Genomic DNA, 288358 nt, shown 5'->3' with positions numbered 1-288358 from the left:
GAAATGCATGGAATGATTTACAAATATAAATGTGTTGTAAATGATTTACAACACACTGTCTTTTCTGGAATACCGTAAAGGGCATTGTATGGGGTGGCATTCACTGCATTTGTACAGATTTCTTGCACTTTTTTTTTTTTGTTGCAAGTTTTATGGCTTCCACTTGCATTGTGAGGACCTACAGAGCTGAAATTTTCTTCTAAAAATCTTTATTGTGTTCAGCAGAAGAAAGAATGTCATACACATCTGGGATGGCATGAGGGCAAATTTACATAGAAAAATTAGGAGAGAATTTTTAATTTTGGGTGAACTGTCCTTTTAATTTCTGTCTGTTCCTCACACAAAGCTATTGTATTGTATTTTGAGCTTGACAGCTCTTCATTCACATTCATCATTTGGAAAAGAGTGGCAAGGAGCTTCTTCAAAAATGTATCTTTTGTGTTTCATAGAACAAAACTGGATGCTTATCCATTTTCGTTTCAAAATGCATTGATTTTGCTACGTTTACACCTCTCATCCACACAACGAAAATGGGGACTTGAAAATGCTCTCTAATTCCACATACTTCTCATCTTCTCCCGCACATCTGTGTTTCATGTGAGTGTCGTGCGCACTATCTCTGTCCAGAGTCAGGAGAATGCAGAGTAGGATCACTCGTTCTGGCTTCTCCCAATGTCGCGGCACAGACCACAGAATGTATATGACCCATTTCAATTATACAGTTTTTTTACCTTAAGGCGCTATGAAGTCAGACAGCCCGACATTCTAACCACCACTGACAAGGAAATAGCTACAACATTTTGCATATACCAAAAATAATGTTTTTTTTTTAAAATACACATTATCACCCTTACTTAAGTTCTGTTCTAATGATGTATGATTTTAGCAGGGGAAAAAAACAACCATGTTTGCCTACAGATATTCAGATATTCTCTATAGAGATGACTTTTAAGAGCCAAATGTAGTGTTTATTTGTGTTAATTTTTTTTATGTAAATAATACTTATGCATTATTTTATTTGTTGCATTGCTTTAAGAAGATGTTGAGTTTCTTGAAGAAAGTTTATTATAATAATAATATTGGTCAGCAACATATCAGACTAAAATGTTGCATTATGGAAAGGTTGATTTAAAACCAAGTTGAGGGTTTTGACTATGTTTGTCAAGTTTCAAATAAAGTAGTTTTCATTTATAAAGTATTTAATTCACTGACTGGATTATCAAAAAAAAATAATAATAATAGTGTTACGATACAATGTAGAGAGGTGAGGACTCAAGTGCAGAGTTTCAATGGGCTTTATTAAGCTTTAATAAAATAATCAAAAACAACCCTGTAGGGGAGAAACAGATGTCCAGAAAACAGACTGGAACCGGGTTGGCTGGACAGGAGAAGGGAGAGCCTCTGGATCAGGCTCATAACAGGATTCTTCAGAACCTGCAGCTCAGACAGAATACAAAACAAGACAGGTAGAACATCCACGTGAACATTAAACAATGAACTGGCACAGGACAGAGAGAACAGGGAGATTAAATAGGGAAGGAAATAAAGTGGGTAATGAGGGAAGGCAGGTGAAGCAAATTAACTAATAACCAGGTAACGGGGGGGACACCGTCCGGACACCATCCGGACACCATCCGGACACCATGCTCCGAACATGAAAACACAGAATAGACAGAAGAGTGCACAGCAAGGAAATAACATCCGAAGATGTGCTCTCACACAGAGACACAGAACATGGGTGTCAGGATCCCGTCACCACAATAAACATGACTGACAAAGTGACAGAATCCTGACACTTAGGCATTACAATGTGATTATTTAATATGAGTAACCAAATTGGTATTGATTTTCGAGGAAAAAAATTACTATATCGTGATATATATCATTTTCGTGATATAAAATTATTAATATTGTGATAGAAGATTTTTGTCATATCCAGTGTTGGGTAAGTAACTCTAAAAAGTAATTATTTCCTAACTACATCTTCTACAGTGTAATTAGATTACTGTTCTATTACTTTCTAAAACCCATATCAACCTCGACCAGATGAATAGCTTCATGTCTATCCTTGTTATGTTCTTTTAATTCTTTCAAATATATAATTTAAAATCAAATAATTATTCTTGAACTGACCAAAGAATTTAAGGGGGCAGTGTTAAATTAGAAAATATATATTTTAACATTAGACGTTAAATTTCGATTTAAAATTCACTATTGTATTATATTGAATTGTTCTATAGTCTGTACAGTATTTAATGCAATTACATCAGAAGTAACTGTAATTAAATTTTAAAAAAATGAAGAGTAATCTCTTACTTTACATTTTTCAAGGAAAAAGTCATTTAATTACAGTAATGCATTACTTAATACTCCACACTAATCCTTTTTTTAGTTTAAAATCTCTGTTTTCAGTTTCCAAACATCACTGTTTTCCAAAGTATACAGTTTTACGAGCATTTTCAAAAGTCACTGTTTTTGGTGGAGGAAAACGCTGTTCCAATGAGAGACATAAACACAGAAAACTAAATGCATTTTCAAACAAAAACGGATTAGTGTGAATGTAGCGTAGAGTTATATTGAAACAAAATGAGTTTCAATATATGTTTATTGTTAGTGAATAAACAATGACCAATAATTTTTTGATTGAACAATTCCTTAAAGGTCATTCACTAAAGTTGGAATTAATATTCAGTTGGTGATGCAGTCAGTCTGTTGCGCACTTAAATGTGGTATTATTCCTTAGTTTGTTAACGAGTTGCATTCACATTCTGAGCTGTCTTTGCAGGTCACCGCACAGTCATGAAGTAGTGCAAAGCTTTGTGCTGTACTCCTTTAAAGCTGTCAACGTCTATCACAGTATACTTCAAAAACATTCACCCTCTTAAACCTCTGCAAGAGCTTGCTATTTCCCAGTGGACGGAGACAGATATAATTTAAAAAAGTTTAATGTGCATATTACATAAACCTGTAATAAAACAATACTTGTTAGTTTTGCACTACATCTTTGAAGGATACGTGTGTTATTTCACCAAATATGTATTTTCCTGTTCTATTTTTGGGTGCTTGGACAGAGCAGATAATATAAAGGCTGGTATGGTAGAAAGGCTGAGAAATTAGAAAATGTCTAATGACTGATGCTATCTCTCTGCACAATTATAGCTGGTAAATTAGACCCCATTCAGGCTAAAGACTTTCATTCAAACAGTACTTACGGAGCAGCTCCTAAGTGCCTTATCTCTGATTTCTCTGATCTCAGTCTAGACCTTTTAGTCTCCTCATTCACAATTATGATGGTGCAAAACCCCTGCATGGAAAATTCACCATGCTGTAATTTATATATTTAGTCTCCAACGGATTTAAAGTCAGTTTCGGGCTTTGAGTGTGAAAACGCTTGATTGAAATGAGTTTAATATATCTTTAATCTATTTAGAGTCATTTTTGAGTCTTCTTACACTAAAATAAGCAACCTGATCACATAGAATCATGTTACTATACCTACATTTTTGCAGAATTAGTTTTACATGGCTCAATGTACATAACGTGGCAGTTTCCTGGAAAAATGGCACTAAAACACGAACACAAATCACGAAAAAATTGGCAGATCATCTGTTCATAAACACTTACTATAGCACATGACTTGTAAGGCGATGTATTTTATTGATTGCGTTACATAACCAACTACATTTACAAGCTTGTTGCGAAATGACTGGAAATAGCCACCCGATAGCATTACAGAGATGGCCCTCAGTGGACTGACTTGCTAGAAAGACTTTGCTTTATGTCATTATCGGTTAGCGTTCGGTTTAAGGTGTAGAGTAGGTAGGTCGGTTTTGTTGATGTAATACTTGATAGAGCATTAAAGGTGCTGTAAGCGATTTTAGCCATTCTGACTTCCACGAGACTGAGCTGTTGATTTAGCCACGGGCTCTCTTTCCAAAACACCACACCGATACCGATGAGACCAACACAAACCATGTTACCACTGTTGTCAAACACAACAGTTGCCAAATAGCGCCCTCAACTGACATATTGTAAATCAGAATATAGCATTAAGCCTCAATTCACTGCAACAACAACACTATGAGAACGCGCACAATTATTGACAGGCAGAAGCGTCAGAGACCGTGACCCCCGGACACATTTTTGTTTGCCGCTTACAGAGTCTAGAGCTGTCACAGAGACTGGTGAGATACACTATATTGCCAAAAGTATTCGCTCATCTGCCTTTAGACGCATATGAACTTAAGTGACATCCCATTCTTAATCCATAGGGTTTAATATGACGTCGGCCCACCCTTTGCAGCTATAACAGCTTCAACTCTTCTGGGAAGGCTTTCCACAAGGTTTAGGAGTGTGTTTATGGGAATTTTTGACCATTCTTCCAGAAGCGCATTTGTGAGGTCAGGCACTGATGTTGGACGAGAAGGCCGGGCTTGCAGTCTTCGCTCTAATTCATCCCAAAGGTGCTCTGTCGGGTTGAGGTCAGGACTCTGTGCAGGCCAATCAAGTTCTTCCACACCAAACTCGCTCATCCATGTCTTTATGGACCTTGCTTTGTGCACTGGTGCGCAGTCATGTTGGAACAGGAAGGGGCCATCCCCAAACTGTTCCCACAAAGTTGGGAGCATGGAATTGTCCAAAATCTCTTGATATGCTGAAGCATTCAGAGTTCCTTTCACTGGAACTAAGGGGCCAAGCCCAGCTCCTGAAAAACAACCCCACACCATAATCCCCCCTCCACCAAACTTCACAGTTGGCACAATGCAGTCAGACAAGTGCTGTTCTCCTGGCAACCGCCAAACCCAGACTTGTCCATCAGATTGCCAAATGGAGAAGCGTGATTCATCACTCCAGAGAACGCGTCTCCACTGCTCTAGAGTCCAGTGGCGGCGTGCTTTACACCACTGCATCCGACGCTTTGCATTGCACTTGGTGATGTATGGCTTGGATGCAGCTGCTCGGCCATGGAAACCCATTCCATGAAGCTCTCTACGCACTGTTCTTGAGCTAATCTGAAGGCCACATGAACTTTGGAGGTCTGTAGCAATTGACTCTGCAGAAAGTTGGTGACCTCTGCGCACTATGCGCCTCAGCATCCGCTGACCCCGCTCTGTCATTTTACGTGGCCTACCACTTCGTGGCTGAGTTGCTGTCATTCCCAATCGCTTCCACTTTGTTATAATACCACTGACAGTTGACTGTGGAATATTTAGTAGCGAGGAAATTTCACGACTGGACTTGTTGCACAGGTGGCATCCTATCACAGTACCACGCTGGAATTCACTGAGCTCCTGAGAGCGGCCCATTCTTTCACAAATGTTTGTAGCAGTCTGCATGCCTAGGTGCTTCATTTTATACACCTGTGGCCATGGAAGTGATTGGAACACCTGAATTCAATTATTTGGATGGGTGAGCGAATACTTTTGGCAATATAGTGTATCTCATGACACTTATTTCAGTGATACCTTCAGGGAGTAGGAAAATTTTTTGCAATCCTTTCCATGAAAAAAATCGCTTACAACACCTTTAACCTTAAAAACCTCATCTGTTTTTATCGCTTTTAGTGCTCTCAGTGGACATTTCACCCTGGAATTGCCGCGATACGTGTAAGGAGCCACGTAATATCATTTTGCAAAAAGGTTGACATCAGTCTAAGGGAAAAAGTGATGGCCTGTAATTGTTGCGTCAAGGATCTATTTCTACTTGTTCTAACCAATAAAACTGAATAAAAACTATTAATTTAGATGTTACCACATGAAGCACATTTTTGCCTGACAAAACATATTTTATATAATAACAGGTTTTTACAAGTGAAAACAGTTTTTCACAACTGTTGAGACATATAACAACAGTTTTCACAAGACGTCTGGCTAATTTGTATGACTAATTAATTTATAATTTTTTTATATACATTTTGTTTTTTGTGATTACACAGGTACGGATAATTGAGGTACAGATGATTCTGACCTTCAGAAAGATTTTTTTTTTTTTTGTACATTTAATAAAAATGAGCTCTCTGCTGTAAAAAAAACTTTTAACTGAAAGTTTCATTGATATAGTGATATTTATTGTTACATTTAACTCTTAAATCAGAAAAAAAAAGTAATTATTCATGCGTTTGTCCCAGCTAGATTTCTAAATGTGTTTTTCACTTTTTTCGATCCCATAAAACAATCTGCCTTTTAAGAATTTGCCGTATCTGCTTAAAAGTCACCATCTGATAGTGATGTTTCTCCACACTGTGACTTTTAACACACATATAACAGGGATAGTTCAACCAAAAATAAAAATTCTTCATCATTTACTTACCTTCATGCCATCCCAGATGTGTATGACTTGTTGTTCTGCTGAACACAAACAAAAACTTTTAGGAGAATATCTCCACTCTGTAGGTCCATACGATGCAAGTGAATGGTGACCAGAACTTTGAAGCACCAAAAAGCATATAAAGGCAGTATAAAAGTAATCCATATGACTCCATTATTTAAATCCATATCTTCAGAAGCTATATGATGTGTGGGTGAGAAACAGATCAATATTTAAGTCCTTTTTTTTTTTCACTTTAAATCTCCATGTTCACATTCTTCTTCTTTTGTTTTTGGCGATTTGCATTCTTTGTGCATATCGCCACCTACTGGGCAGGGAGGAGAATTTATAGAAAAAAAAAGGACTTAAATATTGATCTGTTTCTCACCCACACCTATCATATCACTTCTGAAGATGTGTATTTAACCACTGGAGTCTGATGGATTACTTTTTTGCTGCCTTTGTATGCTTTTTGGACCTTCAAAGTTCTGGCCACCATTCACTTGCATCGTATGGACCTACAGAGTGGATTTATTCTCCTAAAAGTTTTTGTTTGTGTTCAGCAGAACAACAAGTCATACACATCTGGGATGGCACGAAGGTGAGTAAATAATGAGAGAAACTTCATTTTTAGGCGAACTATCCCTTTAAAGTAACAAATATCCTGCAAAATCTAACTCTAATGACTCACTCAATGTAACAGTGTAATGACTCAGCTGCCTGATGTAGCTGATTACATACAGATTGATGTCTACATCATGTCACAAAACCTTGAGCAGTCTGTCCTTCTTCATCAAAACCAGACACTGTGCTGCATCTCCTCAGTATTTATAGATTCTGTGCTGGACTGCTCGATATGCAGATTGAGCAATTGACCTGGTCTAACCTTGTTAGGATGCCCAGACTGCTCTGGTGCCCTTCCCTGGTGCAATGCCAGAGTGCCACTGCTTCACACTTGCGATTTTCCATCTCCGTTCTTCTGTCCTTCTTTATGGCACGAATGCTATGCACCTTCTTCACTCTTATAACAACTCCTCTATTGCACCTTATACCCTCTGATCCAACATGATCACACAGGAAATTGACATGTTGCTTCCGAAAGTTCATGTAACCTGAAATCAACCCCATTCGGCCGAATTTCTGGCAAGCAGCATCACACATTTCTGCATCAATTCAAGTGTAAATGTATTTCAATCTAACAACCTCTAAGACATGAGTTGATAGGAAGTAACTGCATTCACATAAACAATGATGAGTGTTATTCAAAGTATAGGTGTTACTAGACCATACTTAGGAGGGCTTCAGCCCCCTCTTCATTTCATCTCAGCCCCCCTAAAAATCTATTTCTTTGCAATCAGCACACAACTGTGTGATTGCCTGTTGCAATCTCTTTAAACAGCAGCAGCACTGCACTAGTTTAAAGCATGAGAGTGCTTTGGTGGCTTTTCCCACCTGTAAAGACTGACTATGGCACGAGCCAATAGCATTCGAGTGTGAGCTGTGATGGAGCATATCATTGGTTTGACAAACTAAACAACCCTTCAGGAATTAGTCCATCATTTAAGTTTCAATGAGACGATTAGTGTCGGATCAGTGTCTGTTCACTGACTGAAGGAAAGGAGGAATGTTGTTTATTTAGTTCGGTAATCTCGTTTAACAAGGATAGAATGGGGCTGGATAAATTATGAGTAAAAGTGACTGATGATGACATTATAATGACATCAGGACGTAATTGTTTTGCTTATTTATAGCTTGATAGGCATACACAGCAGTTCACAAAATGATAGATTTGCTTTATTGTCATTTCTGGGGAAAACGCTTATGATGCTTAAACACTGCTGAAGTCTTTGAGTAGATTTGTAGACAGGCAAATTTTAATAAAGTATAATAAGACTTGTTTTGGTCATGAATGACTCTGTGCTTCATCGATGGTTTAATGACTCACTCAAAACACATATGTGCATTTGCTGCCAACTGGTGTACAAAAGTGTTTTTTCTAAAAGTTACTGAACAAATTATGCCAAAAAAGAACAAATAGTAACTAATCTTTTAAACAGATTCAAAAGACTTGAGTAATGTGGAGTCTATGGAAGTTGAGAAATTAATTCATGTTCTATTATTTTTTTGAGAACAAAGGAATGATTAGGACAGATGAAACATGTTGCCAATAATTAGACAATTATGATAATATATGGTTTGTCTATGTTGCTAAATAGTGTTTTGTTTTTTTAAATTGTGTTTACATCATTCAAGCTAGCCATCTTATATTCATTCAGAATATTGTCATTTTCTATAATAAATAATCAAAACTGCTTGAAGAACCATAGCAGAATACATCCATCCATCTTCTATAGCTGCTTGTCCTATGTAGGGTCACAGGTAGTGCTGGAGCCTATGCCAGCTCTCTTGGGCCAAAGGCAGAGAAACACCCTTGACAGGTGGCCAGTCCATCACAGGGACACACACAGACATACACATTTACACTCACACCTATGGGCAATTTAGGGTCTCCAATTAACCTAACCTGCATGTCTTTTTGGACTGTGGGGGAAACCAGAGCACCCAGAGGAAACCCACGCAAACACAGGGAGAACATGCAAACTCCACACAGAAAGGCACAGTTGAGCCAGTACTCAAACCCAGGACCATCTTGCTGTGAGGCACCAGTGCTACCAACTGAGCCACCATGCCACCTCACATAAAATATGCAAATATTATAGTGTCATTGGGGGTTGAGACCAAGATTGAAATCCTAGAATTGCCCCTGATTCAAAGGTAGCATTTTTTCTCTAAATTTAAATTTTTACGCCACTGGCGGTTACGTTTAGGGTTGGGGTTTGGGTTAAGGAGCAGGGATACTAAAGTATGCATTCCTGTTGACTGTATTGCATAATTTACAACTAAAAATACAACTCGCTTTTAGCGCCACGCTGTGGTGATTTCACCTGGAAACTGGAGCTCACACGAACACTTCCAGCTTCGGCCACTGGGGGCAGGGATTCAAATTTCGGTAAGCACAGACCGTTTTCAGCTGCAAAACTTTTGACCTACTGTCACCGAATTCACAGTGATCAGTCTGTCTAGTCATAACTCTACCTCTAATTCTCTGCTCCTTATCACACTTCTTCCCACTTCTTCCCTCTGACTCATCACATCTCCTGTCCTCCTCTCTGCCCTATCTCCATCCCTCCTCTTCTCCTCAGTTCTCTACCATTCACTCTTTTCCTGGACTGTACTGCAATGCAGTAGAGCGGAACTGGGTGCAGCTCAGGGAACCTGAGAGACCAGCCCTCTGTCAACTCCTCTGCACTGGCAAGGATGCGTCTTAATCACACTGCACTGCCTCTCTCTTACTCTCCACATCAGAGTAAGAGTGATAAACACACAGTCTGCACTGAATGAGTTTGTCTGAAACTAAGACTGATATTGATTCACAGTTTCTTCATTATCACTTCATTCAACAAAAAAAAAAAAAAATGTTAATCTGGTTTTATTAAAGTTATTTAGCATCACTGAACCAACCTGAATACATTAGGTAACACCAACTAAATTAATATTAGTGGGTTGAATCAGATAGAAATAACTCCTTATGGTAACAATTGGATGTTCCCACTATTTGCAGTGTAGTAGAGGTTATCCACAAAATGTATGTGCTTTTCTATATCAGCACAGAGGAATTTTCCACATTAGCACAGAAGAAGACATCTTTATGTTATTGAATATGTTATGAAGAATTTGGCTGTAAATTGGGTGCAAGCCACCATGAATTACTCTCTATGATCTCTAAAAAAGCATAAATGTCTATGCAGCTTTGTGATAAAAGGCCTTTTTAAGGGCATCTTAAAGCACAGCACAGTTCTTATTTCTTGCATCGAAAAGAGAATCAATTGATTTCATCTCTGGCAAATGCTTTGAGCTGACCACCCCCCTGCTTGATGAACGAGGAAACGGATTGAGGTCGGCCCAGAAGCTGGATCTCAGAACCAAAACGAAAAGCTTCAGATTTCATAGTGTAACAGCCGAGAAAATAAAAAAGTTATCTATGAACCAAAAAAAAAAAACTATAAAGGCTTAAGAGCGCTCACTGATGTTATGCCACGATAAAGAACCCAGATAGAGAGATGTATGAATATTTTAAAGGAATAGTTCACTGAAAAATGAACATTCTGTCAACATTTACTCACCCTCATGTTGTTCCAAATCCATAGGCTGGAACTGTATGTGTTCTGTGGAATACAAAAGGAGAGTTTTTCGAAGAATCTCCATACAGTTCCTTTTCGTACAATTGTAGTTCATAGTGGCCACGGTTGTCAAGCTCCTTTATAAAAGTTTCACGTCTGACGATATCGATGTCAAAAACCATTGGTTCTTGCATGTGTGGTAACTGAATGCTTTAGGGATGTGCACGACTAATCGACTAATCGTGTACTCGTTCTGCACCAGCTAGTCGACTATTAAAGACACTACTTGAATATCGCAAACAGGTTTTTCTTTGCGCATTTGCCTGCCATGTGCAGTGCTAAATACTGTACTTTCACTTTGAATCTCTCACCAAATCTGACAGTTACAATTGAGTCCACTGGGGGGTTCTGTGGATGTGTCATGGAGTTGTTGGAAGAGACAAGAAGATATATATTTTTTAAATTTTTTTACATTTATGCATTTGGCAGATGTTTTTATCCAAAGCGACGTCAGGGTTCCCACCCTTTTCAAGGTACAACTTTCCAGGACATTTCCAGGACATTTTTCAGTATGTGCCCAACAAGTGTAATACGTTTCTGTGTGTTTTTGATGGTAGATTCTCACCTCCTGATAAGGAGTTTGCAACATGGCCCAGTGTGATTAATAATTTCCATAAAGCTGTGATTTAATTAAATAAATACCTAGTCTGTATGTGCAGCACACTTTAGAGTGTTTTGCTTTCTGTCACACACAAGAGTGCGCTTGATGATCATGATGAAGTGTTTTCAGTGTATGAGCGGCCGGCTTCACACATACATTTTGAAGCGCGCATCACTTCCAGATTATATAGTTATTCAATTAAATCACAGTCTTTTGCAGTTTAATTATCACACTAGGACATATCACAATTTTAATTTGATTAATTGTGCATTCACACATTCATTTTCATTCAAATACTGTATGTGATATTCCATGACATTCTGTGTTTTATAGCTAATGACATTTTTATGACTATATTTTGTGATTCCGTCCGTGTTTTCTGCAGACTACATGTGGTTACCGCGGTATAAACAGACTCTGATCGTTGAATTGTTAAAAATTAATTCACATGTAAAGGCCAAATCACCATGCTACCAACTCAGGGTGTGAATTCATAAAAAAAAAAATAAACAAATAAAAATCAGTGGTCCAACTGTCATTGTTGTCTAAAGTTTATAACTCAAATGTTTTTGTGGTTGACACAACAGCAATGTTGGAACGAACAAATCGTCTTTAGTACTATATCAATCCTTAAACTATTTTGTCGGAGCAAAGCAGAGATGGCAGCAGATGAGCAGAGAAAGTATGTGACAAGGATTTGTTAATGACAGTTAACCGTTGACATTGTTTCACAATGCGCAGCCGGCGGCAGTGAAACAACAATAAGAATTTGTGTTTGACTCCTATTCTAAGTCCCAATCATAACCGTGTTTTGTACATTTAACAAAAACCTTGTTAGCACTATATAAACAGTTCAATTTAACTGTTAAACAGTTCTGTTCTATTTCAGGACAGACTATTTATTTTAGATTTTTCTAATTTTCCATGACTGGAAAACTACATTGAAAAATTCCAGGATGTATGGGAACCCTGGACGTACATTGTCTTCAAGGTATACATTTTCTAAGTTTGTGTGTTCCCTGGGAATCGAACCTGTGATCTTGGCATTGCAAGTGACATGCTCTACCAGTTAAGCTACAGGAACCCATATATGATGGTGTCTGTGCTTTTGAAAGCAAAGCCTAGTGTAGCACTAGCAATACTTGTAAAATTTTGATTCTTATTGAATTCTGTTCTGTTGATATTCAGTTCTTGTTTGAGTCATGCACACCAACTAACGAGGTTCTGCTTTTATGAAGGAAAAAAAGCGAAGCGGCACGAGAAACTCGGAAGCTTATCAGACAGTATGTGTGTATGTTTTTTTTTTTCTTTCATTTTTTTACTTTTATTATTGCATAGTGCTCATTTTTCCCAAAAGAAAAGCATAGTTTGTTGAAGTTACCTTATTTTGAAATCGTTTTATTCACGTTTTTTAATAAAATAAAATTTAAATTTCACATACGTATCATACTTGTTATTTTTAATGTACATTTTAATTTATGAGTAAACCTAATCGTTTATTTGCAGGTTAGGGTACTTGACTACCAAGTTATTTGAATTGCCCATCTCTAGAATGCATGCAGTTTGAATATGGAGACTTTTGAGAGCAAAGAGAAGATTTTCTGTCAAATGTCGGTCTGTTCTTCACACAAAGCTATCAAATTGCTATAGAAGACTTGGAATATAGTGCACGAGTCAAATGTATTGCTTTTATTATGTTTTTTTTTTTTTTTTGTCACAATGAACTGTTGTTGTATAGAAAAGAGCTGTGTAATGATTCTTTCTTTTTCCTTTTTGTATTCCACAGAAACAATATCAGCATACAAGTTTGGAACAACATAAGGGTGAGTAAATATTCAGAGAATTTTCAACTATTCTTTTAAACTACTATTGGATGTTTTCACTCCTGTATTATCCTGATTCTGCTGAAAACATCTCATTTACATAAACAAACCAAATGAGCAACATGGGAATCTAGCTGTCCTTTGTTCCTTAAATTAAATCCTTATATTAGTGAAACAAACAATAAACACCATGTGTAAGTAATGAAAATCCTTTAATGTTTTGCACATAGATATTTTCATATTATTGTTGTTATAATAATAACTACCTCAAAAATAATAGTTATTATATGCATATAAAACTAATCCATTAATTTACTATATGTACTATGCTGTACTTCTGTATATAAAACAACATGAAGAAACACCTCATCAGCTTATATAAGAGCTTGAAGGGAGGGAATAATAATAAAGCCAATAAACACACATACATACACACATAGAATCAGTGCAAAACACTGATGAGGTTGTTCAGTCACTGACAACATGTACAGAGTCCGTTTTGTATTCATTGATGTCCATAAACCATACACACACTGGCATCAGTCATGTAAAGAATGATCCAAGATATGAAAAACCTAACAAACATGATACTGATACGTCTTTGTAGAAGTCTGGATGAAAAATGAATATTGAGTTCCACAACATGGCCACACGTATGTGAACACCCTTTTATTTAATGAGTTCGCCCATTTAATTCCATACAATGAAATTCTAGATAATTGTGCATCTTATGTAACTCCCTATTAATGCCAGTGGTTTTGGTCACATACTGTTTTATAGATAGCTTTGGTGGAAAATTAACTGCATAAATAAACATCAAGGGCAGGTAAGCACCTTCAGAAAGCCACAGCATCTTGTTTCATGTGTCCTATTGCTACTGAGAATGACACAGAAAGATAGAGGAATACAGAGACACAGATATAAAGAGAGGGATGGTTCTAGTGTTTGATTACCCAAATGCAGTACTGTTAAGCCTTTGTAAACCACAGGGAACATTTAGATACTCATAGCTCTGTGTATGCGTATCTGGGTATGTTTGTTTCTGTTGTTTGTGTGAGCATCTTCTTACACCAGAACAGAACTGCAGGGAAAACATCCTGTATCACTCTGGTCCTCTTTGAAATTATTGCAGCATGGCTAGTCAGTCCTCAATGTGAACAGAAATGGGCCCTGACTGCTCGGCCCGGCGTACAAGATGAAAGAATTGAGTAGTAAGAGATGGACCCCTAGGGCTTCTGTGTCACCGCTGACTGTCCATGCAAGAACATCAAGAGGACCCATCAAAACTGTAAAGGAAACAAAATGTTTCACTGTCAGTGGTCACAATTTAAAACAGTGTTTAAAGGAATAGTTCATCAAAAATTGTCATTATTTATTCAACCCCACAAAAGGATATCTTAAGCAGAATGTCTGAGCTTCTATTTTCTATTAAAGGCAAGTGGATAGTGATTTAAGTTTAGGTAAAAATACTGATTTTCTGATGCATAGCTATCTTCATATGAATGACCACGACTTAGGAATAATTTATTGGTGGGACAGGTCCCTTCCACTTTTTGCCATTGCTAATTTTGTCCCCACCACTTTTTGAAATAGCTTTCATCAGGTAAGTGTCTAATGCAGAAGAAACATTTTCACAAGTTCTTGAGCAGGAGTTTGTCATTTTTTATGTTATAATGAGTGCTCGTTGCCTCACTAAATGTTGGGCAATGCAGAGAAGGGGGGCGGACCGGCGCATGCACGCACACCTTTCCTGGTCTGAAACGCGTGGTTGGCAACTTTTTTCCAGTGGCTCGGCATTTCACAGGCCGGCTGAAAGCAAGGGTTCCTGGACCTCTAAAGCCGCAATCCGCATTTAAAGACAGCAGTGACGAGGTACCATTACATGACACATCAAGTGCGTTTCTTCCCAATGCCAGCGATGTAGTTAAGTTACCTACTACATGCATTGATGTTTTTAGCTACTGTTTTACAGTGTTATACACCAGGGTGCAAATAGCATATGCCACTATTTACAGCAAGTGTAAATATCTATGTAAATATAATGTCTGTAGCCTACCATACCATAATTTGGTAATTTAATTCTTTCTAATTCATTTCCACATAACGTCATTAAAAATATTTAATACTTTGTGCAAGTGTGTTTGTTTTAATAAATATTTTCTTTCTTTTTTGTACTTCTGAAGTAGATATACCTCTGCTGATAAAGTACAGTTGATAGTTTTGCATTTTTTAAGATTTATGCTTTTGAATAAATATAACTTTTTATTTGCACAATTTAAGCTTGCTTAGATATTGATGTTGGGTGTGTTTGGATAGGTATACTTGTAGGTAGGGGGGCCCCATTTTGAAAATCTTCTTAGGGCCCCCAGTATGCTAGGGCCAGCCCTGATGTGAAATATTTATTGGAGTGCTTGAATTGGACATTAAGAATGACTTTATTAGAGATGTCAAAATTAATGCATTAACGCATGCGATTAATTAAAAAAGTTCAACTCGTTAATTTTTCTTAATCGCATTTACCATTAATACAGCATAAACCAGCATAAACACTGGTCGGAAGGGCGGAACCTTCTCAATGTGTCCATCCGGAGCCATTACACCCCAAACACACACAGCAGTGATTCAGTGTCAGTGAAGAAGTGATGGGGAAAGGAGCTCTTAATGCTGTTTGTTGTACAAAACAAGCCTAGATGGAACGTGGTATTTTAATTACCACAGAAGCACGGCAAGTTTTAACTATTACCAACACTTATAGCACTTTTCATGTGGAGTTTAAAGTGGTGCTTGACGCTGGCACTGACCCTGTGACACAAATCATGAACGCAGCTTCACGATTGCTCTAACAAAGCAGAGAGCCACAGTCTGCCGGCTGATTAATATTGTGGAGGATGAGAGTTTAAGAGACTGAATGCCCAATACAGTGAATATGCAACCTATGTGGGGACTAGTTCTATCAATTAGTCAAACTCCCACTTAGACTTTGGGAAACGTTTAATGTTACTTGAATTGGTGCAATTTTAGTGCATTTCTATCTTTATACTTTAGAGGGCTTTGTTTGGAAAATTTAAATAAAGCATTATATTGTTACATATTGTTTTGTGTTCTTTCCTAAGAAGGAAATAAATGCATTCTGACAGGAAAGAAGTATATTTAGAGTCTAATTTCAGCACTTTCAAAACCTGCGATTAATCGGAATTAACTACGGAAATTATGTGATTGATCGTGATAAAAAAAAAAAAAAATTGCGACTGACAGCACTACAGTGTATCAAAACTATCTGCACATAACCAAATTAATATTCATGAGTTTTGCCTCTTTGTGACTCCACTAATCCAATAGTGAGAAAGTCTCCTGTATAATTAACAGCATTAGTTAAGAGATAATTTAAACAAAATGGACATTATAACTGAAATAAATCCATATGAATCAATATCGAATCAAATTGAGAGCTTGTGAATAGGAATCGAATTGGGAAATCAGTATCAATACCAAGCCCTTATCATTTGTACTGCCAAGCCCCAAAAATAAAAGCACCATAAAAGCACTATTAAAGTACTCCATATGACTTATTTACAGGGGTCAAGATTTAGGTGAAGATTTATAGTGAACAAGGAGTTACATATTTGATTGGTTTCTTGCCCCAAAAAGATTGTATCACTTCAGAAGACATCGATTAAACTACTCGAGTCACACAAGTTTAAGACGGCATAAGGGTGAGTAAATGATGAGAGAATTATCATTTTTAGGCAAACTTTTACTTTAATCACTGTAAACAATGATTTAAAAGAGGATTAAAGAAATCATTCATGAATGACATAGTACTGGTTTCCCTGTCTCCTCAAAATAAATAAATAAATAAAAGAAACTCAAAATGAGGGGGGAAAGCAGTATTGGAATTGGTGATTATTCCCTGAGGATAAATGTCTGCCTTTGAGCTATTAAATATTAACAAAGCCATTTTCTGCCCACGCTGGGAAGCTTTACGAGATCATGGATAGACAGGGTCACCTCTGCCTTTGTATTCACACACACACACAAACACACACACAGACACACACACACAAACACACACACACACAGACACACACACAGGGATCATAGTGATACAATGACTGTACGTATCAAAGTTTCAAATGAGAGACAGACTAGAGCAGAGATTATGGCTTTGTCCCATACCGTAGAAAGTTGCCATGCTGTATGCTGTCTACATACTCAGTTCCCTTCTATAGCAGCACGTAACTGAAATGGAACCTCATAACTTACTGAATTGAAACTGCAGCAACTCTATTAACATGCATTCATGTTGCCACAAAAATAGCACAAGGCAAACAAAACACCCGACTTGTGTGAATATTCCTAAAAAAAGATACATTTACTTGAGAAGTAAAATGACATAACATGTTAGGTCTTGTTTTCAGAGAAATCTAAGTAAAATGTTATTACATTTTAGCTTGAAACAAGGAAAAACTATTTGCTAATGGGTTTAAGATAAATTAAAATAGTTCAAAGGGAAAACAAAATTTTTGTACTGATTGGCAAATTGCTTTTTTTGTTGTTTTATGCATATACCTCGCAAAAGTTGTTAAGAATTTGTCTGAATACAAGACTTAATTAATATATCTTGTTTTAATGATATTTAGCTATTTTTACTGTAAAACAAGACGTACTGTAAATCCTTATTATTGGAATTCTTTTTTTGCAGTTTATATGATATCTCCGGCCATAAAAGCGTTCCGTTGCCCGACGCCCAGAAGACGACATGTAAATAAACAAAATTAAGACTAGCAATTACAACCCCCCACCCCTCACTTCACAATAAAAATGCTGTATAAGTAGCTATCTCACTAGGGTTTGGACCAGAGCCAAGTTATTTGGGCAGAACTCACCTGTCCCAGATCTTTACATTCCTGCAGTTGTTGCTGCAGCAGCCTGCTGATATCAAAGCTGCGAAGAAAAACAGAGAATGTTTGAGAAACAGAGAATAGTCTGCAAATTTAAAATAGGACTAACAGCCCATTGTTTCAGTACATACTTCAACAGCAGACACAGAATGTATTTTAATTTGGCTGGTTGAAAAAAGTGAGGTGTTTACTGGAGGTGTTTGTTTGTTTGTTTGTTTGTTTGTTTTTGGATTTTCTCCCCTTTTCGCCCCAATATGGCATGCCCAATTCCCAATGCACTCTAGGTCCTCATGGTGGCGTAGTGACTCGCCTCAATCCGGGTGGTGGAGGACGAATCTCAGTTGCCTCCGCGTCTGAGACTGTCAATCCACGCATTTTATCACGTGGCTTGTTGAGCGTGTTACCGCAGAGACCTAGCACGTGTGGAGGCTTCACACTATTCTCTGCGGCATCCACGCACAACTCACCACGCGCCCCACCGAGAACAAACCACATTATAGCGACCATGAGGAGGTTAACCCACCCTAGCAACCGGGCCAATTGGTTGCTTAGGAAGCCTGACTGGAGTCACTCAGCATGCCCTGGATTCGAATTTGAGTATTTACTTGCTGAGCTACCCAGGCCCCCTCTGGAGGTGTTTGTTAAAGTTTTATTTGGTTTGTTCAAATTAAAGTCAACTTGAAATGTAGCTTTTTTGCTTAAAACATGTTACTGGTCTTATTGTGCACAATATACGGATAGTTTGCTCCAGGTATTATAGACCTCATTGCTTGTTTCACTTGGAAATATGTCACATTACGAAAGTAAAATGGGGTTACGGACAATGTTTCATTTTGACTTTAGTGTTTCTGTAGTGGTTTACAGGAAGCACTGCTCCAGACATAATTGCTTCCCCAGCCTCACAGTGCTTGAGCAGTTGTTTTCTCTTTTTAAATGTCATAATGTTTAGTAGCACTCTGGAGACCAAAGGTAGACCTTCTTATTTGCCTGCAATACTGAGCCTGGTGCTAAAATTTTCTCCTGCGTGCCTGCCGAGACTAACCAACTGTGAACCTGTCTGCTTTTCCCATATGCCATCCCATCAGACCACACACAGACACAGACAGGCAGACATAGTGACAGTCCTTCCCAGAGAAACCTCAAGCTGTGAAGGGTGTAATCTGTCAGAGTAAGAACATACTATTTCACAATGTCACGTCTACATTCTCAGGGGCAAATTCAATAAACGATTGTAGCACTTTTACGCACAGAATTTCATTGCAAAAACCTGCGTCTTGTCCACTAACACCCCACCACAATTTTGGGATACTGCATAAAAATGCTGGATGGAAAGTCTACAAAATACACATAAAGATAACATCCCTTACGAAAATTGAGAGTTCACTGCAAATTTGCCGCAAATTCGTCACAGATCATTTTCACATGCAAAGCGAATCAAAAGCGAATTTGCATGTGAAAATAACGAGCAGCAAATTTGCTGCAAGTTTGTGGCTAGTTTAGATTTTTTGTAAAGGATAGCTTAGACTCTTACAAAAAATGAGAGTTCACTGCAAATTTGCCGCAAACTTGCCGCAAATTCGCAACAGATAATATTCTCATGCAAATGAGCTTTGCGGCAAACTTGCAGCAAATTGTTCATTGTTGCCAAAGGTTTGCCGGAGGTTCACCACTACCGGTGAAGAGCTGCAAACTTCTGGCAAGCATTTGTGATGAATCAAAAGCTCATTTGCATGTGAAAATAACGAGCAGCAAATTTGCTGCAAGTTTGCAGCTAGTTTAGATTTTTTGTAAGGCATAGATTGAGGTGGATACATTTTTTATTTGATAAGAAGACACACGTATAATCTACAGTGAAAATACATTTTCTGAAATAAATTCTAAGATGTGCAACAAAAACCATTGATGCCATCTCAAACCTTGCGCTGATCGTTCTGAAATGCTAGACACAAAGCCTGTCATCAAAATGACTGGCTATTCAACCTCCCAGAACCACCTGACATGCTTTCATTCCCAGATATAAGGCATTTGCCGCCGGTCGCAAGCAAACATGAGGTTTGTTAGAGCGTTTTTTCTGCATGCTCTAAAGCGCAAGTCATTTATTACATTGAACTAAAAAACCACAGTGGCTTCCCCAATGACAACATCCATTTTGTGCCAATTTCCCCGTAAGTGACGATTTGGTTCTCTTCAACAAACATTGCCTTATTCGCAATTAGTTTTTGCAAAATTGCGATTTTTTGCAAAAAAAAATCATTTTGTAACTTGGATGGAAGCATGACTATGTATTGCATTTCTCTTCAGAGCAAACATGCCTCCTTAAAGTAGTCTTGTTATAGATTGCAACCTTTTCACAAAGGTTTGCGATACTTGCCTGGCAAAATGAAGATTGATTCATATTAACACAGTTTTGTTTAAAATAGAAATTGTGTACATTATTTATGGCAGCAGTAATTCATCAAAAGTTTATCAAATGATGAAAACAAGGTTAAAGTACTGCTGCATTTAGCAGTTTCTTGGCCGTGTTTGCGCTGTTCCCCGTTTTGGAATACCAGATTTGCACAATTCCCTTAGGACAGTGGTTCTCAAACCGGTCCTGGAGGCCCCCCAGCACTGCACATTTTGCATGTCACCCTTTTCTGACACACCCAATTTAAGTCTTGGAGTCTCCACTAACGAGCTGATGAGTTGAATCAGGTGTGTTTGATTGAGGAGACATCCAAAATATGTGTTGAGGGGCCTCCAGGACAGGTTTGAGAACCACTGCCTTAGGAAATCAGGTTCTAAAACAACGTGTGCAAATAAACCATCAGTTAGAACAATTTAGTCTTTTGAATTCCCCCTTTCCCCCGTTCCAACTAGAAAAAACGTGTGCGAGCACCTGTCATTGACAGGCTAATCTGGTTAGCCAGCTTTCCTGCACTCTCGCTGTTCAAGTCATTCGATATTCATTCAGATAAGAGTGAAGGCACGTCCATTCTGTCTGAGCTCGCGTCCATTAAGCCGGCATCAATAGTGCTGCATGTTTCATTCACTGATCCAGCATCCTGCTTCTGTTTTTTCCATCTCGTTATTACATTTGCTGCAGGCGTGCACACGCAGTCGGCCATTAAAGATTCATGCCAGTCAGTGGACTCCTAAGAAATGTTTTAGAAGGCTTAAACAGCCAATGTAAACGCAGATTAAACATAAAACAATGCAGGAACGAGAGAGTGATTTGATCTTACAGAAGATATTAAGAATATCAAAGAGGTTTATGTATCTGCTCCTCAAATGCTAAATGTATAAGCATCCGATTAGGGCTGTCACGATTATGAAATATGGCTGACGATTAATTGTCAAACAAATAATTGTATTATGATAATTAATTGTCTCGTTAAGGGCTTTCACGATTAATTGTTATAAATTGTCATATGTTTTAAGGTGTGCTTTTTTTCTGCATGTGTGCGTCATACACCTTAAGAGGTCATTTTTACATATTTAACTTAAAATATATACAGTACATCAAATAATAAAATAGGAATAAATTATTATTTCCTTTTAAGGCTTTAAAAACGTATTAATGACATGAAAAATAATGTTTTAAATATCAAAATATTCCTAAATACTTCAAATATGTCTGTCCATTTAGTCAACTTTAGTTTTGGTCAATTTTACATTTACACTTGTTTTTTTAACTCATATATTTTATAATTTTTTTAATAAAAAATTATATATAATTTTTATATATATTTTATTATATTTATATAATATTTTTTATTATAATATGCATTAGTAAAACATTCCTTTCCTAATTTCTTCACTTTCACACATTATTTTAATGCTCTGATTAAACCCATGAGCCCTTATTTGTCATAAAGCAAAACCTTTGAGATATTGTTTAGTAATTTTATCACTCCACAGAAATGGAGTAAGCGTGTGTATCCTCCTCTTTGTCACTGCGTGTCATTAACACAGCATGTATGAGTCAAGAAAATTTGCCATTACATGATTGTCTAAAGTGAAACCGGAATGCTTTGCGTTCACTATCAAAGTTTATACTTGTTAGTTTATATTTCTGCGGGAGTTTGGCCCAAGCCTCTGCTGACAGTGCGTGCATCAGAGCGCTTCACACGCTCTTCAGGACAGGAGCTGGATGACCTCCGCGGTGCAGTCAGTGACGCTCGAACTCAGAGTTCAACTGAATAACACACAAATGCGCTGGTCATGGTGTTCATTTATACAGTGTATTCGCTTAAAAGTCCCTTATTTGGGCATTAAAATGAGATAGGAGTTTGAATACCCAGTAATCGCGGTTGTCCCAAATAACTGCGGTTACATAAAATAACCGTGATCAGACGGTTATTTAATAATTGCGACAGGCCTACATTCGATCAGTATTTGGTGATGAAACAAATCTGAAAGCAAGGATTCCCAATATCACTCAATAGAGAGACCTGAGACCCCATAGATTAAAAAATACCTGGTCTTGTAGAATTATTTTACTATAACTAAATTTTTGCAAAATGGTTTTTAAATGGTTCATTGTACGTATCGTGGCAGTTTCCTGGTGATATGAACACTAGAGTTACTACAACAACAATGACTTTCACAAAAATCACAAGTAAAATGGCAGATTATCAGTTCATAAACACTTTCTTTTCCCTGTTCCTCACACGATGCTATTTTATGACATCAAAATACTTTTACTATAGCATATGACTTTGATTTTAAACACGATCAAACACAATCAAGTTGCGAGGTAGCTCAACAGATCGAGCGTTGCAGTTACGATGGGAATGACCGTGGTATGAGTCCTGAAGAGCACGCAAGTTGACACATGAGCCGAAAGTGTCATAGAAGCACCACAAAATGATGTGGTTGCTTCAGCAATTGCGTTTTTCATCACATTTGCTTTTATTATATTATCGGTTAGGTTTAAGTTTAAGGTTTAGGGTAGGGAGTTTGGTTTTGTTGATTTAAAACTCGATAAAGCATTAAACTTAAAAACCTCATCTGTTTGGGAGAAAGTTGAACTCACTTTTAGCACCACTCAGTGGACATTTCACTTAGGAAAAAAGAGATGAGGTTGAGATTATCAGGGCTGCCACTTAAATTCATGGGGCCTTGGACAAAATGTTATGGTTTCAAGGGCACCAGGCTCACCTAAAATCCCAATTTAACACATTAAATTATGTAGCCGACAGTATAGAACGAGTTGTTTTTACTTCAATAAACTGTCTTTTTTTTTTTAACTGGGGGCTGGGGAGGAAGTTTCGAGTTCTTAAAGACACATAATATTTCCATAGAAGAATGAACAGTTTTTTTCTCAAAACATCAAGGACAATTTGATATGACCCCTTTAAAAATCATTCTGCTAAGCTTCACATTATTGTAATAACCTAAGTATGCATTTAGCTCTTGAGCTCTTGATATGGAAATTGCATTGTGTAGGCTTTTATGATCTCATGTAGCTATTAGCCTGGTAGCCTATAACCGACAGTCTTTACTGAGAGCACTTGGCCATATGGGGAGACTCAATTCTTAGATCTGTAACATGCATAACACAGCCCATCCTGAGAGAGGCGGTGTGGAGGTACAGATCTGTGACCTCGCATTTGTTCAAACTTCTGTAAACACCTCAGTCTCTGTCTAACGGACACAAACGCATCTACCACTCATGCAGACAACTTACACATGTTTCCATTATTGGAAAACAGGGATTACAGGAGAATGTCATATATTTTCAGAGATCATAGGAACGCTTCAGCTCTAGAGTGATGGAGGCGGGAATCTAGCTGCTCTCCTATGAAATATGCTGAAAAAATTATTAAATAAATAAAGTTATAAATAGACAAACATTCTTGTGATGTAAACTCTCACACTACAACTAGACAATTATTTTTTTACTTTCCATGAAAGAAGTTCATGCTCACCACTGTCAGACAAGGACATCTGCCTGCATCATATTTGTAGTGTAATTTCATTATAAAAGGCATAATTTCATGTAGGTTCATACTGTACTATAAAACAGATATGTTAGTTTGTCCTAATTTTTATTTTCACATAACATCTGCATCAAAAATAATGACAGATGAGGTTCTACATGCATTATAAAACACTTAAAAGTCCCTATGAAATCAAAATTTTAATTTTGTAGCTTTTAGTACATCTCTGATAGCTTTAAAGGTTGCTTTTATGATGTTGTACTCTTAAATGTCAACAAAGTTATCTGTTAGCAGATGTAGGAAATGTACACTTTAAAATGTACACACTTCCAGGTACATGAACAAATACGTTTTTGACTAGCAACAAAGTCTTTCTAGAAAGTCAGTCCACAGGCGGCCATCTTTGGAATGCTCCCGCGAAGCTATTTCCAGTCATGAAAGTACAGCTCCTATCTACTTGAACTGGGAAATCTCCAAAACGGTTGGTCAAGATTATGATCAAAGAAAATATTTCAAATCAGCAGTAAAATCTGCCAACTCTGGTATCATAAATTGTGCTTCTTTACCTCAGATTATGCAAATAAAAACAATTTTCCCAGCTTGTGTAGCTAATGCGCATTCTCGAGTTGACTGACAGGTGATGTCTGTATCTATAAGGTGACTGGCTCTTTTACTTGTAAGGTGGGACTTCTTTTCTACATCAGTTGACTGTTGGGCATTCCAATTTTCCAGTGGCCCATCTCTGCTAAATTGTCTCTGCTAGCAATAGCATGTTTCAAATTATGGTTCACAGCAGTGAGATAAACCAAAGCCTACTGGCTATTTATTAAAATGGACGAATCCTTCAATACTATAAGTCCTGCCCCAACTTCCTGTTTCAACACTGGAAAGAAAACTGTGATTTTCCATTTCATGGGGTCTTTAAACAAAAAATATTATGCCCTTATGCTGTCATACTGTACCATCCAAAAATACCCACAATGCCCCTCACAGAGTGTGCTGAACTGAAGGTCAATGCCTAATAAACCTCAACAAACATTCATGCATCTATGACTGTATTAACCCATATATCCATAAAGAGTCATGGTTTGTTCAGTCAGCTTCAGTCGCCTGCTGGATCTTTTATAGTGCAAATGTTGCTGTCTTAATCACAGACCGAGCTCACTGTATTTAATAAACACAAAAACAAGAGCAGTAACTAATGATTCCAGGCAGTGTTTGGTAAGTTCCTCAAAAAAAGTATATACAATTTACTCATTACTACTTTAAAACTGTAATCAGATTACAGACTTTACTGATTACTTCCTTGAAAAAGTAATCACATTATTAATTATATTTATGCTACTCTATAAAATACTTTTTAGAGAAAAGCTTTTTTTTTCGCTCAATGAATTCATGAATATTCCTCCTTGTTGCGCATGTCTTTTAGCTGTAACAGGAACGCAAACAGATGTGCACATATAAACGGACACACAAATAGAAATACATAAGTACATAAAAACAGACAAAGTTCAACATATAGGGAAAAAAATTAAATAAAAATAATATAAAAAATTGTCTCCCTCCACTGCCCCACACTAGGACCTCTCCAAATGATACAAATAACTGCCCCATTTTCTGCCATAACTCAACAGGTTCCCCAGCAGTCTGGAAGTCATCTCCTCGAAAGCTGCCACTTTACCCAACTCGGTGCACCACTCGTGAAATGAGGGTGCATCAGTTGACTTCCAACCCCTAAGGATTAGCTGTCTGCCAGTCATCATGCTGGTTAGGACCCAGCTTTTCATATATTTATCTCCTATATTCAGGACCCCTCCATCACCCAAAATACAGAGTCTGGGGCAAAATGAAAACTAAGTGTCCAGTACATCACACACAAAACGTTGGATCCTCAACCAAAATTCCTGAATCTTAATACAACCCCAAAAAACATGGGTTTTGTCCCCGTCTTCTGACTGGCATCGTCAGCAGGTGGGTGAGTCTTTAAGACCAAGCCCATACAATCTAGAGGGAGTCCAGTAGAACCGATGCAAAATCTTAAATTGCATCAGACAAATGCTTGCATCTCTAGATGCAGACCTGATGCTTTTTATGATCCTAGCCCACTCTCCCTCCTCCAATACCAAGTTTAAATCTTTCTCCCATAATCTCTTGAGAGAAGACGAAACTCCATTCCCCAGACTCTGAATTAACAGGGAGTAATACACAGAAGCTTCATGACCTTTCCCATAAGCAGTAATCACCATTCCCAAAGTATCTGCTGCTTTAGGGGGGTGTACACCACTCCCAAAAACAGTACAGAGCAGGTGGCACAGCTGTAAAAACCTAAAGAACTGGGATCTAGGAATCTTAAAATGTTGAACCAAATTATCAAAAGATCTCAGTACTCCACTCTCATATAGGTCACCAAGTGTAGCAACCCCCCTCCCAATCCACTCTGACCAACAGAAAAGGGACTTATTAATATGTAATTTAGGGTTCAGCCATATGCTTGAGGCAACATTTAAATAAACGTCCGAATTAAACACTCTGGACACTTTAGTCCAAACCACGTGTAAATGCGAAATAACGGGGTGTGACTTAACTTCTCCGGTTAGTTTGATCGAAAGGCTTTGCAATGGCGAAATAGGGGCAAGAACTTCTTGTTCAATAAGAAACCAGGGAGGGGCTCTCTCAGGTGGAAGTGACCAATGAGCCAAATGTCTGAGACTGAATGCATAATAATAAAACAAAATCTTGTTTAGGCCTAGCCCACCTTTGTCAATCGGTCTATGTAACTTATTGAAATTTAACCTGGCACGTTTACCATTCCAAATGAAAGACTTCGCTATGCTATCAAATTGCTTGAAATAAGAGAGGTGGACATCTATAGGGAGAGATTGTAACAGGTAGTTGAATTTTGGAATACAATTCATTTTAATTACATTAACCTTCCCAATCATCGATAAGTGTAATGAAGCTCTCACCTGTCCACATCATTCGAAAAACTTTTAATTAAGGGATCAAAATTAACTCTGACTAAATCAGACAAATTTGCTGGGAATAAAATTCCCAAATACTTAATGCCCTGTTTGGGCCACTGGAAGGCGCCCGGCTGGAAGGCCATTACTGGAGAGTACGCTGTCAAAGCCAAAGCTTCGGATTTAGACCAGTTGACTTTGTATCCTGAAAACTTGGAAAAAGAATTAATAATTCTGTGGAGGCAAGGCATAGATCTAGTGTGGTCGGAGACGAATAATAAAATATCATCTGCGTAAAGCAGAAGCTTATGTGCCACACCTCCCGCAATCACCCCTGGAAAATCATCCTCCTTTTTTATCGTGGCTGATAATGGTTCCAGGGCAAGACAGAACAATAATGGGGAGAGAGGGCAACCCTGCCGAGTGCCCCTATTCAGAGTAAAATAATCTGAAATTAATCCATTTGTTTCTACCGCTGCTACAGGGTGTTTATAAAGTAACTTAATCCAACCAATAAATGTACTCCCGAACCCATACATTTCCAAAATCTTAAAAAAGATAATCCCATTCTACCATATCAAATGCCTTTTCGGCGTCAAGTGAGATGGCAGCGACCGGAGACTGATCGTTCGCTACTGACCACATGATATTGATGAGACGCCTGATGTTATCAGAAGAACTGCGGCCCCAAATAAACCCCACCTGATTTATATGTAGAAGAGATGTCATAACCTTAATCGGTTAGCCAAAATTTTTGACAAAATTTTTACATCTGGTTGGATCAGGGAGATTGGACGGTAACTTTTACACTCGCTTGGATCTTTGTCCTTTTTAAGAATCAGACTGATCCGGGCTTGTGTCATGGTTGGAGGAAGCTTTCCATTCTTTAATGATTCAGTATAAACTTCTAACAAAAGTGGAGCCAGTTCAGTAGCATAGGATCTAAAAAATTCTGCGGCAAAACCATCTGGCCCCGGAGCCTTGCCAGTAGGTAGGGACTTAATTACCTCGTCAAGCTCCTCCAAGGAATCAAGAGCATTTCTTTGCTCAGTCTTCAGTTTAGGAAGATCTAATGGTTCTGCGAAGTTTCTAATATCTTCATCAGTAGACGAAGATGTGGAACTATAAAGATCAAGATAGAATTCTTTAAAGGCATTATTAATAACAGTGGCTGAGGTAAAACATTCACCACCAGCAGATTTCACTGAGGGAATGGTAGAAAAAGACTCTCTCTGCTTTATATATCTAGCCAAAAACTTCCCTGCTTTGTCCCCTGACTCAAAGTATGACTGTCTTGCCCTGAATAACCAGAACTCCACTTTCTGCGATAAAATAGTATTTCTGCTAAAACAATAATGACATTTCCTAATTTATCATTAAACTGTTTGAGAAATTTGAATTGTAAATGTTTATTTACCAATATAATGACTCCCTTGCTTTTACTTGACCCAACACTAAAGAAAACATGTCCACCCCATATCTTCCCAAATTTTTCAGCTTCCTGTAGGGAAAGATGCGTTTCTTGAAGAAACACTATATCATATTTCTTACCTTTAAGAAAAGAAATAACCTTCCTTCTTTTTATGGGGTGCCCCAACCCATTCACATTCCATGTAGAGAGAGATAGTACACTCATATTAACATTTGACATTTTGATATAATAGAAAAAATAAATTGTGTGCCAAAAACAAAATTATGAAGACCACATTTCAACATTAATGCAACAATAAAACCCTGAACTCCCCCCCCGAACAAAACAAACAGAAAAAAGAAAAACATGCGCATTAACCCCACGCACGACAGCGCCAACCGGCGTCAATCCCTTTAAACTCAAAGAGTCCATGTACGCCTATGAGAGCCCCCGCGACAACTTTGCCATTGGATTGCTCAATTTTGCCTCAAAAATTTGTAAGGCAAAATTACATAACATCAAATATTTTGTAAAATAAACCCCAACCAATAGGCAGAATAAACACAAAGAACATGTAGACTCATTCACAGAACTGTCTCGAAGATGTGTTCCTTCACAAAACCAATTCCAGCCAATATAAAGCCAAACAACCAAACAAACAAATCTTCAGTGAGCCAGCTGATGAGTGCAGCAGATGACATAATCATTCCAATGTCCCATGAAATACTCCACAAATTATACTCCAGCCAACAGGAGGCATAAGCACAAGGAACTGACAGATTCATCCATAACTGTCCCGAAGTAATGTTATTTAACAAAACAAGCTCCAACCACTAGGCGGAACCAGCACAAAAGGAAACGAAACACGTATCCCGGTTCCTCGGATAGTCAAGAGTCAATTCACTCGGAGGCCGCATAAAAGTATATCCCATGATTTACACAGTCCGCCAACTTTATAAAAGACATCCTTTGTGTGGGCATGTAGATATTTTGCGGTCATCCGTTCATTGTCAAAAGTGATCTTCCGTCAATGCAAAGGTTTATTTTAGGAAAAGTGTTAATCCACAAAACAAAACAAACTCCAACCACTCGGCAGAGCCAACGCAAAAGGAAACAAAAATGGTGCCCAGCTTCCTCTGAAAGCCAGAGTATGTACAGTGAGTCAATCCACTCACAAGAAAAACACCCAATGGTTACTCACCATTCATTGTTACTCACCAGACATTGCCTGATTGGGACATGTAAATACTTTGCTGCCGTCCTTGGTGTATATTCTCAGTCTGACTGGAAACATCAGAGCAAAAGTGATCTTCCACTGATGTAAGAGTTTCTTGCATTCCCTAAACCGATCGCGTTTCTCTCTTGTCGAGTTCGCAATGTCCGGGAACAAGAAAATATTGTAATTCTTCCAAGAAAGCTTTCCTTTGCTCCTCGCCTGGCGCAACACGAGATCTTTATCGGATGATCTAAACAATTTGACCAGAATCGATCGGGGCCTTCCTCCCTCAGCAGATCTGTGAGCTGGATCTCTGTGAGCTCGCTCGAGTTTATGGCCTGTTATATCGAGCAGACTTGGGAAAAACTCCTCTAGGAATTTCATCATATCTCTGCCCTCCTCATGCTCAGGAATTCCAACAATTCGAATGTTATTCCTGCGGCTTCTATTCTCAAGATCTTCAAGCTTTTCAAGAATACGTTCCAAATCATCTTTGGTCACAGGCGGATTAGCGGCTAATTCCCTCTCTGATGACTCCAAAAAATAGATTAGTTTTTCAACATCCGTCACTCTTGTGACTAGCTCAGAGAATTTTTTTCCATCACCATAATCGATCGACATATTACAGCGAGATCCTCCAAGTCCGCAAGTACCTTCGTCAACATCACCGACATGTTGGACAGTTGACGCTGGATTCCTTCTCCCGCCGCGCCATCCAAATCGAGTCCCGGTCCACAGGCCTGTCTGGGCTTTCATCTTGAACCCATAAGTGTCTTTTAATGTCTCCAGAGCGCGAGGATTTTGACTTCTTTGCCATGTTTAACAGTAAATGTGTAACTGGGTGTATCGAATTTCACCAGATTATATCATGAAAATAATTTTAAAAAATTAGCAAAGTGCGCAGAGCTGTCTCTCACACATCTGCTCTTCGCATGGCATCGCCGTCGGCCAACAGATGTGCATATTAACGTAATTCGTGTTTTAAATATATTCTCTACATATAATACTATTTTAGAAATATGTGTAACCCAACTAAAGTAATCAAAGGCAGTTAACTTATTTGAAAACTTATTCAGTAACTGTAATCTGATTACAAAGAATTTGAAATGTAATTTGCTGCACAACTACTAAAAGTAGATTATTAGATTACAGTAATTAATTACTTTGTAATTAGATTACTCCCAACACATTAGTGTTGTTTTGTTTTTTTAAGGATGTCCAGTTTGCTGATTTCCATAATCAGCAGTTGATAGTGATTCAATGTAAAGTTTAAAAAAAGAAACAAAAAGGGTCATAAAAAAGTCCATGCAACTCATGAGTCTTATTTCAAATCTTCTAAAGTATACAACAGGCTTTGATGAGAAACAACCCATGAGGGAAGCTTGTTCATGTGTTTGCGTAACAACTTGCATTGTTCATGCAAGAACTTGTGCTGTTTACACTTTCCCAAGGTTTTAAAGGGATCATGTCATGAGGAATAACATTTATCTTGATATTTTGACATATAAGAGATCATTCTACTATAACAACATATTGTAAATTTCAGAACTCAAAACTTAATCCCCAATGCAATAAAAGCATTTATTGAAACAAAGCAAAAACACCTCGTTCTCTACTTCCGAAACTTCTTTAAGTCACTAGGGCGCCCATTAATTCATGACCGCCTCAACAGCGACAAAACATCAACGCCTACTTTATGTCACTGCACCCTTGGCCCCGCCCACTGGTGCTTAAGTTCGTAAATTGAGAGAGAGCAGGACAGACAGGCCCAATGTGGGCTCACTATTCCTGAACACCAAAAGGAAGCCATCTGGACTATTTTGAATTATTTTTGTATATAAACATGCACTAGACAGATGTCTTTGACCATTGTCATGTATCTCGTGCCACTTTTAAAAGACGTGGAGCAAAGTTACAACTCTGAAAAGGAGACCCCATTCTATTTCATCAGCTGCTCTGGGTCTTGCTGTTTTGAGCACAAACATGTTGTGGATGCTTTCTCGAGCTCATCTGCGCTGTTTTTAATTTAAAGTGTATGTAAACATCCACTAGAAGGACGTCTTTGGCCATTTTGATGCGTTTCCAGCGATGTGATACTGTATGTGTGTGCGTCTATTCACCGTGCTTTGGACTATGTATGTGCTTTCTTTTTTTTTGGTTCATATCAGCATAGATTGTATGTTTTCTCGGCTCATATCTGCGTGGATTGCTTTTAAACCAGACATTATACGATTCAAGCTTTGCAAAGGAACTGTTATTGAAGGATGGGCCAGTTAAAAACTCTGGGAGCCAATTGCAAAACAGTAAGTAAACCATTTCATTCATTAATATTTCAAATGTCATGACTGTTTGATATTTTATGGTGCTGAATGTTAACAGTTCTGCTTGAGATGAACAGTTTAATATATTCAGATGCAACCTGTTGAATGTGCATTGTGAAAACCCTGAAATGTAGTTTTATAATGTTGTGGAGCTTGTTCATTCTCTTCCAACTGAGTTTAAAAAATGGCTGTATTTAAGGGGCTGCACGATGTTAGCCAGTCATAACAGTGGGCGTTTATGTTGAAGTTTTCAGGAGGTGCTTAGGACAAAAGAGAGCGTTTCAGACAGAGGGCCAGAGACAGGGTGGAACATTTTCATACATTACTAAATCATGTAATGTTTAAAAAAAAAAAAAAAACACACAAAAAAAAACTTTATTAACATTATCAGTGGACCTTAGGGAAGATAATAAAATTTGTTTTTTTTTTAAACAGTATGCCATGACCCCTTTAAGATAAGCTTTTTCCTCAATAAAAACTATCGTATACCTTCAGATGACTTGGAATATGATGCTTTCATGATACTTTTGGGTCTTTTTTAAGTTTTAAAGTGAGTCACTACCAACTGCCAATGTATTGAAAAGACAGACATATGCATTAACACTGTTTGTGTTCTGCCTAAGAAAACCAAATGGGTTTAAAATAACAGGAGACTGAGTAAATTATGACAGAATTAATATTTTGGGGGGAAATTTAATGAGTAAACCCTTTTTGAATGGGAAAAAAATTACATAGTGCTTCTTTAAAGCGACACGTGTGGACAGAGCTGCAAAGCAGAGTTTTTTGTGAAAACTCACAATCCTCTCATAACGCCATGACTCAACAGTCTGAGCTGAGCCCGCTAAATCCATTAGAGGACCCATGATTAAGAGCTCACTGTAATATTCTTTCCCAGGGAAACAAAAATGCTCAAATATACTGTAGTACACAGGACAAAGGTTATTGGATATTTTTTCACTTGCCAGATCCTGTTTTTGTTCATTTAAATTTAAACCTATTACACTCTATGACATTTTCATCTGTTTAATACTGCTATGGGGACCACAAAGATCATTGCATTCATTTTGCATTCTGGTCATTCTTTTTCCATTTCCCCCTGTATTATTATATGTTGTACATGTTTTATTTGGGTTACATTTTTGTGTTCACCTCATTTTCAGCCTTTTTCTTTCAGGTTTAAATTCAGTGGTAAGAGCTCATAAAATAAAATAAAATAATATGTAAAACAATAAAATAAAACTTTTTTCCTATAACACTGAATTACCACCTATCCAGGGGCGTACCACCAAATTTTGGGACCCGGGCACAGAACTATTTTAGGGCCCCCTGACCAATTTGAGTTTGTGGTGGGGATAATATCCAGTATAAACATTTTAGATGGATATTTAACAGTGCTAATTCACAAATTTTTTTTTTTTTTTTTCAAATGCAAATATTATTTGAATCAAGCAAAATATTATATATATATATATAAAGCCTACTAACAAAATAAATTATATATGTATACATTTATGAGTTTTCTTGTTGGCAAAGTCACCATAACATTTCTGAAATGAGAAGAGTGCCAGGTTGTTCGGTCTATCCTGAGACATTTCTGCTCTCATGGTAGTTTTAGAAAGTCTTAACTTGCTAACTGATATTTACACAGGGTCAAAAATGTACTTAAAATTAGGGTTGGCCTGGGTATTGTTACAGGATTCCTGATTCTAGGTACAGTATATTTTGGTTACAATCTCCATTTAACTTAAATATCAAATTAATTATTTCTCAGCTCATACTGTTAACTATGAAGGGACCTTCTAACCTTCTAGGTAACCTTTCTAGGTACAGTTTGAAAATATTTCTTTTATTATTTTGTCCGTTTTTCATCATAATGGTTGCATTTTAGCTTTGGTCAAAATGGTCAAATTCATTATATTCCATCAATAAATGTCTTGAAACTGCATTTATTATTTTGAATATATATTTGTTAGATGTTTATTGTTTACATGCATAAATTGTTCCATTTACAATTATTTACATTGATATTCAGAACACATGCTAAATTGGTACTGTCTCTTTAAATAGACAAAAGCTTTGCGCAGTGACAGGTGATATTGTTCCTCACATATTCTTTGGTGGCTTAATGTTCATATGTATCTCAAGGAGTTCTGGAAAAAAAATAACAGTTAGGCATCATAGATAAATATCTGATGGTAAATTTAGCAATGAAGTAAAATATGTTTATACAGTAAATGCGTGAGTTGCGACAAATGTTGACAGTTTGATCTGAATTGTGCACGTCACTTTATCAAGCAAGCATCTGATTGTTGTACACTTTTTAATGAAAAGTGTGTAATGATGCAGTAATAATGTTACCTACCACCTGGTGAATATTTCCATTTTATTTTCTCACCAAAAGCATTTATTTCTCGCGTTTGGTGCATGCTAGGTGTTAATTTTGGACCATGTTTACATGAATATCAAACAAATATTCACCTAAGTAGCTACGTTGACATGTATGGCTCACTTTGCTTCTGTAAAAAAAACTCTTCTGGTTTCTTCTGGTGCCCCTGCACCTGTCCAGTGTGACTAATTTGGATTGAGGGAGTATTTGAGCATTTACTCACACCATTTAGGTTTTCGCCTACTGTATGTGTGGAGGTAACACTGAGAAAGCTGGCAGCTTCAGGGCTAAATTTAGAACACAAGTCAGAGGGGGGTATCTCCCAAGGTCACCAAAGAGAGCACACAAAACATCATTTACACTGACACACAAACACAGCAAATGAGATACAGGTCTGCCTAAACCACTGGCTTCCTTGGGGACAGGAGAGTTTGAGTTTGAAGAGGTCTGACTTCTGTATTATCAGGAAATTGCTTTTTTTTTTTTCTTGAGTTGTGTAATGGCCCCTTTGTCTCCACTTTAAAAGCCTTGCTCTTATCTGTGGCAAGGTCTCGAATTTGCCATGGCTTAAACTGAAGTGAAAGTAGCTGAGAAAGAAGGCTCACATGCTTCTAAGTATCAAGAGGTTTACTGCGCATTTAAAGGGACAGTTCACCCCCCCCCCCCCCCAAAAAAAAAATCTGTGTTCCTGTTCTCTCCCTCACATCGAACATAACAGTAAAACATTTTGAAGAATCATTACGCAGCTCATTTCCATATACAGTAACAACAGTTTATAGTGACCACGTTTGTCAAGCTCGTAGTACACGATTTGTTCATTGTGCAAGTAAAAGACACAAATTACGGTGTTATTTACTGATAAACTTCACCGTCATCGAAGCTCTTAAAGAAACAGTTCACTCAAAAATTACAATTCACTGATCATTTATTCACCCTCATGCCATCTCAGATGTGTATGACTTTCTTTCTGTTGCATTTTTAGAAGAATATCTCTGCTCTACAGTTCCATACAATGCAATGAAATGGGGTCCAAAACGTTGAAGCCCCAAAAAGCACATAAAGGCAGCATAAAAGTCATCCATACGACTTCAGTGGTTAAATCCATATCTTCTGAAGCAATCCATTCGCAAGTTTTGGGTGAGAACAGGTAAGAACAGACCAAAAAACGACAAATCTGGACATCTGTTGTATCCTTGGCGATCATGATTTCAAGCTTGATTACACTTCCTAGTGCCGTCTAGTGCTCTGTGCATGCGTCAAGCACTAGGGGGTGTAATTGAGCTTGAAATCATGCCTAAAGACTGCAATGGCAAGATGTATTGGGAGTTATATTTCAGTCACCCAAAATCGATTAAATCGCTTCAGAAGACATGGATTAAACCACGGGAGTCAAATGGATTACTTTTATATGTGTATTTTGGAGCTTCAAAGTTTGGGTCACCATTCACTTGCGTTATATGGACCTACAGAGCTGAGATATTCTTCTAAAACCAACAACCACATTTCTGGAGTAAGCTGACAGCATTAGCTACACTACAAAAGTGATTCCCATACAGAGTCATCAAATTTATAGCAGCCCTGTGTCTTAATCAGAAAATAAAATAAAATCTAGTGACCAAATACAGTATTGAGATTAATCTTTGGGAGGTCAAGGGGTGTTTGTTTTGATTTGGGATTTCTGCGAACAATGTAAAGGGATTTTGTTATGTGCAGTGCCAAGACAGCATTATTTAGATGCTCATTTATCTGAACTTTGTTGACTAAACCCACTGTGTTGTTTATAACCCTGTGATTTGGCTCTCTGAATAAGAGTCAGTAGGAAGCAGAAAAATTATAATTCTCTGAAAACCTCTTATTGGATTATCCAGAGCTTTGGTTCGACTGCAGTACATCACTGCATCTATGCACAAGTTTAATTCCCACAACATATACTACATTTATTATTTTTAATGACTGCATGTACTGCTACACAATGCAATTTCTTTCGATACATGAGCTTACTGTAGATACAGTGAGCATTTTCATAATGCCAGTCTGCAAATAGACAACCAAAGCTCTTATGTCACGAATTGTGATATAAGACTGTCCTAACCAAGTGTGATGCAACAGGTTTCCAGCGACAAATAATTTGTCTGTCCACACTGAAAGCAAAACTACTGAGCTATGTGACACAATCACAGCCAATCAGGAAATATTTGATGTTCAATGTATTGTTATGTGGAGTGTGATTTTGGGCCAATTAAATTTCATGGAGGGTGGAACTACCCAGTGCAAAGCAGTATAAACGCCACGATATACAGAAGTTCGTCTTCGTTTTTGTTCAGGGGTAAAATGAAATTTGAAACAGCCGAGCAACAGTATACTGTTTGTGAACATTCAGACACCCGTCATGCTCCTGTGGGAGGTGTTTAGAATTACATTTAAATATGACTTAATGCCTCATTCTATGAGTTGAATTCACATGAGGTCAGTAAAAGAAGCTGTTTTAACCACTCGATGATGATTTAAAGTAATATATATGCAGTAAAAAAAAATTTTTTAATTTGTCTTGTTTATATTCTGATTTCATGGAGCTATTGAGCTAACATGCTACGTGGGCATAATATATGCCGATTATACTGTTATTATTACTGTTATAGTAATTTATAATGACATTGATACTGCTGCAAAGATGGATGTATAAAAGTGTTACAGACAAAAGAATGATGATAAGAGAGGCATATCTTACTTTGGTCAGATGTATAAATGGCTTTTGTTGCAGATGGCACGAGTGAATAGGCACATGAAAGTATCTGAGTAGATTTTATTCCTTTTGTAGACCAATAATACCAAAAAAATTGCATGGCATGGTCTTGGTAACCTCTCTATACGAACGATCTTACTAATGTAGGTGTAACAGGGAGATTAAAATGGGAAAGGAGGAGGTGGGAACCGGATAAACCATCAAAGTAATATTTTATGAAAACTTAAACAAAAAGACAAACATAAACACACACACAGCAGCTGCGTGTGGCTCTCTCTCTCTCCCTAACTGCTGCATCCAGCTCATCTTTATCCCTCTCCTCAGCTGATTAGCCGATTGGGGCCCGGGCGTGCGCACTCACGGCCCAGCCCCACACTCCTCCTCGTCACACTCCTCCCTCCTTTGCCTCAGGCCGAGAAACCCCCGGCATGACGTACACCCCCCCACCCACCTTCCCGAGGAGGGGGTGTTGCCTTTCCAGCCGCGCCTGCCGGCAGGCTTTCTCCACCTTCCTCGAGACCTGGGAGGGAGACAAGGGGAGGGAAAAGGGGAGAGGGAAAGAGCGAGGCGGAGCGACAGTGAGAGCGAGAGGAGAGAGAGAGAAAAAATTGCAAGCCGGTTCCCAGGACCGTCGCCTGGTCCTCGACCACTCTTCCACCCTCTGGTGGACGACAGCCGCTCCTCCCCGGATGGACAGCAGCGAGTCCTCCGACCCTTGGTGGATGGAACGCCCCTCCGCATTCTCGTGGCTGCTAGCGAGCCCTTCCTCCCCTGGCAGCGGCTCCACCGCTCCAGGTGGCCGGCAGCGAGCCCCTCCTCCCCTCTTGGATGGCGGCTATTCCTCCGCGTCCAGGCGGCCGGCAGCGACTCCTCCGTCCCCCAGCGGATGGCCGTGGCTGCTCCTTTGGGCGGACGGTAGTAGCGAGGATTCCACGAGAGCGACATCCCTCCTCCTTCCCAGGTTTCGGCACCAATGTAACAGGGAGATTAAAATGGAAAAGGAGGAGGCGGGAACCGGACGAACCATCAAAGTAATATTTAATGAAAACTTAAACAAAAAGACACAAACATAAACACACACACGGCAGTTGCGTGTGGCTCTCTCTCTCCCTAACTGCCGCATCCAGCTCATCTTTATCCCTCTCCTCAGCTGATTAGCCGATTGGGACCCGGGTGTGCGCACTCACGGCCTGGCCCCACCCTCCTCCTCGTCACAGTAGGTAAATAAGCACCAGCTTGCTAATAACTCTGCACACCGATGTGTTCATGTTGACTGATCTTGACTGACTGATCAACTTAAACAGAATTAGCTGTTGGCCTCAAAGTAGGTGGAGCTTCAGGTCACACCTACTGATGACGTGGACCAATGGCCGAAAATGTTCGGCGAGCTGTTACGAACCACCAAAACAAATAAAAAAAATTCTCTTTGGCCAGATTTTGTTCTAAATGGCGTCACACCCATTTTTGTAAGACAGACCATTTGGTAGTGTGTTGGGTTGCCACTTTATGTCCAATGTAAAATGTGGGTGCTGAAGCTAGACATATTTAGGAACACTGTTTTACAGACTTTATAAACACTATATTGAGCATTTCTGAGCTGCATTTTAATAGTCCAGGGGAAGGTAGTGATGTTCTGGAAGTGTGCATGGGTCAGTCGACATGCAGTTTTCCCAGTGGGACCAACACCACAACAGGCTCTGACAGAGACAAATGTTTACAGCATTATTACAGACACGCAGGACAATGCTGAAACCACAGTGTCCGACAACAACAGTTATCTTGTTAGCAATTACCTTTTATTGTTAGCGCTTACCTGAAAGGCATTCGTGAGAGACTTTGCCATTTCTAAAGCTAATATCTTGGCCATTATTGTCCAATAAACAACTATTATTGATTTCCGTTTGAGCTTGTCAAGTGAGAGGACATTATTCCGACAGCATAGAGGTGCCACCACATACTTAATTAATAAAATCTAACTGCAAAGATTAGGCAAACCAATCCAACACTTCCTGGAGTAAGTATAAAAGTTCTTTGCTTGTCTTTTGAGTTGTTTAAATCAGGGTATCACTCTTTCTTGTTTTTTATTTTATCTTAAGGTGGCATTTCTAGAAGCTAATGAATGCAAAGTGAGTCACATCTTTCACCTTGAGGTAAGTGTTTTATGGACGGTGTGCACTATAGGCTACTCAACATGATCTATAATGTAGAAATCATTATCTGCTACTGTGGGATTTTCACATAGCTGCCTGGTGCCTAGTTTGAATTTCACATGATCTCTAGAGCACATGATGACATGAAGTTTACCTACAATGGCTCTCCCAGAAGCAATGACCAATAAACATGTAGAGACAGTGCTCAGTGTCACTCACACACCATCAAACACCATCAGGGTAACATATGTGAAATTTAAATAATGCAGTAAACATTAACTAAACTACATCAAATATAAAACAGAACACCCCAATGTAACTGGTATTAAAAATAAGAAGAAACTTAACTATTCCCATACAATATAATGAAATATGATGGGTCATGCAATGAATTGTGGGAACACCTGATTATTGTTTTTTACTGTAATTTTAACAATAATTTACTGTAAAAAGTACATGTACTCTCTTGTTAAACAATGCAAATTTTTACCATTAATTATACAGGAATATCATATTTTACATCTAAAAAATTTCATTTGAACAACATTTTATTGTAAAAACTACTGTATTGTCTTTTAAAATATATTTTAAAAAATGTTACTGTATATTTTACAGTTAATATTTGTTAATCGATTAACATTTTCTGTAGCATTTTTACAGTCTTTTACCGTTAAGATTACATATTTTATAGTGTACAAACTGGTAATTACAAGGGTATTATGCTATAAATGTGGTTTATGAGGACATTTCTAGTGTCCCCATAATCCAAACTGCTTAAAAAACATACTAAACAATGTTTTTTTGAAAATGTAAAAATGCAGAATGTTTTTTGTGAGAGTTAGGTTTAGGTTTAGGGTTAGGGGATAGAATCTATAGTTTGTACAGTATAAAAGTCATTATGTCTATGGAGAGTCCTCATAAGTTAATACATTTTTGATGGGCCTGTAGCTTGATTAAAACGTCAATAACAGAAAAATAATCGGCTATATTTATGATTTAACCTTGACCTGTTTCACTTATCAAAATTCATATTCTTATTCTGCTGCTGAAAATAATATAGAGCGCATAGGCTGCCGCATAGAGTGAAAGCCAGAGGTGTCTTTTGAACGCGCAGGTTAAAACTAGCAGTCGCTTAGAAACAACAATGCCTTGCTTGACCAATCACAATTCGATTTGACATTACATCCTTTTTTCTCTCTGGACAAGTAACTTTTTAACTCAGACAAGTGAATGACCAATTTACATGACAATGCTTAATGTTGAGTACTTTCATCTAATAAGATAGCAATATGCTTTCAACCATGGACATTTCCCCCGGAAAATGGAGCTCACATGTGCCCATACACCCAACAACAGTTACCACTTTGGCCACTGGGGCAGTGTTTCAAATTTCAGTATACAGACCATTTTCAGCTAAAGAAAAGTCAACTTGCTGTTTCCAATTTCACTGTTCTGGACCTACGCACAGCTGGTGCAACCCTACCCAGAAGCAGAATGACTTCTGTAAATTTTGTGAATTTGTTTGTAAATTAATTCATACATAAATTGTCATAAATTGAATCCAACAATTTATGTAGGAATGTGCCTCACACATGAAACACGAGCAGAACGAATTTGTGAATAATTTTCGTGTGACAGTTTGCATAATAATGATTTAATGAGCAATTTACATAGAAAGTAATTCCACTCAATGGTATTATAAATGGTTAAAACAAATACATTCTTAAAAACTATTGTTAAATTGTTTTAACAATGATTTACATTTTTAAAAAATATTTGCGTGTTTTGCAAGGTGTTTTACCATTCTTAAATCATTCATAAAACCATTCTATGTAAGAATTAGTTTAGCACAGAAATTTGTTATGCTTGTTTTCATAAATAAGGCCAAGTGTGTGGAAAAGAGGATACTGTCTGTTTGGGGAAATCTTACACTTAGATCACTTAGGCTTGATTCTCAGCTATGCCATTCATAGGTCTTGTGTCAAAAGAGAAATAATTAGCTGTTTTAGGATGGATCAGACAATCATGAGTAACTTCTTCAAATTTTATAGCAATCTGACTGTGAGTTGCAGAATAGTCTGAAATTGCATGGAACTCTACAGGCTGAACATGTTCCATATGAAATGACTTATTGGCTAATAATAAATTAGTTGAAAATTGGATACAAATTGAAAAGGAGAAAGTTCATAAAAAAATTCTTTTTTTTTTTTTTATTCTTTTTTTTTTCTCCCCTTTTCTCCCCAATTTTTGGAATGTCCAATTTCCACTACTTACTAGGTCCTCGTGGTGGCACGGTTACTCACCTCAATCCGGGTGGCGGAGGACAAGTCTCAGTTGCCTCTGCTTCTGAGACCATCAATCCACACATCTTATCACGTGGCTTGCTGTGCATGACACCACGGAGACTCCCAGCATGTGGAGGCTCATGCTACTCTTCACGATCCATGCACAACTTACCACGCACCACATTGAGAGTGAGAACCATTTAATCGCGACCATGAGGAGGTTACCCCATGTGACTCTATCCTTCCTAGCAACCGGGCCAATTTGGTTGCTTAGGAGACCTGGCTGGAGTCACTCAGCACCCGCTGGATTCAAACTCGCTACTCCAGGGGTGGTAATCAGTGTCATAAAAAGTTCTTGAATGTTTTCAGAAATGTATCACTTTGTAATTCTGACCCACCATTCATGCCATTGTAGATGCTCCGATGGTGTGGCAAAAGTTCATCTTCTGCCAGTCTCCGTGGTGACATCTCTCTACCAGGTTTGCCAAACTTCCCATGCTCTGGACTCATGCTGTATTGGTGCCTCAGCATCTCAGGACTACCTCCACCAAGCTTACTTTTTTCAAGGTGCAGCTCAGATGCTCCTAGCAGCACCTGCCTAGGCTCTGGGCTTCCAGGTCCACTTCCTAAGCTTCCCCTATGCCTCCGGATGTAGAGCTCTGGACTCATCGCCTGCCCTGGAGCCAGATGGTGCTTTGGGTGAGTCTCTGGGCTTCGGTGGCCCAGTGACCGGCTGTACTTTTCTGGACTCAGCCCTCTAATCAGCCGATGATCAGGCACAGATATGGAGCCACAGCGAGGCCGGCAGGGCTGGGGCAGTATGAAGGGGTACTCCAGGCTGGTGCTTCTGTGTCGGACAGGAGGGTCAGGGCTGGAGATCTCCCCACGATCTCCTCTGCCTCCTTTCCCAGGATGAGACTTGTGGAGATCCGGGCTGCTACTCCCAGTTCCTCCACTAGATGGTGCCGGCTTATGGTGTGGATGCTCAGAGCTGTCAGCACTTCCTGCACTAGACGTGCTGCTTCCATCCCCAACATCCCGCATCAAGCCAGGTACCAGGAGCCCACTCTGGCTGTCAATGGAATTCCGACACCCAGCAGAACCTGTCCCACTGTGGCCTCCTCCGGTGCCTCCCTTCTCCTCGTCCATCAGCACACAAAGCTCCCGAAGCTCCAGGTTCTCCTGAATCACTTCCTCTTGCCTGCGCTCTAGCTCGGTCAGCTTCTGAAGGTACAGTGCCACCTCCTTACGCATGACGCTGGCACTGAAACGGCCCAGACGCTGCCATTCACATGACACTCGTTTGCCCCTCTGCCGGTCATCATCCAGGAAGCAGCACAAGTCTCGCAGTTCCCGATTTTCATCTTGCAACTTCTGGTTTACTTCCTTTGTCACCATAAGAAACACAAAGAAAAGTCAGGAGCTGGTGAATGTACTGGACATGAATAATATTTAAAGCCAATATGATAAAAAGTATTAATAATATTAAATATTATTACATTGCTGCTATTCCAAGACAATGGAGACTAAAAGGTGTTATTTTTTACAATAAATGGTTATAGACATTTTGAGGCCCACTAATTGAATGACTATTCCATGAAAGATGCCTTAATTAATGGTCAACTGATATGGATTTTTTAATAGCCAATGGTGATACCAATATCTAGAGATCAAGGTGGATAATGGATAATTTTTGAAGACAAAAATTGCAAAACACTTAATTTATACTATGGTTTACTATAATACTTCACAAAATTCACTACAAAACAAAATGTTTATTATTCATTGACTAAGCTATTGGTAGATCTTTGAACTAGCACAAGGGGAACTACCACTACTATCTATCGGCATGGTCTTTTAAAACCCTGAAGGGTTTATGTTGTGATAATGACCAGCTGACTGTAAATTATCTCACTTATTACATGGATACTTACCAAATAAATAATTAAATGGACATGAAATAATGATTTGAGATGAAATTACATTATTATGTGAGAAGAAAGAGACTGCGAAGTGTCCAGCCACAGTTCCATTCAACCACCGGTTTGCGTCTATTGGTGTTTATTTTGCGAAAATTACCATCTGATTGCTCATATCTCGCTTATACTGAAATATTGATTTGAGTTGAAATTATTTAATTAGCTTAGAGATTGCAGAGTGATATGAGTGAAGTGGGAGAAATAGCCCTTGAGCCCCTGATGTGCAGGCAATAGAGTGCAATAGTCTGGTTACGGAAGTAAAAACCCCATTAATTTTTTCTATAGGTGAATTAATTTTAAACGATAACTTAGAAACCTTTTAAAACAGACCTACTATGAGCTCCAAGGTTGTTGATCAATAGTATATGCTTTCATTGAAGCTAAGCTATCAGTTTGCCCCACCCACTTTTTCAGCCGTCTGGGTTCTGGAAGTATTTTTCCCATCAATTTTTTGCATAGGCTTTTCAAAAAGATCCTCCATAAAAAAGTTGTAAGCCATGGACCAAAGTAACCAGCTCCAAGGTGAATCACAACATTACAAACTTTGTTTTGAAGCAAAAAAGTATTTGAAAATCGGACAAAAGGACAATGGTACAAGACTTACTTACCGTCTTTCATGAAGGCACGAACTACAATCCCATGAAGTACCTCGAAAAAGTACTTTATTAGGAACTACTGTACACCTACGTATTCATGTGATAATCTAATCAGTCAATCGTGTGGCAGCAATGCAATGCATAAAACATGCTGATACGGGTCAGGAGCTTCAGTTAATGTTCACATCAACCATCAGAATGGGGAACAAATGTGATCTCAGTGATTCCGAATGTGGCTGATGATTGTTGGTGCCGGACAGGCTGGTTTTTAGTATTTCTGTAACTGCTGATCTCCTGGGATTTTCACACACAACAGTCTCTAGAGTTTACTCCGAATGGTGCCAAAACAAAAAACATCCAGTCAGTGGCAGTTCTGCAGACGTAAATGCCTTGTTGACGAGAGAGGTCAATGGAGAATGGCCAGACTGGTTCAAGCTGACAGAAAGGCTATGGTAACTCAGATAACCACTCTGTACAACTGTAGTGAGCAGAATAACATCTCCGAATGCACAACACATCAAACCTTAAAGTGGATGGGCTACAACAGCAGAAGACCATATTGGGCACTTTATTAGGATCATAGTGTTCCTAATAAAGAGCTCAGTATTTTAAGTTTTTTGCAAAATATTCCGATATGTACAAATATATAAGTAGCTTAAGTGTGAAAGGAGACCTACTCAATTGTGTCATCATGGGAGTGGGTGGTCTCTTCTGGGATCGTTTTGCGTGCTTTGTTGGCCGCGCTTCTCTGATTGGTGAAGCTTTTTCTGCTGGACCATGGCTAATGTAGTTGTTCACCAGGAATTCCGCTATCAAACAAGATTTTTAAACAATGAAGTTGAAATAACGCAGACTGATAGCTTCATTGAAAGAATATACTATTGATGAACATCCTCGGAGCTCACAGTAGGTCTAATGCTATTTCTGCATTAGAGCTACCTGGCTGCAACAACTGCCTGTACAGTGTCAAAAAGAGTTGAATTAACTGCTGTATTTTAATAAAGTGCAACATTCCATTTATTTTGTCCATAGGAGAATTAATTTTTAATGATAACTATAAAAAACCTTTTAATACAGACCTACTGTGAGCTCCAAAGTTGTTAATTGATTGTATATGCTTCTTTTAAAACCATCAGTCTGTGTTATTTCAACTTTATTTTTGAGAAATCGTGTTTAATAGTGGAATCCCTGGTAAAGAATTACACTACCCATGATAATCAACACTCCACCAATCAGAGAATCACGACCAAAAAAACACCACACCAAACAATCGAGTCAGTCTTCTGATACTATCAAACTACTTATTACATATATTTAAATATCTGAATATATCATCAAAAATATATTGTTTCTTTACTTTAGATCAACAACTTTAAATCAATAGATATATGTTTTTCCATAGAGCGCAACAGTCTGGTGCCGAGAAGGAAAATTCCCATTCCTTTTTTCCATAGATGAATTGATTTTCAACGATAGCTTATAAACCTTTAAAGACAGACCTACTGTGAGCTCCATGGTTCTTCAGTGATGGTATATGCTTCCTTTTAAGCCATCCGTCTACGTTATTTCAACTTCATTGTTTAAAAATAGTGTTTAATAGTGGAATTCACTCCCATGATGCACTGTGAATGACATAATCCAGTCGTGTCTCTTCACACTTAAACTTCTTATCTATTTGTACATATTGGAATATTTTGCAATAAGCTTAAAATATATTGGGTCTTTACATTATCTACAACCTTAAATCAAAAGTTTTATACATTCCCATAGTTTTTTTATTCAATAACATCATTCGCAATGCTTCATGGGATTGTAGTCCGTTCCCTTATGAAAGAAAGTAAGTACACAGTCTTGTACCTTTGTCTTTTTGTCCAATTTTCAAATACTTTTTTGGCTCCAAAACAAAGTTTGTAATGTTGTGATTCACCTCAGAGATGGTTTGTTTGGTTCATGGCTTACAACTCTTTTATGAAGGATTTTATGAAAAATCATAAGGGAAAAATGTATGGGGAAAATACTTCCAGAACCCAGACGGCTGAATAAGTGGACAGGCACTGTTGCGCTCTATTGTTTTACATAATTCGCAAGGCTTCATGGGATTGTAGTTCATGCCCTCAGGAAAGACGGTATGTACACAGTCTTGTACCCAGTGTTAGGCTACTTAAGTCACTTAAAATAGTAATACACTACAAATGACTAATTATTTCTCTAAAAAATGTAATCAGATTACTTTACTAATTACTTTATTGGACAAGTAATCACATTACTAGTTACTTTCCTTTTAAGTTACTTACTAAAACACTTTTCCTCTCAACAAATTCAAAATAATGTCTAAATTTCTGCCTTGTTCATTGTTACACACATTGTCATATACTCAGCACCCCACATTTCTCCTTCACAATGGCTCGTAACGGGGCCATAATTCATGTATTCTACATAAATAATATATTAGAAATAAGCATAACCCTGTAATGTACTTAAAAGTAATTTAATTAATTGAAAGTCAGTAACTAATCTGATTACAATCATTTAAAATGTACTGCATTACACTACTTGTTTTTACTAAAAAGTAATTAAATTACAGTAACTAATTACTTTGTAATTGGATCACACCCAACACTGCTTGTGTCTTTTTGTCTAATTTTCAAATAATATTTCGCAAGTTTGTAATGTTGTGATTCACATCAGAGCTGGTTGGTTTGGTTCATGGCTTAGAACTCTTTTATGAAGGATTTTATGAAATGCCTATGGAAAAAAAATTAATGAGGAAAAATACCAGACAGCTGTAAATGTGGGTGGGCACTGTTGCGCTCTATTCTTACGCTGTATTTATGTATTTATTTTCCTTTTTTAATTATTACACTCGTAATTGAGTTCAAATAGTTAGGTGAGGCTTAAAAAAAGATGTGTGGAATGTTTAGATTACCAAATCCATACCACAATCTAACACACACTCACAACAGGTGTTTTAACACACTGCCAGTTTAGACAGTTATGAAATCATTCTTGCCAGATATGAAAAAAAAAAAAAAGCATGCCAAAGGAAAAGGTTCAATCCAAGAAGGAACTTAAAACTTACTAAGTTTATTTTTCAGAAGCTTTATATTTTAATAAGAATATGAGCATATTATGAGACAAACACTGTTCAAGGCGTTATTCCTACAGCAACATGACAAATTACATCCACACTGAGCGCAGGTGCACTCCAGACACCCACGATCGCATCATCTGCTCACCTTCAGCCCCCGGATCTCGTTCAGATGCAGCTGTAGACTGCGGTTTACTTCCCGAATCAGATTGCTGTGATCCACAATAACGCTTATTTTATCGGCTTCAGACGTCCGGAGTCGCCGCACCAGCTCCTCTTTGCTCCATTGGAGGAGCTCCTCGTCCGTGAGGTTGGAGATGTCTTCTGCAGGACTTTCTGATCCAGACAGCTGAGGCTGTGCTTGTTGTGCTTGTGCTTGTGCTTTCTCCATCAGAAGAGGCGAGTTGCTGCTGCTGCGATACCAGGTGCTGATCAAATATTAATGAGGCAGTCAGCATCCGCTGTGTTAGGAGGAGTCAGGGAGACAGAGGACGCATTGTGGTGTGATGCCCGTATCCGATGCCCGTAGAGTGGGAGTCGCCTTCACTTGTCCCAAAGCAACAGCTGGTGCAGCTGACGAGTAGGAGGAAGGGCGGCATACAGAAGAAGTCCGCCCAGGTATATTCAGCATCGACTCCCATGCATAGTTCTTGCAAGTTTAGAAAAGTGACAATGTAAAATATGGGTGGTTTCAGCCTGCCCGATGCGCTCGCCTCCGTCCGTCTGAGCGCGCTCCAGCATCCTCATGGAGGCGGACGAGAGACGGCAGCATCCTCAGCGAGAGCTCTAGAGAAATGAGCGTTACTGCAAAGATTGAGTACATGCGCTCGTGCTCTCTCTCTCTCTCTCTATCTGTCTGTGTCTCTCTCTCTCTCTCTAAGTTTGTATAAAGCGCCATCTACGGACACATTTCTATGAGATCCCTATAGGTGAATTTTCTTTTCCTATGATCTAAATATAAAAACTGGCCATATTAAAATACACATTAAAAATTATTTTTATTGTAATGTCAATCTCCCCAATTAAACTTTAAAACAGGCAAATTAAACATCTAAGTAAATATGCACAAATTTGCATATTATATCAAACGGGTGTAGCAAAGATATAAATATAAATGTTTTCTTTTAATGTAACCAACAACTCAGTGGTTGTTAATTGTCAGACCTTTATGTCAAAAGGTTGTTTATTTAACTATATATATATATATATAACTGTATATATATTTAGTATATGTAAATGAACATACTTTTTGCCCCTTTTGTGTTAATGATTTCTAAAGGCCCATATGGCAATTACCAGCAATATCATTTCAGAAGCAATTTCTAAAATGATCAGTCTGTATCTAAATGAAACATAAGATATTACTTTTACTACCTGAGCAAAATGTCACTTTAAGAAAGTGGCCTTAGAAGGATGCTTTCCAGTGCTGATGTCAAGTCAAGTTTATTGTCATTATAATAAATTGCAGGGCAATGGAGGTAACGGACTGTTGTTGTTTCATGGATCTATAGTACAAACTATGACAAACATTGTGCAACTATTGACAAACAATAAATACAGACAATAATAAAACAGTGTAGTGTAATGTGAAATATATACAAATATGTAAACTTATAAAAAGGGAAATGTTTATAAATTCTGTTAGGCCTGTTTGAATCTTTTTTTAAAGTTTGGTAGTTGAAGTCAGAATTGGCAAACCTTTCCAAAAATGATAATTTATGCCTGTGGTACCTCCACTTAACCTCTTGAGACCCAAGCATGACTGCTGTATGCATTTTTAATTCCACTTTTTAATTTGTAACTAGTTGCACCTAATAAACATGCAAAAAATAGATAAATTCTAGAGCAAAGAGTTTTCCTAAAAACAGTGGGGATAAGTTGTGAAAATGTAAATAATACTTTTTTTTTTTAATCAAATTGTTTATTATGTTTCCAAGAGTGTTGGTTATTCAAGTTTTTGAGATGTTACAGACATTACATCAGAAAATAGCATAATTGTTTCTGATTTAATGTAATTGACAAACATGTTGAGTGGTCCAAACATCATCTGCAGCCTGAAACTGAACATTTGGTCGGATTTTAGGACTGAATGCATAGGAAGCTATAGGATGCTCCCTTGCACCCCTGCTCCTTATTTAGTGAATGACTTAACTTCCAGTGAGCTGTCTGTCTGCACTGGTCTCAGAACAGTTTGAAATGCACCTTATTTTCATCCTAACGCCATATAAAGCCTCTGAAAGCAAAAATGTTCAGCTGTTGGATGAACTCATTGATTCTTAATGTGATAAATCACAGTAAATATAGGAATTATGAGGGGGAAAAAATTGCTTAAGTACACATTAGTGTACAATGTGTTAAGTAGTGAGGCGTTTTGCGATAAATTGCTCAAATTTTTAAAATGGCATATCGGATTAAACTAGAGACACTAATCTTTTGACTCAGACAGGTTTCAATGTAAAAACTTAATTAGGTTTCTTACCAGATGTAGTTTTGTCGGCATTTTTCCCAAAGACAAACTCTGCTGTGATCGGTGCCATGTTGTTTTGTCACATGACTCTGTACGTCGAATGTTGAACCCTTTACTGACAACCCAGAGTCTTCCAAACTGAGATCAGTTGGTTTAAATGGATTTAAATTATGCGTTGGGTATGGCAAAACCAAAATACAATGTCCACGCATGTGTACACGGGGTCGCACAATGTTAAAGGAATATTCCAGGTTCAATAGAAGTTAAAGGTGCTGTAAGCGATTTTTTTCATGGAAAGGTGTCCAAAAAATGTCCTACTCCCTGAAAGATATTAATGACATAAGTGTCGTATGATATCTCACCTGTCTCTTTGACTGCACTAAACTCTGTAAAAAGCAAATAAAAATTTGTCCACAGGCCATGGACAATGACGCTTTCGACCTGTCAATCATTTTGCGCGTTCTCATAGTATTGTAGTTGCAGCGAATTATTGAGGCTTACTGCCAATTTTAAGTCATGTTGTTCATAACAGTTGCCTGTTGAGGGTGCTATTTTCCTGCTGTTGTTTTAGACAACCGTTTCTGCATGATGTCGGTCTCAATAAAGCTAATTTGTTATCTTTGTAGTGCAGGGTTTTGGAAAGAGGGGGCGTGGCTAATACAACAACTCAGTCTCGTGGAACTAGAACGGCTGAAATAGCTTACAGCACCTTTAAGATCAATCGATAGTGGCATAATGTTGATTACCACAAAAAATATTTCAACTTGTATAAGAAGTATAAGAAGCAAAAATTGAGGTTACAGTGAGGCACTTACAATGGATGGGGCCAATTTTTGGAAGGTTTAAACTCAGAAATGTGAAGCTTATAATTTTGGATATAACTTTTGGTAAAGTTTAGTAAGCAGTTTAATCACAATAAAAAAATGATATTGTTTATGTTTTGTGGCTATTCTTTTGAAACAGTGAGTATTTCAGTGTTTACAGACTGGCCCCATTCACTTCCATTGTAAGTGCCTCACTGTAACCAGTGAGTATTTAGCAGAGATGGGCCACATCTATCAAATTGAATGGGAGAAGTTGGAACGCTCAACCAAGGAGTCTTGTGTGCCCAACTGTCAACGGATGAAGAAAGGAACTCCTGCCTTTCAGTTAAAATAACCAATCACCTTTTAGATACAGACATCACCTGTCAATCAACTTTAGAAGGTGCATGCACATTAGCTACACAAGCCAGGAAAGTGCCATTTCTTAGCGTAATATGAGGTAAAGAATCACAATTTATTATTCCAGTATTGTCAGATTTTATTGCTGATTTGAAATATGTTCTTTGATCTTAATCTTGACCAACCGTTTTTGAGATTTTGGTCTTTCTCAATTCAAGTAGATAGTAGCTGCACTGGCATGACTGGAAAGAGCCTCCCGAGAGCGTTCCAAAGATGTCCGACAGTGACTTGGTAGAAAGACTTTGCTGTAACTCAGATTTTGGAAATTAATACATTTTTATTGCCTAAAAAAGTTAAGGAAATACATTTTAAAGTTTTGCATAGATACTACCCTTGCAATGTTTTTCTTAATAAATTAAAGGAGGATATTTCACCACTATGTTCTTTTTGTAAAACTGAGCCCGAAATTCTTATACATTTATTTTGTGCATGTAAATATTCTAAGGAACTTTGGACACAGATTTCTTTGTTAATATTTGATGTACTTCATAAAATAATTATGATACATGATTTTGTTCTTGGACTGTAACACTGGTTCTCCCATAGTTGACCATACCATAAAACTATTAACTCTGCTTGGGAAATTTCATTTACATAAAGCAAAAGTAACAGAGATAAAACCATGCTTCAAATTATTCTGTATAGACCTTAAAATGTTATATGAGTCTATGACTAATTTAACAAACAAAATGAAAAATATAATTAATATAATATAGGCTAACTTGTGTAAAAAAGAAGGAAAATATATATATAATGTATGTAAAGTATTGTACTATATCCCCTGTGTATGTCTGGTTATAACTATTGTTTTGTTTAGTCTATTATGTCACTGTAGTTCATTAAGCAATACAAAAATAAAAAATAAATAAAAATAAAATAAAAAATAAAATAAAATAAAATAAAAACTCAGATTTTGGCTTTTTTTTTTTTTTTTTTTTTTGCCACAAATGCTGTCGATTGAGCTTAACTTGTACTGAACCTGGAATATTCCTTAAAAAGATCTAGCAGGTTAGAACACTTAGAACACTTTTACATTAACACATCAAAGCTTTAAAAACGTTCATAAATTAGGTTAATGAATATCCATGAATTGTGAATGTCAGCAATATTCATACATTTTGTATGGATATTTATTTCCATCATTCATTCTTATATGACAATATAAAACAATAATACATAAACAAAACATTGCTTAGCCCACTTATTTTCATATGGTATGAAGGTATATCAGAAATTTCAGGTCACGCAAGAATTTACGCAGAACGCTTATTTGCATCAGGCGCTACCATGGAAATCGCTTGGCACGTCTACGCACAGAAATTCGACACTGCAACTGAACGTTCCCATGACGTCAGAACGCAGCAGCCAATCGTCTTGCGCGGAGTGTGTAGTAACACGTCACTCTTCGGAGCTACAGGAACCGGGCCGGGGCGAAGCCTTCTCGACGGTCTGATCTTCATTTTTCAATGCGGCTGTGATCGCTGGTCTTATCTATTATTTTTTACGGTTTGGATTAAAAGTCTCGTCTAGAAAGAAGGTATGTCTAGCTGTTTGTTTGGGAATACAAAGCAACGACCGTTGATCTGTTCGATTTAAACCGCAGACCCCGGATTAAGTCGGCGGAAGTCAGTCATGTTAGTGTGCAAACGGGTCATATATGTGTATATTTAGCGTTATGTTTTCACATTGATTATCAAGATATTATGTACTATAAATGGCGTCCACCGCTTCCCTGCTTTTAAGCGATTAAATGGCATGAAATACGTGTGATGGAATTGTCCGGCGCGAGTTTGACAACTATAATGTAGTATTCGTGACGTCACAGTTCAAATTGTTTTTTTTATTTTTTATTTTTGATTTTTTATTGTTTTTTTATTTTTTATTTTTTTTGACAAATGTTTTCATTATTATAAATACCTAAACTCTACCATGCATTAAATGCTATTTTATCAGCATTAACTAGTGGTTATGAAGCTATCCGGTTTGCTGGCCATTTATAAATCATATATTTTACTCTTTTTTGTATATTGTGGTAAAAGATTTCTGTAATATTGTGACTTCAGAGCACACATGGGCATTATAATAAGTCCTTTAAGTTTACCGTGTATTTATATCAATGCGTTATAATTTAGAAGTGTTAGTTTTTATTAAGTTATATATTACCAATTAAAAGCAATGTGTTGTAGTTGTTTTTGTACATACGATTTTGCCGTGCATCAATAAATGATATCTTGTGAGTGTAAACCAGTTGCTTTCAAACTATTTTGTGTTCTGACAATTTACTAAGCAGTATGTTGTCCTATTAGTTTACTGTTATTTTGTGAGTTGTGTCTTTAGAACTATTTGAAATGGTGAATTCTATTGTGTAATCAAACAATCAATACAGGTATTGGACCATGATTTAGCCTGTAGCGTTGATCCATTTCCAGGGATTCCTTTGGTTCAGCCCAGGTTTATCAGAGGTCAAAGTCTCCTCTCTGTCTAATATTTTGGAGTCATTTGTGTTTAGTCAGCACGTTTGTGTCTTGAGGTGAGTAGGTTTTCTGTACCAGGTGTGTCCTAGCTTTGGCACAGATGGCTTAAAAATAGCACTGTGTTTGACTCGACACCTCTACACATATCTCCGTTCAACAAGTTCTTTCTGACGTGTTAAGCGTGTGCATGAGAATTGCTCACGTAAAGCGGCTTTGTTCAAAGATGACAGCTGCGTAAAGAACTCACTTGGCCAGAACAAAAATCAAAGAACACTATTTCCGCCTGCGTTGCTGACTTGGGCGATAATATTGTCCCTGTCACTCAGGTATTTGCGTTTAATTTTAGGTTATGGAATGGTATCTTGCTCTTCCAGTTTGGAGACGCAACCCATAAGGTGTGGTTTAGGTTTAAAAAGTCTTCTCTACTCATTGTTTACTCATTATGCCTCTCTTTCTGGCCGGTCACAGTTCTGACTGTAATGGCGACCTACCAAGAGTTCATCCAACAGAACGAAGATCGTGATGGGATACGATGCAGTTGGAACCTCTGGCCTTCCAGCCGCCTGGAGGCCACACGGCTAGTGGTTCCTGTTTCCTGCCTCTACACACCTCTCAAAGAAAGACCAGATCTGCCTCCGGTCCAGTACGAACCGGTACTGTGTAGCCGGGCCAGCTGCAAAGCCGTACTCAACCCACTCTGGTAAGGACTGAATACATTTTTCGAATGTAGTGTAGTGTGGAATCGGTGTAGGTGAACATCACCAGGTGACTTTTGGAATTAACCCAGGATTGTGAGTCAGATTGATTAGTTGGTGGACTTGAAATGAGTCTTGGATAATAGAATTTCTGTAGCTAGACAGGTAGAGCATGGAACTAGAAATGGCAAGGTAATGGGTTCGGTTTCCAGAGAACACACGTACTGATAAAATCTTTTTGGATTGCCAAATGGATAAATGTGAATATTCCTCTAGTAAAAAGCTTGTTATAAAATGGATACTGTAAATTCCATTCAGTAGATTGAATGAGCTGACAAACACACACCTATATTGCTTGAGCATAAGCAGCTTACAATTGGACTAATGAACTATATAACCAATTGGAAAAATGGTTATATTTGTTATTTTTTTGGCACAAAAGTTTCAGGGACTAAAGTTATGGAGGTTTTGCACCTTTCCCATGCTAAAATTATTGTAACTTAGGCCTCTTGTGGCTTATAGCTTTGTTTTGATTTGATCACCTATTTTTGCTTGAATTGGATATATTCTGGATTCTTTTGTTTTTAATTTGGTGTTAGTAAAATGCTGCTGTAAAGTGGAGATTTGGTGTTTGATCTTTCCCTTCCTAATTATATTATTTCAAAGCTTTTTTTTTTTTTAAATGATAAAATACCTCTTTATCCACATTGTCACTGTATGTTAATAATGGTGCATTCATGTCATGTCTGAATTACTGTAATTTCAAGATTGCAACTCGAAGATTCTACTCGGAGCTATTCACGTCCTCAGACCTGGTCAATTATATTTCTATGGCAAAACTTAACACACAAACGGCTTTGTTGTTTAAAATAGCTTAATGTTTATCACGAAATTAATTCATCTGTATATGTTCATGTAACGAAAATGCTCCAGACCTCAATGAGCGCGTTTACATGCACGTTCCTACACCGATTATGCCTAATAAGTCAACAACGTGTTTGGTCATGTAAACGCATTAACTTAAACGGTTTCCTTTATCGGTGTAAGGTCATAAACTGCGTAAGAATTAACCGATCAACACAGGTAGCTTTTTGCCCATTACCCCAATTTCATGTTGCATGCAAACACCTTTTAGCGGCATTCTTACTGGCTTATCCAGTGTGCGGAAGTGTTGTGCACATGCCTCTTCACAGATTGACGTCAAAAGCAGCGAATAACTCGATTATTTCAAATCTCATGTAAATGTGGGTTTCTTGCTTTGTCTGATTTTTTTAAATAAGCTGATTTTTAGGTGTTAACTGCGTATTGGTGTGCATGTAAACTGGCACAATGGCTTAATAAAATGGCATATCAAAGATAAATATTGGTTTACTAACTTCAGCTGTGGTGGCCGCTGCCATATTGGTTCTTTTTCCATGTCACGATTGTCAAGTAAAGAGCTTTCATGGTTTTCCGAGTTTACAACTTGCATTTATGAGTTCGACAAAGATGTGAGCACTTTTTCGTCGGAATCTCGTAATTACTGTAATTTCGACATGAAGTGAATGCACCATTGAATCAGGATAGTTAATATTATAAATACTGTTTCAATTCATGTGCTAATGTCTGGGTCTCCAAGTTAAAGAAAGGCTTCTTCTTAGATGACTGTTGCACCTTTAACACTTTTATTTCTTTTGTAGTCAAGTGGACTTCAGAGCAAAGATATGGGCCTGCAACTTTTGTTTCCAGAGGAACTCTGTGAGTATACATGATTGAATAAACATACTTTAAGACTTGGCTTTATTCCATAACATCAACCACACCTGTCACTGTAAATAAATATGAATCTCTTACTTTACAGTTTCCTCCATCATATGCTGGCATTTCAGAAGTGAATCAGCCAGCAGAACTAATGCCTCAGTTCTCCACCATTGAGTACATAGTGCAGGTAAATACATTTACTCTGTGTACTCTGTACTGTGCACAGACAAACCGTACTGTACAAACTCATAGATTAACTGCAACTCCCTTAGCTCACAGATGGCATCTTGTTAAAAGCCACGTTGACATTTTTTCTGATTATACTATCAGTATATTTTAATGAGAGACATTTCAAGTTGCTTTAAATTTCAGGCCACATCCACAATAATGTTTTCTTTGGAAAACGCATTAATTTTGATGAGTTTTCGCCTCATGTACAGTAGAACGCCGTTTTCCTACACCAAAAACAAAGTTTCTAAAATACAATCCTTTACTGCATACTTTGGAAAATTATGACATTAGTTAAAACGGAGTAGTGTGGATGTGGCCTCAGATCAAATAAGCTCAGTTTGATCGAGATTTGATAAAAAAATAATAAAACTTAATGAATTTAACAATACAAATCACTGATGTTCATTTATTAATTATTTATAACAATATTTAATATTTTCAATAACATAAATCAATCTGATTTATTCGGACTCAGCGTGGTCCTCCAACCCCTCTCATCTTCCTGTACGTGGTGGACACATGTTTGGAAGAAGAAGACCTCCAGGCCCTGAAAGAGTCTCTGCAGATGTCCCTTAGCCTCCTGCCGCCCAACGCCATGGTGGGTCTCATCACCTTCGGCCGCATGGTTCAGGTCCATGAGCTCAGCTGCGAAGGCATCGCCAAGAGCTACGTCTTCCGCGGTACAAAAGAGCTCACGCCAAAACAGATACAGGTCAGTGGTGAGATCATTCAGTACTGTTCTAGAAACCACCTTAAAAGCCAACAAAGAAGATAGTAAGTGTTTAAGTGTTAATTTATCCGGACTCTATCTATTTTCAGGAGATGCTGGGCCTGATGAATCCAGCCACCTCTGGACAACAAGGGAAACCACTAGCCCCACATGACGCTGCAGCTTCCTGCAAGTACGAAATGGTTGTGCCATTAAGAAATGGTGTGCCGGCACTTTTGACTTTTTATACTAACTCATTTTCTATTTTGTTTGCATCTGTTTTAGATTTCTGCAGCCTGTGCACAAAGTGGATATGAACCTAACAGACCTGCTCGGGGAGCTGCAGAGAGACCCCTGGCCTGTTCCCCAAGGAAAGAGACCTCTCCGCTCCACAGGCATCGCCCTCTCCATTGCTGTTGGACTGCTGGAGGTACAGCCTGGAAATTATACATTTAAAAAGCAGATCTTGAAAGCATGTCACAATACAAGTCAGTTTTTGGCAGAAAGCTAGCTAGAAGCATGATTGACATTTAAAAAGCTAGTTGCTTGTTCCACAATTGGCCACGTGTCTGTAACGCTGGCTGTGAGTGTCAAAGTCCACTTCTGCTGTCATGTCATATCAGAACAGTTGTACCTTCTTACATAACTCTATAGAGATAACAGTCAGACCACCTACTGCACTCTTGAGTTTGATAACAAGTCTAGGATGACACATTTAACTTTAACATGTGTTGTTTATTTAAAATCTAAAAGTTGTAATTTTATCCCACTACCACAAAGAGTTCATAATATCAGGAAAAAGGTAATTTCTTTACAGATGGTTTAGATTTTCACTGCCCTTGCATTGCAGTTCACATTTGAAAATGTTGAATGCAGGTTTGCTTTTCATTAATCGCTGGTCTCCATTCTACTTGTAGGGTACATTTCCAAATACTGGAGCTCGTGTGATGCTGTTTACCGGTGGCCCCCCAACACAGGGGCCTGGCATGGTGGTGGGAGATGAATTGAAGACTCCCATTCGCTCCTGGCACGACATCCAGAAAGACAATGCCCGGCATCTGAAGAAGGCCACCAAGGTGAGTGAAAACATTAGCTAGGGGGCGACATTTTTTTTGTAATGTTTTGTTACACATTTTTGTGCAGTTCCTTAAAATCGAATAAACATCAAACTAATTTCTGTTGAATTCTATTCAGTATTACGAGGCTCTGGCAAATCGTGCCGCAGTTAACGGACATGCCGTTGACATCTACGCCTGTGCCCTGGATCAAACGGGACTACTGGAGATGAAATGTCTGTCCAACCTCACAGGGTAAGAATTACTTAAGAATTATTGATCTTGTTATGTCTTGCATGACAATTAAAACTTGTGCTCGACCGATATGGGGTTTTTAATTACCGATATTGTTATTATGAGCAAGAAGGCCGATATAATGCTGATATACACATAATACGATTTAATGACAGCAAAATCCTTATTCATAATATTATATTTTTATATATTTATTTAGGCCAGTATGTCTCCATGAGGACACGGTTATCAGCCGATAATCTAAAAATGGCCAAATATTGGCCGATATATCGGTCTATTACTATTTAAATTCCACTGGGATCAGTCAAATGTAATATGTTACTTACAAATAATGTCTTGTTTTAGTGGACACATTGTCATGGGCGATTCCTTCAACACATCTCTGTTCAAGCAGACCTTCCAAAGAGTCTTCAGCAAAGACTACAACGGAGAGTTCCGCATGGCTTTTGGCGGCACTTTAGAAGTGAAGGTATTACAGGCGGACTAAATCACCAAATTACACCGTAGACCCAGATTGATGTATCTGAGAGTTTTCTATGTATATTCAAATCCCTTCTGTCATCATTCTTACCAGACATCAAGGGAGCTGAAGGTCTCTGGTGCAATCGGCCCATGTGTTTCGCTCAACACCAAAGGATCATGTGTTTCAGAAAATGTAAGTTTCAACACATTTCATGCTAGTTTTATCTTCAATGAAGACGATAGTCTGTCTGGAACAATGGATTCCAGTTAGGCTTCAAAGATCGCCCAAGTGTACAGATATCTGACATTTTTGTATTATTTGTCTGCAGGAAATGGGCGTCGGAGGAACATGCCAATGGAAGATTTGTAGTCTTACGCCTTCCACCACCCTGGCCATGTACTTTGAAGTAGTTAATCAGGTATGTTGTTATATAATTAGCCGACTTGATCTATTGTACGTGTGCTTGGGTGTGAGATACTATATTCACATTGACATTACAATAAGAATGGTATTTTTGGCTTTTTGTAGCACAACGCCCCGATCCCTCAGGGTGGAAGAGGAGCTGTTCAGTTTGTAACTCAGTACCAACACTCGAACACACAGCGACGGATCCGTGTCACCACCATCGCCAGAAAGTGAGTCTTGGTTTATAGCTTTGGACTCGTAAAATTCTTTTTTAAATGGATAGTTCACCCCAAACTTCAAATTTGTTCATGAGATGAGGGTGAGTAAATAATTTTTTGGGTGAACTTTCCCTTTTAACTGTAAACATTCGACACATATCATTCTTATAGGTAAAACCCTTTGTTTCTTTTTTGTTTCAGTAAGGTTGCTCCTTCTGTTGCTATTCACCTTAATGTAGTTCAAGGCTATTGTGTTATCTAAAATCAATATATATATATATATATCATGTTTCCACCTACAATTTCAGTGTTTGCTTTAGCTCAAAATAGGTCTTGCTGCGTAAATCATGTGTAGTTTAAGCCCTTAATAGCTCTTGAATAGCCAAAATTCTTGAGTGTGCAATTTGTGCGTCACTGGTCCTTGACAAACCGGTTTTGTCTCTTGTCACACCTAGTTGGGCTGACGCACAGTCCCAGATCCAACATATTGAGTCATCATTCGATCAGGAAGCCTCTGCCGTTCTCATGGCCCGGCTTGGCGTATTCAGGGCAGAGTCAGAGGAGGGGCCTGACGTCCTCCGCTGGCTGGACAGGCAGCTCATTCGATTGGTAAGTATCAGATCCTGGGGCTATTGTGAAATTTTCCCTGTAGGAGGAAATATGGGTTAAATGCTTCCATTCATAACCGCCGATACAACAAATTGTTTTTGCTTAGGATCATCAGTAGTGTTTGCGAAAACAATCATCACTATTTCTATTGCTCCTATTTAAGGTTAGCTACTTGAACAAACCCCTAATGCTCTCACATAGGGATATGGGCATAAATGATACCTCAAATCATGTGACTTTTTGAGAAGAGGTGTTCTATCCCTTTTCTAAGCAATTAGATAAAACGGAAAAAAATCCCACAGACTAAAATTAAAGTAGGGACCCGAGCCATATCTAGGGACCATAATATCATAGAGAGTTGGAGATGGACTCTTTCACAGCAGTGCACTCAGTGCATTTTTGCAACCCAATAGCAAAGCCCTGGCAACAACCCAGAACACCCTAGCATTGTGATGCCTGGTTTTGTACGGGAAAACGCCACCCATATTTTCATTAGAAAATGTAAAAAATCTAGTTTAATCATGCAGTGCCGCATTGCAGAGCTGTAGTGCAAGTTTTAGTTTATGAATTTAAATGTTGCTGTACATTTAAAGTTGTGTCTTCTGTTCGGTTTCAGTGTCAGAAATTTGGACAGTTCAACAAAGATGATCCAAACTCCTTCAGACTATCTGAATCGCTCTCACTCTACCCACAGGTAAAACACAGACTCCTCCAGTAACACTCTTGAAAATTTAAGCACTAATCTATAATTTCATAATATTGATTCATTAATATTCATATTACATTTAGTCTTTTTGTCCATTTTACGATTATCGGTTTCGGCCGATAACTGTATTCGCTTGGCCGATTAACAGTAGTGTTAACATTCCCTTGTGTCAGTTCCAAAATTTACCAATAGATTTGTCAATGGATAGTCAACACTTTCTGTTGTCAAGGTTTTTTCTTTTCAAGTTAATGCAAATTTGAGTAAATATTGTATAAAATAACCCTTACAAAAATCTAGAGTTCTGGCAAACTTGCTGCAAACTTGCCACAACTTTGCTGCAAATTTGCCACTCATTATTTTCACATGCAAATTAGATTTTTGTTTGCTGCAAATGTTTGCCAGAAGTTTGTAGCTCTTCACCGGTAGTGGTGAACCTGCATCAGACCTCTGGCAACAATGGACAATTTGCCACAAGTTTGCGGCAAAGTTTATTTGCAGGTGAAAATCTTTCAGTGGTGAATTTACGGCAAGTTTGTGGCAAATTTGCCATGAAATCTCGAAGTGTTAATTTCTAAAGTGAAACATTGAGTACATCTGATTTGCTGATGTTAAATTGTATTATGTTTATCTGCATTTATAACGGCCATCCTGCTCTCTAGATATCGGCATCGGGCATCGAAAAACCCATATCGGTTGACCACTAATTACATTATGCTAATTTTCTTTACAGTTTATGTTCCACTTGAGAAGATCACCGTTCTTGCAGGTGTTCAATAACAGTCCGGATGAATCGTCCTACTACAGACATCATTTTGTGAGACAGGATCTGACACAGTCACTCATCATGGTACAACCCATCCTCTACTCCTACTCTTTCTACGGACCACCAGAGGTGAATATACCGTTCATCCGTATTTAAAGAGCTGAATGCCATTTAATTGAATTGTACTTATCCCACATCTTCATTTGGTTTTGTAGCCTGTGCTTCTGGACAGCAGCAGCATTCTTCCAGATCGCATTCTGTTGATGGACACCTTCTTTCAGTTGGTAATCTACCATGGAGAGGTAAATACATTTTCATATTCAAAAATACCAGTATAACATCCAAAACAAGCAATAGCATTCCTTAAAATTGTGGAATGCAACAGGGTTAGAGTAGAAATCAGTATTTTCAGTTAGCATCCTCAAATGTTGTCTAGCACAGTTGTGTTAAGGTTAGTAAATGTCGTCTTTTCGTCTTCACAGACCATTGCGCAGTGGAGGAAAGCAGGTTATCAGGAGATGCCCGAATATGAGAACTTTAAGCAGCTGCTTCAAGCTCCTCTGGATGATGCTCAGGAGATCCTGCAGACACGCTTTCCCATGCCCAGATACATCGACACAGAGCATGGAGGTTCTCAAGCCCGTTTCCTCCTCTCTAAAGTCAACCCATCCCAGACCCACAATAACCTCTATGCCTGGGGCCAGGTACAAACCCACAAATCATTTTAGGCACAAGACAGTAAGATCAAACATTTCTATTGAGCTATTGATCTCTCAAGAATGTCTAAATGCTAACATTTTAAATCTGGTTTGTAGGAATCAGGAGCACCAATCCTCACTGATGATGTCAGTCTGCAAGTTTTCATGGACCATCTCAAGAAACTGGCAGTTTCCAGCTCAGCCTAAATTTTCTACCGTGTACGAATGAAGGATGTAAATTTAGAGTGGAAAGAACATTTGATATTCCATTCTGGAAAAACGTAACATTTCCATACCCAACCCTGGCCTTGACACAACCAAATGCATCTCCATGTTTCCATCCTCCAGCTAAAGTTACTCGCATAAGTAATTATGATTGTTTAATTTAAGTGTATGTCTTTTATTTTCTATATTTGGATTTGTCTATCATGTTTGTTTGCTTATTTAATTATATTTGGTTTAGTTTTCATCTAAAAGAAAGTATTACTTTTCATGTTAAACCAATAAGCTTTTAACAAAAATGTCTGATTTTCCAAAGAGAGAATGATTTTTGATCTCATGTTGCTTATGTAATTCTTTTCCAGGCATGTTTAGACTGAAATTGCAATTAAGGCTTGTTTGTGAATGTCCTATTTTTGTCTTTTGTTTTGTATTACACATACCAGCAGTCTTCTCTTACTCTCATCATAAACTGTTAACTAATTTAAGTTGGTGGGAGAAAAAGTGTTTTTCATTCCAGTTCCTCTGGATTTGTAACTGGACAAATGTTGTATGTAAAGAATATGAAAGTAACTCACATTCCAGTTGATTTTTACTATTATGAACTAATGCTATGTATAATATTTATAGTGAGAAATCTCTTTTAGGTTTATTTCATTTCAAAAGATGAAGATGAGCACATGAGTGTGCAAACTGATCTTAATCTTAAATAAAATGTAACAAATCGACATGACAAAAGCATCTGTACTTATGATGAAATGGTGGTGTCATCAGAATTCCAAAAAGAATTATCTTTAAACTCAATGCATCTCAATTATTTCTAAGGACTCACAATGTTTTATAACTTTCTGTCTATCTTTCTATTGATAGATAACTTAGGAACATATGTTAGACAATGACGAAGACAAACGTGCTGAAGAAACCTGTGTTTCTGAGTCTTTTCTTTGCTCATAAAGGTCAAGAGTCATGTGCACTCTAGTGGCCATGAGCAGAACCCTTCTACATAGGTGAGCCTGCAAGCTTAGCATAAAATAGCATAACGCAGCGGTGCAATACACATTCTATGGGCGGTACACTGGCGAGGAGACAAGTGGCCATTCTTTTTGAATGGATGTCTGTGAAGGAGATGCTAGAGATCTGCAACCAGGGGGGTATTTAGACCTTTATTTTATTTACTAATTTGTTTACCTATCTGAGCTTGAAAAGTGACTTTTTTTGTACTTTTCATATGAATATTTTCTCATACTGAACCAATTCTCATAAATTATATACCGTTTGAAAGCTCAAGAATCAAACTGTGCTGTCCATTAAAATAAAAATATATATATATATATATATATATATATTTATATAATATATATATATATATATATATATATATATATATAAAACACATGAAATTACAAGTATAACTACTAGAAGGCTGCAGAGAGCTACTTATTCATCCCTGGTTGAAGAGAAGATGATTTCTAGATTTTGTCACAAGTTCTGCATATTTGAACATTATCAAAGACTACTTTTGTCAAAGTTTAGCATTTTGTTTGATTTGTTTGAGGTTATTTTTGTCAGTTTTTGCATACCTGAAATTAATAGAATAACAAGTAATAACCTAATTTATCCCTGATTGTAACAAGATGAATGTGTGTGTGTGTGTGTGTTTTCAACATTGTAGATGTGTTGTGGTGTTACCAATTCATTTTGGTGTGTGTTCTGCATTGTGGCTAATTTATTTATTTTGTTGATGAATTAAATATATATATATATATATTTTTTTTAAATCTTTTTTTATAGTCTGACCAGTTCGGTTTTGTGTGTGTATGTTTGTGTTTTGCACTCTTTATGTTTGGTAGTCTCACCCTTTCATGTCTGTGTGTTTTTCCTGCATTGTGGCTGTTTTTCAGATTTTATATAATAAACAATTTTAAAAAATCTGTAATGTTTTGTGTTTCCTATTCATTTACTATGGCGGTCACTTTTGACCGGGAACAGTACAAGTGTAACTTTTTTTTCTACCAATTAGACTGATCGAATCAACTCCAATTTCTTTGTGTGTGTTCAAAATGGACGAAAAGTAACCAAGTCTCGTATCCGTCAGATAAAGGAAACCAGTTTTATTGAAGAAACAAAATTGATTTTGGTCAAAAATGATCAAAGAGTGCATGAGGGTTAAACCAGGGACTAAAAACAAAATGTTTTTCATTTCTGAGCAAAAACTGTATTTTATTTTATTTTTTATTTTATTTTTTGTTCCGGTTCAAAAGTTCCGCAGCCTCCTTTTAAAATGTTACTGGTTAGAACAAAATAAAAGAATGCTTAATAATGTTATTTTTAAAATAACAGTACTCTGCGCTAAGAAACGGAAGTTCTGGGGGGCAAATTGGAGTGGTAGAATGGTAATAGTGGTGTTCTCATTTTCCATCCCACTGAGACCTCCGACATTTTTGCGCTGCTGGTAGAATTTTCAGACGGCCCCTTACAAGTGCTTGTTAATGAAAGCCCGATCTGAACATTTTTAGGCATCATTTTCCAGCTACAACAAGCGTTGACTGTTTGAGTTCTATGTGTTATGTCTGTATGATATAGTCATGTATTCATTAACCTAATTGTGCTAATGATATAATTGTAAAATTGTCAGCTCCAGAGAATGCAGTTAGGAGAAACCGAAAGTCAATCAAATAATGAGCCAACATCTGGATATAAGGTAGAAGTTCAGCGTTAGTTTAGCATATTTTGACTTGCCAGCTCCAGTTTCAGTTCTACTTAATGTGGATTATATGTGCTGGAGTAAATGTAAGTTTAAGTTACTTTTACAGTGCAATTTCCCACATTATTATCACGAAACCCGATCTGGATCTGATTTTCTGCTTTATTGAATGCACTGCTCTTTTTTTGGCAAGCATTCATTATAAAATAGTTTTATATATATATATATATATATATATATGTGTGTATGTGTGTGTGTGTGTGTGTGTGTGTGTGTGTGTATCTGTCAGGTTTTCATTTCTGGAACAACACAGTACACACTTTAATGTTCTGTACAATGCAGAAACGAGACAAATGTAGTGCAACAAGTTTGGCAAAACAAACAATAAAGCGAGAGAGAACAAAGCTACAGAGTTGATCCTGCTGCTTCTCTTGCAAATGAAATGCATACAGGGTAGATAACAAACAACTTCTTTATGAACACCCTTTATCAATCAAATACGTAATGTGCGGTGCACCAATCACAAGGGAGAGGCACAAGTGTGCTCAATAGCGAAGAATTAAGCTTAATATTAACAACCGCATTCTCTTATAAGAGGCGCACACAGGCGTGCTCAATAAGGAATGCACGTAGACAGTGACAGACATAATAATGATAAGGGGAAAAAACACATTAAAGCCATCTTATTGGTCACTTATAATTAATATGCATGCAACTTTTTAATCTCATAGTAATTGAGATAGATACATGCATTAAAAATTCACTTGTTACACTGGACCATTTAAAGTAAATTAGTGAATTTAAAAATGTGCTTAAAAAGTCTATAAAGATTCTTAAAGCAAATGGTGACCATTGACAAGACATGTACATGCTGATTATAGCCTACTGATTAAATTCTAACCTAAAATCTTGATGTAGGCTATCATTCATTTTACCCAAATATGTTACTGCATTAGTCATTCTAAAGAACAGCATGGCAACATGGCTTAAAGTTTGTGGGTAAAACCAGAATGTTAGGGTGTATTGACTAATTGAAACATTTGTTCTGAGCCTGTTTTATATATATATATATATATTAAAATTTAAAAATGTGGTGAATCTTTGGTTGTCTTTAAAAAAATTGCATGTCCACAAATATTAAAACAGCAAAATAAAGGGGGGCCTGAGTAGCTCAGTGGTAAAAGACGCTGGCTACCACCCCTGGAGTTCACTAGTTGGCTAGTTCGAATCCCAGGGCGTGCTGAGTGACTCCAGCCAGGTCTCCTAAGCAACCAAATTGGCCCAGTTGCTAGGGAGGGTAGAGTCACATGGGGTAACCTCCTCGTGGTCGCTATAATGTGGTTCGTTCTTGGTGGGGCGCGTGGCGAGTTGAGCGCGGATGCCGCGGTGGATGGCATGAAGCCTCCACACGCACTATGTCTCCGTGGCAACACACTCAACAAGCCACGTGATAAAATGCATGGGTTGATGGTCTCAGACACAGAGGCAACTGGGATTCATCCTCCGCCACCTGGATTGAGGCGAATCACTCAACCACGAGGACTTAAAAGCGCACTGGGAATTGGGCATTCCAAATTGGGTGAAATTTGGAATGCCCAATGAAAAAGGGGAAAAATCCACAAAAAATAAATAAAAAATAAAACAGCAAAATAAATGTGTATATGTGTACAGGGGACATTTAAGTTATAATACAGTTGCCCCTCTACAAGCACTTGGCCTTTAGTTTCATGAAAAAATTATTGGAACAAAATTAACTGGTTGTTACCAGTTTCCAGCATTTAAAAATAAAGTTTTCACTCCAAAACAGTTGAAAATCACTTTATTCCAGTTACGTTCTGCTAAAATTTACATTCATTTTCGGTTTTCATTCCTTGAACCATTTTTAGTCCCTAGTTCCTGGTTTTAGTCTTTTTAACTTGTGTCGAGTTAAAAAGAATTACAATTTTTCAAAAACGCATGTTGACACCTGCGCTCTGTTTCATTCTTTGCGCTGCGTCTAGATTGTTTTTAGCACAGGTGTCACAAAGATTCAGCATTCTGAACAAGTTCAGGCTGTAAAGAGGGGACTGTTGCATTGTTTCATATTATTCCAGATTGTTCTGCACCAAGTGAAGTTTCAGCAAATAAACATAAAATCAATGCTTTTTTTCCGTTGTGCTCTAGTGTACTGAGGGGCTGCCATGCCTTGTTAAAACTGTATGTTACTGTTTCAATACTGTTACGAATACTGCCTATATGCTTACATAAATTATAGCCTATTGCAACAGTACATACTAGGAGAAGAAATTATAAAGATAGTGAGCGGGTTCGGTCTTATAATCTGACGGTATCGTTCAGGCCAGATAGGGTCACACGGTCTCGGGTACGAGTCGGGTTTCATTTTAAGGCTCGTGCAGACCTCTAGAAGATGCTTCAGTGTGCTGAATAAACTGCTTTTGTGAGGAAACAGCTAATCACTTAATGAATTTACCATCTGTCCGCCAATCTTTAACATGTTTCACACTAAACAATCCTTTTTGGAACGAACGATGTTTCGAGTTTACTACGATAAAACCGCTGTTTTATAAGAGAAGTCAAGGACAATTTGTCAGTTGTCAGCTTTTTTACGGCTCTCCCAATTCATTTGTATGGTCTCCACAAACGGTGACTTACTGTCGTAACAACACTCTCACGGAGAAATCGTCAGGATTCATACGACTTTTCTAAATTTGGCTAATTCATTTGATATGGTGGGACTGCACTCATTTGAATTCCTATGACTTTCATACAGCCAATAACGTTGCTGGACATCTTTCCATCTAATATGCAACAATTACTTGCTTCTGTCACACGCAACAGCTTCCTATCATGTTTACACACTCTATTGATTGGTTAAGTTCAGATAACGGTTTTGGGTAAAGGCATAATATTAATAAGTATGTCCTTAAGTTTTGAAGAGAGGGAAAACAAATTTTGAAGGGAGCAAAAAAAACTTTTTTTGGAAGAAAGAAAACTTTTTTTTTTTTTTTTTTTTTTTGAAGAGAGAAAACATTTTATTTTTATTTTTTATTATTATTTTTTTTTGAAGAGAGAAAAAAACAATTTTTGAAGAGAGAAAAAAGTTAAGACTTATGCTCAGGAAGGAACTGAGACACCGTTTTTTTTTTTCCACCGTGCGGTTCAGAGCCTCCGTAATCTACAAATATTCTGATTTGAAAAATGTTTTATAACAGTAATATGTGTTGTAAGCAATAAGTGAGCTTAATTCCTCTATTGCATCAGAACATCATAAAAATTATTGGGTTATTATGTTAAAGGAAATATGACGTCATTATTTCAGATGGAAAAAGAGTAATATTTAGCTCACCAACGAAATAATAAAATGCATTAATGTGATGCTGTACATAATTTGCTATTGATTTTTCTTTCTTTTAGTTCTAGTGCCAATAGAAGAAGACAACAGGCCTAATATGAAGAAATTTGAAACAACACACTCGAAAACCACAATTGTCTATAAGCAGAATTTTGTGCCATATTCCACAAGGCTTTTAAACCTCTTCAGATCTACGAGTGAAAGTTCTCCTGAGAGTCAAAATCATGAAGGACAGAAATAAATTGAAATTGTTTTTTTTTTTGTTTTTTTTTCTGAGAAAAAGATGAACTATCACATTTTAAAAATTAAGTAAAACAAAAAAGGGTTTTGGAACAATGAACTCATTTGCGATTTACATAAGGGGAATCAAGCCACTTGACACCAAACTGGATGGCTTGCATCTTGATTGTCATCGACTGAGCTGAGCAACACCTTATGGGAAAAAATAGGAATGTTTTGTTTTAAGAGCATTCCTGGTTACCATTAGATTTATTATGCTTTGTTTTCTTGATGAGAGGTATCCTAAATCTCAAGGATCTTAATTTTAAACCGCAACCTTTTTTATTTAAAACTAGTTGAAATGATGGTCTTTTGAAGCAGCTTTTAACAATGTAATGCCCTTATACAGTAAATGAAACTAAAATGTTGTTTTGCCCAGTGGTTGTGCCTGAATCAATTGTTGAAAGCCTTCACAATAAATCTAAACTGGGAAAAAAAAAAAAAAAAAAAAACTTTTACTCTGTTTGTATATTAAATGTCCTTGTTATATTAATACTGAGTTTTTTTCTGTACTCTGATGTGCTGTTGAATAATGAACGCATTACATTCAAATAAGTGTATTGCTAGGATTTGGTGTTGTTGTGATTTTACAGATTTTATAGATACTCATTGCTTACACACTGCATCCATTCTATTATCAAAATATCCTAAACCACTCTCTCATCTAAGGGGTTAGGGCATTTAAATAATAATAGAATCAATAATCAAAACTGCATTGAATCGCAAATGCAGTTAACAATATTAATATTGCATATTTTTGTCACATAAAAAAATAGCACATTTGACAGTAAAGCATTGAGTAATGAGTTGGGATGCATAAGTAAATTTACTGATATAAAAAGCAAATTAGCACCTAATTTATGTAGGGCTATGTTTAAACATTCTGACAGTAGGATGTCTTTACTGCTATTGATCTTTCATCAGGCTTTTAATTATTAAATTAACCCTATCCTTTAATTAAAGGTCATTAGAGCTGAACACTTACAGAGGAGAAAATATCATAGCCTTGTCATTAATTCAAGGGGGTCCAGGCTTTAAAGCTTTTTTGTTAAATTCTCTGTGTGTTAAAAAATTCCCAGTGCTCCCAAAACCAGTCTATCCCTTGTGCTGATAATGAGGCTGAAAAGGGGCAGTAGAAAAAGGAGTTGAAGAAGAGGAGGTTCTGGTCGTCTTCTCTTTTCTTCAAAACACCAGCACAGCTCAGTGTCAGGAACTGGGCCAGGGTGAGAAGGACTAGGGTCCTTAAAGGTGAAGTGTGTCAGTTTTTTATGTCAAAATATGTTCTACTATCCCAGTTTATTGTTCATTGACAACTATAAGTAAGCCATTCATGGGTTTACAAAAAAACTGAGCCTCCCAGGCACTATCAAAACATTGATGTCTATATTTTGAGCGGCCTGCTCAACTCCACCCATCCAACTTGCCGAGGTGCTTCTTGACAGGTAAGCTACACTCAAGGTATTGCCACACAAATTAGCTCATTACTGTCGAGCTTCAGATCAATTTGTAAGATACTCGGAATATGTATCGTAATGTATCCTATCTCATGTGCTGGATCCCCCGCACCGCACACCCAGCTGCCATTCAATCCGGCAATTCCTCTGTCACACTTTCTGTCTGGTGTGTATATGTTATAGTGGTCTTGTTTATTACAATGTTAAATGTCTATCACCTTTTATATGTATGGCCTATTTGTTCATAGGGAATCAGAGAGTGCGAAAGGGCGTGATGAGTCAAAGGAGTGTTGGAAAATGTTGTTTGAAAACATACTTTATTTTTGTAATTCTGTTTGGTGCCATTAGTTGCACAGAAATTACATACTTCACCTTTAAGCGGTACCTGCTAGTAGTACTGATGGTTAATGACATTACCATGATATAGTTTGTCATTGCTACTGTATTTATTTTTATTGGAGATGTATGTCAAGAATCACTTCGTCATCCTCAATTTTGTTAATGTTGAGATGTTACATTTGCCCAAATTTCTCTATTCTGGAATTGTCTCCTGCCCAGACTTTCCCTTCTATAATAATAATTTTAAAAAATCATAATAAAAAGATTAATAAAAAGTGGTTTGGGAAACTAGCTCTGTCTAACCATCATAAAAAGAATCTGTCTTTTAGCCTGGCCACCACAAACCCCTTTCTGTAGAGGTCGCCATGGCGATCCTGGCCAATAAGAGCCACAGTGTTCCTCACATAATAGACCTTGTCGACTGGCAGGAACAGCGTGACGAATATGTCATTATCTTGGAACATCCCTCACCATGTGAGGACCTTTTTGACTTTGTGGTACTAAATCATTTCTGCATGCTAATGGATACAGAAAAAACCTGCTGTGGTAATGCAAACTTACACATTGGACAAAACATCTTTCCTACAGGCATAGAACAGTACTAACTTTCTGAGTACTGGTTCTTCTTCAAGGGCAAGTACTATGGTTCCTGTCATGGCCACCACAGATGTTCCTGTCCTGGCCACCCTAGATTTTCCTGTCAACACTGGTACAGAGGTTCTTGTCATTGCCTCCCTAAAGCTGCCACCCAAAGCCACCTGGTCCCAAAGTTCCCTGTCCTTGCGGCCTCATAGCTCTCCCTAGAACCCACTAAGGTTCAAAGAGCTGTCTGTCTCTGCTCCAGAGGTTTCTATCATGACCTCCTCAAAGGTTCCTGTCATGGCCGCACCTGAAGTTCCTATCATGGCCGCATATCAGGTTCCCATCAGATCCGCCGCAAAGATTCCTGTCATTGCCAACGCAGATGTTCCTGTTATGGCCGCCCCTGAGGTTCCTGTCATGGCTGCCAAAGATGTTCCTGTCATGGCCATGCCTCAGGTTTCCATCATTAAGGATTAGGATTAGGGAACCACCTGGCCCTAGAGGTTTCTGCAATTCAAACTAACCCCTAGAAGTTCCTGTAATGGCCACTGTAACAGGTTCGAGTAATGAGGAAGTGGGAGACAGTGAATCCAACTCAAAGGTAAGTTTATTCTTCACACAAACACATTCGCTTGACTGCGTAACGGTAAAGCTTCATATAAACACTCAAAACGCTCTGTTTAGTGGGACTGGCAGCTGCCAACACACTCGAAGCTTCAGCTGGGCTTTCTCCCACTTACTCTGAGGTCTGGCCCCTTTTATTTCCCCCATCTCTCACTGTGAACAAAGAAACAGCAATTACCAGCAATTCATTTCAGGTGAAAACACTTACTACTTCCTCTCTCCCCGGACAAACGCTCAACCATGCCCTCGCCTCCACATACCCCCACCCCCAACTCAGGCCAAGGGAACTGTCTGGCCTGCCAACCCACCCCCCCCCCCATATGCGCCCCCGGCCTGTGGACCACCTCGAACTTAAACGGCTGGAGTGCCAGATGCCAACGGGTGATCTGGGCATTGGCATCCTTCATGAGTTGCAGCCATTGAGTGGGGCATGGTCCGAACAGAGGGTGAAAGCTCGTCCCAACAAATAGTAGCGGAGAGTAAGGACTGCCCACTTGATGGCTAAGCACTCCTTCTCTATGGTGCTGTACTTTATCTCTCTCATAGAGAGCTTCCGACTAATGTACAGCACCGGGCGCTCCTCCCCCTCCACCACTTGGGACAGTACAGCACCCAGCCCCCTGTCCGATGTGTCTGTCTGCAAAACAAAAGGGAGAGAGAAGTCAGGGGAATGCAGAAGCAGTCCACCACAAAGTGCAGCTTTTACCTACGTGAATGCTTGTTGGCATGGCTTCGTCCACTGGACCGGGTCTGGAGCTCCCTTTTTAGTGAGATCAGTCAGCGGGCTGGTGATGTCCAAATAATTTGGCACAAACCTTTGATAATAGCCAGCCCCATGAACTGTCTCACCTCCTTTTTGGTCTTGGGTCTCGGGCAAGTCACAATCGCTGCGATTTTATCAATTTGGGGCCACACTTGACCATGACCCAAGTGGAACCCCAGATACCGTACCTCCACCCACCCAGTTGCGCACTTCTTTGGGTTTGCTGTGAGCCTGGCTTGTCACAGTGACCTCAGAACAGCCCCAAGATGCTGCATGTGCTGCTGCCAATCATCACTATAAATAATGATATCATCCAAACGGCAACAGCATACGCAGCATGTGGTCTGAGGACCCTGTCCATAAGACATTGAAACATAGCCTGTGCCCTAAACAAACCGAATGGAAGGGTCACAAATTGGTGTAAGCCAAACAGTGTGGAGAAGGCAGTTTTTTCACAGGACATCAGCGTTAAGGGGATCTGCCAATATCCCTTTGTTAAATTCAGTGTCAAATAAAAGCGGGCCGTGCCCAAACGATAAGTACTTTATCTCCCTGTGCAAACTCCTGTAGCCAAGCTCCCTTGTTATACAGACGGGACTGACGTTCTTGCACCTGTAGCAAATTTTCCTGTGATAGTCGCCCCAATGTGTGGAGTTTAGCTTTCAGGTCATTGAATTGTATTGAATTATTTTTTGCTCTGTGAAGGTCCCTCCTCCCAATTTTCCTTCATGACGTCTAACACGCCACGGGGCTTATGCCCATATAACAATTCAAATGGGGAAAACCCCGTGGAGGCTTACAAATAACAGGGCTTCGAGCCACTTATCCCAATACCGAGCATCTTCGTGCATGAACTTACAAATCATATTTTTTAAAGTCTTATTAAATCATTTGACCAAGCTGTCTGTTTGTGGATGGTACACGCTTGTCTGAATCGATTTAATACCCAATAATTAGTACAGCTCACGTAGTGTACGTGACATAAATTCCGTGCCCTGATCAGTGAGGATTTCTTATGGAATCCCCAATCGGGAGATAATTTTGAAGAGTGCCACCGCAACACACATGCTGAGATGTTGCACAGCGGCACTGCTTCCAGATATCACGTTGCATAATCTACCATGACTAATGCAAAGCGATGCCCGTGTGCTGTCCGTTCTAATGGCCTGATGAGGTCCATGCCAATTCGTTAGAAAGGAACCTCGATCAATGGAAGGGGGCACAATGGCGTTTTTGGAGTGGCTGGCAGATTCCCCAGCTGGCATTCACGGCATGCTGCACACCACCGGCGAACATTCCCGTGAATGCCCGGCCAATAGAAATGGGCCATGAGATGGCTTAGTGTTTTCCCCTTTCGCAAGTGACCTGCCATTGGATTATGATGAGCCGTCTGGAATAACATTTCCAGACGGCTCTTTGGTATCAACAAATGTGTTGTATTTTCATTTGTCCGAGTGTCCTGTGTCACTCTATACAACCGATCTTTTGTAATTGAAAAATATGGATATGTGAGTGCGATGCTCGGCTGGAGACATTGACTATCAATCACTTTCACTTGGTCAAACTCGTGTTAGCAGGAAATCCCCTACCAGGAATTCCCTAAGGGCAGGGGAGGATGACACCTCCCTTTCCCCAGTATCAGCCTGACGCAGAACAGCCGCAGATGGCCCAGGCCATGGCTTCACAGCCAGCGCTTCGCACATCCCACATCGGTTTACTTTCGGCCCCCAGATACGCTGCCAGATGGTCTTCCATATAAATGGAATCACTTCGTCCAGCAACGCTGGCCAGTGGAACTGGACCCACTCAGCCATCCCCTTCAGCAACTGGGAGATGAACTGCTCCAGCACCACCAGGTTGATGACATCCTCGACATTGCTGTCCTCCTTGGCCAGCACCCACTGCCGGCAGGAATCATGGAGCTGGTGGGCAAAGGCAAATGGGCAGCCGGCCTCGCTCAGCGTTAAGGAGTGGAAAACTGGTGATGTTCTTCTGGGCTGCGGCCGACCCGCTGCAAGATGGACTTTTCCAGTCCAAGTAGTCTAGGAGGTTTATGACCTGAAGCTGTTGTGCCACGATCTGGGCTTCCCCGGTCAGCAGCGGCAGAAAATGGACCAGTCACTGTTCCGGTGGCCATTTCAGAGCTTCAGCGGTGTTCTCAAAGAGCTCAGGGTAGGCCTCCGGATCATCTTGAGGCCCCATATTGGTGAGCAGCAAGTGGGGGTGCGCTGCTGCCGGGAACAGGGAGGCCGCCCCCTCCTGGGGTACTAAGCTCCACAGCACCTGCCGGTCCTCCTCCTGGGCCCGAAGGAGTGCCTCAAAGTGCTGTTGCTGCTCTCGCCGAAGCTCCATGGGGGCCTGGTGTTGGCCTTGGTGGATGCTGACAAGGGACCCGACAAGACTGACAAGACTTCCTCCAGCGGTGACGACTCCATGACAGCATATCCTTCTTCCTCTAATCCCATGTTTCAGCACTAGTGTAACAGATTCGAGGAATGAGGAAGTGGTAGATGGCGAATCCAACTCAAAGGTAAGTTTATTCTTCACACAAAAACATTCATCTGTACTGTATAAACACTCAAATGCTCTATTTTGTGGGACTGGCAACTGCCAACACACTCGAAGCTTCAGCTGGGCTCTCTCCCCCTAACTCTGAGGTCTGGCCCCTTTTATTTCCCCCGTCTCTCACTGTGAACAAAGAAACAGCAATTACCAGCAATTCAACTCCATTACCGCTTCCTTTTTCCCCAGACGAACACTCGAGCACGCCATCACCTCCACAGCCACCCTAGACGATTCTGTCATGGTTGCCCCACAGGTTTCTATCATGGCCTACACATAGCTGTCACCCAAGACCACTTGGTCCCAGAATTCCTTGTCTCTGCTGCCACAGATGTCCCTGTCACTGCCCGCTGCAGCCCCAGATCCTGCTGCAGTCCAAACTAACCCCTAGAAGTTCCTTTAATGGCCACCCTAGAGGTTTCTGTCATGGATGCCGCAGAGGTTTTTGTCATGGCCTCCCCGAAGCTGGTACCCAAGGTCACTTAATTCTGTTGGTTCCTGTCACAGTTCCAGAGCCGGCTGCACCCCAGAACCTACTGATATCCATATTGTTCTTGCGGTCCTGCCATGGCCGCCTCCGAGGTTTTTGTCATGGTCGCAACATAGAGGTTTCTGTCATGACTTCCCCAGGGCTGGTGCACAAGGCTACCTGGTTCCAGAGCTTCTTGTCTCTGCTGCCATAGATGTTCCTTTGAATGCAGCCTCAGAACTCAAACATGAGTTGAGAAATGAGCTCAAATTCAAAATGAAAAAATAAAATAAATAAATAAATAAATAACTGTATCCTTTAAATCTTAATAACTCAAAATTAATGTGTTTATTTCAGTGTGAAGACATTTCAAGCAGTCGTTCTAAAGATTGCCCTCTGATTATGTCACATAAAAAAATTATTCATAATGAAAAAAGGTAAAATATTTATTATCATTATTGAATTTTCCTGATTATAATTCAACAAGAATAGTAGCTAATCATAATCATTCTCCCTCTAACTGAAGCTCATGTAGAGACTTTTAACACAAGTCTGGTTTTTATTTTTTATTTTTAGTTCTTCCCATGTGTGCAATGAAGATATTAATTCATATCTGACCAAAAAAATAAAAAATAAATAAATAAATAAATAATTGCACAACAAATTGCACACAATAATCATTTTTATTTATATATTTTTCTATTTGTCACACTGCAGGGCATTGTGTCACACAAGCGGACATTATAAACAAAACATAAGACATGTTAAGGTTTTGTATAAGATCATTTTCTTTTGTCTTTGAAACTAGTTGAAAGCAAATGTAATGCATTTTATGCCTCTGAACCCATGCTGCTGTAAAAGAGGTCCAAGAAAATGGTATAGCAGGGGCACAAGTACCCATTTATTAGGGTGTATGCAATATGAACATTGGCACACACACACACACACACACACACACACACACACACACACACACACACACACACACACACACACAAAACAATTCTCAGCCATATTTGCAATTACTGTCAACTGATCCCAAGCTCCTTTTTAGTGGCTGCATGAAGTCAATTCCTCTCAAGTTCATCACATTAACTGTGGACATTCATGTGCTACTTCTTTATAAAGCAGAAACTATGGACATTATGTCAATTGTTTTATCATTTTGAGTTACTTAAAAAAAAATTGCTTGAAAATTGTATTTTACTATAAATTTCTTTATTTTAAAATGGTTTTCATATTTTTGTGCAATACAATTAAATGTGTAAATTTTTAAGTGAAGCTTTAAGAGTGTCTGAAAACCTTTTGGCACTGTAGCAGTGAATTATATTATATCTTGTGTGCACTAGTTTCATTTCACTTTGAAAATCATGGTAGTCTGGATATATTTGAATGAAATTAGATGTTCAGGAACAAATTATGCTTGTCAAACAGCTTTCATCTGTTAGCATACATCTGAATATGTGGACTCCGCTTTTAGTCCACAAGGGAGCAGCACCGTGAAAACCGGAAGTCGTGTGGGACACATGATTGAAGACCAAAACAATGAAGACGATCATTCAAAGAGTTACCAAGGCAAGTGTATCAGGTACGACACAAAGCTCTTATTTTCACAATGAAGACTGCTGACAGCCATACTTTACCTTTAATAATTTCGTTGAAATTATTTAAATGAACATTAAAGTTTTATACAGCTGTGCGTCTCTCACTTCTGTCATGTTTGCTGCATGCTTCAACACATGCACAATTATAATAACTTTATTGCAAGTTATAAACAATTTTTTTTAATGTACCTTTTAAATTGCACACGCATAGCTGATCATACAGCTCGTGTTACCTTTACTTTATTGTATACAATTTCTTCTGAGGTCATGCTGACGTCATCCGTGCATATTCAATTGATGATGTTCTTGCAACATTCTGAAACAGTTGGAGAGAAGCAGATCAGTTCAGTAGGCAGAGGACTTTGTGTGTTGTTTGGCATCTAAGTTGAGGACACACAGAAAGATGTTGACTACATGTGAGTACTGATGTCTGTCCAAGATTTACAGTTTTGTGGCAATGTGTCTAGCATTCTATCAAGTACTAATAAATAATATACATTTATTAGTCTGCCTTCTTGATAGATCAAGTAAAGTAGTAAAACCATAGTAACCACAATAATTATTATAGTAAAACCAATATACTCTAAAAAAAAAAAAAAAAAAAACACAAAAAAAAAAAACATGGTTAGCTTGCAACAGTCATGGTTACTACAATATTACAATAGAAAAAACATAAAACATTTCTGCCAAAAACTATAGTTACTACACTGTAAAATAATAGTTAAATTATGGTATTTGTATAGTAAAGCATCTCCGGTTAGACATGTAACCTCGGTTCCCTGAGATGAAGGGAACGAGACATTGAGGTAAATGCTTTTTGGGAATTCCTACTCCGACTACTTAGTTGTGAAGTACTTGTACAATAACGGCAATCCTGAGATTGGCAATGGTGTTTGAGCCCCGCCCCTTCAGGTGCGCTGTTGGCCTATATAAGCGGGTGCGTGAACACCATTTCTGCAGAATTTTCTGACTGAAGGACAAGAGCGCATTGCTCGAACCTCAAAATTCTGAAATAGTAGCGCGGCTAGATTTCGCAGTGTCTCGTTCCCTTCATCTCAGGGAACCGAGGTTACATGTGTAACCGGAGATGTTCCCTTTCGATTCAGTTCACTCAACATTGTGGTAAATGCTTTTGGGGGACGGAGCCCCATCACGCCACACTACATAACATCATACCCCCTGAGGTATAAACACCTGAAAAAGAATAGGAAGTCACAGGCCTACAGGAGGTGACTTATTAAAAACATATCTTCAAATGTATGAATTAATGAATGACCCCACATGGTGAAAACCAGATGGAAGTTAATCTCAGCCTGGGAATCTATATGAACCATATAAATACACACAATCCAAATTGAACCACTTCACAACCAAAGGTTGGGAAAGGAAATGTATTCCTAATTGGAAGCGCTTGTGACTTCTAAGGGGGGTAATTTCAACAACAGCCTATACACAGGTGGCTGTACCAAAATATACATATATCAGGTAGCCTGCCCATAATAAAAGGGCCTGGGCTTACCTGCTGAGTGCTGGAACAATAAGCGCTCTAGAGAAAGAGGACTTTGAAAGAGATGGATGCCACATAGTGTTTGTGACGACCAACCTGCTGCAAAACATATGTCCTGTAAGGACACATCATTTGTCCATGCCCATGAAGAGGCCATGCCTCTAGTTGAATACGCTTTCACACCAATAGGGCATCTCACGACCTTTGATACATAAGCGAGGGCACTCGCGTCAACGATCTAGTGAGAGAACCTTTGTTTTGAGACGGACATTCCTTTTGTGCATCCTCCGTAACAACCAAAGAGCTGATCCAACAGCCTAAACTGGCGGGTGCGCTCCACATACATGTGTAATGCCCGCACAGGGCATAACAACCAAATGCATCAACTGCTCCTCATCCGAATTAAACGGTGGGGAAAGAAGGCTTGTAGGCAGACTACCTGAGCCCCAAAGGGCATGGATAGAACCTTAGGCACATAGCCTTTCTGGGCTGACAGTGGCTTTGAAAGACCCAGCCCAAATACCAAGAATTAGCTGTCAACTGACAGCGCCTCCATATATCCCACCCGTTTAACTGAGGCCAAAGCCAAGAGGAGTGCGTTCTTAGAGAAAGCACATACAACTCAACAAATTCCAGTAGTTTGAATGGAGGGCTCATGAGAACCTTCAGCACCAGGTTTAAATCCCAAGCTGGGACTGTAGCAGGGCGAGGGGGTTTAGGAGCCTCACTCCCTTGAGGAACTGAAAAATAGAACATGTCTGCCCATGGAGGAGCCAGCCTCCAGGGCGTGGTATTCAGCCTGCGCTGAATGCATCCGTGATTACCACCTTTTGCCAGAAGACCTGACCCAGCATGATGCTGTTAAAAGGTTGGAGCTGTCCAAGGTGCTAGAGCAGCCAGACAGCGTTGGAGAGGTCTCATGTAAAAGACCAAACAGTGCAATGGTGGATGATTTTCGCCCAGTTTGACATTGCCATTTGTATAGCCTGGGCCTTAGAGTTTTAAATTCCTGTGCTCGCACAACAGAGCCTCTGATCAGGCTAATAATAGCCCATCATAGAGGTCGTTCAAAATGCGCACACCGCTCAGCTTCAACGGAGCGAGCACTGCATCGATACACTTCGAGAGTGTGGAGAGCCAAGGAAAGAACTCTGAATTAATAAGCTGTTCCCTCAAATGTGAATCTTAAAACATCCTGAGATGATGTGCAACTCGTATATTTAAGTATGCATGCGTCCTTTAGATCTGTTGACACAAATCAGCCCGAGGGCGGATGTGTGGTCAGATCTGTTTTTGAGATCCTGTTTTAAATGGGCACTTTGCGAGCGTGCAATTCGAGCATCTCAGATCTAAAATGGGCCAAAGCCCGCCGTCTTACTCCGAAACCGAAGACATCGGCTGCAGAACCTTTGTGTACACCGCAGTACGGAACAAGCTCTATCATGTTCTCTGCTAGGAGATTATGAGTTCCTGCATGCAACATAGGCACATTCTGAGCCGAGACCATAGATGACCGTAGTAAGCGAGATAATGGGTGCAATAGTAAAAGAAGTGTGGAGGGCTTCTTCGAGTGTGTGCGCCTCGTGCAGTGCAGTGAGCGCTTTTCTCTTATGAGAACATCCTTTATTTAAACACAACACACAGAAGCAACATTCTGTGTAATATCCCAGTCCCAACGAACACCAGCGGGGAGAGGGAGAGAAATGAGAATGTTTGTGTGTTTCATGAAGGCATCATGGGCGCTTTTCTCTTTTTGTAAGAATCATTCTTTATTTAACACATCACACGGAAACATCATTTTGTGTAACATCCCGGCAAACTCTGGCGGGGAGTGAACAGCTTGTGATGTGTGTGCGTCTCATACAGCGAATGCTTTCTCTTTTATGTGAGAACATTCTTATATGAACACCACACAGAAACATATTTGTGTATCATCTCAGTGACCTACAGCGGGGAATGAGCTGCATATGAATGTGTGCGTCTCAATATTTGCGACATTTCAAATTTTTATGAAAACAGTTTGTGTTCACAATTAACAATACACTAAAACAGCCTGCGTGAAGTCTCCCGGCGAACGCCAGCGGGGAGGCGAAGTGAACAACGTGTAAATGTGCGTGTGTGTCGAGCATGTGCAGCGCGAGTAGACGCAACAAGCACTTTCTCTATTGCATGAGAAGATTGTTTATGTGAAAATTATCACACAGAAATAACACATGCAATCTCCCAGCAAACTCTGGCGAGGAGGGGAAGTGAACAGCGTGTAAATGCGTGCGTGTCGAGCATGTACAGCGCGAGCAGACGCAACCAGTGCTTTGACTATTGTGTGAGAAAATCACCACACAGAAACAACACGCATGCAATCTCCTAGCGAACTCCAGCGAGGAGGGGAAGTGAACAGCATGTAAATGTGTGCATGTCTAGCATGTGCAGCGCGAGCAGACGCAACCAGTGCTTTCTCCGTTGTGTGAGGAAAATCATCACACAGAAACAACACACATACAATCTCCCAGCGAACTCCGGCAAGGAGGGGGAGTGAACAGTGTGTAAATGTGCGTGCGTGTCAGGACGTGTTGCACGCACAGACGCAACCAGCGCTATCTCTATTGTGTGATAACATTGTTTAAGAACAAAACACACAGAAACACATCTGTCTGTCATCCCGGCATACCCGGTGAGGATGAGCAGCGTATGAATGTGACGTGTTGCAGCGAGCGCATTTCTGTTTCTTGTGAGAACATCCTCTATTTAAACACAACACAGAAACTATTCGATGGCTCGGCTGACTTTGGTGGAGCCGGATCAGCAGGGGCAGGGCTTTCCACCTGGTGCTGATCTGAAATAGAGTGGTGAGTCATCAGACTGAATCAGCTTGAGGCAACCACGAAATATGGGCTGCATCTGAAACCAGGAAAATGCTACCTTCGGAGGCTGTATAGGGAGGTAGGATGAAACTAAGGTGCTTTTCAAACTGTTCAGAGACCAGTTTCCTTAAGATTTCCATTCATTCAAAACTGCTGTCAGTTAAGTCATTAACCGATTAGGCAGCAAGTCAGCTGCCTACGTTTTTGGATGCAGCCTTTGTGTCACATCCATGATTCTGTCATGGCACGTATCAACTTGAGTCGATGGCTTGTTTTGAACCGCGGTCCTCTGACATTAAGGCCAGCACTTAATGAGGCGAGTTAACACGCAAGCCAGATCTCGCTTATTGCGAGGGAACGCAAATTTTATTGCGAGTGAATATAAACTATTGTGAAGGAACACAAAACTTATTGCAAGGGAACGCAAAACTTATTGCAAGGGAACGCAACACTTATTGCGAGGGAAACCTTATTGCAAGGGAACGCAAAGCTTATTGCGAGAGAACGCAAAACTTATTGCAAGGGAAAGATTATTGTGAAGGAACGCAAAACTTATTGCGAGGGAATGCAAACTATTGCGAGGAAACGCTAAGCTTATTGCAAGTGAACACAAACTATTGCAAGGGAACACAAAGCTTATTGCGATTGAACGCAAACTATTGCGAGTGAACGCAAAACTTATTGCGAGGGAATGCAAACTATTGCGAGGGAAAGCAAAACTTATTGCGAGATCATGCAAAACTATTTCAGAAACGAATTCCCTTCGTGTCCTCTAAGGTGCTCCGTACTTTCCCATACAACGTGCACAGAGTGACGAAAACACCATAAAATAATCATAAAGTAGTCCATGTGTCTTGATATGGTAAATTCAAAGTCTTCTGAATCTATATGATGGCTTTGTGTGAGAAACAGATGGAAATGTACAAACAGGTGAGTTAATGAATTAATGTCATAGTTAAATATTTTGCTGTCATCAACAACAAATCCGCACATTGATCCGTTTTAGTGTTATGAGTGTTGCCATGGTAACAAATAATTTCTGGCTCCGAGGAGGTGAATAGTAATTCCGACACAACCTGAACAAATTATAAATTATCATTTCTGTGAACTATTCCTTTAACCTAAAAAAGTATTTTCTCTAAGTCTGATCTGTATGATATTTTTTATTAGGGTACATAAGATTCTGAACTTGCGTTTGTTTGGGGATGAGAACGGGCGTGCGTGGAGCCATAGTGTGATGGACAGAGAGCTGGAGGTGTTGTGTGTGAGTCAGTTCACTCTGCAGTGTATCCTCAAGGGAAATAAGCCTGACTTCCACTCCGACATGCCGGCTGAACTGGCCCAGCCCTTCTACAACAACTTATTGGAGCAGCTGAGAAAAGCATATAATCAAAGGTGAGAGCAGACCAGCAAAGGTGCAATTCCTCTGATGCTGAAATAGCAGCAGTTAAACCCTTTTGAATTAGTCGCTTGCTTGAAAAGCATAAGATTTTGTTACTGTTTAAAGGTATTTACTGCACCAGTACAATGTAGTAAGTAACCTATGGTGCGTTTACATCATGTCTGAAACTATGACATTTTCCAGTTTATGTTGCTGTCAGTTTATGTTGCTTGCCATATTTAGTCAGATGGCAACTACACTTTAGTGTTTGTATTAACTAATCAGTGTCATTGTAGAAAGTGGGTTAGGCAATTGGAGAACACATAGGCACTGATTTTACACCTTTTGAACCTTTGTACTTTGTAATTATGTGTTGTAGATCGGCAGTTTGGTGTATATGTGCAGGTACACATTCAAAATGATGGACCTGTGACTATTCAGCTAGAGTCTCCTTCTGGTCCCATTGATCCTAAACAGGTATTCATCTTTAATTTTGAGAAAGAGTAGATGGTTTCTAAGAGTTCTTAAACTTAACTTGGGTAAAATAACTTTGTCATACCAGAAAGTTATCTTACCCTTTAGAAGTTGCTTGATAGTACATATTAAAGCTGAAGTGTGTATACTTTCTCGTATCCCAGCTTAATATGCAGAGACAGCCATAAGTTAGCCATTCATTTGTTGTGGATGTTTTGAGCGAACTGTTATAACAGTCACAAGCCTTTTACTGGGCTGTGGTGCTAGCATGTAATTTTCTTCAGCACCGCTAGGGGTGCTAGATTGCCTTAATTGTTGCATAAATATCGGTGCTCAAATAGAGCAAGGTAGTACAGCATGTGGAGATGGAAGCATGGCTTGCTAGCTGTGCTCATACAATCTTGAGTGCTTGCTGAGGAACACCTGTTTTAAGCTAAAAAAAAATACTTTTCGTGATTTGTAGAAGACTTTTTGTCAAGGGATTGTCAAGCAATATAATTGTCTTGGATTTTGAGAATGCACAATATAGCTTACCATCCAGGGATGATGAAGTTCATGATGAGATGTTCCCACTCTTGTCTCCCAAATCTTCTTCCAGGCCTTCATTACACTTCTGCCTTGCCATACCTACTCCAGAAGTACCAGACGAAACCTTACAATCCATCCGCCAACTAACCCTAAAAACAGACACCACAGATTAGTTCAAAACACAACTGGAGAATCTTTTGAGAGATTGGCCGACTGTCTGTACTCACGAAATTGGACATTCCAAAATAGGAAGACACAGTATAATCACCACAAATGAAGTACCTGTCAGAAAGATTATACAGAGTGTCAGTAGACAAACAACAGTTTATTGACAAAGAAATTCAAGAGATGCTAAACAAAAACATTATTTGTCCTTCAGTTTCCCCATGGGCTTCACCAGTTGTCATTGTACCTAAAAAAGGAGGAGGTTCAATACTGTGTGTAGACTAGGGTTGTCTAAATGCAAAAACACACTTGGTTGGCTACCCCATGCCCCAGATCCAAGATATATTAGAGTCTTTGCATGGAGCAGATACTGGCAAGTTGAATTGGAGCCTGAAAATATACCAAAGACTGCATTTGTAACTTCTGCTGGCCAATTTGAATTTCTACGTCTTCCCTTCGGTCTCAAGAATGCTGCTGCATCGTTTCAAAGATTGATGGAATATGTAGTTTGAGACATCAAAGGGAAATGTTGATTCATTTACATTGACGACATTGTGGTGTACTCAAAAGATGTGCAGGAACACTTACAACACCTGAACCAAGTTTTTAGCTGTCTACATCAAGCAGGTCTTACTCTGAATCTTAAGAAGTTTAACCTTGTACAGAGATCACTCACTTTCTTAGGCCATGTTGTATCCAGGGAAGGAGTCAAAACACATCCTTCCAAGGTAGCAGCAATCTGTGATTTCCCAGTACAACAATCACTCAAGGATGTACAAAGATTTTTGGGATTGACAGGTTGGTATTACAGATTCATACCAAATTTCTCAGAGAAAGCCGCACCTCTTCATGCTCTAAAGCAGATCTACTGGGACATGGAATGAGGCTGTCAAGATGCTTTTGAGAAGATCAAAAATGACTTAACTGAAGTTCCTGTTCTGATTCCTCCTGATTTTAAGTCTTTCAAGGTGCAAACTGATGCAAGTGACATTTGCCTTGGAGCTATTTTAATGCAAATGACAGATGGAGAAGAACACGTGATTGCTTACGCATCATGACTTCTTCGTGGAGCAGAGCAATCGTATTCAGTGTCAGAAAAATAATGTCTCGCTGTTGTGTGGGCCATTGAAAAATGGAGACCTTATTCGGAGGGCAGAACATTTGAGGTAATCATTGACCATGACTGACTTGGGTTTTCCAACATCCTAAACCTTCATCAAGGCTGACACGATAGACTGTTCGTCTGCAAGGATTTGAGTTCAGTGTCAAATACAGAAAGGAACAGTGCAACATAGTGCCAGACACCTTATCACGGAGCCTAGACACTACACCACCTCATATGATAGTCATGGTCAAAGCTACCAGTTCTTCTGTAACTCCATCCAACTTACCTGTAGACTAGCCTGACATTGCTACAGCACAACAAAACGATCCAGAGATTCAAGAGTTATGCAATAAGACTACTTCTCAAACCTTCCAGTGTGCATTATGTTCTTGAAAATTGTTTCTTGTTTAGTAGTGTACCAGATGATCAGAAAGGACCGAAGCTACAACTAGTCATACCTACCTGTCTGCAAGGTGAGTTTCTCAAATGTGCCCATGACAGTCCTTTAAGTGGTCACCTAGGTCCACTTAAAACACTGCTGCTACTGATAGAAGTTGCTTACTGGCAAGTTTGAGATCTCACATATGGAAATACTGTAATTAATGTCAAACTTGCCAAAAGTACAAACCATGATTCTCAAAATTATCAGGCTACTTGCAGTCAACTCCCGTCATAGAACCTGGGTATATGCTTGGTGTGGATCTGATGGGACCATTTTCCAAAAGCTCCAAACAAAATGAGCATCTTTTAGTTGTTTTTTGACTTGACTTCCAGTTCCGGTGAGAGTACGCTGTGTGCAGTTTGGCTGCCGCTTCTCATCGATGTCATTTCATTGTTTGTTTTGTATTCTTCATTGTTTGTTATTTTTATTTTTCCTCCCTGTTTTGTTTCATGGATGCTTGGATTACTGTCATGTTTATCACTCAATGTTTCGCTGTTTAAATCCTCAGTCATTGGCGCAGATCTACTATTGTCGGGAGTATGCTGTGCTCAACCTGCTACTGTTTCTCATCGACATAGTTTGTGTTTTTCCCTTGCTAGACATTTAGATTCACCTGTATCGTCATCATCTAATGTTTCCTATTTGGATTTAAAATCACTAACGGAATCTATTTTTTGGGACTACTCTTCAAATGTACTTCATAAACTTATATAAACTTCTTACTTACCTGTGATGCCTGCTTACCGAGACGTTCAGGTGCCTCACTTCTCAGCTCCCCTTGAACCCTCTGCCCATGTCCACCTGTGCGTATCTTACCAATCTGCACTACCGGTAAGTTATTTTACCGGTTTCTTATTGAGCTGTGCTTTGTGCGGGTTTGTCTATTGTTATTATCCGGGTCTGGGTAACGTAGTGTGGTGTGGTGTGGCATGTTTACAAAAGTCTGTGAGTGCCATTCATCTTGGCTTGAGTAAGGTGATGTTTTCTGCAAATAACAAACCTTTGGTCGTGAGACCAGTGGCCCTTCTTGTATTTGGGCTCATTCTGGTCTTCTCTGTCAAAATGGAACTTTATTACACCCCATCGCAGTTGCGCCATCTGAACTGTTTTTCCCAGTTGGATTCAATAACATATGAAATTTGTAAAACCCTCGAAATTGCTCATCTGCCTCGCTATATCCATCGGTGTCGTAAACGCTGGTGGATACATGACCGCCCCTCTAAATCCTCGATTCCTACGATCTGGTCTAATGGGCCGGGGCATCGGCAACGTAAAGAAACTACTCCCAGCCGTGACATTAATTCTCATACTGTCATACACCTTGATAAAGATGTGTCTTACAACGCAGTGGTACTTGTGTGCCACAAAGACACAACTTTTCTCTTTTGAACACCCGCTTCTTGGCTGGCAAAAGTACATTACTCAGTAACATAATCATTGAGAGAAAACTGTACATATTATTTCTCACTGAAACCTGGCAAACACCGAATGACTTTATCAAATTGAATCTCCTGACTCCCCCTGGATATTGTCACTTGTCAAAACCATCTCACTGGCAGGGGCGGTGGCCTGGCAGCTGCTATTAATAACAATTATAAGACTGCTCATATGGATTTCCATGATGTTATGAGCTTTGAATATTTGTCATTTAAAATAGCTGGTTCTGTCCCACTTCTGGTACTGCTGATTATTGACCCCCTAAACATCATGCAAATTTTCTCTCTGACCTCACTGAACTACTCACTCTCGCATGTGCACAACACCAAAATATAATTATGCTTGGTGACTTTAACATTAAATTGAAAACCACAATATCCTATCGTAACCTTAAATCCATAAACACTTCTAATTTCTCTGCTGCTATCTCTGTCTCCTCTCTACCATCCTCTATCGAACTTTCTTGCCCAGATGAAATACTCTCAATTTATAATGAGACTATCTCTAATGTACTAGATGCACTTGCCCCGCTTAAGACTAGAACTGTCCCCTCAACTCATTCCTCCCCATGGTTCACCCCTGAACTCAGAGTAATTAAAGCTAAGGGCAGGCGTCTTGAACGAATTTACAAGAATAAGGGACTTTATGTTCATACAACTGCTTTCTCTGATCATATGTTACAGTACAAATCAACCCTTAACACTGCATGCTCTACCTACCTATCCACTGTTATTAGTAAATCCAAGTGCAAACCCAGATCACTTTTCTCTAAGATTAAAAAACTTCTCAAAACTCAGCCTGCTACTCTTACTGGCTCTAAAGACTTGTGTGAATCTTTTTAAACTTTTTTCTTAGATAAAATTGGTCATATTTATCAGGTTTTCTCTCACTCTGCTCTTTCAGAACTTTCTCCTGCACCTTGAGTCCACACCATCATAGCATTTTCACCTACCAACACATCCTTGGTTGAACATCTGATTGGTAAATCAAACTCTTCCTCCTGCCAGCTTGATCCATTACCAACACATCTCCTTAAAAACTCCTTATCTACTCTCATTTCACCCATCACCCATATGATTAACAGATCCCTTGCTACTGGCCACATACCGCTACGACTAAAAACTGCTGCTATTACTCCAGTACTCAAGAAGAATGGCCTTGATAATACAGTCTTGAGTAACTTTAGGCCTATCTCCAACCTTCCTTCTCTAGCTAAGGTATTAGAAAAGGTGGTTGCCGCTCAGTTACAGTCTCGCTTGGAAAAATGCAACTTGCTTGAACCTTTTCAATCAGATTTCCGCCTCCTCCACAGTACAGAGACGGCCCTTTTAAGAGTGGTAAATGACCTTCTCCTCGCATCAGAACCTGGTACCCTCAGTCTCCTAGTCCTATTAGACCTGAGCGCAGCTTTTGATACTGTTTGTCATTTCGTACTCCTTACCCGCCTATCTGCTATTGGTATTACTGGTACAGCTTTTCAGTGGCTAACTTCATATCTCTGTTATAGGCAACAATTCATCAGTATTAACAAACACAAATCTCACTCTGTCACTGTTAAACGTGGTGTACCTCAAGGATCAGTTCTTGGTCCACTTCTTTTTCTTATCTATATGATTCCATTAGGCCAGATCATTCGTCGCCATGGTCTTAGTTTTCATAGTTGATGACACACAAAGTGGTGGCTCAGCGGTCAAGGCTCTGGGTTACTGATCAGAAGGTTGGGGGTTCAAGCCCCAGCACTGCCAAGATGCCACTGTTGGGCCCTTGAGCAAGGCCCTTGACCCTATCTGCTCCAGGGGTGCTGTATCATGGCTGACTCTGCACTCTGACCCCAGCTTAGCTGGGATATGTGAAAAAAAAAACAAAGAATTTCACTGTATATGTGCAAATGTATAATGTGATAAATAAATACAATTATTATTAATTATTATTATGACATTTCCATTGACCTTGATGGAGTCCTAATTAGGCCTTCACCCATTATATGAAACCTGGGAGTGTTATTTGACCCTACACTGTGTTTTGAAGCACATATCAGCCAACTTGTTAAATAAAAACGTACCATTTGAGATGGATTCACCGTCTCCCGCTTCCTACTTTAATCGAAGGTTTCGGCACCAGTGTAACAATGTTCACAGTGAACATTGTTACACTGGTGCCGAAACCTGGGATTAAAGTAGGAAGCGGGAGACGGTGAATCCAACTCAAACAGTGCGTTTTTATTTCTTTTAAACTCAATATTTCCACGGTCGCACTCAGAACTCCACTTTTCAGTAGACATAAAACAATAGAGTCTATCTCCAGCTCGTGTCTCATCACTCTCTGTAGGGACTGGTGTCTGGCTTGCTCTTAAACCCGTCTCCACTCTCACTGCAATGACAAACAGCTGTTGAAGACAATCATTGCCAGGTGATGATCCTTACCGTTCTCATCTCCTGATCTCACTCTCCATTCACAAACCAGCGCTTAACCACACCCCCACCATCACACTCTTCTTTTTTTTTTTTTGTCTTTTGCTTCAGCTGTCCAAACAAGAGAAGTAATTGCAGCGGAAAGAGAAAACACGATCGAAAGGCCCCTCTGAGTCCAGAGAGAAAGGTGCACTCTAAAGGAGATCCCAGTGTGAGCAGTGGAGCAGAGGGAGATGTGTCATCTGAACGGGAATCATAGAGTGCATAATGGTGAACTTCACTGCCACTGTTATACCTTATTTTCACTTATTTTCCATGTTAAATTTGTTTAATTTTATTCAGCTAGTGACCTGCCTTGCTACCGTCTGTATCGGTTGCTATATCCTTAGGCTGCAACTCTGCGTACTACACAAATAGCACTCTGAACAGGAGACTCTAATGACATAAGTTTAAAAATGCATAGCAGACAGGCATATATTGGTTTGAATAAATCATTTATCTATAGTTTTTCCGTATGAAATAGACGTTTATTATGATCAACGGGAACGTGCCTATGATGTCTTAAAATGCTGCCTGTTGGCAACTTAATAGAATTAGGAACAGAACAAATGATGGATGATTACACTCATGATTTACTGGAGCCTTTTCCCCATTTTTATTAATAGGAATCAAGCACCAGGGGTTGGTCTGTGCTGTCGGTGGTTTTTAGGCTTCTAACAGTGTTTTTCTTTGTTCTTGTTTGTTTAATAGGATTTTGCAGCACACAGATGAGTCCAGCTTCCAGAGGAATTCTGCTGTCTTCAGGGACATCTGTCTCATTACTGTCACTGTCAATGGTCTGACATTGTGCTCGGCCATATTTTCTTCTGAAACTTGGATTGTATATAAACACCAGAACAAGTGGCAGCTCCACAGTTACCAGTAGAAAGAAAAAGACTCGGGTACACTTTCAGTGGTATATTAGTGCCACTTTTGGACACCAAATCTGAATATTTAGTGTGCCATCTTATTTATTTAAGTGTATACATCTCTGTGATGTGTTTTAATAAAAAAATTGCAAAGAAAAATATGCCCTTTCTTAGTATATTCTGGAAAGTAGCATCGTATTTCAATATTTTTCCCATTACATTGAAATGATTAACAGGTGATGCAATGGAGCCAGTTGCATTAGACACATAATTTGAAATTGGGTGGTTTACAGATTAAGTCACACTTGAGTTCATACTCAGACTTCAGTGTGAACAGCTAAAAGAGCACAAAGGAGCTTTTGTGAGGTAGTCAACTTGCATAAAACTGCTCCGCATAAAAGTTTAAGAAGATTATCCTTGAATGTGAAAAACAGCTGTGTTTTCCTCCACTTTTGCAAATGTGATAATTTACACTTGGAACATTAGAGTTAAAGGGTATTGAAACGTAAGTGATCAGGCAAGGATTTGATGTGCTTGCAATTTTTTTTATTTTTTTTTTATGGAAATAATAATAGACATTGGATCTACAACATCAATGACATCCATAGCAAAGTAAAAGAAATGTAGAAGTTACAATTTAAAGTATAACAGCTACAGCTATACAGAGTTATAGAAATATTGGCTAAAATAAGGAACAGACAACATTTTAAAGTCTTAATCTTATACCAAATTCTTTTACTCATTTTTAATGTTCTAAATTCAGTGTTTTAGTTTTTTATCCATACATAAATAATAATAATAATAAATAAAAAAAAGTTTATGGGGATCCTGGAACATGACATTTGATTTCCGTATAAATAAAAAAATAAATTCTGATGGAAAATGTTTTACAGGATCACAAATCTGAAACTTAGTATACAAAATTTTGTTTTATGAATATAACATTTATAAATTCAAGACTGTTGGCTCCTTTGGTTTAACAAATAATAATAATAATATGGCTGTAGACTATTTTAATATAAAAGTATGATTAACATTCATAGTGCTAAATACATTCTACACAAAATTGATTAAAAACACTGCAGTCAAATACATCACTTGGACTTCTTTTCATCATTACAGAAAGTACAAACTAGAGTTGAGATGATAGATAAAATACAGCTCTGGAAAAAATTAAGAGACCACTGTCAAATTATCAGTCATTCTGGATTTACTCTTTATAGGTATGTGTTTGAGTAAAATGAATGTTTTTGTTTTATTCTATAAAGTACTGACAATATTTCTCCCAAATTCCAAATACAAATATTGTCATTTAGAGCATTTATGTGCAGAAAATGACAGCTGGTCCTCCACCAAATTTCACAGTGAGTGTGAGACACTGTGGCTTGTAGGCCTCTCAGGTCTCCGTCTAACCATTAGATGACCAGGTGGAGGATCGATGATGATCTGGGGGGTGCTTCAGCAAGGCTGGAATCTGTCAGATTAGTCTTTGTGAAGGACACATGAATCAAGCCACATACAAGGTTATCCTGGAAGAAAACTTGCTTCCTTCTGCTCTAACAATGTTCCCCAACTCTGAGGATTGGTTTTTCCAGCAGGACAATGCTCCATGCCACTTAGCCTGGTCAATCAAGGTGTGGATGGAGGACCACCAGATCAAGACCCTGTCATGGCCGGCCCAATCTCCAGACCTGAACCCCATTGAAAACCACTGGAATGTGATCAAGAGGAAGATGGATGGCCATAAGCCATCAAACAAAGCCGAGCTGCTTGAAGTTTTGCACCAGGAGTGGCATAAAGTCACGCAACAGCAATGTGAAAGACTGGTAGAGAGCATGCCAAGACGCATGAAAGCTGTGATTGAAAATCACCAAATATTGATTTCTGAAGACTTCTTAAGTTAAAACATTAGTATTGTGTTGTTTAAAAATGAATATGAACATTTCTTTGCATTATTCGAGGTCTGAAAACACTGCATCTTTTTTTTTATTTATTTTTTTTTGTTTGTTTTATTTTTTTTATTTTTTTTTTTTGACCAGTTGTAATTTTCTGCACATAAATGCTCTAAATTACAATATTTTTATTTGGAATTTGGGAGAAATGTTGTCAGTACTTTATAGAATAAAACAAAAATGTAAATTTTACTCAAACACATACCTATAAATAGTAAATCCAGAGACCCTGATAATTTTGCAGTGGTCTCTTAATTTTTTTTCCAGAGTTGTATATGTCAAATCTTGGCCTTTACTGTCAATGGCGTGCCTGCCTTAGTCACGTGATCACGAGGACGACGAACGCAGCGCTCAGATGTGACCCGTGTCTGGCAAACCAAGGAACAATAAAATGTGTCAAACTTTCAAAACTATCGGACTCTAACAGAATACTTTCATTCTCTATCTTTTTAGCGAGTCATAAGTGTTGACGGAACCTGTAGAGTATCGTCAGTGGTGACTGCTGGAGAGGAGCACTCATAGGTATGTTTATAAATGTTCTTATAAACAGGTAATTGTATTGCGTTAACCTTAAATGTTTGAAAATGTGTCCTCTCGCCTTGATTTACACACTGATCTTCATTTTTCATCTGTTAGAATTTAAGATACATATGCATGCTATTCATATTTACCATGTTCACTTACAGTAACACCTGCATGACACAATATCCAATCATATATTATACTGTTATAAACATGAGTCCTACTAAACAGAGCATGTTCTTACAGAAGTCTTACAGACATTTTTGTAAAAGCATTTTATTTGTATTTTTTTATTTAACCTTTATTTAACCAGGCAAGTTATTAAAGAACAAAATTAACTAAAGGACAGCAACCTCCTGAACACCAACAACATACATACAATACATGAAAACACACTACGACACAAAAAGAGATCATTAAAATCTCTTTGTGTGTAAAAACATTGAGTGTCTTGCAAAGTTTTTATTCCAAAGTATGTTGGAATACACTTGGAATAAGGGTTTGTGAAGAGAGGATTGCACAATACTGTGTATGACAGGAATAAAGTCTGTTCTCATCATCTTGCAATAGATGAAATCACTTACATCTCACCACAGGAAATCACACTTCTGGGTTATTTCAAGCAGCAGATTTAAATGGTGGAAATAGGCAGCGCTGCAGTTTTAATAATCTTTTAAACTTTATAGAATGTAATAATGTATCTTAATGTTAATAAAAGCTATTATAAATGGTTTATATATGGTTTACAGTGAATAAATTATGTGAGTTCTTTCCTGAAATATCAGCAAAAAAGTTTAAACTTGGTTCAGTGAGCCTCTATGATTATGTCAGACATGTAACAGGATGTTTAACACTTCTAAAGCCTAAGAAATGTGATATATAAAAATAAAAACTACAACTAGACATGCAATATGTGTCTTTACTGCTTAAATGATTAACCCACATACAATAAATAATAATATTCTTACTTCAATATGATCATATTCCATATCAAAACTTAATAACTCCTGTTTTCGATTGAACAATATTATTTACTGCATTCAAAATAAATGCAAAGACATTGTTTTAGCAGTATGACATAATTTTTATTCACTTATCCTTTTACAAACAGTAGTCCATGTTCTACGGTGGTGGCGACGGGATCTGTTCCTCCTGTTATGTCATATATGGTGGTCTTAATAATATAATATTATCATTAGATTATATTTGACCTCATATCTGTCACAGCGACAGCACTTTGGAAATTAAAAAAAGCAGTTTGCAATCAGAGTTTATGTAAATTCTTCGTTAAAAATAAAGTTAATATCCACCAACAGTTTCTGCGGGTCAGTTGTGTCTAATAGAGCAGATGCGATAACAATGACGGTGACCCGTGAATTATCATCATTTATGTAAAATCCTGTGGTTTTCCTGATGCAACCATCTGGTGGAAATTTAAAGAAGCCCTTATCTCCAGTAATCTGTGGGAAACAGGGAATTTCAACCCCACAAACAGCACTTTTTGGGCAGTTTCAGCGCAATTTGAGCGAAGCACCCATAGACAGCAGTTCTTTTCCGGGCAATCAAAAGAGCCTTTGTTTGTAAACAGTAACTTCATCTATACAAAATGAGTGGAGCATTTTAATATTTATTTACCAAGTCTATTAGCAAGATTCAGAAGAACTGTTCAAACTGTTCAAAAGTTGGGCAAGGGATGATACTAGTTTATTTTGAGGTATCTTCAGCCCTTGATGGCACCAGCATGCACTTGGTGACTGGAGTTATACTGAAGACTGAGCCAATGATGTGGTAGCCTACATATTCGTCAGGGTCGTTTAAACATGCTTCACATCAAATTGCTTCCATACACTCAAGTGACACTGGACAACTGGAAGATATATATGTGTTTGTGTGCAGAAAAGGGTGACTGAGGAAAGGGAGCTGTAGAGCGTTCACCCCCTATGATGAAAACAGATTTTTAGCCTTCGACCTTATTGCATAGTAATGCATGTTTATGTGAAGTATGCATGCTTTGTCCTGTATGAAAATAGTATTAATGGAATGGTTGGCTTACATTTACAAGGAACTTATCTTACAATAGATATGAGAACTAAGCTTATAATTGTATTCCTCTTGTGTGAATGTCATGTGAAGTGGAGTATATAAAATAAGAAATGCTTCCTTTTTTGAGGCAAGAATTCTTTGTTAAAATTTAAAACAGAGAAATGGAAGTTCAAAAGCACGAGACCACAATTTTATGCTCTCTTTAAAAGCCTCTATAGCTTTTTCAGACTCAGTGTATTGTTTTTAAGTCACATGTCTTTTTCTGCGTGCAGCTGTGTTCCTGATAAACATATGCACTTTAGTTACACTTCAGACTATTTGCAGACAATAGACAGTGGCACAGACAGAATCAATAGTGTAAAGAACTTAACAATACTCCACCGACATTGACTTTTACATGCACAAGAATATTGAGATTTTAATCTGAATTTGGTTTTATATTCAGATCATGTAAGCATCATGGAAACATATGAAGCTGACTGTCATAACCAGATTAAGCCAATATTCCCTGTAAATACTAATAGTTCTCTCAAACTGTAATAAAATATTTAAAAAATGGTTTACTCTACTTAAGCTTTATATTTTACTATTCTTACTAGTTTTAATTAAGTTACCGTTACTCTCTAAACCCTAAAGTTGCCATTAATAAAAACATCTAAGTTGTCCTAATTAAACTGTACTTGAAATGTTACATTTTGGATTTATAACTCAAATATATACACTACCGGCCAAAGGTTTGGAATAATGTACAGATTTTGCTCTTATGGAAAGAAATTGGTACTTTTTATTCACCAAAGTGGCATTCAACTGATCACAATGTATACTCAGGACATTAATAATGTGAAAAATTACTATTACAATTTGAAAAACATGTTCAGAACTTCTTAAACTACTTCAAAGTGTTCTTCCACATGCAGCAATGACAGCTTTGCAGATCCTTGGCATTCTAGCTGTCAGTTTGTCCAGATACTCAGGTGACATTTCACCCCACACTTCCTGTAGCACTTGCCATAGATGTGGCTGTCTTGTCAGGCACTTCTCAGGCACCTTACAGTCTAGCTGATCCCACAAATGCTCAATGGGGTTAAGATCCATAACACTCTTTTCCAATTATCTGTTGTCCAATGTCTGTTTCTTTGCCCACTCTAACCTTTTCTTTTTGTTTTTCTGTTTCAAAAGTGGCTTTTTCTTTGCAATTCTTCCCATAAGTCCTGCACCCCTGAGTCTTCTCTTTATTGTTGTACATGAAACTGGTGTTGAGCGGGTAGAATTCAATGAAACTGTCAGCTGAGGACATGTGAGGCGTCTATTTCTCAAACTAGAGACTCTGATGTACTTATCCTCTTGTTTAGTTGTACATCTGGCCTTCCACATCTCTATCTGTCCTTGTTAGAGCCAGTTGTCCTTTGACTTTGAAGACTGTAGTGTACACCTTTGTATGAAATCTTTTTTTCTTTTTTGCAGTTTCAATCATTGTATAGCCTTCATTCCTCAAAACAATGATTAACTGATGAGTTTCTAGAGAAAGCTGTTTCTTTTTTTTGTTGCCATTTTTGACCTAATGTTGACCTTAAGACATGCCAGTCTATTGCATACTGTGGCAACTCAAAAACAAACACAAAGACAATGTTAAGCTTCATTTAACGAACCAAATAGCTTTAAACTGTGTTTAATATAATAGCAAGTGATTTTCTAGTACCAAATTAGCAATTTAGCATGATTACTCAAGGATAAGGTGTTGGAGTGATGTCTGCTGGAAATGGGGTCTGTCTAGATTTGATAAAAATGACTTTTTTCAAATAGTGATGGTGCTGTTTTTTTACATCAGTAATGTCCTGACTGTACTTTGTGATCAGTTGAATGCCACTTTGGTGAATTAAAGTACCAATTTCCTTCCGAAACAGCAAAATCCGTACATTATTCCAAACATTTGGTATGTTCTTTAAACTTTGACTTCGAGTACTACTAACTCAAAATTATCATGTACAAAATTGAGGCTGTATGGAATACCCATAAGCCATTGTGCTTGAGTAAATTATGTATGTATGGTCAAAACAAGGCAACTTGTATAGAAAAATAATAATTGTTATTTAAAAATGTATATAGTTTTAATTCTTATGACTATTGTTGTTTTGTTGTAGCTGGTTGATAGTTGTGATTTGTGAGAAGTCACCATTAGGGTGATTAGTGTTACCTCTGGTGAACTGTTAAATTTAAGCCATTCTTCTTTACTCAGTTGTACTAGGACTGGGTGAAATGGCAAAAAAAAAGTAAAATCTCGATTTTTATCAAACTTATGGACGATTCACAATTCGATTTAAAAATGTTTTAAATGTACTCCGACATGAAATTAAAATTGTATGTTCTTTATTAGAATGCAAGGCAACCTGGTTAGAGAAATCCAATTTCTTTTCATTAAAGGAAACAAAGGTGTGCAAGAAAAATGTACACATGCACCACAGGGGGAAGATGTCAACAGTGTAAATGTAAAATAAATTAAAATCTAATAAACCCAGATGTTCAGAAATAATAGAATAAGAAAACTGCAAAATAATTCTTAGCCGGTGTAGGTATTCATTTTATCTAAACCAAGTCTATCTAGAAAGATATCGAGAAGTTTATCTAGAAAGTACTCTTGTATATCAAACAATTTGCGTGTATATTCATAAACCCCTGCAGACAGAGACATGCCCTCTAGCAGTTCACGCTGAGCAGTGCAGCAATATGAAATAATTTATCATTACAAGTCAACTAGCAAAGTTTGTCAAAATGATCGCTTTCTAAATGTTGGCTATAGATGCAGTACACTTGAAACACGTCACAAAGCAATAATTAGCGATCTATCTGAATCATCATGGCTAAAGAAGCAGCAGATGTTTGATTCTCCCATATATATAGCCTCTCCATGATTTGAAATGAAGCGCCCATACTTGTCACATAACTAACACTTTTTTATGGGTAAAAAGAAAACAAAGGAGACCGTTCATCAGTTTGCGCAAGGTGAGGCCAGTTATGGTCTTAAGCCGGTGTATACCTGCATGATGGACGAAGCTGAGCTACAATCACACTGTGCACTGTACAATGGTACTGGGAATATTACCGCTGTATTTTGTATCAGTCTCTGTGTTGTTAAACTGTCACGTTCATTTGGAGCGTGCCACACATGTGCAGCGGATCAGATCGGGAGGGGCATTAATATGAATTATTTTTCTCTTCCTTATTCAGCCTTTGGTGGATTTACAACATATCTAACTTTAGTGTTTGCAATATTTTTTTGCAAAATCTTGATTTCTCAATTTAAAAAAAATACAAATAGTGTCAAAATGCAAATTGAAATTAATCGGGAAAATCGGTAAAACCGCCCATCCCTAAATTGTACTTTTACAAAAGTGCAGATTTATTTGCACTAAGAAGTACTGAGGAGAATGTGCCATATGGCTAACTGAGATTCCAGTCATAATTTCCCTTATACTGTATAAAACATGTTATAACTCAATTTAAATAATTAAATAAAAACAAGGATGCTTTAATCACAGAGGAGATATGTTTACTTGTAACTAGTTAACGTTACTTAAAAAACTTAGTTCAGTTTACTTGAGCCAAATAAGTACGTTTACTTAGAAAAAGCATGCAAAGGGGGGGCCTGGGTAGCTCAGCAAGTAAAGACGCTGACTACCACACCTGGAGTCACAAGTTTGAATCCAGGGCATGCTGAGTGAATCCAGTCAGGCCTCTTAAGCAACCAGTTGGCCCAGTTGCTAGGGTGGGTAGAGTCACATTGGGTTAAGCTCCTTGTGGTCACTATAATGTGGTTCTCGCTCTCGGTGGGGCGCGTGGAGAATAGCGTGAGCCTCCACACGCACTAGGTCACAACCATGTGATAAGATGTGTGGATTGACTGTCTCAGGCAACTGCGATTTGTCCTCCACCACCCAGATTGAGGTCACTACGCCACTACAAGGTCCTAGAGCACACTGGGAATTGGGCATGCCAGATTGGGGAGAAAAGGAGAGAAACCCCCCCCCCCCACAAAAAAAGCATGCAAAGTAATTAATTATTCACAATTAATCGCATAATTTTTTTGTAGTTAGCACTTTCAGAGATTCTTTTATTTACTGAGTTAACAACCTCCGTAGCTCTATCATATGAGAAAGTGTAACAGTCAACAAGCGTGTTACGACAGAACCGCCAATAGAATATATATGGGACTGCCGTGCTATGCTAAGCTTGTAGGAAGCTTTTGGTAGAAGAGCTCTGGCGCTGTTGTGTGTCTGTTTGTGGCATGACAGAGCTCTTTTACCAAAAGCATCCAAGCTTAGCATAGCACAGCGGTCCCATAGATATTCTATTGGCTGTACTGTCGTTGCCATTAATGTTTGACAACCAGAAAGTGTATAAAATCTTTTTGTCTTCATATTGACCAGTATATACATTTTTTATCATTAAAAACCACACAATTCTTCGTAAAACGTTTTGCTGGGAAAAGCCTGTTAGTACTATCTTCCTTTATAATGAATGCCACTTTGTTTCATATGTTGATATCTAATGCATTGACATTTATACATTTCTTTTTCTCCCAATTTGGAGTGCCCAATTCCTAATGCGCTGTAAGTCCTTGTGGTCGCATAGTGATTCGCCTCAGTCTGGGTGGTGGAGGACGAATCCCAGTTGCCTCCGCGTCTGAGACAGTCAACCCGTGCATCTTATCACGTGGCTTGTTGAGCGCGTTGCCACGGAGACATAGCGCGTGTGGAGGCTTCACGCCATCCACCATGGCAACCACGCTCAATTCACCATGCACCCCACCAAGAACAAACCACATTATAGCGACCACGAGGAGGTTACCCCATGTGACTCTACCCTCCCTAGCAACCGGGCCAATTTGGTTGCTTAGGAGACCTGGCTGGAGTCACTCAGCACGCCCTGGGATTCAAACTAGCGACCTAGTGAACTCCAGGGGTGGTAGCCAGCGTATTTTACCCCTGAGCTACCCAGGCCCCGACATTTATACATTTTAAAGTGTGGCTTAGTGCCCCAATAATTTTTGATGCCACTACTTGCTTATATTTTTGTGGTAAGTGTCCCAACTATGGGTCATGTAAAGGATTAACTTCTCTGATCTGTAATTAAGGAGCCAGTCTATGCAATAAAGCTGTTGTTTAGGTGAACTAGAGTGTGTATAATCTCATTACACTGTCATTTTAGATCTAAGGCAGGCACTAACCACAAACTGCTCCACATGTTATGAACCTGCCCTGATCTGACCACTGACCCCTCCTTTGCAGTATGTTTCTATGAATAACTTCTGCAAATTGTATTCCAAAAGCTTTCAGGAAATGCTATGCAATCTACTGAAGATCTTGTGCTTGCATTTGTTTGTGTGTGTAAGTGCATGTGTGAAGGTCTGTTTTTGCGTTATCGCAGTGCTGTAAACTAATTAAAACAAAACATTACTTTAGATGATGTCTGTTTGAAGACTCTAGGCTTTCAGTGTGTAATTGTCTCTTTGACTAAATGATTACAGCCTCTAGAGTCTAAATTCAGGTTCACAAAGAAATTTTTCATCTATAATACTCAACACATGCATGCACAGAGTACAACTGAATACAAAGTTAGCTAATAGAACATGGCAAATACAATTTGCTTGCAGGATATACAACTGCCAGCAGAAACTAAATCACACCGACAACAGACAAATTAATAGTTTTTCTTTTATTGAAGTGTTTATCATATCTATTGGACTTGCAGGACTTTAAAACAGCAAGAACAATATGGCAACGGACTTGGCTTTACAGCCTAATCGGATCGACCAAAGTGGGAGCTTCCTTCAGGTAATATCGGTGATTCTTATTTATTTGATCATATTTACTTATTTTAAGTTACTTAATTTTTTTCCGAAGATTCTTGCTTTAGTAAGCACCACCAATTATGAGTAGTTGGATTATGACACTTGTTGCAAATAGAGATTATTTCTATTAAATGTAGATGATTTCCATTGATAATTTATACATCCAAACAATATTCAGTGTGTATAAATCCTGCTTTTCTGGTATTTGCTGCTCTGCCTGTGTGTTTAAAGCATTTGCCATTTTTGTGACTTTTGTAAAAAAAAAAAAAAAAAAAAAAAAAAAGAGAGATTTAAAAAAAATTCTAACACTTTAATAAGTGCAGCACATGTAGATGCTGAAAACTCTCATTAGCTAATGTGCTCATGCACTGGGTATTTTTGGATCAGTATAAACATTGCCATTCTCATACAAAGCATTTTCTGTTCCACTGAGTTGATTTACTGGCTTTCTGGTGTTCCCTGTAAAAATCGCTGGACAGAATGTGTGTGTGTGTGAGTGGGTGACTGCAGTAGGGCTTGTTGCCCAGACAGGACCATTCAAGCGTTCCATAATATATCTCTTTTCTGTCCTCTTTTGCAGCTCATCGCTCTCTCATTCTCTCTCTCTCTCCTTAATTAGTCCTCTATCCTTTCTTCTCCCTTGGCAATGTTTTACGTATTTTTCAGGCTGAACCATTTCTATCTCTCTTTCTTTCCTGTACCCTTATCCCTGTCTTCTAAAGTTTACTTTATATTTTCAAGGAATAGTTCACCCAAAAATAAAAATTCTGTCATCATATACTCATCCTCATATCGTTTAGCAGAATGTATGAGTTGCATACAATGGAAGTGGATGGGGACCGGGGACTGTCAAACTTCTAAAAGGACAAAAAACACAATAAAAGCATCATGAAATTAATTCATACGACTTGTGTGCTATATTTCAAGTTTCCTGAAGCTATACAATAGCTTCATGTGAGAAACAGATTGAAATTTAAGTCGTTAGTGACGTGACGCTCATTTTCTGTCACATAGAACAATTACTTGAATACTCTTTTATGATCAACATGTTTTCAATTAGTGAGTTATAAGTCATTTTGCTATTTCTTTTCTGGGGCTTAAAGTTAGAAATGTCATTTGGTGTAACCGTCCAGAGACAGTAATAAAAAAAGTTCTTGAAAAAAGAAATGTTGGCATGAGTAGTGTGGAATAATCAAATTATTGGTACCATGTTGTGACATGAAAGCATAAAACAGAGAGGACCCCTTTAGACCCTCAAGACCATAAATCATTTATTTGGTATCAATATTTTGACATTTTTATGAAAAGGCACATTTTGGTCAGATTCTTTGGCTTTACATTGAAAAAACGTTTCGATATTTCTCGACTCGAAAATTCACCTTGAAAATTATGTTTGGAAACTTTATTGATTAAAATGATTGATTAAGTTGAGTACACTCTCAAGAAAATAATTTAGATACAGGGATGCAAATTACTCACCTTTCAGCTAAAGTCAACTTTTCAGGTGCTAATTTGCCCAAATTGTTAGTTAAACTTGAAAGGGGTACTTTAAGATTAAAAAAAAAAACAAAACAAAAAAGGCTTTTAATATGACAAAATGCCTTAAATACAACAAACAAATCAGCAGAAATTATACATATGGAACACCTGCTATGAATTTACCAGTTTTTACCACTCATGAGTTTCCATCTTTCCACTTGATGGTTACACCAGATGACATTTTTAATGTCATTAAATTATTATTATTATTTTTTAGAAAATGCAATAAAGTTTTTTATTTTTTTTATTTTGTGAAACTAACATGGACTTAAAGATTACATTTCTACGAACTTGAAACATGTGGTTTAAACAAGATTTTTAGAAGATTTTTCATTTTCATCACCTCAGTCAATCCTTTACTTATTTGTCATTGACCCATTTGCTAAAAATCTTGCTTGACAGCCGTAGTAACCATTCACTTTCATTGTACGGAAAAGAGAAGCTTGGACATTCTGTTTTAAATAACTCCTTTTGTTCCACAAAAGAAAGAAATCCATACTGGGTTTTGAAAGACAAGATAACAGAATTTAAATCTGGGTGAACTATTCTTTTAAGATTTGAAGAAACAATCTCACATTTACACCAGAAATTAATCCACATTAGTAATTATAACAGAAAAATGAAAGAATTGTTGTCTTTTGGGTCCTTTTTTAAAACTGCATTTAATGGCTTGCAATTTCTTCCAAAATCGTCCATAATTGCAGGGCAGCAGTGTTAAAACCCCAGGAAGTTGGTATAGTGATTCAAAATATTTACATGCAGTAAACATAGTTCAGTCACCATAGTGACTTTAAAAAGTTAAAAAATATTGTTTATCTTTAAACTAGAGGTAGATGATATATCGTTATTACCGATTAATCGGTGCCGATGGTTGCTTTTTGGAACTATCGGTTATCTGCAGAAATCTCTGCCGATAGTTGATGATAGTTTTTTTTTTATTATTATTATTATTATTTTTTATTCCTCATCAATAAACCACATCTGGTGAAATTATATATATATATATATTCGCCTTATATATATATATAAAACCACTTAAACAGTTAAGTGGTTTGGGGGAAAAAAATCATACTGTGGAAGGACTAAGAAATGTTTCATCATTCTATAAGTCGATTACAAAAACAACTATCGGCTGATTAATCGGATCAAAGTGTCTTACAATGCAGCAGTCATATTTCTTTAAAAACGTTCACATAGGCATGACCGTTTAATCCGTAAGTGTGCATGAGAGGCGTGTTTTTGTGCAACATATTGTCACCATCCATTTTTAAAAAGCATCCCAGGTTGCAACTCATGAAGTTGATTGAGAGAATGCCCAGAGTGTGCAGAGCTGTAATCAAGGCAAAGGGTGGCTACTTTGAAAAAGCTAAAATATATAAATAGATTTGATTTGTTTAACATTTTTGGTCACTACATAATTCCAATACTTCAATTTGTGTTTAATAGTTTTGATGACTTAAGTATAATTCTAACATGTGCGGGAAAAAAAGTAATAATAAATAATGCACAGGTGTATCCAACTTTTGACTGGTTATGTGGATGAGACAGATAACATAATGTAATTGAAATGTACACTTAATTGCAAATTGAAAATGCAGGAAGTCCGCATTTTTTCAACACAAAAGATTTTGCATTACAGTATTGTGCTGTAATGGCTGAGTTGTGTTGCCATGGTTAGTCCCATTTTCTGTCTGGGATAATAGATTAAGAACAAAGGAAAGTGACTAACTTCCAGCTCGTGGATGGATGTCAGAGTAGGTTGACACTGTTGCATATGTTTTGGACACAACGTTTTTAATTTTCCTTATGTGTTTCATATTTCTTATTAGTTTTTCATATCCTTGTTTCCTATGTGTTCTCTGCTGGGACAACCAAGATCTTCTTTTTTTTTCTCCATGTGCAGTTGTTGGATGCATTTTCATTGGCGTTGGATACGCTGGAGCAGCAAATGGTTAATTGTGCTCAGGAAACAGAAAGAGATGTATACAGAGGTCCAGACTCGTCTCTGCTCATAGAGTGAGTACCACCTTTTATTGTTATAAATTGTTTATCAGAAATATTTTCTTTCTGAACTCAGTTTTCTTTCCTCCCTCCTGAAAAAAAAAACACCAAAAAAACCAGCTTAAATCAAGATGGTTAGCTTGTTTCCCAGCCTGGCCCAGTTGAATAATCTGTCTGTTCTGCTGGCTTTAGAGGAGTTTTGTGCACTTGTCAGCTGCTCAGGCTGCAACCAGCTGGCTGACCAGCTAAAGTGGGAAACCAGCTTAAACCAGCTATGACCAGCAAAAAATTCTGTTTTCTGTGAGCAGTAATAGCATGACGTTAGTTGTGCCGGACAAACAGGAGTTTTGTGAATGAAGCGCAATCTATAATGAGCTGAATTAACATAAAAAGGAGCCATGTTTACGCTGAAAAGACTGAGCGGATGTGTGTCATTTTTTTGTTAAAATTCTTTCTCGAAGTTAAAATCCTGGCTTAACTGTTTAGTAAATTCACACCTATAAAATTTAAATGCATATATGGTAAAAACAATTTTTTTCAACTTTTAGGAATAAACAAGCATGTAGATGACCTCAAAGATTACAGACATGGACTAAAAGCCCAATTTAAATTTTTTTGAGATTCTTGGGTTTTGCATTTAATTAGTAAAAATACTTTTTGTGTTGTTTTCTGTTATACCGTATATATACACTCATTAAACACTTTATTAGGAACACCTGTACACCTACTTATTCATGCAATTATCTAATCAGCCAGTTGTGTGGCAGCAGTGCAATGCATAAAACGGGTCAGGAGCTTCAGTTAATGTTCACATCAACCATCAGAAAGGGGAAAAAATATTTTCTCAGTGATTTCGACCGTGGCATGATTGTAGGTACCAGACGGGCTGGTTTGAGTATTTCTGTAACTGCTGATCTCCTGGGATTTTCACACACAACAGTCTCTAGAGTTTACTCAGAATGGTGCCAAAGCCCCAAAATATCCAGTGAGCAGCAGTTCTGCAGACGAAAAGGACTTGTTGATGAGAGAGGTCAACGAAGAATAGCCAGACTGGTTTGAGCTGACAGAAAGGCTATGGTAACTCAGATAACTCCTCTGTACAATTGTAGTGAGCAGAATAGCATCTCAGAATACACAACATGTCAAGCCTTGAGGCGGATGGGCTACAACATCAGAAGACCATGTCTGCACTTTATTAGTACCATAATGTTCTTAATAAAGTGCTCAGTGAGTTTATATGTCTTAGAGCTGCACGATTAAGCATTTAAAGATCGCGCTCTCGATTCAGACACCCTCACAATCTCATTTCTAAATGACTATGATTCTGCAATGTATATTAATATTCCAGTGGCATGCATTTGTAAGGCGGTCAAATTTCAGTTCGAAATTCACTTCAAGATGCATTTTTAAATATTGATTAACTCTATATGGCATCTGCAAAACACAGCGCTCCTGCACTAGACGCTGAATAAACTAAAACGCAAAGGCCAAAGACATTTGTCCAGCACACTGCTTTTCAAACTTCAGGGTGCAGCCACGATTAGCTACAAATGTGACATAATCTCTGAATTCGACTAAATTCGCTACCCGTGTGCTGTTTAATTACAACCGACTGCTCTCAAATGCACACCTGCGTGTGTCTGCCCATGCACTTGTGTCTTGTGATGAATGCAGCACTCCTGCACAAGACTCAGCACTGTTTTTAATCAAAATACCCCTCTTTAGGTGATATTAATGTAAACACAGCTGTTAATGAATTACCAGTGTAAACAGACAGGATTAAATCTGCACTGTCTTGATGAGATATTAAAGCAAACACAGCCGTTAATGTATAAGCAGACGGGACAAATTCTTCAAAATGTTAGATCTGTGCGATCTCTAAATGTATATAAGCAGCATGCTGTCTGTTATAGGCATTCAGGCATTCTTACTGCATCAAATCAGTATTAATGTATATCTATCAAGCATTTAAGTAGTTTCGTTTAGCATTAAATGATCCTTTTTAATGTTTTATATTATTATTTTTTAAATGTTTAGTTGCTACAGTTGTTGAAAAACTTTTTACTCTATTCTCTATTTAATTCCTTTACAAGCTTGAAGCAATTTTTACAAGAGAAACACTGAAGGTCTCATTGTTTTAATTTAAATTGTTAATATTTATTTAAAAAAAAAAAAACCTTTGTAAAATAACAGTGTTTTATTGCATATTTGCTTACAAGTGCAATACCAAGTTAACATAGAACTGTTAATGAAGCTTTTTTCTGGTCGTTTTGCTTTTTATTTAGCATGTGAGAAACAGGTTAAAAATATATATATATTATTATTATTATTATTATTATTTATTTTTATTTTTTTATTTTTTTTATTCAGATTTTTTTAACAGGATTTTTTTTTTTCCCTTTTTTTTTTCAATAATAACAAGATGCTGTTTGGTTTATAATATATTTGTTGCACCTTCTTGTGGACTTAGTACATTTTAAATTTACATATTTGATTTACATCTTTATTGCATTTTTGCATAGATTGAAGCAGAGAACATATTTGTCATAGCATCTAGTAAATTACATGTTACTTTGTTTAGTATCCTTATGTCCAGGTTTTGTAAATCACTGAAATAAGAATTGTTCTTCAGAATCGTGAGAGAATCGTGATCTTTATTTTAAGCAAAAAAATTATCATTCTCAATTTATCCAGAATCGTGCAGCTCTAATATGGCAATTATGTTTCGAAAGAACCTCTATACTTCTTACAGTGACCAGCAAGGGGCGCCAATGTTTTATCATTCTGTGTCTTAGCCACTACACCCATGCCCTGTTTGCCTCTCTGTAGGATAGAGGGAGAGATGAACAGTGTTTGTCTACACTATCCTGCAGTTAATGATGATGGTGTGAGCACAAGTGTGAGTGTGTTGGACAAACTAATATACACACACCCCATCTGGCTTCTGCTTTCCATCGACCAGCAAGAGGCCACCGATATTCTACTGCAGCAACCACCAGGGGTAAAGAGAGGGGGAGCTCTACATGTAGAGATGAAATGCAAAGACACCAGACAGTTTTTAAAGAGGATAAAACAGAGATCAATGGAATGTTCCGGGTTCAGTACAAGTTATGCTCAATCAGCAGCAGTTGTGGCATAATGTTGATTACCACAAAAATGTATTTCAGCTCGTTCCTCCTTTTCTTTAAAATAAGCAAAATCTGTGTTAAAGTGAGGCACTTACAAAGGAAGTGAAGGGGGCCAATTTTTGAACGTTAAAATAATCACAAGTATCAAAAAAGTATAGCAACAAGACATAAAGTATATGTGTGTAAACATGATTTTAGTGTAATAAAATCACTTACTAACCTTTGTGGTAATCAACATTATGTGTGTGTGGAGTCTAAGAATAAAAAAGCAATACTGTAAATGATACTTTGATCATAAATGCATTGCCAGAGATGTGTGACTCATACAAGGAAATGCGCAAAACATATTTATTGGCATTGAAGACCTGAAAGTAAAGCTTTCAAAGAAATCTCCTATCTTTCTTCCTCTCCAGGTGTTTTTGCTGTGGAGGTCATCTGTCCTGCAGAAGAAGGTCTTGTCATTTCATAGAGATGATGACTCAGACTCCGCTGTGATTCACATCCCTTTAAAGGAGAGCCAGTACAGTATGTTGTGTTCCTATCATACTAAGCCATAACTGACAGGCTTTCTGTAGTCCCATTTATTCTTTTCTGCCTCTATGTACTGCATCAGAAAGTGTCCCTGTTGGTCCAGAGAGTTTGCCTGTGAAAGATGGGGTTGTAATGTTTTTTTTTAGTTTTATGGTTTTTTTATGGTTTGTTTATACTAAGGGGCCTGTTGTATTCATATGCATACGCACCCACACACGCAGTCTAACAAGTCAAAGGTTGCATGGCAATGACTTTGCGCACATTCAATCATAGAACAAATATTAGTCTTCATTTTATGACTTTTCTGCATTGACAAAGCTTCACATGTAGGCAAGGCAAGGCAAGGCAGGTTTATTTATATAGCACATTTCATACACAATGGCAATTCAAAGTTCTTTACAAAAAAATTATAATGGAAAAACAAGGTAAAAATAAATTTTAAAAACAATTCAGAACAGGAAATATGAATAAAAACATAAAATAAATTTTAAAAAGTAAAAATTATTAAAATGAATAAAAAAGAAATACAATACAGAAATAAAATGATGCAGTGCAATCTGTAAGTGCAGCACAGTGCTCAGTCAATAAATGCACATCTAAACAAATGTGTTTTCAGTCTGGAATTGAATGTGGCTACTGTTGGAGCATACCTGACCCCTTCTGGAAGCTGGTTTCAGCTGCTAGTGGCATAAAAGCTGAACGCTGTGTCACCTTGTTTTGAGAGAACCCTTGGAATTTCTTTTGGAGTATCTTTATGAGCGCCGTCTCTGTGCTGTAATGCGGTCGGAAGCCAGACTGAAGATTGTCCAAGTAGCCGTATATCACATGATGAGGTTCACTGCAGTTTTTCCCTCACAGACCTTAACACAGTAGTCAAATGAATATCCTGGGTAAAATTATCACAGATGCTGGTGATTGTCCCTCATTTTGTAAAAACAGGTAAAAATAGGGTTTACAGTAATGAACTTACAATGTACACTGTATCACTTGCCAAGTTGAAAGCTATTTGGTTCGTTAAATGAAGCTTAACATTGTCTTTGAGTTGCCACAGTATGCAATAGACTAGCATGTCTTAAGGTCAATATTAGGTCGAAAATGGCAAAAAAGAAACAGCTTTCTCTAGAAACTCATCAGTCAATCATTGTTTTGAAGAATGAAGGCTATACAATGCTTGAAATTGCCAAAAAAATGAAGATTTCATACAAAGGTGTACACTACAGTCTTCAAAGACAAAGGACAACGGGCTCTAACAAGGACAGAAAGAGATGTGAAAGGCCAGATGTACAACTAAACAAGAGGATAAGTACATCAGAGTCTCTAGTTTGAGAAATAGACGCCTCACATATCCTCAGCTGACAGCTTCATTGAATTCTACCCGCTCAACACCAGTTTCATGTACAACAGTAAAGAGAAGACTCAGGGGTGCAGGCCTTATGGAAAGAATTGCAAAGAAAAAGCCACTTTTGAAACAGAAAAACAAAAAGAAAAGGTTAGAGTGGGCAAATAAACACAGACATTGGACAACAGATAATTAGAAAAGAGTGTTATGGATCTTAACCCCACTGAGCTTTTGTGGGATCAGCTAGACTGTAAGGTGTGTGAGAAGTGTCCGACAAGACAGCCATGTCTATGGCAAGTGCTACAGGAAGCATGGGGTGAAATGTCACCTGAGTATCTGGACAAACTGACAGCTAGAATACCAAAGATCTGCAAAGCTGTCATTGCTGCATGTGGAGGATCTTTTGATGAGAACTCATTGAATTAGTTTAAGAAATTCTGAAAAAAAAATAATTCAAATTGTAATAGTAATTTTTCATGTTATTAATGTCCTGACTATACATTGTGATCAGTTGAATGCCACTTTGGTGAATAAAAGTACCAATTTCATTCCATAAGAGCAAAATCTGTACATTATTCCAAACTTTTGGCCGCCAGTGTATGTCTATATAAGACAAGGTATTGCATTTGAATAAACTTTAATACAAAAGTATAGTCACTAGACTTTATGCATTTTAACATGAGACTTGTTTGATATAATCGCTTACCAACGTTGGCTGCGCAAAATTATATCTAATATTTAAACTCTTGTCATGGCAATATTAAGCCGTTAAAGGCCCTTCCACACAAAATGCATCTCGACAAAGCAAGGTGAATTGCATACAAAATCTGGTAACTTTCACATAATATGCATTATATTCAATCTTTCAACTCCTGTTGTGACCATGTTAAGCCAGTAAAGGCCTTTTCACTCTAAAGGCGAAGCAAAAAGCTAGACAGATTGCCAAAAAAACCTGGTAACTATCAATCAATATGTTCAAGGAAACCAGAAAGGGCTGTCACTAACTATCCACAAAGTACACATTGTGTTTACATTGAGCAAACTTGCATATGAATAATGTTGGCGTTAAAAGTTAAACCGCTTAGAAAAGTAGTCACGCCTGTAAAAGGATAATTTAGATAACTTTACAGCTCAAATAACAAACATTTTGGTCTGTAGGATGTAATATAAGTGCTTTATAAAAAATACAAGATTCTCATTTCTGCTTTAAACCTTCCGAAATGCTTTGCCCCATAGACATCTATTGTAAGTGCATTACTGTAAAAATATTTCTTTGCTGTTGAAAGAGCTTAAGTTGTATTAAACCCAGGACATTCCTTTAATCTGTCATAATAATAAGATGGGTCTGTTAACAACTGACTTGGATTGAAATAGAGACTACAGTAAACGTTGTAGCTGAACGTCACAACAGTAGCCTGGCAGAGTTTCAGGCATTTATAGCAGTGCAGTTCCAAGAAATTCTCCATGTGAAATATCAGGCACACCATAGTGTTTTTGGCCTGGGCACAATCCAGCATGAATATCCTCTGTGCTTTGGAAAATGATGTGTTCTGAAAGGCTTACAAAGGTTTGATCTGCCAAAGTCAAAATGTCTTGGAAATTTCACTTGTTTGACACTTGTTGGTTGCTTTTCCTTCACTCTCCACTCCAAATAATCTATTTTGTAAAAACATATGTACAGTATATATATATATATATATATATATATATATATATATATATATATATATTATACTGTAATTCTATCAAATGCAGTTGCAATTTTTAAAATTAAAGGAACAATTCCTTTGTCTACATTCAGTTTTAATTAATTTCAAGCATTTAAGCACAAGCCTTAAGATCTAAAAGTTTTTAAAAAACATTATTTGATTATTGGAAACATACGTAAATTCAATCAATTGTGACAAAACTTTGGACTGGTGCTGTACAGTATATTTACAGATGCTGATCTCTGCAACTTCCATGTTTAAAGTTACGTTATTTTTTCCCTAGCATTTTCTCTGGAGGGATCAGGAATCAGTTTTGCTGACCTCTTTCACCTCATAGCCTTTTATTGCATTAGCAGGTAACACTTTTCATATTACTGATAATAATTAAACTGATGCTGATTAGATTAAGCAGTATCAAATGCCTAACATTTAATAAACAACACTGTTACAGTTTGATTACATATATTTGGCACTAGAGGTTGACCGGTAGTGAATTTTGCAGATACCGATAACTAAGGTGTTGGAAAAGATCATTTTTAAAATCGATTCATAGAATGTTAGATCATTTTCTTAGTTGGCACAGACATAGAGGCCAGAGTCCAAAATGAATAAAATCCCAGATGTAATTTATTATTCAACCAAAATCCCAATAATAATCAGAAAAAAAAGAAGATTGGGTGCATAATTTAGGACTTTTAACACTAAATAAGCCTGAAACAAACCGGGGACACTTATTTTGAAATGAATAGACTTGGCTCTGTTACAATTATCTATATTTAATATTTACCAAATTAAGCTTTTTATAGCATTTATATTATTATTATTCTAATTATTATTCTTCACAATGTACACTGATGAGCCAAAACATTATGACCACCTACCTACTATGCAGTTGGTCTTAAACAGTGCCGACCCACCGAGGTATGGACTCTACAAGACCCCTGAAGGTGTCCTGTGGTATCTGGCACCAAGACATTAGCAGCAGATCCTTCAAGTCCTGTAAGTTGTGAGGTCGAGACTTGTTGGTCTACACATCCCACATATGTTCAATCGGATTGAGATCTGGGGAGTTTGGAGGCCAGGGCAACACCTTGAACTCTTTATGTTCCTCAAACCATTCCCGAACAATTTGTGAATTGTGGCAGGGCGTATTATCCTGCTGAAAGAGGCCAGTGCCATCAGGGAATACCACTGCTATGAAGGGGTGTACCTGTTCTGCAACGATGTTTATGAAGGTGGCAAGTGTCAAATTGACATCCACTTGATGTCCCAGGGTTTCCCAGCGGAACATTGCCCAGAGAATCACACTCCCTACACCGTCTTGTCGTCTGAGCCTTGGGTGCTATGCCGCCGGTTTGTGGTTTGTTTCTCCTTGGACCACTGTCGGTATGTACTCACCACTGCTGACCGGAAGCACCCCATAAGCCTTGCCGTTTCAGAGATGCTCTGACCCAGTCGTCTGGCCATAACAATTTGGCACTTGTCAAAGTCACTCAGGTCTTTACTCCTGCCCATGTCTCCTGCATTCAACACATTGACTACAAGAACTGATTGTTCGCTTACCATCTAATCTACCCAGACCTTGACATGTGGCCTTGTTAGGAGATGATAAACGTTATTCGCTTCACCTGTGAGTGGTCATAATGTTTTGGCTCATCAGTGTATGAAGTTAGAGACACGATGTATGTGCTGATGAGAGATGTTTCCATATAGCATTTTTCTTTGCATGCCCACGCTTCAATTTAAAAACAGGAACACGGAGGAATAAAAGAACTATCGGCATAGATTTTTGCCAATAATAATAGTTCCAAAAAGCAACTATCGTCAAGATTAATCGGTAAAACCGATATATCGGTCTACCTCTATGTAGCACCTTGTCAAAATGGACAAAATATACCATCACTGCAATGCTAAAGAGTGCTTAGAACATAAAAGACAGGATATGAAAGATTTATGAGCAAAGACAGTCATTACCCTTCTACTCATAAAACCCAGTGATATCCATCGGCTTGTCAGCAACATGATAAAGTAATATATGGCCCTGTATACAAATGATTTATTTGATACTGTCCGTAAATCAGGAGGTTGCAACAATTCATATGATGTTTGTTTTTTATATTTCGAGCCACATGTGGAAATCAGAAACTAAAGTCTGATGTCTTCTGATCAGTTCTAGACTGAGTCTTGTGTTCTCCTTTATCTGTCTCACTTTAAGAATTATTTAACTTGATGTTGTGAACTACTTGTTAATTCTGTGAACTACAGGTAATTTTGACCTGTCACCAAAAATGTATATTATAAAAGAATGAATAATAGTGTGGTTGTTGAAATATATTTCCCCTCTTTGTCCTGTTGTTTGTATTTTTGTCCTATTTCACACACTATTTGTCTGTCTGGTTCTCTTTGTTTCATGTTAGGGACATTCTGCCATCTACCCTGAAGCTTCCAGAAGCCATTCGCTCAGCTGAGACCCTGTCAGATCTGCATGAGGTGGCCCAGCTAGGGGCAGGTACTGACCTACCTAGTCTGAGCCACTTATATAAAATTATGAACAATATCTCACTCAACTTGTACAATGTACAATTTATGTGGTATTTTATTTATGGGTGACCAAACAGGAAATAAATAATCTTGTAATTTAGTTATTAGTTTACATTAATATGCTAGGGAATAAAATTAAATTTATATATTCAGGGATCAGTTCTGGGCGGATTACTTGTGAATTGTAATCAGGTACTGAATGCAATCAGTAACATAATCTCATAGATTACATTTTTGGTTTACTCTAATCCGATTACTTTTGGATAACTTTAGCTGGCTAATTCTATTTTATTTTATGTCAGATGCATTTGAGTAGGATAATCATTTTAACATAAAAGTATAAAGAGGAAGAAAATGTATTCCATTCTTTATTACTAACAAAAAAGTGCATTCAACATTACATGACAGCAGTGGCAGTGCATGGCCAAAGTTTATAATTCAAAACACTGAGATGTCAAGTTCATTGTAAGTGCATAAAACAGTAGCAGTATTAAGAACATTAATGACCGGGGGCCTGAGTGGCTCAGATGCTGGCTACCACCCCTGGAGTTCGCTAGTTCAAATCCCAGGGTGTGCTGAGTGACTCCAGCCAGGTCTTCTAAGCAACAAAATTGGCCCGGTTGCTGGGGAGGGTAGAGTCACATGGGGTTACCTCCTCGTGATCGCTATAATGTGGTTTGTTCTCGGTGGGGTGTATGGTGAGTTGAGTGTGGTTGCCACGGTGGATGGCGTGAAGCCTCCACACGCGCTATGTCGCTGTTGCAACGCGCTCAACAAGCCACGTGATAAGATGCGCGGGTTGACGATCTCAGACGCGGAGGCAACTGGGATTCATCCTCCGCCACCCGGACTGAGGCGAATCACTATGCGACCACGAGGACTTAAAAGCACATTGTGAATTGGGCATTCCAAATTGAAAAAAATAAATAAATAAAAAATACATTAATGGCCATAAAATCAACAGCAATGGTGTTGCATAGGTCAAAGTTGTCATCTAAAAACACTGAAACACTTTTAACCCCTACTGCTTAGTGATAGTACGAAATTTCTTTGTGTGAGGTTGCGTTTCCAGTCTCCCACGTTCAAATTTTGCCCGATTTGCCTAAGCAGTGGCTCAAAATAATCTCCAGACTGATTCACACAGAATTAATAATACCAAATTTTGATTTCTGATTCTGTTGAAAAGTTATGTTAACACAAATTTAATGAGGTCAACATAAAGCAGGAAGTGAGACTATATCTTACCAATGGTTTGTTGTACTGAAACGAAACATGGTATGCTTCATCATGACCATGATCTGAGGGTACATGCAAAGTTTGATGACAGCTCCTTCTATGGGTCAAAAATGGCTATTTTTTCCTGTAACTTTAAAACCGTATGTCCTAAAATCATGAGGTTTGTTTTCTAAGGATTCCTTGGTTCATGAGGATTTCAAGGATATCCATATCAGCCATGTATCATTTTTCCCACATCAGCCATACTGCCCCTCTGGCACATTGATTTTTATCAAAAAGTTAAATATCTTTTGATGCATTGTCAGTATTGGTATGCATCATTGACATCATGTCCTAAACGTAGCTGATCAGTTTAAAGACAGTGCCACTTAGAGTTAAATGTATAAACATGTAAATGTTTAAATGCGTATAGAAGTGTTTGAGTGTTTATATTTGAAGCTTACGTTACGCTATTAAGCGAAAGTGTCTTGTGTTATTAATAAATTTAACTTTGAGTTCGATTTGCCGTCTCTCGCTTCCTCATTCCTCGAACCTTTTTACACTGGTGCCAAAACCCGGGAGTAGAGGAAGAAGGATATGCTGTCATGGAGTTGCCGCTGCTGGAGGAAGTCTTCCGGTCCCTTGCCGGCATCCACCAGGGCCAATACCAGGCCCTCATGGAGCTTCGGAGAGAGCAGCAACAGCGCTTTGAGGTGCTCCTTCAGGCCCAGGAGGAGGACCGGCGGGTGATGCAGAGCTTAGTACCCCAGGAGGGGGCAGCCTCCCCATCCCCGGCAGCTGTGCACCCCATGTGTTGCTCACTAAGATGGGGCCTCAAGATGATCTGGAGGCTTACCTGGAGCTCTTTTAGCACACAGCTGTAGCTCTGAATTGGCCGCCAGAAGAGTGGGCGGTCCATCTTCTGACACTGCTGACCTGGGAAGCCCAGATCGTGGCACAACAGCTTCTGGTCACCAACCTTCTGAACTACTCTGTGCTGAAGAAGTACATCTTGCAACGGGTCGGCCACAGCCCAGAGGAACACCGGCTGAGTTTCTGCTCCTTAACGCTGAGTGAGGTCGGCCGCCTGTTTGCCTTTGGCCAAGGAGGACAGCGACGCCGAGGATGTCATCAACCTGGTTCGTATCCCTGTTGCCAAAAGGGATGGCCGAGTGGGTCCAGCTAGCGGAAGACCATCTGGCAGCATATCCGGGGGCTGCCCTTCTCCCCTCTAATGTCCCCCCCCCCCTCATCCCAGGTGAAGGAGTCCGCTGCCACGAGGGTGGCGGAAGGCTTGGGCCGGTCTGCTGGTGTAGCGGGGAGCCGGGTCATGTTCGAGAGCAGTGCCCGGTAATGGAGGTGGGGGCCTTGATCCGGATCCCCGACTCTCCACAGACCACCCACGATCAGGTAGAGACATATCAAATACCCGTGAGTATTAAGGGGAGTACATACCAAGCTCTGGTGGATTCAGGTTGTAATCAAACCTCCATTCATCAATGCTTGGTCAAAATGGGGCATTGGAGGCAAATAATCGGGTGTAGGTGAGGTGTGTGCACAGGGATATTCATGATTATCCTATAGTGACCATCACAGTAATATTCCGGGGACAAAAGCATAATGTTGAGGCAGTGGTTAGTCCTCGCCTCACCCATCCGCTAATTTTGGGAACTAATTGGCCAGCTTTTTGATTATTATTGAAGGGGTTGTGTGTGGATGGGTCCTGTGAGAAAGTAAATCATGTGGGATGTGCAAAGCGCTGGCTGCTCCGCATCAGGCTGATGCGAGCTGTATGAATTATTGGGTATTAAATCGATTCAGAAAAGCATGTACCATCCCCAAATGGACGGTTTGGTCGAATGATTTAATAAGACTTTAAAGAATATGATTCGTAATTTCATGCACGAAAATGCTTGGAACTGGGAAAAGTGGCTCGAACCCCTGTTATTTGTAGTGTGAGAGGTCCCGCAAGCCTCCACAAGGTTTTCCCCATTTTAATTATTATATGGGCGTGAGCCCCGTGGCGTGTTAAATGTCATGAAGGAAAATTGGGAGGAGGGGCCTTCACAGAGCAAAACTCCACACACTGGGGTGACTATCACAGGGGAATTTGCTACAGGCGCAAGAACGTCAGTCCCGGCTGCATAACAGGGGAGCTTGGCTATGGGAGTTTGCACAGGGAGATAAAGTACTTGTATTACTGCCCACATCGAGCTCAAAATTACTCATGAAGTGGCAAGGGCCCTTTGAGGTCACACGGCGAGTTGGGGAAGTCAATTATGAGGTAGTGCGTACGGATAGGGGTGGGGCACGTCAGATGTACCATCTCAACCTACTAAAACCATGGAGAGAGGCAGTACCCATATCCTTGGCGACGGAAGTTCCAGAGAGGGAGGAGCTTGGACCGGAGGTGGATCTAAAAGCCAATCCCTTCACCCCAGTCCCTTGTGGAGACCACCTCGCGCTGTCACAATATACGGAGGTTGCCAGGTTGCAAAAGAATTTCTCTGACATGTTCTCGCCTCTCCCCGGCCACACTAATCTCATAAAACACCACATCAAAACAACCCCAGGGGTAGTGGTATGTAATCATCCATACCACTTACCTGAACACAAGAAACAGGTAGTACGGGAAGAATTAAAGTCCATGCTCGATATGGAGGTAATAGAAGAATCAATCAATCAATCAGTTAATACTTGTAATTTTTCCCAGTGAGCTCACAACAATAATAACATACAATAAAGGTGAAAAAAAAAAAAAAAACAGAGAATATCATCATAAGTGCAATAGCAAATCAACATCACGCACCACTGGGTACAACATAAGAAAACAGTCCATCATTGTATGGTATAAAGTACAGATGTGTGAGTCCTGGAGGAATTAAGAACATGAACAATCCTACAGTAATACTATTTAGGAAGAGTGTGGACTTAGCTTTAACTGCCCTGAGGCGTCTACCTGAAGGTAGAGGACTTAACAGGCACTTAGCAGGATGTGTGCGATCATTCAAGATTTTCATTCCTTTACTTTGCATATGTGACACATAAATATCAGAAATGGCAGGAAGATCATGACCAATAATTTTTGAGGCAGATTGTACTATGCCACTGATCTGCCTTCTCTGCTGAACTGTGGAGTTGCCAAACCACATTGTGACAGAGAAAGTTAATACGCTTTCTATCACTGCTCTATAAAAATTGGACATACCATCTTTTGATACACCAAACTTTTTTATCTGTCTTAAAAAGAAAAGTCTTTGATGGGATTTTTTGATAATGCCTGTTAGGTTATCATCCCATTTCAGAGATGCAGAGATAGTAATTCCCAGGAACTTGAAGCTTTGTACATTTTCAATATCCTGGCCATTGATGGTTAATGGCAGAACAGCATTTTGACGCTGCTGAAAATCAAATACCATTTCCTTTGTTTTTAAGACATTCAACTTGAGATTATGGGTACAACACCATTTAATCAGTGTAGACACCTACCTCCTGTAGTCTGATTCATTATTATCTGTTATAAGGCTGATCAATGTTGTGTCATCTGCAAACTTGAACATTTTAACAGAACCACAGTGTGAGATACAGTCATTAGTGTACATAAAATATAGTAAAGGTGACAGGACACAGCCTTGGGGCGCACCCATACTTATAGACACTGAACTCGAGAACTTGTTATTCATTTTCACTACTTGTGATCTGTTTTGCAGGAAGTTCAATAATCCAAAGGGCAAGGGAGTGATGAACCCCCAATTGCCCTAACTTATCAAAAAGTTTAACCGGGACAATTGTATTAAATGCAGAACTATAGTCCACAAAGAGAGCCTTCGCATAGGAGCCCGGAGCTTTTAGATGTTGCAAGATAGAATGAAAACACAGTGCCACAGCATCGTCCACAGACCTGTTAGCCTTATAAGCAAATTGGTAGGTGTCCAGACAGACTGAAGAGATTAAATGTCTGAGTACCAATCACTAAAAAATGTTCATGACAACGGAAGTTAAGGCCAGTGGTCTATAGTCGTCAAGGCAGCTTATGGTAGGCTTTTTTGGCACCGGGATGGTGATAGCCGCTTTAAAACATGCTGGAACTCTGCAAACTTTTAGCGACCAGTTAAAAATGTCAGTGAATACTGGGTGTAAGGGGGTTCAGTGGAAAGGAGGAGGCGAGATCCGGCTTAATAATATAAATAATAATTTAATGAACAACTTAAACACAACACACAACCAAAAACACACAACTAAAAACACACAGCACAGCTGTCTGTAATTCTCTCTCTCTCGAACTGTCGTCCCCGGCCGCCTTTATCCCTCGCGCGCCCCATCAGGCTGATTGGGGACTGGGTGTGTCTCATTCCAGCCCGGCCCCGCCCTCCTCGGCTCTGCACTGGGGCAAGGGAGTAAGCACACCACTTTGTGGTTGCAGCTGATATGTAGTCTGGGCCTGCTGCTTTCCTGCTGTTCTGTCTTCGCAATAGATTCCTGACTTCATATTCTTCTATTTTAAAGGGGGGAGTCATGAGACCGGGCCTGATGGGCAGTTTTAGCCGACCGCTGTGCCATCGGTTGTATTGTCAAATCGGCAGTAGAACATATTGAGATCATCAGGCAATGACAAGCTATCCGAAATAACTGGTGCCGTAGTCTTATAACCTGTGATCTGCTGCAGACCTTTCCATACACCATAAGTGTCTTTGGTCTTCAGTTTATTTTCCAGCTTACACTTGTAGTCATGTTTTGCCTTTTTGACAGCTCTTAGAAAGTCACCCTTAATGATTTTATACAGTTCTTTGTCTCCGCTAAGGAATGCCTTGTGCTTATCTGTCCATAGGCTTTTTATCTCTTTGTTGGAGCCTATGGACAGATAAGCACAAGGCATTCCTGAGCGGAGACAAAGAACTGTATAAAATCATTAAGGGTGACATTGAAAGAGCTGTCAAGGAGGCAAGACGTGACTACAAGTGTAATCCCACAGTGACTGGGCCAGCCCGGTGGTTCTGGTACCTAAGAGCGATGGCTCAGTCCAGTTCTGTGTGGATTATAGAAAAAGTTAACGCGGTGTCTAAATTCGATGCTTATCCAATATCTCATATTGAAGAACTGCTCAATCGGTTGGGCACGGCTTGCTTTTATTCGTCATTGGATTTAACAAAGGGATATTGGCAGATCCCCTTAATGCTGATGTCCCATGAAAAACTGCCTTCTCCACACCGTTTGGGTTACACCGGACAGTTCCCCCGGCCTGAGTCGGGTGGTGGGGGTATGTGGAGGCAAGGGTGTGGTCAAGCGTTCGTCTGGGGAGAGAGGAAGTGGTAAGCCTTTTCACCTGAGATGAATTACTGGTAATTGTTGTTTCCATGTTTGCAGTGAGAGACGGGGGAAATAAAAAGGGGGCCAGACCTCAGAGTCAGAGAGATAATCCAGCTGACAAGTCGTGTGTGTTGGTGGCTGCCATTCACAGAGCGTTTGAGTGTTTATATGTGAAGCTTACCGTTACGCTGTTAAGCGAACGTGTTTTGTGTTATTAATAAATTTACCTTTGAGATGGATTGGACCTCATTCCTCTAACCTTGTTACAATATATTATTGGCGTATCTAGGACAAAGGATTTAGATTGCAGAATCATAGGGAGGTTCTTATAACAAAAGAAAAAAAATCATAGATGCTCCTTTTTTTTATTCAAATGTATTTGAATCAAATTTTGTTGTTACATGTTTGGTGGTGATCATTTATATTTTATTCCAGAGCTTTGAAGTATATTTTTGGGTGTTGTTTAAACACTATTCAAGTGAAACTGTAGTGTTGTAGAGGAATATAGCTGATACGGTGGGTCTGATCAGAAGGTAAAAGTTATTTCCACATTCTGGTGGTTAGGGGCAGAAGCTACTTTTTGTAAAATGAATTAAAAAGTAAAGGAGATTGTGGCAGCGGGGGCGTGGTCAAGCATCTCTCCGGAGAGAGAGAAAGCGGTAAGGGCGCTTACACCTGAGCTAAATTATGTCTAACACCTGTCTCTTATTTCAGTGAGCACAGGGAGAGCGGCATAAATAGAGCCACACCGCAGGTAGAGGAGAGAGAGAGCCTGGATACCAGAGATCCGTTTGTGAAGCCAAGGGTTTATTATTGTGAAGCTGAGTTTATTATTGTGAAGAAGTTTGTTTATGTTGAGAGTGAATTATTGAACAGCGTGAAACCCCTGAAAGAGTTTATCTACTACAGTGAGGAGAATAAAACGCTTAGCTGAACCAGGAAATCTGCTTCTCGCCTCCTCCTTTCATTGAGAAGTGTTACAGAGATCTGTTAAGTTGCGTTTTTAAACTTTGACGTATTCAGTATATACAGGGTTGGGGAGTAACGGAATACATGTAACGGGATTACGTATTTAAAATACAAAATATAAGTAACTGTATTCCACTACAGTTACAATTTAAATCATTGGTATTTAGAATAAAGTTACATTCAAAAAGTATTTTGATTACTGAAGAAATTACTTTGCATTTTATTGTCATTTGTTTAATTTAATATTTAGTCCTTTCAGATGGAAAACATTTATACATATAAATGATGCGATCCAAAGAGCATGATGTGTTACTTTCATACGAGCAGAAGTTTGGAGCAGAAGAAATAGAAATAAACCTTGTGTAAATTGTCAGCTTTACGCTAAGCTTAAATGCTATTTCTTGCCATTTTATATGCACGTTACCAGGAACGATCATATTTTTTTATCAAGAAAATTCACGTTGGATCATAATTTCTTTTTTTCTAGTATGACCTTCGATATTGGGGCAAAAATCGTATTCTTGATAATAATTTTTGTATTGTTTTCCTGTAAAAACATCTAAAAATCCTTAAAACAAGATCAATTAGATTTATCTTGTTTTAGAAACAACACTGTTTAGGTTTTTCAGAGAATGTATTTTAACGTGTATTTTGTCTGACTGTACTGGCAGAGTTTTTATAGTCAAAACAAGTGAAAAAATCTGCCAGTGCTAAAGAAGTAATCCAAAGTATTTAGAATACGTTACTGACCTCGAGTAATCTAACGAAATACATTGCAAATTACATTTTACAGCATGTATTCTGTAATCTGTACTGGAATACATTTCAAAAGTAACCCTCCCAACCCTGAGTATATATGACTGTTCTTATGCTCCCTAGGCATTTACATTTAGAGAGTGATATGATGACATTGTGTTCCCTTAAATTTCATTTAGTTGGACTTAAAAAGGTCTTTAAAAAGTCTTAAATTTAGCTTCATAAAACCTGCAGAAACCCTGGTTATGTGACCGCTCCTACAAAATGGCATAGAATAGTGCGGAAGTGTTCAATTTGGATGCACCTATAGATATATTTGATATAGAGTATATATATATATATATATATATATATATATATATATATCCTTTAACATGTTCTTAGAGGCTTTAGTTCCTCTTGAGCAACTGTCAAAAGACTTGCACTATCGGATATGAAAAGCAATGTTTATAGAGAAAGATTGTACTCTTGTCACTGATTTCCTCAGCAATAACTGTGTATGTGGCTACAGATTTGGTCTCTTGGTCTGTCACAGCTGTGGCTGTGGTCATGTTGCCTTACTATTCAGTTCAATGTTATTATTAGTCCAGCTGACATTCCAGTGTGTGAGACTGTGTCGACTATGAGTCGATTAGACCATAGAGGTTACTAAGGGAAGGACTATACTGTGTGTGTGTGTGTGTGTGTGTGTGTGTGTGTGTGTGTGTGTGTGTGTGTGTGTGTGTGTGTGTTTGTGTGCAGACAGTAATTTTCACAGAAAAAAAGAATAGGTATGGGCTTCCTCTCTTTCTCTCTTCCTTTACAGAGATAGTTCCACTCTGCTCTAATAAGAGCCACAACAATGTTGTAAATCAGAATGAGCTTTATTGCTAAGCGTTCTCACGTACGCAAAGTTATCAACCATGTTTCTGCCACTTCTTTATCTTTAAAACCAACATAAAAGTAAAATTGACTGCTTTTACTGTCTTAATACATGTTCCTGGTCTTATTGTGCATAATCCATCAGTGCATGTTATTCCAACAGAAATAGTTTTTAATCTTAGCAATCTTTCTTAAAAAAGTAATAACTTGCTCCTCTTTTGAAATGGTCCAAGCATTTCCTGATGGATTAAAATCAAGTTCTGCTTCTACATTTTTCTTTAAGATCCTGTTACTCAGAAAAACATAAAATTACAGAATTAAAATAGATTGTGAACGCCGTTTCACATTGATTTTAAAGTACATGATAATCTTGATGCTGTCATTTGTGTATTGCATTGGTTATAGAATTTGAAAAGTACACTAATGATTGCCACAGAACAACTGAATGTTTGATACAGTAATCTGAGAAAAGGGGAAGTCTTATATGGAAGAGGCTGACTATCTAACTGGCTAGTCCAACTAGAAACTAGCTCAACAAAACAACAAAGAGAAACCAGACTCAAATGGGTGGAGAGAGGCACAGAAACATGGGGAGGAGAAAGAGGAGGGCTTCTGCATGCTCTATGAAGTCTGTTTGGATAAAAATGACTCACTGAGGTTTTGGGCATCTGTGTGTTGGGTGTGTTTGCATGTACGACATTTGTGAATCAGCTTTCTGAAACACAGGACTGAGTTTGCTGTATTTCTTCTTGAACTGCAGTGGACTTAGGAATGACAGATTTGAGCGGACACTGTAGCCTGGCTGTAACGAGATATAGCTACACACAGTTTTTCTCCAGTTCACGTGTGCACTAACAACGAGTGCTGTATACCGTTCCTTTGGTAGGCAGCTGGATTTGGTTGTTTGCTGGGTTTGTGCTTATGTTTGTGCAATGATTGTAGCTGTGCGTTGATAATCTTTAACTAAATTCTCTCTTTTTTCCCTCCAGCATTCTGGAAATCTTTTCTCAACAAAGACCAGGGGGCACTTTCTGTCCCAGACAATACTCTGTTTCAGGACAGTCCACTAATTTCTCTGCATGCCAACTGCTCTGACGTCTTACAGGTAGAGGATCACACCTGTACCCCAGCTGGGAAGATAAATACCCCACTACCTGTCGCTGAAACCTGCCTTAACACCCTCAATGCTGAGGGAAGTTGCTCCAGCAGTACTTTGTCCTTCATCAACCCTGTCTTCAGCCAAACACAGGAATATCTGTCTGGAAATGCTACAACAGTGATCGCAAAAGACCCAACAGCATCCAACGGAAAATCCTGTCCTCCACCCAGGCCTCCTTCACCCCAGCATTTAGTACTTAGCCCAACTGTACCCCCAGGTCCAAGGACTATGCCTTTGAGCAATGGCTTCAACAGACTGAGCCAGAGATCCAAATCTACAGCAGCTGCCAAGAAACCTGCTCCTCATCCTCCACCACGACCTCCACAGCCACCAGACATAGACAGCTACCGCTGCACCATTGCTTTAGAGGAAGAAACCATCTCTAGGGCACTTTCTCGAGCCAATCTTCCCCATACATCTCCTGTAAAGCAGACCAGCTGCACTTACCTGCAGCAATGGACTGGACCAGACGAGAAAGAAAGAAACTCAAGTGGGAGAAGTTTTTCCACTTCATCATCTGACTCTCTGGACTCTCATCCATGCCCTATCCCTTTGGGCCTTTCCCAGAGTGTGGGCCAAGGCCTCTACACGGATGACAGCAGTGATGAGGATGACGTTGAGGAGGAAGACTACGGTGTGGGACTCAAGAGAGAACTGCATCTTCGACTTCGGGCTTCTCGCAAGTCACATAGACTACGGGCGGTTCAGCTAGCGGGGGCTCATCCAGGATCACTTGATATATTCCCACGGGCACTAAGGGGACACTTCCGTAAGGTGCGAGGTGTTCTTGCTACCCCAGAGAAACGCATATTGATGCAGATCCTTGAGCTCGCCCAAGACAAAGGCTCCTACTTTGGGTGTCTGGTGCAGGACTATGTGAGTTTTGTGCAGGAGAACAAAAACTGCCACTCATCCAGCCAGGATCTTCTGCAGACACTCCGCCAGTTCATGACCCAAATGAAGGCTTACCTCATACAGAGTTCAGAGATGAACCCACCTATAGAGTCTTATATACCCGAAGACCAAATTGGTAAGAAGATTTCAGTTCCAGTCTGTTTTAATGTCTATATTAGATTCGCCTGTTTCAAAGTTGTGGGGCAAAACAAACCACCTATAAAACATTCGTCTATATTTAGAGGTGAAGTGTGTGATTTCTGCACCTCTAACAATGCCAAATGGAATTGCAAAAATAATGTTTTCAAACCGGTTTCCCAAATGCTCTACCCTTCTTCAGTTGTTGGGCAGACAGGTAGTCACACCCCAAACTCACACATTGGTTGAGTCAGTGTTGCTACTGTATGTCAGACCACTCAAACAGAATCAGAATCATTATGAGCTTTATTGGCAAGTGTTCTCACGTACACAAGAAATTGTTTTTGGTGATAGGAGAAACAAGTGCACACAGAACATTACAGTGAGACACAGAATATAAAACTAGGTAAGAGTATAAATAGACATACAAATAATAGGACATTTAACAGAATGGTGTATGTACAAGGGTGTAGATTTGGCTTGAACAATGGGGGGGGTTGCAGCATGAAGCATTTACATGTTTTCATTGATCATGGTATAAATAATGGGGGGGTTGTACTTGCTTGTTTTGATTATTGGGGGGGTTACCTCCCTCATCCCCCCCGGAATCTACACCCTGCGTATGTACATGTGCAAGTGGTAATGTATGTGCAAGGTAGGGGTATGTACAGTTATGTACAGTTTAAACAAACAGTGCAAAGTTGAAAGTGCCACAGTGTTTAAATTGTTTATGGAAATCAACCTACAGATTTAGCAAATTTACAGTTGGCTCTGCACAGAAGTTAGTATGTATTTTAACATTGAAAATATGACACATCACCTTTAAAATAATTGTTCATGGTGAAATTTTTTCCATAATACATTGGTTAATTAATTAATTTTTTTTTTATTATCCCCTTTTCTCCCAGTTTGGAATGCCCAATTCCCACTACTTAGTAGGTCCTCGTGGTGGCACGGTTACTCACTTCAATCAGGGTGGCGGAGGACAAGTCTCAGTTGCCTCCGCTTCTGAGACTGTCAATTCACGCATCTTATCACGTGGCTCGTTGTGCATGACACCGCGGAGACTCCACATGTGGAGGCTCATGCTACTCACCGCGATCCACGCACAACTTACCACGTGCACCATTGAGAGCGAGTACCACTAATTGCGACCACGAGGAGGTTACCCCATGTGACTCTACCCTCCCTAGCAACCAGGCCAATTTGGTTACTTAGGAGACCTGGCTGGAGTCACTGAGCACACCCTGGATTCGAACTCGCTACTCCAGGGGTGGTAGTCAGCGTCAGTACTCGCAGAGCCACCCAGGCCCCCATACATTGTTTAATTTTAACAGCATCTGGAAATTGTTAGTTGTGACATTTGGAAATCTTGGCTTTATTGTCTCTCAGATGTATATCCTCAGCTTGCCTTTTATGTTTTCTGGTCTGTGCAATCTGCAAACTAGTTTTGCTCAAGGTCTGATTCTTCAGTTGACATCCTTGATGAAACAATGGCATTCAAAAATATTTGAAAAGAGATTGTTTTTATTTATTTATTTATTTATTTTAAATATTCCAATGCCTGACATCAGAAACATGTTTTGTTTTGAATATGAGTCTGCTCTTATCAATGTAGAGGCCTTTGTTACATTCTTCCTAGCTGCAGGGAGAAATGTAGTCAAGGCTAAAAGGGTTGTTGATAGTGTGATTGGAATACAAAATTGAACACGTTTCCTCACAGTCTGTCTGTGGAGGATTGAACTCATAATATGATTGTGGTTTTTGGCCTCTTCCTGTCCAAAGGACAACAGTGAATCCCCACAATTCTTTGAATATTTGTGATAAAAGTCATTTTTTTTGTATACGATAGCAGTAATATTGTATTATTTTGTATTGCCTCTAGATATAATGTCTCATTGTTCTTTTTCGATGGTACTTCTGTGGTTTCATTTACAGAAAAGTAAAAACAAAAATGTACTGCCATGGTACATAAGTCAAAAACATATTAATACCATGGTTTATTTCTGTTACTGTTGTTTAGGGAGTTCGTTAGTATCGTCATGTTACAGCTTTATGTCCTTAAAATATGTATCACTAAAGATGAACATTTTGAACATTTTCAAATAACAAGAGCAACTGAGCTGTGAAATTCAAGCAGCATATACAGTACATACATAGATATTTGAAAGTCTTTTAGATAGCTCATAGAGTATTCAAGGAAAGTGAAGTGCCAAAGAGAACTTTTATACTTAGTTTGGTTTGTATAAACAGGTTCAGACCTGTCTGTTGTTGTGGAATTAAATATTGAGCTGAAAAGGGGGGCATATTTCACAACTCGCTCATAAAACCAATCCTTTTGAAATTAGATTAAATTTGATGTTGTCAAACTTGCTGTAATCCTGTCCAACTGTGCATAACATCTCAAGAATGTTTAAAGACATTTGTCAGCATTTTATAGGTTTTAAATTTCCTGAAGATTAACCTGCTCTTTGGTTGGCTTTTTAGGTAGGACCAATAAACAGAACTTGAAGGCCAACTGGTAAAAGATTAAAACAAATGGTTTAAAATACTTTTATTTAACTATGCTTAACTTTTTAAAGTATAACATTAGTTAAATTAATGGCAAAGCAAATGTAGTTGCCTTTCCATTTACCAAACTGTATTGTTTAAAACAAAATACATTTAGTTTAACTTTGTTTATAAATTCAAACTCCTCATGAATTGTAATGTAATACTTCTAATTTATTCTTAATTCATAAAAGATTACTGAATTCAATTTGAAGGACATTTGTCATATGATTGAAAGTTTTAAATGTTAAAAACAAACAGAATTTTTAGTGCTGTAATTTCAAGACTGCGTGAATAAAATTGTATTTTATGATGAAACAAGTATACTAATACATACATACATTATATATATATATATATATATATATATATATATATATATATATATATATATATATATATATATATACACACACACACACACACACACACACACACACACACACACACACACACACACACACACACACATACAGTACATATTGGCAGTTTATTAAGTTTAGTAGTTTAAAGATAATCTAATTCCAGATTCCAATGATGTGGTACCATGATTACAGAGTAGTTTATTAGGGGGTGTAACCATAAATCAGCAACAACAATATTTTTCAACATTATTATGTACGATCATTAGTTTATACAGCTGTGTGTGTAATTGGAAATATGTTTATAACATATAATCTGAGGGAAGAGACTGCTTTAGGAGAGACAGTTCATGGTCTTAAACTACAGTTATTGTGTTTTTCATCACGTCATTGTTGAATCACCCTTTGTTATTTGTCTTAGAAGCCATAAAGATGATAAGCTTCAATGGCAACCACTTCAAACATTTAACACAGAGAGTAAATGATTTGTGTGTGTTTGTAGGAGTGAATGAGTCTGTATATGTTTTATAACAAGTTTTTTTAATGTCTAATTTCAAGTATGATATTTAATCTTTTCCCAAGGTCTGCTTTTGTCCTAATTTGACTTCTCTGCTGTGTCTGAAAAGCCCTGTGTAGAAACCCCTCTACTTTATTTCACAGCAAGGCCAAATACTAAGAGCTCAATGCATCTTCAACCTCTACTGTCAGCTTTTCCATAAACTCAGCAGACCCTGTATGCTCCTTTAGCATTTTTGTCTGACTGCAGAACAGAACGTTATCTAGAATCAGGAAAAGTAGCATGTGGTTGTTTGTACTAATCCTCCCTTGTTGCTTTGGATAAAAGCTTCTGCTACATGTCATTTAAAAGTTAGTTCAGATATGGGTCAATCTTTCTGAGCTCTCTATCACAGAGACTATTACTGTCTGAAACTCATTAGTCTGCACTCATTTGAAGTGATCTGGACGTTTAACGAAAACACAAATGCAACAGATGTACTAAAGATGTACTAAAGGAACAGTTCACTCCAAAAAGAAAATTTTGTCATCATTTACTCACCCTCATGTCATGCCAAACTCATATTATTTTCTTTCTTCAGTGAAACACAAAAGGCTAATCTTTTCCATACGATGATACTGGACCACTTTTATCTTTAAAAAAAATAAAACGAGCTTGAAACAATATGAGGATGAATAAATGATGACACCATTTTCACTGGGTAAAATATTAATTTAAAACAGACAGTCCTAGAACAACTAGTGAGTAGCAATTGAGTTTTTTTTTGTTTTTGTTTTTTTTTTTTACTTTATTCAGTACTGAAGGATAAAGAAAGAATAGACATTTAGGACGTCTTCCACCACAAATATTCAAAATAGAGAAAAAAATCACACATTTGGCAACCCTTTCCATTCCCCTCCATGACAATAATTAGTAAAAAAATAATACAAAATATATATAATAATAATAGTATGTTAGCTTATAGATAATAGATAAACATACAAATTATAATGCATACACAAATATGCACAAATAAAAAAGGAATACATTAACAGTATCAATATTGTCAATATAGTGTCATTATATTAAATATTATAAGCAAAAGTTTTTAAGAGTCAAGCATTTTTCACATATGATTCATTTTTAACACTATTCAAATGTTAAATTACTCTATATTAAAGCTGCAACTGAAAGTCCATCACTCTCTCTCTCTCTCTCTCTCTCGCTCTCTCTCTCTCTGTGTCAGATCCAGTGTTGGAGAAGGCCATGCATAAGTGTGTGCTGAAACCTCTGTATGGTACAGTGCAGTCGGCGCTGTATGAGTTCCAGGTGGCCAGCGGGACGTGGCAGAGGCTGCAGGAGAATCTGACCCAGGCTAAGGCCAAACAGCCCTGTGAGCTGGGTGCGAACAGAGCCAGGCCACCGGACGGCCATGCCATCCACAGGATCCGCCGAAAGCTCCGCGCCATGTGCAGGATGTACTCACCTGAGAGGAAGATTGTGATGCTGTTGAAAGTGTGCAAACTCATCTACAATATTATGCAAGAGCATACAGGTGTGTATTTCATAAAATAATACACCCAAAAATGAAAATTCTGTCATTATTTAATCACCCTCATGTCCTTCCTGACCTGAATGACTTTCTTCTGTGAGACACAAAAGGAGAAATTTTCAAGAACCTTAACACTGCTCTTTTGGACCGTCAAGCTCCAAAAAGGACTAAAAAGCACCATAAAGTATCATATAAGGGGTCCATATGACTTGTGCGCTTCTTTCCAAGTCTTATGAAGCCATACGATAGCTTTGTGTGAGGAATAGACCAAAGTTATTATTTGATGAAAATATCCTCTCCACCACATGAATGAGATTTGAGAGCTATGTCAACTTTGAATGCGTTGTATGAACTACTTTTATTGTGCTGTTTTGCTCTCTTTGGAGCTTGACTGCCCCTTGGTCACTATATGCTTTCAATGTATGAAGAAGATCGGGGTGAACATTCTTAAAAATTTCTTCCATTGAAGAAAGAAAATCAGTGGCTTGGAACGACATGATGGTGAGTAAATGATGACAGATATTCATTTTGGGTGACTGTTAAACTGTTAACTTTAAATGTTGTAACAATGTGTGCATAAGTGTGTGTGAAATCAGTAGGAGGGGTGAAAATATTTGCACTTCAATCAAGTGGAAGATACTTCCTGTTGGGGTAAAGGTCACTAATAAAGGTTTCCTCTCTGCCTCTGTCTGTGCCAGTGCGGATGTTCGGAGCGGATGATTTCCTGCCCATGTTGACATATGTGTTGGTTCAGTGTGACATGCCTCAGCTGGACACAGAGATCCTGTATATGATGGAGCTGATAGATCCACCGCTGCTACATGGAGAAGGTTTTTTCATTTGTTCTCATACAGCACGTATTTATACTCAATTATGTACAGTAAGTGCACATGTGCACTAATGGCATTAGGCATGTTGTTTTTCTGGTGTTGCTAGCTGCTAAATAGAACCTATTTAAAATAAGGTATATTGGCCCAAACAATTTCTTTACTTATGGTGGTGGAGTTAACATATTATGGTTGTGACAGAAAATACGGTTTAAGCACAGTTACTGGTACTCAAAAATCTAAAAAAAAAAACATAGAACTTACAAGGTGATGGTTGACTTTGATAGTAGATGCATTTTAAATGTTTTCATAAATACTTGACAAACAGAGTAGTACAGACAAGTACAGACCCTGTTATGAATCCTTATAAAAGAGTAATATTTTTTAAATTAACCTCTTCCTTCTGTCAGAATATATAAAGAGCATCTGATTTTTTTAAGGATGAGGCCATTTGTTATGTAAGAGGGCAACATCTAACTTTTCTTTCCATTCATGTTAAGTATTTACTGAATCAGTACCCGCCGTAATGTTTATGAAAACTTGTGCAGAGTTCCAGTATCCAGTGGAACCTGGACAAAACAAAAACAGTAGGAGGAGGGCATTTTCCATATCTGATTAACTTCTTAAGTCCTTCTCCCAACAGAGTAGTTTCCTCCTGGGTGTGTGTGTCCTGCTCTCATAGAGCTCTGTGTTTGAACCATTCATGGAAATGATTAATTGTGTAGCATTTACACAATGAGATCACTGACAGTAGACAGCATTAACTTATGACAGGCTCTAGTGAATGTAAAATGTAATAGTCATTTTATGTCTTAAAGACTGCCCTAAGTAAGCTGTTTGAAAACATATTGGGAGAATATTAATAGAAGTATATAAAACAGCATTTAAGGGGCTTTTCACATCGAACGCGTTGTTGAATTTTAAAACAGCTAGACTCAAGTATAACAGAACACAGGTGTCTCGAGGTGTATTTTTATATGCTGAAGTTCTTTTTAACTTGACACGGCGTCTAAAAAATGTAAGCGTGAGATGTGGCGCAACGGTCAAACATGTCCGTCTAGTGCATGTTTACATAGACAAACCATTAAACAATAGCACAGATGGATGAAAAAATGCATTTGTTGTTAACAGCCCCTAAGGCCATCACTATGACATTCACAGCCACCAGGAGTGTTCAAAGTTCAAATTTGAGGATGCACAAAACACCTTTGCTTTATACTATTCTATTCTGCTTCTGACATTTTGTATTGTGGCACTGCTAATATTGTTAGTTCCTTATGATAAATAGCTTGTGGTTGCATTTGTAAGTCAAATAGGGAAATGAACATACATACTGTATAATGTATCCTCGAAGGCCCCAAATATTGTATACCCTGTACAAAATATTACAGTGCTCACTTCTTTTCTTATGTTTCTGCTTAGGAGGTTATTACCTAACCAGTGCATATGGAGCGTTGTCACTGATTAAGAACTTCCAGGAAGAGCAGGCGGCTCAAATGCTCCGTTCTGCAACACGCGACACACTCCGCCAGTGGCACCAACGTTGCACCATGCAGAGAAACCTGCCCTCTGTGGATGACTTCCAGGTAACATTCTGACCTCCAAACAGTAAAGGCCAGTTTATACTTCTGTCAAACCTACACCGTATGTTCCGCATGTTGGCCAACGCTATGGTTTGCATTTATAGTTCTGCGTTGATGTGTCCGCATTGTTTGTTGAGTACACAGACAAAGTGCTTGTGTATTGAGAGAAAATGCCTTAATTCCTTAAATAACGATACATTTCGTACACAAACAAAAGCTGTGAATTCATGAATTAAATCATGCGGACATAAATCATGCATATTTAACCCTGTGCTAAAACAAAATCTTTAAATGAAATAATAATCACTTGCTTGACCAACACCAATTGGGTGTCATTTTAAAGCTAAGAAGCTGGACTTTACTATGCAAATATGCAATATAACCAACTCTTAACAGGTGCTTTTGAATTTGCTGACAAATGAGAAGTGTTCTGTTTTCATAACTCATGAAATATGATTATTTAATGTACACCATTCTGTCAAACATACGGTCAAAACATCATACAAATCGGAAAGGTCTTGAGTAAAATACAACAAATATTCTTTCACTTGCATACCAAATGTATAACGAGTTAAAGCCTCAAGAAAAAAAGCACAGAGTTTTCAGTTGTAAACAGATGTCTTTTTGTTGCATTTTCGCTGGTAACTTCATGAAACACAAGCAAAATATAAAAACAGCAGATGCTCCCGATTAAGCTACCTTGGATGTCTTTTTTTCATCCTGGTGGAGAGTCTCTCGTTACAAAGCTGTTAAATTCACAGTCACAGCTGTTATGGTCTGTGTTGACGCAACGCGTTGTTACATTTTTGAAGAGGTGCCTGTCAGGGTATGGTGTAAGCTATGCTATTACATTGTCAAGGTTCGATGCAGAAGTATAAATCGGCCTTAAAGAGATAGTACAACCAAAAATTTAAATTCTCTCATCATTTACCCATCTTCATGACATCCCAGATGTGTTTGACTTTCTTTCTCCTGCTGATCATGAAGATTTTTAGAAGAATATCTCAGCTCTGTAAGTCCATACAATGCAAGTGAATGGTGGCCAGAACTTTGAAGGTCCAAAAAGCACATAAAGACAGCATTAAAGTAATCCAAAAAGAGAAATTTTGCAGAATGTCCAAGAGGCTCTTTTCCATACAATGAAAGTAAATGTTGATTTATGCCTCCAACTTCCCAAAAAGATTCAAACAGAACCATAAAACTACCATAAGCCCATATGACTTGTGCTTCGGTGGAAGATACATTTTTGATCTGTTCCTCACACAAAGCTGCCGTATGGCTTCAGAGTACTTAAAATATTATGTACAAGTCATGCAGACGACTTTTTTGGTATGTACGGAAAACAGCAGCTTGGACATTCTCTTCCACAGAAGAAAGTAAATCATATACATTTCGACAAACATCTGGGTGAGTAAATGATGACAGAACATCTGGGATGAAGCGTCCCTTTTAATGTCCTTTTAAAATCCACTTTAAAATCTGTTTGTGCTTTAGAATTACTTACGAGTGGTTTTGAAGAAGGCAGATAGCGGCTGTACAGCTAAAACCCTGCAGGTGGGGCCCTACACCACCACGGAAGAGGTGTGTCGCCTTTGTGCCCTCAAATTCCACGTGCCAGATCTCGAAAATTACGGGCTCTTTCTCATGATGGACGACAGCAGTCAGCAATTGTCTGCAGACACACACCCTCAGTGGATAAAGGCAGAGTTACATAGTCGACCGCACTCCCAGCCATTTTATTTTGTCTACAGGAAGATACCCAACATAAATGACTGCACTCTTGCTCAACAACAGCATTAGAGCTGCCCTGCAGACTGAAGAGGGATTTTACTTTTCTGCAGAACAAGACTTTTATTAAATTAGGGCCCTTCATGGTTCTTGCAGTTCCACTGCTTTGTCTAGAAAGCAAAATATTGTCTGAACGCTCAGTTGTAGGAACTTGTTAAATGAGGGTGTGACTTAAATTAATGTGTATAAAGATCAAAGAATGAAAGATTTGCTGTTGAGGAGCATGCTGCCAAAAAATAAGAATGTAGCCAATGCAATAGGGTCTGCTACCTGACCCGAGCCTGATGGAAACTGTTGGGATTCAGGCCAGGTTCACTGCAAAAAATCATTTTCTTAAAGGTGCACTCTTCATCTCACATGAGTGGTCATGATTTTATGCATATGTTTCAAAATTACTTTGTTTTCATGCACAACATATTTTCATTGTTGTGCATGAAAATCCCAGAAGATCAGCTGAAGCTGATAACTGAAGCTCCTGACCTGTATCTGCGTGATTTTATGCATTACACTGCTGCCACATGATTGGCTGATTAGATAATCGCATGAATAAGTACTGTAGATGTACAGGTGCACATAATAAAGTGGCCGGTGAGTGTATTTACATGTCAAGCAAAATGACATAAGATGCTAAGTCTTTTTTTCAATGGTGAATATATCTAAAGATTTGTCTGTTAGATTTGTCTGAAAATAATACTTATTTATAAGACTTAAAGTAATTTTGCTTGTCATGTAAATGTGTCTAGTTTTAAGGATGTTTAGATATTTTTACCATACTTTGTTTAAATTAGAACTTAATTGTAAAAATTCCTGTGAGAATATGTGTATTAGGGACTACTTTGGAAAGGAAAGAAAGATAGCAAAATTTTGGGTTTGGAATTAAAATTTGACAGTACCAGTCAGGGGTGCGTTTCCCATACAACTGTGTAACTGACTGCTTAGCCACCATAGTACGATGCATCGTTGGAGTCACGACTGTTTCCCGAAACCTTAGTAACTATGTCCCACATCCATTATTTGAACCACGTTGGTTCAACAATACAGAGCTGTCGTTAATGACGTTATTAAGGGGGTGGAGTAATAACGTCATTAATGACAGCTCTGTATTGTTGAACCAACTGGAGTAAAGCGAATAATGCTCATCATCTCCTAACAAGGCCTCATGTCAAGGTCTGGGTAGATTAGATGGTAAGCGAACAATCAGTTCTCGTAGTCAACGAGTTGAATGCAGGCGAAATGGGCAGGATTACAGACCTAAGTGACCTTGAAAATGGTAAAATTGTTATGGCTAGACGACTGGGACTAGAGCATCTCTGAAATGTGCTCTCGGTCAGCAGTGGTGAGTACCTACCGACAGTGGTCCAAGGAGGGACAAACCACAAACCGGCGCCAGGGTGTTGGGCGCCCAAGGCTTATCGGTGCGCGAGGGTAACGAAGGCTATCCTGTCTGGTCGAAACCAACAGAAGGTCTACTGTGGCACAAATCAAAGAACATTTTTTGGGAATGGTTTGAGGAACATAATGATAAGTTGAAGGTGTTGCCCTGGCCTCCATACTCCCCAGATCGCAATACGATTGTGTAATGTGACAGATACAATGCGCTACAATAGTGGGGTTTCCCTTAATATCAGACTTTGGGTTTCCCCTGACGCATTTGAGCACATGCCCACTCTTCAAAAACATATAAGAACTTCTCTTATGCATTAACTGTGTCCATGTTAATGCATAAGAGAAGTTCTTATATGTTTTTGAAGAGTGGGCATGTGACACATAAGCCGTGTTCTCTGACAGAAGCCAGGTGTGTTAAAGTGCTTTCTCTTAACAACCTTTAAACCCTTAAATGGTTTTTAAATGGCATTTGTGTCTATGTGACGTTTCAGAACACCGCATTCTGCAAAACCCCTGAATAAGCAGTTTTCTTAAGTGCATGCAAACATGGTCAAAGTCTTGATAGAATGAAAGATATATATGGAATAAAAGATGTAGAAGCCTCAGTGAAGTCAAATGATGTCCACATAGCAAACTTATAAGGAACTAAGTTTCTAACCACAGGTGGAGAGCTGTAGTCCCAACCACTCAACTTTGCGATGCTGTTTGCGAATGTTTTTTGGAACTACGGCTTCGGGAAAGAACGAATTGTTGAACTATGTTGGTAACGAAGGAACTTGCGACCGTAGTAGGCTAACGATGGTTTTGGGAAACCCACCCCTGTTCAGGTTTGGCCACAAGGTCTTGGGTTCAGACTTCAACTAATGTCCACCCAGACCTCTAAGTGTTATATGTGAAATATTTTTCCTGAAATGTACATTTATATTTTAAATAGAAATGTTTATAACAGATGTTTTATATTAGGCGTTGGTTTGTCTCATGAGCATCATCATGTATATAAAGAGAAGTAGGCTACAGTATACATGTTATTCCTTTGAGTCAATATTGTTTCTGCTTTGTGTATATTACCAAAAATGGCAGCACTGCACTGACAGCCATATTGTAACATTTTGTTTGTAAATACAAAGGTATCAGGGATTCACTCCTGTTAAAGTGTGTAGAGTTCTGTATATAATCTACAAGCTATTTTTGCAATCAGGCTGAAGAGCGTTGAGAGCTTTTGCATTCTTGGAAGAAGAGTGACCTCTGATTGTCACGGGACTCTCACATCTACTGAATAGTGTGAAACTTCTCTAGACACTGTGAGGGAGGCAACTTTTAAAATGTTAACTTTAACAGAGATGGTGCAAAGAGATCATGTGGGGTGTTTTTCTTTATCAAAAACACTGTGGTATTATTATATCATCAAAGATTATCAGATTTTTTCAGCTGTAGATATTTCTACACTTACTACTTGTGAAATTATACTTATTATGCTCCTTATACATCAGCCTAAAGTCTGATAGTGCTCTACTGTAAACATTTTATAGATTTTTTTTTTTTTTTGTGCCAAAACATCTATGATGCACCAAGTGCTGAGAATGTGAATGATTTTGACCTGTTTTCTGAACTTTTAATGATAATTTAAATCCTGAGTATTCTACTGCATTTGGTGGAATTTACATTGCAGGTAATAAAGAGCTGTGCTTTTATTCTTTTTATTGTCTCAAAATGTGTATTCTTTATTATTATAGAATTTTTTACCACCTTATCAGTTGATACTGTAAGATCTACTGCAGTGAATTATGATTTAGGTGAGTGACCATATTCTTTTGCAGCCAAACAATACATTTGGTAAACTACAAGTCAAAAAACGGAATTTATATTTCTCGTGGTCTTACAAAATGTTTTGATTAAAAAAACATATGCTTAAATGCAATAATAATAATAATAATAATAATAATTTTGTAGATGAATACAAATTTTCCTAATATGTAGTTCTTTACAAAACTATAACATTTTATTGATTTATTTGTTTGTTTGTTTGTTTGTTTGTTTTTAAATGGATGATTTGGACCAGATAGTGAAGGAAAATCAGCCAGCAAGTGTCCAACATACATAGGAATACTGTTTATAAAGCATAGGTTGATGCACCTCATGAAGTTGGTTGAGAGAGTGTGCAGAGCTGTAATCTGCGTAAAGGTGGCTACTTTAAAGGTCACTGCATATTTCCAATACATCCATTTGTGTTATTTCATACTTTTGATTACATTGCTATAACGCTAAGAAGTTGAACATAGTAATAGTAAAGAATGAGTAGGTGTGTCCAAATTTTTGACTGGTAATGTAGGTCTGTGGAGAGGTGCTTATTGAGAAAATTACAATAATTACCGGTGACCCTGTTCAAGTTAGTTTCAGTCAGAGTGCAACGTTAAAAGAGTTTTGCACTATCCGTATCTGGAGAAGAACACCACCAATGACTGATGCTGTACGCTACTACAATGTTTATCAACAAATCTGGAAAATCGACTAGTCCCCGTCTCTCTTTACTCACTGTGCTGTGTCACCCCCAGGGAGTAGGACAATGTGCCTGACAGCTCCTCACACCGCCTACTCACAGTGCAGATGCAGCATCTGTGCTGACTGCGTGCCTGTCACCATAGCGACAGTGCAGAATCAGCACCACCGCTGTCAGAACTCCTCATTGATATGATGCAGCATCTTCAAAACACTTACAGAGCATCACACAATTTTAGCGTACCCTCACCTCAGTTCCTACATGCACGTGCAGCTCTGTGGGACTAACACAATATTAGGCTCCCCGGACATACTTCATCTGGGAATGTGGACATTGTGCCGTGACTCGAGTATATGGCGTTGTAACAAGAACTGTGAAAATAATGTACTCTGGTTTACTCTGACTATAATAAAAAGGCATATCAAACAGAAATATGTGTTCACTACCTTTAATTGCTGAGGCCATGTTGGTTCTTTTTACATGACGTCACAACTGTCAAGTCTGAGCTTTCATAGAATTATAAGCTTATAACATGTAATTATAAGTTCTACAAAGACGTGAACGCTTTTAACAAGTCATAAACTCGCACCATAAGTGCTTAATAAACCACGAAAGTTACTCTTTAAGGTTAAATTGTACTTGTTTAACCAAACCCGAATAAATAATTTTCACGGTTCTTGTTTCTACATGATATATTCAGGTCACTGGACAATACCAAAGTCTTTCTAGCAAGTCAGTCCACTGTCGGCCATCTCTGGAACACTCTCGGGAAGCTATTTCCAGTCATGCCAGTGCAGCTCCTATCTACGTGAATGGAGAATGACCAAAATCTCAAAAACGGTTGGTTGAGATTACGATCAAAAACATATTTCAAATCAGCAATAAAATCTGACAATACTGGAATCATAAATTGTGATTCTTTACCTCATATTATGCAAAAAAAAAAAAAAAACACAATTTTCCCGGCTTGTTTAGCTAATGCGCACGCGCGTTCTAGACAGGTGATGTCTGTATCTTAAAGGTGATTGGCTCTTTTAACTGTAAGGTGGGAGTTCCTTTCTACATCCGTTGACCATTTGGAGCTCAGAGCTCCTTGGTTGGGCGTTCCAATTTCTCCCATTCATTTCAGTAGAAGTGGTCCATCTCTGCTAAATAATCTCTGACAATACCCACACCAGGAATGCATTTTACTCACCTACCTAAAGAACATACTTTATTAACAGCCAAGAAGTTCGTTCTTCATTAAATGGAGTACATACTCTGACAAAACCATCCCTGCGTCTGAAATCACATACTGTCAGAGTATGTGCTGTATTTGATGGTAAAACAGTACGTTCTTGAATGCAAGTAGTATGAATAGATTCTGGACATACTTCATCCGGGAATATGGGCATTGTCCCGTGACACAGAATGTAATAAAAACAACCACAAAAATAATCCACTCTGGTTTTGTTAAACAAGCACCATTTAAGCACAAGGAACAACTTTTTTGATATATACATCTTGACAGCAGTCTCCTTGGTGATTATGATTTCAAGCTCGATTACACTTCCTATAGCGACATCTAACGCTCTTCGCATGTGTCAAGCACTAGGAAGTGTAATCGAGCTTGAAATCATGATTATGCCTAGAGACTGCAATGGCAAGATGTACAGTGAAAAACGAGTCCTATTTTTGGCTGTTCTCACCAAAACCAACTGGATCGCTTCAGAAGACATTGATTAACACAATTTGGTTGTATGGATTACTTTATGCTGACTTTTTCTCCTCTTTGGAGCTTCAAAGGCCTGATCACCATTCACTTGTATTCTATATTCTTCTCAAAATCTTTGTTTGTGTTCTGCAGAAGAAAGAAAGTCATACACATCTGGGACGGCATGAGGGTGAGTAAATGATGAGAGAATTTTCATTTTTGGGTGAACTATTCCTTTAAAGCCGCCTGACTCGCGGTTCTCTGCTGCTCTTTTAAATCCAGCATTTTGAACTTGATATGTCTTCTTAGCTCCCGAGGCAGTATGGGATAGTAAAGTGTCAAGTCCATCCACACTTCAGAATCTCGCAGGAAATTGTATGTCATCCGGAAATTTCTCACTTAATACTGAGAATTCGGACATACAACTCCATTGGCATACTGTTTTTGGCATACTATATAGAAGAGAAGTGTGGCTATTCAGATGCAGCACATGACTGAAGTAACCATTGTTTCTGGCAGACACCATGGTTTTACTATAGTAATATTGTAGTAACCATGATGGTAATCATGGTTTTACCACAGTAATACTGTAGTATCCATATATTAACCATGGTTTTACTATAGTAGTCTAATGTTGTAGTAACCATAGTTAGTTTTGTTTTTACTAATGTTTTACTACATATACCATGGTTAAACTATGGTTACTGTAGTAAAATCATGGTTAAAGGAATATTCCTGGTTCAATACAAGTTAAGCTCAGTTGATAGCATTTGTGGCATAATGTTGATTACCAAAAAAAAAAAAAAAAAAAAAAAAAAACTTGTCCCTCCTTTACTTTAAAAAAAAAAAAAAAGGCAAAAATCGATGTTACAGTGAGGCACTTACAATGGAAGTGAATGTGGCCAATGTTTGGATTGTTTAAAGGCAGAAATGTGAAGCTTATAATTTTACAAAAGCATGTACATTCATTCTTCTGTTAAAACTCCTGTATTATTTGAGCTGTAAAGTTGTTGAAATCGTAATTTTTGCAGATGTTTTAGGGTTTGTTGACATTACATCGTCATGGCAACGAAGTTTGTAAAATTGGCTATAACTTTACACAGAAAAGGTTAGAAAGCGATTTTATTACACTAAAATCATGTTAATAGACATATTGTTTATGTCATGTGGCTAAACTTTATTTTAGTTTTTAGATTATTTAACGTTTTTAGATTGACCCCATTCACTTCCATTGTAAGTTCCTCACAGGAACCCAGATTTTTGCTGTTTTAAAGAAAAGTCTAAATTATTTTTTTGTGGTAATCAATATTACGCCACAAATGCTGTCGATTGAGCTTAACTTGTTTTGAACCCGGAATATTCCTTTAATGTTCGAACGGGTTGTTTAAACCAAACAACCACGCTAATTCTTCATCAATGCCGTAATTTGAACCATCTGCAAATGGTAACTTAAAAATGAATGTGACTTGTGCTTCATGACAGTAGACAGTCTCTCGCATGGTCATTGTGCGTGGACGTGGTGACGAGGAGTCCACGCCACGGAGATCCAGTTGACTACAGAGGCGGGGAGGGGGGACGAACCCCGATGCTGATTCGCTCGTGCTGTGGAAACTGCGATCCGCGACACACGATCCACGATCCACACCGGTCGAGGCGAAGATGGTAGCAGTGCACGCCTCAGCGCACTCCGTGGCCTCCTCAGAGTGGATCATCTGCCTGGACAAGAGGTGAGAGAGACCAAATCCGTTCCGAACGCGAATTCACGGTCTATTCATTTAAATGTCCGGACTGTTTGCAGCAAGGTGACAGGAGATGCGTGAACCGCGCATCCCTGATGCATCACCTGCTTCATGTGTAGATTCGGTTTATTTTCTGTGGACGAGAGGAGAAGAAATATGTAGAGGTTCTTTCTTATTTTCGTAATCTAGGTCAACCGGCGACAATGAATGACATGTGACGGATTTGCCGGTGTCATCACACTTCAATATCACGTGCATCCTTTAAAAGCTCCTGGAATTTTATCTTTTGTCTACTAAATATATTTGTCAGGCAGAAGGTTCGCAGCATGTTGCAGCTTGATTGGGACTCTCCCTTTTGTGTGTGTGTGTGTGTGTGTGTGTGTGTGTGTGTGTGTGTAAGCCCAATGTGCCGCAGGTTATTAAAACCAGATGAGTTAACCTGTCAGGATACTTTGAAATTAGCCTACTCTTGGATGCTTACTGAGTTTTTGTTCTAAACATACACAACTTTTGGTTTATTACTCATTAGCTAATAAAAGTGAATGTATTGATAATTACTAAGAATATCTGATACCTTCTCTGCATCACAGCCCCTCCTTGCCCAAATCCATCCCTGCAGGTTACCATGGCAATGGGAGGGAAAAAGTGAGATCACCTTACCGGGTGTGATGGGTTTTCAGAGGCTGATGTTTTTAATGGACTCTTTAACCCACACTGAGCAGATCATCTTTAAACAAATCAATGTAATGGTTCTTTAAAGGACATCTATGGTCTTATTGCCTTGCATTTAACAAAAGACTATCCAACACCAGGATGCACACTTGAGATTGATATATGGACGCACACTAACAAAAATAGAATGCATTCAATGCGATGTTGGATGATGCTGGCCAGCTTTATGCTGTCCAAGCAGTTTCAAAAGATCAGTGCCACCACTAATAGTGTATTGCCATTTAAAAATTGCCAATTAATTAAAGGTGCACTCTGTAATTTTTATGTACGTTGTCTTGGACTGACACCTAATGGCATGGATGTAGCTTCATTAAAACAATTGTTTTCAATTGCTTATGCCATTGTAGAAATTCACTATTCACAGTCAGCCATTATTTATTTAACCCTCCCATGGTCTTCATAAATTAACCCTACCTTTGGTCCTCCCAGTCATTCTTGACCATAAAGAGCACGGGTATTCTTTTCTTTTTGATGATGATGATGATGATGATGATGATGATGATAATGATACCATTTCTTCTTCTCTGAAATAATAACAATAAAATTATGCACTTTTGGGGGGGAGTTTATGCTATTTTGATCTTATTTACATGTCATTTCCCAATTTTACCATTAATTTGCATATGCAAATAAGCACATTTATTAAGCTACTGTACCATAAAAACCTACACTTCAATAAGTTGAAACACGAAGAAAACATGAGAATGTGACATATATTGAAGGTAGATTGCTGACATTTGGTAAACAAAATATAAATAACATATGACTTGAAAATCATGTTGTGAGAATAATAGCCAGTAGATGGCTGCAGCGTTCTATTGTTTGATGTAACCTCACTTTATATTTTATCTCAAGATATGCATTTGGATATGTTTTAAGACATAATCAAACTATTATTTGTCAAAGTTTAGCATTTTAAAATTGATTTGAAGTGTCAGTTTTTGCAGTTAACGGAAATGAACTGCAAAATTGTGAAAATTCAATTAGAGTTTAAAATAGAAGAATCAGAGTAAACATTTTGCAATTTCAAACTTTCTATAGTAAAAATGTATTTTGCGAACATTATCAAGACGGTGAGGGGAACACCAATAATGAACAACAATAAATGCATAAAATAGTAAACAATAAAAAAACAGTAAGAACAGTAAAGAGTGATGCAATGTCTTAATGCATTCGTGCATCCGTTGCAGCGTGTAGTTATGATAGCATGTACTGTACCTTGCAGATGGATTTTTTGAATTTTCTTGCACACCATGCTGGTTTCAGTGTCTCTTGGGAGACAGTCCACACACCTTTATTTCCGTGTGTGTATGTTTTGTTTTGCATTCTGCCTCCTGGCTGTTTTAGTCTCACTCATTTATTTCGGTGTGTGTTTGCATGTGTGTGTGCATGTTCTGCATTGTGGGTGATTTATTGGTTTTATCTGACAAATTTAAAAAAATGCTCTGTGCTATAGTCTCACTAGTTCATTTGTGTGTGTTTGTGTGTGAGTGGGTGTGTATGTTTTGCACTCTGGATATTTTATAGTCTCACCCTTTTTTCTGCATTATGGCTGATTTATTGATTGTATTTGACAGATCAAAAAACAATTTTGCTCTGTGTTTTGGTCTTTCCCATTCATTTTCAATGGTCGGTCTGGTTTGACCGCGAAGACCAAAGTTGTTGCTATTTTTTTCTTTTTCTTTTTTTTTTACGACCACATAGACTTATTGAATCATGCCCACATTATTAGTAGGTAAAAATTACTAAGTGTACCTTTAAAGGCATGTTGCAAAAGGCATCTTACTATACCGAAAATTACAGTAAGAGCTTTATATTGCTGATCTTGATATTTCAGATTGAATGTTCCTTCTTCCAGTGTCCGTGATATGTATTGTTTTAAGCATACACTTGCCAATTAAAGGGTTAAATATTGCTGGGAAGGCAGAGATGGTTAAACTGCCACTTGATCTGTCGCCTGTTAACTTCCCATGCGTTGATATTCATATTGTGCAAAGGATGAAGCCACCTGTCAGAATAATTGTTCCCCTACTGTACTGATGCCAAAGGGTGAATAAGAGAGCATTTCTGGGTCTCCTTGCTCGCAGAAGAAATATAAAGAGAGTGACTGATATCGGGTTCAGGTTTGGTCTTAAAATGTGAGAGTACCAGTCTGCTTGAGTCACAGGGTTTCTTGTACGGGCCGGGTTTTGGCTTCAATTTAGGCCACATCCACACAAAACCGTTTTCATTTGAAAACTCTGTTTTCAAACTCTTAAATGGCATCCAGAGTATAAAGCTGTATATAGCTCTTAGATCACATTGCATTTTCCACAACTCATATTTTCTGGAGTTTTTTGTCAACTGAAATTTCTTGAAAATATATATATATATATATTTTTTCCAATATTTTGTCAGCAGAATGATCCAAAACACTTTAAACAACAGTAAAACCCATTTAAGAGACTCTTTAAGTTTGCCCCTCACAACCTCATTGTCATTTCCGTCCAAAACCATAGATGGCGCAACTGTGAATAAGGTCTATGGACAATAACAATCCATTTTGCAATTGAATTCATTATGTCTGAGATAGATTTATTATAAGCGTTTTTCTAAAGGAGTGTCAGCATCAGTCGTGTCATAAACACTGCATTTTTAAGTCACTGTGTCAAGTTAAATGTAGTTTAAAATTTTCATATCCATGTCTTAAGATCCCTGCATTCAGAACTGCGCTCCGTCCAGCAGTTTGAATGCAAGAACTCATTCTTATCTTGTGTTGTCACTAGTGTCAAGCAATCCTAAGTTTGGTGTGTTCTCTGTACAGCTGCGCGTTGCCTGTACAGCTGGAGTTTTGCTTACTGCCCCCTGCTGAAAACAGGTGGTACTTCAAGCTTGAATTGCTCCGATTGTAGGAATATTCCATATTACGGTCCGGGGACATTTTTAATTACGTACATTTTTTTTTTTACATATAATTTTTTATATAATTAATTGCACTGAATTAATACAATAAATCAACAGTCCTAATTATATTATAATTATTATAATGATAATTTTGCAACATAGACAAGGAGGCTAAAGAGTAGACAAGCACAGAAGAAAAAATATATGTTCAAGCACCATTTCTTAGGCTTTACTGAATAATGGTGACACACATTACAATTCACTTATAGTCTGTCGTTGTATGCCTTTTGCTTTGTATGGTAATGTATACAGTCACAAATATTTGGAATTAGGCAATGTCAAAATAAAGTGAACCTGAAGATTTGCGTTCACAATGCATGTAAAATCTAAACTGCTCTGTGTAAATAAAGCAAACTAAACTCAGAGCACCTCCAGAGATGGGCTGAGATCATTTTCAGTGTTCGAATATACTGTATGATACAATTCTTCCAAACTGTTTTTAGATGACTGACACGGAGAATAAAGAGTGACAACTTTTTCAAATGCACTTGTTCTGTGAGACACACTCGCGCAGCGCACATGAGCAGTAGAGCTCCTCTGGACACATAGTGAATCAGACACCAAGGCTTTTCTTTCATCTGTTCTTCTAAATATAATCAGGTGTGTTTCTTGAAGCACACGTCTTTGTAACTAATGACATTTCTTGTCATATGTCACTCCGAGAGGTCTTACAGGTAGGGTTGCCGCTGTTGAAGTTATAAAATACGGGACACAAGTTTTCAGACGGTCCCTTACAACACCCTCCACAGTTTTAGCACGTTTTAGCACAATGTGAGGACTTTTCAGACTGTCCCTTACCCACCATAGGCACAATTTCCAACGATTATCAAGGTTAAATTAATGATCTTGAACGATTTCACGGTGATGCCATCGGACCAGCTTATTGGTAAAATACGGGATTGTCCATGTTTTAAAGATGAAATTATGCTTCCTATATGGAATCAATACGGGACGCATAATTTCATCTTTAAATACGGGTTGATCCCGAATTTTACCAATAAGCTGGTCCGATGGCATCACCGCGAAATCGTTCAAGATCATTAATTTAACCTTGATATTTGGCGGGTACTAATTTCATACCCTGTTCGTTCACATTCCTAAAAGTCTCCTAAAATCAAACAATAGATTTGTGTGAGGAACGGACCAAATCTAAGTTGGAATTAACTGAAAATCTTCCCCTCCACCAAAGCTCTGAAATTTCATTTGCGATCACGATCAGATTCATAATTGGCGTGTTGACACTAATGAAACTCATTGACACCAAAACACCATTGGTTCTCGTGTGTGTCGTAACTGAACACGATTTGCCTGTTCAGACATGTGGGATGGAGGATGCGATTTGAGAGCTGCAGCAGAGGGGATGATTTTCCATTAATAGTGACCTAAATTTTGGTCTGTTTCTCACAGAAAGCTATTAAATGGCTTCAGAAGTCTCTGAATATAACGCATGATTCATATAGACTTCTCTTATGATTCTTTCATTATGTTTTTTGGTCCTTTTTAGAGCATGACAGACATGTTCACTCTTAACTGTTGTCAGATGGAAAGAGCAGTAGGAAAATTCTGCAACATTCGCCTGTTGTGCTCCACAGACATGGACCGGCTAAATAATGACTTCTTTTAATACCTGAGCAAGCCTTTTCAAAGACAGAGAAGATAAAGAGATAGATAGAGACAAAGAGGAAAGTGCTTTTTCAAAAGACTCTTTGGAGAGCTGTAGGGAAGCTTCATAATGTGCTGGAGCTGTAACTGACAGGCATGACTTTGCACTAGTTGCCACTGTAATGCAATGTCCATTCTGTGCCTGCTGGATAAATGCTGGCAATGCATTTCCACTCTAGTGAATCTCTGCACATTAAAGGCAGCCTTGCTCTCTGCCTCTCACATTCATCAGAGCACAGACTGACTGGTCTGGATCGCATGAAATCAGTGTGTTGCAGCTTAGAACCCGCAGGCAAAGAAATAAATATAGAACAAGTTCATTTAAATAAAGCTCATCTGGTCTAACTGTATCTCAATCATGTACAGTACTGGATGCATAGAGAGTGTTAGAGTGTTATATAGAGTGTGTAATGCTGTTCCTGTAAGCTATTGACAAATTTCTTCAAAGCGCTTTCTGTCCGATTTGACAACATATTTTTTATTGGATTCACGACTCACAGGAGTGAAACTGCACAGCGTAAATCAACAAGCAGACTTATTACAACAGCGTGTCCTTCATGATCAAACCTTTAATCTTAAGGCTTTGTTTACACATTGCTTCAAAACTGAAACTTCTCATTCTAGGAAATTGACAGCACTGATTTTGTTTTTTATTTCCCAATGGTCCTATTCACACTTGACCTCTAAACAGAAAAATGGCATTAATATATGGCCCACCTTAACCCTCCTATGGTATTTGGTCATTTTTGACCTAAATACATTTTTAAAATTTAATAAAAATGGTTTCCTTTAGCTGACCAGTACAAGACTTGGCGACTTTTCCTCCATTTGCCATCTGAACATACCAAAAAAAAAAAAAAAAAAATGGGCTTGATTCGATAAGTCTTAGTGGTCATAAAATAAAGTGACACCTTTGGTATTCACGGTCAAAATTGACCGACCATTGAAAATGAAAAAACAGAGCAATTTGTTTTATCTGTCAAATACATTTAGTAAATCAGCCACAATGCAGAAAAAAATACAGAGAGAAATTACAGGGTGAGACTCTAAAACATACTCAGTGCAAAACATAAACTCCCACTCACTCACACTCACACTTACACATTCACAAGTATGGACTGAAGATACTTTTTTTACATTTGTCAAATAAAACCAATAAATCAGCCACATTGCTAAACATACATACTCAGAAATGAAGGGTTGAGACGATAACACACTCACAATGCAGAACACACACACAAACACAAACACACCCAACACACACACACACACGTTTGTAAAATAAATTTAACTATAGAAATTGCAAAGTGTTTACTCTGATTCTTCTATTTTATACTCTAATTGAATTTCCAGAATTTTTCAGTTCATTTCTGTTTCTTGAGATTAATATTCTTGACATTATTATGCATTTACTTTGAGTTATTAAATTTTTATGTTTGAAATAAATTATTGGTGGAAAAATGCTTATGTTGTGCCTTCTTTATGCAACACCATGGTCAGGTTTGATGACGAGTATAATGACATAAACTGTAAAAACTGACACTAAAAAAGTAATTTTAAAATGCAAAATTTTGACATTTAATAGTTTGATAATGTCTAAATATATATCCAAATGCATATCTTGTGATAAAATATAAAATTAGGTTACAACAAGCCATCAGACTACACAGTAGGTGGCTACTGGCACCACATGGTTTTCAAGTCATGTTATTTATATTTTGTTCACCACATAGCAGCAATCTGCCTCCAATTTCTCCAACTTCATGTTTCAACTTATAGAAGTGTAGATTCTGAATTTTAAATTTTATTTGTATATGCAAATGGATGGTAAAATTTAGAAATGTACTTGTAGGGGGCCTGGGTAGCTCAGTGGTAAAGACGCTGGCTACCACCCCTGGGGTTCGCTAGTTTGCTAGTTCGAATCCCAGGGTGTGCTGAGTGACTCCAGCCAGGTCTCCTAAGCATCCAAATTGTTTAGGGAGGGTAGAGTCACATGGGGTAACCTCCTCGTGATCACTGAGGAGGTTCGTTCTCGGTGGGGCACGTGGTGAGTTGAGCGTGGTTGCCGCAGTGGATGGCGTGAAGCCTCCACACGCACTATGTCTCCATGGCAACACGCTCAACAAGTCACGTGATAAGATGCACAGGTTGACGATCTCAGATGCAGAGGCAACTGGGATTCGTCCTCTGCCACCTGGACTAAGGCGAATCACTATGCGGCCACGAGGACTTAAAAAAGCACATTGGGAATTGAGCATTCCAAATTGGGAGAAGAAAAAAAAAATGTACATGTAAATAAGATCAAAATAGCGTAAAATCCCAAAAGAAATGCATAATTTTATTGTTCTTACTTCAGGGAAGAAAAAATGGTATCATTATCATCATCATAAAAAAAAAGGTTACACATCTAAACCTTCCGGTCAAAAATGACCACAAATACCAAAGGAAGTTGCCATTTTTTAATACCATAGGAGGGTTAATCTGTTAAACTTTTTTGGTCGTGGGCCAAATGCAGAAAAAAATAAGGTGCCGTGGGCCGCATCGCTGTAATAATTTTAAAAAATGGCTAGAAGCTACTAGATTGCCACTATGCATAATCTTTATATTGTATAATATATGCAAGTTTTAATCATAATTTGTGCTCTATGGCATGCTTGTTTAGGCCCTATATGTAAATAAAGGATAGGGTATTTCACTCACAAAGAACTCTTATAATAGTGATGTGTCTTAAACAAAATATTATACTCATTTATTCACATTTTTATCTTTTTGACATCCATTCAGTGGCACTGCAAAGAACATATAGATCTGCTGCTCGAGTGTTAGGAGTGACCCATCACAATAATCAGAATCAGATTACATTTTAACACTTTATGAAGCGATGCAAGGAATTACTCTTTATTTTTCAAGGAATTACTCTTTATAGCTATACAATTATAACTTCTGTTCTGTAGTTACTTGCGTTACAAATGCTATTTTAATTTGATCAGAATTATCGCGCTTTATTTTACTTTGTAGATGTGCATGTGCAAGCTGAGCACGCGCATCAGGCACAGATTTGCAAGTGTTTTAAGTGCTCTCTTCTGCAGTATGTCCTCACTCAAATGGCGCTTGGAAGCCTGTGAATCATTTTTCTTGTTTCAACGAAATATCAGAATGAACCAATTAATTACAGTATTCTTCCCAGTGGTACAGAGGACGTTCTGGAAGAGTATGCTTGGTTCATGCGTCTCTGTGCGCGCTCAATAAACTCTGTTCAGCAGCTCGCACAACAGCAGCTCTACTCAGTTGTATGATGTGAGGTATCGTGACATTTTTACAAGACCAAGTACATGAATAAAGTATCTAACCTGATGTCAGACCTTTAATAAAAGCATCATTCTTTCTGTGGGGTGCTTCATCCTTGGAAATAAGGAGTATTCCAAACTCCTGTTGGACTCTGCCAGTGGATGAAGCTGGTGACGACACAAAATGCACTAGCGGAGACGATGTGCTGTGAATAGCAGCTGCACGTGATAGCAACATCCAGTGCCCAGAATATGAATTTCATATCATTTCTCCATAGCGGGCCTAATACTGTTGTATTTCTAAAGTCTCTTGCGGGCCACATCGGAGCAGTCGGAGGGCCACAGATGGCCCTCAGGCCGGACTTTGGACACTCCTGATGTATAAGGTCTACATTTTTTATTTAACCAAGCTGCACCAAGCTGAAATCTTTTTATGGAATGTAGTTAACTGGATTAGTTTCCTTATGAAATACACTCTGGTTTTCAAAGAAAATTAGTTATTGATTAAGTTTTGTCTTTATAAAGTCTTAATTTCCCTACGTTACAATCTCCATAGCAACGAGGTTTTCCTATATGAAAGGAGTCAGAATTACAGTGCACTGACTTCGTTAAGTGAGCAATTTATCTGCACAAGTGTATTCACACACACTCACACATGTTCATGTCAAATGAACAAGCTAAGATGTGTGAAGCATTGCTATATATACACAAAATGGAAGGGGACCTTTATGTGGCTGCATTTGTCTCAATTTGTCATAAACCATGAAAGCAAAATAGTGCTGCCTGACTCAACATTAAACTGTTAGAAATTCTACTCTCTTTTGAGGATTAAATGCGCTATGTTTGCTCGCATAATGGCCAGAAACGAGTGCATATGTTTTTCGGGTTTCTACTACAATCAGTGTTGTCGCAATTACTTATCAGACATAGCCAAACCACATATTAAGTTCTAAAGCTGCAAACAGCTGTATTCATTTCTCTACTCAGCTCACTTATTAGTTAAATTAAATATAAGAAAAGGCTTTTCTTTATAGTTAGGTATAGGCTTATTGCCCTCTGTTTTGACAGTACTGTGAAGCAACAGACGGATTTCACAGGAAAATCAGAGAGAGGAGATCGAATATTTTGTTCAGACTGATCACACTGTGAATTCAGTGACAGGAGGTTGAAAATTCTGAGAAGGGTATAGCTGCAGGCATTGCTCCAAAAAGGGGCGTGAGCTCCAAATCTCCATTGAAGATATAGGGAGCCCCCTAACCTAACCCTTTCCCTAACCTTAACCATGAGTGGAAGTGACGCACCCTTTTGGAGTTGGCGCAACCCCCTTTTGGAGTAACCCTCCCCTCTTTTGGAGATTCCACCCCCATTTGTAGGTCTCTGGCCTGCAGCTATACCTAATTGAAAATTCTGCTACTGAAATTGGTCTTTGCTTACTGAAATTCAAACCACTGCCCCAGTGGCTGATGCTGGAAGTGTTGTGAAATGTCCACAGAGTGGCGCCAAAGCGCATTGTATTTTTGGTTGTAAATGATGTAATACAGTCAACAGGAATGCATCTTTACTAACCCTACGCCCTAACCCAAACCCTAAACATAACTGTCAGTGGAATAAAAATGTAATTTTAAAATGAAAATGCAACCTCCAAATCACACTTTCAGTTGTTTATGTAGGCACGATTACTTCCTGGTTCCCATGGGACCAGAACCCGTGTCTCAGATGTTCTTTGCGCAGTGCATTTGTAGCGCCAGAGAGAACGGTGAACACATTTGAACTGATGCAAAAATGCTCTTATGGTGCTTGTCAGTCTATTTCAGGGTACATGAACCTTTTTTTGTTGTTAAATATAGGCTTATTGCCCTTTATTTTGATAGTACTGCGTAGCAACAGACAGATTTCACGGGAAAATCGGAGAGAGGAGATAAAATGTTATGTTCAGACTGATCACACTTTGAATTTAGTGACAGGAGGGTGAAAATTCTGCTACTGAAATTGGTCTTTGCTTACCGAAATTCTAACCACTGCCCCCAGTGGCTGAAGATGAAAGTGTTGTCGAGGTCAAATGTACACAGAGTGGCGCCAATAGCGCATTGTATATTTGGTTGTAAATGATGTAATACATTCAACAGGAATGCATATTTTACTAACCCTACGCCCTAACCCCAACCCTAAACCTAACCGTCAGTGGAGTAAAAATGTAATTTTAGAGTGAAAAATGCAATCTCCAAATTGCACTTACCATTGTTTATGTTTGCACGATTACTTCCTGGTGCCCATGGGACCACAAACAGTGTTTCTAAGGTTGGTTGAACAATGCATAAGTAGCTTGTGGCGCTTGTCAGTCGATTTCAGGGTACATGAACATGTCCGTGCTTTCCCAATATCTGACCTGCAGTGGCCGAAGCTGGAACTACAGTTGTGCTTCCTCAACATTATACGAATTAAACATTTGAATGTATGTGTCGTGAAAGACATAGCATGTCCAGTTTTCAGAAACATTTGAGCAGAAATTACATAAATATATATATATACATATATGACCCAATATATAACTCAAACCCTGAACCTAATCCTAACGCTAATACTGATACCAAAACAATATTCTTTCTCTTCATTGCAAATGTAGAATCTCAGTAGCCGGAAGTAAAGGGGGGTTGGAGGTGGCATGAGACTGCAACCTACATTCCCACACCAGAACTTTTTAAAATCTACATTTGATGAAACTGTTGACAAAAATATTAACACCTCTACTCTGACCACATCTATAGGCAAATACTTTTCTTACTCTACAGAGCAAAATGTCCTCCTTATTGGGACATTCCAACTGGCACAGCTTTCTTTGTCCTCTGTTTGTTTCCTCAGTAACCTATTCACGTAATTGTCACATGCCTTGTTGCAACGTCAGGATTTTCTTGTAGGTCACATTGGTAAATGTGTCTGCCCAGACCATAATGTCTATTTGTCTGTTTTTGTAGGCCAGCAGAACGCACGGGAGAAGATGTGGACATAATTCTGGCTCGGCTGAAGGGTGTGAAGGCCTTTGAGAAGTTCCACCCCAACCTTCTGCAGCAGATCTGCTTTTGTGGCTTTTATGAGTACCTGGAGAAAGGCATCACATGTAAGAAAAGCAGATTTAGAATAGTTTTTTATTATGATGCTTCTAGATGTTGTCAATTGACTAATGAGTAGGGTCCTTGAGATGGCTAAATTGTTCTTTGGAGATTACAAAAGTTCAAAAAAATTGCATGTTATATAAACAAAACAAGATCTACAGTATATTCATAGAACGTGTTTGTCTGCCTGTAGTGTATCGACAGGGTGACATTGGTACCAGCTGGTACGCTGTTCTGTCTGGATCCCTGGATGTGAAAGTGTCTGAGACAGCCAACCATCAGGTGAGCAAAACCATGATCAAGATTATTTGAACTCTCAATCTGCTGGAGTCAGCAGAGATGAGTATAAATTGAGCATAGCAGACATCTTTTGCATCCATCAGCATACACAAAGATATAAAGCGCCCTGCTGTGAGTGGGTGGATGGACCTTGTTAATAGTCTGATATATGAGGAATAAGAGAAGGCACTGCTGTAGTGCTGTTGGGGATAGAAGCATCTCTCTAAGAATCCACTGGGAATACAGTGACTCACTCTCAGATATGTTCACTGACCCTAAAACACGCAGCAATCCCACATGGATGAAGAGGGGTTCCCAAACATTCTAGAAGCTTCTATATTCGGTGTATTACAGTTAAAAAAAAATAGATGGGGCATTTGCATGCCATATTGTTTATGTAGTGTAATGTTTTAATAGCACCACAGAGCACATGTGTACACTTTTCAGAGGAATCAACCTACGAATGACTTGCATAAAGTTACAAGTATATATAAAAAATGGCAGATGGAAAGAGTGTTTGGGAAACCTGTTTGAAAACAGTCATTACCTTTGCAATTCCATTTGTTGATGCCGGTGGCACAGAAACGACACACTTTAGCTTTAAGTCTCCTGAGCTATGAATGAGCAACATCTGAGCAATATATCTGTCTTCTTAGTCTGTATGCAACATTGCGTTCATATGCAAAGCAGTCTAGGTTCTACATGCTTGATTACATGCAGAATTGTGCACAGAACTGACACAAGGCATCATGTTATTTTCCACTTTCACACTTCTGATCTAACTTGTCCAGCAGCTATGAATGTTCTGCATGCAGCTGAACATGTGTATGTGGTTTTGTCAGTATCTGTGCATGCTAGAATCGCTAGTTTCATTAATGCAATATTAACAGCACGGTTGTTGTGCAAGTTTCATGGAGTGATCCGTTGGGAAATCTGCCATTATCATGCTGCTCTGATCAAATGAGTGTAAAACTCAGGACAGGGTGCAAGAAAACAAGTGTATGCATGTGTGTAAGTACAGTATGTGTGCTTGTGTCTGATCTTAGACTTGTCATGTTCAATGATCTTTTTAAACCTCTGCAAGCACATGCTTTTCAGTGTGCATATGTTTATATAAATTTGAAGAATCGTTAAGATTCTATCATTAGCTCACGAAGATGTGATGGATCTTAATTAATGACCTGGTGAAATGATTGTCTCCTCTCCTTCATATCTTTCCTTTTATCTCTCGGTAGGATGCTGTAACGATCTGTACTTTGGGAGTCGGGACAGCGTTTGGGGAGTCAATCTTGGATAACACACCTCGACATGCCACGATTGTCAGCCGAGAGAACAGTGAACTTTTGCGCATCGAACAGAGGGAGTTCAAAACCCTGTGGGAGGTTTGTTTGGATGTTTTCATGATTTCATTAAATAGGCTGCACATAGAGCTAGCGTCAAGCCGAGCACTGTGGAATAAAGTTCTCTGTACGGTATTCTCTGTTTTATACAGCACATTTTGGCAAATTAGGTAGTAGGTTATCCGAGTTTTCCATGCATAAAGAAAGTATGCTTTTTACAGATGTATGTTATTATGCTAATTCAAACGTAGCCACACTTTTTATTGAGCATTAGGACCACTGGAGGGCACTCTCTGATCTGCTAACAGCTCGGCTGGTTCCTCTGGGCTATTCAGCCAAATCTCTGGCTGTTTGCCCTCAAACTGTCGTTAAATCTTCAAGAAAGGTGGTCTCTGAAACCATTAAATAGAGAATGTGAATGTGCATGTGTATGTATATGTATATACTGCATGTTGTCCTCAGAAAAAGACTTGAACTGTTGTCAGCCCGTGGTCTCAGTGATAATCGATCATGCATTGGTCTGTAAAGTTTTGTACCATAAACTGAGAAGAGAGGGAATTGGAAAAATATGCACTGGGATATTGAGAACAAGGCAAGATGGCGGTATTAAGGGGCATAAATGGATTTGGCACAGCTGCTAATTCCCCAGTACTGTATGTCACAAGCTTTTCAGTGTGTTTTTGGGATCCTATGGATGATACGCTTTATAGAGACACTTTGATGTTGTCTTTTGTGAGTGATTCCTCTCTTGTTGAGAGTGCTTTCTTGTTAAAGTCTTACCGTCATGGGAGCAATAGACAGAGATGATATAAATATATATACTGGATATACTGTATTGTAATGCAGTGTTTTTGATATGACTGAGAGCTTATATCTTCTGCTTACTATACCTGGAAAAGATCTTATTGGTAGCTTTAAAAAATAAACCGGAAGTGATTATGACTCAGTGTGTGTGTGTGAGCCTGTCAGGCTTCTGTTGTTGACGCTGCTTGTGTAAATAGTATCACCCATGTCTCACAGCTTGACAATGACCATATGTGCTTTATTTAAATCTCACACACCCAATCACGTACACACACACACACACACAGCCTGATACTGTGTTTTTTCACCTACAGTACTGAGAGTTTCAAAAGCGCTGGTGTGTAATTGCACTAGAAGGACTAATGCAAACATACGACATGAATTATGTATCAGTTTCTACTGAATCAATAGAACAATGTGAACTTTATCTCTCTCTCTTTCTGTTGCTTCCTTCCAATTTCCTCTACTCTCTTTGTAAACCTCTCATTCAGACCTATTCAGATGAGAGTTTATGAAAGAATGTTTTTGTGTGTGTGAATGAGAGAAAAGGTAATAAGAGTGTATATATTTGTGTACGTGTGTGGTCCTTCTTTCAAACTGTTTCAGATGAGTTTTAAACATTACCAATAAACTTAGCAGCCTCACTCATGATATGTGTGCACAGCCCAGCACAATCAAAGAGGCATCATAGTCTGCAGACTTCATTGTTATTAAATCCTGTAAAAATGCCAAATGAAGAGATATCATCTTTTAGTAGTGGTGCTTTTAAGGCAAAAATCACTATTATTCACTACTATTGCTTATAGTATGATGAGAGTTTTTCACCTTGCAGACAGTAAATCAATAAGTAAGGCATAATGTACAGCCCTGCCAGGGAGGGGATTTATTTTGCGATAACAACCGGATACTGGGACTTTACATTATCCCATTTATTACACACCTACTAACCAAATAAATAAAGAAGTGGACATGAAATATTGATTTGTGTTAAAATGATGTTATTATGTTGAATATTATGTTGAAAATCACTGAACAGTTGAATTCCACCTCCGATTTGCATCAAAGTTCTGTTGGTGTTTATTTTGCGAAAATGACCATCTGACTGCTCATTATCCAGTTTATTACAAGACTACTTGCCAAATAAATATGTAAATGTACATGAAATATTGATTTGCGTTGAAATGATTTTATTATGTGAGAAGAAAGAAATCGCTGAACAGATGATTTGCACCACCAGTTTGTGTCTGAGTTCTGGTGGTGTTTATTTTGCGAAAATAACTGTCTGACTGCTCATTATCCAGATTATTACAAGGCTACTTGCCAAATAAATAAATAAATGGAGGTGAAACATTGAAATTAGTTGAAATTATTTCATTAGCTTACTTGTAGAGATCGCAGAGTGATACGAGAAGTAGGAAAGATGACTCGCAATACCCTGATGCCCAGTTGGATATGTGTTAATCCCCGGATGTGCGGTTGTTACTCGGAGAAATCAGACAGCTAGATGTCGTCACTGACCAATCAGAATCAAGTATTCCAGAAACCCGTGTAATAAATCAGAATATCATAGAGGCTTGGGGGTGGGCTCTTTTAGTAACATGATCACACGGGAAGTCGACATGTTGCTACCAAATGTTCAGGTACCCTGACATCAACACCATTCTGGCGAATTACTGACAAGCGACATCTCCCGTCAGATATTTTTGCTCCAAATCAAGTGGGTTATCCTTTTCCTGTGGTGCTGCTAATAGCACATTGCGCTAGCAGCTCCAGAGACATGGGTTCTGGTCACATGTAAACCAGGAATTAATTGTGTTGGCATAAAAGTTTAAGGTTGGGGTTTGGGTGTCTCATTAATAATAATGTAATATTGAATGTATTACATTATTACAACTAAAATCAACTAGCTTTAGAACTCGCTTTTGGCGCCACTCTTTGGATATTTTTCTGGAAACAGGACCTCACACTAGCCTATACATTCAACAACACTTCCATCTTTGGCCACTGGGGGCAGTAGTTCGCATTTCGGTAAGTACCGACTGATTTCAGCAGCATAACTTTCGACCTACTGTTGCCGAATTCACAGTGAAAAATGTGATTGAAAATTATGCTTTAAAAATTTTTGTCTTTAGGCCCCCAGTGAGCAAGCCAAAGTGACGGTGAGCAAGAAGCCTAAAATTTTTAACTTTAACAAATAGAAATGAACTAGTAAATAAATAAATTACAGGTACACTGAATTGTGTGGATGGCCACGTAGTTAACAACAAAGGTAACAACAAACCAGTCATAGGCTACACTGCACATGTCTTGGCTCATCATCCTCTCTGACACCCAAAGGTGCTCTCGCCCACACCACAATGCTGTGCAACATTGACCCTTATCACATTGGGGTGCAAAGAACAGACCTCCGCGTGACTGGTGAATGTTGAATAGTGCAGTTTCCAGCATCCTATTCTTTTCTCTCCGCTGACAACACAGTGTACTTCGTTATATACAATATGTGCTTGATCATTGGCAGAATTATTCACAGGGCCTCAGTGGCTAACCGCAGTCCATTAACATATGTCTTCACTGACCTGGAAGCCACTCCCCCCTTACAGAATTTGTGAAATAGAGTCTAATGAATGAAGCAGTGATTGTCTAAAGGTAATAGATTGTTCTGCACAAAAGGATCACAAAACTACATTTAATTGTGTAGTTATTTAGGTTGAGTATTTAAAAAATAAATAATTAGCAATATAACCTTAACTAATGGGAAAAAAAATATAAAAAATAAGTGATATGATCCTTAAGTTGCATTTTCACAGAATTGAGTAATCTGCTTCAAACCTGATCACAGAGACTGTTGATTGTTTTTATGGGGGTACTTCTGATTGGTGAGATTCATAAACTAAGTTTATAAAAACATAACAGGGCTTCATCTGCAAAGCGCAAGTCATAATGCTGTATTAGTGTTTACCGAACTAGGAAAGGTTTAAAAACACCCCAATGAACTGATCTGCAAAGACCTTCCATTCTAATGTAATAAAGGTGATTTCACAACAGTTGTAGGACACACACACACACACACACACACACACACACACACACACACGTTGGTGCGGCTATCCTCCACAGACATAATGATTTTTATACTGTACGAACTATAGATTCTATCCCCTAACCCTAAACCTAAACCTAACTCTCGCAAAAAACGTTCTATCTTTAGTATGTTTTTTAAGCAATTTGAATTATAAGCATGCTAGAAATGTCCTCATAAACCACATTTATAGCATAATACCCTTGTAATTACCAGTTTGTAATCAAGAAAAATGTCCTTGTAAACCACCCAAACCCGCTCACACACACACACACACAACTGTCTGGTGAGTGTAAATACAATTTAACAACCTTAATAATTGATGAGGCTATGAGCTTTTAGCAGCCCGTATGTCTCTCTCTCTACCTCTCTCAGAATTAGTGTTGTGATACAGGGTGAATTGAGTGAATTCAGCTCTCTGATTGGCTGCAGCTATTGCCTGGCAACGGCCACTGAAGTCCAGTCAGATGCTCGGCCAGAGAGATCCAAAGAGCAGACACTGAAACACATCATCCATATGCCGGTGTGTGTAATTGGATCATCAGGGTTTGTGTGTTTGTATTAATGTGATTGTGCATCTGGCTGGAAAAGATAGGAGGGTTCCCAGCTTTTGCTGGATAATGCTGGGAAGTTGGTTGCGTTTTGGAAATAGTCGGACTAAACTCCAAAAACTTTAACCAGGGTAAGTCATATTGGCTCAATATCTTTAAATTTGTTACATGTAAAAGTTTTGTTTTTTTTATAATTTATAATCAAGAAACCACTTTTACTGGTATATAAACTCTAATTGCATTACTCAGTAAACAGTTGTAATCTGCAAAGGATCTATTTTTACCTGAACTAGCCCTTAAAATGAGTTTTGTTGGTGTAACCTAAAGTTTTCAGGTTGAGTCGGTGTAATTAAATATTTTTACTTGAATAAAAATCAGCTAATTTAGATATTACCACATGAAGCACATTTTTGGGTGAATAACTTATTTCAGTGTAGGATCAATATCACTTCAAAAACGTTATTTTCTTTCTCAGTATTTTTGTCTTGTTTTCCAGTAAAAATATGAAAACTTCCTAAAGATTTACTTTTACTAAAATTGTGTGAGATAATAAGACTACGTCAACATTAGTCCAGATAAATTTGGAAATGCCGTTTTCATTTTCAAAACTCTCTCCATCCACACTGCCGTTTTCAAACATTTTCTAAAAGTTGCTCATCCACACTGAAACGTGTGAAAACGCCTCATCTTCCGCTGCCGGACAGCAATTCCGAGTAAACTTCCCCTAGCCTTTAAAGGAATGCAGTGTTAAGGTTGTTCAAATTAGCATTTATCTTTAACAACGCTATCAAAGTGAATAGCAGGCACAACAACGGCAACATGGGCCGCCATCTTGATTTTTTGTGGTTGAATGGATCACATGACTGCGTCACATGATACATCAATGATGTCATCGAATACATCAACAAATACGTCATCATTTTCGAATATGTCCTTTTCCCTGTCTACACTACAACGCTAAGATTGCATTTTTAAATGTATCCACTTGGGAGAGCATTTTCCTGAAGGCCTAAACGTAAAATATACATTTTAAAATGTTAAATTATGCTTAAAGCACAAAAATAAATAAATAAATAAATAAAAAATGTGACGTAAGAGAGTAAACAATTCTAGACATACATGTAGATCCATTGTCTGAAAACATCTTATTTTCTTGCATAATTTTGATTCTAAAATAAATGCACTGTATGTTATTTTAAGAATATTGAGATATTTTTACTGGAGACAAAATAATACTGATTAATTAAAAAAAATTCAGTGCACTAGGTTTAGGATAGCTGGTATAATCAATGTTGTTTATGAGGTTAATGATGTCAGTAGTAGGATTTTTTTGAAGTTGTAAATATTGGTATTCAGTATTACTGGTTTTGGTTGTAGTTCTGTTTTGTTACACTTGATCAATGATCTTTTGTGATCTTACGTTGTTTTTCTGATAGTTGGATGTTAAAAGGAAAGTTCACCCAAAAATAAAAAAACAAAAAACAAAACGTCATTATTCACTTTTCAAACCCGTATCTATTTGTGACTAACATCAACTTTTGTGTTCCACGGAAGAAGAAGAAAAGTCCTACGGGTTTGGAATGACATGAGGTTGAGTACTCGATTACACAATATTCGTTTTCGGGTGAACTATCCCTTAATGTCATGGATAAATAAGCCCTGTCTGTGAGGTGAACATTAGCTGTTGCAAGCTGAGGGGTCTCTCTCTCTCTCTCTCTCTCTCCCTCTCCCTGGGTCAGGTCTGTGCCAGGCTACAGGGGGCACCGCCTGACCTGGCACCAAGAGAAAGGAAATACACTTGCTCTGTGTGCTTATATGCTGTTAATTACATAATCCTGGCTGAATTACTTAACCTATGTGAGAGCAGCCAGCTGGAAAGACAAACAATGTATTATTTTGTTGAATGAGACTGAATGTTTGTGTGAGTTTGTGTTGGTCTGCAAGTCTGGGGGATGGGAGATGTTAAGTTAACTGAAGTTAGCTTTTGTTTAAGCTTCAGGAAGCAGGAAGGAAACAGGATATACAAAGTGCATTTGTGTGAAGCTTAAGACTTCAGATCAGTGGCCAAATAATCTGCAGTTCAGAACAAAGTTGTAACCCTCTCTGTTTTGCTCTTTCAAGGAATAGTTCAGTCAATAAAAACCATTTTGCCATCATTTACTCACCCCTGATTCTTTCTAAACCTGACTTTTTGATGTGGAACACAAAAGGAGTTATTTATAATGTCTAAGCTGCACTTATATATGCATCTTCTGGCTATAAGGGAAGCAAAATCGGCCTGGCTCCTGGTGCAGAATCCTTCCATAGGAGACACTCCAAAAATTGCGACCAATGGGCAAGGGCTAAGAGAGATTTTGAGAGACTTTGACAGCGTGCTGAAGAAGGATGACCAATATGAATGCAATTTAGGACATGTATAGAACATATGTGTGTGGTCTGCTGGGGATTGTGAGCATCTGGTGCAAATGTCTTCATCTACTAATGACAGTATCCTCAATTTTACCTTGGTATAATGAATCCTATGAACTATGTTAAATTGGACCATATTCAAACTGGCACAAATACAGGTGGAATTCATTTTAACTAGGTCATTCTCCCACAAATCCTCCTCAATTTTAGCTCCTAACTCCTTTTCCCAGGCTTCCTTAAGTGGGGAAAGAGAGGGTAGTTGTGCAGAATGTAAAAGCATATATATTGAAGAGATACGACAAAGAGATCTTGGAATTGACATTACCTCCTCTATCAGTGTTTTCTTTGGCTGATGAGGAAAAGAGGTGAAGTGAGTTCTCGTGAAGTCATGCAGTTGAAAATATCTGAATAAGCTAGATTTAGACACTAAAGTCAATAAATGTTATAAATGTATTGTTAGAAAACAAATCGTGGAACAACACCAAGCCCTTCTTCCTCCACTGCATATTAGTTGAATCCATAGTGGGTGGTAAAAATAAGTGGTTACCACAGATAGGCATAAGGGCCGACAATGAATTTAATCCAAAATGCTGCCAAAACTGTTTCCAGATCTTTAATGAGGAAAGCACAATAGGGTTATTAGTGTACTTGGATGGGCATGCTGAATGGGAAGCAAAAACTAATGCAGGTAGAGAGGACAACGTACAAGAGTTTGCTTCTATAATGCACCAATTGGTATTCAGAGAATTACACCACAAAGATCATTTCTAGATATTAGCTGCCCAGTAATAGAGTATCATGTTTGGTAGAGTAAGGCCTCCATCTTGTTTGGTCCTCTGAGGAGTTATATTCCGCAACCATGGGGGCTTTCGAGACCAGATGTAAGATGATAAAATGGCATCGAGTGACTTAAAAAAGGATTTTGGAAGAAAAAGGGGGAGGGTCTGAAATAAAAACTGAATTCGTGGCAAGATATTCATTTTGACTGACTCAATTCTGCCAATTAGCGAAAGTGGTAAATTACTCCAGCCTTGAAGATCTACTTTTATGCATCTACTTTTATGATTTAATATCGGAAACCCCCCGGAGACATATGAAAAGGAAGTTTAATTATGGGGATTTGTTTTGCCAGGTCACTGATGGGAAAACATTTGCTTTTAGCAATATTTAGCTTATAACCCGAAAAGGATCCGAACTCCTTCAGCAAATGCACTATATCGTCCATGCAATTAATTGAGTCCTGAACATATAACAAAAGATTGTCCGCATATAACGAGAAAAGCAATATATATAAAAAAAGCAATAGAGAGGGGCTCTATAGCTAGTGCGAAAAGTACTTGTGAAAGCGGACACCCTTGACGGGTACTGCGGGTAAGGGAAAAATAAGACGATGTCTCCGAATGTGTTTTCACACAAGCTGAGGGGGCAGAGTATAATAAACGTTCCCATGAAATAAATTTTTGCCCAAATCCAAATTTTTGTAGAACTGTAAATAAATATTCCCATTCCACGTGGTCGAATGTTTTCTCTGCATCTAATGAGATGACCATTTCTGGTTTTGGAGAGCTAGATGGAATAGAGATTACATTTAATAATCTGCGTACATTGGACGACAATTGGCGACCCAATATACAACCTGTTTGGTCATCTGACACAATGCTAGATAGACAAGCATCTAGACGCTTGGCCAATATCTTTGCTAATAACTTAACATTATTATTGATTAAACTGATGGGCCTATAGCTGCTACAAAGTTTAGGGTCCTTGCCCTTCTTCAATATTAAAGAGATTAAATCATGGTTTAAAGATGCTGGTAAATAACCCTTGTCTAATGTGTCATTAAAAAGATCCAATAATAAGGGGGATAGCTGTCCAGATAATTTTTGTAAAAATTCTACGGGGAAGCCTTCGGGGTCGGGAGCTTTATTATTCCGCATAGCAGCAGTACAGGAAGTAATCTCCTTCAAGCGAAGAGGCTCATCCAAGTGCTTAGCCATATCTGAATTTATTTCAGGGATATCTAATTGGGAAAGAAAAGACTGCATGACAGTGGTATCTAAAGATTTGTAAAGATTAGCGTAGAAAGAAGAGAATTCTGAATTAATTTTAACTGGGTCCGTCATAATCCTGTGTGAGGAACCATATATCTGTGAGATAAGGTGGGATGCAGATTGGTGCCTAAGCAAAGAGGCTAGTATACGGCTAGCTCTATCTCCGTGCTCATAATAAGTAGCTTTTGTTAGTTTCAGTAAATACTCAGCTTTATTGGTTGATAGTAAGTACATTTTAAGCGTTGGGTTTCTAAATTGGGGCTTGATGTGCTTGTGTTTTCTATTTCTATTTCTATCTATTTCTAATATTGCATCAATGAGTTCCTGCTGTTTCAGTTTCCTAGCTTTGACCCGGTATGCATTAAAAGAGATAATGACACGTATAAATGCTTTAAATGTTTCCCACAAGAGTGTTGGCGATACTGTGTCTGATTTGTTAGTTTCCAGATAGAAATCAATGTTCTTAGAGATGAACTAACCAAACTCTTTATTAGCCAACAACCCAGTATTAAGCTTCCAGCCACTGGAGTGTCTGTATGAATTTAAGGGGAAAGAAAGGTCTAAAATATGTGGGGCATGATCCAAAATTACAATAGCTGAGTATTCTGTAGACCTAACTAGAGGTAGAATATCTTTATCAATAAAAAAATAATCGATACGCTGGTAGACCCAGTGGACATTCGAGAAAAAGGAAAAATCTTTAGAAGTTGGATGAGAAAAGCGGTAGGAATCCACACATCCTATTTGGTCCATAAGGGGTAAAAATGTCTTAGACATAGAAGTGTGAGAAACTGGCCTGAACACCATTCCTCAGAATTTTCTGACTGAGGGACAAGGAGCACATCGCTCGCACCTCAGAAGAACTCTGAGTCTTGTAGTGCGGCCAGCATTCGCAAAGTCTCGTTCCCTTCGTCTCAGGGAACTTAGGTTACGTATGTAACTGAGACGTTCCCTTACGACTCAGTACACTCGACATTGCATGCTAAAGCACATGGGGAACAGAATCCCATCATGTGGCACTACATGATATAGCCTTCCAGAGAGGAAACATGACACCACAGTCCCGTGGGACGGCAACTGACATCAGTATGCTGCAAGTGAGTGACCCTCATGTTGGGCCAGGAGGGGAGCACTCAGAATGAATATAGTCATACAGTATGAATTAACCCCTTCATGAACCCAGTCGGGAAGGGAGTTTATTTATGATGAAAGTGCTTGTGACTTTATGGTAAATTACAATGGCCTGATATAGGCAGTTGTGTAAAATGATGGGGAGCCCATACTTAAGGGGAGGGGCATAAGTATATGGTTGGCAAACGAAATAGCAAGCGCTCTAAACACAGAGGACTTGTGAAGAGAGAGGGACGTTATATCTAGGTTGTAAAATCTTGCAAATGTGTTTTGAGAAGACCATCCTGCTGCAAAACATATGTCTTATAAAGACACATCGTTTGTCCATGCCCATGAGGAGGCCATGCCTCTAGTTGAGTGTTCTTTAACACCAATTGTACAGAGCTTACACTGCGACTTGTAAGCCAGGGCAATCGCATCAACGATCCAGTGAGAAAGTCTTTGCTTGGAGACGGACATTCCATTCGTGTGTCCTACACAGCACACAAAGAGCTTTTCAGACAGTCTGAACTGGCGGGTGCGCTCAACGTATGTGTGTAGCGCCCGCACAGGGCATAACAAATGCAAGAATTGTTCCTCATCAGAATTAAATGGAGGAGGGAAGAAAGCTTGAAGGTGAACCACCTGTGCTCTGAAGGGCGTGGTTAGAACCTTAGGCACATAGCCTTTTCTGGGTTTGACAGAAGCTTTTGAAAGTCCGGGCCAAACTCCAGACATGAATTGTCAATTGATAGTGCATGTAAGTCACCGACCCGTTGTACAGAGGCCAGAGCCAGCAGTAGTGTGGTCTTAACGGAGAGAATGCACAAATCAACAGAGTCCAAAGGCTAAGTGCTTTTAGGACCAAAGTCGGGACTGTAGCCAGCTGAGGTGGATTTAATCGTCTTGTTCCTCTAAGGAACTTTATGATTAAATCATGTTTGCCTTTAGTGGCACCGGCTTCAGTTGCGTGATACACAGATATAGTCGCCACATACACTTTGAGCATTCATGGAGTGAGTCCTGCATCTAATTGCTCTTGAAGAAATATGAGAATTTCATGAATGGGGCAGTTTTAGCATGTAGAAGCGTCTCGTGGACGGCGCTCTGGCCTGTAAAATGGTGTTCACGACTGAATGCATCAGTTCTGGTGTGTTTAGCATGCTCCGTTCAGGGGCCACACATGCAGGTTCCACAGCCTCGGCTGGGGATGGCAGATTGTGCCTTGCGCCTGAGAGAGGAGATCCCTCAGCTGTATTTCCCATGGCAAACTGTATAACTTCTCTATCATTTCTGGAAACTATGGCTGATTGGGCCATTTCTGCGCAATTAACAGAACTGGTTCCATGTCCACTCGGACTTTGCTGATGACAGAATGAAGGAGGTGCACCGGTGGAAGTGCATACATGCGTTTCGCTGGCCATATGTGGGCCAGCGTGTCATGGCAACATATACAGTTGTGCTCAAAAGTTTGCATACCCTGGCAGAAATTGTGAAATTTTGGCATTGATTTTGAAAATAGGACTGATTATGCAAAAAAACTGTCTTTTATTTAAGGATAGTGATCATATGAAGCCATTTATTATCACATAGTTGTTTGGCTCCTTTTTAAATCATAATGGTAACAGAAATCACCCAAATGGCCCTGATCAAAAGTTTACATACCCTTGAATGTTTGGCCTTGTTACAGACACACAAGGTGACACACACAGGTTTAAATGGCAATTAAAGGTTAATTTCCCACGCCTGTGGCTTTTTAAATTGCAATTAGTGTCTGTGAATGAGTTTGTTAGCTCTCACGTGGATGCACTGAGCAGGCTAGATACTGAGCCTTGGGGAGCAGAAAAGAACTGTCAAAAGACCTGCGTAACAAGGTAATGGAACTTTATAAAGATGGAAAAGGATATAAAAAGATATCCAAAGCCTTGAAAATGCCAGTCAGTACTGTTCAATCACTTATTATGAAGTAGAAAATTCGGGGATCTCTTGATGCCAAGCCAAGGTCAGGTAGACCAAGAAAGATTTCAGCCACAACTGCCAGAAGAATTGTTCAGGATACAAAGAAAAATCCACAGGTAACCTCAGGAGAAATACAGGCTGCTCTGGAAAAAGACGGTGTGGTTGTTTCAAGGAGCACAATACGATGATACTTGAACAAACATGAGCTGCATGGTCGAGTTGCCAGAAAGAAGCCAATGCCACAAAATAGCCCGGTTACAATATGCCCGACAACACCTTGACATGCCTCACAGCTTCTGGCACACTGTAATTTGGAGTGACGAGACCAAAATAGAGCTTTATGGTCACAACCATAAGCGGTATGTTTGGAGAGGGGTCAACAAGTATTGTGCTGTGTCAACAAGTACTGGCGAGTCTTCGACGGAACCGTGGAAGACAGAACACCGTTGAAACAGGGTGGCTGACATGCAATTGGATTTTTTCCAGGTGGGAGAGAGCCGTGTGTAGTGTAGATGCAATGGCATCATCAATGGAGCGGTTGTTGTGGTAAGCAAACTGCAATGGGTCCAGTGAGGGAGACAGCACAGAGCAGATGTAATCTCTGATTAGTCTCTCAAAGCATTTGCTGATGATGGGGGTCAGAGCAACAGGACGCCAGTCATTTAAGCAAGTGATTTTGGATTGCTTTGGTACTGGCACAATGGTGGACGTATTAAAGCATGTGGGGACCACAGACAAGGAGAGGGAAAGGTAGAAAATATCCATAAACCAGTCAGTTGGTTCGTGCATGCTCTGATGATGTGGCCCGGAATGCCGTCTGGACCCGCAGCTTTATGGATATTCACTTGCCGGAAGGATCGGGTTACATCCGCTACAGAGACCGAGAGTGAACTAACCTCTGTAGCTTCGGCCGTGAGAGCTCTCTCCACGAGGGCGGTGTTATTTCCCTCGAAATGAGCATAAAAATTATTTAGCTCATCCGGGAGAGAGGCAGCTGTGTTCACGGCAGAGTTTTTATTCCCTTTGTAGTCCGTGATGATATTAATTCCCTGCCACATGCTTCTAGAGTTGGTGGTAGCATCATCCACCTACCACTCGCCTGATGCAGTGAGAGCTGAACAAGATGAGGCCTTAACGCATATAATGTGTCAGCATAGACGTGTTGCATGGAGATTGAGGGGCTTGCGATGCATATGCCGGCAAAAGGACCATATATATATATATATATATATATATATATATATATATATATATATATATATATATATATATATATATACTGTATATTTCACACAATATACAATATGCAATTGCTTTGTAAGGATACACAACACCTGCCGAAGCACTGCGGGGAATCAGGATGCTGAAGCGGCCCATTCACCAGTGAAGCATCAAGCGGCAAGGTGGCGTGATGTTCGCTGGAGCACTGCAGGGGAGCGGAGAGTCTTCTTGTTGCCGTGAAGATTCCGCCCTCTGACTTGTGTAGTCGACAGCGAAGCAGTAGAGGGCTTCTAGACGAGTTCCAGTTTGAGAGTGGACACTACAGATGACCACAAAATATCTACATGCTCACACAAAGGATGTCTTTTATAAAGTTGATGGATTGCGTAAGTCATGGTATATACCTTTATGTGGCCTCCAAGTGAATTGACTCGACCATCCGGGGAACCAGGATGCCGGTTTTGTTTCTTTTTGTATTGGTTCCGCCTAGCAGCTGGAGCTTGTTCTATTGAATAACACTCCTTTGGAACAGCTGTGGATTAATCTGTTTGTTCTTCGTGCTTATTCCTCCTGCTGGCTGTAGTTTGTCTTGAGTTTTTTTATGGGACATTGGAATGATTACGTCATCCGTTGAACTCATAACAGCCAGCTCACTGAACATATCTGAACGTTTTATATCAGCTGGAATTTGTTTTGTGGAAGATCACACCTTTGAGACAGTTCTGTGAATGAATCTACACATTCTTTGTGTTCATTCTTCCTATTGACTGGGTTTATTTTACAAAGTATTTTCTGTTATGTAATTTTGCCTCACAAATTTGTGAGGCAAAATTGAGCAATCCGATGGCAAAGTTGTCGTGGGGGCTCGTGGGTGTTCATGGACCTTTTGAGTTTAGAGTTATTGTCGCCGGTTGGCACTTTCGTGCGCGGGGTTAATTTCTGTTTGTTTTGTTCGGGGGGAAGTTCGGGGTTTGATTGTTTCACTAATGGGGAATGTGGTCTGTATAATTTTGTTTTTGACACACAATTTATTTTTTCTATTATATCAAAATGTCAAATGTTAATATGAGTGTACTATCTCTCTCCACATGGAATGTGAATGGGTTGGGGCACCCCATAAAAGGTTATTACTTTTCTTAAACGTAAGAAATATGATATAGTGTTTCTTCAAGAAACACATCTTTCCCCGCAGGAAGCTGAAAAATTTGGGAATTTTGGGAATATGTTGGACATATTTTTTTTAGTGCTAGCTCAAGTAAGAGCAAGGGAGTCATTATATTGGACGATAATGATCTGACGATAACTGGTTGTGGATTTCCCTCAGGCCAGGGTTTGGGCTTCAGGCTGCAATGAGCGCGATCCAACTCGGGTCGTTCAGAGAGGGAGTCACCGAGTAAATTGTGGAACAATTTCGACATGAACTCCCTTGCGTCCTTCCCTTCAATGCCCTCAGGCAAGTCTACCACCCGAATGTTCTGACGTTTCGAGCGGGATACCAGGTCTTCCACATTGGCTTTAAGTTCCACATTTTCCTCTTCCACGCGTGCCAGTTTTAATTGCAGGGTGTTCATATCAAGGTCTAGCTGTGTTATTCGCTATGATCAGAGAGGCTTGTTTCCATCTCGCTAATGGTGGATGCTTGAGTTGGCAGTGTTGCACCAGCTGAGTCGATGGAAGATCGAAGTGGTTCCAATGAGCAATTTAACAAAGCGACGAACTCTTCAGTCATGTCTTTTCAGAATTTTTCTAGTTCTTTAATCAGAGACCCGATTGTCAGCAGTGTAGATCCAGACCCGTTATCCGCCATTTTGCTGCCTTTGTGGTCAGCCTGCACATGTTGAGCTTGAATATGCTGTTTACCACCGGATCTCGTCAATTTGCTCATTTGGACTGAAACTCGGCAAACGAGATACACAGAGAAAAATAGAATGGGTTCGGTATGAAGTCAAAATAGGGTGTGTTACTAAACAATTACATGAAATAATGCGGAGCGTTGACACCACGCGTCTTAACACCTCAATACCTAACCGGAAGCTGTGCTCACCATTGTTTACATGAACTCGACTACTTCCTGGTTTCCAAGTGACCAGAACACATGTCGCGCACATTGCACGGTACACTCAATAATGCCACAGGTAAAGGTGAACAGGTTTGATTTGATGATAAAATGTCTAATGGAGGATGGTGCTTGTCAGTAATTTGGGAGGTGGGGTCAATTTTAAGGTACCGGTACATGAGCATGCGGAAGCAGCATGTGGATTTTCAGTGTGATCATGTTGAAAATAGCGCACAAGTCTTTTATTATGCTTTTATGGTGCTTTTTGTCCTATTTGAGCCTTAACATCCCCTGGTCCCAATCCATTTTCATTATATGAAATAGAGAAGCCAGGTCTTTCTCCTAAACTACTTCTTTGGTGTTTCACAGAATAAACAAAGTCATACAAGTTTGGAATGACATGAAGGTGAATAAAGTATGACAGAATTTTTATATTTGGGTGAACCATCCCTTTAGGACTAAACAGACACACATCCTTCAGTGTGTCACTTTATCATACTGAATGTCATACAGTCAAGCCTCTAAGTACTCTGGGCTGTACTAGAGAGTTTGAAGTTGTTAATTAAGGCTCGGTGCATCTGTAGCAGTCTGCTCATTTACTCTTAATCTTTCCATTTGTGGTGAAGGATCCTGCTGTGGGTACAAAAATATTCATGTTCTCAGGGGCCCGGCCTGACATAATGTTTCAGAGGGTGAAAGCACCACTATTTGTACTCTTTTAAATACTGCTTTTAAATATTATGTCTCACTTTGTTTGATTGAATGGGACAGAAATCGATTCTGTTCTATTATGCAGTGGATGTGAAATATGTTATTAGTGGTGCTTGCTCGTACTTACTGCAAGTATTAAACTTTGACGCACAACTTGCTCAGCACAGTTTGTGCTGCGGACATGAATGAAGGCCTATTCACACCAAATCCGTTTCTTCGGTAGGAATGTTTGTTCCGAACGAGCTTTTGATTTGGAACAATGGATTCCTATGGCGCTATTCACAGGGGGTCCAAAAAATCATCTGCCAACAATCTGAAGTTTTTTTCCAGAGAACTGGTTTTTTTTTTCCAGACTGCAATGAAAACTGACCAATGAGATAAAAGCTTTTTATCACTTTTCCAGAATCGCTGCAGCTGCTCAATCCAGCATGCTGGTGGCGCTAATCAACAGGCAAACACAGGTTCTGTGCTCTTTTACTCGTCTCACGCACAAAAACTCATAAAGACTTACATGCAGTATTTTACTACATGTGTAGACCAACCAATTGCAGAACCTCACTGCTATTTTTATTGCAAGGATAATATAACAAAGTATTCCTGTAAAGGTGCTCTGTTTCTCAGCATGCACAAGAGACCCTGAATTCAATACAAATACGTATGCAATAATTAAATAAAGAAAAGAAAATGAGCATGTATTTTCTTATATATTATTTTTGATATTATGCATATTTTATACTATACCTGTTATTCTTCATGTACATTATTTCATGTGTATTTATATCACTATACCTTTTGTTATATTTTCCAGGCATTAAACCAGGCATTATAAAGAGAAAAGTTGGGTTCGGGAGTTTGTTTGGAATATACTCGTAGCAAAATACATATGCAAATATAAAGACACAGGATGTATATTTATGCAACAGCGCTCTTAACTCATCTCACTCACATAAAAAACACTAGAGATATCCTGATACCTATACTGGTATCGGAATCTGGTCCGATACCGCGTTCATGTACTCGTACTCCTAAAAATGCTCAGATACCAAAAATCGACACCATCTGACATACGAATGTCATTAAGTAAACATTCAGTGCACAAATTATAATCACGTTATGTCCTAGTGAGATTATTTTACTGCAAAAGCTGCGATTTAATTATATAAATATATAGTTTGCATGAGTGGTGCGCTGCAAATGTGAGCACTTGTGAATGTGTAGAGACAGTGTTGTGCTGACGCGGCTGCGCGTACCTTTTAAAGCTCCACCTTGGCTCATACAGTTGAAGTCAGAAGTTTACATACACCTTAGCCAAATACATTTAAACTCAGTTTTTCACAATTCCTGACATTTAATCATAGAAAACATTCCCTGTCTTAGGTCAGTTAGGATAAACTACTTTATTTTAAGAATGTGAAATGTCAGAATAATAGTAGACAGATTGGTTTATTTCAGCTTTTATTTCTTTCATTACATTCCCAGTGAGTCAGAAGTTTACATACACTTTGTTAGTATTTGGTAGCATTCCCTTTAAATTGTTTAACTTGGGTCAAACGTTTTGGGTAGCCTTCCACAAGCTTCTCACAGTAAGTTGCTGGAATATTGGCCCATTCCTCAAGACAAAACTGGTGTAACTGAGTCAGGTTTGTAGGCCTCTTTGCTTGCACACGCTTTTTCAGTTCTGCCCACAAATGTTCTATTGGATTGAGGTCAGGGCTTTGTGATGGCCACTCCAGTACCTTGACTTTGTTGTCTTTAAGCCATTTTGCCACAACTTTGGAGGTATGCTTGGGGACATTGTCCATTTGGAAGACCCATTTGCGACCAAGATTTAACTTCCTGGCTGATATCTGTCAATATATCCACATAATTTTCCTTCCTCATGATGCCATCTATTTTGTGAAGTGCACCAGTCCCTCCTGCAGCAAAGCACCCCCACAACATGATGCTGCCACCCCCATGCTTCATGGTTGGGATGGTGTTCTTCGGCTTGCAAGCCTTACCCTTTTTCCTCCATACAGATGGTCATTATGGCCAAACAGTTCAATTTTTGTTTCATTAGACCATAAGACATTTCTCCAGAAATTAAGATCTTTGTCCCCATGTGCACTTGCAAACAGTAGTCTGGCTTTTTTATGGCAGTTTTGGAGCAGTGGCTTCTTCCTTGCTGAGCAGCCTTTCAGGTTATGTCGATATAGGACTCGTTTTACTGTGGATATAGATACTTGTCTACCTCTTTACTCCAGCATCTTCACAAGGTCCTTTGCTGTTGCTCTGTGATTGATTTGCACTTTTCGCACCAAACTATGTTTATCTCTAGGAGACAAAATGCATCTCCTTCCTGAACGGTATGATGGCTGCATGGTCCCATGGTGTTTATACTTAAGTACTATTGTTTGTACAGATGAACGTGGTACCTTCAGCTGTTTGGAAATTGCTCCCAAAGATGAACCAGACTTGTGGAAGTCCAAAATTTTTTCTGAGGTCTTGGCTGATTTCTTTTGATTTTCCCATGATGTCAAGCAAAGAGGCACTGAGTTTGAAGATAGGCCTTAAAATACATCCACAGATACACCTCCAATTGACTTCAATTAGCCAATTAGCCTATCAGAAACTAATTGGCTAATTGCCTAAAGGCTTGCTTAACATAATTTTCTGGAATTTTCCATGCTGCTTAAAGGCACAGTTAACTTAGTGTATGTAAACTTCTGACCCACTGTAATTGTGATATAGACAGTTAAAAGTGAAACAGTCTGTCTGTAAACAATTGTTGGAAAAATTACTCATGTCATGCACAAAGTAGATGTCCTTGCCAAAACTATAGTTTGCTAATATAAAATCTGTGGAGTGTTTACAAAATGAGTTTTAATGATTTCAGCCTAAGTGTATGTAAACTTCTGTGTTCAACTGTACAGGTAAAACATGTCTTGTGCATTGTGTGCTCTGTTTGTAGCAGATGACAGTGAATAGAGTGCAAATTCACTTTGTAGCGCAAGGCACATACAGAGTACATATTTATTTATTTATATAAGTAGCAGGCTTTTGTGGTTTAATAATCACTTTGAGTCACGTATTGGCCGGCTTTTCCAGAGGGGGAAGCTCATCATAACGTCAGAGCTCCTTGTTCAAAACAATACAGAAACAATTCTACATAAAAGCTTAACCAAAATAAAAGCTCAATTTTAATTGAAAAAGTATGATAGAAATGTAATGTTCTCTGTTGTACTACTACTACTACTACTAATAATAATAAATCAAGAGTATTATTATTATTACTATTATTATAGTATTATTATATACTATTATTATAGTATTATATTTAAGCAGTAGCTCACATCTGTGATGCTCTGTTATGCAGTACTTTATTTGACAAAAATAACTCCAGTGTAGTTTAGATTGTGCTGTGAGGTTATGTATAAAAGCACTTCATTTGATAAAAATAATACAATATCATGTTGAAAATTAATTGTTATACTTTTGTTTGATTAAAGTTTTAATGAATGTATTTATTTAAACACCATTTTGGTGTTACAGTTTAAATAAACTGTTGATATGCAGGTCAGGAAAAAAAAAAAAACAGGTATCAGAGTCGGTATCGGCAAGTAACAGAAACAAATTATCGGTGCAGAATATAGGGTCAATAATATAATGTAAGAATATAATATTATGTTGTTCCAGGAAAATTGCTGTAAAGGACGATAAACTAATAATTAGCCAGGAGTAATTTAAGAGGAAACAGACTGATAACACTGCATTAGGAGATAGGAGGTTGAAAGTTGTGCTGCTGAAATCGGTCTGTGCTTACCGAAATTCAAAATACTGCCCCCAGTGGACAAAGCTGAAAGTGTTGCTGAACAGTTTCCAGTTGAAATGTCCACACGGTGGTGCCAAAAGTGAGTTGTATTTTTAGTTGTAAATGATGTAATAAAGTCAACAGGAAAGCAGATTTTAAGAACTCTACCCCTAGCCCATACCCCAACCCTAAACCTAACCATCAGTGGAGTAAAAGTTTTATTTTTATGCGTGAAAATGCATCCTCTGAATCACACACCATTGTTTATGTGAACGCTATTACTTCCTGGTTTCCATGGGACCGGAACCCGTGTTTTGGAGGCTCATATAGAGCAACAGAGATAATGCAGGAAGAGCCAAATACATTTGAATTTATGAAAAGTGTCTGATGGAGGATGGCACTTGTCAGTAACTCTTTTGAGGTTGATTTCAGTATACATGAACATTCGGAAGCAACATGTCGATTTCCCGTGTTGGCTGTAAACTCCATTCACACAGACTGAATTAATCAACTTTTCAACCATTTTGAGATTGTCTAAAAAAGCTCCAAATATTTGTAGGTGCAGGATAATGTGTGTGTTTGAGCTTCAGGTGAGTTTGGGATGGTATTTGTGTTTCATTCTTCACCTGCTGTTCCTTCAGCTGCATGTTTCACATCGCCACCGATCACCATGGCGATGGGAAAAGAGAAAGAATGAAGCATCTGAATATTCATGTTGATCGTTACCGAGCCACAAAAGGCTTGATTGGTGGAGCTCGCCAGTCTTACTTCAGAGCTTTCATGATGTAAAGGCAGTTCACCTGTATGAAAATGACTCAGCAGCGATCTGAGGTTTTGAGAGGCTGGAATAAATTATTGTTGTGTTGTTTTGTATGTTGCAGAAATACAGGCAGTGCATGGCAGGGCTTCTAGCCCCGCCGTACGGAGTGATGGACAGTGGAACTACTAATGACAGTGAGTATCATCAGTGATTATTTGTCAGCATGGAAGTAATGCAGACATACATGTCTTTTCATGCTGTAAATCCTGTGTGCTATTGTGTTTGAGTGTGTTGAAGGAATAGTTCACCTGAAATGAAAATTATGTCATCATTCACTCACCCTCATGTTGTTTCAAACCAGTATGATTTTCTTTCTTCCATGATACACAAAAGGTGATGTTCGGCAGAATGTTATACTCAGTGACCATTCACTTTCATTGTTTGGAAAAAAGGTTGAAAGTGACTGAGGCTGTCATTCTACTTAACATCTCATTTTCTGTTCCACGGAAGAAAGAAAGTCATACGGGTTTGGAACAACATGAGGGTGAGTAACTGATGACAGAATTTTCCTTTTATGGTGAACTATCACTTTAATGAAATTTGTTTTTGTTTGATGCAGGAAAGCCTGACAAAGATAACCTCAACAATGACCCCCTCAATTTTATGTCAAAAAGTCTAAACAAGGTACGAAAGTCCCTCATTAATGTCTGTTTGGACTTACACATCTACAGTGATTACAACTGATATAATAAATAGGATACTGAACTTAGTCACATGATTTGATAAATTTGGTTCTGCTTTGTGTTTCATATAAAGGAACTTTTAAAATATTAATTGTATTTTTAAATGGTTGATTTTCAGCCAATTTTCAGCCTTTTCATCACCATTATGATTTAATGGGTTATATAGAATAAAAATAAAAATCTTCTACATTTTGTTTGTAGTGAAATTAAATTATAATGCTTTCACTGTATACTGTATGTAGTTTTTTTCTAAAATGCTATATGCATTTTCTGAGAAAATGCCGAATTTTACTTTGTCCCTCACTTTCTGTTCAATCCTGTTATGTTGTGACATTTCCACCCTTTAAAAATAATAATTTGATCTTTCCTACATAATATATTTATCATGACTGAGCACATGGCTCAAACAGAAGTTTCGGTAACACTTTAGTTTAAGGGTCCACAATGATGCACTAGTTAAGCATGAATAAGAGTAATTAATATATAACTGAATGTAGAAAAAGGCTATCTTAGCCTTAATTTACAACGTATTAAAACATCATATTTTGCATAGAAAGTAATGTTATTAATGCTCAATTTCAGAGATCATATATCAAGTTTACTAAACTATATTAAACCATTAATAAACACTAATAATTGTTGGCTTTAGAAAGCTGTTACTAGTAAATTAATAACAACTTGACCCCCTGTCCTAAAGTGAAAGTTTAACCTACTCAAGATATTGGTTTGTTTTGCACATGCTTCAATTTCAGTAAATTAAGTTTACTGCAGATACTGTTATTGCCTAATAAATGCCAAACAAATTAATAAATTGTGTAAGTAAATGTTTCACTTCAGAACAAGGAGTCAAATTGTCTTTAAGATTTTAGCAATGCTTTAGTAACAATTTAATCAAAACAATAATAATTAGTCATTATTACCATTTTAATATATATAAATAGACTTAAATAGCACCTAATACAAAACAAACCTATAACTTGAAAAGGTAAACTTTTCCCTTTAGAACAGGGGGTCCAGTGGTCTTAATAGAAGATTTTAGTAATTTATTAGTAACAGCTTTGTAAAGCCAATACAAATTAGCCTTAAGTACTGGCTTATATTGTTTGGTAAACATGCTTTTATCCAAAGCGACTTACAAAAGAGGAGTACATTGTAAGTGAATCATCTTAAGGAGACAGTGGTACGAAAAGTGCTGCATTACAAAGTTTCGCTAGCGTCAGAATAGTAGTATTCAAGACAGATTAAAGTGCAACAAGTTTGTTTTTTGTTTTTTGTGACTGGTTAAGTGCTCATGGAAAAAATTTGTTTTTTGAAGACAGAAAATGAGTCAGCTTCACAGATGGAATTTGGAAGGTCATTCCACCAATGTGGTATGATGAAACCGAAAGTCTGGGAAAGTGTTTTGGTGCCTCTTTGTGTTGGTACAATAAGGTGCCGCTCCTTAGCCGACCGCAAGCTTCTGGTGGGAACGTAGCTCTGCAGAAATTATTTTAGGTATGCTGGAGCAGACCCAGTGACTGTTCTGTATGCCAGCATCAGAGCCTTGAATTGAATACGTGCATCAACCGGCAGCCAGTGAAGAGAGACAAGGAGTGGTGTAACGTGCGCTCTCTTTGGTTCATTAAAGACCAGACGTGCTGCTGCATTCTAGATAATTTGCAAGGGTCTAATTGCACATGCAGGGAGGCCTGCAATGAGAGCATTACAGTAGTCCAGTCTAGTTATGACAAGTGACTGAACAAGCAGTTGTATGGCATGTTCAGAGAGGAAGGGTCTTGATATATGATATGAATGAATAACTCAAACTGAGCACTAATTGCATTACTTTCTACACAAAAATAAGACATTTAATATTTTGTAAATTATGCCTAAGATAGCCTTACTCTACATTTAGTTATGCATTAATTACTGTCTTATTCATGCTTTACAAGTGCATTATAATGGACCATTGAAATAAAGTGTTACCAAACTTTCTTTACAAGTTTTAATGATAACACTTTACAATAAGGTTCTATTTGTTAACTTTAGTAAATGCATTAGGTTTCATGAACTAACAATAAACAATATTTAACAGCATAATGGCATTTATTAATCTTCTTTAAAAATACTATCGCTCATTGTTAGTTCATAATGCATTTACTAATGTTAACATGTACAAATTTTAATTGTATGTATTATTATATGTTGAAATTAACATAAACCAAGAGTAATACGTGCTGTAAAAGTGTTGTTCATTGTTAGTTCATATTAACTAATGTTAACAAATACAATCTAATCTAATCGTAAAGTGTAACCATTTTAATAAGTATCGCATTATGTTTGAACTTATATTGGCCTGGTCAAGCTCAAAAGTTCAGCCCTGTTATGGAAAACATTATTATGGTCCATATTTTAGAGAAACATTATTGTTCTCTGCACAAAGCACAAGAGTATTGATTGTAAATAATGTTGTGTGATGCATGATATTGACTTGCTAATTAGAGATTTTTGTACTCATTTTTAACCTTACAACATTCAACCCCTAAAAAGTTTGAATGTAACAGGGTTGGCACAAAAATATTTTATAAGAGAAATGTATTGGGTTATTGATCTTTACATATATATATATATATATATATATATATATATATATATATATATATATATATATACTGTATATAATGTATGATTTACTGAAAGTGAGTGATACTTCTAGAATTTACTCAGTTATCTATTCAAATAATATCTATATAAATTACAAACCAATTGTGGCAAGGCTGAAATAATGTAGTACTTTATTGGTACTCTGCAAGGTTGTAACTATATTAATGAATGAATGAATGAATGAATTCACCAAAACATTTTCTGTAATTACTGTATGGCAAGCTTCCTGATAATGACCAAAGAGCAGTTGTGTGGTTTTGGTTGCTAATTTGATAGTAACTCTCATATTCATACTCAAGACCATACATAACTCAAGACTGCAGTCTGTCGCCACCTGTCCCGCACAGCGAAATGTTAATCGAGTGTAATGTATTTAATTTGAAACAATATCTGCTGACACAATTTCTTTTATGTCATGTACCCTAGTAAATTGAGTGTAGGTGAGTATATCTCAAAGAATGTTTGTCATGTGCTGTAACAGTTCAGAAAATGGTCAACGTCTCTCTCTCTCTCTCTCTCTCTCTCTCTCTCTCTCTCTCTCTCTCTCTCTCTCTCTCTCATATATATATATATATATATATATATATATATATATATATATATCTCTTCCGTCTAACTTCTGTCTCTTTGTGCTTTCGGCTTCAGGTCCCATCAGAAAAGATTTTGAGGGCAGAAAAAGTCTTACGTAACGCTATTCTGGCCAGAGCGCCTCACATGATCAGAGATAGAAAATATCATCTGAAAACCTACAGGTGTGTGTGTGAGAGAGAAACTTCTTGCTTCTGACAAATGCACATTTTATTTATACATTACAAACTATATGTAAAATTAAGATTAATTTATACGATAGTACAGTGGGTTTCAAAATTCTGAGATTACTATAACGAAAATGCTTCTATTTTGAATTCTTAACTGGTTTAAAGCACTTTTTTTTTTTTATAAAAAAAAATATCATCAGCATATATATTTTAGTGAAAAGTTATATTTAAAAATTAACGTGAGTTTGAGAATTTCTAGTATTTGGTATGTCACCTTCTTGCATGCACTGACGCACTTTCAAAATACTAAAATATATAAATATATATTCAGGTTTAAATAAATAAATCCCAGATTTTCAATGTGGTTTCAGACTTTTGGATCCCATTTTGCAGAACACACACTGTTTGTGTACAGCATGATCTGTATGTGTGTGTGTTTACAGGCAGTGTTGTGTCGGCACAGAGCTGGTCGACTGGCTGCTTCAGCAGAGTTCATGTGTTCACAGTCGAGGTCATGCTGTGGGAATGTGGCAAGTGCTCTTGGAGGAAGGGGTCCTAAACCACGGTAAACAACATACACGTGTCCCACTCTTGTACTGACAGCTACAGTATGTAAAAATTAAAGGGGTCATATAATTAAAAAATCAGTTTTCATTGATTTTTCAATGGACATTTGCATAGAAATCTTAAAAGGAAGTCATAACTTACTCACCCCTGTGTTGTTCCAAACAATTTTTGTTAGGTAGAATGTTAGCTTCAGTCACCATATACTTTCATTGCAACTTTTTTGTTACTGATTGTGAATGGTGATTGAGACTAACATTCTGCCTAACATCTTTTGTGTTCCACTGAAGAAAGAAAGTAAAACAAGTTTGGAACAACATAATGGTGAGTAAATGATGACAGAATTTGCATTTTTGAGTGAACTATCCCTGTAAACCCTTGTGTCGTGTTCCTCATTGGCTACCACTCCTTGTGGTCAAAATGACCAAACAATTTAAGTGGTTTATGAATCTCACATAATCCATATACAGTATTTTCATTAAATATTGCATTGGGGGGGTTTCAACTCGATTTCTAGTGACTACAACAGGTTTTGTACCTCTTTTTGGAATTTATTTAAAATAAGCTAGATTGTAAGCTAATTGTATTAGCTAAATTACCTGAGCTAATACAACTACATTTTTTGTATTAAAAAAGCATTTTTTATGGATATGTTTACTATATTAAATACCATACTTACATTTTTCTGTCCTGTTTATCACACTACTTTGTTTTAATGTTTAACCAGAAATTATTTTTTTAACTCTTTTATTTCATAAAAGAAATGGCAGAAAGTAACACTTGTAGTGTTCCCGGTCAAAAATGACCGGCCCATTAAAATGTATATAAATCTTTCATTATGAATCTATTTTCACTAGATATTGCACTAGATCTTTCTGTTAACTTGATTTCTAGTAATTAGAACAGGTCTTGTACTTATTTGTGATAATAGGCATTATTGACCTGATCTAATACAACTTTTCTTCGAGTTAAAATAACATTATTTATTGATTATTTTGACTATTTTAAAAAAACATTCACAAAATGTTCTGTGCTATTTATCACACAATTGTTATTTTAATGTTGTTTAGTATTTAATTAACATGTTTGCTTTGACATGATTTTGTTTGTGTGAGTGTATGTGTATGGGTATGGGTGTGTGTATGAGTGTGTACACATGTCCGAGGACTTTATGTGTGCAAGTACACATGCACATATGTGCTCATCAGATGGTTGGACAGGCTCCTGAACACTATTTTTTTTTTTTTTTTTTGTAGCCCCAGCCATTCATTTCCAATGGTCGGTCATTTTTGACCGGGACACAACAGGTGGAACAAAGTGAAATAAAACCAATAAAATTGAAAGAAAATGGTCAAATGTTTTTTGTGTTTTAAGACACTATATGTAAACAAAGTCAAGGAAGTTTATTCCAACTGGATTTAGTAAAAAAAAAAAAAAAAAGCTAAAAAAATATATATATATATATATATATATATATATATATATATATATATATATATATATATATATATATATATATATATTTAAAATACAAACTGACCCAGAAAACAGAGAAACATTATAAATAACTAAATTATGACTGATGTTATTGCTGTGAAAAAGCCTTGGATTACATTTTGAAGTGGACCTCAGGAAAAAAATAAAAAAAATATTTATTCCTCAAAATGATGAAATACCTTTGTGTTTTATCTTTTATCTGATGTGTCCTTTCTGTTGCATCAACAGTTGACCATGAGATAAACTTTCAGGATAAGTACCTCTTTTACCGTTTCCTTGATGATGAGGAGGAGGATGCGGTGTTGCCTAGCGACGATGAGAAACGTGAGGCAGAGGAAGAGTTGCAGGAGACCCTCCTCTTCCTCTCTCAGATCGGTCCTGACGCACACATGCGAATGATCCTCAGGAAACCGTGAGTGACCAAGAGCGCCCCCTGCAGTATATCACATATATTTGTATGCATTATAGAGATACATCACCCAAAAATGAAAATATTGTCATTATTTACTCACCCTCATGTCATCCCAGATATGTATGACTTTCTTTCCTCTGCTAAACACAAACGAAGATTTTTAGAAGAATATCTCAGCTCTGTAGGTCAATTTAGTACAAGTCAACAGGGTGCAAAACTTCGAAGCTCAAAAAGCACATAAAAGAAACATAAAAGTAATCCATAAGACTGTTTCTCACCTACACTTATCATATGATAAGAACCACTGGAGTTGTATGGATTACTTTTATTCTACCTTTATGTGCTTTTTTGAGCTTCAAAGTTTTGGTCACCATTCACTTGCATTGTATGGACCTACAGAGCTGAGATAAAAATCTTCAGTTGTGTTCAGCAGAAGAAAGAAAGTCATATACATCTGGACTGGAATGTGGGTGAGTAAATGTTGAGAGAATTTAAATTTTTTGGTGAACTATTCCATTAAAAGCTTTAATAAGTAGTCCATGTGACTGAAACAACCTGAAATAGAAGTAATTTTTTGATGAAAACCCAAACCCAAGTGTTAAGAAGACAGAATAAATGTATTGGTATAAATTATGGCAGAATGTTAATTTTTAGGTGAACTTAATTCTCTACTGTTCCATTTGGAAAGGCATATTTGATACTGTAAAACATTATTACAAGATTTGTTTCTCTATGTTATAAGATTTACCAAAGTAGACACCTTGTGATGTGTACAGTCCATTATTGGCCTCCAATTTTGTCCTCTCCTTTCTTTGTTTCTTTCTACCTCACTCTGACATTAGGCCAGGTCAAAGAACGGCTGAAGACCTGGAGATCATTTATGATGAGCTGCTGCATATCAAAGCTCTCTCTCATCTCTCGAACACTGTAGGCAAACAGACCTCCATTACTATTAAACTCTATATTCATATTGACCTGTATGTTTTCAGTTCTGCAGATGCATAAAGTTCATAAACTGATATCAGCACTAAAATAAAACATACCTGATAACATGAGCTGTGGTTGTGCTGCCCCCTGCAGGTGAAGAGAGAGCTCGCTGGAGTCCTTATCTTTGAGTCACATGCCAAAGCAGGCACTGTCTGTAGGTTTGAATGTCAATCTACTGCTTTAGAGTTTGTGATAAAGTTTACAAATGCATTCTTTTCCAGTTTTAATCGCCTTAGTCATGTTCTGTGTATGTTTATTTTCTGTATTTCAGTGTTTAATCAAGGAGAGGAAGGCACCTCTTGGTACATTATCCAGAAGGGATCTGTTAATGTTGTTATCTATGGCAAGGTGATGTCAGCACTCATGAGGGACTGAATTTAATTGGGCTTTTCACACTTGTGATTGTTACCCCAGTGTCATTTTTAACCCTGGGCTATCTTGTTCCATGTTTCACACCGTTCATACTTAATGCTGGGTTAGTCATTCAAACTGTTTACCGGTTCTCCTGAGCAGGCTTTATAACCCAGGGTTAAAAGCGGCCTTAATCCAGGGTTAAAAAAAGACGCGAAGTATTCTAAAATTCAGCAGAAAGACCAAAATATGCCTGTGTGTAGGGTGTGGTGTGCACACTGCATGAAGGAGATGATTTTGGCAAACTGGCCCTGGTGAACGACGCCCCCCGTGCTGCTTCCATCGTCCTGAGAGAGGACAACTGCCACTTCCTGAGAGTGGACAAAGAGGATTTCAACCGTATTCTCAGGGTACAGACACACACTTGCACACTAGTCGGCCTGGGTGATGCTGAAACACACAACACTAATGAAAGAAAATGATTATTTTAATTAGATATAGAGTTTTTGATTTTGCTCTGGTAGCAAAATATAATGCTATATTTCTTGATCACATGCAATTTGACTTGTGCATACTATGTGTGTGTTTGCATGTTTAGGATGTTGAAGCAAACACAGTACGTCTGAAGGAGCATGAGCAAGATGTTTTGGTGCTTCAGAAGAGTCTTCGGCCCTACAGCCATGGAAACATCCCAGCCCACTTCAAGTATATAGTCAAATCATCAATAATAAATTCATCCATCCTTGCATTTGTTCATCAGAGTAATTTTCCTGTGTCTGTGTGTGTTGGACAGGTACACTGTGATGTCAGGGACCCCAGAGAAGATTCTGGAGCATCTGCTGGAGACAATGCGACTGGACATTCATTTTTCTGACCCAGGTACTGCCCCTTAATAACCAGTTCATCTCTAAATAAAATTTAATTTATGATTTTATTAATCTGTCGAAATGTATTAATAATACTCAGAATAATTCAAATAATTATTTTTATTTTTTATCTCCACAGATCCTGCTTTGGATGACTTTGTGCTAATGCACTGCGTTTTCATGCCTAACAGCCAGCTGTGCCCTGCCCTCCTGGCTCAATATCCTGCAATTAATCAGTCCATCCATCCATTCATCCATCCATCCATCCATCCATCATCCATCCATCATTCCATCCATCCATACCTCATTCCATCCTTCCATCATCTATCCATCCATCATCCATCCATCATTCCATCCATCCATACATCATTGCATACTTCCATCATTCTATCATCCATCCATCCATCCCTCCATCCATCCATCCTTCATTCTATCATCTATCCATCCATCATTCCATCCATCCATACCTCATTCCATCCTTCCATCATCTATCCATCCATCATTCCATCCATCCATACATCATTCCATCCTTCCATCATTCTATCCATCCATCCATCCATCCATCCATCCATTCATCCATCATTCTATCAATCTATCCTTCCATCCATCCATCCATTATATCCATCCATCATTCTATCCATCTATCCATCATTCTATCATCTATCCATCCATTATCCATCCATCATTTCATCCATCCATCCATCATTCCGTCCATCCATCCATCATTCTATCATGTATCCATCCATCATTCCATCCATCCATACCTTATTCCATCCTTCCATCATCTATCCATCCATCATCCATCCATCATTCCATCCATCCATCCATCATTCCATCCTTCCATCATTCTATCCATCCATCCATTCATTCATCCATCCATCCATCCATTCATCCATCCATCATTCTATCAATCTATCCATTCATCCATTATATCCATCCATCATTCTATCCATCTGTCCATCCATCCATCATTCTATCATCTATCCATCCATCATCCATCCATTATTTCATCCATCCATCCATCCATCCATCATTCTGTCCTTCTATCATTCTATCCATCTATCCATCTATCCATCATCCATCATTCCGTCCTTCCATCATTCTATCCATCCATCCATCCATCCCTCCATCCATCTATTCTATCATCCATCCATTTATCCATCCTTTATTCTATCTATCCATCATCCAGCCATCATCCATCCATCATGCCATCATTCTGTCCGTCCGTCCATCCATCCATCCATGCATCCATCATCCATCCATCCATCATTCCATCCATCCATCATTCTATCCATCTATCATCCATAGGTCATTCTATCCATCCATCCATTCTATCCATCTATCCATCATTCTATCCATCTATGATCCATCATCCATCTGTCATTCTATCCATCCATCCATCCATCCATCCATCCATTCTATTCATCCATCCGTCCATCCTATTCATCCATCCATTCATTCTATCCACCCATCATTCTGTCCATCTATCCATCCATCCATCCATTCTGTCCATCTATCCGTCCGTCCATCCATCAATCCATCCATCCATCATTCTATCTATCTATCTATCTATCTATCTATCTATCTATCTATCAATCTATCTATCATTTCATTTCATTTCATCCATCCATCCATCCATCCATCATTCATTCATCAGTAACAGCATAGGTGTGTATTTTGTAAGTATGTGTATGTTCCTTAGCATGTGTGTGTACCTACCACTCTCAGGCATCTCAGGGCTCCGAGCAGGAGCGTCTAGACTATGCTGTGGCCAGCAAGAGACGGGCGCTCAGTCTGGCTTTGCGTTGGGCCGCACTGCAGGCCCACCATCTGCTGGAGGATGACACAGCACTTGGCTTTCTGGAGGTTACAAACACACACATGCTGGCACACACTCACTTACCACCTGTCTGCACTGAGACATTGGAGTCACATTGCAGACACAAGTCAAAACACTATTAACATAATTCTGTTTGTGTGTGTGTTGATGTGTGTATGCAGGAGCTGCACGGATTTGTGTTGAATGATGCAAGGGTTTTACGTCCACTGAAGGATCTACTGCCAGAACTGGAGAGAATCGTGAAGCAGTAGTAGGTTTTTAATTTAATTGTGTGTGTCCATTTTGGGCTATTATTAGTGCCTTTATGTGAACGAGTCATGTAATGTTAATGGTCCACATTTATATTTCTTTTCCTATCTCTATCTTAGTCCAGATGATGCACGGACCTCACAAAAAAAGGTAATGCAACTCTGCTTATTAACCAACATTTTAAGATGATTGTTTACAAATCTAAATTGTGCTCTATTTTATGTGGATTTTTAAAAATAACCCATAAATATCTGATTGCTTTAAGCATAGTTCATATGTATATAGTTATATTTCACTCAGTATCTATGATAGTTTTTCTTTGTGATCTCTCAGCATAAAGTTCTCCTGCGACAATTCAGTTCTGGAGAGGAGAGGCTTGCGAAAAAGCAGCCAATCAGAAGCTTTGATGACAGTGAGTATCTGAATATGTTAAGTGGGGTCCAAAAGTTGTTGTTTTTTCTTATTTAAACCTGGAAATCAAATTTAAGCAAAGAAAAGTTGTGGCAAAATGAAGACTCTTTACTTGCTTCCATTGAAGCACACAAGATGCTTCTTAGAACATTCTCAAATCCATGCTGATCATGAGGTTTTGTGGAATTTATGCCAGCTTGAGTGCATTCTGTCATTAAAGCAAAAGGGGGACATACCACATACTAAAATAGTTTCACATGTACTCTTTCAATTAAACTTTGTTATGCTTATAATAGTATGCGTAAGGAATTGTGCTTAAAAAAACCTATCAAACAGCTGATATTCTGTTTCTCACTTCTCTATGTCCTCATTTCATCTTTTTCTTTCTGTCTGTTTGTAGTACTCTTGAAGGTGTACTGCAGTGATCACACCTACACTACTATACGTGTTTCTGTGCTTGCCACGGGGAGAGATGTGACCGCAGCTTTAGCAGAGAAACTGGGATCTGCTGAAGAACTGATTCTGATAAACCTCAGCGCATCTGGAGGTGATCCACGAACACATCAGCACATGCAATTACACGCACTGATTTGAGATTACATTTGAGTTGCCCTTGGAGATACCACACTAACAAATACACTCAAATCTTTGTAGATTTTCAGTGTGTTTTGTTGCTGTAGCAACATTGTCCATTGAAGGCCTTTTTTCGGCATTATATAATCCCTCTCCAGATCAGCCATCAAATTAAGCCTTTAAAAACTCTTCGAAAAGCACCAGTGTAAGTGTAAATCCTATAATAGGTTGAAGTTTATGTAGTATGCTATAAATATTAAACTCCTGAAACCTGAGCTTGACTTTTTTCCATCAAATTGTTTATTATGTTTCCAGGAGTGTTGGATATTCATGTTTTTGAGACATTACAGACATTACTGCTGATTTTCTGTTAGGCTGAATAAATAATTCTGATTCACAGTAAAGGCCAGCATCTTCCAATCATACCAACCATGTTAAAATAAATTTAGCATTATAAATTCTGAATCTATGTACCGATTACCATTGTCTCATGTCTGATAAACATGTTGAGTGGTCCAAACAGAACCTTAAGCCTGAAACTAAAGTTTTGGTCTGATTTTAGGAGGAATGACTTACCTCCAGTGAGCTGTCTGTCTGCACTGGTCTCGGAACAGTTTGAAATGCACCTTAATTTCCATCCTAACTCCAAATAAAGCCTCTGAAAGCAAAAATGCTCAGCTTTTGGATGAATACATTTATTTTCAATGTGAAAATGCACAGTAAATATATAGGAATATATAAGAATGTATTTACAGTTATAACAAATTAAAATATAACAACATTTATATTAAAATGAAGCGAATGACCCACAGAGGTGTTAATGTTAAAAGTTATTCAAAATTACTAACATATTTTTTCAACTTTTGAGGGAATAATGTCCCAATTTCCATGTGTGTGGACTATGGCTGCAACAACTAATCGATAAAATCGATAATTATCGATAATGGAAATCATCGACAATGCATTTCATTATCGATTAGTTGGATATTTGCAGTAAGCAAAGGGGGGTGGGGGGAGGTGCCGCCCCCTCATGTCTCGTGCCACCCCCACACAAGATGCCGCCCTGGGCAACTGCCCATGTCGCCCATGCCTAAATCCACCACTGGTTTCAGCAGTCAAGGTGTGCCGGTTTTTAAAGTGTTTTCTCCTGCTCATGTAAGCGCATGTAATACAGTGAGCACCGGGATGAGTCTTTTCAGCGTGAGAGTGAATTTGCACAGGGTTTATAGATGATTGTACTATATTAAACTGTATGTAATGCTGAATATAATATTTAATAAAGCTAAGAGTCCTGATATTTGAAAGTCCTCTTGATACTGCGACATGTAATGTCTGATTTCACTAGTAAATTTATACTATGGTAAACATTATTTTACTGGATAAGCCATACACACTTCCTTTTTAAAAGAATAGTTTAGAAACATGTAATCAGTGAAAATACTATTTTAAAAACTATAATATTAAAATACTTAAATGTATGTGATCAGTGTGTACAAGCATATGTATCTAACATAATTATGTATTTTTCAGCTGGGCAGAATTATTAATATTTCTATTCTCGTGTCACTATTGCCCTCTGCTGGGCTGATTTTTTGTCCCACCCCATGCCCTATGTATCATTTAACTCTTTAATAATGAGCACTTTTTGTTAAGTTTTACAAGTAAAGGGACTGTTTCTAATAACTTTTCATGATTCAGGCTTTGTTCAAAGTTTTGTGAGAGTATAGAATCGTGAATTCAGTAATGTAAATCAAACCAAATCCTTAAGCCCTTTATCATATCAGTTTTTTGAAAAATCATATTTTAATAAAATACAGGAAATAAAATTTCAGTTTTTATCCGATTAATCGATTAATCGCAGAAATAATCGAAGATTAATCGATTATCAGAATAATCATTAGTTGCAGCCCTAATGTGGACATCATGTTTATCATCGCACCAACGTGTGAAAAATGAATTAATTTTTTAAAGCGGCATATCAAACGAAACTAGAGATGCTACTCTTTACACCCCAACAGGTTTCAATTAAAAAACTTAAAGAGGTTTCTTACCAGAGGAACTTAAGTTGGCTCTGCACCCATAGAAGCACTTCACGGAAATCAACGTCATGTTGTTGTCACGTGACTTGGTGCGGCAGAAGTTTAACCCCTGAAATGACAGTCTAGAGTTTTGTGAACAGTATTTAGTCAGTTTAAATTAATTTAAATTATGTGTTGCATATAGTGAAGCCAAAATACAGCATCTACATACAGTATGTGGACGTGGGGGTCGCACAATAAAGGTAGTAAATAAAGATACTGTGATCGCTTATTAGGTGTTGACCTTGTACAGCTAAAAAAAGGACTTTGTTTGTGATTTGTGATTCTGTGTTTTATTTCTGTGCAGAAAAGCAGATTTTAAAGCCCAATGATGTATCAGTGTTCCAGTCCCTGGGAGTGAACGGACGGATGTTTGTCTGTTCCAGAGAACAGCTTGACTCATTGGTGAGATCAGATGTAAATGTTAGTAATTGTAAGGTTTGCGCTTGTGTTTTTGAGTGCTCTTATATTCAGAAGGGTCATGCCCATTCAAACTGAGCATATGCCAAGTGGATTTTGAATTAAACATCTTAAAACAATAAGTATATATGTAAATGTGTCTAAAATAACAAAATAAAATATAACAACATTTATATTAAAATGAAGCGAATGACCCACAGAGGTGTTAATGTTAAAAGTTATTCAAAATTACTAACATATTTTTTCAACTTTTGAGGGAATAATGCCCAATTTCCATGTATGTGGACTATGGCTGCAACAACTAATCGATAAAATCGATAATTATCGATAATGGAAATCATATATTCCGTTAAGTGGAAAATTGTTATCTTCCCACCCTCTTGTTGCTAAAAACTCCCAGTCCTGCGCTCGAGCCCCTCTGTTATGGACAGCACTTCAAATCCATTTACCTTAATGCGCTCCAGGACTAAACGAACCGGTGAAACTGTGAATTACACTATATGGCCAAAAGTTTTTGGACACCATATGTGCTTGATGAACATTTGATTTCAAAACCTTAGGCATCAATTTCCCCCTTTGCTGTAATAACAGCTTCCACTCTTTTGGGAAGGCTTTCCACTATACTGAATGTAGTAACATGGTTGCAGGGATTTGCTCTCATTCAGACACAAGGCTTCCACAGTTCACCCCAAAAGTGATCAGTGGGGTTCAGGTCTGGGCTGTGCGCAGGCCAGTCAGTTTCTTCCGCGCCAGACACAGTAAACCATTTCTTTATGGACCTCACTTTGTTCACAGGGGCATTGTCATGCTGGAACAGAAAAGGGCTATTCCCAAACAGTTGCCACAAATTTGGAAGCACACAAAGCCCAAGCCATTACATAAAGAAACATTAAGATTTTTCTTTACTGGATTTAATGGAGGAACCAAATTCGTTAATTAGAAGGGGTTGTCCACAAACTTTTGGCCATATAGTGTATATATTATGTCAGGATTAGAACCCAAGTCTGCTTGCATGCTGGACGAGAACTGTAACACTAACACATATTACATTTATTTAAAGAAATAGTTTTTTTTTACAATTGGTCACTTCATGTGTTATCACACATTGGACACAAAAACTGAGCCAGGACACCCCTGCTTATGTTACAGGACTGACTCTGTGTTTGTATGTGTGTGTAGAATCCTCTTCCCGAGCAGGAAGGTCCCTCTACAGGGTCAATGTCCAGTTTCGAGCTGATGAGCTCTAAGGATCTGGCCTTCCAAATGACCCAGTACGACTGGGAGCTTTTCAGCTGTGTGCATGAGGTGAAGATGCTCACACACTGATATACACAAACAAATGAGGTTTTGAATGCAGATTGCAACTTGACTGTTTGTGTGATTGTGTGCAGTATGAGCTGGTGTATCATACATTTGGTCGTCAGGCATACAGACGCTCCACAGCGAATCTGGAGTTGTTCCTGAGACGCTTTAATCAGGTTCAGCTGTGGGTGGTCACTGAGGTCTGTCTGTGTGGAACGCTCAGCAAACGAGTCCAACTGCTTAAGAAGTTCATCAAGATCGCCGCGCAGTGAGTTCTCCACCACAATTACATATACAAACTAGGGCTGGCCGATATTTCTAATATTTACGATATGATCTTGATGATTTTGCAGACGTATAAATTTAAGCAACATCATGAAAATTGCAATGATTTTAATGTGCTTTTTATTTGGCTATTAGGTTTCACAAAGAGCGCATCAGAAGACTAATTTCATGATCCTTCAGGGCTGCACAATTAATCAAAATAACACCAAAATGGTGAGATAGTCATATGTGATTATAAAACTGCAGAAGGGTGTGATTAAAGACAGATAAACATGGTCTGTGTGCGGGTGACATGCTGTTCTGTGTCCGCGCGGGTCTCATGGGCTCGTGTTTTTAGCACTTTAAGAGCTGCTTACATGCATTGTGAAAGAAAAGTACTGCATGTTCAAGCATTCAGCAATTCCAAACGTTAGTTACCACTAGAAGTTAATCAAATCTACAAAAGGCGGCTCAGTAGAACGAAAAGGTGGCGATGTTAAAATAAAAGCTCCAAGTGAAGTAAACAGGACACAAAGATATTACTTTTATTCACATATACATATATACAAGTGGGGGGGTTGGGGGCATGAAGTTCTTCTATAATTTGAGAGGAAGAAGCAGTTGGCACTATCAAAAAGATCCATAGACATTAGAAAAGCATTTGATAGGGCAGGCAGTGATTTACACAGAGCCACGGAGGCGTCATTTGAGTGTTCGCTATTAACTGCCAAGGCTTAAAAGCCGGACAATATTGGAGAGCAGCTAATCAAACCCACCTGCCTGAAAATTGGAGAGAGGCTGTGTGGCCCACAGGTGGTGGATAAAGAGCTTATGTATGTTCCCTTTGCCATTCAGTTGGATGAAACAACAACAGTGCCAGACGAATCTGTGCTCATTGTTTATGTGCAATATTTTGACGGTGAAGACTTGAAACAAGACATTCTTATGTCTACCAATCTAGCCACAACAACAACAGGCCAAGATATCTCTCGTCCAACAATCTGCCCTACGAGAATATTGTTGCAGAGAATATTGATGGGTAAAAACAAGGGATTTAACAGCCGATTGAAGGAAAAAGCCCTGAGGTTCCCAATTTTCCACTGCATGCTACATCGCCAAGCATGGCCAGTAAAAAACTTTCGGAAGACCTTAGTAACACCCTGGCAACTGTTGTTAAATTTGTAAACTTCATTAAGGCTCACCCTACAACAAGAGACTGTTTGCCCAGCTGTGTGAGGATGAAGCGCATCAAACACTGCTGTTACACACAGAGATACGCTGGTTGTCGCGTGGACAAGTGCTTGTGCGTTTTATGGAACTGCAGGAAAAAATAACGGAATTCATGTGAGATCACAATCGACCACTGTGCGAACAGCTGACTGATGCGTTTTGGATCAAAACGGCATACCTAGCGGATACATTCACTCTCTACAGTGAGACAAACAAGCGGATGCAGGGTCCTGAATCAAATGTCATGCAGTGCTAAGATGCTCTCGACGCTTTTGTGTGGAAACTGGAGTACAGAGTTGGAAAATTTCAAAAGGGGAGCTACAGCAATTTCCACTGCTGATGAAACAGTCTGGTGGCACTGTGCCTGCGTCTTTACGCACTGAGTTTACCCGGCACTGGAAATTAAATCCCGTTTTGCCGATGTTGACGAATATTATCAAAGGAATCATGGGTGATGGACCCTTACATTTGTAGTCTCAAGGACGTGGAATACCTCGGCTGTGAAGATGAGCTTGCTGACCTTCAAGCCGATTCTGTGTCAAAGAGAACGGATACAAAAAGTTTTGGATTGTCAAAGGACACGCTGTTGCACCCATACTGGCCAAACACACAGCTACAAGGGTTATTCTACCATTCAGCACTACGTACCTGTCTGAGACAGCCTTCAGCATGCTTGTAACAATAAAAACAAAAGTCCATAACAGGCTCGATGTCCACCAGGACTTTAGGCTGGCTGTCACTAGCATCACACCTGACATCCCATCCCTGGTCAGAGGTATGCAGGCCCAAGGTGGCCATTAGTTTTTTAAGGAAGAAAAATGTTATTGATTGTAACTTACTGTTTGTTATTGTCACTTATTGTTATTTTTATAACACATACATTATAGCTGTGTCAAAACCAGTGTTCACATGATGTGAATGTGTGTATGCAACAAACTGCCCCGTTTCAGTTAATTGGTCTGAGGGAGATCTAAGACAGAGCTATATAGGTGCTGTTAATCACTTATTACGCTGATAATGTGTCATTATTATTCTTTTGGTAACAATGTGTGTGTATAGGCCTACGGTAAATTATACACAAAGATAACCAGGGTGAACCAAAGAGAAAAGTAAAGAAAAACTATAATTGATGTAAATTTTTGCCAATAAAGATTTGGAATTAATCACTTTATTCTTTTGGTGTGTGTATGTGGGGGTGGGGGGCTCAGCTTTTCTTAGATACAAGTAGGGGGGGCTCCAAGGAAAAAAAGTTGGGAACCACTGATACATACAGCTCTGGAAAAATTAAGAGACCACTGCAAAATTATCAGTGTCTCTGGATTTACTATTTATAGGTAGGTGTTTGAGTAAAATGAACATTTTCGTTTTATTTTATAAAGAACTGACAACATTTCTCCCAAATTCCAAATACAAATATTGTTATTTAGAGCATTTATGTGCAGAAAATGACAACTGGTCAAAATAACAAAAAAGATGCAGTGTTTTCAGACCTCGAATAATGCAAAGAAACGTTCATATTCATTTTTAAACAACATAATACTAATGTTTTAACTTAAGAAGTCTTCAGAAATCAATTTTTGGTGGAATAATCCTGATTTTCAATCACAGCTTTCATGCATCTTGGCATGCTCTCTACCAGTCTTTCACATTGCTGTTGGGTGACTTTATGCCACTCCTGGCGCAAAAATTCAAGCAGCTCGGCTTTGTTGGGGTTTTCAATGGGGTTCAGGTCTGGAGATTGGGCTGGTCATGACAGGGTCTTGACCCGGTGGTCCTCCATCCACACATTGAGTGCCCTGGCTGTGTAGCATGGAGCATTGTCCTGCTGGAAAAACCAATCCGCAGAGTTGGGGAACATTGTCAGAGCAGAAGGAAGCAAGTTTTCACCTTTTACGTGGCTTGATTCATGCATCCTTCACAAAGATGAATCTGCCCGATTCCAGCCTTGCTGAAGCACCCCCCAGATCAGCACCGATCCTCTGATGATTAGATCTCATTCTCATTTAGTGAAAAACTGTGGGGAAACATGCCTTTATTATTTTTAAATAAATTATTATTCAAAATATTTCAACTATTTAATCTACTTTGCTACAATGTCTGTTTGGATGAAATGATGGTTCCTCTCATTTAAAAAAATAAATAAAATCACTTTTGAGCCGTTTCAGAGCAAATCCATTAATATCGATATACACTCACCAACCGCTTTATTAGGTACACCTACTTATTCATGCAATTATCTAATCAGCCAATTGTGTGGCAGCAGTGCAGTGCCTAAAATCATGCAGATAAGGGTCAGGAGCTTCAGTTAATGTTCATATCAACCATCAGAATGGGGAAAAATGTGGTCGAAGTAGGTGTACAGTGTACCTAATAAAGTGGTCGGTGAGTGTATATATGTTGAATACTTTTTGTAGTAATATTGCCCAGCCCTAATACAAACTAACCAAAATGCTGTATTGTCATGTTTTGAGACTTGAAAAACACTATGTATGTGTGTGCTTTTTTCCCTCAGTTGTAGAGAGTTTAAGAATTTGAACTCTTTCTTCGCCATTATCATGGGCATGTGCAACCCAGCCGTGAGCAGACTCAGCCAAACATGGGAGGTCAGTGCCGTATCGCATTATTGACATACTGTACACGGGTCGATGACAAATAAGAATGCCAAGTTCTTAGAAATACAATATTGGCATTCTTGCTCGTTTCTGATAACGTTTCTAGCAAGTTTTCAACTTTCATTTTTGAATCATGAATTACATGAAACTTTTGTTTAGGGTTTACTATTTGACATTCTGACAACCTGAACTAAACTTTCCATGACATACAATGTCAAAATATCTGATATTTTTAAGGGGTCCTCTCTGTGATTTAATTTCCTGTTTTATGTTTTTCTTGTCACATGACAACAAAATGACTCCCTGCATGTTGGTTACTCCACACTGACTTTGATTTGTCAAATTAACAATATTTTAATAATATTTTAAAACAAAACTGCTTTCATCCTTTTAATGAAACTTCTTCTTCATTATGATATCAGAACGGATACACCACCATGACATTTTTTACCTTAATCCCCACAGAAAATAACAAAATGAATTCTGATTCAGAAATTCAACACGTTTATCATAGAAGAGATGTATTCAAGTCATTGTTTGTATAAATTGCATTTAAATGTGTTCTGATGAATAGATCAATATATCCTGACAAATAAAAGTCAAGTCATTGACCCATATATACTTCTACTTTGTTTTTAGAAACTGCCTAGTAAATTTAAGAAGTTCTACTCTGAGTTTGAGAGTTTACTAGTAAGTCTGTTTCAAATATTAACATTTCCTATAAAGAAATATATTTATTTCTCTATGTCTGTTCCTATATAGACATATTTATTTCCATTAAGACTTTGTGCTCATTAAACTTTAACTTTTCTGTTGCACTCAGGATCCATCCAGGAATCACCGTGCGTACCGCCTCACTGTGGCTAAGATGGAGCCGCCAGTCATTCCCTTTATGCCCCTCCTCATTAAAGGTGGGGGTGTGGCCTATTCTGAATATTCTTAATCACTGGTTGACACAAGTCAAATGAGAATGAATAACAAGAATATCAAATACATATCTAAATTACACATCTAAGTTGTTTTGCGGCACACCAAAGCTCTTGTCTCTTCTCTTTTTAGACATGACATTCACTCATGAGGGGAACAAGACCTTCGTTGATGGACTGGTGAACTTTGAAAAGATGGTGTGTGTTTTATCATTTGTCTGTGACCACTGATCTGAACAGAAGTTTTGGATTAGGAACTATCTGACTGGCTAGAGTATTTGTTTCTATAATTATTATCTTGCTTCTCCTCAGCGACTGATTGCTAACACAGTCCGGGCAGTGAGGCATTGCAGGAGTCAGCCCTTCAGTGAGTCACCTACACACTAATGCACTATTGGGTCTCTGCAGTCCTAATTGATTTCTCATAGTCTGCCAATGTGTCATGCCTTCAGCTAGTAATATGGAGTTGAAAAGCTACATCCCAGTTCTCAAAGATCTGAGGATCAAATCTTAGTCATAACAATCTGAGATTGGGTATTTCAAGAATCATAACTGGCCATGTCCAGAGAAAGAAGAGCAGGAGTGGTGAATGTCAAATCGATCACAACAATTGTATAAACGTGTGGGTTTTCCAGACAAAACCAAGGGAAACAGTGTGAAGCCCCTACACATGTACAGAGGTATAAGGTAACAAAGTACGGATACTTTTTTCACTGTACTTAAAGTGATAATTCACCTAAAAATGAAAATTCTGTCATCATTTACTTACCCTCATGCCATCCCAGATGTGTATGACTTTCTTTCTTCTGCTGATTTTTAGAAGAATATTTCAGCCCTCTAGGTCCTCACAATGTTAGAAAGCTCCAAAAGCACATAACGTCTGCATAAAAGTCATCCATAAGACTCCAGTGGTTAAATCCATATTTTCAGAAGCGATATAATAGGTGTGGGTGAGAAACAGGTCAATATTTAAGTCCTTTTTACTATCAATCTCCACTTTCACTTTCACATTCTTCTTCTTTTGTTTTTGGTGATTTGCATTCTTCAAGCATATCGCCACCTACTGGTCAGGGAGCAGAATTTATAGTAAAAAAAGGAGAGAATTTTCTTTTTTGGGTGAAATATGCCTTTAAGTAAAAAAAAAAAATTTTTTTTTTTGTTGAATATTTCTACTTCACTCGAGGATAAATATTTCTATTCACTTTCATTTTTACTTCACTACATTTTGAAGAGAAATGTTTTACTCCATTGATACATTTCTCCAGACAGTCTCATTACTTTTGCTACTAAACAGCAACATTTTAAAATTAGCAATAATAAATGCTGCAAATGCGAACAAATCGTTTAAATCGAATCGTATGATAAATTTGATCGGTCAAATTGGTTCAAAAACGGTCTGAACTACAGTATCTGTTTTGAGAATCGTGAATCAGAACCAAAATCACAAGGGGAACCCCGTACAACACGTGTTGTTTCTCCACTAGGGAAACTATAGATCTGATTTTTGGCCTTAGCGGCCAAATTGGAATTCAAGTCATTTTTGTGTCATTTCGGACGCAATGTGTATGTAACATGTCTAACGTGCTTCACTCATTTCCGCTCACTCATGCCCCTTATAGTGAACTATGTGGCGTTCACTACATAGTAAATAGTGAATGAGTAAACGAGTGAGCGATTTTGTACACAGCATATAAAATATTATGGTAACACTTCACAATAAGGTTGTATAAGTTGATACATTAGGTAACATGAACTAACAATGAACAACATTTTTAGCAGCATTTATTAATATTGGTTCATTTTAATTTTATAAAAATAAATACAGTTGTTTATAATTAGTTCATGTTAGTTCATAATGCACTAACAAATGTTAACATATACAACTTTTAATTTTAAAACTGAAATAGTATATTTAGAAATTAGCATTAACCAAGATTAATTAATGTTGTAAAAATATTGTTCACTGTTAGTTCATAGTAGATTTAGATTATTGGGTTGTTTCATTATTGCAGAAAACGTGGCACACTATAGAAAATATAAGAAAATACATTTAAAAAATCAAAGCTTGAAGGAATGTTCTGCATTCAATACAAGTTAAGCTTAATCGACAACATTTGTGGCATTATGCTGATTGACACAAAGAAAAGTTTTGACTCGTCCATCGCTTCTAAAAAAAAAGTAGCTAAAAATGTCACTTACAATGATGTGGCATGTGAACATTGATGTGACTGAGTGCAGTAGCTGACCAAAGCATTTGTTGCAGTAACATTTTCACCTTTGACCTCCATCAGATGCTGAGGCATCTCCAGCCAGTAAGAATCCACAGGAAGTGAGGAATTACATGCGTCAGTTGAGTGTGATTGACAACCAGAGAACCTTATCACAGCTGTCCTTCAGACTGGAGCCGAGGCGGGGCTAAACACCAATGCTCAATCTTTCTCTCTTTCTCTCCCTCTCTTCAAAATACACACTGTATGTCCAGTTTACAACTGTAAAACTCAATTTAACCTGTTATCTGTCGACTGCCAGAGCAGTTGAATGCCGACTATATGTGCTATCACTGCCAGCTGAACTATGTGTACAAGATGCATTCTCAGATGTTTGCTTGATTGTGTGTGTGAGAGTTGCATGTTGATGACTTCTGCTAGTCTTAAGATTTGAAGTGTAATTGACCCTTCATTAAGTTTTACAGTATTTTGGGATAATTCTAGTTCTGTTTAAAACCATCTAAACACACAGAACGTTCATAGAGGCTTAGCGAAGGGTCAGTTTGCTTTGATGGCGTGTGTTTGAGTGTGTCCGTCCTTGTATTCAGTCTGTGCTAAGATAACATGAGGCCCTTTGTCATGTTCATTGCTCTCATAATACAATGTTTTAGAACACTGTAAACCTGCTGCCTGTGCATTTCTGTTATCCTCAAAAACCTTCTGAACAATCTAAAATGAGAGTTTAGTAAAAGTCACATATTATACATACTGTACGATAACAGTGACACTATGGTCTTGTTGCCGACCACAAAAACATTCATTATTGATACTCCGTTAAACCCCCAGGCCTCAATATCTTGTGGTATGTTTTGTTAAGTCAGTTATAAATGTCAGTATTCTAGCTCAAGGACTATTTTTTACCACCAGTAACATTGTGTGCTGGAAGCTTACCTCTCGCCATAGCCTGTAGCATTATTGATGTCATTATGTATATTGAGTTATATTTGTATACTTTTGGGTTGGACCCATTTTGCTAAGTTATCATAATTGGTCTGAGTTTGTTTTCATGCTGCCTTTTGGAAAGTCAGATTCTGTGAGTGTATAGGGCACATGTTTTCTTTTAGGAAAATTTCTACGCCTACCTTGTAAATAGTATAATCTAAATAAATGTACCGTTGAACACTTTCTGTTGATGTGATTGGACTTTTTACTCCGAATTTCTCTTGCTCTTTGTTTTTATTTCCTGTATCTCCTGTCTCTATTCTGTTTTGTTCTTTGTGCCATTGGGTGTTTACCAAACGGCATTTTTGCACCCTTGAAGGGCACTTTGGGAAGGGGACACCACTCAAAGAGTCGTTCTAAACAAAAGAAATAAAGTTTATTTTTTCACAAAGGGCCCTTTTACAGGACTTTTAGTGAAGGGTGCATTCAAACTGTAATGCCATGCTCTCTTTAGAGAGCCCACATCAAGAGCGTTGTCCTTTGTAGACAGTAGGGCATAGGGATGGTCACTTTCAATTGAATTCCGTCCATTAATTAACATTATTTAATGATATATCAGTCATGCATTTACATTCAAATAGGCATATATATATATATATATATATATATATATATATATATATATATATATATATATATATATATATATATATATATATATATATATATATATATATATATATATATATATATATATATAGTGAATAAAAAAACATTTTATATATATATATGCAATAATGAAATTATAAAATGTTTTTTTATTCAATATTTTTTATTATTTATTTCTATTTTTTAAATGTTTAATTATTTGTTACGTCTGAGGCTGACGAAGACATATTTATTGTTGTTTATTATTAATTCATTTCTTAATAATATATATAATTTAAAGACTAATATTATGTATATTGTTAACAGGTAAAGTTAAGTAAAAAAAAATAGACATGGAAATTGAACAAGTATAAAATTTTGCTAAACCATACATGGTTTTGTGGACAAATTAAATGTAGCAAAAATGTCAAAAATGTGTTTTGTGGAAGTTTTTTTTTTTTTTTTTTTTTTTTTTGTTACTAAAAGTAGTTGTATACTGTTTGTTAATGGTATTAATGACGGTTATTATGAAGCCTTAACCTATCTTTTTAAAAGTTTCTCGTTTTGTTTGGTGTACCCTTGTGTGGCTGGTCCAGTTTGTGCCCGTGTAGAGGCGCTATTGTAGTTTTCATTACACTTGAGGTTCAGTTATCTGTCACGCTGGTCTTAGAATTTGCGAATCTTACTATGGCGAAGGTTATACTCATGAATATTAATGACATAACGTGCCGTTGTTGGGTGACCGCTGGTAGGCGCTAGTCAGTTGGCGAATCCTGTGGCGAAGTGGTTTGTCTGATGAATATTAATTAAGCCTAGGGAACTTGGTCGCTCATAAGGGTTTGTTATCATGTAATGCCAACTTGTAGTAGTTAATATTCATGAGCAAAGTCGTTACCATAGTAGGATTCGTAATTTGTCCAGCTGCCTCAGGCGAGTGTCCTCTTATGGAAGTGCAGTAACACGAGACAATGAGGCTCCGCACATTATCTTATGACTGGGATTGTACAGAGAGCGACAAGCCAACCCGCTTCACCGGACCGCACGGAAAACACGACTTACAGGTATAAACGCATGTTTTTAATGCTTAGAAACACAGCGTCAGTATCGGAATACACGTTATGTGGATGTGTTAATTTTATCAATTATATTAGTTAAAGAATGAGTTTTAGCTCTGCAGCTGATTTTGTGTTTGGCGACTTCATAAGAGTGTGACATATATGCGAGTCACTTGTTTACCCGTAGGCCTGTTTTTACATCATATTAATAGAAGAAAACTGTAGAACTTCTGCAAAAGTGCGTTTTTAAAAGAGAACGTCAAATATTTGGACACTTTAAAATGTATAAACAATTTTAATAATAATAATAATAGTAATAATAAGCTTTCTTTATATAACATGTTTTAGAATAAAGTTTACAAGGTGTAAATAAGTGCACATACAGCCTATAGCCGAGCCTAATCTTTGCATAGTCTGCACAGTCTACATCAATAATGATGTTACAGATGTTATGGTTATACTGCACATTAATGTTAAATATATATATTTTAATTTTAATTTTATTTATTTTTTTATTTAAAATTTTCTTTGCCATTTGCTAACTTTGCATGGTAGAAATATTAGGATGTTTTTTTATTATTATTATTTTTATTGGTAATAGTATGAATGGTCATTGGTATGAATGGGCTGCTTCTGTCAAGAATAGTTTAAGGTGTGATGCATTCTTAAATTGGTACCTGATGTCACACTGATGATATGTGGGTTGTTTTTAGAGACTGAGTGCTTGTTATATGATAGATTGCATGTGTGGGGGACACAGGTTGGTCACTTTTAAATGGGGAAGCCACTTTGAGGTCAGAGATTTCAGGGAAACGTGTCACATGTCCTAGTGATGCCGAATAAACCAGACCCCATTTCCACTAATTACAACAACATCACAGTTTCAGTTTACTAAATGCTGAGTGAAAGCAAACACGATAGAGTACTTGTGTTTAATTCGCACAAGATAATAGAATAATAATAATAATAATAATAATAATAGTAAAAAGCCAAGTCCATATTTAAATTCACATTAAGATCCAGCTGAGGAAGTTTCCCCATTAGTATGCATCAATTTGTGTGTACTTCTGAGGCAGACTTCGGATCAGTACCAGCACAGTTAGTGGGTAGTCACATGACATTTCAATCAGTGACTTTTAGACTTATTTAAAATAACTTTTCCTAACAATCAAACTTAAGGGTTTTACCCAGCAGAGGATAAAATGGGCATAAAAATCCCAATGTTCAGTCTCTAAATCAAAATATGACAGAGTCTCTTTTGACTTTGGGCAGTGTACACACACGGCCAGATCTAAGCAGCAGAATGTCATAGATACATGGGAAATCATGGAAAAATAGTAGGCCAACTTCAACATTGTGGCAGCAGTGTCCCTTGGCAAATGTTTTGCTCAGCAAGAAACACTCACATTTTCTTCAGAAAATGTAAAAATGTACCTTTGTCAACTACCCTAGTGCTCTTTAGCAGCAATTGGTGGCTCAAATGATCATATAAACAAGTGCACTTTCATTGCCACATACATAAATAAATATATGTAAATACTCACTAAATATCCGTATAATTCATATCAGAATACGTCTCCGGTTACACATGTAACCTCGGTTCCCTGAGATGAAGGGAACGAGACCTTGCGGTTAACGCTTTTGGGGAAATCCTTCTCCGAATACCTAACTGAAGCCCTTGTATAATAACACCAATCCTATGATTGGCAATGGTGTTTGAGCCCCGCCCCTTTAAGCGAAGTTGGCCTATATAAGGGAGCGCTCAATCACCATTTCTTCAGAATTTTCTGACTGAAGGATAAGAGCGCGTCCCTCATAACTCTCAAGTAGTAGTGCACAATCTTTCGCAATGTCTCGTTCCCTTCATCTCAGGAAACCGTGGGTACATGTGTAACCGGAGACGTTCGCTTTCGATTACGGTTCACTCGACAGTCCCATCGTGCCGCACTACATGACGTCATACCCCGAGAGATTCACCAGGGTATAAACACTTGTAAAAGAATATGTATATGAGGTCACGGTCCCGCATCATATTTCAAGTGTATAGAATAATGAATAACCCCACACTAGGGCAAGGGACTAGGGCTGAAACGATTAGTCGACGTTATCGACAACGTCGACAATAAAAAATTGTTGATGAACATTTCCGTTGTCGAATAGTCATTTGATCTAATTTCACGTAACATGAGATCACATTAAACTCTAATGATGACGCGCGAGAGCAGCACTGCAGTTCGCACCTGACTGAGGAGAGGAAGAATTACACAGTTCACAGTCCAGATGCACTCTAAACTTTCCAAACAGCTTCAGGTGACGTAGATAGCAAAGTATTATAATGCAAAAATACAAAATAAGTAAATACAGAAGCACTCTCGTTGTGGAATAAGTGGAGCTTCCACTCCGCTGAAGCAAAACTTGCGTGTCGAGTGTCTTTAAAGGAAACACCCCGGCGTTACATCTTTAATGCAGTTATATTTCATGTGTTATAGCTTTATTAAAATTCAAATAATATGGAAACAGATCATGTAAATAAATACAAACTCCGAAACTGGCATTTCTCTGTGCAGTGAGCGCCTCTTCTATGAGTTGCATGAAGTGTCCCGATCCAAGGGGAAGAGATTGAAACTGTAACCGGCTGAGGCACACTCTGTCGCGGGGACTCTCATCCCTCGAGTGCGCACACTTAATGCAGCTAGATTATAACGTGATGGCTCGTGACTTACTGAATCATAATATATGTCACTGTGCATTTCATGAAGAAAATTGGCAATACGCAGCTTTATTAAGAGGAGTGAGGTTTTTTTTTCACATTTTTTTGTGTGAGTTAAAGATGGATCAAGGTGAACAAAAAGGTGAGAGAGGGTAGACTTTGCCCCATTATACACTGCAACAAAATACGTTTTTGATTTGTTTTTGTTTTGGCTTGTTTTCCAATATAAATATATATCCTTTTAAACAATGTAAATTTTCTTTAGCAGCTATACTGCAGAAGAAAACATTGTTATCCGAGAAGGTTGAATATAATATTAAAAACACAAATATTTTAAAATATCTAAAAATCCTTTAAAAAAAAGATGCATTCACCTGAGAAGCAGCATATAAGATATGTAGACTTGCTTTTACAGAATAGATATGGAATATAAGTGTATTTTGTCTTTACTGCACTTGCAGAAGTATAACCAAGTGAAAAAATACACTTATATAAAAAATACACTTATATTTAAGATACATTCTCTTAAAGCAAGTCTAAATATCTTATATGTTGCTTCTCAAGTAAATGTACAGTTGTGCTCAAAAGTTTGCATACTCTGGCAGAAATTGTGAAATTTTGGCATTGATTTTGAAAACATGACTGATCATGCAAAAAAACTGTCTTTTAGTTAAGGATAGTGATCATATGAAGCCATTTATTATCACATAGTTGTTTGGCTCCTTTTTAAATCATAATGATAACAGAAATCACCCAAATGTCCATACCCTTGAATGTTTGGCCTTGTTACAGACACACAAGGTGACACACACAGGTTTAAATGGCAATAAAAGGTTAATTTCCCACACCTGTGGCTTTTTAAATTGCAATTAGTGTCTGTGTATAAATAGTCATTGAGTTTGTTAGCTCTCACGTGGATGTACTGAGCAGGCTAGATACTGAGTCATGGGGAGCAGAAAAGAACTGTCAAAAGACCTGCGTAACAAGGTAATGGAACTTTATAAAGATGGAAAAGGATATAAAAAGATATCCTTGAAAATGCCAGTCAGTACTGTTCAATCACTTATTAAGAAGTGGAAAATTCTGGGATCTCTTGATACCAAGCCAAGGTCAGGTAGACCAAGAAAGATTTCAGCCACAACTGCCAGACGAATGTTCGGGATACAAAGAAAAACCCACAGGTAACCTCAGGAGAAGTACAGGCTGCTCTGGAAAAAGACGGTGTGGTTGTTTCAAGGAGCACAATATGATGAGCTGCATGGTCAAGTTGCCAGAAAGAAGCCTTTACTACACCAATGCCACTAAAAAGCCCGGTTACAATATGCCCGACAACACCTTGACACGCCTCACAGCTTCTGGCACACTGTAATTTGGAGTGACGAGACCAAAATAGAGCTTTATGGTCACAACCATAAGCGCTATGTTTGGAGAGGGGTCAACAAGGCCTATAGTGAAAAGAATACCATCCCCACTGTGAAGCATGGTGGTGGCTCACTGATGTTTTGGGGGTGTGTGAGCTTTAAAGGCAGGGGGAATCTTGTGAAAATTGATGGTAAGATGAATGCAGCATGTTATCAGAAAATACTGGCAGACAATTTGCATTCTTCTGCACGAAAGCTGCGCATGGGACGCTCTTGGACTTTCCAGCACGACAATGACCCTAAGCACAAGGCCAAGTTGACCCTCCAGTGGTTACAGCAGAAAAAGGTGAAGGTTCTGGAGTGGCCATCACAGTCTCCTGACCTTAATATCATCGAGCCACTCTGGGGAGATCTCAGACATGCGGTTCATGCAAGACGACCAAAGACTTTGTATGACCTGGAGGCATTTTGCCAAGACGAATGGGCAGCTATACCACCTGCAAGAATTTGGGGCCTCATAGACAACTATTACAAAAGACTGCACGCTGTCATTTATGCTAAAGGGGGCAATACACAGTATTAAGAACTAAGGGTATGCAGACTTTTGAACAGGGGTCATTTCATTTTTTTCTTTATTGCCATGTTTTGTTTTATGATTGTGCCATTCTGTTTTAACCTACAGTTGAATATGAATCCCATAAGAAATAAAAGAAATGTGTTTTGCCTGCTTACTCATGTTTTCTTTAAAAATGGTACATATATTACCAATTCTCCAAGGGTATGCAAACTTTTGAGCACAACTGTATCTTGTTTTGTGGATTTTTAGACTATTTTAAATGGAAAACAAGACAAAAACACTTGATAACAAAATGATTTTTTTGCAGTGAATTTCTTTACTGAATTGAACTTAATAAAAATTGTTTTTTCCCCTTTAATTCAGTGAATGTCATTAAGAGGTATTTTTAAAAGATGATTTCATCCTCTGTCGTTAGTAAGCACATTTAATACAACCTTTTAAGTTGGGGCGCAAGCTGCATAATCGGTTAAGAGATAATGATTAATCGGTGCAATAATCGCAGAATAGTCGAATAATCATTCTAATAATCGATAGATTAATCGATTATCAAAATAATCGTTAGTTGCAGCCCTAGTTTAAAACAAGATACATTTACTTTAGAAGCAACATATAAGATATTTAGACTTGCTTTAAGAGAATATATCTTAAATATAAGTGTATGTTGTATATAAGTGTATTTTTTCACTTGGTTATACTTCTCCGAGTGCAGTAAAGACAAAATATAATTATATTCAAGATCTATTCTCTAAAAGCAAGTCTAAATATCTTATATGCTGCTTCTCAAGAGAATGCATCTTTTTTAAAGGATTTTTTGATATTTTAAAATATTAAAAATTATATTCAACGTTCTCAGATAAATAAATACAAATATTCTGCAGTATAGCTGCTAAATTAAATGTACGTTGTTTTAAAGGAGTTTTAGATACAGTGACACATATAATATGACTCAATAAGTTGTGAGCCATCACGTTATAATCTAGCTGCGGCAAGCACTCGCGCTCGGGGAAAGACTGTCCCCGTGACAGAGTGTGCATCAGTCCGGTGCAGTTTCAATCTCTCCCCCTTAGATCAGGACACTTCACGCAACTCATAGAAGAGGCGCTGACCGCACAGAGAAATGGCAGTTTCAGAGTTTGTAGTTATTTACATGACCTGCTTTCTTATTATTTGAACTTTAAAAAAGCTATAACACATTAAATATAACTGCATTAAAGATGGTGCTTCCTTTAAAGACGTGCGGCATGCAAATTTTGCTTCAGCAGAGCGGCAGCTCCGGCTCCGCTTATTCCACAACGAGAGTGCTTCTGTATTTACTTATTTGGTATTTTTGTATAATTCCCTTATACTTTGCGATCTACATCACCTGAAGCTGTTTGGAATGTATAGAGTGCATCTGGACTGTGAGCTGTGTTTTCTTCCTCTCCTCAGTCAGGTGCAAGCTGCAGTGCTCCTCTTGCACCATCATTAGAGTTTCATATGATCTTATGTTACGTTAAATGAGATCAAACGACTATTCGACAATAAATGTTTTATTTTCGACGTTGTCGATAACGTCGACTAATCGTTTCAGCCCTAGTTTCAACAAGGTCGTCTAAGAAAGACTCTCCATAGTGCTTACAGCAATTTCGAGTGAACTGAATCAAAAGGGAAGTAAAACTTCAAAGGACATCTCAGATGTAGAAGCATAATGAACAATCACAGTTAAGGCTTTTTTTTATAGCCACTTTCTATGCTTGACTGTGTGTTTTTTCTTTCTCTCTGTTTATTTTCACTGGAATAGTTCACCAAAAAATTAAAACACTGTCATTATGTCCTCACCCTCATGTTGTTCCAGACTGTGATTATATGGAAATTGCCCCATCAGCACATCTTGTCTCAAACATATACATATACATATACATTTACAAAATCCTTAATCTGGTGAATATACACCAGATCATATTTCATATTTCCTCATTATGCTCCAAATCACTAACATTCCTAAAAATCAATTAAAAAAACTATCAGCTGATTAATCGATTATTGACCTTTTCCACCACCTTACAGAAGTTATCAATATCGGTAAAATCCGCTATTGGTCGAACTCTTGGGTAAAATATTCCTTCAATAGTTGCTCAACCAGGTTTTTACAATAACTAATGCTGATACTTGTTGTGTGTGTGTGCGCGCGTGTGGTTTAATTTAAAGTTAATAAATTGGATGTACTCCAAACATTTACTCAAAGTCATGCAAAAATATTTGAAAACAGAAAATACAAAAAAAGAGTATGATCCATTGACTAAGCTGTTAGTTTATTTTGGAACAATTATTATTATTGAAATTATTATTATTATGGCCAATTATTAGACGATACATCAGTCTACCACTAATTTGCTCTTGATCATTCTCTCTCTCACTACAGTCTGCCACAGTATATGTCAGTATGAGATGTCGTCCCTCAGTGCTAGCTTCGTTCAGATCCGATTCGATGACATCCGCTTCTATGAGAACTGCGGTGGAGGGAGCTTTGGTAGCGTCTACCGGGCACATTGGATCTCACAGGACAAAGAGGTGGCGGTCAAAAAACTGCTGAAGATCGATGCTGAGGTGCGATTAAACTACAAACACACAATGTTATGCTTTGCAAGATATTTGATATTTTATGAATTTATTGTTATTATGGGAGATAAGAGACCCACCACACTCTATTGAAGGCAACAGTCAGGTTCCAGCAGTAAAAATCCCATTCATTTTCTCCAAAGAGAAACTGATTTTTAACGATAACATATCAACAGTGACCTACCATGAGTTCAGAGACTCAGAGAGTTAGGAGGACTTGTAGAAGCTACAAGTCAGTTCAACCTTATTTAAAATAAAATAAAAATTTGTTAAATATAGCACAACAGTTTTTATAAAAACATAATATACACTCACTGAGCACTTTATTAGGAACACTATGGCCCTAATAAATTGCTCAATATGGTCTTCTGCTGTTGTAACCCATCCACCTCAAGGTTCGACTTATGTTCTGCTTACTACAATTGCACAGAGCGGTTATCTGAGTTACCGTGGCCTTTCTGTTTGCTCGAACCTGTCTGGCCATTCTCTGTTGACCTCTCTCATCAACAAGGCATTTCCGTCCACGGAACTGCCGCTCACTGGATGTTTTTAATTTTTGGCACCATTCTGAGTAAATTCTAGAGACTGTTGTGCGTGAAATTCCAGGAGATCAGCAGTTACAGAAATACTCAAACCAGCCCATCTGGCACCAACAATCATGCCACGGTTGAAATCACTGAGATCACATTTTTCCCCATTCTGATGGTTGATGTAAACATTAACTGAAGCTCCTGACCCGTATCTGCCTGATTTTATGCATTGCATTGCTGCCACATGATTGGCTGATTATATAATCGCATGAATGAGTAGGTGTACAGATGTTCCTAATAAAATGCTCAGTCAGTGTATGTAGAGTTCATTGCAAAATATCCAGATATATACAAATAATTAAGTAATTTAAGAGTTTAGTGAGACCGACACGTTGTGTCATTGGATCATGGGTAGTGTAGTTCTTAATGAGGAATTCTGCTATTAAACGCTATGTGTAAAAACTGAAGTTGAAATAACACAAACTGATGACTTCAACAAAAGCACATACCTCTAAGCTCATGGTATGTCTGTCTTTAAAGGTTTATAAGTAATTGTTTATAATCAATTCCCTTATGGAATAAATTAATGGGATTTTTACTTACGTAAACAGACTTTTGCGCTCTGTAGCCAAATTCTCAGTGAAGAACTGCACTGCCCATAATCTTGAAGAGAAGTTAACCAATCAGAGAAGTCGCTGTTACCATAAAAACAGAATTTGTGCGAAAATAGCTCAGCAGCGACTGCCCACTCCCATGAAGCACTGCAAATGACTCAAATCAACTCAAATGACGATTCAGGCTCCCTATACACTCTCAAACTAATTATATATGTATACATCAAAATATTTGCAGTAAACTTGTATTTGGCAATATTCAAAATGTTTAAGGCTTAAAACATTTTATTTATGTTTTATTTTTTTAATGCCTGTATTGGATAAATACTGACAGGAAATGTGGGTGGTCCCTGTTGCGCTCTATTGTTGTTGCATAATTTCCTCTGTTCCATCTTCTCCATCTATCAGATTTATTACTGTTTAAACTTAAGGCATGAGAAGGAGGGAGTATTAACATGGAATACCATGAATGCTAGTGCTGTTTTCCATGACTTCCCCCACCGCCCATTTGTCTTTCTCGATTTCTCTTTGTCTAAAGCAAATTTTATATACTGCAGGTGTAAAATGTAACATCTAAATGAGGTCTTGCAGGCAGTGCATGACACATCACTGCCAATATTAATGCTTGCTCAGCAGCATTGCAAGAGTCTGTTGCACTATTTACAGAATCAACTGCGGATGTCTTCCAGCAAAGCTGTTGAGCTATGCCGCTTTCCTGGCCTAAGCCATTCAGTTTGAGTCCCTATGGACATCTCCCACAATACTGCTAATGGCTCCCTGTTCACGCACATTTCTACTGCAATAATTGGACCTCGCCATACTGTAATGAAAAAATAGTTTAATGACATTGACGTAGCACTAATTTGAGCCTGAGTGTGTGACCGAGTTCTGGTATTGGGGTGTTTGTCTTTCACCTCTGCATCTGTTTTTTCCTTCGTCCCATTCAGGCTGAGATTCTCAGTGTCCTGAGCCACAAAAACATTATTCAGTTCTATGGAGCCATTCTGGAAGCACCCAACTATGGCATTGTTACAGGTAACGTATAGTGAGTGCACATGTGAGTGTCAGCGTCTAGTGATTGTCATGTCCATCTCTGTCTGGTGCTATTGTGCATGGAAGAATATGTGTATTTCTGTGAAGATATGATCATCATGTCAGCCGGTAAACAGAATTCTGGTTAAAAGAGAGTTTTGTACATTTTTGAAAGATCATGGCAGCTGTAATTCATCAAATGTTGATCAAATGATGGAAAAGTTCAATTCAAACAGTGAGTGCAGTTCTTGAAGAGGATGCACACACACACACACACACACACACACACAGCTGTCTTGCCAGTTTTTAAACATCCTATTGTGATCTGTCCCGAGGGATGTAAATTTGCTTTTGAGTAGATTTATGTGGCCTAATCATTTCTCAAGAGCATGTGTTTCACCAGATCTACAGACAGCACAGTGTGTGTGTGTGTAAATGGGAATCCCTGAGGGTGTTAAGCAGTGTTTGACTCCACTCGAGGGTTGGTGATATATGAGCTCATGTGTTTGATTGACATCTCGACATGAGACGTTGGCACTTTTGCTCATTCACTCCTTCCTGTCTCTGTTTCTCTTTTAAAAGGATTTGCATTGACCTGCAATAATATTCATTAAAGCATTATCACACGGGCAAGAGTGCTGTATGTCCAGCTATCAGCACGGCTGTGATTTGGCCGTATAGGCTGAGTGCCGCAGGTAATCACAGACGTGCTGATATATGGACAATTCAGCACAATTGCAAGTGTGATATTGCTTTAATGTATATTATTGCATGGGAATGTAAATCCTAGACTACAGTTCAAAAAACAAGTAAAGAAATAAGTAAAGAAAAACTAATGACTGTCTAAAAAAAAAAGGTGTGGAACTACTTTCTTACGCCACAGATTCAGGATGTGTCATTGCTAGTTCAAAAGATGTGCCCAAGCCTTCGTTACTAATTCGAAAACCACACTTTAGAACTACTAATGACAGCTTTGGCTGTTTCTAACAAGTTATTGGAGAAACAAGGATGTGTGTGTGTGTATGAAAAAAAGAGACTGAGCATTTAGTTTAGTTTAACTCTATTCCTCAGCCTTAGTGTGATAGTAATCCGCTCTGATCGTGGAGTGATGCTGCCATACGTGCTATCGGAATTATCCTATGAGTATTTCAATCTCGTACAAGTGTTTTGTTGTCAGAGGATGCCAGTTTCATTCTCATATATTTCTTGAGGAACTCTTATTTTGACACCGACACAGAAAGCATACTCTCCTCTGCCATGCTAAAAGTTTATCTTCTCTCAACTCGGAAACTTGTATCAAGTAGCCACCGTGAGCGTGTTTGATTACTCCATCTGTCGCCACTGTCAGCTGTGATCGGCAGTAATACTGAAGCTGTTTAACTCTTATTTCTCAGCTATAGCGAGTAGTAATCTGACGATCATGGAGTGAGAGACAGTTTCTTGTGACTTCAAAGAAATGTGCACACTGACTGATAAAACACAGTTTGTCAACGTCAGCTCAACTCGCTCATAACACATACGAGACGGTCTTTTGTCGCCACCTACTGGCACAAATATTTCATGCCTAAGGGATAAATGAAAATGCACACATCAGCTCTGCTCTAACACATTAGTTTGAAACGCCACAAACACATGGGGAGTGATGCAAACAGTAAAGTTTCCCAGTGCTGATGGTCTGAGCTATCAGCACTCTTGGAACGCCTCTTGTCTAATCAGATTCGAGGACCAGAACTAACTGTTGTACAATAATAAATATCAAATACAGGGTCCAAAATTATTATTATTATTATTATTATTTTTATTATTACTTTTATGTGATAATGACCAGCTGACTGTACTTAATCCCTTAACTATATTTTGTTGTCCCTATGACAAAGGAATTATTAAGCTGTTTTTACTATGCATATTTAAGGAAATAACAAATATCATTGTGTCATGCATTAGCCAGTATCATATGAATTTGTCTCTCTGTGTATTATTATTTATGAGACATCACCTGTCAATTTAAAATGATTGTGATTTTGTATCACCTATTTTCATTTATTGTGCTCAACGGCAGGAATATGTTGCCAAGGAGAGTTCTGGAGTTATGAAAATAAAATAAATTTAAAAACTTTTGAATTCCTAGCTAAAGTTCTGATGGTAAAAGATCACTTTCAACAGCCGCTTTATTAGGTAGACCTCTATGATTTCATTCACTGATGTCAGTATGGGTCAGATCATCATTCTTATATTGCAATTACATTTTTTGTAACAATTCCAAAGAAAGTTAACAACAAATGGCCCAAAACTCCCTCACATTCGGTGCTTAGCGAGTGTTAATTTTGGATTATATATGTATATATATATATATATATATATATATATATATATATATATATATATACACACACACACACACACAGGATAAGCACAAAGGGCCTCATTCTTGGAACAAATTTCTTATTAAATTGTTGAATTCAGGAAGGAATTCTTAGTAAGGTGTGAAGGGAATAAATATTGGCCTCACAACAATTAGTATGATGATGCCTATGAAGTGTGTGTTTTTGTTGTAGAATATGCCAGCAGAGGATCACTATATGAATATTTGTCCAGTGTTGACAGTGAGGAGATGGATATCGGTAGAGTAATGACCTGGGCGATGGACATTGCAAAAGGTATGTGCTAGTATGAGTCATATGTGTTTGTGTAATGAGCTCAGTCACATTTTCATTATGATATAATGGCTGTTTGTGTGAATTGTGTCTCTGTAGGAATGCATTATTTACATGCCGAGGCCCCAGTAAAAGTCATTCATAGAGATCTAAAGTCGAGAAATGGTGAGTTCAATTCTTAACTGTACTGTGTGCAATTTCACAGTTTATGGAAAAATGCTAAACATTTTCTAACTATTTTGGTCTTTTTTTTTTTTTTTATCTCCATTAGTTGTGTTAACTGCAGAAAATGTATTAAAGGTATATATGCTATGTATTCATCCAAATCTATTAGCATGTAAACTGTGCTCTAAATATCACTGACTGTGACTGTCTCTGTGTAATGTTCATGTTGTCTGTGTCAGATCTGTGATTTTGGGGCATCCAAGTTGGTTTCTCACACAACACACATGTCTCTGGTGGGAACCTTCCCTTGGATGGCCCCTGAAGTGATCCAGAGCTTGCCAGTCTCAGAAACCTGTGACACCTACTCTTATGGTGTGGTCAGTACTTTTTTTTTTTTTTTTTTTTTTTATCTGTATCTGAATGTACGTATTTGTGTGAGTGTGTGAGCAGGTTTTGTAAGATTGTTCCAACAGGGGAAAATGGTAATAAATGGACTAAATGTCTTAATTTATATCCTTTGACTTGATTGATACCTGTTTACTTATTTTAAGACTTAAATTTGAGGGTTTGGGTCAGTCTATTAAAGTCTTCATTAAGAGCCATTTGCAATCTATTTAATTTTTGTAATCTGATGTATTTCTGAATGATACAAGATATTCAGTGATAAAAAATGTAGGACAGAACTTAATTTTATCCATCTGGAATTAACCCTTCTCTAAGCTCCGCCCTTTACCACAGCTCGCTCAGACAAGCTTTAATTTACCTTTAATGTAATTAAAAACTGTGGACTATTGCCTCTATGATGACCTTAATCAGTACATAAATGAATTAACATTAAGCAGAGACTATTTAGTCCAAGACAGAGCACTTGTAATACAATGATTGGGAAAAATAAGAAGGCCCAATATGACGGATGTAGAAAAGGAAGTGCCGCCTTACAGGTAAAAGAGCCGATTACCTTTTAAAGACAGACATCTCCTGTCAGTCAACTTGAGAACGTGTATGCGCTTTAGCTGGACTAGTCTGAAAAATAGCGTTTTTATCATGATTTGAGCTAAAGAACCACAATTTATGATACCATTTTTGTCAGATTTTACTGCTGATTTGAAATACGTAGTGATGGGCGCTTTCGAAACACGCTTTATGAAGCTTCGAAACCTTTACGAATCATTTGTTTCAAACCAATGCTTCAGAGCACGTATCAAACTGACCAAGTCACATGATTTCAGCAAACGAGGCTTCGTTACGTTATACTGTTTTGAAACAGTTTCGAAATGCTTTGAAATGTTTCGTGGTTATGCTAGGGGGCATTGATCCCACAGTGAAACCCTCAATCAATGTTAAATGCAGGCTGTAACTGATCTCGAGTCAGTTCAGCAATAACTTAGATCCATAAATCAGACTGATTTGTCCTCACTGTCACCACCTACTGAAACGGCATTATAATTGTATTCTAAATAACTTTTACGTTGTGGCATATTTAATAATTTTATAAAATTAAATGTTTTAATCTTTGTGGTTAGGATTAGGTTTAGGGGTAGTGGTAGGGATGGTGTAGGGTTGCTACGCGACTCCAAATAAACACAACAAACAGTGTATGAATGTATGAACAGAGTGTATGAATGTGAATCCAACATTTTCGCCGGTTATTTGAAAGGGGGGAGTAACTTGTAGTGGGCATATCTTGTAGTAGTCTTGCAGGATGCAAACAGACCATTCTTGACTGACTTGACTTGAAAGGGACTTTGCATTAAGTTATTAGCTTTAATTTACCTCGAAGCAAATGTTGGTGTGCTTGCTGATGTTATACATGCTTATTTGGGAATTAGGACACATTCAGTAATGTCCATAGCATGTACTTCTCAAGATTTTATTTGCAGATTAAAAAAGAGAATAAATATATTCTGTATCCTCTCTGGGTACCTTGTGTCACTATTACAAGTGTCCCGGCAACAACGATTTTTCCATATTTTTGGAATAATTTCTATAAAACTCCTCAAGCACATATGACTTCCATAGATTCTCATTAGAAAATGCAAACGCTTGTCAAATTAAAATGGCGTATGGCAATAGTTGCTAAAATAGGATTGGTCAGTAACACTTAAGGTGGGACTTGGCGAAAGGTCAATTGATTGGATTGTGAAAAATGGGTGTTTTGTAGCAGAACAGAGCCAGGTGATTGAAGGGGACGAGTTAAATAGTAAGAGATTTGGAGACGTTAACTGTCAAGGAAAATTGCTTTAGAGGTTTAGAGGGCAATTTTTACATTTTGATTAAAGATTGCAAAGACATAATTTTTTTTTTTTTAGAATGTTCACAGATTAATCGTGCAGAACGAGAATGTGCATTAAGAGAGTAAATAAGGTCAAGTTTGATTTCATGTTCACTTTATAAACAGTAGATGTAAATGTCAAGTCCCTGTATGGTTATATATACATTGCTGAGTTTTTTAATTAATTGATGTTACAAACAGTCTGCATAGCATACATTCCAGTAAGAGTCATTTACACTATAAAGTATACAGTATGTTTGTCCTTGTAGAAGGTGATGCGTGGGTATATGTGCATTTATTTGTGGTTTGTCTTGCAGGTATTGTGGGAGTTGCTGACCAGAGAAGTGCCATTTAAAGGTTTTGAGGGATTGCAGGTGGCCTGGTTGGTTGTAGAAAAGAATGAGGTACTGCAGAGTCCCACATCCCACAGTTCATCTGTGTTCTTAAACGAATGGTTCACCCATTATACTCGCCCTAATATCAGTCCAAACCATCTATGAGTTTCTTTCTTTCGTGGAACACAAAAGGGGAATTTTTACCTGCCATACTGCCTTGGGCCCAAAGCATACTTTATGGAAGTACGTAAAAGCAGACTAGCAATGCAGATTTACCGATTCGATTCCGATTTCTATTCGATATCGATTCATATCGGTATACTTTAGTTATAATGTCCCTTTTGCTTGAATATTGAATCAATTCTTTCCCAGCTAATGCTGTTAATTTTACAGGGGACCTTCTAAGTAGGAACATTACGAACATATACATTTTAATAATTATATTTTATTAGTTTTTCATAATTTTGGTCACCTTTTACCTTTTTAAAAATGAACAAATCTATGTATTCAGTCAGTAAATATGATATTGTATTGACTATATATTGTTACATGTTTTTTGCATAATTTGTAGTATTAACAAGTATTTACATTGCTTTGTTGAACATATGTTTAAATTAATTAATTAATTAATTGTAAAATTAATGAGAGAGGACTCGAATAGCTTTATCTCATCCATGCTATAATTGATTAGAATTAAATATTTATTTATTTTTGTTTTTGGTCATCTACTGACTGTAAACAACAGAAAGGGTATTAAAAGAGACATTATTCAATGACAAATGGGTTGCGTGGATCTCGTCTTTGGACACACATTATACGGAACAACTTTTACTCTAAAAATGCAGTGAAAGGATCTCGCAGCTGAACACTCCACCACTATACTACATAATCACTGGTGAGTGAAATCTGAACATTTACCAGCCAATTGCCAAATATATACATTTTTAGTCGCATAGCGCGAAATCTGGTTGCAAGTGTGAGAGATTTCCTCTCATTGTATGAGAGGGCTGCGCATAAAGGAAAAGATCGATCTTGGGATTTAAGAATAGATATCGAGATCGTTCAAATGAAGATTGTGATGCATCGGAAAATCGATATTTTTAGCCACCCCTAGTGGACATGTTTTCTCTTTCAGGTCAGTTACTTTCATAGTTAATTTCATAGTGGAGCGACAGTTTCAAAATAATCTTGCTGAGCAAACTAACTGAATAATAATACATTTCTGATTTTATGGCATTTGAAGGTAACTCTATCGCCCCCTTGAGTTTTGTTACCGCCAGAGCAATGCAAGAGCGCGGGTTAAGTGTGTTTAACTAGACCGCGCACTTTGAAACGTCAAGCATTTGCGTCTGTGTTTGTGTACTTTCGTAAAGTATGTTTCTGGCCTAAGATTTTGACAAAAATTATTTTAGAAGGAAGCATATTTATGCTGCCTACCTTTTGGAATAGCTTTCAAATCTGGAGTGTGATTCAAAATGTTGCCTATGTAGTCAACTCAGTAGCTTTTGGAGCAGAGCCTATGTCTCGTTCTTTCTCTGGGTAACGGAACAGTTTGATCATGGATTCCAAGGCTAGCTCTTGTTGGTTATTTATAGTGGGCTGATCTAAAGGCTTTGCTCTGCACATGTATAAGAATCCCTGCAATTTTTATTGAAAGTAAAGATATATTACAGCTGTGTTTGCCGAGGAGCCATCAGCTAAGAATCAGATTAGACAACAGAGGTTTTAGTGCTGTAGGGAGTTGTCAGGAAAACGTTTTAGATAAACATCCCAACCAAAGAGAGAGAGAGAGAGAGAGAGAGAGAGAGTGAGTGAGTAAGGACAAATAAGACAAAATGTTGGTGAGGGGGAGAGGTCAATGGATGAAAATCTATTTTGGTTTGCGTAAAATTCTCAAAGGGAAAGTATAGTTTCCGTGAGATCGTTGGCTCATGATTATGTGATGTGCCAGTGCTGTTTGTTATATCTAATACTGAGTGAAATATATATTTATTAGAGACAATCTCCTATTGGACGAGCCACTTGGCCGTTTCATATTACCACATGTATGGCTTGTCAAATGGTCACCATTACCAACATCTCACCTCACATGCTCTCAAAGTTCCATTATCTTGAGTGAGAGCTCAATTTTATCACTCCATAGTGTAACCAGTGCTCATGTAATAGCCCTTTGTTAAACTTTATATACTAGTTATGATATATCAGCATGCCAGACTCTTTTGGACATGGAAATATACACACTTCATTTGAGATGTGACGTAAACTTAGCCCAGTGCAGCACTTTACCACAGTTGCATTTGGAGCTTAAACTAGGCGCGTGCTAAAATTAGCGTTTTATGTAATGGCGGCTGTAATGACTTTTTGAAATGGATTCTAATGTGTGTGCATGTGTCTGTGGTATTTGTGTGGGTTATGTGTTCCAGAGGCCAACCATTCCCAGCAGCTGCCCGGCCAGCTTCGCAGATCTGATGAGATCCTGCTGGATCGCGGAACCCAAGGTGCATGCTGAGAGAGTCAACTTTTAGCTCAGGGAGAACATCACTCGAAAAAACATGCATAAATGTATTTTTCTCGTTTTTGGTTTTGTTTTTGGTTTTTTTGAATTTTCTTATTAAAATATTTTCGAATTAAACTATACATTTTTGTGAGTATTTTCATAAAGAGTCTGAAAATCTTTGCATACTGCAAATATCAGGTTAGGTCTTTTTTTTTTTTTTTTTTTTTTTTTTTTGGGGGGGGGGGGGTCATGGACAATTCATTCAGGTGTCTGAACTTTGTTTAGAGAATGATGCAAATTCAGCATCTGATTCTGTGTAACTAGTTTTGGTGCAAAAAATATTTGCATATTTATGTTGTATAATACTGGCATATTTAAATAAACTATTATTAAGTACATTTATATATAAAGTATATACAAATTTATAAAAGATATATATATTTTATACTTTCCTGTCTCTTAGTCACACCAAACTTGGTGTGAAAAGGTCCTAAGATATACACCTTTTAAAGTGTAAAGTATGCATTTTTAAGACTTTAGCATATACAAAAAATATTTATTTAATAAATTAGTATGTAAATAGCAATGTTAAGGTTTATGAACTATAATGACTAGAGCTTCAACAGAAAGGACGATGGCCACTTTTTTGTACTAAAATGTAAGACAACTGACAGTTGCTCAGAAACAAACACACTTTCAGTTAGTTGACGTGCTGAATTGTGTTAAAAATTGACCATAATAAATATTAAATGATTTGTCCTCCTTAGGAAAGGCCGCAGTTTAAACGGGTCCTGAGCACCTTGGAGACCATGAAAAATGACAGCAAGCTGCCCGACCAGTGTAACTCTTTCTTACATAACAAAGCTGAGTGGAGGTACGTACAATTTAGAAATATTAAACCACACACTGTATTTTTTTACAATTCCACGGCCAAAAATGTATTTTGGTTAATGAATAGTTCAGCAGATTTCACTAGAAACTCTCCAGAAAGTGTGTGCATGTTTTTTTGCACTTCAAATAAAGCAAAAAATAAATAATAATGATGATAATAATAATAATAATAATAATAATAACAAAAAAACAGAACAGACGTTTTTCTCCAGCTAGCTAGAATAAAAGTTCATTCTGACTGAATTTACTTAATATTTATTTTACTTGAATGAGATCCGTTTATTTTACTTGTAATAACATCCATTTTTGGCAAATGTTTTTTGCAGACACAAATGTTCAGATGTGTGATGATTAAACATGCTTCTCTCATCATCTTGTCTCTGAATTGCTTGTATTCATACTAGTTTTCTTTTAGCCTATTTTTATTCCATTGGCTGGCAAAAAAAAATAAGAAAACATTCTGGATTTCTTGGCATTCTAGCTGTCAGTTTGTCCAGAAACTCAGGTGACATTTCACCCCACACTTCCTGTAGCACTTGCCATAGATGTGGCTGTCTTGTCGGGCACTTCTCACGCACCTTACAGTCTAGTTTTTTGGCAATTTCAAGCATTGTATAGCCTTCATTCCTCAAAACAATGATTGACTGATGAGTTTCTAGAGAAAGCTGTTTCGTTTTTGCCATTTTCGACCTAATATTGACCTTAAGACATGCCAGTCTATTGCATAATATGGCAACTCAAAGACAATGTTAAGCTTCATTTAACGAACCAAATAGCTTTCAACTGTGTTTGATATAATGGCAAGTGATTTTCTAGAACCAAATTAGTAATTTAGCTTGATTACTCAAGGATAAGGTGTTGGATTGATTGCTGCTGGAAATGGGGCCTGTTTAGATTTGATCAAAAATGACTTTTTTCAAATAGTGATGGTGCTGTTTTTTACATCAGTAATGTCCTGACTATACTCTGTGATCAGTTGAATGCCACTTTGGTGAATTAAAGGACCAATTTCCTTCTGAAACAGCAAAATCTGTACATTATTCCAAACTTTTGGCCGCCAATGTGTATATGTGTGTGTGTGTGTATATGTATATATATATATATATATATATATATATATATATATATATATAAGCAAAACCAACACAACTTTTTTGTGTGTTTATCTTCTTAAAAATAGCCAAATCTATTATATATTTTATTATGATATCTGTTGGCGGGTTTTGACTTAAATGGTTGCACATTATGTCACAAATTAAACTGTTAAAGTTAAATATACACATATTACATAACCAAAAGACAACGTCACACAATTTGAAACATGTAACAACAGGTAAACAAAGCACATAACCAGTAAGGAAACTGAATGCATTCAAATGACTGTTTAAACTGTAAATAAGGCAAGAACAGAAATACAGTTGAGTGCAATTTGAGATTTAAGTTGGTTTATTTTGGCCACAACTGGTTTATCTCTTTTGTGTAACAAGTTGTAAGAGCAAAGACACAGATAGAGAGGAAGAAACAAACATGAGAAGAGCTCCACTTCAGCATAGCTGCACTGCATGAAGAGAGAGAGAGAGAGAGAGATCTCAGAAATGAACTGGGAGAGATGGAAAAAGAGAGATAGAGAGAAGGGGGGAGGAAGGGTGGGTGAGAAATTCTGGAAACTCTCGTCATGAGAGTGGTAGAGAAATCAATTCCAGCAGGAGGGAAGTTTTGAGAGTGTGTGTGGAGAGATTTTGGCAGGGGCTGATGTTGCTTTTGGGGGTAGAGGAGTTGAGGGGGGCATTTTGGCCCTCAATCACATATCTGTTTATAAATAGCCACACTAAAGGCTTTGTGTGTGGAGTTAAATTGTTTAGAGTACAGTACCACCTGCTGGCACAGATAGAAATTGCAGGAAATGATGTTTCCATGCCAAAGGGCATTGAAGGTTTGATGCAAAAATTATTCTCTGTGACATTTCGGAAATTAGAAAAACTTCAGATTTCCATAATAGAAATAATTTTAGGACGTTGACGTGTTCTGCAGTGTGACATGCTATACTCTGTCTAAAAATATTTTAAAGGAATATTCCAGGTTCAATACAAGTTAAACTCAATCGACGGCATTTTTTTTTTTTTTTTACTCGTCCCTCCTTTTCTTTAAAAAAAGCAAAAATTTAAGTTAAGTGAGGCACAATGAAAGTGAATGGGGTCAATTTTTGGAGGGTTTAAAGGCAGAAATGTGAAGCTTATAATTTTATAAAAGCACATGCATTAATTCTTCTGTAAAAACTCATGTGTTATTTGAGCTGTAAAGTTGTTTAATTCGTAATTTTAAGATTTTATGTTTTGTTGACATTATATCATCATGAAGTTGTAAAATTGGATATAACTTTACACAGAAAAGGTTAGTAAGCGATTTTATCGCACTAAAATCATGTTTACATGCATATTGTTTGTCATGTGGCTAAACTTTTGAAACATCGAGTATTTTAACGTTTACAGATTTGCCCCATTCGCTTCCATTTTAAGTGCCTCACTGTAACCCCGACTTTTTTTTTTTTTCTTTTTTGTGGTAATCAATATTATGCCACAAATGCTGTTGGTTGAGCTTAACTTCTATTGAACCCAGAATATTCCTTTAAAAAGCATTTTGCATGCAGCTTATGAACGACTACATGGAATATTTGCACTTTGTATTTGTCACAGCACATAAGAGAAGAAAAGGAACTAAAATATGACTTTCTCTTATATATTCATTTAAATTCTTACCTCAGATCTTGACATTGATTAAAAAAAAAAGTCCATGGATATGCTATGACCCAATTACCCATGTATTGTATTTTAGTACACAAGTAAGTGTGTTGTTTATATTTCCTGTCTCCTCTCTCTGTAAGGTGTGAGATAGAGGAGACGCTGGAACGCTTGAAACAGCTGGAGAGGGAGTTGAGCTGTAAGGAGCAGGAGCTGGCCGAGAGAGAAAGGAGACTGACAGAGTGGGAGAACAGACTCATGGAAAGATCTCGATCCTGCACTCCTGTGAGTCTACATCATACTGAATTCAAAGTCACACTGCATACACTGTACAACATAGTATGTACTATTACAACATACTGTACACTCAATGAGCACTTTATTAGGAACACCTGTACACCTTTTTATTCACGTGATTATCTAATCAGCCAATCGTGTGACAGCAGTGCAATGCATACAATCATGCAGATACAGGTCAGGAGCTTCAGTTAATGTTCACATCAACCATCAGAATGGGGAGAAAATTTGATCTCAATGATTTCGACTGTGTCATGATTGTTGGTGCTAGATGGGCTGGTATGAGTATTGGTGTTGCTTATATGCCTCATTTTCGCTTATATCTTCACGAAAAATAAACAGAACATAAAATATCACATATCATTACTTAGGCGGTTATACAAACGAGCCCACACACAAGGTAATCGGCTGTATAGATCATTGCATAATTGACACGAAGCAAAATGTGCACAATGTGCACACAGCATCTGGCTATCTGGCATCTTGCAATCTGAATGAAAACACCAGATGACCAGATGGCATCATCGGAAATGATGTAGCATCATGGAACGCTAAACTAATCGGACTGGGTTCAGATCGGTGCAAAAATCATCCATATTTGGGCAGAGAAATTGGTGACCGTTACATGTGACCACCAGGAGATGGCGCCAAGTACATGACACAGACTCCATAACGACTCAAATGAAACTCATTCTGTAAAACCTCATTACTAAAATCATGTCTGCATGCTATGCAAACCTTTAGTCATTATTGTGTTTGCATGTGTAATTAGTTCTTATGTACAATTATTATGTTTTATTTGGTTGGAGAGGCTTTTGGACTACTGGAGATGTTTTTGTACCCTAGGATAAATTATTTTTGTAATGCTATAACTTTTGATTGCTTTGTAGAATCAACATAAAGATTTACTTGGTTATAGTTGACATGATTAGGAACAAAACAAAAGTAGTTTTCGGAGCCACCATATTTACACCCTGAAATATAAAATGTCAAATCAGAAAAAAAAGGGAAAAAAAGTATATTTTAGGCATTTCGTTTTTTTGTGATTTTCAAGCAGTTTCTTAGGCTGAGATTTTCAGAATTCATCATAATCTATATCATAAAAAATTTAAAAAGTTTCCTTTACAATGATACCAAACACTTAACCCTTGTTTTAGTTTTTGTATGATGGGATCCCTTAGAGCGCCGATACTAGGAAGAGATTTTTGGGGGCATTTTGAACTTTAGGGTGGGCAATAGGTTCTCGAGTTTCACCATCCGACTAGGCAAGGGGTGCTTGGTCATTTCGCCATAGGGAGCGACAGAAGTTTCAAAAACCTGTTGAAGCTCGATTATAACTGCACATGTAAACATACTGATTGTGGCTCCTTTTTTTAATGAAAGATTAAAAAAGTTAGCATCCAGTTAGTCTAAATATAAGTATAAATATAAATTCTAATTATTATTTCTGAATTTTTTTTTTGTTCTAACTTCCAACTTCCTGTTACTTTCACAGCTGTTTTCACACATATCCCCCATGGCAGCCACTCTCAGTGCCGAGTCCTTCTATGAGGCTCACATGGAGGAGAGCAAAAGCTCGGAGGTCAGCTGCCAGATCTCATCAACTTGCAGTAATGGAGATCTGGGTCAGGCCAGCCTGCAGAAGCTCATGCTGGATTTCGGTGGCGTGTTTGACCTGGATGTGAATGTTCCCGGCGGTGACCTCGTCCGCCAGTCAGGGATGCAGGTGAACATACAAGCCAAGAAGAACTCCTCCAAGTCCTGCAGTGTCCGTGAGGGACGCAAACTGAACATGGCCATCACCATGGACGACTTTGGCTGGTCAGACGACGATAGCGATTAGTGGAGGGCAAAAGGGGATGGTATCTAGAGTCAGAGCTCGTAAAAATAAATTTTAAAGTGTCCAACAGCTGGAATTATTAGTTTGTTAAAGGAATAGTTCACACAAACTGTCATTATTTACTCGTGTGTTGTTCTAAACTAGTATGAATTACTTCTGTGGAACTCAAAAGGAGAACTTTGGAATTAAGGCATAGGGGTTTGGAACAACATTTTTGGACTTAAGTGATTTTTGCACCCAACTGTGATACGTATCAGTGCAAAACAATGTTATTTGATTCAGAGCAGAGGGTCACAATTCCCTGTTAGAAGTAGGGCTATTGTTCTGAATATATTGTCTAACCAGTACAAATAATGAGTGTGAGAGAACTTTAGTGGGATTTCTGAAGCTACGTTTTTGTAAAGCCCTGAAGTTTTTATAAAATAAAGAAAATACCAAAGAGCTTGTGTGAAATTAGTCAAAACTATCCAGTTTTCATGTGACTGATGTTTTCTTCATAATTTGCGCGGGATCTGAAAGACTGTTTAGCCTCTTCTCTGGACTGTGTGTGACAGATAAGCTGATTGCCATCCAGAGCCAGAGTAGACAGGCCCACTTTGTACCATACATTTTACATGCTCTCTAAACTTTCGTCCGATATAAAACAACATCACACAAGATTCCAAAAACTGGTATTATCTTCAAGTTACAGTTATTGAAAATATGGAACCTTGTAGCAACTGCTGATCTATCACATTCTACTGTTATGTATACATAGGATCATGAGTTGGTGATGTGGCTTTTGTGTGACGATGGCTGTGCCCACACATAGAGGCCTGTTTTGTGTCTCTTGTGGCATAGGTAAACTGTAGGGTCATGTGTGAGTGTATGTTTTGTTCCCAGCACACAGATCTGGCTCACCCAAAGACAAACACACAACCCTTTCATTGTCAGCACGTTTAATCAGTAAACCATTTCCAAAACACAGGGGACTGGATAAGTAGATTAGCCTCCTTGTGGAAAGAATATTTCTTTGGTTTGATGGCAGTCAGTATACAGCTCAAAAGTTTGGACTTGATAATTGACTGAATGTATCTCATGATTTTAAAAACCTTTTTACCAAAGGTTTATGCTTGAAATTGTATAAAATTAAAAATAAAAAAGGAGGCACTTGCAGTGGAATTGAATCAGGTCATTCCATAAACGTTCAAATAATTTCAAAGTGTAGCTGCAAGATGTAAACATTGTAAGTGTTGATTTTGGTGTGATAAAATCACTGAGTAACCTTATATGTGTCAAGTAACTTCCAGTATTACAATCCTGATATTGGAAATAACTTTACACACAAGGTTAGTAAACGATTTTCATACTAACAATGTTAACACATAGGCTACGTTGTTATGTCTTGTGGCTGTGCTTTTCAGACAATGCATATTTTAACGTTTACGGACTGGCTCCATTCACTTCCATTGTTAGTGCTTCATTACCGTAACCTCAATTTGACTTATTTCTGAAATGGCACTTATATTTTTATATCACGTTTCACCGGTGCTTGACATTAACACCCCACCCACCCGCCAAATGCGGGTAGAAATCAGCAGTGGCGGGTAACTCCGTCACACTTACTAGCCACTTTGACGCGTGGTAGCAGCCGAAGCACAGTTAATTGTATTCATCTCGCGTCCAGCGTTTAATAAGCAGTAAATATGCTTCTCATATCTGACACGCGCATCTCAGCGGGGAGAATCTGGCGTAGTTTCGCGCGAACCGCCACAGCGCACATCAGCATGCTCGAGCTCTGGCACAGCGTGGGCGAAGCTTGCATGATAAGACGGGCTTCAATATCGTGGTGGACGGGGGACACCACACAACTTGTGAGACCCATGTGAACTCTACAAAGAACATTCTAGTAAAAAGCATATGGAGGAAGTCGGATCTCTCAAACTGCTATACAGTCCTGACATTATAAACAGCACTGACGAGGTAAAGAGACAACAGTGCGACTTGCATCAACAATTACAAGTTTTTAAAAACCTACCTAAACTCTCAATTGTATTATCCATTTTGTACTCCATGGAATTAATTTAAAAGTTTCCATGTTTACATTAAACATGTTTAGGATCTTAGTTTTTCATAATACTTGCAGATGTTTTTAAGACTGTTTTCGCTAAACCACAATAATGTGGAGCCATCCATGGTCTTACCTGTGGCAATGGCTTCATTACAAATGCCACTGTTAAACAATGGAAGACCAATGGTAAACTTTCATAAAGGCAAGTACATTTTAAAATGGTTAAAGGGGTTCAAATCTGGACTTCCAAGGACAAATTGACATTTTCCTCCTGTTCCGTCCTACTTGTTTGCCTTCAGATGTTCTGAGACGTGTTAAATCTTTAGGCTTGTGTCCTGCTGAACTTGCATCATTCATGTTCTAATAAAATGTGCAAAACAAATGCATGCAGTTAAAGTTTTCAGTTAGTTTCATCACTTTTTGTGGGACAGGGGACTTTGGCCAGTGAAAATACTGAGTGGCTAGTGACTTTGAAATACCACTAGCAACAGTGGCCAGTTAGCAAAAAAGTTAATGTTAAGCCTTGTGTTTCACAATAAAAGATTTTTTTTTTTTTTAAACAAAGCTGTCTTACAAGTTTCCAGTGAGGTTAAGTTGAATTTAAACACTCCCCAGCAGTGTATGTGGTAAACACGTATGCTAATTGATCAGCACTTTACAAATCCTTCTTCCCCTTTCTCTTAGCAACACTAATGTGGACCTAATTACTTCAGTTGGTAAGAGATGGAGTAATATCTTGTCAACATCCTTTATGCCTGCTAAATTTTGACAAGGCTTATTGTCCCACCTTGTCTATCAGTATTATCATGGTTACAATTGCTTCGTTGTCTAAAAACAAGTCAGACAAACCTCTAAACCTTTGAGTAACAAACCAAAAGAAAGTGTAGGTGATAATTGGTGGCATTTTATTGAACACTTTAAACCAATAAAAAGGAACATTTTAATTTAAATTGCATGGAATGTTGTTTGAACACAGAACTCCTACATTTTTAAAACTAGGCATGAGTCAGCTTGATTGGTTGAGCAAGGGTCAACAAGCCAGACGGTGGCATTAGCTTAATACTCTTCTCCTTCTTCATCCTCCTCTCCAACGCTGTCTGTGCCCACCTCTTCATAATCCTTCTCCAGGGCAGCCATGTCTTCTCTAGCCTCGGAGAACTCACCTTCCTCCATACCTTCACCCACATACCAGTGGACAAAAGCCCTCTTGGCGTACATCAGATCAAACTTGTGATCCAGACGGGCCCAAGCTTCAGCAATGGCAGTAGTGTTGCTCAGCATACACACGGCTCGCTGCACTTTAGCCAGATCTCCTCCAGGAACCACAGTTGGGGGCTGGTAGTTGATGCCCACTTTGAAGCCAGTGGGACACCAGTCCACAAACTGGATGGTACGCTTTGTTTTGATGGTGGCGATGGCGGAGTTGACATCTTTTGGAACGACATCACCACGGTACAGCAGACAGCATGCCATGTACTTGCCATGACGAGGGTCGCACTTCACCATCTGGTTGGCTGGTTCGAAGCAAGCATTGGTGATGTCAGCAACGGACAGCTGCTCATGGTATGCTTTCTCCGCAGAGATCACTGGGGCGTAGGTGGCCAGAGGGAAGTGGATACGTGGGTAGGGCACCAAATTGGTTTGGAACTCAGTCAGATCTACATTCAGGGCACCATCGAAACGCAGAGATGCTGTGATGGAGGATACAATCTGTCCGATCAGCCTGTTGAGGTTTGTGTAGGTGGGGCGCTCGATGTCGAGGTTTCTGCGGCAGATATCATAGATGGCCTCATTGTCCACCATGAAGGCACAGTCAGAGTGCTCTAGTGTGGTGTGGGTGGTCAGGATGGAGTTGTAAGGCTCTACCACAGCTGTGGACACTTGGGGAGCGGGATACACAGCAAACTCAAGCTTTGACTTCTTGCCGTAGTCAACCGAGAGTCGTTCCATAAGCAAGGATGTGAAGCCAGAGCCAGTGCCACCACCAAAACTGTGGAAGATCAGGAAGCCCTGGAGCCCAGTGCACTGATCAGCCTAGAGAAGAAAAAAATAAAAATAATTCAACACTATGCAGGGAAATGAATTTTATTAGATGGGACATTCATCTGACAAATTGCAACTAAATTACTGATATTTTCACACTTTGCCATTTTTAATGCCTAGTGACATGCTCAATCTCTAAAATATTTCAGATATTAACATGCATGTGAAAACCAGCACATTTACCATTTATGGGTAGAAAAATAAATGGGTGTCTCACCAGTTTGCGAGTCCTGTCCAGCACCAGGTCAATTATTTCCTTACCAATGGTGTAGTGACCACGGGCGTAATTGTTGGCAGCATCTTCCTTACCGGTAATAAGCTGTTCAGGATGGAACAGCTGACGGTAGGTACCGGTGCGCACCTCATCTGAAAAAAAAAAATAAACTTTTAGAATTGCAAACCAACAGAGACACTTAATGGTGATCCAAAGCTAAAAACTTGTGACACTAAAATTGTACTGTTGTTGGCTACTAAAATTATACAATTGGTTTACAGGGAATATCAAATTACCAATGACAGTGGGCTCAAGGTCGACGAAGACAGCTCTTGGGACATGTTTTCCAGCACCAGTCTCACTGAAGAAGGTGTTGAAGGAGTCATCTCCCCCGCCAATTGTTTTGTCACTGGGCATTTGACCATCTGGCTGGATGCCATGCTCCAGGCAATACAATTCCCAGCATGCATTGCCCATCTGGGCTCCAGCTTGGCCAACGTGCATGGAAATACATTCACGCTAGAGGGAGGCAGAAAACAAAAGATGGTTAGCATCAGCAACTCGAACCCCTTAATGCAAAATCAAGTGAGCAAATAGATGAAAACGCAAGATTAAAAATCTCTACTGGACTTTTAGTGTAGACAAGACATATTTTCCCTGGAAAAGGCTATGAATATAATGTCCAGACAGGAAATTGTGCAGAACAAAAGGGCAGTAGGTTTACCCGGAGCACCGTTTTTGTGCGGAAAGCTGTTATGCATGCATCTTAATTATGCCTTTGTTTAAATGCAGAGATGTGACGGTATGAGTGCCGTTTTCACGGTTCTTGACATTACAAAGAAAGCACCTTAAAGGCATGTAACTTCCTTTTGCTTTACCGAATGTCACACATCAGAAACACGCTCGGTACTTAAACAGTTAGTACTGCCAAGATGACCGATTTCAGAGGATCAATCGTCTGCATCTGGATCAATATCCATTACCAGCTCTCAACCGGTTACACTAGAACAGTCCTGAAGCTTTATCTGCATTGGCGGATGCGTGCTCGAATGCTGACTAAGCACAAACCCATAAAATACTGTATAATTTACATTGTCACAGTCTCAGTCCTGCTCTTTTGATGTCTAGAAATAATTTTTAAATACTTAAACCAGGGAATAAATTATGAATGCGGTGTAAAGAAAGAAAACCACTGGGCAGGGCCGGTCCCTTCCCCCACACCGCGTGTCCCACCCAGCTTTCTTTATTATTCACGGTGACAACAGTAAAATCGGGCGGAGAACACAAAAAATAAAACTGATCTGATCGCGTCCCAAATTAAGAGACCTTTATCCTCGTCTGTGGCATTTTGACACGCCTGCTCCACGCCCTGCTCATCTTACAAAAATACATTTATGACCTTTTAATAGCTTAATGGCGTCTGTTTGCCACCCCAAATGAATAAAATATGCATGGAAGGATTTCTTATATTTTACATATAAATATTTCATTTTTACCCTTTTCTCTTTGTCCTACGTGTCTTGAGAATGTGCGCCACGCTGTTGCGCGTGCGCGCTCTACTGTCTCGCGGACGCCCTGTCCGTTAAAATAATACAAAACACGACTAAATAATAAGATCGAACGAATACAATATTAATGCATCTTAAAACAGAATTGTTCTTCATATTTACAATATTACAGATCATTAAAAAGCATACCAAACACAATTACCCCCGAGTCTACGGTGTAATTTGACAGAGAAAAATAAACATCCGCGGTATTTTTCTGTAAATACAGGTTTATTTATATATATATATATAAAAAACCATGACTCACCATTTTGTAAGATTTTCCTTCAGACCGACGTCAAGGATTCGGAGGATGAAGAGGATTGTCGTGAAAGGCGCCAAGATTCGTTTATATATCGCCGCGCGACCGGATGGAGGAAAGGCGGGACTATTGCGTCACACAGGCGGGAGCGAGCTCCTTGGGCGACAGTTACCGCGATAGAGAGGAGGGAGAATTTGGGCGGGTCTTTATGTAAACTGACCCCCCCTTTCAGACAGAAAAGATCTGAGAAAGGATGAAAAGAAAAGAAAGAAAGAAAAAAGCCCTGAGTACCGGTAAGTTAAAACAATGGAGGTGATTCTTCATTTAACGTTTTAAAAAACACATTATCAAAGGAAAATGACGCTACACACCCTACACAAATAGAGGACTCTGATGAGGTCGTTTTATAGATTCTTGAATAACCTACAATTAACTACATCGTCACTACACATTAAAATAGGAGGCAGCTGTTAGGTTTCAGTCAGGCTTATAAATGTTTTAGGAAAAAGGTACACATTTCTACCAATGTATAAACTTGACCAGCACGGCAAGTGTTTCTCAACTTACTTTTAGGACACAGATTTTACATTGGTCATCAAGTAGTGTCCAGTACCACAAAAAGTAACCAAATGTCCTTATAATCGAACTTTAAATGTATTAATAATACCATGAACTGCATAGGCCCTACAATTTGCTAAATTATCATGGCATGAATAGGTAAATTGACAATTTTTTTAAATGTGTAAACGACAACAGATGTGTAACTTACCAGCCTAACACATGGAACAAACCCTGGGTCCAAATATGGTCTTAATGTTAGCTATATTACAAAGAGACAAATGCATTTACACCAGAATACTGTAGAGTTTAATTGGATGCACAGCTTTTGACATCAACAGAAGAAATGGGAAGGGTTTTTCTTATGTTTATTTTGCTATCCTTTCTATGCATGATTGCATCTAGCATTGTTTTTCCCTGCTGTCCGTGAACCTATCCGAAAAGACCTCTGAAACCTTTTTTAGGTTGCGCCCCACCAGTTCAGAACCACAGAGATAGTATACTGTTTAAAGTCAACAGTTGACTTAAAAATTAAAGCACAACTCGCAAAGTTTTGGTGGGGGAATAATTATTAGACTGCAAAGTAAATGACACAGCTGTTTCAAGCCATCTGTTTTTAGCAGTCTATTGCAATCTATATCTACCATAGACATGGACCCAATAGAATGTGTGTTTAATGACTTATTGTTTTTATTCAGGTAAGATTTATTTGTTTATTTTTTTACAGAGGTGCAATTTTTTATTTATTTATTTTTTGACATCCTATCTCAGAACATAACGCAGAACCATATACACATCATAGTGTGTAGGTTGATATCAGCTTATGAATATCAGTGCCATGAACTTTGCACTGTGATAGATATGTCTATCTCCTTTGCAGGAAGCCTCAGCTGATGTACTCTTCACTGAAGGTGTGTGTGTTGTACAATATGTTAAAATGTAAACATTCAGTTCTAAAATAATTAAAGCTCCCTAACTCTTGGGGCCTGGGTAGCCCAGCAAGTAAAGACGCTGACTACCACACCTGGAGTCGCAAGTTCGAATCCAGGGTGTGCTCAGTGAATCCAGTCAGGCTTCCTAATCAACAAATTGGCCTGGTTGCTAGGGTGGGTAGAGTCATGTTGGGTTAACCTCCTTGTGGTCACTATAATGTGGTTCTCGCTCTCGGTGGGGCGTGTGGTGAGTTGTGCGTGGATGCCGCAGAGAATAGCGTGAGCCTCCACACTTGCTAGGTCTCTGCAGTAACGCGCTCAACAAGCCACGTGATAAGATGCGTGGATTGACGGTCTCGGACATGGAGGCAACTGAGATTCGTACTTCGCCACCCGGATTGAGGTGAGTCACAATGCCACCACGAGGACTTAGAGTGCATTGGGAATTGGGCATTCCAAAGTGGGGAGAAAAGGGGAGAAATTAAAAGAAAAGGATTTGCAGCTTGGTTAAGTCCAAATGTTTAGAGAAGGACTTAATGGAGAATGTCTGGAATGCCTGGTAGTGATGTTTTTGTGTAAGTGGAGGGCAGTGCGTAAATGCGAGTATGAATGAGGAAAGAAACTATAAAAGGGTATGAAGTTCATATTATATTATTGTTATTGTGTAAAAAAAAAAAAAAAAAGAGAACATAAAAGCCATCTGGTTTCACGGGAAATGTACTGTATAGCGTTCCCGCGTCAGACTGAGTGGGGGGAGATTTGTTTGAAACTGAAGTTCAATGAAAGGTGCAGTGTGTAATAATAAGCTTTGCATCTAAATAGACTATCTTCAATGTAAATTAGACCATTGTTTTTGGAGTTCACCTTTTTTAAAAAAAAAACAACTCTCTTAAAATAGAATGCTGAGCTATCACTTCACTGTAAGAGGAAAAACGCTATGTTCCCTTTTTACTAATTAACTTCCCCAATTTGTTTAAAGTTTTACAGCTTAGAATGTTAGGAGCTTTGCATTGTTAAAAAAAAATGGCACTTGTGAAAACCCATTTTTGGAGGGTTTAAAGGCAGAAATGTGAAGCTTATAATTTTATAAAAGCACTTACATTAATTCTTCTGTTTAAACTCATGTTTTATTTGAGCTGTTAAGTTGTATAAATTGTAATTTTTACAGTCATTACATCATCATGGCAATGAAGTTGTAAAATTGGCTATAACTTTACACAGAAAAAGTTAGTAAGCAATTTAATCACACTAAAATCATGTTAACACGCATATTGTTTATGTCTTGAGGCTATACTTTTGAAACAGTGAGTATTTTAACATTTACGGGCTGGCCCCATTCACTTCCATTGTAAGTGCCTCACTGTAACCCAGTATTTTGCTTTCTTTTTTTAAAGAACAGGACCCGTATTCACAAAAAAATCTTAAGGCTAAAAGCAGCTCCTAACGTGGGAATTTAGGAGCAACTCTTTAAAAATTAGGGGCGTGTCACTCCTAATTTTAGCACTTGTAAAGTGTAAAAAGTAATTCTTGAAGCATATTAATGCTAAAAGTAGCTCCTAAACTCATTACAGCTTAGAAGTCCTCCTTAGGACTTCTAAACCCTAAGAGTGACTCACAAACGATCCAAAGCATGGCTGCTGTCGTCAATCCACATTAAAAATGATTTATACCACAGGTCTGTTGAATGCTTGATTCTGATTGGTTCACATACGTTCTAAGGTGTGCAATTATTTTTCAAGTAAACGCATGGCTATGAAATAGTTCCAGACTTTGACCACATAACGGTTCCATATCACTTCGCCAAATTATTTCAGTTATTTCAAAGAGCCGTACAGGCTACCGCAACAAAATAACCAATTAAAACAAAGACATTGGTTTGTAAATCAGTTAAGAATATCAAATAATGTCTAAAATATCCTACATTTTTATTTAAATTTCGGTTAAAAAGAGCCCTCGCGCTCCCTCGTCTTCCCCCACTTACACACGCTCACATACATGCATACGCATGCGCGCACACACACGCACTACCTTGTTACTCCAATGCCGAAAAGCAGCGCATCCTCCGTTGCTAGTTCTGAAGTGATGTTTTCGAACTAGCAACGAAGGCTTGAGCTGTATCAAAGCTAGATACACTTGATCAATACAACAGTTTCTATATTATCTGAAATATATGGGGGAAACACCCTCGCGCAATGTTACTTCTGACGAGCAATCCCAGAAGCAATATATCTCATTTTCTGTTTCTTTCGATCCCTCAAACACAAACTCACACACACATGCACACACCTGCACAAACGCACTATCTCATTACCTCTAGCAAGTCCTCGAGTAAAGCAGTGCAAGCCTCGCAATCCTCCGTTGCTAGTTTGAAAATGTCACTTTAGAACTCATCTGTATCAAAGCAAGATGCTGAATCCGTGGCGGAAGAAATTAGTTCCACTCACGAGCATTTTTAGGGACGAAAACCTGAAAATGTCTTGAGATAAAACCCTGAACGATGTATTATGGTGTGGTAACTGTGGTATAAGCGGAATAATTGACTCCGACCTGTAGAATTGTTTAAAAATAATGCACACCCGATGTGTAACGAGGTGTAACAATACCACCTCGGGTGTGCATTATTTTTAAACAATTCAACGGTCCGTCGTCAATTATTCCTTACATATTAGAATATTATGACATTGACCATTCAAAAAGGAATTGCCTGAATCACAACTGAGTCGATGTATTTTTATATAATATTATAAATATTATAATGTTGACAGTGACCTTTAAAAAGGTATCACCTGAATTGTGAGGGTGTTTTCATTATTGTAAACTTATATGCAGCTACCTGTCCCACAAATGAAACAAACCAATTACACCGGAGATAAAAGTTTTGACAACTTTGTGCTCCCTGGCCACATTAAAATGAAACTGTGTAGTGCTATCTATCTATCTATCCATCCATCCATGAATCCAACCAACCAAAAGATAAATATACACTGGCAGCCAAAAGTTTGGAATAATGTACAGATTTTGCTGTTTCGGAAGGAAATTTGTAATTTAATTCACCAAAGTGGCATTCATCTGATCACAATGTATAGTCAGGACATTACTGATGTAAAAAATAGCACCATCACTATTTGAAAAAATTCATTTTGATCGAATCTAGACAGTCCCCATTTCCAGCAGCCATCACTCCAACACCTTATCTTCGAGTAATCATGCTAAATTGCTAATTTGGTACTAGAAAATCACTTGCCATTATATCAAACACTGCTGAAAGCTATTTGGTTCGTTAAATGAAGCTTAACATTGTCTTTATGCTTGTTTTTGAGTTGCCACAGTATCCAATAGACTGGCATGTCTTAAGGTCAGTATTAGGTTTAAAAATGGCAAAAGAAACTGCTTTCTCTAGAAACTCATCAGTCAATCATTGTTTTGAGGAATGAAGGCTATACAATGCTTGAAATGGCCAAAAAATTGAAGATTTTATACAAAGGTGTACACTACAGTCTTCAAAGACAAAGGGCAGCTGGCTCTAACAAGGACAGAAAGAGATGTGGAAGGCCAGATGTACAACTAAACAAGAGGATAAGTACATCAGAGTCTCTAGTTTGAGACAGCTTCATTGAATTCTACCCGCTCAACACCAGTTTCATGTACAACAGTAAAGAGAAGACTCGGGGGTGCAGGCCTTATGGGAAGAATTGCAAAGAAAAAGCAAAAAAAAAAAAAAAAAATCAGAAAGGGTTAGAGTGGGCAAAGAAACACAGACATTGGACAACAGATAATTGGAAAAGAGTGTTATGGATCTTAACCCCATTGAGCTTTTGTGGGATCAGCTAGACTGTAAGGTGCGTTAGAAGTGCCCGACAAGACAGCAACATCTGTGGCAAGTGCTACAGGAAGCATGGGGTGAAATGTCGCCTGAGTATCTGGACAAACTGACAGCTAGAATGCCAAGGATCTGCAAAGCTGTCATTGCTGCACGTTGAGGATTTTTTGATGAGAACTCTTTGAAGTAGTTTAAGAAATTCTGAAAAAAAAATAATTCAAATTGTAATAGTAATTTTTCATGTTATTAATGTCCTGACTATACATTGTGATCAGTTGAATGCCACTTTGGTGAATAAAAGTACCAATTTCTTTCCATAAGTGCAAAATCTGTACATTATTCCAAAATTTTGGCCACCAGTGTATATGTATATATACAGTATTGTGCAAAGGTCTTAGGCACATCAGATGTTTCACAAAAACATTCTTTAGATGGCTATATTTATCCTCTGCTTTAGTGTGTTCTCCGCATTTATTTTGCAAATAGAATAGAAGAACAGGGAGCCCTGCAGCAGATGGCATGGGCCCCCACAGAGTCCCCACTGAACATCGAGTCAGTCTGGGATTACATGAAAAGACAGAAGCAATTGAGACAGCCTAAACACAGAAGATCTGTGGCAAATTATCCAAGATGCTTGAAACATCCTATCTGCCAAGAACCTTGAAAAACTGTGTCCAGGTGTACCCTGGAGAATTGGTGCTGTTTTGATGACAAGGGTGGTCACACAAAATATTAATTTAGCTTTTTTTTTTTATGTTTACTGCACTTTGTACGACTTTAATCAATCAAAACTATTTATGGCGTTACTTTTGAAAATATTTTCAATATACAACATTTTTCACAAGTGCCTAAAACTTTTGCACAGTACTGTATGTATATATATTTATAACATTGTCTGTCATAACTGATAAATAGCGGTTCCCTGTCTACCAATCACTGAGGGCGATTTAAAAGAGCGTGCTAATAAAACGTGACCTCATCCATAGCAACGAAGTCAACTCCGCCTTACTCTTATCTTAAGATTTCCTTACTAAAACTTGCTCTTAGCAGTTTTGTGAATGGGTTTTAAGCAAAAACTCCTAGCTAGGAACTCTTTGGAGAACTTGTAGTGGTAAGATAGAAGATTCTTTGTGAATACGGGCCCAGGAGGGGTAAGTCAAAATAAATTTTTGTGGTAATCAATATTATACCACAAATGCTGTCGGTTGAGCTAATCTTGTATTGAATCCGGAATGTTCCTTTAAACAGATGCTCAGAAAACAAGAATTGGTTTGTTTTAAATTTAACGTTTTGGTTAGAAATGGATATAAAATGATTCTAAACTTAAAGTCTGTACAAGGACATCTCACACATACTTTACTCATGATATCTAAAGCCATGCAAATTGTGATACAATAAATGTAAAAGTGTTTTGATTGTTTCCATGGCAACCATTTAAGGCACACTCCTTAATTTGCATTCCCTTTAGTCTGCAAGCAATTGAATTACGTAGACAAAACACAAGAAGTCTGCAGGTGGCTCAGCAACACCCAATCTTTTATTCTTACCCCAGAACAGTTAAACTGAGAAACAAAAGCTTTTTTCACTTTAGTAGTTAGCACTGTCTACAACACTGCTGCTTGTTATCGTGTTTGCATTAATGTTTATTTTATTAGCTGATGACCATTTTTTTAATGTAATCTTTTAGCCAAGTGTACAACCAATTCCGTGAAACAGATAAACAGGTAAAATAGTTTTAGGTATTTAGAAGATAATGCTTTAACCCTTGTGGTCTGTCACATGTGCTTAGGGAAGATTTGTTTTTGTGGAAGATTTGTTCATACTCATGGATTAAACAAACAAAAGCAACCTTCAAATCAAAACGCAATATCAGGAAAACATGGACATAAAAATAACACATGGCATTCGTGTCAAATACAGCTTTCAAATAAACACTGGAAACTTAAAACAATATTTTGTTAATCTGAAAATACTGTATCTGTGGTGTTTCTTGCCATATCTTTTCAGGGATTTCTTTAGTACTCCTCCCCTTCCTCCTCCCCCTCTTCTCCGACACTGTCTGTGCCCACCTCTTCATAATCCTTTTCTAGGGCAGCCATGTCTTCTCTGGCCTCTGAGAACTCGCCCTCCTCCATACCTTCACCCACATACCAGTGGACAAAAGCCCTCTTGGCGTACATCAGATCAAATTTGTGATCCAGACGGGCCCAAGCTTCAGCAATGGCTGTAGTGTTGCTCAGCATACACACGGCTCGCTGCACTTTAGCCAGATCTCCTCCAGGAACCACAGTTGGGGGCTGGTAGTTGATGCCCACCTTGAAGCCAGTGGGACACCAGTCCACAAATTGGATGGTACGCTTTGTCTTGATGGTGGCGATGGCAGAGTTGACATCTTTGGGTACGACATCGCCACGGTACAGTAGACAGCATGCCATGTACTTGCCATGACGAGGGTCGCACTTCACCATCTGATTGGCTGGCTCGAAGCAAGCATTGGTGATCTCGGCAACAGATAGCTGCTCATGGTATGCTTTCTCTGCAGAGATCACTGGGGCATAGGTGGCCAGAGGAAAGTGGATACGGGGGTAGGGCACCAGATTGGTTTGGAACTCAGTTAGATCTACATTCAGGGCTCCATCAAAACGCAGAGATGCTGTGATGGAGGACACAATCTGCCCGATCAGCCTGTTGAGGTTTGTGTAGGTGGGGCGCTCGATGTCAAGGTTTCTGCGGCAGATATCATAGATGGCCTCGTTGTCCACCATGAAGGCACAGTCAGAGTGCTCTAGTGTGGTGTGGGTGGTAAGGATGGAGTTGTAGGGCTCTACCACTGCAGTTGAGACTTGAGGAGCTGGATAAATGGCAAATTCAAGTTTCGACTTCTTCCCGTAGTCAACAGAGAGTCGTTCCATGAGCAGGGATGTGAAGCCAGAGCCAGTGCCACCACCAAAACTGTGGAAGATCAAGAAGCCCTGAAGCCCAGTGCACTGATCAGCCTGCAGGAAAAAATCACGAGGAAGTAATATTCCTACCCCAGAATCAATTTTCTCTCAAGTTATGTAAATTGTTCTAGACCCCTAGTGTGTCTTACCAGTTTGCGAGTCCTGTCCAGCACAAGGTCAATGATCTCCTTGCCAATGGTGTAATGCCCACGGGCATAATTGTTGGCAGCGTCTTCCTTACCAGTGATCAGCTGCTCAGGGTGGAACAGTTGGCGGTAGGTACCTGTGCGTACCTCATCTGGAAAACCAGTGTACTTCGTTATAAACCGTAAGAGAGAAATGTTATGCGCCACATATTTTTAGCACATGACTAAATTGTGGAAAATGTACGGCAGTCTTCTTCAGAATAGAACTAAATTGTACAAACATTAACATGAAACAGTATTAGGTGTCATTTAATTTCAGTACCAATGACAGTGGGCTCCAGGTCAACAAAGACAGCTCTAGGAACATGTTTTCCGGCTCCGGTTTCACTGAAGAAGGTGTTGAAGGAGTCGTCTCCCCCTCCGATAGTTTTATCACTTGGCATCTGACCATCCGGCTGGATCCCATGCTCCAGGCAATACAACTCCCAGCATGCATTGCCCATTTGTACACCTGCCTGGCCGACATGGACTGAAATGCACTCACGCTAGGGAGCAAATTAGAGACATTTTTAAAATAGCTTAAAGTCATGCTAATCTTACTTTCTCTTGGCAAGAGTTTTGCCAAGAGTTTTTCTTTTCATTTTTATACATACAAATTATACCAACATTTATTCTGACAATCAAAATACAATGAAGAAATTAATTGCAAACAAAATTATCCATGAAGACTACTAACATCTAGTTAAGCACAATAATTCAATATTATAAATAATGGATCAGAAAGATGATGATTTCAGAAGTCCTACCATTGTAGAAGTTTCCTCTGGCCGACGTCAGGAGTTCGGGTGAGAAATCTTGTGTACAGTCTCTGTGACAATACCACCGTTATATAAAGGGAAAGCTGATACCATGGTAACAGGGTTTGTTGTTGGCAACAAAGGGGTTAAGTCTAATTATGTGAACAGCTGCCCTGCTGATTTCGACGTGAGCCAATCACAGATGTCTGGAGTGCACTGAACAAACAGGGCTAGTCACATCCCAGTGCTTCTTGTTTCCAGCAAGAAACACACACTGACAGGCAAACACTCATCCATGCACCCACATTGATTAATTTTTAACCCTGCACTGGTGGGTCATATCTTTAGAGAATTTTGACATTTTTAGAAATAATTTTAAAACATACATTGGTGGAAAGAGGAGTGTAGTTTCCTTAATGTAGGAATTTTAACCTCTTAAGTAGAATTGTAAAAACTAAAATATTGACATATTTTATGATCACCACAGTGTTGAACCTAAAGCTTAGGATGTACTTCATTTTTCCAGGTGCCATTACATCTTGCGCATATGTTAAGAACTCTAGTCTTTCGAAGTATATTCTTTTTGTCTGTGAGCCCGTACGGGCGTGTTCAATGCATACAAACTATAACTGCTTGGTGATACTCTTTTGTAGTCAACTGATTAGGCATATGCTGCTATGTTTCGCACACAGTGCGCATGACGCAAATTTCTTCATCAGCACAGAATGCGTGCACCGGACAGTCCACGTCTGTGTGCTTCGTCTGCACATGCATTTTTCGTTGACTGTACTTAATAGTATCACATAGCAGTTGTAGTGTGCATACATTGAACAGTCCATACGGGTTTGGGGTCAAAAAGAGTATATTTTGATAGGCTGAGCATTCGACTGTCCACAAGATGGAACGGCACGTGGAAAAACTAAGTATACCCTAGCCTTCAGACAACAAAAACCCAAAGTATTAAACTTTGGAATGTAAATCATCCCACATCGTTTGTGCTAGTAACATGAATGATACCTCAAATTGTGTGGCTTGTTGAGGAGAGGTATATATTTACTTTTCTAAGCAATCAGAGTTTAGTTTTTTTGCTTGGTAGATAATAAAACGGTTGAATAAATCCTATATACTTACATTGAAGGAGGGACCCGAGCCATATCTATGGACCGTAAAATCATAGAGACTTGGGGGGTGGTTTTTACCTTAGAAACACACTAGCAACTGCACAACAGTGTCCTGGCATTGTGGCGGCAATTTTTGCACAGACAAGCGCCTCTCACAATTTTTGAGGAAATGTAAACATCTAGTATTGAATCCTCTCTTTCTCCTCCTTCATATATTTCCCTACTTATAACTTTCATTTTTGCACAATTCTCTCTCTTTTTCTATGTGCAGGGTTTTCTTTGTGTTTATGCTTAAAATCAAAAGAGTATGCACTAAAAGGAGCTACTAACAGCCAGGTCTACAGTACATCTCTAAAATCCCCTCTTTGTTTCTTTATAGTACATAAGGTGAGTGCAAACTGACCTGGGAACTCAACTTAAGCACTTACTATGCCATAGTTGTACCCTAATTAAGTCTGTAATCTATGTTATTGTTAACAGAATAGGTGGCCATGGAGCCCAGGAACAAACATTTCTCATCTATGCCCACAAAGTTCCCATGACAATAAATGCAAATAGGAATCCAGGGGAGGTTGGGGGTTTGTTCAGTCTGTTAGTAGTTTTTGATATTGGTCTTTTGTATTCTGCAGCTATAGGCCTGAAATTGATGTTGGACAAGGAATAAAGTGGTACTGAAAGTTTTGTCAATGTTTTTCAGCCAAACCTTTGGAGCCACCAGTGCAATCACAGTAGAAGTATTAAGAAACAAAAAAAGGTTTTATTTAGGGCCCTTGAAATGTGAATGGATCCTTGTGATCCTGGCAAAAGTACATTACTTTTTACATGAAATGAATGAAAGGATGCTAGATTATTGTTCAGTATGATTTTAATTTGAATATGCTTTTCAAAGGCTGCCAGACAGGTTTCAGTTTCTCACAGTTACAGCATGTTAAGGGCATAATAAACTACCAAAACACTCCAGGACACATTTTTCCTTCTTGGTAAAACATGCTTATAGTTCATGTGGTATTTCTGAATTTTCACAAATTGTAAAATGGTATGTTTTGAGATGAATAAAGTCCTTTAATCTGTAATGTATCGTGGGGTGGATCTTATATAGATAATAAATATGATTTTATATTTACTAGCCAGAAGTGTTAGGATTCTATAGAACTATAATGTCAGTAGTGATTGTCTAATGAATATTCTCCTCTGTGTGAACAATCTGCCATTAACATTAAATTAGTTAAAGAGAAGATTTTATTTCCCAATCTTAGAGCCTTTATCATTTAGACATTCAAAGAATTGAAGAACATTCACATATTTTTGTTAGAAGGAACAATCTATAGACACCATCTGCAGCTGGTTGTTCGTTTCAAATGCCTGATTTCAATTTCAATATTCAAATCTGATTCAAATATAGAGCATTGAGGTAAGAAAATTATTGCTCTGGTATGTAAACAGGTAGGAGACAGAAGAGGATATATACTCCTGATTTACACAGTATAGACTCACAATGTAAGTAACATTCACAAGTTCACAAATTAGAAGCTAAATATTTGGTGGAAAACATGACCTTATCGAAATGGGAGATCTATACTGGTTTGGCAAAGAAGTTCTTCAACATATTTTCCATCAGATTACGTCATCAGACAGTAAAACCAAATATTTCCTGCCATCAGTGTATCACAGAATACCCCCCCCCAGTTCTTTAAATAAGAGTAAAACATTTATGCACCAATCTAAAACATCTATAAAATATCCATGCAACCATGACAAAATATTTAAATGCTCTTCTGTTTTACAATACATTGCAAAAAGTGTATCAAGCAAACTGTTGTTCATACAGTCTACACACAGTGGTTTGTCCCATACAATTTTCTCTAATCTTTGGTGTCTTATACTTGAAGATATACATAACAAAACCAAGAAAGAACATAAAAATAATTAAAGTATTGATCATAAAAGCACTGTGTGATATGTTATGGAAGAGACAGGTTGGAGAAGAGCCCTTCACATACAGTGCTAAAAACCACATTGCTGGGGAACAAAGTTTTTGAAATTAATTTTTAAAGTAACGATGGGGTGAAGGGACAGATCATCTTAATGTTCGGTAGACAAGAAAATGAAATAGGAAAAAAAAAAGGGTGCTTTTTCAGTTCTAAAGTAAACATGAAACTGCATTAGTGACCCATTTAGCTTCTGTATTGTGACATTTTTGTGGGAAACAGGATTTTCAACAAGAAAATATCAGCAGAAACACATGTCAGTTGTGTCACGGTCAGTTGATTAAAAATAATCTAGGGGACACTTCATGTACTTAAACTTCCCAAAATGGCCCATAAGCCCAAAGACAAAGATTGATAAAGTCTTCAAGCTTACCTGGGATCATTTTTGTTGCATCCACGTCACTTTAAAAAGTTTGTGTACACTGATATGTTGCTCTAAATGCCATCTTTATAATGTATTTTTGCAGCAATTCTACTAAAGGCAGCAAAGTAGAACAGAACTGGTTTGCTTTGCATGAGTAGCCCTTATTTTTGAAGATATTTTATGAAAAAAATATATATCTCAGTAGACTGGTGAGAAAACAGGGTCTTAGAGGGTTGTTTGCTCACAGTCTTTGGGTGAAGTTTTCAGGAAAGACCCCTTTCACTAGGAGGTTTTTATTCTGAAGCCAGTGAGACTCTTTTACACCCAGTAACCAGCCATCATCCTGCACACACACACACACACACAAAGAGAGAGAGAGAAAGAGCAAAAGTCATTGTCTGATTGTATGCATGAGTGTGCATTTATGTTTGAGCATGTGTGCCAGTGCTGACCTGTTCGTCTGGATTGGCAAAGGGAATCACTAGCACAATGTCATCAGCTTTCAAATCAAGTTCATCATTGTCCGTTGCTTCGTAGTCATGCATTGCTTTCACCTACCAAGAATAAAACACCATGTAAATCTAAACCAGTTTAAGGCACTATAACTATATATTCACTTGGTATTCAATCATATTTGTCTTTACAAATAAAACAATAGCTCTGTTCCAAATCCTGGTGAACTGCCTACCTATTAAACAGTTTAACCTTTTTCAACTCTGGTGCATTTGTTTGGCTACCACCTACAATTTTTATTCCCAAATTTAAAAGCTGACCTTAAACAAATACAGTGGACTAAAAGCTTGAAGAGGTTGTCATAATAAACTGCCATTATATGACATCACTAAGCATAACATGTTTTCACAATTTCTCCCTTTGTGTTAAGTAAAAGAAAGAAAGTCATATAAGGTTATAATAACACAGGGGTGAGTAAACAACGATTGAATTTTCATTTCTGGGTGAACTATCCCTTTAAGAAAACAGCCTAAGTTAAGAGCTGATGTGGAGTTTTTGGCTAATTTGGGGCTTACAGAAGCATTGATCGGAGCGGACATGAGATGTTTGTCTTTGTTGTCTTACAGAGACAAAATAAACTGTACAGTCACATTGCTGAGAACGAGAGCTTCAATTTGATCTATGACTGTAAAATGTCCATTTAAGTGCTATGTGAAAAACTTTTCTGTTCATACGCATATTTCTACATCCTTTCCTCTAGGTCACGCTCATTTGCGATGCAAAGTTTTAAGGCTTTATTTTGTTATTTTCTGTAACATAAATGCAAAAGTGATGGTATTCTTTGAAATATTCTAAGCTTTCAAATGGTCCCACATATGAGTGGCTTATGTTTATGGGACATTTACAATTTAAGCTTAAACCACAGAGTTGAAGGGATAAAGGCATAATTTTAAGACAATATCCTGACATGGGGGTTGTTCCACAAATTAAGCACCAACAAAAGGCCTTCTTCTGGCCAAATTAAAAAGGCAGTATCAAATCTAACCTTCATGGACAAGCCAACTGATAGAAATCTTGATTATAAATGCACTTTTATTTCATTTAATACAAAAAAGTATCAAAAATAGTTCAATGCAATCATTCCTGATTTTACCCAATATTTTTATTGGGTAAAATACATGTTTATGTATTTTTTAGGCAATTATGAATTGAGTCTTCTGCGTGTTTCATGTGAGGAGTTTTGCAATAATGTGCTGCATATATAGGGTGTTTCAAATGAGTCACTTCCATTTTGGTTAGGTGCCTTGAAAGCAGTAGACAGCATGGCAGCTCACAAAGTTTTGGAACAGAGCTAATGAGTTGGGTTCCTCACACGACTCACCTTAAACAGTACAGAGGGAGGGAGCTCTGCATTTGATGAGCCATTTGTCACCGTTGGAGCTTCATTCTAAATACAAACAATAAAGACAAAGAGTTTATGACACCTGAGCAACTCAGAAGAACAAAGCAAACCTGTTATAATCTGCCGAAAAGACAGCATTGCTGGTCACTAGCATATGTAGCAAGGTTATGCAAGACCAGCACTAACCAGCCTAGACCAGAATGGAAAATCATGCTGGTCTAATCTGGTTTTTTCAGCAGGGTATACAGGAAACCAGCAGTATGCCGAAATCACATAGACCCACAGAATGACAATATCTGCTTCTAAACCATCCCAATACTACCACAATACTCCCCAAATACACCCAGAATTATTCTGGATTCTCGCTCCTCTTACACTCTGAAGCTCCTCCCACTGAGGCTGCTCAGACTCCCAAGTCTGGGCAATGCCACCACCCCAGTTTGCAACTGCATCCTGCTCTTGCCCTATCTGGGACCCTTCCTCGCCCCAGCACTTTACACCTCCGTCCTCCCAGTCTAGCTGCGTAGGTTCAGAACCTGTTGGCACAGCTGTTTCATTGACCCAGCCTGGTTGCGCAGAAGCACTTTCCTGCTCATCCCAGCTGGGTTGTTCATACGGCTGCACAGCAGGCGTGATCTCATCATTCCAGTTTGGAGGCTCATACGACTGCCCATAATTCTGCACAGGAGCTTTGTCGTCTGAGTTCCACTGTTGAGATGGGTCTGCAGCTGGGGTTTGCTCAAGCTGGGGCAGGGTGGAGGGGGTTGGCCAGGATTGTTTGTTGAATTTCGGGCAAATATATTGGATTTTTGGGTAGTAAAATCGGGGGGGAAAAGGCAGGACAAAAGGGCAAGAAACACCAAAGGTTCACGGAACAAAGTGAATCAAGGCAGGGATGGGAAGACACATAAATTATTGTTAAAGTGTGTTATTCACTAGCACCACCCAACAGAATTGCACAAATAATGACTGTTTCAAAACAGGTTTCCCAAACTGCTATTGGTTGGGCAAACAGATGGTCCCACCCCAAACTCATGCCATTGGTTGAGCCAGTGTTGCTATATCGGGCTGGGGTGTGTTTCCCGTAAAAAGGCATAACTCACTGCTTAACTGCCATAGTACAATGCATCGTTGGAGAAATTAACGATCTAGTCATGACTGTTTCCCAAAACCGTAGAAACTATGTCGCACATCCGTCATTCGAAACACGTTCGTTTAACAATATAGAGCTGCCGTTAGTGGCATTACGCAGGGGGTGGCGTAATCATTTCTGCGGAGACTGAATGAATGTTAAATTATAGCATGTTTACATGCACAACAGAAAGCTGTTTATTCTAATAAAGCTGCTTAAGACACGAAAGCAGTGTCCGTGTTTGTATGCACTGTGTAATCAGTAGGGATATCATAAAATTTTGTTTTGGCACGTTATTTGATCGATATATTTTTGAGGCATCTATATATTACAATTAGCAGACATTTTAATTAGAATCCTAATTTGCGTGCTTTACAATTCACTCAGTTGGCCTAAATTATCTGGTGTAATACCGTTGGGAGACCACAAGAGGGTAACAGAACATTTACTGCAAATGTAAAATGGTTGCGAATCGGAAAAGCACCGGTAGTGATGGGAAGTCCGATTCTTTTCCGTGAACCGGTTCTTTCGGACGGTTCAATGAACTGGTTCAAAAAACTGATTCACCAGTTAATTTACGTCATCATGTAATGACGTCACTAATGCTAATACGCCAGCGTCGTAGAATACACGCACAAACACATTCAATAAATCCATATGTAAGGGCATATTGCTGATTATAACATTTTATTTAATTAAGTTATAATAAGAAGGGTGTTTATTGTCATCATTGTTTCATTCAGTGAACTTACAGTACATCCTACATTAAAGTTTCGCACCTAAAGCACACAATACTGACACTGATATACAAATGTGGATGTTCTACACGTTTAAAGCATAAAAAGTGATTAAACTAGTCTTAATCAACTCACCCTTTTTTTACAGAAACCATGATCCAGCTCATCACAACTTCAGATATAATCTGCATGCACAATACTCAATTGTAAAATTTGTTTACATCTCTCGACTGAAACGTTTCACCCCCTCATTCAAGTCCTCGGTTCACGCATGCTCATCATCTGCTCACTGATCAGCAGTTCTCAGTATTATGTCCGAAAGAGGCAATACTCAGTTCAGTGTACCGGTGACCCTCAAACTGCTGTGATCTGACGTGAGAGCTGCTGTCCTTGGATCAGTGTACTGTTGACTCGAGAACTGCTGTCCTCGGATCAGTGTACTGTTGGCTCGAGAACTGCTGTCCTCGGATCAGTGTACTGTTGGCTCGAGAACTGCTGTCCTCGGATCAGTGTACTGTTGACTCGAGAACTGCTGTCCTCGGATCAGTGTACTGTTGACTCGAGAACTGCTGTCCTCGGATCAGTGTACAGTTGACTCGAGAACTGCTGTCCTCGGATCAGTGTACTGTTGACTCGAGAACTGCTGTCCTCAAATCAGTGTACTGTTGACTCGAGAACTGCTGTCCTCGGATCAGTGTACTGTTGACTCGAGAACTGCTGTTCTCGGATCAGTGTACTGTTGACTCGAGAACTGCTGTTCTCGGATCAGTGTACTGTTGACTCGAGAACTGCTGTCCTCGGATCAGTGTACTGTTGACTCGAGAACTGCTGTCCTCGGATCAGTGTACTGTTGACTCGAGAACTGCTGTCCTCGGATCAGTGTACTGTTGACTTGAGAACTGCTGTCCTCGGATCAGTGTACTGTTGACTTGAGAACTGCTGTCCTCGGATCAGTGTACTGTTGACTCGAGAACTGCTGTCCTCGGATCAGTGTACTGTTGACACAAGAACTGCTGTGATTGACTCAATGTACTGTTGACTCAAGAGCTGCTGTCTTCGGATCAGTATGCTGTTGACTTGAGAACTGCTGTGAACGACTCGGTGTACTGCTGACTTGACAGCTGTAGACTGGATCATCTTCATACGTTGATAAAATGGTAATACAATCAAGTCATAAATATATTTCCATTATGTTTTATTTGTTACACTCTCTGTTGTTCAGCAAAATACACCTGAAACACATTTCGCCCCTTAATCACACACATGCTCAATGTCAGCAGCTCATCAGTTCTCAGTATGTCAGACATCTCCAAATGATTCTCAGTTCAGTGTACTGTTGACTCGAGAACTGTTACAAGCGACTCATTGTACTGTTGACTCGAGAGCTGTTGCGACCCGAGCATTCAGGAGCTGTTTAAACTGAACATGTTTTTGCATCCGCTCACGCTGTTTTTCAATCGTTTTCCATGTAAACATTCGCTAGATGGATGTCTTTTGACAACTGCATCATGTTTCACTGTGTTTTTAGGATCTCTCATGGGAGCGCTGTATTTTTAGAAGCCGCTTTAACTTCAACGTGTCTTGAGACACCTGCGTTCTGCTCTATTCGTTGTGGTGCATTTTGCTTTTTTAGCATGAGAACGTGTCTGTTCTGAACGGTTACTGGAAGAAATGCTTTAGCCAATAATTACATGAACGCTACTCATACTCGAGAAAAAAATGCTTTCTCAAAGTCACCAGAATTTAATGCTTTGGTGTTGTTTTTGCCAAAAAATTCTCCTGGTGGAGCATGCCCACAGACTCCCCAAGATATAAGGTTGTACAAGGCAGATTTCTGTACATACCTTCAGATGAAATCCTGCAGGCGCCTACGGCTGGAACGACGGTTTTGGGAAAAATCAAACCGTTGAACTATATGTTGGTAATAATGGAACATGCGACTATAGTTGGCTAGCGATGCTTCTGGGAAATGCGAATGGTCGGGATGCTCAAACAAGCATTGCAATGTTTTGATAGTGCCACAGTGTTTACACTTTTTGGGGGAATCAAACTACGAATGGCTTACTTATAGATGACTATGTATATTAGGCTGGCATAGGAAAAAGTACTTTAATATTGAAAAAAAAATACATATATTGGGCCTTATTCATGATATGAGCAGAATTAATTTTTGTATAAATCGTACATTAAACCATTCTTACATAAATTTTGAACTTACAAAATGGAATGGATTTATGTATGGAGGGCCAGGTTACTCAAAATTTAATATCTAAATAAATATTTATATATTTAAACAAATCATTTAATGCATAATTAAATCATTAAAACAACTATAAAATCATTACATCACAAAATAAATAAATATCTTGCATTTCATTTTGTATTTCACTCCTCTTAGTGACGTGCGGATTACCATAACCCTGAAAATGACACAGAATTCACGCTTAAATTAAAAATCAACACAAAGGTCACGCTAAAATGAAATAAAAGGGGCATTTATTGATTTGTTTTAATGATTAATTATTTTATAGTTTGGTTTTTAAATTTAATTATGTATTCAATGATTTATTTACATATTTATTTAATTATTTACTTTTGAGTAATTTGACCCTCGATACAATATTTATTAACAATTTACAAAAATTATGTCTGCTCGTTTCATGAATAAGGCCCATTAAGGTTATGATGTTGTGTTCACTGTTGTTTCTGACTTTCTTTCTAGATTTGATCATTACTTTGAATAATTTAATCTAATAGACTAATTTGAGATGATCCCGTTTACTTATTTGTCACTATTACTCTATATATACTACGTATATACTGTATATATACACAAATCAGCCACAACATTAAAACCATCTGCCTAATATTGTGTAGGTCCCTTTTGTGCTGTCAAAGCAGCACCAACCCGCATCTCAGAATAGCATACAGAGATGATTTTCTTCTCACCACGATTGTACAGAGTGATTATCTGAGTTACCGCAGACTTCGAACCAGTCTGGCCATTCTCTGTTGACCTCTCTCATCAACAAGGCATTTCTGTCCACAGAATGCTATTCTGAGATGCGGGTTGGCACTGGTTTGGCGGCACGAGGGGGACCTACACAATATTAGGCAGGTGGTTTTAATGTTGTGGCTGATCTGTGTACATACACTACCGGTCAAAAGTTTTGAAACACTTACTCATTCTTTATTATAATTTTTTTTTTTTCTTCACATTTTAGAATAATAGTAAAGTCATCAAAACTATGGAATAACATAAATGGAACTATGGGAATTATGTTGGTTTTCTGTTGTTTCCACCTCAAAAATTAACTGTGAATAATGGTGCAAAACATCCGGCAACTGTTCAATGAATGTTAAAACTGTTGCTTTGATTGTAATTAGTTGACCTAAAATGTACAAGTGTCAAACCCGTTGCCACGATTAATTAGACCCTCATGGCTTATCACAAAGTTTATGCCAAGAGTGATCTAATCATCCATCAAAATTGAGCCAACACAGCAACAACTTCTTACCTCCCATGAATCCCATGAAGCCCCCTTCCATTAGGCAGCACAGAATGAAAGAGTTAAGTGTGATACATCTGATACATTCTGTAGATACATCTGTCACCATGTCAAAGAGTACTCCCATAAACAGCAATTCATTCTGGTACAAACGGTATTCAGCACTTGTATAAACATGAGAGAGAAACATCTGTTTCAGTGGAAATGACGAGGTTGTTCTCTGGGGAATAACCCCTTTATCTCTTCCAATCCTAGAAAAACCCCTGGTTCGGAATGACATGAGGGTGAGTAAATGATGACTTTTCATTTTCATTTTGGGATGAGCAATTCTTTTAATATGCATCACATGCATGCCATAAATGGGATACATGCACAGACAAAGTGGCGGAACCAAGAGGAAGTCATTTCAGTTCCCCAAAACTTAGATTGACTGAACAAATCTTAGCAAATAGGAAGGATGACTCCTTTTAAAAAAAGAAAATGCATACAGACATACAAATACGAATTACTCATATTTTAAAATTTGTGGAAATGCACTGAAATGTCTTCTCTGGTTTGTCTGTAGAGCGATACCCAAGATGCCAACTTGTTGCATGCATCTGAAGTGCCATCTTGAATTTCCTTGACCCTGAACTCTGACCTTTGCCGACCTGACCTCTCCTGTCCTCTGACACCCACTTGGTGGGTCGGAGCATTAACAATGACAAATGAGAAGGTCTCACATGAACATGCAAGCCACTATGAAAAAGTTTCTCTCGTAGAGCTTATGAACATGTAATGGACAGATTTTCACTGAAAAATTATTACACTTCATATTTGCATAATTGTATGCCTTCAGAAGACTTGGAATATGATGCACAATCCACATGAACTATTTTTATGATAGTATTGGTTCCTTCTTTATGCTTTAAAAAGAGATGGACTGTGATATTCATTCAAATGTAGCCTTTTGTCATACAGGTTTGGACGACTTGAACATAACATTTTGACATAAATTTAAATTTTTGGGTGAACTATCCCTTTAAGTTTAAATAAAATGAGCGGAGAAGAAAGCTGTGTACATGGAGGGAGAGATTTGAGAGCTTATATTAAAAAGGGCTGTATTTCGTCCTCTGACCTGTGAGGGGGTTGTAAGGTTAATGTCAGGCACCAGTGCATCCTCAAACAGGTTAATGATGTTGTCCTGTTTCACCTCTTGAGATGAGGTCGGCCTGGGGGGTCGTGTGACCGGCGGTTCTTCTCTGGACTGCCACAAAAACACACACATAAACACACACATGCATGTCAGAGCTGTGAAGCAATGGGCTGTGCAGATTCTCAGGACATATACACTGCAAAAAAAATCTTTTTCTTAATTAGTATTTTTGTCTTGTTTTCCTGTAAAAATATCTAAATATTCTTTCAGAGAAATCTGACTAAAATTAGCAAACTTTATGCTTAAAACAAGAAATAAAATCTGCCAATGGGGTAAGAAAAATAAACTTGTTTTCCCTTTGAATTAAGCTTATTTTTCTTACCCCATTGGCAAATAGTTTTTTCTTCTTTTAAGCATAAGTCACTAAATTTAGTTAGATTTCTCTGAAAACAATACAAGCTATGCCATTTTGCTTTTCAAGTAAATTGATCTTGTTTTAAGAATGTTTAGATATTTTTACAAGAAAACAAGACAAAAATACTGATTAAGAAAATGATTTTTTGCAGTGTAAGAGCTGTTCGCTCAAGGTGGCTCATGTCCCGATCCTGTCTACACTAAAGCCCCAAAACAAATAAATAAATAAAAACATCACACAGCACACTGCCGATTAAAACACCAAATCAGCATTGCTCACAATTTAGATTTTCTGTGTAACATGCTTTACGTTTGTTTTGAAGTAAAAGAAACCAAAAATGAAAATGTTATCATTATTTACTCATTCTTGTGTCATTCTAAACCTACTTGCTGTTATACTACAAAAGTAGAATTTTTGCAGCTCTTTTCCATTCAAGAAGAATTCCTAGTGATCACATCTGTAATTCTCCAAAACAAGCTCCAAAAAGGCCATAAAAGCGAGCAGTTCACATGATTTGTGCACTATATCTAGTCTTCTAAAGTAATTAGATACAGTGTTTTCCTTTCTGCTGCAGCTCTCAAATCTCATTCTCCATCTTGCATATTCAAACTGGTTCATCGTGCTCTGTTACGATACACGTAAGACCCGATGTCGTTTTGCCATCAGTGACATAAAATATGCAATGATGCACCATATTTGAATATGAGCACGAATGAGATTTCAGAGCTTTGTCGGAGGGGAAGATTATCAGAATTATTGACTTAAATTCTGGTTTGTTTTTCACAATAAAAAAAAACTATCATATGGCTTCATAAGACTTGGAATATAATGCACCAGATGTATGGACTTTTATGGTGACTATTTTGTCTTTTTTTGCAGCTTGCTATGAACTGTATTTGTATGGAAAAGAGCTATGTAAAGATTTTTTAAGATTTCACCTTTTGGGGGCCTGGGTAGCTCAGTGAGTAAAGATGCTGACTACCACCCCTGGAGTCGTGAGTTCGAATCCAGGGCGTGGTGAGTGACTCCAGCCAGGTCTCCTAAGCAACCAAATTTGACCGGTTGCTAGGGAGGTTAGAGTCACATGGGGTAACCTCCTCGTGGTCACTTTAATGTGGTTTGCTCTCAGTGGGGCACGTGGTGAGTTGTGCGTGGATGCCGCAGAGAATAGCGTGGTCCTCCACACGCGCTATGTCTCCACGGTAAGGTGCTCAACAAGCCACGTGATAAGATGCGTGGATTGATGGTCTCAAATGCGATTCGTACTCCGCCACCCGGATTGAGGCGAGTCACTACACCACCACGAGGACTTAGAATGCATTTGGAATTGGGCATTCCAAATTGAAAAAAAAAAAAAAGATTTCACCTTTTGTGTTCCACGGGGGAAAAATTAGTATATGGCTTTTGATTGAGGTTGAGTAAATGATGACAGAATTTTAATTCTTGGATGAACTATCCCTTTAACACAGACAAGATCAAACCTCTATTGTCTGCTTAAAGTTAGTGACCTCATTGAGAGTAAAGCATAACGAGTTAGTCTGGCCACCACCATTTTTTATAATATTCACATTATCAGGATATGCCCCATTGAGGTCAATTACTCATTTAAAAATGACATATCAACAAACGAAACTTAGGGGCCTGTTTTGATCTCTGCTTCTTTAGTTTCATACACATTCAAAGATACACTCCATAAGCACGGACAATGTGGCAAACATACAGATGAATGACGGCACAGTACCTTTGATGGTGATTTAGGGATGTCGGACCCAGACTCTGAGAGATTGTGGTTGGCTGCATCTTCACTGCATAGAAACACACATAGGTAAAGACACAGAACACCACACTGCACATACACTATCAAGAGTGTACTGTCCACAATTTACCTCTAGGTGGCAGCACAGATCAACATTAATACTGAAGCCAGACAGTGTTTAAATTTAAATTACTCCCATGCAACAGCACATATGTACTGCATTTCAAAGACATTCCAATCATGTAGTTATTTTTCGTATCAGCATGTGCACATGGTTTCATGTATGCTCAAACAAGTTTGTGGTAAGTTTCCCGAGAATCTAAGTGTTAGCATATCTTGTGAAAAATGAATGCAACAAAGGTTGAAGAAAACAAATAAACACACACACACACACACACACACACACACACAAAACTTTTATGTTGTTACCTCTTCTCAGTGCTGGCTGTCTTGACATAGTCTTTTCTGTGGGTTTTTGGGGGAGGGTTGGTTTAATTTACAGGGAAAACAGCAACTCAAAAAAGCTGTGTGCTAGTCTAGTGGTTGCTGGTCGCAGAGATCAGAGACAAAACAATGCTAAATGCATATAATAAAATGCAACTGTATATAACCATGCATATTTATGATAGGAAAAAATATAAGGGAGGAAACAATTCTACAACTTTCTGTTGTTTGACATTAAGGCTGTGCGTCTAATCAAACTCTACAGTATCTTGGTGCAAATTCATCAAATTCGCTGACACTTGTTTGAAATATTTAGGCATATGCCAACATGGGCAGGTTGCGTGACATCTTTGAAAAACTATGCAACTATGCTACGTAAAATACATTAAAAAACATCCATATAAAATATGCTTTGTGTGTGAATTATTTGCTGCTGAGATTAATCTTATTTTAAATGCTTAGTAATTTAACATTATATCATGATAAGTAATACTAATACATTTCAGTGTTTGATTGTAAGGACATATTTGTTTACTTTTCTGCAGTAAACCATATTATATAGGCCCTTATTTCAAGTCCAATGTAAAATCTGGGTCCTGAAGCAAAACCACTGTGCTAAACAACAGGAAACCAGAAGTTCTAAAAAGTTAAGGAAAATCAGATCCACCAAATAAATGCACTCACTTGGCTAGACGCTGCTCATCCAGTTTGGTCATTATATCACACAGGTGCTGATTCAGCTGTGAATGAGAGTGGGATTTGTATTTTATTTTTTTATTTAAAGTGGGACATACTGTAGTGACTAACAACATTAATCTTATTAGTTTCTTGTTAATGAGTCTTAATATTGACTCACCTTGCCCATCTCCCTGTGAAATTTTTCCTCCAGGCCAGCGACGCTCTGGAATGTGTTAACATAGAAGCCAACACGACTGAGGAGAGAGAGAGAGAGAGAGAGAGAGAGAGAGAGAAAACTCAAAATTACTAATCAAATCATTTAAAAGAAAATGTAAAAGGTTGCAGAGAACCTTAAAGGGATAGTTCAACCAAAAATGAAAATTCTGTCATCATTTACTCAATCACGTCATTCCAAAACATGTTATTATTATTATTATTATTATAGTAACCACGGGTATCAAGCTCCAAAAAGTGCAAAAAACACCAGCAAAGCACCAGTACAGTAGTCCATGTAACTTTTGCACTATGTTCTAAGTCTTCTAAAGCTAAACAGACCAAAATTTAAGTAATTATTCACTGATTTTCCCCTCCGCCATAGCATCTCAAATCAAATATGATGCTTATGATCCAAGTACATTTTTAGGAAAACTATTTGCTCTAGAAAAAAACAGTGATTTATTGTTATTATTTTTATTTATTATTTGTATTTTATTTTTTTGCTTGTTTATTAAGTGCTACTAATTACAAATCAAACAGGGAAACGCAAAATGCACACAGCAGTCACGTGGGGGTCTCAGGAGGTTAAGGCGGCATATTTGATTTGAGAGCTGAGTGGAAGGGAAGATTTTCAGTGCATAACAACTTACATTTCAATCTATTCATCACACAAGGCTATCATTTGGCTTCAGAAGTCTTGGAATATAGCATTTGAGCTATATGAACTTCTTTTATGATGCTTTTTTGTGCTTTTATTTTTTGTCCTTTTTGGAGCATGATTGACGTGGTCACTATGAACTGTGGTTGTTTGTTAAAGAGATTTGTAAAGATTCTTCTAAATTCTCCTTTTATTGTCCACAGAATAAAACACCATAAGGTTTGTAATCACATGAGGGTCAATATTGACCAAACTTTTAAATTTTGGGGTGAACTATTCCTTAGGGATGGAATATAAGAGAGAAACCGAGAGATGGTGAGATGAAGAGGTGGTTGTTACCTGTTCCACAGAGTTGGAAGTTCCTCCTGGAGATCGTAATTAATCTCCTCAAATACCTTTTGAGCTTTTCCCAACTCTTCCTCAGCCTAAACACACAAACACGCCAACACACACACACACACACACACACACACACACACACACACACACACACACACACACAGTCATTAAGGTAAAGACACTGTAATTTATGAAAATATATATACAAAGAGCTATACAGCCAACTTTGTACCAAGTGGACTCTTTACTAAAATCTGCAGTAAAACACATAGCAGTTCATTTAAAGTTTGGTGTATAAAAAAAACATGCAAAAACATTAAAGAAAAAGTTCACCCAAAAATGAAAATTCTCTCATTATGCACTTACCCAGATGTGTATGACTGTCTTTCTTCAGCAGAACACAAATCAAGATTTTTAGAAGATAGAGCTCTGTCAGGTCCTAATAATGGAATACACGGGTGCCAGCACTTTGACGGTCCAAAAGTCACTTTTAGGAAGCATAAAAGTAATCCATGCGACTCCAGTCGATCAATGAATGTCTTCTGAAGTGATATGTTTGTGTAAAAAATAAATCGATAATTAAAATTATTAACTTTTAAAAAGCCTGCCAGCAGCCGACACATTACGTAGCTCTCACGTGACGTACGCGCATCGGCGAGTTCACGCGAGAATTCGGCAGCGGCGCTTATTTACAACAGAAGAATGAACATCGCACGAGAGTTTGGCCATTTCAAACAGCATCAGAGCCCTGGATGGAAGTGCCGATTTAAAGTTAAAAACGTTTTAATTATCGACTTGTTTCTTACATAAACCTATCGATTCACTTCATAAGACATTCATTGATCGACTGGAGTCGCTTTCCTCAACAGAGCTCTATTTTCTTCTAAAAACCTTCAATTGTGTTCTGCTGAAGAAAGACAGTCATACACATCTGGGATGGCATCAGGGTAAGTGAATAATGAGAGAATTTTCATTTTTGGGTGAACTATTCCTTTAATAAAAAGTAATAGAATCATTTAAATTATGCAACTAAAGGAAAACTTTATCACAAATGAAAATCTTGTCATCATTAACTTCCAAACCAATGACTTTCTGTTTTGAAGCACAGAAGAAGACATTTTGTAGAATGTCCAAGCTGCTCTTTTTCATACATTAAAAGCATTATTTAAACTGCCAAGCTCCACCAAGGAAAAAAAACAAACAATAAAAATATAAAAAAAGTACTCCATATTACTTGCGTGCAACTTTTTTTAAAGTCTTCTGAAGCCATATGATAGCTTTGAACAGAGAAAAAACAGACATGTAAGTCATTATTTGCAAAAAAAAATTTTCGCTGTTCAAATTGCATTCGCGATTTTGACTATTACATTCAAAGTCAATGTCTCCAAACATTGGTTCTCACGCACCTCGCTTCACTGTATGGAAAAGAGTAGCTTGGACATTTTGCAAAATGGAAGAAAGAAAGTCCTACGAGTTCAAAAACAACATGGGGGTGGTTAAATTATGTCATAATTTTCCGATTTGATCCTTTTATATTATGTCCACATATAATTTTAATACCTAAAAACACATAGTAAAGACACCTCAGGAACAATGATGCTACATAAAGAAGCCAATAGACATCACACTGCTGTGAGTGGGAATGGTGCGTGAGTAGGTGGGCGGAGTTAGGCAGGTTAAGGGAAGGTTCACAGCTGATTGACAGGTGAGTCACCTGGTTTCTTGAGAGGTTAGTTTGAGCAATTTGATGGGCTGAGATTATTCCCTGAGCCCAACCGGGAGCAGCCTTCTCCACCAGAGCCAATGGCTAGACATGCAGGGGAAAAAAGGAGAGCGATCCAGCGAAACAGGCAAAGACAAAAACAAAAAACATAGACGAACGTACTCAAGTGTTTTAGTTAGCTTGCAGAAATTTTATCAAGCAAGATAATTAAAAAAGGAGAGCATTTAAAAAGTGTTTAAAGAGCAAAAAAAACAACAAAAAAACACGTACATCCTCAAGCATGTAAAAAAGACTGCAATGCATAACTTACATTCTTGTTATAGCATTAAGTTGGTTAGTTTACATGATATGCAGACAAAAAGGCAGATAGTATAGTATTACAGCAGTATTAAGGAAAACATAAGTAACAGCAGGCTAGAATGCTGGTACCTTGGCAATTTTGGCCTCATCCTTTTTCTTGCCTTTCTGTATAGAGGCAAAGTGATGTCTGGCACTGTCGAAGTCTACCAGCTTCCTGTCGCGTTTAGCGATGCGAGCCTGCAGAGGGAGCCAGAGAGTCAGGACAAAACGAAGACAGCAGTAACTACAGACTACATTTTTACATTTGTTTTGCCTCTGCAAAACTCGCTTCCTCTATGCTTGGGTACTATGATTGGTTGCCAGGGACCTGATAAGTGGTTGCTAGGGCATTGCTAGGTGGTTTTTAAGGAGTTACGGTAGTTGCTAGGTGGTTGTTTACAAGCTCAAGTCAAAAGTGACAAGTATCTTTGATATTCTTGTCCCAAGAATTCATTCAGGTCCCTTCTTCAGTGAAAGTCTATGTGATTGTTTTGTCTGTTTTATCATCTGCAAGACGAAAAGTCTAACTGCTTAGAAAAATAACAGCAATGTTTAAAGCTGTTCAGTATTTAGGGTTAGGGGTTTGTTCAAATTATTAACCTGGGTTAACACTACTAATTTACAGTTTTTGTTGATCGCTTTGGTACTATTATCGCAAGTATGTGGTAAAACCTCACAACTGTTAGTACAAAACTCAAAGCAGAGCATCGAAAAGGCTGTTTTTTCAAACATGTAATCACGTTCAGTTGACTAAGTACAACACACAAAATTACACAGTAACTTTTTCACCACACCTAATCAGTGTGTCATCAAAGAAATACCTTTCATATGAAGTAATTGTCTTTCACAATGCAATGCTCACAATACTTTTGATATGCTTCTCTTCTGATTTGCGTAAATACATCTGACCAACACTTAATCCAACTGCTCTTGGTTAATCACTGAACCGTTTGGTAAACCTATAGATTTTAAATTGGTTTGTCAGCTATATACAGTATATGGATTTCGAGAACTACACAAATAAAATGTGTGTTTGTATGAACATCTAAATTACATGTAACCACACATAATGAATTCTCGTTATTGCTAATTGATTTCACATAGTGGTAACCACAATTGGTCACCATATACTGTAAAGAGGGGTGAGGCATGGGCACCAACAGAGAGGTCAGAGAGGTGGGCATGGGGAGAGAGAGGGAGGCAGAGGGAGGGAGGCAGAACTGTTGTCTCTAATGAAGTCCAGGCCATCATCATTGATCATGTGGTGAACCGAGGCCTTACTATGGCAGAGGCTGCCAGATTAGCTGATCCAAATCTAAAAAGATCAACTGTCAATTCTATCATCCGAACTTTTCACCAAGAAAACCGGTAAGTCTGGAGGATATATACTATGCTTTACCATTACATTTACAGTAAATTGTAATGCATGTAAATTCATAAAACATGTTACAGTATTCTTACAGTATGATCTATTGACAGTATACTCTGTTCTATGCTTAGAATTGACAGAAAACCCCATAGTGGTGGCCGTCGCCGTGTGCTGACCGACCAGCAGGAGTGGGCAGTGGTGGAAATGGTATGGGCCAGGAATGATATACAGCTGTCAATAAAGCAGGCAATTGAGGAGAACAAAGACACCTTTGCCAATGTGGCATCCATCAGCCTATACAGTAGCCCGCCTTTTGAAAAGACAACAGGTATCAATTAAACACATTTACCTAGTGCATTTTGAGAGAAACAATGACCGGGTGAAACAACTGAAGGCTGAGTATATTCAGGTACAGCACTATATACTGTATTACTGTTACTATTTGATGCATCGCCAACTTCATATGTATATTGGAACTACACTGTAAACAGAACTAACTGAAATATATTTTTAGAGGGTGATGGTACTTGATGCTGATGTGAACCATCACAAGTACATTTTTGTTGATGAAGTGGGCTTTAACCTGGCCACAACTTGTCGCCGTGGACGGAAACTCATCGGCCAACGGGCCACTGTCCAAGAGCCTGGACAACGTGGAGGAAATATCTCCATGCGCACAGCTATCTCTGAGGATGGTGTGGTAGGACGTAGGCCATTACTTGGCTCCTACAACGCTGTACATCTCATTGAGTTTCTTTGAGCCGGCCTGTCAAGGTGAATGGGTCACCTACTGTATGTAATTGTGTAGAACATTGTCAGGTTCCACCATGCAGAGGTGGTTCAAGCATGGTTTCAGGCCCATCCCCGATTCATGACCCTCTACCAGCCCCCATACTCTGCTTTCCTCAACCCTGTTGAGGAATATTTTTCAGCATGGAGGTGGAAGGCCAACCCCTTGAGCACGCCACCCTCCTTCAGGCCATGGATGACATGTGATGATTCATTGACTTAATTTGTTTTATTTAACTGTGTACATTTGATTAAAGAGAGTATACCTATGTTACAATTATATCTGAAAAACACAATTTGCTCAAATGATTGTAGAGGATGTCTTCATTGATCACAACTTGATTACACATAGGATAGATATTATGGAAATGATAAGATTCTGTAAATGTTGGGTAATGTAAGTATATTGCCTAATGTGACAACTGTGTAATCTGTCTTTTACAGTACTGTAGCATATTACTTTCAGCATTTCTAAGGGCGATTTGAAACATGTATCTTGCATTGTTTGTCATTGGATTCAATGGTAGTTAAAATGACTAAACTGAAAAGATATCATTATGTTGGGTTTTGGTGATTAAATCATATGTTCTCATGACATTTCACGAGACACTTATATTTTGAATCAATGGTTGTGTGGTGAGAGATGTCTACAATCTAAATGAATGCACAATGGCAAGTTCTGAATGAAAGACTGACTGTGATGAGTTTGGAGTTATGTACTAAGAGTTGTGAGGTTTTACCACATACTTGCGATAATAGTACCAAAGCGATCAACAAAAACTGTAAGCTAAAACAAACCTTTATGTCTGGAAACTGAGTCAAGTATGTATCAATGGAAATTAGAGTACTGTCCATGAGCTTCTCGTGAAAATCTTGCCACAGAAGGTTAGTGTCCTGTAAAAAAATAAATGTGATAAGACATATATTGAAACTGAGACATATGCAAATAATGCTCTCACACGCACAAACCCACATACTTTCAAACCACAGATGACAAATAAATCTAAATATGTATATGAAGAACTTTTTAAAAAGAGTTCTACTGCAAAAGGATCAGTTACATAACTCTATTTAGCACATCTACCACTGTGACTAGACTATGTACTCTTCCCTCCCAGGGACTGGCTGGAGGAGGCGACTGTCATGTTTACCTCCAGATTATTATCCATTTCTCTTTCTATCATCTCCTTTACTCGAGGAGAGATGGAGTAGCAGAAGGAAGGAACCAAAAAAGAGATTCAAAACTTGACATACATCATCAAATCTTCAGTTTCACACAATTTTAAGATTTGGGTCCAAAATGAAGATTGAACCACCCCAGAGGATGTTTTTTGTTTTTTTTTTTTGCTAAAAGATTAGGTACTTTTGATTTGATTTTCTCACAAAACACTAAACGGAAACTACCACAGTGCTTTCCTTAACACCTGTTTGTCGCTATACACTGCAAAATATTCCTGATCTATGAGAACATGGCATACAATATCTAAAGTTTGATTTTGAGGTAATTTATGCAATTTCATGCAAAGTTTATGCCAATATATATAGCTAATGGAAATTATAAAGCTAGTGGAAATTATCATGTTTATTTTTAGACAAAATACTTACAGTATTTATCATTTTCAGTTTTGTTCAAGGTGAAGTCAAAATGTTTTAATAACTGTCCATTTAGTAAAAGGATAGTATTTGGGGTACAAAGCCCCTCTGTTGCAGGGGCTAAAGGCCCCCATAAAACACACGAATAGATTTGTTATGAAAAATGCCCAATCACAGATTGGAGATTAATTTGTTTATAGAATACTTAAGAGGTCATGAAATGCCAAATGTGATTGTAAATAACAGGAAATGATTAACCCTTTTCTGAAGTGTTTATTCTAAAATAAGTATTATCTTAATTTGTTACTCAAAAAAAGCATCTTGCTCTCTCAAAAGTATTTGACCAAGTTGACAAATTTTACACTATAACTATTATCTCTATATTTACACGATATCACTATAACCCCACTGGGGGCCTTTTACTCCAAGTGTGGGGTATATAGTATATATAGAAAATAGCAAATAATGGTGTGACATCTGTGATGTAAACTAAAGCCTTACTGTTTCAATAGGAAATGCATCAACACAGGACAGAAAACTGTGCTCATAAGGCCATTTCATGGGGTTTTTAAATTGTGATTTGTCTTTTCTGTTGGTCTTTTCACATTGAAAGCTCCAATCTCACACAATCCAGACAGTATCTTCACCTCACTCGCAAAGCCTGTACGTGACAAGCTTACACACCTCTGCGATGGAGTCCACCTCCTCTTTGCCAAACCACTCGGGGTCGTACATTTCTGCCAGACAGTCGTGCAGACGCTTTGTACACTCGTGCATGGCTGCAGAAACAGACAGCGGGTCAGCTAAGAGAGATACATTGACGCGTTCACACAGATGATGGCAAACACTCAAACAAACATACATTCTCTATATTACCATCTTTCAGAGAAGTGAGATCTCCAGTGGGCTCATGGCAGGAAGTTGAGGGAAGGTTTGGATTCAAGGCATTGTAATTAAGAAATCAAAGTATTCAGGAGAGTTATGCGCTATGTCAGATTATGTGTTTCTGACATAATTTCAGTGGGTTGATTGTTTATTTATGAAGACCATTTACCATGCCAATGTTACTGGCTTTACCGGCTTTACATGGTCATGACAGGAAAGACTTTATATAACTTTACACAGATATGGTTAGTAGGTAATTTTACAACACTAGTGATATATCATGTTTTACAGCTATACTTTTGATTAAGTGTGTATTCTAACATTTATTTCAGTGCAGTGCCTCGCCCCATAGACTTGCATTGCAAAAGCACTGTTGTAAATGACATTTTTGTTTGTTCTTAAAAACTAAGAGACAAGGAACTTTCGTTTAACGTTATTTTTGGGGTTGGTTGTGTTTGTTTAGTATTTTCTATAAAATTAACTACATTTGTGTTTGCTTCCTGTAAGTGATGTGATAGCTGGTCTAAATTCTGCCTTTTTAACCCTTTAAGCTTTGAGGGTGTTTTTAAAGTTTTCTTGTTACAGTGGCATATTTTAAATTAAATAACTTGACAAAATAAAAAGTGTTTGGTATCATTTTAAAGAAATCTTTTCAAATTTCAAAGATATAGATTATTATAAATTCTAACACTCTCAGAATTTGCTTAAAACTGCTGAAAATTGGGGCCTGGGTAGCTCAGTGAGTATTGATGCTGACTACCACCCCTGGAGTCACAAGTTTGAATCCAGAGCGTGCTGAGTGACTCCAGCCAGGTCTCCTCAGCAACCAAATTGGCCCGGTTGCTAGAGAGGGTAGAGTCACATGGGGTAACATCCTTGTGGTCACGATTAGGGGTTCTCGCTCTCAATGGGTTGTGGTAAGTTGTGCATGGATCGTGGAGTGTAGCATGAGCCTCCACATGCGCAGTCTCCGCGGTGTTATGCACAACGAGCCACGTGATAAGATGCGCGGACTGATGGTCTCAGAAGCGGAGGCAACTGAGACTTGTCCTCCACCATACGGATTGAGGTGAGTAACCGTGCCACCACGAACACCTACTAAGTAGTCATATAGGTGACCATATATAATTAGCGTGAACGATCCTGTCTGCCCCTATTTGGATGACTTCCACCTCTGGTTGCAGCAATCTGAATCCTAATATGATTGCTTTAGCTTTCCATGACGCTGGACAACGTACTACATAATTTCCAATGAAGTCATCTGATCCAGAAAAGTTAACGTGTTTTTAGCCAGATAACACATTATGTGCTGTGTGCACATTGTGCTTCGTGTGGATTATCTAATGATCTATGCATCTGATTACATTGTGTGTGGGCTTGTTTTAAAGATAATACTCTCTTCTCAGTAACTGTATGTGATATTTTATGTTCCGAAGTTATAAGCAAAAATGCGGCATATAAGCAACGCCTGTTTACATGTAACATGCATGTAAAAGACATACACTTAGCTATTACTCATTATATTTTTGTCTGTGTAAATATTCTACTCTTCGAGAGCTTTCCAACAACATATGAAACATGGCTATCAGTTTGATGTTTTTACTGATTACAATAAAATATGCAGTGCAAATTTATTAATAAATTATCAAAACGGAACACTTCTGATTTGTCTCCAAATTTCAAAGTACTTGTTCAGTTTTGGTCATAATGAATCATTTGTGTTGTAGTTATTAATATTTTAATAATTATTCTTTCTCGGCCCGGGGCCCATCTGAGCTTAAAGGGTTAAACATGACCCAAGTCAAATCTTTTATTAATGCAATCAAGACACCAATAAGCTCTATGTCTGATTATGATCAGCCACTACAAAGGCCTTAAAATCTCTTTTTCTCTCTTGTTATAATACATGCACACACAGAGTACACACAGGTAGAGCTCAGTCTTTCTCAGAGATAATGTCGAGCAGACAGTCTTTCTTACATTTGGCTGCTGCAAAATATGCCTTTAAGTCTTTCTGCAGTTTGGTTCCCTCAGCCTGTGGACAGAGACCAGAGAGATACTGAAGAAAACATCACCAGATATTTGAGACATAGCTGGATAAGGGTCAAAGATCAAATGTCAAGGCAAGCAGTATATTAAGGAGGGAGGTCAGAGTTGAAGACAGAGATGGCCGAGGGTTAAGGTTTGAGGGCCTTACCAGCTGCTTGTTAAAGTTTGCAACTCCCTCCTCAAAGGCGGTGTCCTTCGTTTCATCAGCTTTACCCAACTTCTGCATCACCTACCAGAGAGTAACACAAAACACTCAACATCATACTTCCATACCGCTTTGCAGTAAATTACCAGTGTGAGATCAATGCAGAACTGTAAAGTTTTTGATGTTGGCTTGAAAAAACTTTGTCTGAAAGTTTAAACTAGTTTTAAAAGTTTGAAGTTTGATGGTTATACTATACAGACATTACAGTAAGACAAAAAGCCAGCTAGCAAGATAGACAGACTGTCACATAGATAGTCAGATAGATACACTGACGTGCACAGAACGGGGCTACAGCATGTAACTGGATAGATAGATGGATAGATATACTTTAGACAGAGAGAGAAACAATTTAAAGCAGTCCACCTGCCATAGAATTTGTTGACAGTTGGAGTTAACGAGCATTCCATTGGCCCGTTTGAACATGCCGTCAATATAAATCTACGGAATTTTTCAGATTTCCGCTATGCAAAAAACGTAATACTGATTAGTTAAAAAAGACATAGCACACTGTGACGAGGAGGAGGGTGTGGCTGGGCCGTGAGGATGCATGGCGCTGTATCATCCTAATCAGCCAGGAGGGGGATAAGGACGAGCCGGGGACGCCAGATGAGGAGAGAGAGACACGCACATGTCTGTGTGTGTGCATCTATGTTTCAAAGTAATGTCTAAATTTGAGTTTGAAATTAAAGTTCTGTTGTTTGTTCACTCCTGTTCCCACTTCCTCCTTGGTAGGGAAGGCAGAGTCTGCCACAAACACTATTGCAGAAGAGTCTGAAAGTGATGGATGTAGCTTGAAATTTCAGTATTGGTATAGGGATTTTGAAAAAAACAAGTTTGTAGAGTTTGTATTTTGGCTTTGTCATATCATAAAATGGATAGTTCCAGCTCTAAAATTTGATTGGATGAGCCATGTATGAAGTTGTTATAATACAGTCAATATACATACATCTATAAATGCAAATCAGTTGATATTAATGTACCAAGTTAATAGAAATAACAGTGTTTATAGAATAATCTTTGATCGTTACATTGCTTGACAACCAAAAACAGCCAACAGTTCTGCTAATGAAGTATATTATATGGGGAAAGAATCATTTTTGGAATTATTATGACTAACGCATATTTACTGAAAACTGTATTCAGGTTTAACAACATCCTGTAACTACGGTAAAAAAAAAAAAAAACAACACAATTATTACAAGCCTTTATTGCTTTAAAAGGTTCAATAGTCCCAAATGTTGAAAATCTGCATATACAGTGCATTCAGATAGTATTCAGACCCCTTCATTTTTTCACATTTTGTTATGTTGCATTCTTATGCTAAAATGCTAAAAAAAAAAAATCACATCAATCTACACTCCATACCCTATAATGGCAAAGCAAAAACCAGATTTTTGATAACTTTACAAATTTATAAAAAAGAAAAAACTGAAATATCACATTGACATAAGTATTCAGCCCCATTATTATGCCACTTGAAATTTAGCTCGGGTGCATCCCATTTCTCTGGATCATCTTTGAGATGTTTCTACACATTGATTGGAGTCCACCAGTGGCAAATTCAATTGATTGGACATGGAAAGGCACACACCTGTCTATATTAGGTCTCATAGCTGAAAATGCATATCAGAGCAAAAACCAAGCCATGAGGTCAAAGGAAATGTCTGCAGAACTCAGAAACAGGATTGTGTTGAGGCACAGATCTGGGGAAGGCTACAATAAAAAAAAATAATAATAATAAAAAAATTGGCTGCATTGAAGGTTCCCGAGAGCACAGTGGCCTCCATAATTCTTAAATGGAAGAAGTTTGGAACAACAAGGACTCTTCCTAGAGCTGGCTGCCTGGCCAAACTGAGCAATCGGGGGAGAAGGGACTTGGTAAGTGAGGTGACCAAGAACCAGATGGTCACTCTGACTGAGATCCAAAGATCATGTGTGGAGATGGGAGAAACTTGCAGAAGGACAACCATCACTGCAACACTCCACCGAACTGGGCTTTATGGCAGAGTTGCCAGACGGAAGCCTCTCCTCAGTGTAAGACACATAAAAAAGCACCTAAAGGACTCTCAGACTGTGAGAAACAAGATTCTCTGGTCTGATGGAACAAAAATTGAACTGTCTGGCCTAAATTCCAAGCATCATGTCTGGAGGAAACCAGGCACCGCTCATCACCTGTGCAATACCATCCCAACGGGGAAGCATGGTGGTGGTAGCATCATTCTGTGGGGGTGTTTTTCAGCTGCAGGGTGTGGGGGGGGACTGGTCAGGGTTGAAGGAAAGCCGAATGCAGCAAATTACAGAGATACCCTTAGAGATATCCTTATTGAAAACCTGGTCCACAGCACTCAGGACCTCAGACTGGGCCGAAGGTTCACTTTCCAACAGGACAATGACCATAAGCACACTGCAAAGACATCGCAATAGTGGCTTATGGACAACTCTGTGAATGTCCTTAAGTGGCTCAGCCAGAGCATGGACTTGAACCCAATCGAACATCTCTGGAGAGACCTGAAAATGGCTGTCTACCGACAGTCCCCTTCCAACCTGACAGAGCTTGTGAGGATCTGCAGATAAGAATGGCAGAAAATCCCCAAATCCAGGTGTGCAAAGCTTGTCGCATCATACCCAAAAAGACTTGAGGCTGTAATCACTGCCAAAGGTGCTTCAACTACGTACTGAGTTAAGGGTCTCAATACTTAGGTCAATGTGATTTTTCAGTTTATTCTTTTTAATAAATTTGCAAAGTTATAAAAAATCTGGTTTTGCTATGTCATTATGGGGTATGGAGTGTAGATTGATGTGAAAAAAGAATAATAATATAAAGCATTTTAGCATAAGGCTGCAACATAACAAAATTTGAAAAAAATGAAGGGGTCTGAACACTTTCTGAATGCACTGTATCTGAATACCTAACTTCTCTTTTTGTGTTCCACAGAAGGGAGAAAGGAGAAATTATGACCATTTTAAAGTGAACTATTCCTTAATCACCACTTATTGAACAACTGTTCATTAGGTAGAAACATGTTGCATAGATGTTTTATTAAAGGAATATTCCAGGTTCAATACGGTTTAAGCTCTATTGACAGCATTTCTGGCATAATATTGAATACCACAAAAAATCATTTTGACTTGTCCCTCCTTTTCTTTAAAAAAAACAAAAATCTGGGTCGAGTGAGGCACTTACAATGGGGCAATCAGTAAACGTTAAAATACTCACTGTTTCAAAAGTATAGACACAAGACGTAAACAATATGTATGTTAACTTGATTTTAGTGTGATAAAATCGCTTACTAACCTTTTCCGTTTAAAGTTCTAGCCAATTTTACAACTTCGTTGCCATGACAACTGTAGAAATGACAATTTAAACAACTTAGCTGAAATAATACACAAATTTAATAGAATAATTAATGCAATTGCTTTATAAAATTATAAGCTTCACATTTCTTCCTTTAAACCCTCCAAAAATCAGCCCCATTCACTTTTATTGTCCCCATTCACTTCTATTGCAAGTGCCTCACAGTAACCTCCATTTTTGCTTTTTTTAAAGGAGGGACGAGTCGTCATTAATTTTTGTGGTAATCAGCATTATGACACAAATGCTTTCATTTGAGCTTAACTTGTATTGGACCCGGAATATTCTTTTATTTCAGTATGTATGTGTTAATGCGTGTATGTCTTAAGAATGTGGCAATGAGAAAAAAAAGTCTGGGATTGCTGGCCACCACAGTGGGTGCTTTCAGTATCAGTTCCATGTTTCTCTTCCCATGAACCCTGATATAACTGTTCATAGCAAATGAAACTTAATGGAGGTGGTTGACAAGAAAATAAGGGACAGTATCTGAGGCATGATTGTTGAGTGTTGTGTCATTTACACTTAAATTTTTTTCACCAAATACAAACACTCGCAAATTAAACACTCAAAGCCAAGTATTCTCTTATTTTTCAGAATGGCTTTGAGCGTTTAATTTGTGAGTATTTGTATTTGGTGAAAAAAATTTAAGTGTAAATGACACAACACTCAACAATCATGCCTCAGGCACTTGCTACTCTCCGCGATCCACGCACAACTTACCACGCGCCTCATTGAGCGTGAGAACCACTAATTGCGACCACGAGGATGTTACCCCATGTGACTCTACCCTCCCTAGCAACCGGGCCAATTTGGTTGCTTAGGAGACCTGGCTGGAGTCACTCAGCACGTCCTGGATTCGAGCTCACGACTCCAGCGGTGGTAGTCAGTGTCAATACTCGCTGAGCCTTCCCAGGCCCCCCGTCAACCACCTCCATTAAGTTTCATTTGCTATGAACAGTTATTTCATGGTTCATAGGAAGAGAAACATGGAACTGATACTGAAAGCAACCACTGTGGTGGCCAGCAATCCCAGACTTTATTTCTCATTGTCACATTCTTAAGACATCCTCTCTTAAAGACAGAACTCTTTCCAGACAGTTTTAATTATGCACATTTCCTTTAGTGCAGAATATTGTCTACATCCTGTTCAGTGTGTATGAGGTAGTGCTTGTATCCGGTTCTGTTTACTCTGAGGTAATTTCCTTTTCCTGCTGCTCCCCCATATCAACTCCTAGTGGCATATTAAACATGTCATGCCATTCGTGACCCACAGAGTATTGGTCTCCACCAGCCGGACATCAGCAACAGAACAGAACAGCATATCCTGTGATCATTTCATGATGTCATACAAAAGGATTCAAGATGAAAGAAGTTTACAGGATGGTGTGTCCCTGAACGGTCTTACATTAAAGGCCCAAAATGAAAACACATTCATGTTATTCCAAACCTATTCACTATTCGTTATTTTCAGAAAAAGATTAAAGACTTATGTTTTTCATAAAATGTCAGTCATGCTCCAAAAAGAAAATCTAAAAGTAGTCAATATGACTAGTACGCTATATTCCAAGTCTACTATAGTCATACGATAGTTTGATATTCACGATATGAGTTATAGTTTTGTGTGAGGAACAGACTTAAAATAAATGTATTCTTTGAAAATCTTCCCTGCTCATGTTCAAATTCAAATATGGTGCTTTTTCAAAATGACACACCAGGTTTAACATCAATGATGCCAAAAGCCACTGGTTCATGCAGGTGTCATATCTGAATGCTCCATGCATTCAAGACATTTGGAATGGCGTTTGAGAGTTACAGCGGAGAGGAAGATTTTCAGTGAATAATAATTTCAACTTCAAAGAAGACTTGGAATACAGGACACAAGTCATTAAGAGTATTTTTATGATTTTTAAAGGTGACTTTTGTCTTTTTTTAGAACTTGACATCTGTGGTCACAATGAACTGTCATTGTATGGAATAGATCTGTGTACATTTTTACAAATTATTATTATTATTCTTATTATTATTTTTTTATTACACTGAAATAAGCAATCACACAAGCTTGAAACAGCATGGGGGTGAGAAAATAATGAAATGTTTGTGACAAATCTTTTTTGGCTAATATATATATTTAAAATCATCTACATTTACAAGACAAGGGTTTCAACATAAAATATGGCTTTTCATAACAGGAAGATTTCTGTTAAGTGTATTCTGTATGTTTCTGTAATAAATGTTTCACATACAACTAAATAGCAAAATACATTAACTTCTAGAAAAATCCTGTTCGAAAAGAGCAAAGTAAGCTAGAGAGATCATCCCAGTATAATCCCACACTGATTTTCTCTTGGACTATATTAATAAGGGCCATGTCAGCTGTGCTCTTCTTGAGGAATGTATGAATGTGTGTTACTGGGAGTGTCTGAAAGCTGATCCCGATTGAATTGTAGCCCTCCAGTGCCCCAACATCTTAAAATACAGTGGTATGGATCTGTGTCATGATGACCTGTGCTCCCTGTGCAGTAGGGCGAGATCTGGGGTAGGGGGTAAGGGGTAAGAGCAATTTCTCTGACTCAGAGGTCTTCCAGGAACTGGCTATGATTGTACACCTAGACTGCCATGGACTGATCTAATGGTGGACCGACAATGGCCGAAATTTCAATGGCCCATGTCGATATTGAGAAAGCAGGGTAGACACTGCCGATAATAGATATATAAACTATTATATCAATAACTGTTATCAATAAAAGAATTTTACACTTTCGGAAGAAAATGTGAGTGGTGCTCGTCCATGCAAAACTTGCCAAAATATTGCTAGAGTATTTTGAGTGGTTACCAGGGCATTGCTATGCAGTTGCCAAAGTGTTCTAAATGTTTTTTAGCACTTTGCTATGTGGTCGCTAGGACATTGCTAGAGTGCTCTGGGTGGTTACTCTAAATTATTAAATGTAGAAAGCACTTAATCTTTTATTTTTTCAGTGTAATGCGCATCTAACGTGTCCGTATGGGCTTGCAGTCAAAAGAGTACAATTTGAAAGGCTGGGTGCTCAACAGTGCACAAGACGGAACGGTACGCAGAAAAACCAAGACTACCCAACTTTAGTTTTTTGTTAAACCCTGAAAGTAAAAAAAAAAAATTGCAGTGTGCTTATGGTCATTGTCCTGTTGGATGGTGAACCTTCAGCCCAGTCTGAGGTCCTGAGTGCTGTGGAAAAAGTTTTCAATAAGGATATCTCTAAGGGTATCTCTGTATTTTGCTGCATTCAGCTTTGCTTCAACCCTGACCAGTCCCCCCCACCCCTGCAATAGTGATGCATAGCAAACACCACTAATTATAGGATATAATATAAAAAACATAAAAATTACTCAAATTTGAAAATTTTCACAATTCCATTAAAATACTTAAATATTTTAATGTAATAAGTTTTATTTATACAGCGCCTTTCCAAAAGCTCGAGGTTGCTTTACAATCAGTGTGTTATTTATTGACTAAGCTGACAACAAATTATTGGAATACACAAAAGGGAAAAAAAACATATAGAACTAACATAGTTTTTCTTAAATTCGTACAAATTGATTATTAAAATCGTACAATCACATATTTACATGACAATAGGTATGTTAATTAATGAATTATGAATTATTATTTATCATTGAGAATTTCATTATGTTTACTGTGTACAACGTGATGGTGTGTTAAAGTACAACATGACAACAAGCAGTGCTGATCCACCGATCTCCCTGTATCATTCACACAGACAATCACATCAGTCACATCACAGACAGAGGCACATTCACCTGAAATCTCACTGTTACCAGTGTAGAGGTACTGTATGTTATTAACTGTGTTCACACAGCATGTTATTATTTGTCTTTATTTCAAATATAAGAGTAAGGTCTGAAATATCCCACAATTTCTACAATGTGAAATTTTAATTAACTCAAATCTGTATCTTCTATACAAGTTATTATTAACAGTAACATATTTACAGTCTTCTTTCTGCTGTTGCGGGTCACCACATCCATGATCCACATATTTGACTTGGCACAGGTTTTACACCAGATGCCCTTCCTGATGCAACCCCCAATGGCTGGGGAACTATCACTCATACCTATGGGGCAATTTAGAGTCTCCAATTCACTTAACCTGCATGTTTTTGGACTTGTGGGGGAAACTGGAGCACCTGGAAGAAACCCAGCAAAAACAGGGAACACATGCAAACTCCACACAGAGGGGCCCAGTTGAGCTGGGACTTGAATCTGGGGCCTTCTTGCTGTGAGGTGACAGTACTAACCACTGAGCCACGTGCCGCCCAACAGTAGCACATTAACAGTAAATTAAACAATTCACAAATTCATACTAAACACTGCCTACATGAATTAAAAAATACACTGAACTGAAAATATATTAAGAGAAAAATTCCAATCCTCACATTTCTTAAGTGTACTTAGTTAAATGATATTTAAACAATAGGCTACAAGCACATTATACTTCGGTGGCTTTTTCATGCTTTTTCAAGGCATTTTTCTCTGATTTTAGGTTTTCATTAGAACGGTTGGTAAGTCAAAAATCAAATTATGAATAAATAAAGCTTTGACTGATGAAAAATATGCATCTTGTATTTTTTGAGTTTCAAGCTGTTCACTACTTACAGTTTCTTGTTACTGTTAATGATAAATCGATTTTCATTTATTAACGTTAATGATTGTGTATTTAGAACATTTCTTAAAATGTGCATTCCTACTTAAGAAGCATAATTACATGCTTATTTGTCCTACTCCATTGGCAAATAGTTTTCTCGTTTTAAGCATAAACCACATTAATTAGTTAGATTTCTCTGAATACATCACTTAAAATTTTATGTCATTTTGCTTTCTTAATTAAATGTATCTTGTTTCATGGATATTTAGCTATTTTTACTGAAAAATGGGTCAAAAAGGAAATAACTTAATTTAATAATAAAAACAACAATATTGACTGATTAATTAGCTTGGGCAGTCTGCATATCTCTCTCATTTAACAGGACTGTGTCACATGTCCTCTCTGCCCCTAATTGTGTTTAATAGGTCTAGGGGCTGTAACCACCATGGGCATTGAGGGGCAGTCTTCCATGGGTACAGTGATGATGAGTGATGATATTATCCACAAATAGAACTGATTCATACACCTTTAGTCTGAATATAGTTCATAAAACTGAAATTTAAGGCTGTGTACGCTTCCTCTGAGAGCGGCTGTGCGGTTTAAAGTAATAGTAGTGAGCTCGGGATGAACAACTTCCTGAGTCAGCTATGTTTAATTTAGCCTGCTCTGATCAGACCGGCGCTAACCATTTGTTCAGCAGTTGAAAGATTCTTCAGTGTGAGTGTGTGTGAGCATTGTAGGCAGAACCTGATCCACATGTGTGCATGCACGTTTCCTTAGCTATCTAAATGGGGACATACCATAGATTTCAATTGCTTTTACATCGAGCTAATTATAATTACTAACCCTACCCTAACCCACACCCTCACTCTAACCATAAAAATTTTTTTTTTTTTAAATAATATATATATATATATATATATATATATATATACATACATACATACATACATACATACATACATACAAAATAAAAATGTATTAAGCGTTTTTCCAATTGAGAATGTCCCCTGATGTCCCCGAAGTATAGCTAAGTAAAACGACACACCAGTGGCGAATTCTCAGGGCCAGCAAAGCCTTCTCTGCTGGCCTAGCATGCCAAATAAATAAGTATTTTTCATCCTTTCATTCCCAATCACCTTTTTGCCTATGTATTTTTAATCACTTTCCACTCTTAATCTACAAACAAATAGAGAAAAACGAAAAGTTTATCCAGTCAGAATTTATTCCTTGATGCTTACAAGCGAAGTGTGACAGCTGTTTCACAAATCACATGCCTGAAGCTGAGCTCGTTAGCAGAAGCAGTGCATAAGTTTGAGCACCACCCCGTCAGGCCTTCAGAATTTCCACAGAATCCCTAAACAGTGCAAATAAATGAGCAACTAAAGCCAGATTGTCAGATTCATCAGCCAATCAGATTGATTTATTTGTTCTTGGTGTGTGTGATCTTTAGGATATGTCCCGGTCGATGTCTTCTAGCTGGCCTTGAGTGACACAATCACGCTTTAAGTGTACATAATTTGAAAGCGAAGAGCACGAGATCGTCATCACTGCCGCTATCACCATTGAGAAAGAGATCCTTATGGATTTAAAAACACGAGATGTTCTGCGTGACCGTGTGATTGCTTAATTTATTAAACAGGAAAGCAGGACTGATTTTCACTTTAAGTAAATTGGTATGTACTTTTTGCATTGTTGTAGCAACATCAGGAGTTTTCTAAGTGTAAATCGCGAATATTATTAGATAGATTTTTCCAGGTATTATAGACCTCCTTGTTAGATTAATATGAAAAATTATGATTTTTGACATTGATTCTACAAAACAGACATGCTGCAGTTAAAATTAGGCTTGCTTGAGCATTAAGTGTAGTTTCAAGTTCTGACTTTCGTGCGTGGACGTGTTTTTAAAATGTCAGTTGGTATTATTAGTTGACTGCCATGTAATGTATGATAGGCATAGCATCTTATTCATTGTGAAACTGTGTTTTCTTAATGGCATGAATCGCACTGAAGGCCTAGACTTAAAATGCACGGCCCGCAGCTGCAACACACACACGCAACTGCTGTCTCTTTGGAGAGGCAAGCAGAAAGGCTCAATTAATCTGCCTGTGGAGCTTTAACTAACAGGTTAAAGGAGTTTAAGATAAGGAAGATTTACCATACACACACAGGCTTACTATCTGTTTTATGTGTGTGTGAGAGAGAGAGTGTCTGACTGCAGTCTCCAAATGTATATGTTGAAGTATATGTTGATGTATAAGTTAAATGTCTGTTTATCTGTGTTTTATAAAAGCTCTGGTCTTTACTTCTGATGGATAGGTGCTGGTGTTCAGTTACAGACCCAAAAATACCCCGGAACACAGTTGTTGACATTCACACACACCACAGTTTGTCACACAAGGGGTTTGAGGGGATTAGCTCACAGCTACAGCCTGTTTGCTATTCATAGGCCCAACCACACACTGCTCAGTCGCTCTACTGGGAGGGACAGGTGTGTGGGTGGAGTGCGGAAGAGGGGTGTGGCTACACGATAGTTCATGTTTGATTGACATGTCTGTCTAATCAGAGCAGAGGTCAGGGGAAGGCTGAGGACACTTTGGGTTCCTAATTTGAGAATTGCTGTAACTCGGCACCCATGTCTTACCCTCCGAGGTCACAATGACATATTGTCTCCCTAGCGACTGGCCAAGATTACTTTTTGGAATCTTTTTGGATAGATATGTGGATGAGGAAGAAACGATGTATGGGAAATGTTAGGGGAGAGTGCAGAGTTTCAGGATGGAAGAGAAGACTGTGACCTTCCATCAAAGCAATTACACTGATGGCCTGTGTATCAATATGAAGATGAGTATACACACAAACACACATATACTGGGTGACCCCAGCTTTTCACACCCTAAAGAGGTAGAGGCAGCTTAACACTTGAGCCAGACTAAACCCTGAGGCACATAATGCAACTAAAACAACTATTAGTGGTGATACGTAATATCTAGACATGTTGTAAAGTCTGGCAGACAAAAGCAATAAATAATTTGTTTTTAAAAAAACACTGAAGAACATTAAAGAAACAGGTCATCATTTACTTGCCCTTATTTTGTACAAATGACGTCGACAGTGATTAGCGGCCATCGAGCTCCCAAAAAAACAACATAAAGTAGTCCACATGACTTGAGCACTATATGGGCTACCAAGCCTTCTGATATTATGAGATGTTATTCAGTGAAAATCTCCCCTTTTGCCATTACCCTCGAATCAAATTTATATTAGGGTTGGGTATTGATACAGATTTCCCGATTCAATTCGATTCTGATTTTGATTAAATTCGGACTCATATGGGTATATTTCAGTAATAATGTCCATTCTGCATACATATGAAAGAAACGAGCGAGACATATTTTAAGTATTTCGAAATATTTAGATTTTTTTAAATATTATTTTTCAAGTCATTCATGAGTTTTTAAAGCCATAAAGGAAATCATATTTCCCTATTTTATAATAAGATTCCAAGTTAAAGCTTCACTACATAATTTTGTGCTCTCTAGCGACATCTTTGGTTGAAACTTAAAATTGCGAAGCAATTTGCAGAAGGGGGGGTGTCGCTGTCCTTTTCTGCATATGGCGGCCCCCCACGGCATATTGCGGTGCCAGTCGTGGCCCGTTCGGCATAAAGCAGCAGACAGTTTCAGCTTATCGCCGCCCGTTCGGCCCACCGGGAAAAGTCCCGGTTCTCCCTATGGCCAGTCCACCCTTTCCTTGACACCTTGCTTCCGGATTACACGAAATCGTACAAATTTATATGTATGATATCATATGAAATAGCCAACTTGTAAAAGTTGGGAGAACACTTTACATGAGTCATGTTTCGGCACTGCTCTTCTGGCGGATGAATCTCATGATTAGAGCTTACCTGGATATCGCCTGTGTGTGATCATGACTGAGAGATATTCAGAGTCATGACATGTATTTTCATGTTGATACTATATGACTAAACATTTAAAACTTAAGTATTAATTGCTTTGATGAAGACAAAAAACACTCCTATTTACATATTTTGAAAGAATTTATGAATTTTACACTTATAACACTTTTACATAGAGAACAGAGGACTCTCCTCAAACAACACCAGTTCCCAGTATATTTTAACATTATTATTCAAGTGTTTTATCTACTATTAATGTTTGTATTGTATTACACTTATCAATATAAGAAGTGTAACTCGTGATATGGCTGATACGAGTTCAATGGAAGACTTAATTCATATTATATTGTACAGCCTCAGTTGATAATGCAAGTGAACTGTAATACTGTAATAGTATGTCTATTAGGGATGGGCATTTTGGTCATTTTGTCTACTCGAGTACTCTGACTAATTATTCGAGTCCTCGTCGAGTACTTGAGGGGCAATGACATGTTCATAACTTTATATATAATAACATGTCTGATAAACGTCTATAGCTGCTGCATTGTGTCTTGTTGTTCCAGTGTATTGTCTATTCATCATTATGGGCTGTTATAAAAGAAAATGTTACAAAATGTACAAAAGATTGCATAATCAAAATATAATGCATCATATTTTGTCATTATGTGAAGATTCACTGCCAGCTTGGAAAGAATGTGCACAACGCGCATCTGTCTGTTCTTCCTTCAGGTTATCGTAGTAATCTTTGTAAGCGTGCACCAATTTTTTTAGTGACTGTCTGAACTATCTATTTTCAAATCGCATTTGGCTTATCAGGAGACGCCATAACCATCGTGTTTTTAATATGCGTGTTAAGTTGAAGTTCAGTTTTGAAGACGCTGAATTCTGTTCCATTTAGCTGCGCTCTGTCAAAGTATTTGAAACACTCGCCTGCTGTATATGCGTTGCTTCAGCACGTTGAGTCCACTGCCATACTGCCTGGTGTGCGTGTGTAAGTGTGTGTGTGTGTGTGTGTGCGTGCGTCCAAGTGTTCGCTCTTTATATCGGACATCTAACTTAGAAACTCATGCGGAAATCTTCATTCATTTCGTCAAGATGCAGGTGTGTCACATCATGCAAACATGACACCACCCAGGGCAAGGAGGTTTACAGTCAGTGACAAACGTTCACTTTTATTAAATAATGTCCATTAACGAGTCAAAGATCTTACATTAAATGATAATAAAACGTGTTTAGCAAACGTTTTGCAGAGACAGGTGTTCAAAACACGGTTAATCACACTCTCTTTTGATTATTGTAACGATAGCATTGCAGTGTCGTATATCAGTTTGGTTGCTATGAGACATCTCTGATAATCAATGTACCCCTCAAAATCACAACGTAATCAATCTCAAAATTAAAAATAAGCTCCCTCTTTGACATGTTTGTGTTTAGTTTAAAGTAATTGTCACTGGATTTCGAATTAAGTGAAAAGTCACATCATGCATGATCACTATCGATCATCGTTTTCATGATCGATCATTGCTGCTACGTCCGAGTAACCGAGTACTCGTGCCCATCCCTAATGTCTATGCAATGCACGTAATTACACCATGAAATAAAAACAAAAATGAGGATTGTGGGGATGATGGGGATAAAATATACTTTATTAAACATAAAAATATTCTGCTTAAATATGCAATATAAATGTTACAAGAAGTAAATTTCAGAAGTCATAAATATTAGTAGCCTAAACATGTCACAGTAACTTCCCCCAACAATGTACATACACCGTGATCGGTTAACACAGGAGTTAACTTCAATTCATACAAGCATGACAAGCAATATTAGCTTTAAAAACCCTACCAGAAAACATATCCAAGCATTATAGCAGGTAAACAACAGCCACCCAGACTGCAGCGATGCTGTCCTGAACTATGTGAGTGTGACTGACTGAACTAACGTTGTTTCTCCAGCCGGAACATAAACCTGTATTTACATTTATGTGAGACATTAGCAACAGATCCCACAGATGCCCAATCGGATTGAGATCTGGGGAATTTGGAGTCCAGAGCAACACCTTGAACTCTTCATCATGTTCCTCAAACCATTCCCGAACAATGTGTGCAGTGTGGCAGCATGCATTATCCTGCTGAAAGAGGCCACTGCCATCAGGGAATACCATTGCCACGAAGGTGGCACGTGTCAAATTGACGTCCACATGAATGGCCGGACCCAGGGTTTCCCAGCAGAACATTGCCCAGAGCATCACACTCCCTCCACCGGCTTGTCGTCTTCCCACAGTGCATCCTGGTGCCATCACTTCCCCAGGTAAATGGTGCATACGTACACTGCCATCTAAGTGATGTAAAATAAAATGGGACTCATCGGACCAGGCGACCTTTTTCCACTGCTCCAAGATCCAGTTCCGACACTCACGTGCCCATTGTAGGAGTTTTTGATGGTGGACGGGCCATCATGGGTACTCTGACCGGTCTGCGGCTAAGCAGCCCAATACGCAGCAGGGTGCGATGCACTGTGTGTTATGACACATTCCTCCCGTAACCATCTTTAACATATTCTGTAGACCTTCTCTCGGTTTGGACAAGACGGGATAGCCTCCGTTGGCCTTGTGCATCGATGAGCCTTGGGTGCCCAACACCCTGTCGCCGATTTGTGGTTTGTCCCTCCTCAGACCACTGGCGGTAAGTACTCACCAGTGCTGACTTGGTGCACCCCACAAGCCTTGCCATTTCAGAGATGCTCTGACCCAGTCGTCTGTCCATAACAATTGGGCCCTTGTCAAAGTTGCTCAGGTCTTTACTCCTATCCATTTCTCCTGAATTCAACACGCTGACTATGAGAACTGATTGTTCGCTTATCATATAATCTACCCAGTCCTTGACATGTGGCCTTGATAGGAGATGATCACGTTATGCACTTCACTTGTGCTCATCAGTGTATGAAGCACACATACACTCATAAGAAGTATGACAATTTGTAAGACAGTGAATCGTCATAATTGTGAAAGCCCTGAAACAATGAATTGTCACAATCGTGAAAGCCCTAAAACAGACAATTAATCGTCATAATTGCAACTATTTGTTTGACAATTATTTGTCAGCCAAATTTCATAATCGTGACAGCCCTAGTCACTATACTTCTCATTCACTGGTGAGTGAAATCTGAAAATTTACCAAATTTAATCACAGACATTTAAGTTGCATAGCATGAAATCTGGTTGCATATGAGTGATTTACTTGCATTGTAGGGGGTTGCCACATAAAGTAAAAGATCGATCATGGGATTTAAGATTCAATGTCGAAATTAAGATCGCGATACATCGGAAAATCAATATTTTTACCCATTCATATGCTTGCATATTGTGGTTCTTTTTTGTCCTTTTTGGAGCTTGAGAGCCCCTGGTTACTGTTAACTCTCATTGTATGGGAAAGAGCATCTTGGAACCTTCTGCAAAATATCTCCTTTTGGGTTCCATACAAGAAAGTCAGATTTGAAACAACATTAGGGCAAGTAGTTTAACCCTATTCCATTAAGTTGTCACACATCAGAAATCAGAATACCTATCAAATTAAAAGGACTTTGGTCTGTTTCTCACCCAAAGCGATCGTATCACTTCAGCAGACATAGATTAAACCACTCGAGTAGTATGGATCACTTTTATGCTGCCCTTTATGTGATTTTTAGAGCGTGAATTTTTTTTGGACCCCATAGACTTACATTGTATGGATATAAACACATCAAACATCCTTCAAAATATCTTTGTTTGTTTTCCGCAGAAGAAAGAAAGTCATACGAGTTTGAGATGGCATAAGGGTGAGTAAATGATGAGAGAATTACCACTTTTCAGTGAGCTATCCCTTTAAGCTAAGTCAATTGCCTTATTGCCTTACCAGTACATGTTGGAGAACTGCCATTTCGTTCCCATGTGTACACAAATGGTTGAACAACAATAAAGTCTGTCTTGATGACTTTCTCCATCGTTACAGAGTTACAAAATTTAACAGTTACAAAATTTAACACTGTAATTGGATGACCAATATTCTGGAAAAACACATGTCTCTGTGCATGAATCACTGGCCTTCAGAGAAACTCCTGGAAGATCAGCATTGCAGGACAGAGTACAAACCCTACAGGAAGAGGAACAAACAAACACAGACGCCGGGGCGTAGATTCCAGAGGGGATGGGGGGTAGGTAGCCCCACAATAATCAAAGCAAATAACCCCCCCAATATTTATACCACGATTAATGGAAACAAGTAAATGCTTCACACTGCAAAGTTATATTGTTATGTATTTTAAACAGGTTCTGAATTTGGTGCGGGATTGTATTGCACAGTGTAAAACGTTCTTGAAAGTTTGGTCTTCATAATGTGGAAATTCTCGCACAGACCGCACAAACAAGTAAATGCCCCCCAAGCCAAATCTACGCCCTTGACAGACGCAGACAATGATCCTTAATTACCTCTTAACTCACACATCTACAAGATTACAAAGTAATGAGCCTGTTTGGTTTGTAGGAACAGGAAATTACGAATTTTGTCGGGAAATCTCTTTAACTATCTCTACCTAACCCTTTATTACTGAAGCCTTTCAACATCTCCCTTATGAAGGAGTTCCTATTACCCTGGTCTTACACATATCATTATTATGACAGAGTCACTCAAATCAAATGTGTGTTGGTGTAATGTCCCCATAGTCTGGGCGCAGGGCTCTGGTGTCCAACTACGCACTCTGCCATTGGTCATTTGGAGTGTTTAGTGTGGAAATGGCACTTCCTGAGTGGGACCTTCTGTGCTCAGCTGTGGGTTTGTTTGTGATTATGCACTGTTAATATAAGGTGACCAGATTTCTGAAATGAAAAACGGGGACATTTCTAGTTCAGTGTTCAATAGGTCATTGGAATTTCATGTTACTTATTAAAAAAGGGGACAAATCGGATTTGATGTATTTTGACCAACATGGTGAATGTGGTAATATGCTGAACTATGCACTGTAAGAAATTATTTTGGTTAAACTTAAAAAAGTAAGTAACCAGGTTGCCTTAAAATTTTGAGTTCATTTAAAATACAATTTTATAATAAAATAAAATATATAATAATTTGAATAAAAAGGTCTAGTAAACTAACAATTATTGGAATGTTTTTTTACATTATATCAGTGCATTGCCATTGTGCCATTAGTTTACTCAATAAAAACAGATTCTTATGTTATCTGAAGAAATTAGTAAATCTAAGTTAATATGGCAAAAACATAAAGTTAACAAATCATGGAAATATTTTTTTTCAGTGTGGTATATCATGCTCTATTGAATACTGTAGCCTATGTCTCAATGAAATTCAAACATGGAGGTAAAGCTGATCATTTTTAGTGCTCTTCTGTTTCATCTTTAATGAGTTCATTTTTTCTATGCTGTGCAGATGTCATTGTGGCATAAAAGTGAACTAAACAAACATGTATAAACAATGAGGAACTACTGTAGCTGACTCCACAGCAAAGGGGGCCCTTTGAGCATCTTAATAATTTCATGGAATACAGTGAAGAATGTAAACATTTAGCATCTAAAACACATTTTATCATATGACACAAATACATTCAATATTATTTAATAATGATAATAATAATTACTATAATACTATTTTACCTAACTGTTTGCATATCTCATATGGACCTGTTTTTCTTAATAACTACCTTTTATTTTGATCAAGTCTTATGTATTAGGGTGCTCCTTTTCACTCACTTGTTTCCGTGCTAGGTGCAAATCTATGCTGTAATGTACTGACTTACTGTACATTTCTTTGCAGGTATTTTATTATAAATTTTTATTTATTTTTCCATGTTATTAATGTCATATTCTTATTTTACATTTATTTCGGGTATATGTTAATACAACAAATGAGTAAATATTTGAGAAGTTGCTTCCTTTATTCAGTGTGTGAATATTACTAGTGTGAGAGAGAGGGAGAGGGGGTGGTGGACAGATAGAGGGTGACCAGATGTCCCCGTTTTCCGGGGACAATCCCGGTTTTTGACGGTCTGTCCCCGGAAATGTCCTCTTTTTTACTGTGTGTTCAAAACAGTCAGCAAAGTGAAAATACATGGCAAGAAAGCCGCTATTGAAGCCTACTGGCAACAAGGCTTTCCGTGTGCTGTTTATTTTGACCAACAGAGGGGGCTGCTCGCTAAAGCAGCTTTAAGTCATTCATCTTCCTTTACTGATTACTTGTTCATGCCAGTTTTGCCATTAAGAACTGGACCAGTGAGCAAGCGCAATTGAAAAGAATCATCATCATCGTCATCAGCTTCAAGGTGAGGCACATACTAGCTATGATATAAAGAAGTTATATTGTTATGTATTATATAGAATTAATGCATTTAAAATAGGAATACAACATTAATAACATGGGAAAATAAATGAAATGTATAATAAAGTATCTGCAAAGAACAACAATAAATGTAAGTCAGCACATTACAGCATAGATTACATTGTGATTTGCTGGGAAAGAAGTGACTGAAAAGAAGCATCATAATGCATAAGAGTTGATCAGAATAAAAGGTATCATTAAGAAAAACATTTCCATAGGATATACCATATGAGATAACTGATAGAAATAGTTAGGTGAAAAAGTGCAATAATAATAATAATTATTATTATTATACAATATTGAATATCTTTGTGTCATGACTACAAAGTGGAAATAATCCCCAACAATATGAGGCATCAAAGGGGGGCAATCAGCCATTCAGAAATTAATTTCAGGCCCTGAAATAATACATAGTGTAAGTGTTTCATATGATTTCAGTTGTAATGCTGAGGGAAATGGTCCTCAAGTGAGCTCATATCTTTTGAAATTTCTCTGCCAGTTTGCCAGCAAGCAAGTTAGCAGCCTACCATTTTACTTTTAGGAAAGTGCCAGGTAAAGGTGAAGGAAAAGGGGAGAAGAGAAGGAATTTTAGAAGAGAGTAAGAAGAGTGATGCAAAGAGAGTAACCAAGAACGGGTGTCCCTGTGCTGTGGAGTCAGCTGCAATAGTTCCTATATTCAATCATTGTTTATATATGTTTGTTTAATTCACTTTTATGCCACAATGGCATCTACTGTGTACAGTGTAGAATAGAATAAACTCATATGACAATTAAAAATGATCAACTTTTCCTCCGAATCAAAATTTCATTGAGACATATTCAACAGAGTATGATATTCTATAGTTCATGACATTACTACATTCACCATGGTCAAAATACATAACATCCAATTTGTCCCCCTTTTTTAATTCATAGATAAGTAACATGTGAAATTTCAATAACATATTTACCACTGAACTAGAAATGTCCCCGTTTTTCATTTCAGAAATCTGGTCACCTTACGATAGCGCTGATATACACAACACATACTGATTAAAAATAAAACTGTTGATTCTGCGGGGATTAATTTGACTTGTTTTCACCCGCATGTTATAGTTTGTGCGGTCTGTGCAGGAATTTCCACATTATGAAGACCAAACTTTCAAGAACGTTTTACACTGTGCAATACAATACCGTACCAAATTCAGAACCTGTTTAAAATACATAACAATATAACTTTACAACATAAACAGCTAGTATGTGCCTTACTTTTAAGCTTATAACGATGATGATGATAATTCTCTTCAATTGCCTGGTCCAGTTCTTAATGGCCCGACCAAGTAATCAGTAAAGGAAGATGAATGAATTGAAGCTGCTATGGCGAGCAGCCCCCTCTATTGGTCCAAATAAACAACACACGGTAGGCTTTGCTGCTCAGGCTTTCTTGCAATGTAATAATTCACTATAAACGCTCGGGAAAAACGGGGACATTTCCGGGGACATCTCCAGTCGGGGGACAGGCCACCAAAAACCGGGACTGTCCCCGGAAAACGAGGATGTCTGGTCAACCTATATTAATACCCTGTGGCATAAACTCTGCCACAACATCAGCATTTCCTACCTGTAAGTCATTTTGTCCACTGTAGTGGACAAATTTAATCTTAGCACAAACGCAACATTTAGACCTGTGTTAGTGGAGCTTCAGATGTGTGTGCTTCTCCTCTGTGTCCCTGCATGTTGATATCAGACACACTGAAGAAGAAGTTCTCGTGCTTGTGTACGTTTCCACCTTTTCAAATTTTCTGATCGTAGGATTATTTTCTTTTAAAGCTGCTTGTAACCAGCTAAGTTTAAACCTATGTTTTAGCGCAGCTGTTAATTGACAGGTGAGGGGTTGCGTTATGCTACTGTCTGGGACTCATTGAGGACGGATTCACGTTTACACCTCTAATGCGATGTGGTCACATGCATTTTTGACTACCTCTGTTTGACTACCTCTGTAAGTGGTTTTTGTGATCCGATCACAAAAAGTTTTTAGACCCAGTTTACACCTGTATTTAACGCTGACCACTTGGGATCGGATCACCCGAAACGCATCTTAATACCAGGTGTAAACGGGGTCTTAGTTCCAGTTATCAAATCTAATTGCATTGGAACACTTCATTATTTGTATCACTCGACTTCTCCGTGTTCATGGCTTTCCAAATAGTGGTGGGGATTTGTATTCATTGTTCATTTTGATTTAATTCACTGATTTGTTCAGTGACCATTTCTGGAGATTGCATATTTACGCCAGTAGGTGGCGACAAATGAGCATGTTTTATGATTCATTAGTGAATCATTCAATCATTAGGTGCATCCAAAACAGCACACTTCTGCACTATTTTACGCCAGTAGCGCAAGTAGTACGAGTTGTATGTTAACAATGAAAATGCAACAAATAGAAGTGTACTGCGATTACCTGGATTACATACATCTTCAGCTGTCAAAACGGAGTGTGGAATGTTGGACACATCACGCACTCAGCATTCGCGGCTTGCTGTACGTAGCGGAAGTTACCTGGCTTCATTGCTTGTCTGACAAAACAATTTTAAATAATGGAGAATGTAGCAACTTGCGAAACTTCAGTGTAGACAGTGCCTTACAAATGTGAGTTGAATGCTCTACCATCTAACCATACTGTGTAAATATGTTCATTATTTGAGATATAGGCACGTTAATCTGAGTTTGGCTAACACCCTAAAGCTAGCGGCATCACTTCACATGCGCTTGAAAAGTCACTTCCATCAGGTGTTAAACGGCGAATGATTCCATGTAGTAAAAAATGTTCAGTGTTTAATTTGGGATGTTACTACACTTTGAAAATCCATACACTACATGGCTGTGTGCATAGTATACTGTGTAAGTGCGCAGTGTATAGTGCATCATTTGGGACACAGCTACTGACTTTGTTAAAAAAAATTAAAAGTCGTTTCAGAATGGAAGTGAACCAGAATGAGAAATGAGAAAAATTCCTTCAAAAACACTGATTCGTTTACAAACAAACCATACTTTTGGCTTCTTTTGTAACTATTTTCGCTGGTGGGGAAGAAACGGACCATTTTTGTCTGAAACATTAAATTATACAGAACTTATTGATATACGTCAGCCAGTGCCGTAGCAAGGTAATCTGGGCCCCTTTACTGTATCTTGCTCTGGGCCCCTTTCCTATAAAAAAAAATACAGTTTAGAATTTGTTGTGGGGCCCCCCCGGACCTTTGGGCCCCTAGAATCGTTACCACCTTTCACCCCACTAGCTACGGCCCTGATGTCAGCAGAGTGTGTGCTTTTAAGTATTTCCTTACTCTGACTGAAAAAAACACTCACAACCAGCTGGTGCTCCAAATATCCCACACGAATTTTAAATAGATTGGATCTGAGACTGGGAAAGCCATCATTTCACAGACACCTACGCAGACAGTGAACTTCACCACGCAGCAGGCAACTGAGCATGCGAGCAAACATAACATACAGCGAGTAAAGGACAGTACTTATCAGTGTTTCAATGTGTTTCAACTTTCAGCTGTTGTCTTGCATGAGTTAAAGTCCTGCAGTAAACAGTTTCAGACCATTTGACATTTAACCATCTGTAGCGCTCTACACAGACCCGCTTCAGCCGGCCACAGTTTAATGCAAAGGCTAAATAAATAAATTAAATATGAGTCATTTAATGCAAGCTTACCTTCTCTTGTGCTCGCGTTATTCTTTTCTGCACATTACTCGCCAGTTTACCGGCGTTGACCCCTTTCCCTGTCTCTGCCATGCTTGAGTTTCTTCAAGGTTCCCAAGTGAATAAATAGATAACCCGTTACGAATGAACTAAAGCGCAGAGTGAGCAGAGACAGAGGAAGAAGAGAGGTAATGTATGGGGAAATACTGTCTGACCGACAGGAGGTCAGTGGTCAAGCCCCTCTTAAAGAGACAGTACGTGGCGTCAGACTCGTAAAGGTGGACACGGAGTGTTGTTATTAATAAGCTAAACCGTTACAAACTGAGTCGAAAGTGGTGCTATCAAAAAGTTGAAACTGTTATACTCTCAAGGTCTAACGGATTCCGCTATATGCTCTGGCGACACAGAGACTGGAAAACAAGAATGAGAGAGAGTGAAAGAGAGAGAGCGCTACTTCTCTAAATGTGCGGATTATGTTTCCACTCTTATTATAGACGCTCTCTTAAAGGCGCAGGTGAAAACAACCACCTTATTACACTATGTTTATCAACGCTGGAAATATACTGTATATAATATATTGCTCTCACCATGTGCACTGAAATAAATGTTATCCAAAAATTTTTGCTTCATATGGTAACATCTAAATGAACTTGTTTTATTCAACTCAAAAACATTATTTGATATCACTGAATCAACCTGACTACATTAGGTTACACCAACAAAACAAATGTTTAGGGTCAGATCAAGTAAAAATAGCTCCTTAAAGAAACAGTTTACATAAAAATGAAAATTCTCTCATCATTTACTCACCCTTATGCCATCCCAGATGTGTATGACTTTCTTTCTTCTTCTGAACACGAACGAAGATTTTTGTGTGGAATATTTCAGCTCTGTAGGTCCATACATTGCAATTGAATGGTGGCCAAAACTTTGAAACTCCAAAAAGCATAAAAAGGCAGCATAACAGTTATCCATACAGATCTGTGAGATACAGATCAATATTAAGTCCTTAAATTAAGTCCTTGTTTACTCTTAATCTCCAATTTTACCTGCTCTTCTATGCGCGTTCACAAGAGGACAGAGTTCTTCTTCTGTTTTTTGGAGATTCACATTCTTCATGCATATCGCCACCTACTGGACAGGGAGGTGAATTTATAGTAAAAAAAAAAAAAAAAAAAAAAAGGACTTAAAAATGTATCTGTTTCTCACCCACACCTATTATATAGATTCTAAAAACATGGATTTATCCACTGGAGTCATATGAATTAATTTTATGCTGACTTTGTGTGCTTTTTGGAGCTTCAAAGTTCAAGCCACCATTCACTTGCATTGAATAGACCAACAGAGCTGAGATATTTTTCTAAAAATCTTTGTTTGTGTTCAGCAGATGAAAGAAAGTCATTTACATTTGGGATGAGTAAATGATGAGAGAATTTTCATTTTGGGGTGAACTATTCCTTTAACCTGTTGATGTGCATGCATATAATAATTAATATTATTATCTGCATATAATAATTATACAGATGTATAAATTGTCAACGTTATGAACAATTTTGTACAGCACACTATATAGTAAATGTGAACTCATTTAAGCAAAGTAAAGTCAAACCCATGGGTGGGGTCAATGAGTATCAACAGCTTTATATTTAAAATACTTTTCGTCATTGGAGTCATTCATTTTTTGTGCATTTATTTATGTGAACTAATTATTATAATGTTGAAAAGAAGCAATAATAAAATATTCTTAAATTGATCAATTTGGCAGATGCTTTTATTCAAAATGACGAGGAAAAATTTGACTCGAGTGATTCATACAGAGTTCCCACATCTTTTGACCAATCAATTCCCATTAATTGTGCATGCATTCATGATTGTTGAATAAGAATTTTATAATATTAATAATAATAATTGTATAGAAATTGTGCTCACAAAGTACAATTTTAGGCCTAAAGCATACATAAGCATTCATAAAAATGTATTTTCACTATAGAAATTTCCATGACTTTTAATTTTTTTTCTCCATATTTTCCATAAGTTTTCCAAATCACAATTTTAAAATTCCCTGATATTCCCTGATTTAAAATCTCCATGACTGTTGGAACCCTGTTCATCATAAGGAGTCAATAACATTAGGAGTACTGCAATATAAAGTTAAAAAGTTGAGAATCTTCTTGAATTTCGACCTTGAATTCAGCAGAATAAAGTTATGCTAATTAAGGTCAGGGAAATTTGTAACATGTGACTACACTGTAAAAAAATGTCTGTAATTTTAACGGTAAAAGACTGTAAAAATGCTACAGAAATACAATGTTAATTGATTAAAGAATATTAACTGTAAAATATACAGTAAAAATTTGTAATATTTTTTAAAAGACAATACAGTAGATTTACAATAAAATGTCATTTAGATGTAAAATATGATTTTCCTGTATAATTAATGGTAAAAATGTACATTGTTTAACAAGAGAGTACATGTACTTTTTACAGTAAATTATTGTTAAAATT

General features: G+C 38.2%; 8 protein-coding genes and 1 pseudogene across 11 annotated transcripts; 5 read left to right on the top strand and 4 right to left on the bottom strand.

Moving 5' to 3' along the window:
* Positions 1–13246: 13246 nt before the first annotated feature.
* LOC127446688 (coiled-coil domain-containing protein 85A-like) lies at positions 13247–47687 on the bottom strand. 2 transcript variants are annotated; one of them, XM_051707826.1, is made up of 4 exons: positions 47080–47687; positions 41667–42654; positions 17858–17915; positions 13247–14257 (listed from the first exon to the last, which is right to left on the bottom strand). In XM_051707826.1, exons 1-4 carry the CDS (start codon positions 47320–47322, stop codon positions 14239–14241), a joined length of 1308 nt encoding a protein of 435 aa, XP_051563786.1. In that variant the 5' UTR covers positions 47323–47687; the 3' UTR covers positions 13247–14238. The 2 variants fall into 2 exon arrangements, with proteins under 2 accessions (XP_051563786.1, XP_051563787.1); XM_051707827.1 differs by lacking the exons at positions 13247–14257; positions 17858–17915 and adding an exon at positions 33799–33854.
* Positions 47688–52011: 4324 nt separating this feature from the next.
* On the top strand, positions 52012–63792 carry LOC127446681 (protein transport protein Sec23A). The gene is made up of 19 exons (XM_051707812.1): positions 52012–52158; positions 53564–53795; positions 55470–55527; positions 55631–55717; positions 56237–56473; positions 56581–56663; positions 56756–56900; positions 57388–57546; positions 57665–57780; positions 58126–58249; positions 58355–58435; positions 58572–58661; positions 58772–58878; positions 59322–59475; positions 60092–60169; positions 60912–61073; positions 61160–61246; positions 61427–61648; positions 61760–63792. The coding sequence occupies exons 2-19, from the start codon at positions 53575–53577 to the stop codon at positions 61847–61849; spliced, it is 2301 nt and encodes a 766-aa protein (XP_051563772.1). The 5' UTR covers positions 52012–52158; positions 53564–53574; the 3' UTR covers positions 61850–63792.
* Positions 63793–76534: 12742 nt separating this feature from the next.
* Positions 76535–89163, top strand: LOC127446693 (D-aminoacyl-tRNA deacylase 1-like; annotated as a pseudogene).
* A 2943-nt stretch (positions 89164–92106) lies between these two features.
* On the top strand, positions 92107–136500 carry LOC127446679 (ras and Rab interactor 2-like). Its single transcript, XM_051707810.1, has 12 exons — positions 92107–92286; positions 100078–100160; positions 103620–103732; positions 106547–106718; positions 107259–107370; positions 110708–110780; positions 112842–112933; positions 123063–124262; positions 128919–129227; positions 129923–130054; positions 131474–131637; positions 133129–136500. The coding sequence occupies exons 2-12, from the start codon at positions 100101–100103 to the stop codon at positions 133432–133434; spliced, it is 2733 nt and encodes a 910-aa protein (XP_051563770.1). The 5' UTR covers positions 92107–92286; positions 100078–100100; the 3' UTR covers positions 133435–136500.
* Positions 136501–140498: 3998 nt separating this feature from the next.
* On the top strand, positions 140499–198709 carry LOC127446678 (rap guanine nucleotide exchange factor 4-like). 2 transcript variants are annotated; one of them, XM_051707808.1, is made up of 30 exons: positions 140499–140725; positions 152334–152476; positions 152665–152753; positions 153986–154132; positions 174713–174785; positions 175211–175275; positions 178623–178729; positions 179179–179300; positions 181025–181208; positions 182051–182135; positions 182289–182349; positions 182467–182543; positions 182810–182956; positions 183145–183251; positions 183340–183425; positions 183552–183630; positions 185128–185278; positions 185414–185502; positions 185621–185651; positions 185835–185913; positions 186313–186459; positions 188871–188968; positions 190163–190288; positions 190375–190553; positions 194292–194382; positions 195031–195081; positions 195215–195302; positions 195451–195515; positions 195630–195684; positions 197609–198709. In XM_051707808.1, exons 1-30 carry the CDS (start codon positions 140658–140660, stop codon positions 197734–197736), a joined length of 3018 nt encoding a protein of 1005 aa, XP_051563768.1. In that variant the 5' UTR covers positions 140499–140657; the 3' UTR covers positions 197737–198709. The 2 variants fall into 2 exon arrangements, with proteins under 2 accessions (XP_051563768.1, XP_051563769.1); XM_051707809.1 differs by lacking the exons at positions 140499–140725; positions 152334–152476; positions 152665–152753; positions 153986–154132 and adding an exon at positions 158514–158655.
* A 1336-nt stretch (positions 198710–200045) lies between these two features.
* Positions 200046–223721, top strand: LOC127446687 (mitogen-activated protein kinase kinase kinase 20-like). Its single transcript, XM_051707825.1, has 12 exons — positions 200046–200175; positions 207219–207403; positions 209507–209594; positions 212147–212248; positions 212345–212410; positions 212517–212545; positions 212650–212787; positions 215000–215086; positions 217441–217515; positions 218282–218388; positions 221287–221428; positions 222936–223721. Exons 2-12 carry the CDS (start codon positions 207245–207247, stop codon positions 223281–223283), a joined length of 1341 nt encoding a protein of 446 aa, XP_051563785.1. The 5' UTR covers positions 200046–200175; positions 207219–207244; the 3' UTR covers positions 223284–223721.
* A 2493-nt stretch (positions 223722–226214) lies between these two features.
* Positions 226215–229557, bottom strand: LOC127446686 (tubulin alpha chain). The gene is made up of 4 exons (XM_051707824.1): positions 229403–229557; positions 227884–228106; positions 227591–227739; positions 226215–227364 (listed from the first exon to the last, which is right to left on the bottom strand). The coding sequence occupies exons 1-4, from the start codon at positions 229403–229405 to the stop codon at positions 226387–226389; spliced, it is 1353 nt and encodes a 450-aa protein (XP_051563784.1). The 5' UTR covers positions 229406–229557; the 3' UTR covers positions 226215–226386.
* Positions 229558–236225: 6668 nt separating this feature from the next.
* LOC127446685 (tubulin alpha-1A chain-like) lies at positions 236226–238651 on the bottom strand. Its single transcript, XM_051707823.1, has 4 exons — positions 238601–238651; positions 238117–238339; positions 237798–237946; positions 236226–237702 (listed from the first exon to the last, which is right to left on the bottom strand). Exons 1-4 carry the CDS (start codon positions 238601–238603, stop codon positions 236722–236724), a joined length of 1356 nt encoding a protein of 451 aa, XP_051563783.1. The 5' UTR covers positions 238604–238651; the 3' UTR covers positions 236226–236721.
* Positions 238652–240560: 1909 nt separating this feature from the next.
* On the bottom strand, positions 240561–286259 carry LOC127446689 (myc box-dependent-interacting protein 1-like). 2 transcript variants are annotated; one of them, XM_051707829.1, is made up of 19 exons: positions 285866–286259; positions 263834–263914; positions 263617–263671; positions 261436–261530; positions 260310–260345; positions 259957–260052; positions 257091–257198; positions 256653–256745; positions 254939–255024; positions 253904–253979; positions 253732–253787; positions 253033–253068; positions 252589–252652; positions 250415–250543; positions 249307–249330; positions 244295–244663; positions 243899–243964; positions 242517–242618; positions 240561–242407 (listed from the first exon to the last, which is right to left on the bottom strand). In XM_051707829.1, exons 1-19 carry the CDS (start codon positions 285944–285946, stop codon positions 242306–242308), a joined length of 1755 nt encoding a protein of 584 aa, XP_051563789.1. In that variant the 5' UTR covers positions 285947–286259; the 3' UTR covers positions 240561–242305. The 2 variants fall into 2 exon arrangements, with proteins under 2 accessions (XP_051563789.1, XP_051563788.1); XM_051707828.1 differs by lacking the exons at positions 244295–244663; positions 249307–249330; positions 256653–256745; positions 260310–260345.
* Between the last annotated feature and the right edge of the window lie 2099 nt (positions 286260–288358).

This window comes from Myxocyprinus asiaticus, chromosome 9 (genome assembly GCF_019703515.2).
Source record: "Myxocyprinus asiaticus isolate MX2 ecotype Aquarium Trade chromosome 9, UBuf_Myxa_2, whole genome shotgun sequence".
Classification (NCBI taxonomy): domain Eukaryota; kingdom Metazoa; phylum Chordata; class Actinopteri; order Cypriniformes; family Catostomidae; genus Myxocyprinus; species Myxocyprinus asiaticus.
This window is presented reverse-complemented; position numbering and strand designations above follow the sequence as displayed.

What these genes read in the sequence shown, in the direction of transcription:
- LOC127446688 (XM_051707826.1), bottom strand. Translation starts at nt 47,322, where the DNA reads ATGGAGAAAGCACAAGCACAAGCACAACAAGCACAGCCTCAGCTGTCT. An exon ending in ACGAGATCCGGGGGCTGAAG is followed by an intron (nt 42,655 to 47,079) that starts GTGAGCAGATGA and finishes ATGGTGACAAAG; the next exon opens with GAAGTAAACCAGAAGTTGCA. An exon ending in CATCTACAATGGCATGAATG is followed by an intron (nt 17,916 to 41,666) that starts GTGGGTCAGAAT and finishes TTTTCTTCGCAG; the next exon opens with CTTTGATATCAGCAGGCTGC.
- LOC127446681 (XM_051707812.1), top strand. Translation starts at nt 53,575, where the DNA reads ATGGCGACCTACCAAGAGTTCATCCAACAGAACGAAGATCGTGATGGG. An exon ending in ACTTTGAAGTAGTTAATCAG is followed by an intron (nt 58,662 to 58,771) that starts GTATGTTGTTAT and finishes GGCTTTTTGTAG; the next exon opens with CACAACGCCCCGATCCCTCA. An exon ending in ACCTCTATGCCTGGGGCCAG is followed by an intron (nt 61,649 to 61,759) that starts GTACAAACCCAC and finishes TCTGGTTTGTAG; the next exon opens with GAATCAGGAGCACCAATCCT.
- LOC127446679 (XM_051707810.1), top strand. Translation starts at nt 100,101, where the DNA reads ATGGCAACGGACTTGGCTTTACAGCCTAATCGGATCGACCAAAGTGGG. An exon ending in GGTGGCCCAGCTAGGGGCAG is followed by an intron (nt 112,934 to 123,062) that starts GTACTGACCTAC and finishes TTTTCCCTCCAG; the next exon opens with CATTCTGGAAATCTTTTCTC. An exon ending in TATTATGCAAGAGCATACAG is followed by an intron (nt 129,228 to 129,922) that starts GTGTGTATTTCA and finishes TGTCTGTGCCAG; the next exon opens with TGCGGATGTTCGGAGCGGAT.
- LOC127446678 (XM_051707808.1), top strand. Translation starts at nt 140,658, where the DNA reads ATGGTAGCAGTGCACGCCTCAGCGCACTCCGTGGCCTCCTCAGAGTGG. An exon ending in AATCAGAAGCTTTGATGACA is followed by an intron (nt 185,914 to 186,312) that starts GTGAGTATCTGA and finishes GTCTGTTTGTAG; the next exon opens with TACTCTTGAAGGTGTACTGC. An exon ending in TTGCAGGAGTCAGCCCTTCA is followed by an intron (nt 195,685 to 197,608) that starts GTGAGTCACCTA and finishes GACCTCCATCAG; the next exon opens with ATGCTGAGGCATCTCCAGCC.
- LOC127446687 (XM_051707825.1), top strand. Translation starts at nt 207,245, where the DNA reads ATGTCGTCCCTCAGTGCTAGCTTCGTTCAGATCCGATTCGATGACATC. An exon ending in TGGTTGTAGAAAAGAATGAG is followed by an intron (nt 215,087 to 217,440) that starts GTACTGCAGAGT and finishes TATGTGTTCCAG; the next exon opens with AGGCCAACCATTCCCAGCAG. An exon ending in GCTGGATCGCGGAACCCAAG is followed by an intron (nt 217,516 to 218,281) that starts GTGCATGCTGAG and finishes TGTCCTCCTTAG; the next exon opens with GAAAGGCCGCAGTTTAAACG.
- LOC127446686 (XM_051707824.1), bottom strand. An exon ending in CCTTGAGCCCACTGTCATTG is followed by an intron (nt 227,740 to 227,883) that starts GTAATTTGATAT and finishes TTTTTTTTTCAG; the next exon opens with ATGAGGTGCGCACCGGTACC. An exon ending in TGGACAGGACTCGCAAACTG is followed by an intron (nt 227,365 to 227,590) that starts GTGAGACACCCA and finishes TTTCTTCTCTAG; the next exon opens with GCTGATCAGTGCACTGGGCT.
- LOC127446685 (XM_051707823.1), bottom strand. An exon ending in CCTGGAGCCCACTGTCATTG is followed by an intron (nt 237,947 to 238,116) that starts GTACTGAAATTA and finishes CTGGTTTTCCAG; the next exon opens with ATGAGGTACGCACAGGTACC. An exon ending in TGGACAGGACTCGCAAACTG is followed by an intron (nt 237,703 to 237,797) that starts GTAAGACACACT and finishes TTTTTCCTGCAG; the next exon opens with GCTGATCAGTGCACTGGGCT.
- LOC127446689 (XM_051707829.1), bottom strand. Translation starts at nt 285,946, where the DNA reads ATGGCAGAGACAGGGAAAGGGGTCAACGCCGGTAAACTGGCGAGTAAT. An exon ending in TCCCTAAATCACCATCAAAG is followed by an intron (nt 250,544 to 252,588) that starts GTACTGTGCCGT and finishes TTTTTGTGGCAG; the next exon opens with TCCAGAGAAGAACCGCCGGT. An exon ending in CTTCATGGGATTCATGGGAG is followed by an intron (nt 244,664 to 249,306) that starts GTAAGAAGTTGT and finishes ACCCTGCCCCAG; the next exon opens with CTTGAGCAAACCCCAGCTGC.